The following is a 288,358-nucleotide window of genomic DNA, read 5'->3' as shown; positions in this document are numbered from 1 at the left end:
AAGAATTGCTTCAATACCACCATAATTTTACATCTATACCTTAATGGTTAATAATTAACTTAAATTCAGAGTATTTGCCTTTATTTCGTGTTTCATTGCTTCTTAGAGCTTTTGGAATTCTGCTGATGTGACTACCCAGAGTGCACCGGAGAACAACATGTGCATTCAAACACAAAAGATGTGATCTTTGTGCCCTATAAGGTTAGAAAATCCTTCCATACAATCACTAAAAATGAAACCGCAAAGAAGACCATGGAAACAACAATAGTTTGATAGAAAAGCATCTCTTTCTGCTAAGCTTTGGTCAGTGGGTTGACCAGAGGAATGGTCAGCGTGGCAAATCTACAGCTCTCCATCATTTTGAAAGCTGTGTCCAATCGCATTCATCCATAGCAGCAGGTAGCCCACATGCTACGTCCACCGCGCTGACAACTCCTCCCATTGGCCAGGGCTCCCTGACCAGTTCATAGGTCACTGGCCTGGCCGGACACAAGCAATGCTCATGACAAATGTGGTATGGGGTGGCTTGCAAAGTGATTAATGACTGGTCAGATTACGGGCCGAACTGCACTACAACACACCCGCTGGGCATCAAGCTCTTAAACAGAAAGGCCTTTGTTAAGACAGCTTTTTTTTTTTTATTCACAATGTTTTATTGCCAACCTGCGTCATGATGCCTTACTTAAGCATTTCCTGTTAGCATGCTTTTGAGGATGAAAATATGGCAGAAATGTTCCGATGGCCTTTGTGGATTCCCTAGCATGCATGCTTTAAAGCGCAATGCTTTCAATGTTACAAATTGTCTTTGATGTTCGAAAATTTAATTTTCATTAGTTAGAAACATGGTGACCATTTATCTAAATGCTAATTTAAGGAATAGAATCATGTCACTCATTTTCCTGACAGTAGTTTATCTGATGCCAAACCGACTAAGTGAATCCATGGCATCTGGATGCTTCAGAAGTAAAACTTTCCCTAGTAGAAGGCGGGTACAGTTTTATTGTCCTTTTGTTCTTAGTACGCGATTATGAACAGATGGGCTTCTCTTACATCCGTTTCTCATTCTGGATGTAGATGTCAAAACTACATGCAAACTACAAAGACAATCTTTTTTAAATTATCTCACATGGAAACAAATTTGAAAAAATCCATTATGCCATTCACGGCATTGTAATGATTCAGTTTAGCTGCGTGCACATGGAGTAACACTGTCGGCGCCATCACAAGCAATCTTTGCGAACTATAACAAGTCAGTTGTGCTGTTAATCATTTCAAACCAATATTAATACGTTGAAAAGATTGGAATTCAGTGAGTCATGGTATCGAATTGTGCAACCTATTCAAAGCTAAACCAAAGGCGCAGCCATGTTTTTTAGCGTGCTGAAAAGCCAGAGCAGCTGCCAGTTCGTGTGGGTGGACTGTTTGTCTGCAGTGGACCAGGGAGACAGATCTGGAAAGCTCCTCACCCTTTCAGCTAATTGGCCGTGGGTTGGCCCTGAAATTTATTGGCATTTGTGTGATAAACTGCCGGCATTGTATCCTTTTCCTATTGTGTGTTGCAGGAAATAATGTCCCCCTTACCAGATATGGAGCCTGTTCTGGTCAAAGGACAGGGAAAGGCAGCATGGGTCCTGAGGTGACTGACCCTCACTGTGGGATGGATGTATCCTCCTTGGCAATATCCCGCTGCTGGAAATTAGTCGTCAACAGGCCTCTCTTTCTGCTGGTGTCAGGCGTGGGCCCCTGATGAGAGATTTGTTGATATGATAACTCGATTAGACCTCTGGCTTATTTGAGGGTACGGTAGCAGAGTGTGGCTGAAGAAAGCAGAGGAGGCTCGCCTGAGGTGAGCACCGTTTACACTATTCCAGCATTTTTTGTTTAAACTACCATCCTACCAACTATAACCTTAAATGTAACCCCCTAGCCATTATACTAAGCGCTGATTCTCTAGATCATGGCTTTACATTAAAGTGAGATAATCATGTAAACCTATAAACCAATGACACAAAACTTCTGCATTTATTTCCCAGATGTTGTTTAAAACCTGTACATGACTGTTCTTCTGTGGAACACAAAAGAAGATACTTTGAGAAATGCCTCAGTGGGTGTTGTGTCCAAATATGGAAGTCAATGGAGGCCAATGTTGTTTAGTTACCAACATTCTTCTAAATATCGTCTGTGTTTTGCAGAAGAAATCAATCAGGTTTGGAATTAAATGAGGGTGAGTAAATGATGAACACTTTCCCTTCAACACTTGCCATGCAAGAAAACCATACAATTTCAATCAGCTGGCTGCTAATCTTATAAGACCTGAAACACAATACATGATATGTCATATCGGTACGACCGATAATAAAATCAGGCCGATATATTAAAGCCGATAAATTATAAATCGTTTCCTCTGGTTGAATCACTATACGTCCACACTTCTCATGGTTAAATTCCATTAGTATTGTCTTTCTGTCATGATCATTTACGTAATGCTATTAGCAAAACATCGTGATGTAAGAACAGCGTGTAAATATTTACGAATATGTGAATTCATTCCCATGCATGTGTCAGTGAGGGCAGATGGTTTGTTGAAGTTTTATAGTCAGAAAAACACACATAGACTAAGTAATGATTTAATCAAACACTACACAGTATATGTTGTGTGTAACGGAAAAGGATCCAATTAGAAGTTTAGAAGAAACCCCCCTTTGAAGAATCCAAATGAAGTGAGTAGTCTTGATCCCGGGTAGTGGAAGAGGTATTACTCAGTAAATCACTGTGGGTAGACTGGTAAATTCAGATATTAATCCAGTTTTATTAGTGTTAGGAATGAGTTGCATTCTCCTCACTTATTCCACTCATTAAAGCAGAGTCTCAAGATGGATTAATATCAAAAGACCGGATCCCACATGAAATGCGTCAGTGCATTTAGACAGTTGTTGCAGGGTCAATTGCAATTCACCTGGGTATTAATTACAGAGCAAAAATATGTCTCCCTTTCCCATGAATTCGAACCATCATATGGTTTACAGAATTTACATTTATTAAAGAATTATTTGAATTTACAACTTTGAAAAACGGTTGATACATAAATATATGCAGATTTTAGTTATATATTGTTTTAATTAATACAACACTAATCATTTCATGTAGAACAAATTACATCTTTACTCGGCTACACTGTAATTTGCAAAGCTTACTTTCATTTTCCAAGTTTAAAGTGCTGCGTCATTCCTTCAAAACATTCCTCTAACCTGCGCTTTCATCCAGACTCTCTGTAACGTCTGTCATGTATCTTCCAGCACACAGAGGGCATTAGGCCACGTTCCAGCTGTCATAACACACGCACATGCTAACCTGACCCCACGGCCTCTAAACGTCCCGACTCATGCACACGCCAAGGCCCAGCAGCTCCAGACAGGATGTAACACATGTCCATCATATTCCAACCACCTTTTCCCACGACCCATGGGTAGTATTACATAAACAGCTGCGTTGTACAAGAGACCATGTCTCTGTGTACTGATATTTCACACTTGTGTGCCACACGGGCTCCAGGTGGGAAAGAACGGAAGGACACTACAGGCTTTTTTTTCAGAGTTGAACAGGGTGAGGTATTCAATGAGCTGAGTGTAGTGCGGTCTCCCTGGTTCAGGGGAGAGCGGTCGACTGCCTAGGTTCGTGTTTCCGCTCAACAACCAAGCCAATGTGAGAGTAAAGCGCTTTAACAAGCAGGCTAAAGGCCTCCGCCTGTAGAGTCTGTTGCTAATGCATCTCTGGAAAACAGGGAGGGAGATTTACACAAAAAGTAGCATCTTGTCTCTGTCACACTTAAAACATCACAAAGCAGAACAATTCAACAGAGACTCTTTTAATTCTAATAGGAATGCAGTAGGTTTTTAGCTGAATGATTTTTGTTGTAAACTGCAATTGGCCAAAGTCACATAACTTAGACTGCTTTAAATGTGTGAATTTTATTTTCTCATTTAAAGCTTTACCTCTGACAAAAGTTGTTATTCGATATAATATATAGCTAATATAGTTATATATTTGTAATGAAATACACTTACATGAGGTGAAGAATCTAGCCATCGGTAGTCTAGTAAAAGCTTTTTTTGTCCTACAAGCCTCACGGCAGCCCCCATTTTGAAATCACATGACTTTCTGAATGCCACTTCCTTTCTTTTCTGAATTTTATTAAACTAATAGAGAATTTCTACAATATCATCAGTAAGTTTAGTATTAGTTAGACTGCTTTTCATAGAAAATAGAAAATTAGAGATTGACAAAACAAAGTAGTATTGACCTAAATGACTTCTAATGTGGTAATTTAATAACAAAACATCTTATATCTATTGAATTGGATTGATTTTGAACAAATACACACCAATTTAGAGAGTAATGTTACGTGAACATACAATGGTCCAATTTCAAAAGAATGTTATTCCCCCACTGGGATAAATCAATAATGCCACGCTGAGACATTTTACAGTAAAGCTGTAATGTATTTAGCTGTCCATATCATTTATCAAAGTGTTTTCAGAAGTGGGCATGGAGATGTCTAATGTTCACATGGAAGTCATGAGTAGAAAACCAAGCTAGCAAATAAAAGACAGCCCTGGAAAGATTTCATGTTCCAGTAGCGCTTTAGGGCTTTAAACACTTTAAAAACAGTTTCCATACAGTTTGAATCATATGATTTCGATTTTTTACTAGCTTAATACTGTATATCTTTATTGTCAATGTCATGGTGGATTTATTCATTCTTCACAAATTGATGCTGGAGCCGTTTCCTAATGGGCAGAGCTCTGAGATATGATGTAGATTCATGGGAGACCTATGTTTTTTTCTGATCACATACCCTTCTCATCGGCTTTCTCACCTTTACGATCACATCCTAATAAGGCCAAAACATTGACCACTTAACCCTAGATAAATCCATCAAAAACTATGTAAAATGTGCTGATGTGAAAACTGGAAACAGTGTGATGTAAATGCCAATGCAAGACACATTTCTGTGAACACCATTGGGGGCATGAAGTTATGTGTGTGCAAAGATTATGATCATGGAAAATCTTATAGTGAATAAAAATAAATTGTTTTTTTTATTATTCCTTCCTTTGCAGGATACCTCCAGATGAGCAGTTAGACATGTTAAGGCTTGCCTGAATGTGGACACATGCCCCTAATGTCCAAGAAGACCCCCTCTAAGCAACTGGGTTAAAAACAAACTGTCAGAAGTCGCCCACATGCTGAAACCCAAATGATGGGTAGGGCAAACAAGACAGGGTTGAGAGAATTTAGGGGACTTTCCGAGGGGGTGGCTATGCATTTAGGGTGAAGATCAGCGTATACAGTTCCTCAGCATGAGGTGTGGAAAAACTCTACAGGTAGCTGTCAGCAGAAGGCAGAGTTCTCATTACAAAACCAAAGAGAAGGTGGGACAAATACTAATGTGCCCTCCGGTACGAAAAGTCAGCTTCTGTCATGCCTTTTGTAATACACAACAGTTGGGTATTAAACTTTAAATCGATCGGACTTGGTGATGTCTGTTCCATAGGATGAAAGCATTAGAAATAAGATTTCTTTGTTTTCCTAACTATTTCTCCAACTCTAAAATGAGATCTTTTCAAAAACTTTTTAAAAAAGAAACTGTTTAAAAAGTCATTTCAATAATGTCTCAAACTGAACACCAAAACTGACACCAAAGCCTGCGACAAAAGTTAGAGATTGTAAATGTACTCATTTCTCATTGATAATGTAAGGGATAGTGTACAGGCAGCCGGTTGTTATTGCAGAAATAAGCCCTGACAGTGTGATCAGGGCCGGACGCGAAGTGAAGGGTCTTGTATCACACTGAAGGGGCTTATTCGCGATAACAGCTGGCTGTGTCTACATTATCCCGCTTATTACAAGGCTACAAGGCATCACAGTGTGATGGACAGCTTAGGCAATGATTTTTTTCCGCAGCTTGACTTACTGTAGATGGTTCTTTACTCACTCCAATCAAATCTCTCCAATATAATTTCCTGTCATCCTTCACCTCCCTATCTACAAAAGACAAAAAATGGCTTTAAAAACATCATCACTGCTTCATGATGAGCTTATCTGCACAGGTAATGAGCGATCAGCTTTGTTACTTCATTTGTGATAGCATGTTAAAACAAGTGCACAAAGATGTTTCTCAGTTTCACCATCTTCAATGGGACACACTGATAAGAGGAGATAACAGCGAGCGAGTCACTTGCAGTCCCTTGAACTTTTTTCGCGTTCATTCCCACCAGACACGCAGCTGTTTCAATAACTCCCACTTCTGCAATTCGTGCTTTAAACGATGCTCTAAAGCAGACCCCGACATGGATTATTTGGGTTTGCGTTAACAAAATTAATGGCAATGCGGCAGCTGCAGGGGCTCCCCACGCCAGACCGCAGCCATCATCCACCTCTCAGACCCTTGAGATTATGGGGAAGATCCAGAAAGGCTTGCTAAATCAGGCCTGCATGTTGTCGGATGTTTCCCACGTCTAAGCTCTGAGTCAACTGACATGGTTAAGGGTGTTGAAACCTCCTTCCATCTCTCCTACTCTGAGGGTGTAGGAGCAGTTTAACAGTATGTTGGGTGTAGTGTTGGCTCATTTCTGGTAACTCCTGTGACAAATTTAGTGAATTAACACTCGCAGGGGAGAGTTCACTTAAAAGTGGTGGAACTTTTACATACAGTATTTCAGCATGAAAACCTTATTCACAAAACACCCACAAACAAGGCGATGTCTATGCTGGTGCTGCGACATGTATTTACAGTAAGACAGTGCTGAACTTTTTGAGTGCAAACACGCCCTTGTTATGTCAAAAATGCTGAATTTTCATCTTTTATTCGCGCAATAGATTACAAACATTATACAAATGTTAATATCAATTAACTTTTATTTCTCATCAAGGTTGAAGTACTCAGTCAGTCCCTATACAGCACAGATCCTTATTCATAAACTTCACAATTAACAGTCAACTCCAAAAAGAAGTCATGAGGGCTAACAGCCTTTCTATGTTGTTTTAAATGATTTAGTTAACTGAGACTTGTTTCACAGGCTTTTATAATGTAATGCTGACTTTTTTCCAATGCTCCCCAAACTGGACAGATGGATAGAGGAGGGTTCCTGGGCAGGTAGGCATCCCCAGAATGTGTGGGCGGCTTGGGGGCTCTCAGCGGGAGCTGAATGACGCATAACTGCCTCCCACCCACACCCACGGAGAGAGGCTGGATGGGGTCATTGTCCCCACACTTTCAGGGTCCCCTCCCCACTTCTCTGGGACCACAGCCCACCATGCTGAGTGGGCGAATCCTGGGGGTCTAACGCCTACACACACCTGCATATTCAGTGGGACACACAAATGCTCAATGCAAAAATTCCCATCATTGTTTTGGGGTAAAATCCCAAAGGTAGCACAATGCCCTGAGCATAACAAAAACTAAACAGATGTTGAATCTGCTATTGCAAATACGCTTTACAGCCCTTTTCAGCCAATGACAATAATGGTTAAGAAGATAAATGTCAAAATGCAACAAATTTGCTAACCATCAGATAGAAAAAGTAGAACAAGAGAGAATCGTTTTTGTAAAATCAGTGTAATGGGGATAACATAGACATAATGTATGTTACAAAGTGTTAATGTGTCTGGCATCCAGAACTGAATAGATATAGAGCACTAAAGTTTTGCCTTCCATGACAGCTGTGTGTTTAGGAGAATCTCTGACATTATGGTGTTTCTTACCATAATCCAGGGCTGATTTTGTTTATAATGTTATTTATTTTGTTACATTATATGAAGGTCATATTAAAACTGAAGCATTATGGAAAGCTAACAAATCTAGTTTGTGAAGTTTTATCATAATTTGATGGAACGGTTGTGACACTGTTTTTATCTTAGGTTACTGTAATACCCCGTTGAATGTTTTCTTTGTGATGTGCACGCCAGACTTCATCATTCCTTTTTCCAAAATATTGTTCTATACCCAAACTTCGACTTTTGGAATTACATGAAACGTGCAGAAATGATTTTAATTATACAAATTTGAGAGTATTCTTTCATTAATATACTTTCATTTGCCAGAGACACCGTTTGGCCACGGAGGCAGTTCTTCTTGGCACGGCAGACAGTGGTGTTGTGTAGGCGCTTCCCAAAAAACGAGCCTTGGTAGTCGGTGTCAGGCCAGACGGAGTGAGAGATGTGATGGGGGCGCCCACGCGTGACACACAAGTCTTGTGGAAAAATGGGAGGAGGTGAAGAGACGTCCGGTACCACCGCCAAGCCCCAAACCTCCGTGCCACATGTCACACACGACAGAAATGAGTGGAAGAGGCCAGGCGAGGAGCCTAACGGTGTCATACCCTCCTTGCTAAAGCATATTCCCAAAATACCCTTAGAAGATGATCTTTATGGGTTTCTTTGCTAATTTGTTTTTATAACTGTGTTTCATTGTGCTATTGGCACAATGTGTTGTGTTATGGCATCACACTAAGTAATAAAGTCTACAATTTAAATGTTAACGTATTTGAATTGATCCATATCAGTGTTTTCCCCATTTCCATGTTGGTGTAGCTCAATTTATTACCATAGATCTGAAAGAGTAAAATATGACTCATTGTCACACTCTCATAGACCCAGTTAATTCAAGTCTCCGAGAGCAGATCACTACATCAGCGTTTTGATCCCTACAACGTGGCCAAGACCTGCGCCCTGGAGTGACGTGACAAACAGGATTATCCCCTGTTGACAAGACTCTGATCCTGCCCCGGCCAAGCACCCCTCTCCTGCCCTTTTCTAAGGGAGCCCCTGCCCTCACCATCCCATCTCCACCCGCCCAAAACCAGCACTTTAATCCATCATAGTCTGTCAAAGGCAACCCTGGATCTCCGCCCCCTCACGGGTCAGCATTACCCTAATCCACTGGGTCTGTGGCCCATTCTAGCGGAACTCCTGGTGTCCTGTTTACCCAGCACATCTGAGTCAACAGCAGCACCGGGACCTGTAGCTCTCATCTCATTACGTCTCCGCTGGGTGTGCCTTTGACATTTACAGGTTTGCCCTGCTGCCCTGGAGACATCCAGTATAGCAATCCAGATGGAGAATATAGAATAAATACAGTGGATGGAACATGACAGTATTAAGAGTTTATATGCCACTTATCCAAGAGTTCATAGTCTTTGAGTTATGTGGATAACATTAGAATTATTAAGAGTATTGTGGTTGCATAAGAGTCTGAAAAATGGAAGACAGTTTGGGCATGTTGTTGCTTGTTTCCCTTAGTGCACAATGAAACTAGGTAAACTGCAGTATTTACTTATGAGTGCTTTAGGAAGGAGAATCTCAAATTTTTCAGTGCAAGTATGGCAAGACTTCCTGTGGATTTACTGAAACTTGAATGTTGAAAGTGTTCAATTCAAAGAATGAGTTGAAAGCTGAGGTTCACAAAACCAGTGACCAAATCCCCAGCAGTGGCTGTTGACAATTGTGCCATTAACAGGCCTGGAGATGAACATTAATAGACAATACCACCCTCTTGTGGTCAAAATATGTGCAACACTTTTGTTGTGTTGGGCGTACTCAATTGTAGTAGAATCTTGCAAAGAATTGGGTTTTGCGGATTGAAGGTTTCAGTGTTTTATTATTTTAATGTTCTACACTATTAAGGAAGACAAGCACATTTATGTCAAAAATCGCACAAATTGGGCAAGTTCGATTTCGTGCTATCATCTTTGAAATTTAAATTATGCCATAATAAATAGGCCTAATTGTAAAATTAATGTCAGTAGGCTTTATGCCACACATTACATGCAGAAACCTGAAAACATGTCTCATCACATCCAGTCACAGAGAAATTTGACTTAAAATGGCTTCAAAAAAGATTACAAAGATGAGTTTAATCGATCCAGATCATTTTTCTTCTTTTCACTGACATTTGAATATTAAAATAGAATAAATCTTCTAAAATGATCACAACTATGCTAGCTGATTACCTAAACAATCAGTTTATATTGTTGTTAACACTTTCTCTGACATGCAGATGTAACGAGACCTGTTTTTGATTTAGTCTAGTGACATTAAACATTTCTTAATTCAACTTTAAATTTAAATGATTGTTCAAGTAAATGAATCTATATTGGAAAAAAATATAAGGCTATATAAAAAAAGCATTTCTAATATTGTTCTCAGACATTTGGATTCCACTGTTTATCAAACAATATCACAATAATTCAGTATATTTCTTTATTTTCAGTATTTTTTAATGCAGCTTCACATTGGGTTTTACTGTATGTGAAAGTACAACGTCAGCAGGTCAGATTTGAAATGAAAAGCCTTTAGGCCCGTTGGTCTATGTTGCTCATTCATTGTATTTAAAAAGAGTCGTGTGACAACGTAAAAAACTGCAGAAATATGAATTACAACCTAACTCCTGACACACAGGCAGGTACTCACTTTGTAACACAAAATACCTGCCCTGGGGGTCAGAGACCTTATATGGCTGCTAATGTTCACCTGCCCTCACAACCAGATTCCAGCTGCAATTTCACTACCACCCATTATATTGAGTATCCTCTGAAGAGTCATAACCTTTCACTGGCTGCGGCTGTGGAAGGGTATTTTTTAGAACACTTAGAGGAAAAAAGAAAAACAAAATCTTAAAATAATTGTTTTTTTTTCTCACTAAAATTTTAACAACAGCAAAAAAGCTTTTGACTTTCTTTCACTATGGAAACCAACTGGGACCTCCCCAGTCCATCTTACAGACAAGCTGTTTAACACAAACACAAACACAAACAAACAAGCCATGTTGTTGCTATTTATATAAATGGAAAAATACATTTGCAATACAGATGGAAGTACAGTCCTGTTGTTCAAATGATGCCAAGATCACAGGTTCAAATGTCAAGGACTACGCAAACTAAGTGTCTAAACTAAGCGGCATCCAACGTTGAGGTTGGGAATAGCAACCAATGGCTCACTCCACCCCTCTCTTTCAAAGTACTACGGTGGCTGACAAAGAACTAAGATGTCGTCATGTTTTTGCTTCTGCGCTGAAGGAGATAAAATATTTACAAAACGCACTCTGTAGAGCAGTTTGTCCGTTTAGAGCTACTGTAGAACCAACATTGTGAATTCCATGCAAGGAGACCTGCGTTGTATGTAGATAGAAATAGTTCATTCTAATGTAATAAAAACATAATGCTTCATTATGTAAGGACTTTATACACCTCTGAACAGATGGTTATGTATATTATATTGCATTTCTGTGAATGGATCCTCCAAAAATTATACACTGGACCTTTAACCATTTTTAACATGGTAATCTGCCTTTCTTTCGATTGTAAATAGTCAAGTGTACAATGTTTGTGTCTTTTTCACCAGCCACAATCTTTTCATTATTTGACATGAATGGACATAATGGATCTCTGACCTTCCGCTTGTCTCAGATGAAATACTGTATTGTAAGTCACTTCCTCTGCTTGTGTACACTCTGACACAGTGCCAGCATGAGCGACTGTATTTAAATTGATTTATATTCCGTTACACTCTTTATTCTGACCATAGAACTTACATGCAGGATGTTTTCAACTCATTATCTTCTTATTCTTGCAGTTCTTAAATCGACTCCAAGTTAACGTGTGCTTTCAGACTCCTTCGCTCTACAAACAACTTCCCAAGCTCACCGCCCTAGTCCAGGAGATTAGCTCAAGCCAGCTCCAACATCTATTTTCATTCAACATCCGCTCATTCTGTATTAATTATTATTGCCACTCTGAATCCAAAGCTTGAAAAAGTTGGCAAAATGCTGCCCTCAGCGTGCATTCCGAAATTCCCCTTGATGACTGCCCCTCATTTCATTCTCGAAGAACATGTGGTTGGTTCCTCATCGGACCCCACGTTCCTTTCCCATTCACTCGCTCCGTATTTCTGGAGCATCTAAGTGTCATAATCATGGTGGCCATGCTGTGTGTGCTATTATCTAGACCACTGAGAGTCTCTAATCCCTGAATACCTATCCAATAAAGGTGCCCCATACCGAAGCTTCTCATGTGTGTGTGAAAGAGAGAGACAAACATACAGAAAAAGAGAAAGGGGGTCATTTTTGATTCTACGGCAACCCCCTCGCAGTCTCGGATCCCACAAAATAAAAAGGAAAACCGTGATGTTAACTGGGGCTCCTCTATTCTTCGTTGACGGCACACCAGACTGCTTTTCCAGCCTAGCTAAAGTCTTGTGGGAATTTGATCCCGGGAAACACAGCATGATAGATGAAGAGCATTTCTTTGGCAGATTTTCACGAGTGAATAAATGTAAGCAAAACCTCTTGGAGTTGAATGGGTAAGGATTTTCAGCCTGCCAACCACTTTCATTTTAATTTTGTCACGGATTCAGTGTCACATGTTGGCCTGGAATGCCGTAGCAAGAACATGTATGATCCACAACAAAAGATCAAAACCCACACACCCCAATTGATCTTATTTAGCTCACATAATAAGTTAATAAGCGTCAAGAGCTATGAGCTTAACAGAAAGGCATCATTTATGTGGGTGACAATAGTCATATAATAGTTCTTTTGCTTTTTTACAACTGTTCCTTTAAGCATGAATTGTATTAGACTGAATATATGTAAAGGTTTTACAGAGAATTTTGTGTTTGTTAGGTCTTTCACGCTTATTTATAGTACAAACATTCCTTCCGGTTGCTTGAAAAATAAAAATAGATTGTTAGTTACTGGAAGCAGGTGTTTATTTCCAGCATACCACTTCTTCTCACCACATTGCAAGAGTAAATAACTAAAATCTTCTTGAGCTTGTATGAGAATGACCAGCAATGTGAATTGTCAACAGCATTGTGAACAGCAACAAATTTGCCTTGTTTGCATGTAATTGTTTGCTTATGGTCATTTTGTTTTGTTTGTTTTGGTTGTTTTTGTTACATGGCAGATGTGGTGACAGGTAAAACTGAACATTGAGTAAAACATGGTAGAATATGGAAGTAAAAGGAAAAATGTGCCTAAAAATACCAATTCATTATATTTACTCTCATGTCAATACAAACCCGTAAGACTTTTTATCTTCTGCAGAACACAAAATAAAATATTTTAAAGAACATTGATAACCGAACAGCATGGTATGGACAAAACCTTTTTTGTGTTCCACAGAAGTCCTACCCAAGTTTTGAACGACATGACATGAAAAGTTATGACAGAATTGTTTTTTTTTCTTTGGTTTAGACCATTTTAAAAAATACACAACTTATGACCCAATTAGATCAGGTGTTCACTGCTGTTTACAATTTCTGTTCATCATTTCCACCATTGCTGTACATTTTGTTTGTTTTTATTTGTCTTTTAATTGCCCGTTTTCAGATTTGTTTTATTTGTTTACTGAGTGCATACAAGAAATTGTATAGGGAAAAGTGTATAAGTTAATTTCACATGATTATATTCACTTTAAGGCTACTTTACTACATTTTAAGCACAAGAATGTTCCACCATTGAGATCTGAATGGTTGAACTGCTCAAGTCGACATGAGAACCAAACAATGAAAGAGCCACTTTTGTGAAGATTCCACTCCAGTATGGAGATTGGTGTGGTGGAAGCCCAACAAACCCATCCTTTCAACTACAGTGGTTCCTTCATGTTCCTCCTGGTTCTGAGGCTGCCAACTCTTCAGACCCTTTAGGCCCCCATCACTAACAACACTGAAGAGTTTAATCTCCAACTTGAAGAAAAAGCGCATCTATCTCCAGCAAAAGACCCTCAGATGTCAGTTAGACCAGATGTTGTGACCAGGGCATGGAGTAGAAGATTGGAGGAAAAGGGAGGGCTGCCCAGCGTTTCAGAAGGATGCCCTTTCTTTTCCTGCACCTCTTCCTTTGAGAAGGTTTTCCGAGAGCCGCCTCACCGTCTTCCCATGGCAACCTCTGAGGTGGCCCGGCATACTTTTTTCCATCCTTACGTAAAACCCCCTCATAGCTCAACCTCCCTGCTCTGCTTAGCTAAAGTTTCTGCTCCAATGGTCTTGGACAAGGCCACCATTAACTGCGGCCCTGTGTGGAGAGCACGCTGGACAAAGGGCCCAACACGGTGTCCCGGCCCTCAGACAAGGCTGGAAACAAATGTTACAGGGCCGGCGCAGAATAGAATCATCCGGCCGATGTCACTGAATACATTTACCTACCTCAGAGCGCATTCAGCTGCCGCTTTTGTTTTATGCGGGTAAGAAGGGAAGGAATGAATGGTGGGCGGGAGGGGGCGGGGACAGACGCATGTGATGAGAAATAGCAGGGATCACCACAGTGACCAGCTAAGATGCTATAGACAAAAAAACATCTCAGAGTTTTACTAAGTGGAATGCTTCAACCCCTTTTTGGTGTTATTTTGGGAATTGTTTGGCCCCTCGCTTCCACACCCTGTGCTTTATACTAATTGGATGTTTGGGAGAAGGGCTTAGAAATGATTAGCTGATGTTTGTCAACTGATCATTTCTACGCCCAAAGCTTAGAAGAATTGAAAACCTTGAGAGGCGTGTTGTTTACGAACAAAATGCTATGAGTGTCATTATGGTAACCGTCATAGTATAACATAAACCACAATTTAAAGAATAAATAAATGATTACAAAACTGAGTTACAGGATAAATGTTTTATTTTTACAACATTTTGTTTGTGCATGTGACCACATGAAAGTGTAAAAATTGACATTTCCCACTGGCAATGCCTTAAATGAGAAAGATGGATGAATTAATGTCCAGTTTTCAATCTTCTAATCACTGCATGGTTTCCGCTTTGAGCTCCTTTGCCTTGATAATCCGCACAATCCAGTGAGTTAGATTCAGTTGTCTTTTTAATGGTATTCTATTCCATTTGCTCTTTGGGTTTTTGTAGAAGTCACAGCTCACGGTCGCCGTCTTAAAGGAACCCGCCAGTGTATGACATTAAAGGTTTTGTGAACTCCTCCATACTCGAATGCCCCCCTATACAGCGCTTATGCTTGGGGAAGTACACGTTATCATGTTCACTTCCCATGTTTTCATGATGGTTGTCATGGCGATTCTGATTTCTCCTCTTGCTTTCCGTCGAACCCATTTCGGTTGACATAAATTCATTCTTCTGGCCTTTGTATTAGACATGACTGAATATCTACTAAAGTTGCTTCTTTCACCACCTGCGCTTTGAAATATGAACTTGGAACCGTATGATTCTTTTATGGGGAGGGGTTTGACTGGGGTGAAATGCTTTATGTTTCATGGCCTGAAGAGGGGAAGGTCTAAAATATAACTCAGTGGTCACATCATAAAGTATAAGAACTGTACATCAAATGTCCCAGTAGGAGTTACACAGGCGCAGATGGGAAACGGGGCATGATGCCATCGCAATTGTTATATTATAAAGGGGTTCTTTGGAACAAGGCAAGACGCACAATTCAACTGAATGGAGGGAATCCTGAAAAGATATTATGTTGTCTAATAACTCTTTTCTGTACTATAACATATGATACAGCCTCATCATTACAGAGCATTCCATCATTAAAAATGTTAGATGATCCTGTCACATAATACTGTTGATTTTTTGATCCTCGTATTAACTCCAGATCCAGGACACCTGAGAAACAAATATTTATTTTAGGTTGCATGTGAAGACAGTTGCATGTGAATTATTTAAATCTTCATAGTATTGGAGGACCAAAATTTTTATTTTTTTATGTATCAGTTGTATTGTTAAAAGCAATATCAAATCACAATAACACAGACAGAAAATGCAATTAGGCCTATTGTTATAAAATAATAATAATAATAATAATAATAAAATAAAAAAATAAAAAAATAAAAAAATAAAAAATAAAAAATAAAAAATAAATAATAAATAATAAAAAATAAAATAATAAATAATAAATAATAAATAATAAATAATAAAATAATAAAAAATAATAAATAAAAAATAATTAAAAAAAACAATAATAATTATATTAAATTAAAAGTAAATAAGATAAATAAGATACAAAAAAAATAAAAAACTTGTTTGTTTTTTAGTTGGTTTTGTGTTTTATTATTTATTTATAAATATATTTATCCTTATAGTTTTATATAAAGAGTGGTTTCTCAAAGACAATTTTAAAAAGATAGTTACTATTAAAATAAACTATTATTGATCACGCAACCCTGAGAAACCCGCCTGGAATGACATGTGATGAGCTGGGTACAAGAACTCTAGAAGTCTAGATTTAGGAATTAATCACGTCTAAGTAACATGTTAAGATGGACACCTTTTGTTACCGCTGGCATGTAGATGCTCACTAACTAGATTTGGTTGAAATGTTTTCTAGCTTTCCCGGACGCACAGAAAATTGCATTGGACATATCCAAAGCTCCCATCACTGTGTCAACAAAAGGCAGACGGGGCCTCATCTCTGGTGACAGCGGACAGAGAATGGAACAGAGCCTCCAACTGACGACATCCTGTCCTTACTCAATGAGCCTGTGTCATTTATAACAAATTGGACTCTTTAGCCGGACTACCTGCGTGGGTTCTGAATGCAGTCCCTGACTGACTTTCTCCCTTTCCCTTTTTGTTCCAGCTTTTCCCTCTCGCTATCTCTCCGTGTCTCTCCATCTCAAGTGGGCTGGAAGTATCCTGGGAACCTAGCTAACAGTCCGGCAGGGCTCTTAGAACGGCTTGTGAATTAGCCCTTATTAGTCCCTCCCTGACATCATGACCAGCAGTGACTTGTCAGAGCAGCTAAGGCTAACAATGGCAGGCCGCCTTTTAACAGGTAAAGGGAAAAGGGTTGGCAGGCAGGAGAAGGCAGCAATTTGCTCGAGTAAAGAGAGTCAAATGACCCTCTCACATACAAACTCTTCCTCTGGGTCTTTCTACTATTCTCACAGTCAAACCACCTACTGTGGTGGAAACACATGGAGAAGTAATAGAAAACATAGTGTATAGTTCATTAAAAACCTGTGTCCTTACACAGGGAAGTTAGATAAACACAGCATAAATTTGTGGGCGGCCGGAAGGAGTTTCAACTAAGCCTGAGTTTACTATTTGACATGTGATTGCATTAAAAACCAAAGACTGCATCTTTAAATAGGACGTCTACAAGCCAAGTTGTAATTCAGGGCAGGGTAGCCAGACCTAAACCTCTAAGAAAATGTGCACACAATGTGGCTTCAGGTTCCAAGAGGTCTGCAGCACAGCAGCATACTTAAGAGGGTAGATGCCGTAAATTATAACGGTGCTTTACGGCGTACTGGGCTGCACACCACCATGCACAATTCTCTCACACACACATTACTTTCCCATGGATCACACTTCTGTCTTCCCACTATTTCTTGGGGTTCCCAACAAACGATATGCTTGGGTTTGGCCATCTGCTACAATCCCACATCTAGTCTGTGGGAGCCAGGGGCCCGGAGTCAGGCCAGGCAGCTTGCTTGCCTCACTTTCACTCATCTCCTCCCAGTCATTCATTACATTTGGGGCTCCAGAAGCAGCAGCCTTTGTGCACCCAGCATCCCCCGAGACGCTGCTATAAAACAGAGCAGCATTGATTTTAATATGACTCACCGCCTAATAAACCACAACGCCTTCTATGATGATGTCATGTCATTATAAAGACCTAGAGTTATTATGTCAATGCACACAATTCGTGACTATAATGCTATAATAATCAGTCATTTCAAAATGTACTTCAAAATGTTCCTTGATCAGATCAGACTGTTAAACAAATGTGCATTTCATAAAAAGTTGGGAAGCAGAGGGTAGGACATCAGAATTGCGCCTACAAATATTAATTTAGATAATAAACCGTTGTTTATCTTGCTACATTGATCTTATTATTATTTCACTTTTAAGTCCCAGTGAAATTCAAAATTGCAATTCCTTTTTTTCATGAAATATTGCAGCATTTATTGTATATAGTTGAGCAATGTGGGTCATTCTTATTTTAAAATGTGTGTGCCCTCATAATCTTTAGTCAAAATCTGAAAATGCACTTCCGTCCTGTAATGACTATCCATTTTAAATGACATATGTAAGACGGCTTGGGCGGAGCATCCGTTAACTCCTCCCCTTCAATTGTCAGTCAGCTGCCAGTTCCAATCAAAAATAAAAAAAACAGCCTTTATATATCCAATCAAATCACAGAAAAAGACAAAAGCCACAGCCACTATTTTTCTATTAAGAAATTCTATTTCACTCCGAAATACAGAAGTAAAAGCGATAGCAACTTCATGTTCATAGGGACTTGAATTTTAAATTTAGGTTCACATATAATTTATTAATGTTTTACCACAATTTAAAATAATCTTACCAAAACCAAAACCACAGAGCAACACAAATGTGAATTATGTTGAAAATAAACACCAAGATAAATAAATACATGTTCTACTGTTATATAACTGTCCTTCCAAAACCTAGGATGTCAAAATTCAGTGTTTTTCAGAAAATGGAAAACACTTTCCAATAAATGATTGAATAATTTGTAGTCAAAGTTGACAAGCACTTTTGAATACTTTTTATTGATTAAAAATTTTCAAAGCCCAGTGAAAAAGATAAAAGGCAAGTAAGAATAATGATTTATGGCAATAATATTATCACATATTATATTTATTAAATTGATGTTGTAGCCACCTTGATCTAGAATTTACACAAATGTGTATTGGCATTACAACAGTCAGCTTCATATGGTATCACATTAACCCTGCTTTTTAAATCTGGGTTCTTATTGTCAGATTTTTCTTCATTATTTTGTTCAAGTCATTGTAGTTTCATCTACAGAACAAATATTTAAAAAGATAGTTTACCCTAAAATGAAAATTATTACAATATATCTCATGTCATTCCGAACCTGTATGACTTACTTTCTTCTTCTAAACACAAAAGTCTGAAGAACATTGATAACCAAACAACATTTGCCTCGATTGACTTCTATTGTATGGACACAAAAACACTGAGAGATTTCTTAAAATATTTTCTTTCCTCTGAGGAAAGAGTCATTTCAAATAATAAGAAACATTTAAGTCTCTAAACTTTTGACCGGTATCAGCATGTACAGTATGTGTACTGTAAAATCTGCCTCAACAATGTTAAGCTTCTTGTTGCCGTGTGAGGAAAGCATGAATCTCAAATCAGCAATGTGGCCATTTTATAAATGTGCTGTCTTGGATGAAAGGCCTGTGCATATGGAAAGCTTATGAGAGGGGATGGCTCTCTCATAAATGACAGCATGAAGTCCCAGATCTTCTCGGCCGTCTCAACAGGTTGTACTGATCACACTCTACAGAGAGATCTCTCACAATTCTGGCTTTCCTGCTTCACCATCTGCATCATGTTAGTGGATTTGTCCTTAACCTTTTCACTCTGGCCCTCTGGACATGGGCCTGGGTTAGATCACAGAGCACATCACTCATCTCCATCTGCTTATCTGGATGTGCAGGAAAAGTGTTTATCAGACAAGAGTGTTTACAGTACAAGAGTTTTAGCAGCATGCGCTCTCATTTCATCAAAAAGTGTGAGGTCTTAATGAAAGTATTATTCCAGTCATCTTAGTGATATGCAGTAGCAGTCTATATACAAAGTACATTCTTATTCTTTATAAAAACAGATGATAGGAACAAAAAGTGTTTTGATAGACCTGAAAGCAAATTTCAATAGAACGAGAGGGCTTATCTTGGGCAGATGGTGGTCCGAGAACCTTGAATTGACTGCAGAAAAGCTTTACACAAACAGCATTGTGCAGAGTTGCTTTTCCAAGTCCCCGCTTTCTTCAGAAGGCAGTCGGTCGGCATCCTGCCAAATTAGGCTGGAACAGCGGGGAGCACGTTCTCTCTCCTTTCGCCTCTCCAGCTTCTCGTCTTGACCACTGGCCCCCATGGAACTTTTTGTCATTGGTCAGCAACATGCACAATACCCACCTAAGGACCCAGAGCCACATGCCACAGGGGGCCATTCCCAGAGATATACCAGGGGCCTGAAGGCTCTCAGTTGGTTGTTGACACAATAGGTCAGTCCTGGCCTGGAGCTCTGTGGGTCAGCACCAGTCTGGCCATTGAGGAGAGAAAAAAGAAGATCAGCTGCCTTGGTCAGACGTCTGAGTTCTGACCACCCAAGACAGGACAGGTCAACTGACCTGTGGACGTGACGCTCATTTCAATGCTGAGACTTACTGCTTTTCACTCTTACATAAATTGTGAGAATGCGCAGAGACAAAGTTATTGACGTACATATTTGATGAGGTGAGGTGCTTGGAAATGGAAATATGTTGTATATTATTTGTATAAAGTTTCAGTTATTTACAATGAAGTATTTATGATACACAAGAATGAGGAAAAGTAACCATGTCAGCAAAGCTCAAATATCTTAGGTGGTACTAAAACACAAAAAACTCTCTATGTAAAACTGTTGTGTTGCAGTGCAATAAAATTATTAATAAGGTTTTGCACAAACCTTTAAAAAAATCGTAAAAATTGTTGCTTCAAATGAGCAAAATAAATTACCCCGTTGCCTTGAAATTATGAGTTGATTCAACTCAAAAACATTAGTCAATACAACGGGTTTGCATACAATTCATTGAGTTAACTAATATTGAAAGTTGAATTAACACCAAATTTTACAGCAACCAGGCAACTCTTTTTTTTTGGAACCAACAAAAAGCAACAAAAATGTAACACTCACTTTGAATTAGAAAATGTGTACTACGGTTAACAGTAAAAGACAAAATCTTGCAGTATATCCTGTCAAAGTTTTTTGGATATTGTGGGTCTGACAGCTAACTTTTTTTTACAGTACTATGTACCATTAGATTGTCATAGATTGTGCTGTATACAGTGATATGATACTTTAGCCATTAGCCATTATAAATGACTGAAGAAGCACAAATATCGAGTCATATCAAAACTTCTGAAAGTTCCCAAAACACCATCAGACCGTTTTCCAAAATAACAAAGCAAATCCAACAGAGAATTACACTTCCATACTCTAAAATGATGAAATTATTCTAAAATTATATTCAGAGGTAAATCTGTAACCATATTTATTGTTTGTTTTCCTGTCACAAATCAAAATGTGTGTGATTCCACAAGGAGGATTTTGAGCCCTGTTACCCAATACCTCCATTTACATCATCAGTCAAACAAGTGTCTCTATCAAACGTGTGACATCCTTCCTGTTTATCTGAGCTGGGTTTTCTCAACACAGGGCTGATAAGTTTAGTGACATGAAAATGGAGCCTCTCTATAGCACGGTTTGGTGCTCCAGACGAAACAGCCACATGATAAGAGTGTAGAAAGCAGCGAATTGCCTTTAGCCCCTCATCAATCCAGTCTCCATCCTTCTGGGTTGACAGTGTTTGACTGTTTGCAAACGTTTGAGGAAGCCCGGCTGGAGATACGTCTTATCAGAACCAGGCCAAGCTTCCATTCTGCATACATCAATCTATCAGCTGCTCGGCGGCCTGGAATCACACCTCACCTCTCGTGATCTGATATAGAGGTCAGACCAGAAGCTGGGACAAATAAAGTGCATTTCGGAAAACACATTTTGTCTGTCCATGCAGTCTCAGGGAGTCTCGTGTACTTATCACTAATGCCTTGCTTATCCCGGTGAGCTACAGAAACTCATATACTGCAAAAGCTAATTATCGAAAGATAGTAATACAATTGAAAAAGCTTATCTCATAGATTGGAGTTAAGATATTTTCTAGGAACCAATGAGAACCAGTTTTGTACCCTAAGAGTTGTGGAAAGGTTTGAATCTCCTGAGGGGTCTACTAAGCCTTGTTGTTGTTGTTGTTGCTGTTGTTTTCCTTTCAATTAATGGAGAGGTGGACTCATATATCTATATGACTTCAGCTACCTGGTTCTCTCCCACCCTCCCGGCTTACAATAAAACAACCAGCCAATTAACACTGAATGGAGACACACACTTGGATCGTGATCTCTCCCAGATTAATGACCGGCCACCAGTTTCATTCCCAGCGGTCATTCATCAGGCTGCACAAGTAGGTCACTTCAACATCAAGCATATCGTCAAATCCACCGGGGCTCAGTCACCAAAGGCTCCAATTTGATTTAATTGCTCATTTTGGACTCTGACCTGAAAAAACCCTACAGTCAAGATTTCTCAGCAATTTGGTTCTCAGCCTTTGATAAAGACCACTGTGTTATGAATGACTCTGGGATGCTTTTCTGTACAGTGAAAGCATTTATTTGTAAAGATGAAGCCTGCAACTTTTTTCAAGGGTTACGAAATCTGTAACTTTTCCTATTGCTGTCTCTGTTTGAAAATTAAATTGCAAGATAATTTATGTAGTTATCTTCAGATGGGTTTTCAGAGAAAGTGAACCACCATTGATGCACTTGCTCAATATCTCTTTTTAGAAAACGTAACAGATTTGAGCTTTAAAACTTCTGTTTTCCTAGCATAATTCCATAAGAATAAAAAATGACTGAAGAGATCACTTTTATATTTGAATTATTTCTCCCAAACATCATTGATATTAAATGGAAAGCAAATGGAAACGCTGGCGTAAGTCTCCTGTGTTTTAGATATTTCTCCCGAGAAAAGACACAAATCTCACATAAGACTTTCATAAGAGATCTGAGATGAAGGGATGAAATTGAGCTCAATTTTGTCAAGTCTACGGTACAAGGTCAGTATTATTTAAGATTTCTGCATGCACTCATACAGTTCTCATCAAATTTACTCAAATCTTGATTTCGTTTTCTCTACAATATGCGTTCATTTTACACCTTCATGTATTTTTACAGACTCCTGAGATAGGCACAGGCTCCCCGTGACCCGAGGTAGTTCGGATAAGCGGTAGAAAATGGAATGGAATGGAATGGAATGTATTTTTACAGTTCATAGTCCTGGAATTATAAGGTTCTATCTGGATTCTGAGTATAGTTTAGAGATAAAAAGCTTCAAAGTGTTTGCATTCCATTTGACTTTATTAATAAAACCTTTTTGTTTTCTAAAGCAAAGTCCAAAAATGTAATGCAAATAAAATTGTAAATAAATTGTCTCAGAATAAAAAAATTGTAAGTAACTCAGTCTCGACAAACAAATGTAGGATTAAAAATCCAAGGTGACAATTTGTCTCATTTGTTTCAGTTTTAATTCCTCCTAAGCAATTTTATGAGAAGCAATTGAGTTTGGTTAAAGGGATTCCTTTCTATCAAACATAAAAATTCCCAATTTTTAACTCACCCTCAAGTCATCCTAACTGAATATGGGTTTCTTCTTGAAGAAGAATGCAGTTGGAGTTATAATACCATGTATCATTTTACATTCAAGCGGTAGAATGGAAGTGAATGCGCGTGAACCAGATGCTTGTTTTTCCGGCAGATGATTCAAGCCTGTCGTAAGTTCTCCTGACGAACGCTGCATTCTTTGTTTTGTTCCAATAGGATAGCGTCTACTTTGACAGGAGCTTTAGTCAATGTCACTTCAAAAAGTCAACACCCATTCACTCCCATTCTACCGCTTGGAAGTAACGGCTGGATCGGACTACAGCTCTCTACTTCCCGGGTACATGATGTCACCATTCCGAGAGCTCGTAATAACCTTTGCCCAAAGGAATAGGCCGAAAAAGGCCTTAGAGAAGAGGAAGAGCCACTGGAGTAGTGTTTGCTTCTTAGATATTGTAAACATTTAAAACAGCTACGAGCTAAACTAATTTTACTTGCATCACAGTCCTACAGCTGGTAATAAGAATTCCCGCACACACATTCTAAGATAACCAACGGTCGAATAACAGCTTCCATGACTTTAAAATCAGCTGTGAAAGCTGTTCTGTGTAAAACACTGCTATTGTGCAATATAAAAAGGCAAAACCAACGATTCTGTTATTAATGTTAATAAATATAACCGGTTTAACCCAATCGGCCTGGTGTCATTTCCCTCGCCATAGTAGGGAAAAAAGCTCTACCAATCAGAGCGCTTTGGAAGGAGCGACTTTGTATATACCGAAAGGAAGTTTTGTTAGAAGAGGGACAGTGTTGAACAAATATAAAATTAAATATAATTTTTTTTTATTAGAAGCATGAACATTCATAGTTCAAAAAAATAAAAAAAACATAAGCAAAGCCTCAAAAACAGCAAAAGAATGTCTCCTTTTAATAAACTAAGATCTCCATTAAATCTCCTGAACTATGAAGGAGCAACACATGAGAAATATAATTTTTTTATCTGGGATTAATAAATTATTTATATTATTGTCTTGTTATTTTCAAGCTTGCAAAGAAAATAAAAGATATTGTTTGCATCATATGGTTTGCATAAATAAATAAAACATATTTTTGCAATTTAAGCAAAAGTTTTGCCAAAGGCCATCAAAAAGCTGCTACTTTTGAGTACCATTAGTTTTAGTCACTATTATCAGCCTGCCTGACTGAAACCTTGTATCTCCATTTTTCACAATAATTTTTTTTCATATATCATTATACTATTAGTCATGCTAAATGTTTGTCTGTGGGTTTTGTAAACAACACAATGTTTAAGGATTGCAATGAAGTAGTCTTTCATTTCCTGTAAAGTAGCAGTTTTGTGACGCTTTCAGTCCAACAGCAGCGGATGTCTAAGTTCACACAGAACGCTTGATGAAATTCTATAAAAGTACAAAGCAGACAGATCAAATAGAATTAGCTGTTTGCTGTTCCTCCAAGAAACTAACAGTATTAGCAGCGCTAACACACTCCATCCAGACATTTATTGGCCTTAATTGAGCGCTGTGTCAACAGCTAAAGTCCTTCTAATGGACATGGAGCTCCTTTACCTGACGGCCGTTGCAGTTATTTTGAAAGCTTCGCCTAAATAAATCCACATACTCACATACAGTTCAAGAATCTTATTATTGTCCGATGACACACAACCTTCTAAATTTGACTAGAAAAACTCCTTTAGGTTTGGTTAGTATTTAATCCCTTATTGTCGGATTGTACTTGCAGATGAAAAGAAAAAAGGAGGGAAAACCTCTATCAGGATCTAATTTACACATCTGTGTCTAAACAAAGTAAAGCTATACAGTTAACACACACTGCCTTTTTACGTCCCTCTGAAAAGATCGCAAAGGATGAAAGCTGAAGTATTGTAGTGTGGCGCGGATTTCATTTCAAAGCTGTCGCCCTCTGCGGCCAGTCTGACCTTTGAGTCTCTGTCCATTCAGTAAGCGGCCTTTGTCGGACCACCGGACAAAGCGCAGGAGGGCTCAGTCTAGCTGTTGAGCTGATTAGGGGAGTGGACCCCGCATGGCTCTGCTCCAGTGCCCATCTTGGACCCTTCCTCAGCCACAGGGGCCTTTAGGGGCCAAGGTCAGCGTCCAGCGTGACCCTTTCGGACCCCCGTCATGTTTGGACACATGCGAGCACAATGCTGCACAGGCCCTAATCCAGCAGATTAGCATACGGGGAGGATAAAAGAGGGCATAAGGCTACGGACTTGCGCGCCCACCATGGTGAATGCAGGGGCAGTGAAGAGAGGGTTGGCATGGAGATGGGCAGATTGTAAGACGATAAACGCTGTCTTATCTTTTTAAAGTTGGATTTGTGGGGAATCATCCCCGCTCTGTGTTGAAAGTGATCTTTCAATTTTGTCATGCTCAGGAGGAATTCAGTGATCATGCTTAGACACATTGTGGTTTGAGGCTTGATGATTTTAGAATATTAGAGAATTTTTTTATTTGTAAAGTATTAGAATCGATCTAATGTTCATTTTATCCCCTTGCCTGTTTGTTGCGAAACTAAACTGCACTACTACCTATTAAATAAAATGTCATTGCCATTTTTAAACAACTTGCCCGAAGATTAATTCTGTGAAAAACAGTGAAAATATGTATAATGTCATATATGTTATTAAAAGACATTGTAATTTGTAATGAAAACCTGCATCCGGGTGACCGTGTGTTAATAGTTTTGAGCGGTTGTTATCTGGGAAGAACAAGCCTGCAAATGTTATAACTGGCCAATTCAAACAAGCAGTGTGATAATAAAAACTAAAACACTTTGATTTTTGAGATTAAAAATGAGAAATTAGAAATTGGTCTCATTACTGGGATTAACACAGCAAAATAATAACATTCTTCTTAAGCATTTTTGTCTTGTTTTCGAGTAAAACAATTTAAAACTCTTAAATTATGATACATTGACATAACAAGAAAAGTAACTTAAGATATTTAGTCTTGGAAAATATAAGAACGAGGTACATTTATGTGAAAAGATTTTTTTTTAATAAATCTAAAGAAAATTACTGGCAAACCAAAAAGTATTACAGCGTAAATAGTCTTCTGAATTCACATGATAGCTTTGCGAGCTAGTCTATTAATCCACTTTTGATATATAATGGTATTTTTATTTATTTATTTATTTGTTTGTTTATTTGATCATTTATTTATTTATAAGGGGGGCACGGTGGCTTAGTGGTTAGCACGTACGCCTCACACCTCCAGGGTTGGGGGTTCGATTCCCACTTCCGACTTGTGTGTGTGGAGTTTGCATGTTCTCCCCGTGCCTCAGGGGTTTCCTCCGGGTACTCCGGTTTCCTCCCCTGGTCCAAAGACATGCATGGTAGGTTGATTGGCATCTCTGGAAAAAATTGTCCGTAGGGTGTGAGTGCGTGAGTGAATGAGTGAGTGTGTGTGCCCTGCGATGGGTTGGCACTCCATCCAGGGTGTATCCTGCCGTGATGCCCGATGACTCCTGAGATAGGCGCAGGCTCCCCGTGACCCGAGGTAGTTCGGATAAGCAGTAGAAAATGGAATGGAATTTATTTATAAATAAGATTGCGAGAAATTATCAGACCATCATGCGTATTCTGCTATATGTATATACCCTGTACAACCCTTTTACACATTCTTCTTGTACATCCCTGCCTACATTATATTATATTATTAGTATTATTATTTATTAAGTATACAGTATACTGTCCTGCACTTTTAATTTTGATTGCACTTTTTATTCTTTACTTTTATGTCTACGATATTTATGTATATTCTCTTGTGTTGTTTACATATAATTGCGCTGTCCATTGAGCGGACCTGACTTGACTCACATTTCACTGATGATTATATTCTGTATGATTGTGTATGTGACAAATAAAACCTTGAATCCTTTGAATCCTTGAAAAAAAAGAATATCCTTTTATTCGCTTTTTTATGAAAATCAATCCTACACAAAATCTCAGCACAATTCAAAATATTTATGCATACCAAAACTCCCCCGTTTGACCTTTTGTCAAGACACGGTACCTTTGCATCATTCTTTATGAAGCTCCTCCCCCCACAGAAAGCAGCTGGCTTTTACTGTTTTGTTGTATTGACTGAGTAACTGGGTCCAATCCCTAGCTCCTTATCGCCGTAAGCTGGTGTTCTGCTTGGTCATTTCCTGTCAGGAATTCAGAGCCGGTGCTGGGGGTGGATCTTGCTCTGACGCTCCTGTGTGTTCTCATTCAGCACTGGGGTCGTGTGTCAGGGGTGAAAGGTCGGGTCTGGAGGTGTGGAGGGAGTGCTGAGGCCTCGGGCAGGTAGGCCCTTAATTGGTCCTTGGGGAGCAGGCAAGATTTTTCGTGCCTGTGGGGCAGTCAGTGTGTGATGAACTTGGAGTGTTTGTGATAACAACTAGGAAAGAGAGCTGTTGTGGGTAAATGTGTCAGTGGGGAAGCCTTTGGGTGGATCTTTATATGCTTCCTGTAGAATAAGATGTAATGAATTGAATAAAACATGCAGGTGAGGACAAAATAATAATACTATTTTTAAATTTCATTGAAGCATTTTACAAGTATTTGTGGGTATGAATGTTATTGTATAATATGCCATATGAGCCCATTTTTCAGGTAAATAATTATAATAAGAAGAAGAAGTAGTAGTAGTAGTAGTATTAGTAGTATTATATAACATGCATGGGATCAAACCTATGTTTACTGATACGGCTTGGCTTAAAATGTTCTTAATAGGTGACACTTCAGTATGGGGGGCAATTCTAGCTATTAACTAGTTGTAATTAGCATGCCTATTATTGACATATTGGCTGTTTCTTAGTACTTATAAAGCACATAGTCTGCATGACCATACTCTATATCCCCAATCCTACCCAATACCTTAACCTAACAACTAACTTACTAACTATTAATATGTCAAAAATTAAGAGTATATTGGGGAAAAAGTCATAGTTAATGGTTTGTTAATAGCGAGAGCTGCCCCTATACTGAAGTGTGACCAAAACCTTTTTTAACATTTGTTGTGGCTTAAGAATCCATATGACATTTGCATTAATGTTAACCTTAATATACATAAATAATTGCTTTAAAAAGCACTAATTTGTGAGAATGTGTACAAACAGACACGAAAATACACCAAGGTAGGTGTCAATCTGTATAAGCAGCGCCACAAAATGTCAAAAACACCCTAAAGAGTGCACCCAAAAATACAATGTGTCTCAGTGGTTATCCATACAATTGAAGTCAATGGGGTCCAATGTTATTGGGTAACCAACATACTGCAAGATATCTTCTTTTGTGTTCTGCAGAAGAAGAAAAAATGCTACAGGTTTGCACTGTCGTGAGGGTGAGTAAATGATGAAAGAATTTTCCTTTCCGGGTAAACTGATCCATCCCTTTAAGGACAATCACAATTTATGCTATATATCACGTGATCTCTATAAAGACTTAACCCATCTCCAATCGCACCCAATACCAAAGCGCTTTGTTCTTAATAACCTTTGGACCTCTCTTCAATGATCACTCCTACATGTCCATCTCTTCTTATTTGTACCGGCCAATTTGTTTGCATAACTCAGCCATTACCTCAACAGAGAGCCATCAAAGCATGTTGGGTAATTTCATTAACAAGAGAGCCCTGCAGCTGCAAGAGGATCCAGAGAGACATACTGAGTGTGAGGACGGGGTGAGGGGTCACGTCTTTTTTTTACACAGTTTGAATGACAGGAATGTGTCCGGCTGGAAGAAGTGAGTATGTGAGACGCAGAATACACAGCTCCGTAGAGGCAACAGTATAGTGCAATAAATACTGTCACATTTACATTTAGGCATTTGGCAGACGATTTTATCCAAAGCGACTTATTGCTTTATCCTATACATTTTACATAGGTATTTGCAATCCCCTGGGATCGAACCCACAATCCTGCGTTTTTAGCGCAATGCTCTTACCACTGAGCTACAGGAAACGCTTTGTCATATAACACAATGCTGCACAATAAGAACAGGCCTTTCACATCTCAGGTCATCAAGCATCAAGCTTGAGGCTTCGGGAAGCTGTGGATAAGGGCCAGGGCTTGGCCACTATGAATTTATATCTGAGGGCCATGGAAACACATGCGAGTGTGTGCTTGTGTCAGCTTGACAGAAGAACACACTGCTCTTGTAATTCTGACAAGGGCTGTCAAAACTTGTCTACAACATTGATAGAAATTCAGCAAAATCTAGCAGCATCTAGAGCTGAGATTGCGAATTGTAACCAAAGGCTCAGTCCACCCCTCAATTTCGAAGCAGTACAGCGACCGACAAAAGATGGCGAATTCCATGTAAGGGGACCCGTGGTGTATGTAGATAGAAATAGTCATTCTAAGGTAATAAAAACCTAACACTCCATTATATTATGTTTTTATACACCACTGAAGACATAGTTATGTTTATTATATTGCATTACTGTCAATAGGTCCTCCAAGAAATTACACACTGGTCCTTTAAGTAGAACATTATTTGAGATATTTTACATAATTAAACATGTAAAAGATATATAAGCGTAAAAAATATAAGAATATAAAAGACCTTAAGTTTAAAGGGCAAGTTCACCCTTAAAAAAATCTATCATTTATTCACCCTCATGCTATTGAGAAACTGTTGGTGACTTTTTCTTCTGTGGAACACAAAAGAAAATATTTTGAGAAAGTGGTTTTGTGCCTATACACATTTTTTTACCAACAAAAGAAGTCAATGGGTGCAATTTGGTTAGCAAATGTCTTCAAAATATATTTTTTGCTCTGCAGAAGACAGGGAGTCATAGAGGTTTGGAATGACATGAGGTTAAGAAAATTATGATTTTTTATTTTGGGGTGAACTATACCTTAGTAAATGAAAGTTGTGAAAAATTAATTCACACATTGATCAGGTATTATAATGATCGTACTCTGGAAATTTATGAGCTATAAAATTTACAATTATTTATAAGAGAACACAACATAATATACTTTTTTTTACAGTAAGGTATTGTAATGCATTATAGGTCCAGTGTTTGAAATTTAGCAACATCTAGGAGTGAGGTTGCGAATTGCAACCAATGGCTCACTCCACATCAGAGGTTCCATTAAACTGTTAAACTTCCGTTTCATTGTCCATCATCTTGATGGACAGGCCCGTAAAAAAACATCATAATCTATTATTACCCATCACTAAATTGCAAGGTAGCATTACATGGTAATACGCATATTCATGATGTAATCTCGCTGTACTTACATTTACTCTCAGAACTTGATCTGTTTTATGATGCCTTAACATGCTCTCGGAAGTTCGATAATTCCCACTTCAACCTGGAAATCATTTATGGAAGGGTACTATTTTAATGTAAAAGGGGTCATATGGTGCGAAACGCCTTGTGTTACCAGAGAGGCGGGGGCAAAAACATGCGCGGTATGTGTCAAATACAGCGTTTTTAAAACCTTAAATCGTGTATACACATTACATTACATCTAAAACAAATTATAAAATTAGTTTTAGCCGTGTCATATGTCCCCTTTAAAGTCCCAGTGAAATAAAAAATTACAATGCATATTTTTTCATGAAATATTACAGTGTTTATTGTGAATATTTTATAGAGTAAATAAATAAATATTTAATATGAATTTGGACCATTTTTTAGTTAAAATTTGAGCATGCTCTTCTTCCCTGTAATGACTTTCCATCAAAAATGACGTATGTTAGACGGCTTGGATGGAGCCTCCATTAACTTCCCTTCCCCCTTCAACTGTCAGTCGGCTGCCAGTTCCTTTTTTTATTCATCCAATCAAATCGCAGAGAAAGAGAAAAGCCACGGCCATTATTTTTATCATTAGAATTTCACTTGAAAAAGCGTCAAAATACAGAAGTAAAACGATAGCAACTTCCGCTTCACAGGAACTTTAACAGATACTTGCATTGTTTTAATGCTACTTCATCATTAGTAAAACTAATGTATTAATGTTACTAAATCCAGACATTACTTTCAGGTTGAAGTGGGAACTTTCGAATTTCAAAGAGCACGTGAAGCCAGTTTTAATACAACTGAATGCCCAATAAAACCGTTGTTGTTAATATTCATTGATATATTTAATGTTTCTGTAAAATGATTATTCCAGACAAATAATTATGCTAATATGTCTGTCTAGTCAGTAACAATGACAGGTGTTGTAAACTGTGTTTTGTAAATTGGGTCAAGCTGGAGTTTGGTCATGAATGTGTTGCTTCTGCCGCTCTCTGAACAGAGAAGACGCCAAGAGAGACATTTTCCACTCACTGAAAGTTAAGGTTTACCCAAAAAGACGCTAGTTGCTATTCTGAAGTAACTCTGTAGACACCTCACCACTGAATGTGTGCTCGCGTCGCGGGGGTATGGGATGTATGGGAAAAACACGTCCCTTCGCGATCGTGTCCAGGACAGTGGTAGGAGCTCACGATCACGATCTCTGATGAAGAGTTACAAATTGCCCTTGTTGTAATCCGTCAAAATGACTGATGGCCTTCAGATATTTCCGTCACTGGTGCATCTGGTCAATGACGGAGAATCTTCGATTAACTGCTCCAACCTTCCCTTTCAAAACACAACTGCGGCTGACACAGAACAAACATGTTGTCATGTTCTCGCTTCTTTGTCGAAAGAGATAAGATATTTACAAAACACTGTTTTGTCTGTTTAGGACTACTGTAGAAACAACATGGGCGAATTCCATGCAGAGGACCCGTGGCGTATATAGATAGAAATAGATCATTCCAAGGTAATAAAAACACATGTGTCCTTATGTAATGTCTTTATACACCTCAGAAGACATAGTTTTGTACTGTATATTACATAGAATTTCTGTCAATAGATCCTCCAACAAATATCACACAGCACCTTTAAAAATTGTCCTTATAACATCATATAAATGCAGGCTTCATGCGTAACCATGTTGTTTACTGTGGTATAATCCCTACTGTTTCAAGTATACTTTTTAAGCACCTCGCACGATCCGGTACATACTGTAAACAAGCTAGTATTTCATCTCGAACAGACTCTGTTTCCACTCTTAAAGACCGGGATTTGTCTCTCACAGATTACAGATGGCACAATGTGTCTATAAAAGAGTGTTATGTACTGGAACGTGCTGTGTAACAGATCTATTGGATCGTCCTGTTTGCTCAGGGTGAGTCCCGGCACCCTGGGAGCACATTATCCACCTATTAAAGCCTTGTAATTATTTACCTTCCCCATCCTAAAGAAGGGCAACGTCTCTTAGATAAAGAAGAGCCTCTCGCAATGCAAGTGCTGTTTGAGAAGAGGCTGGAGAGGGTTTGAACAAGAATGACTACAGTTCCTCGCTGTTGTCAGAGCAAACATTCCTGAGCACAGGATCACAGCGATGGGTACACAAGCTCGCGATCACCACCCCCAGTACACACAAAGCAACAGCCCTGGCACACATCCAACCACACGTATATTTACACACAGGCATTCTTGTCCCCTGGCTGCAAAGGGCAGGTCCTGGTCTGGAGAGGGCACAGCAGTCATTCTGGACAATGAACACAATGACAATTAGGCAGCAACTGTCAAAGGCTGTAGGGTGTGTATCACCCTTCCCCAAGGTCATAACCCAATATTTGAGCAGGCCTGTGGGTGTGTTGACCACAGGATGGCCGGAGCAGCCGGTATGGTCGTGTCTTCGGTCATACCAAAAAGGAGGGTGTTCCCGCCCAAACAAGCAGGTGAATAAACATGGTCTCCAGAGTATCCATAGCAACAGCAGTGTTGTTGTAGGATTCGTACCCTGGGGACTCTGAGGCCTCGTGACTGTGTCTTGTGAGGACAAATGTGAAGGATAGTCTCCAGTTTATTTTGTGTAGGCTTACCTGTTACACGCCCTGGGCTAGGACCTCATATAAGGATGTTTATGCAAATTTGGTGTTGGTAAACATATGTTTTACCTAAAGATAGTTGAAACAAGATTTTAAGTTACTTTTGTAACATGTTTAAACAGGATATCCTGTAACTGGTCACTTTTTGCAAGTTAAATATTCTTAAATATTAATATAACATAAACATAAAAATATATCTATCTGTCATATTCTCTTTTATTAAATAATAGTAAACACGTTAAAACTATGGAATAAGACAAAGCTACTGTATAGAAATGTAGAAACTATATGAAATTACGTAGAATTTTTTTTAAATAAGAATTAAATTATCAAAAATAAAATGATATATATTATAGCATATTCGCCCCTTGCCTTAAATTTGAGTGAAGCTCTCTTCTCACTTTCTTTATCACCCAGGAATGCTTTTTAAAGAGTACATTAGGAATTTTATTTTATTGGTTGTTAAAGATGTAATGGTGGATAAATGATTACTTCTATATAAAACGGCTCCTAATCTAATTTGTTGTTAGCGCTGCAAAGCTACAGAGGAAACGCAACCAGCACCCAGACTTGTAAAGAATCTCAGTTTCAATGCAAAGGCTCTGCACTTGTTTGCAAAGGGCTTGAGCATCTGCTAAGATACCATTCTTGCCAATGAAGTAACGTCACCAGACTCCGTTTGGTGCTGACACACTATACCACTTACACAGTGAATGCGGCCCTTAGATTCCCCTGCGTTGTGGTGGCAAGCCCCTACAAGAGCCACTCCGCTTGGAAGGATCAGCCTGCCTGTGGTTACACTTTCATCCTGGCAACCGATCCCCCCCATCCCTTTTCCCTACCACACATCACTGTTTACCTAAAGGATGAGAGAGCTGAGCCAGGACCTCACCTGCTGCCCCCGAGGTTGCCATGAATACCCCAATAATCCCTCTAAGCCGATGCAAATTTGCCCGGCAGAAGCAGCGCTTCGTTGTTGATTGGCTTGCCACGATATCTGCCCTTATCTCCACATGAAAGTCTGCCTCGCTGGTCCCCGCTGTCTCAGAACCTTTCACAGAATGTTATGTTTGCTCCCAGACGGTCAAAACTGTGTTAAATTAAACCACTAACAGTAAGTGTTCGTGTCCTTTTATGAGAGGTAGAAAGAAACTGGCTTGTTTTGTCTTGTGAGTGGAAAAGAGAAACTGTTGGGATTATGGGGATTGAAATATAGATTCGCCATTGGGAATCTATTACACAGTCTCATCTCCTCAACAAAGGGTTTAATTCATTTATGACAATCCAGGCTGGGAGACAGTGAGGTCATCTTATTGATTTTTCCCACTTTTCCTATTCATATGAATGGTGAAAAAGGAAGGAAGAAAGTCCTGACCAAACAAATGACACAAGAAACTGAATCATGGATCTATTCAACTTTTCCCATAAGCTTTAAGGATAAGTGCGTCACAACCAGTGGCTAATATCTATGCTAAACAGTTATAGTAATTTATGGCTTGCCTGAGTTGTACGCGAGGGGGTTGGGGAAGAAATAACTGACCTTTGTAGCCTTGCCCAAAATCCCCATGGGCCTTATTCAGATGGGGAAGGGACCCCACAGTAGCAATGGGAAGATGCCTCAAACATAATGCACACAATGGCCAATTGTACCGTGATTTCTCTCCTCCACAGAAAGCAAAGAGCCCAAGGGACAGTAAAGGGTGAATGACAAGATGACACTCGGTGATGAAGGGGTGTCGACTCAGCAATCGAGAGGGGAAATAAGATCTCACTCGGAGATACACAAACCCATGAGTTTAAGATACAAAGCTAAAGTCGCTGGGCATTTTTACAGTAATAAAATTGGTAGTGTTAAACTAGAGTATTGTCATCATAAAAGTACAAAACATAGATTTGTTGTTTCCTGCAAAATCTTAGAAAAAGACCAGGTGAAATATGGTAAATGGACTATAATACTCTTAAATGTACCTAAAGTTTTGTACCTAAAAGATTGTACTATAAAAGCAAGAAGATTTAAGTGTACTCAACTGTGCTATATTTTGAGACACCATGAACAGAAGTACAAAATATATATTTTTATTTTATTTAGCAAAAAAATGAATGTGTGAAAACAGAGCACTTCAGGTGGAAGTGTACCTAAATAAATTGTACTTATAGTGCACTCTTTATCTGGGGGTCAAAATAGTTTTTAGGGTTTTTATTAATATTTTAAACAGGCGTTTATTTTTAGTTCCATTTTTAGCAATTTTGCCTTAGTTTTATTTTATTATTATAATTTTAGTGTCTCAAAATTATTTCAATTAATTTCTGAAGCATCTGGGGGTGGTCAAAGTAGTTTAAGTTTTTTCTATTAATATTTTAAATTGACTTTTATTTTTTTTGATATTTTTAGTTACATTCTTAGCAATTTCGTTATAAGATTCATTTATTTTTCCTTTAGTTTTATTTAATTATTATAATTTTAGTGTCTTAAACTTATTTCAGTTTATTACTGAAGAAACATTGTACTTTTTTGTTTAGTTTAAGTTCTTTGAAAAAATGTTTAAGCCAATTTTTATTGCATTTCAATAAAAATAAATATTTTCTTAGTTTCAATTATGTTTTAAAGTTTGATTAAAAAAAATAATGAATCATATATATATATATATATATATATATATATATATATATATATGAATAGTGAATCATACTCTAAATATAGGGAGACAGAGAGAGAATTTTAAACGGGTGCTGAATTATATACAGTATGTATTAACACAATATCAATTATAGTTGTTAATAGTACGGTCATTGACAATACTGGTAAATTGTATAATTTAATACAGAACAATACTTTATTACTCAATAATTAATTTAATACTTAATACAGAATACAGTTTCTTAAACGGATTTTTGAGACAACTCAAATGATTTCTAATAAAGCAATAAATAATGAAAAGCAATTAAAGACCCAAAACGTGCATCAGAAGGCACACAGCTTCAGTACGATTGCCTATATCGATCTGGTTAAAAATTAAAACCAAACCCCCGTCTTATAGCCCTTTATCAACTGTGATCTGTATAGGACAGAGACAGCACAAAGCCCAGAGGGGCTGGCCCGCCCCAAAAGACAAGCCTGCGAACAAATGGTTACATGGCCAAAACAGACCAAGAGTTGAACTGCTGAATTTATTTCAAGCTTTATTCACAAAGTGACTCTGTGTGTCCACCCCCCCAAAAAAATAAAACCGGGGGCCTATGACAGAAGGGGCATAGACAGAACAAGTCAGTGTCTTTTGAAGCGAAAAAATAAAGCTTTGTGAGCGTCGACAGTGGTGGCACATTTGACAGGTCTTTACCAGTCTTGAGCTCTTTTGTGTAGCTCACATAATGGAGAAAAACACAAACTGAGCCACTGTGGCGTTGTGGCCCCGGCTATTAGTCAACGTGATGGCCTTTGGAGATGCTAATGGCCATATAGTGTGTCCTCCCCCATCTTCAGAAGCCAGTTATCTGATAGCACAAAGGCATTCTGCGAGAGGTTGACTTCGGCCTTGCCCCTATTGAAACGCTACCGAGTCATTAGGTGAAAGTATTTTTCTTTTTTGCCTCCTTCGACCACACCTTCTCCGTCTCTCCTTTTAAACAAATGGGGAATATAATCATTCTCCGAGACGCAAAAGAGCCCGGTTGACTCGTATGTATGTATGTATGCGGCCCTCAGGTGCTGGAAAAGAAATGGAGCGCTTTCTAAAAAACAGACACCCCGCAATTCCCTCCACGCCCCTCCGGCGAGGTAACGATGCCAGTAACAGTCAGGGCCTTGTGAAATGGGAGAAGATGCCCAGGAGTTAAAGACCTCTTGCCCACTGTGTTATTCATCAGTGCAGGCTGGAGCCCAAAGCTGCAGGGCCCCACGCTTCCACATATAGCCCAGAGGTGCGACCGTGCAACTCTGTACTGATGAGCGCAGGGGCAGCAAAGCCCCTGCTTGAGTAAACCTCAAGAGCCAGAACTATTCACACCGAACACAGATCATCTTCCAGCTTCATTAGTTGTAGGAAATGCACACTGACAAAAAACTCACTTTTATTAAAGATCTAGCGATATCACTTATTAAACAGGGACATTCCTAGTAAATATGAAGTCAATTTAAAATAACATTACCCAGCACTCCCTTAAAGAAATCTTAATGCTACACCGTACATAATATTCTAGAGAAATGTGTGCTTCTAATTTTATAGGAGAATTTTATATTCTAATTAGACTTTGATGGGTACAGTAATTTCGGCCTTTCTACAGTTGTTACAACAAAGAAAGAAATAAAATGTCTGTATTATGGTATTGTATGGTACTGCAGCAGATATACATGTTTATTAGAAAAGGTTGTCCCAATACTTTTATCTGTAATGTAGCTTTCAGCTGTGTTTCTATCACAAACATTTAAAAACAGACCAAATAACATCATAGTGGTTATATAAAGTAGTGCGACTCATGCACTATATTCCAACTCATCCAAATGGTAGGTAACTACCTCCTATGGATACGTTGTAAAAAATCCTTTAAAAAAACGACAGCTTTTTTCCTGTAAAATTACATAATTCCCTGTTTGTCTTGTAAATTTCAGGTCTTTTTCTGTAATTTGATGGTTTTGAACGTATTTCAAAAACAGAATGAAAAAACATCCTAAAAAATAAAGGACTTTTGGCAGACGGGCCACAGAAATATACTATAAAAATATTTTTCACGTAAAATTAAAATGTTCCTGTTTATCTTGCAGTCTTTTCTGTTATTTGATGGTTTTCGCCGTATTACAAAATATGTGAAAATTCTACAGTGTGGAACTCTGAAGATATTATTAAAAGAACGTAAGCATTTGACAGAATTCTCATTTTTTGTGCACACCGTGGCTTTAAAGTGTTTATGGAACGACTAAGAAATTTGGAAAATGTTCTGTTTATCCTTTGTGTCTAAGCACTGAAATGCTGGACAAGAAGAAAGGAGCATTTGAGTCCAGGAAACTCTACATCATTCAATAGCTGTTGTGTTTCCAAACATCAACTGTGACAAATGTTTTCTCTTCTTTCCTGTTTGACAATATAAAAACATTTTCATGTTTAAATGAACTGAAGGCATAAATTGAGAAAACATGCATTGTGATACCTGACAAAATGTTTAACAACAGTTGCTAGCAAAACACAATGTATCCACAGAAGATTGTGAATGTTAAACCAGAACATTATTCACAAACGAAAAAGTTGAATGTTGTCCACCTCTTAAACATACTTTTAAAGTAGCTTTTATTGTTTCTCAGTTAACACCAATTAAATAAATAAGCCACATCTGATGGGGCACATGCAAACATTACAATCTACAACAAAAAGGGGCAAAATGTTCTTAAACAGACATACAGATGTTTTATTACAAGCACCACTCTCATATATTTCCCTGTGGTGACAACAGCTTCTTGATTTTACTTACTGTAGAGATACTTTACAAGTACATGTATACTACCCATTTACATGTATGAGATACTAGAAACCAAAGTTCTATGTCCCTTAAATACAAAATTATGAGAACATTATGAGAACAAGTGGCTTTTACATTTGTTTTAAACCCAAGCGGACCTCAAAAATCCAGGGAGAAAGATATAAAATGTGCAAGCGGTGAATGAAAAGTGTACACTGGCTAAAGTTCGACATGAAATAATATGATGCATTTCAGCGCCCTGTGTGAGGAGGATTAGCAAATGAGTGAGATCGACTAAACAAAGACCTGCATATAATGTAAACTACAAAATAATTACAGATGGATTAACTCTATTTAGGTGTGAAATGATATAATTTTAACCCTGAAATATTGAATGTGTCATAAAGAGGGACGTCATCCAAACGCTGTGAAATCACAAGGCGGCAATAAATGATAAAACGCTGTTTGGGAATTTCGTATTCACAGGCAAATCAATAGCAGATGCAAATTTACCATGCGGTTGCTCTGTAAATAATACAAAATACCCCTGATTAATAAAGAAAGTTGAGAGACATAGAAACCCGGACAATTATTGGGAACGAGGGATGAGCGAAGATGTATGTTCGCGTCTGTTCCCTCCCCGCGCTTGGAGAACATGTCTGGTGAACACATTGAGGGTTTTAAGCAGTGGGGGGAAAAGAATAAAGAATTTGTGTTTGACGGGGACCATTCTATACTTGACTAAGTGCTTTTGCTCCAACAGTGATTAAATGAGCAGCAAACCTACTCCAGCTTCGCTCACTTCACAGAGGCGGCTTTTGAGATTGTGCGCGTGTGTGAAAGTTGAAGCAGGACATGTTAAGACCAGATGAGAGGAGACAGTCATTTTCAAACGACAGAGAGCAAAAATATTATGTTGTCTTTGATCAGTGCATTTTCTTCCAAAGGTGTATGAATGTGGGCAGAAAAAAGAAGATCCTGAAAAAACAAAAAAAGATTAAGATGAAATTCTTGTTATATGATAACATTTAAAATAAATAATTTATTCTTAAATATGAATACTTTTTTAATACAATAAAAACAAATAATAAGTATTAAAATAAATACAAATTATATACGGAGTAAGTATTATGGATATTTATTTTAAATAAATAAAAAGTATCAAAATATATACAAAGTAAATTTAAGCACATTATTTACATTTAATTTCAAATTCTTAATTTTTCTAGTTGTTTGTGATATTTCAATTTAGAGAGATTGAATTCAAGAAAAATATTACAAATTTATTAATTTCCAAAATTTTCCCAGGCTTAGAAACAAATAAATAAAATTCCAGATTTTTTACTAACAGAAAATATAGAATACCACTACAATAACATGAAACATTTCCAATTGTTCGTCCTAAAATTTTTGTTGTACTTAAATTGAAAAAAAACATACTGCTCTATTTCTCCTTGTGAAGGGCTTCAATGAAGGCTTCAAGTTTCTCTTGAATTTCACGTACTTTTTCTGTAAAACAAAAATGCACATGTGAGCAAAACATACAGTTCATTTCATCTCCCCTGCACTGAACTCTGTAGACTCCTCAAGTTTGAGCACGCCTTTTGGAAAAACCCGAACCTGTCCACATCACTGCAGAGGTCGCACCTTCAAGTGGACTCAAATGCATGACAAGATTTCTGCATTTTCTCACGGATAAAGTATCAGTCGTGTCAAGTGCCACCGTGGGCACAATCTCTGTCACCCAAACAGCAGATGGTGGCCACTGACAGTTCAACACTGAAAGGTATGTGTGGTTGAGAAGCAGATGATGAAGAGGTGGTGTTCAATTGCACCTCCTCACCTCTACATGCCGCTTCAAAGCCTGTCCCCTTTAGGGAGTCAAGGAGAAGGTAGAATCATACCCTGGGAAAGTTACAGGAAGGCGTCATTTGAAATGAGACATGATTCTGATTCAGCACTTGAAATTTCTTCGTTCAAAATTTTTCACACAAAGAAATCGGTCAACTTTTTTAGATCATAAGAAAAGTAGTTGAGCACCCCATAAAATTTTGGTTCTACCCTTGTGTATATATAATAAAATATAAGACCTAAAATGTCATTAGGTGTTTAAATATTGGATACTTGACATGCATACACACCATTCCTATGCACTCATGCAAGTCTATTTGTGTCCTAATAGTGTGAGAACCAGCAATTTAAGGCGTCGTGTGACAACAGGTTAACTGGTCTTTTCAAGCGGACACTGCGCAACTAGTTTGCGGCCGTAACTAAATACTGTCAGTTGAGGCTCGTGCAGCCGTTTAGGTGTATTTATGGTGTGGGGATTCCCCATTTAATTTCAGAGATGTGGGATGAAAGACATAAGACAGCCTTTGTGGACATTTGACATCTCTGAGGTCTGAAATACAACACTATGACCCACAAACAGGCGCTCACGTGCTCGCACATAAAAACACACAACCTTTCACAAATATCCCTGAGGCTGGAAACGTGACCCTTCAGCACCCTCAAGCGCACACGCATGCACAAACCCCTGGTCCTATCTTTTTGTGCACGGGGACATAAAAGAAAGTGATGGGGAAGGTAAGTGAATATAACAGGCACTATTAAGTTTGGGAGAGGGTATTCTGACACAGCAGGTGTGGAAATGAAAGTTGGGTTTCTTATGAGGGCTTTTTCGAAGAGTTACAGTATGAAACTTTCAGTGAACTACATTATTTCCAGCCAGAGCTGGGTGATTTATCTGAAAAATCTCAATAGCTTTAAAGAGTACATTACTAGGGAATTTGAAGCTCCTATTTTGGTTTATGGAGTGTCCAACAACAAGTTTACATATAGAAGGTGTGAAAGCACTATTCGTTATAATAGGCAGTTATTGTTACCTTACTTCTTAACTGACTCTCAAATGATTCGTTCCGCGATTCATCCGTCTAATCCCCTCCTTTCCGCTAGCCTAGTCTGCTGTGATTGGTCTACCGCGAATGAGGCTCACGAGCTAAAGTGTTTGAGAAGAGTGAAGTTTTTGCGGTCAGTCCTAGCAAAACGGAGGCGGACTAGGGACGACTCGTTTGCATGATTTAGAGTCGACTCCCTTTTTTCCAAGTCAATAACTTTGTTAGTCATTCACCTTCAGAGTTACAACTTGGCAGACTGCTTACTTTCAAACACGGCAACATTACACACTGCATGAAATGTTATTACATGATCTCATGTTATGTACTCTTTAAGAATTTTGACAAAGGTTTTGGATGTACTGTATGCACAGTGTAAAAAATGTAGATATGTACAAGTATGCGTTTGTGAGTAAGATGAAGTGGTGGTGAGTTTATCTAAGAAAGAAAGATAAGTGATTGGAGCAAGTTCAATGGAAATGTTGGGGAAGGGAACAGAGGTGATGAGGAGGTGATTTGTAGGTATGGCCTAAATTCCTTTTTGGATGAATTATCACTTTAAAGAGAGGAATGTGGAAGGGCAGATTGTTGTTAATTTGCGAAAAGGATGGAAATGGCAGTGGTAAATACATATTTTAAAAAGAAAGAGGAGCATAGGTTGATGTATAAAGGTGAAGAAAGGTGCACACAGGTGGACTATATTCTATGCAGGAGATGTAACCAGAGAGAAACTGTAAGGTCAAGTTGGCAGGGGAAAGTGTAGTTAAACAGCATCAAATGGTAGTCTATAGGATGGCTTTGGAGGTGAAGGGAAATAGGAAAAGAATGAGGACTGAAACAAAAATGAGATGGTGGAAACTGAATGAGGTTGTATGAGATTCAGGGAAGAGGTCAGACATGAGCTAGGTGATGGTAAATAGGAGCTTGATGATTGGGCAACTACTGCAAAAGTGATAAGGAAGACCGCTAGACACTTAGTTTGACATCCAGAAAGAAGAAGGAAGACAAAGAGACATGGTGGTGGAATGAGGAAGCACAGGAAAGCAGAGGGACTAGCTAGGAAGGATGTACTTCAAGTTAGGGCAATAAAGAATGAAGATGGAAATGTGTTGACAAGTGAGGAGAATGTGTTGAAAAGATGGAGTACTTTGAGCAGTTGACAATGAAGGAAATGAGAGAGAGAGAAGGTAGGATGATGTGGAGATGGTGAAGAAGAAAGTGGAGAGGTGAACGTCTGTGAGCAACAGTATGGTTTCATGCCGAACAAGAGCACGACGGATGCAATATTTGCTTTGAGAATGATGGGGAGGTATAAAGAAGGCCAGAAGGAGTTGCATTGTGTGTTTGTGGATCTAGAGAAGGCATATGACAGGGTTCCAAGACAGGAGTTGTGGTATTGTATGAGGAAGTCAGGTGTGGCAGAGACGAGGTGTGCAGGAGGAATGACAGACTGGTTTAAAGTGGAGGTGGGTTTGCATCAAGGATCAGTTCTGAGCCCTTTCTTATTTGCAGTGGTGATGGACAGGAATCTCCATGGACGTTTGTAGATGATATTGTGATTTGTGACAAGAGCAGGTTGAGATGTGGCATGAGAACTGGAGGTTTGCACTGGAGAGAAGGGGAATGAAAGTTAGTAGGAGCAAGACAGAGTATATGTGCGTAAATGAGAGGGAGTGGAGAAGTTGCAAGGACTAGAGGTGGTGAAGGTAGATGAGTTTAAGTACATGGGGTCAACTGTGCAAAGTAACAGAGGGTGAGTTAAAGAAGAAAAAAGTGCAAGCAGGGTGGAATGGGTGGAGAAGAGTGACAGGAGTGATTTGTGATAGAAGGGTATCTGCATGAGTGAAAGTTTATAAAACTGTGGTGAGACCTGCTATGTTGAATGGTTAAGAGACAGTGGCATTAACAAAAAGACAGGAGGCAGAGCTGGAGGTGGCAGAGTTGAAGAGTAACGAGGATGGATAGGATTAGAAATAAATGTATTTGAGTTTATTAATGCACATGTAGGAAGGTTTGGAGACAAGGTGAGATACAACAAGAGAAACTAAAAATAAACAAACTGACACAGTACAAATGAATAAAAGGATGTGGAGGGCAATTGCAAGCCCAGAGAAACCCATTTAACTTAAAATGTTTAAAATAAAATGGATAACTAAGGATGATGTAAATTTGTTTGTTTATTGGCTTATCGTGCCTGCAAAGACTCTGAGAAACAGATATTTAGTACTGTCCGCCATCTGTTTGCTCCACGTGGAGGAATGCAGAATGACGCCTAAGAAAAGGCCAAAACAAGCCTTTCCTTTTCAGCCACGAAAATGTGACATAGGAGTCCGAGAACACGATCCAAACTCCATTTAGAACCCTGTTTACCTAAGAGATGAGCTTTTGGACACATCCATTCATAGGTCTCTTCTCTTTATCTGGTCATGAATATTCCCATAATCCTTTGGCCCCTGTCCCAGCAGCCTCCTTTTTTGGGGGTGCGTGGGGTGGCTTTCTCATTTCGCAGGATTCCTCCTCAATCCCTTCTTTGAAAGGGGCTCTCGCCTGATCTCCACATGAAATGATATCTCTTTCACTCCCGCTCTCGCGGGCCTCTAAGCCTCCTGGGCCGGAGCGGCAGAAGGTTGGAGAAAGCCCTTAATTGACCTGTAATTAGACTGTGAAACAGTGTGGCCGTGGAGAACAGAAAGGAAAATAAGCGAGAGTCAAGGCACGGGATACCGCCAAGGAGACGGAGGCCGAACTGAACTGAAGAGAAACTCAATCCCTTTTCACATAAATGCTCTTCAGTGTTTGCCATCAAGTAGCACAACCGTTAATGGAGAAAAGGACAAAGAATTTAAAATGTGGAAATAGATTTTTCAACAGCTCACGTTTCCCACCAGTTCTTCCCAGAGAGATTGCTGGGGAAGGTCAATGGACAAACGGCATACATTTAGGTGTGAACCTCAGGATGATACGACAGCGGCTTTGAAAACGTTAACATCTGGGATGAATAAGCAGTAAGCAGACAACCAGGGTGGCCCATGAGTGTCCCTGTCCTTCTTTCTTCTGCAGAACACAATAGAAGATATCTTGAAGAATGCTGGTGACAAAACAACACTAGCCACCATGGACTTCCATTGCATGGACACAAAACCACCTACACATTTCTCAAACTATCTTCATTAATGTTCCAAAGAAGAAAGAAGATCATACAGGTTTGAATGACATAAGGTTGAATAAACGATGAAACAACTAACATTTTTGGGTGAACCTTTGGAAATTTCCCTTCTTCCAACTAGCCCCAGGCTCTGTGAGAGACTCCATATAAGGGTAATGCATGCAAACAGGCTCGTGTCAACACAGGTGTACAGTGAACTCCTCACCTTCCCTCCGCATGCTCCCTCCAGCCTGGCCAATAAGCGTTTAATTACAGGGCTTTGCTGAAGGTAAGTCAGGGGCAAGTCAAGACGTGGATCAGCCAGAAAACAGTCAGCCGGACAATAGACGGCTGTCCCTCTGTTCCTGTGCATGGTGATTATCTACGCCTGGAGTGAACGTTCTCATAACTGCGCGTCAGTCAGCGTAAAGATCCAACTTTGACCCTGCACTCTCAAAATTGCGGGAGTTTAGTTCAAGTTTAGTCCTCCGGATTTTTAACAGAAAAGCAAGCTTTGTTGGAGCGATTGGTAGAATGCAGTACGGTGATGCAGGAGCTAAAATTATGGCTTCGGTAAATCCCTTCTCATAACTATGAATTGAACAAAGACATGATGAAGAAGCTGTACTATGTCATCCTGTGTCATCCTGACTGTGCCAGAAGGTGAAGCACTGCAACAAGCGCACTATTTTTACTCTGCGAGGAAGGAAATGTATGGTTTTCCTATTACCTCATAGTAGGCTTTCTGACAGGTAGATGTATAGTGCAGTGTACAGAGGCTTTGGAGAACAGCCTTGCAGGAGACTGACTGACAACAGGATTTGCTCCTGTTCACCCCAAAGGCGGAGAAATGGAAGTGGCACTTTTTATAAATAAGGTACCATGTCCCTTGACGTTTTTGAAGCTGCAATACCATCTCAGCTTAAAACAAAACATTGCATGTTACATCACATATTTAATCAAAACTCATTTTTTTATATTTATCATCACATATGTAAAGCTGCTTTGCAACAAAGAAAATTGTAAAAAGTGCAATATAAATGATTTTATTTAACTGAGCATCTTTTATTCGGATCAAATTTTGGGCTTTCACAAAATCTGATTTTTATTACATGATTATAGTGGCCAAAAGAATTCAGGATAACAATATTATTGCAATATCAAGTGAAATTATTTAAAAAAAATAAATAATGACATCATAAATATAGCTGCAAGCTAATAAAGGGGGTGAAGCCAGAGGTTTTTGAAAAATGGTGGGAAAAGTTTTACGACAGAAAATGACGTCATATGAATCAACATTTTTCTTTCTTTGGCAAATGCCTGTAACATACTGTAAGGAGGCAGAGTGAGAGTTTGAAACCATTGTAGCTGTTAAGGCAAAACCTTGAAATATTGATGTAATATTTACTATATTATAAATATTGTGATTATTGTCGATACTGGTATATTGGTATATACTATTCAACCTCTAGCTGAAGTGATGTTAAAGTGATTTCTGCAAAATCGTACCAGTCAGCTTGCCCTATAGAATATTATTATAAACCTACATTTGCGATTTGTGGTAAGATATAGGAACCATTTTTTAAAATGTACTTGCTTTTGTACTTGCTCAATAACTGATTTTCATTTCTTTTTAACCCTTAAAAAATACGGATTACAGCTTTACAGCAAGAGAGACAACTAATTTGCTTAGATCAAATTAACAAGAAAAGAAATGTAATGCTTTTACTGTGAACTTTATAGTTACATTTATTTTTGAAATCTTATTTTATTTTTCATGAGCAAAATCAGATAATGGTTTTAAAATATTCAGGCACTTAATAGAAAAGCCACCCAGCTAATACAGATTCACACCTCCAGATAACTTCATTTGTATTATGTTTCTGGCCCTATTTTGCACCCTGTCCGTAAAAAGCACCAAACTTAAGACCGCTGGTTCACTTCCCACTCACATGACGTCCGCTTCCACAGAGCAGTAAGGCACAGAGTGAATGTAAAAGAGGGAAAATACTTCCTGAGGACCTTTCCTTCACAGGGACGACCAGTGTTGAAAGATTTATATGTGGAGAGCAGGACCTTTGAGAGCCCTAGGGTGGGGTGACGGAGATGAGTTGATGGAAGTGGGTGGCGGGTTATCGGCCTGAATGGGAAAACTGGGGCTACAGCCAGCTTTTAGGGGGGGAAGGGGGCTTGCTCCAGCTGTTTTAGAGACGGAAACGGTTTTCTCTCGCCTTGAAAGAAAGGCATAATCGTCTTTCTGTCACTGGAGGGGCAGGCCAAAAATATGCTTTTCACATCAGAGCTACGGGGAGCAGAGACTATAGCGGGAGCGTGTGAGAAAGAGGAGGCCAGAGTGTGAAAGGAAAAACACAGAAGCTGGCAACAGATGAAAGGCAAGTTTATAGAGTTCTCTATAAACTATTGTGTGACATCCCAGAGTGTGCCATTCTGTGGGAATTAGAAGTTACTGGTTGAATGGATTTCATAGTAAAATATCTTGATTGAACTTTTGTATTTTAATCAATAAAAAAGCACTTTAAATGTGAAAGTTCTCACTTACATGGACAACACACTCTGGTATTGAATGCTTTTTTAACAGATCGACTGACACCCTGAGGAGATCAGACGGTTTATCCGGAAAGAAAAAAAACGTCTACATCAGAAGGCAAGCTAAAACAAGGTTCATTCATGTCAGACGTTTCTCAAAATACAAAGGGTCATTTCTTAAGTTTAGCTCTTTGATAAAACTCTGCAGTCCAGCTACCAGGACAACATCACGACCAAGCGATAACACAGAATCAATAGTTCACAGCCGTGTTACCCAATGCACCATAACCTTATCATTTTTTCCCCTAGATAAACCAATACAAGCAAAAGAATACAGTAATGACAAACAGCAGCGGCAAAGATTAGATGAAAGACAAAGAGCAAGTCAGAGAGAGAGAGAGAGAGAGAGAGAGAGCGAGTCAGACAGTGTAAGAAGGTTGAGATGTACAGCAGCTTCCATGGTGACCTAACGCCCCATGCAAACACAGTTAAGCCCTATGTATACAGAGTTAGGGGCAGCAACAGTACATCATGAGACAAGGAGGAAATGGAGAAGCACTTTTCATTGAGCACTAAAACTGGTTTCCACGTCATCCTTTCATGAGCCAGACAAGATGATGTAAAGGTGTAAGAGGGGATCGAAGAGGGAGAATTCCTACACACAGAGAGTGAATCACAACAGCTGACAAAAATGTGCTGGAAAATGTATACAAGCGGTATATATGCTGTGCTGATACTTATAAATCATAAAAATGTTTACGCAACCTCACATATTTTATTATTTTCCAAATAAAATATTTGATCTGTTTAAGAGTAAATTTAATTAACATTCGAGTAGCCTTCATTTATGCATTTTGCAGCCACTTTAATCTACAGTGACTAACAGTGCATTTAAAGGAATAGTTTCCCCAAAAATATAAATTCTGTCATGATTTACTCACCCTCAAGTTGTTTCAAGCCTGTATTCATTTTGTAGTAAATTCTGAACACTAAAAACAATGTTTAGAAGGAAGTTTAGGTGCATTATTGACTACCATGGTAGGAACAAATCTACTAGTGGCACGGAACTGTTTAGTTCCCCAGCATTCTTTAAAATATCTTCTTTTGATGATGATGAAGTGATGACAGAATTTAAAGTTATCTTTTACTCGCCAAACAAAGGTGGTACCTATTCACTTCGATTACATGGACACAAAACCAATGCAAGTCTATGGGTACCACTGTTGTTCGGTTACCAACATTTTTCAAAATATCTTCTTTAGTGTTTTGCAGAAGAATGTAAGTCAAACAGGTTTGAAATGACAAGGGTGTGATGACAAAATTTTCCTTTTTGTGTAAACTATCCCTTTAAAACAAGGAAACGACAGACCCAACTCCCCCACCCTAACAATTTCCTGCAACCCTGTAAAAAGTAAGATAAATGCTGGAAATGTGGAAAAAAACACACCTTATACGCGTCTCAAACACTCATTTTCGAGTGCTTGAGGGTCAGTATTGCCTATAAAAACAAACCTTACAAAAAAGCACTTTTCTGCACATCAAACTGAGAGCCAAGTCCTCAACTGTGGTTGACAAGAGAGGGAGCCATGCAGGCCCTGGGTTGTGGTAATTGAATCAAGTCTATTAAGTAAATCAAAGACTCATAAAGCCGTCTCATCACATGCCTGCAGTTGCTTATTAGCGATGTGGGCAGCAGTCCAGATGAGGCACGGTGCCACGCAGCTGCTCTGGCGCTCCGAACGCACGACACGTCACATCACCCCCAGGCAGGGAGCCTGAATGCAGCCATCTCGCACATCTAATCCCACGCATTCTCTCTCGCGCACACACACTTTCACGAGCAGACATACGCGTACACAATCCCCAAGTGTGAAACCGGAGCAGCTCTCTGCCTGCCTGCCTGCAAGTAAGGGCAAATCGCTCTTAACACCAGACTTTGCCCCGGGGGTACATTTTTTCTCTTTGTTAAGGGAAGTACCCCTGTCCTCCCCCAGCTCCTCATCTTCAAACAGGCAGACAGGTGAGGCCCGGGTCAGCGGCTCAGCTCCCCGCACCTGTGGGGAGTAATAGCCCCTCGCGGCCCCCTGTGAGCTGGACTCAACCTCTGGCCCAGCCCCAGGTTCCATGAGCTCGTCAATACATCTCTCTCTTTATGAAGGGGGCTGTCAGTTTTTCCAATCCGTCTAAAATAGGCAAACAGGGAGCGTGTAACAACAGCTCATAGCTGATTTAAAAAGCACCGAGTTTAAAATCCCCCCCTCCCATTCGCTACTGGGTTCTGGAATCCTTTCCTGTTGGGTCTTGTAAGGTGGGCGATGTGAGATAGACGTGCCTCGGAGACAATCTCTTAAAATAAATTGCTCGCTTTCAGTCTTCTAATATAATTATTCAGAACTGAAGCAAACCAAGTGTTCAGTCGGACTTTGGACAGCATAAAACAAATCGAAAGGTCCAATTTGGTGAGATTTCCTTAAAGTGAACTGGAGCACAACGTTCAGAGGGCCGCACTCAGAGTAGTGGGCTTCAGTGATTTTTAAAATGCAATGAAGCTCGCCCAAAGTCAAATGTCTGAGAGGATCTTGTCATAACCGCTGGTTACAAAATGATACTTCAAACTAGTTGAAAGAGCCAACTAAAAAATACGCTTAGGTCTTTAAAGTGAGCTCACACCCAAAAAAATGTTGACCTCATTTACTCACCCAAATGCCATTTCAAACCTCTTTGACTTTCTTTCTTCCACAGAACACAAAATAATTTATTTTGAAGTTGTTAACTGGCCCCCATTCACTTGCATTGGTTTTGAGTCCATACAATAGAAGTGAACGGGGGCCAGTTTAGATCAACTAAACTGAGTTGGGTTGAGCTTGCAAACAACCAAATGCTGTGGTAGTGTCCTTACTATCCTTTAGAAAGAACTTAAGAAGAAAGTAGGTGTGAACAAAACATATTTAACCACTAAGAAAAGAAGCAAAAGCTCAGAGAACCCTTGGAACGTGATGCCATCTCATGTACAACAAGCAGCAAGGCCGGGCAGGCCTAAAATTCCTCTCTGCTATTTGAAGAGAAGTTGCAAGTGGCCAGGATTCTGTCCAGGCTCATGTTCTTTGCCTATTCCTGCAGGATGTGGCAATCCGAGGAAAAGATAAACCATTTAATGGCAAATCTGGTGCGCTTATAAAAACACTACCTTTTGTGCACCCTCGTGTTTATACGCAAAGATCCTCATGCGCTTACGCTACAGACCAATTCATCCGCAAACCTCCAGCCTGTCAAATAAACACTGTTTTGCAGCCATGCAAAGATGCATTTGATTTACCCCATGAAAAGAACATTTCACAGTATACCGTCATAGAAAATGGCAAAACGGGTTATTATATTATACTGCACATGATCAAGCCATTATGATTTCTGTAAACTGATGCCAAAGAGAAAAACCCAAACTCCTTGTTCTTATTCCATTTCCATCTTTACACAATGACAGACAATGATAGCAGGACGAAAACAGATGGGTATGAAATTACTTAATTATTTTTTAATAAGAAGCAGTTTGTGATGAAATGAAAACCATAAATCGAATCGATCACTGCTCTATGGATCTATTCACCAGCATTATTCCATGTATTACCAATGGATAAAAATAATTCATGCTTAATACAGTTTTATGTCATAACTTGTCCAATCTGAACTTTATAATCAATTTTTTGCATTAAATATGTGCATCCAAACATGTTTCATTTATCTCATAAGGAAACATGTTTGCCAGCTCTAATTGTTACTCTACATTGTCTTTCATACCGTGGCAACCATTATTAACAATCCTCTAAAAACACTACACTGTTTCTTTCCTAAAGACTGCCTCTGCACCTTAATTGACTGACCGTGTGTTTTGCGCAGTGGCAACAGCTAAACCGCTGATCCATGCGTGCATGCCCAGACTTGCTTTTATTAGCATAACAGCCACTTCTTGGGAGGTCATGCTTGTGTTTTCCCTAAGTGCTGGTTGTCCACCAGGCAACGTCATGCTTTAAAGCACAAGAATCCACTCTAAGGGTTACCCAATGCCAAGCACCGGGCTTAAAGAGTGGAGGGTCACCAAGAGAAGTGGATATCTTCACAGTGCCAAAAAAAGCCTGACATCCTGTTCTTTATATTTACGCAGAGGTAGGATGGAAAAGACAAAACTGATTAAATTTTGTTAATGGTTAAAATGGTTAGTTTTCCTTTTGTGCAAAACTAAAACACAAATTACAACATTGGTCATAATATGCGTAATATGCAGCCAAACCAAAAACATGAGGAAAAAAAGAAAATGCGTTTTTCAATTTGTAAAAAAAAACACCACTACTGTAAATAGTCCGAGTGTAACAGGGACCGTTTTTTATAAACTGCAAAATAAAGTTTCACGCCCTAAACATTTTCTCAATTCCCCTACCACTGGCAAATGTCACAAATTACTTTGGACCCTTTTTAGTAATTTATTTTAGCACTTTTTCTCATCTATCTAGATCAGGTTTTTATCGCCATAATCTATTCATTTATATAACTTGCCTTTATGCTTATGGGAAACCACTTCAATATCCACTGAAAAAGCACAAGTCAACAAGCTCAAGAGAGACACAGACTTCTGGATAAAACCAACAGTGTCCACTTTCCTCCAAGCATTGAGAGGAGACTTTAACAACAAGGAAATTCTTCATTGAAAAGCCAGAGAGGCTCTTTATGACTCTGACGAAATGGAGACGCTGCATGGGCAGTCTGACCATTGTGTCTCGGCACACACTAACCTGGGCGGCAGGGCCATTACCTCATTCTGTGTTATCAGGGTAATGACAGCTCTGGGATATATACGAGCGTGTGCGCGAGCCGTGCGTCTGTGCCTGGTCAAGTCTGAGCATGTCAGTCGTGCCTCCACAAATTGCCGCTTTAATCAACAGAGTGTTTAACAGTTACCAGGGCTGAAGACATGACAGACAGCAGGCAGTGAGATCTCACACTGTCTCCCGCACTGCGAAGGGCAATTGGAGGCTCAAGCCTCAACAGAGGAAGGAAAAGAAAAAAAGAAGGGAATGAGAATGAGTGTGAGGGAGATGAGAGTGTGTTGAAATGCATAGAGACCCTGGTCAGAACTAATATCTCTTTAATTGAATCAGAAGGTTTTAAAGAAAATGAAATTGGAATGAAATTCTGATAACTTGCATTGACATGGAAAAGACTTTTGACTTTGAAACTATTTCTGTTTTTAATAAAAGAAAAGAAAAAAAAGTTAAATGAACTAACCCGTTGTTCCATTGCATCAAGGGATAAACAACAAGGACTTCTCAGTTATCAGGTTTCCATATATTGGATATGCAATTTAAAAATGATTTTGGAGATAGCATTCAAAGATATATCTAAATCGGCTAAGACTGTGGGAAGCCTAAACAACAAAGTATTCATGGGAAATCAAATGTTGGGGTTTCATATCTTGTTGCATTTGTAAAGATCAAATGTAAAATCTGACAGTGTATAATATTGCTTACCCATCTCAACTGTCATAAAACTGCTCAGACTAGCAAAACAACACTGCCCTCTAGTGGTCAACCTGTTATGGAGATGTTTCGAGAGCTGCAAACAAGTAGAGATCGAGATGGACTTACTGAGGTCTTCTGCCAGCTGAACCCTCCTGCCTGTTATCAGCTGTACTTTCTTCCCCGTATCCTCCCCGAAATCCTCCAACACTTCTTTAACATTCTTCTCCAAGCGGCGAACTGTGAAGCCAACAAAACATATATTTAAGGGGTTTGAAAGTAGATGGTGATGCTGCTGACCGTAACTCTCAAAGATATAAAGACGAGGTGAAAATTCAAAGACGTACCCTCTGTATTGGTGAGTTGCTGTCGAAGGGTGTTGGCTGTGATGGCCAACATCCTCTGGATCCTCCAGAACAGAACTACATCATTGCACTCAAGCTAGCACATAAAAATGAGCATTAGTGTTTCTTTATTACTTATTCGTTTTTTTAATTGGAAAATAATTATTTTATTGAAGCTAATTACTTCGTAGAGAAGAACAACTTTTGGAAATACTAGCAAATAATGTCTGTTTGTCTTTACCTCAGAATCGACAAAGTGCCTTTGATAGTAATAGAAACCTCTCCGGCAGAGGTTACAATGAAGCAATGACTTCTGCAGGAAGTGACGTCGATAAAGTTGGTGCCACGTGTCCTTGATCTACAGAAAGTAAAATTCCCACCAAAAAATTATCATTTCCAATCAAGAACATTCAAACAGCACATTCAAGCAATGTCACAATCTCACTGACCAGAACAGGGTCCACCTCCACTCCTCGGGCTTCCAGGTTTTTGCGAACTGTGGTGACCTCGTCGTTGGCCAGGTAGGCAGTGTGGTCCTCATTCACCTTCAGCAGACGTTCCAACTCGTTTTTGGTTTCGTTACGAATGTGCTGGACCACGAAAAAATTTACAATTGTTGACACAAGCAGTGACACTGAAATAGAGCTGCATATGATAACATAATGAGACAAATCACTGTGTGAGGAATTGATGCCAGTTCCGTGTGTCTAACCTGCTCTGCTGTTCGATTCTGCCATCTCAACCATCTCTGCTTCCAGTCTGGCCCCACCATATCAGCTATTACAGAGTCAGCTGCAATACAGAAAGACATGTCACATTCAATAAACAGAAAGAAAGAAAGAAAGAAAAAAAAAAAAAAAAAGAAAAAAAAAAAAGAAAGAAAAAAAAGAAAGAAAGAAAAAAGAAAGAAAAAATAAAGAAAGACTTTTCTTTCTTTCTTTCTTTTTTCTTACCAGGTAATTTTAGTTTCTATGTAAGTGGGGAACATACTGTCTTTAAGGCGAGACTGTAGCGTTTCCTCCATGAACTGAATAGCGGCGTCCCACTGAGACTTGTCTGTGATGGAGCGATCCTCCAGAGCGTTGTGTTGAATCACTCTCTGAATCACACATACATGAGTCACACTTCCCATCAGCACTCAAGACACTTTGTATGTTTATTATCAAAAAAGCTGTTATTTCAGGGTATCTACAGGATATTACCAAGCTATCCATGGCTCTTTCATTCCACTTGTGTCGTTTGATGCTCTCGTCCTTAACAGCTTCCTTTAGCTTATCAAAGATGTCATCCTGGTCTTTTCCTTTGTATTCTGCAATGAAGCGAGCAAACTCTTCCTGCAAGGTCTCCCAAGCGACCTTAAAAAATGAAGATGCAGTAATGAACTCACAATAGAAAGAAAGACTTCAAGTGGTTTAATAAAAGCAAAAGTATGTTATCTATTAAACTGTAAATAATTTTTAAGGTGGACATGATTCAAATACTTATATTTAATAATTTTGCTACATGGTACATTTTTACTTTTTCACGTTTGAAATTATTGAGTAAATACCAGCCAAACCTATTTAGTTGTCTATCCGGTCAAAAACTTAGAACGTTTGTTTGTTATTATAACATATCAGTCTTGTAACATATGTTATCATTTTACTTTTAATAGTGTGCAATTTGGAAAATTATGTTTTGTTCATTTTAGTTCATTTTCAAACATGCTGTACATAAAAAAATTAAGCTTTACTTTATTTATATTTATTTAAATATTATGATTTAAAGGTCCAGTCAGTGAAATCTAGCGGATTGCTACCAACCGCTCACTCTATCCTCTCCCTTTTGAAACACTACGATGGCTGACAGAACATGGAGAATTATATGCATGATGACCCACGGTGTATGTAGATTGTAAATAGCTCATTCTAAGGTAATAAAAACTTTACTCTTAATTGTGATAGCTCTTTATACACATCAGAAGACATAGTCAGGTACATTATATTGCAATTCTGTCAATAGATCATCCTAAACACACACTGGCCCTTTAAGAACTATTGTTTATTAATTTCTGCTAATGAAAACATTATAAAAAAAATCAAAAATAGCCGTTAACCAATCAGAAGTGTTGATTACCTCTAGAGCTTTATGAGGAAGCTGTTTATCGGTCCATTGCTTGAGTTTGATGTCTACTGTGGTGTTGAAAGTGCCTGAGTTCATGGTCTGTGCAGCGGGCAGGTAGATGTTCTCAATAACGTGCGTTGAGACCCTCTCCCACAGCTTCTTCTGCAAGATAGACTCCCTAAAGAAAAATAAAGGAATTATGCAAATGACAATGTGAACATTATTTAGCAATAATTACTGTAATCTTTTTTTCGGGAACTCAAATAATATTAAAATGTGTTTAATACTTCCAAACCGTGCAGTGGAAAGTACAAGAACTGAGATTATGACAAAGATGGGAAAATTTTGATGGTGAAGCTGAAACTCGTTTATCATTAAAACAACCTCATATTTCACAGCTATCTGTTTGCTTTGTTTTATTGTGGTCGGTCAATATACACACATCTCCAAAAGCAGCAACCAGAGTAGCTCAGAGAAGCCACCCTCCACCTATTCATCATGTCATTGATTTGAGAGGCTGATGGAGCACACTGGGCCTCCTACAAGCATCTGATCTATTTCATTTAGCTTGCTCCTCTGGGTTTTGGGTTCATAACTACACATACAGCTTGCGGCACGGCATTCTGATAGTGGAGTCCGCCCCGAAGCCGTGAGATGGCCAGGCAGATTGTGATTTCTGCTAACCAATAAATTGGAGGAGATGAGGATTGCCATTATTGCCATTATTATTATGATGCATTAAAAAAAAAATTCAGGATTTGTCAAAATGCATAGTATAAAACAGGATTAAACAGAGTCATAAAAAATTTGTATTTTCACTACCGTTCAAAGTTTTGGGATCACTTGCTCATTCTTTATTTATAGTCTTTGACAAATTTTGGAATAATTGCAAGCTCATTAAAACTATGGAAAATTACGAAATTGTGACCCTGGACGACAAAACCAGTCTTATTTTTCGAAAATAAGATTTTTACATCAACTGAAAGCTGAATAAATAAGCTTTCTATTGATATATGGTTTTTGTTAGGATAGGACTGTATCTGGCGGAACAACAACTGTTTACAAAGCTGGAATCTGAAAAAAGCAAAATATTGAGAAAGTGGCCTTTGAAGTTGTTAATGTGAGGCATTGTAGCAGGCCACCCACTCACAAAAAGAAAAATTGTATACATTTACGGTGGGAAAATAATAAAATATCTTCATTGAACATGATCTTTACTTAATATCTTAATGATTTTTGAAAAAAAAATCTGTAATTTTAACCCCAACAATGTATTTTTGGCGATAACTAAAAACGTTCCTGTGAAACTTAAGACTGGTTTTGTTGTACAGGGTCACAATTAAGGAATTCCTGAAATTATGTTGTGATAAAAAAAAATAAACCAACACTAAATTGTATCTTCATCTATTCTGGACTCATTTAGGCTTGTTTTTTGATGAAAAACACTTTTTCAAAAACTGCTTTAAATAAATATGCTTTTAAACATACTAGAAACATGTCGGTCATGTGATCCTAATCTTTTCAAAGGTAGTATATATTTCCTGGGGCAAAAGTCAATAAATTTATTTTGTAGTTAACTGAAAGAAAGGGTTTACCAGTGATTGGGTGTAACCTGACTCAAGCTGATAACCTCATCCAAGATCTCATTTTTGGCCTTCTCAAAGAGCTCATTCTATGGAGAAAGAAAACATTAAAGCATGGTAAGGAAGTTTTCAAACACGGTGAGAGATCATATTTTATTTTTTATTTTGGGGTCTTTTTTAGTTCAATTAAAAGTAAAATTATTGTGAATCAAGATTTTATACAGAAGTTTATTCTTACCCTATCAAGCTCTCGCAAGCGTGGGTAGTTGTTCTTCCATTCAGTCTCCAAATTAAATCGGGATGCTGGTCAGTAAGAGAAATCTTTAAATCAGTTAATTGCCAGAGATTTCCCCAAAAAAACTTCACAGAGTCTTCCAGCAAAACATATTATGTCAATGGTTACCGTGGGATCAACAAATCATGTCATTTGTAGAAATGTTTTTGTTAATATTCTAATTTCATAAAGACATCCACCTGGCCAACCTCTGGTAGCATGTCATACATAAACTCACAATGGTGAGACCAAAGTACTTCTCAAATCCAAGGGTCAACCCAAATTCTAATCACTAGGTGGCCACTAATACTATTAAACAACGTATTCCATGTTAGCTTTGCCGCCCAAAAAAACTTTGAACTTAGCCAACAACTTTTTACAATAACAGCTTTGTTCCTCAAACACCCGCCATCTCCCAAAACCTCTCTCCTCTATAGGGACTCTAGACGGACTGCAACGCCACAGTGATCAATGTTCCCAGAGCCAGTCGTGCACTGTATCACCAACCCCACGTCCCCCGGGGGCCCCGAGTCCCCAGCACACACACGGGCCTGCCGCCTCACTCATACAATGGAGATGACGCTAATTGCTCTGTTTATCGGACTGGCCCCGGTGCAACTGTGGAGATCGATAGCCCACACAAAGGTTTGAGGAGCGTCCCGGGTCGGGCAATAAATCTAAAGACAGAGCGTTTGCAGGGGTGGCCTGTTAATTGGCAGCCTGGTGGTCTGCAGCACGCCCAGTGCGGAACGTTGGAGCTGAGGTGAGGCGTGACGGGAATAGGCACACACAGGGTTGGGAAACAGCCCTGCTGAGGTAGTTTAAGTGCTGTTAGTTTGGTTTCTGTCAAAGTTTATTTACTGGGTCTCTCGAGATCTGATGTGTACACTGGTTTTCAAAATGCCCTTGAAAATGAGCATTTTTTTTAAGGAATTAAAGAACCTTAAAGAGGAAGAAAAAGACCCAAAAGCTGTGTGGAACTGCTTTTATCGCAAAACTTTTAGAAATGTGGTTATTACACAACCTGTGGGAGAGTCTTGTAATGTAATGTAAATGTAAAGCAAAATAACTGGATAATTAGTAAATCCAGTGTGAAATATTCAAAGATTCTATTTTATTATATTATTGTTCTATTTACAAACAATAGTTTGCTGTGTCGCATGTATCTTGAACCTATTATTTACAAGCTTCCTTTCCCTCCACATACATTTAGAGGATGTTTGATAAGTTTAAAGATGAACTATGGCATTAATGTCTGTTAATGTCCCAATCTTACCTTTAAAAGCATCTGCTTGTTGTTCCACGGACTCTCTCACCATCTTCCAGAAGCAGTCTGAAACGGCAAGACTCAGGTTCTTTGTTGTCACCTGGTGAGCTTTCAGCATGCCTTCCCTACAAAAAGGATAGATATTCAGCAATTAAAACATTATATGACCAATAATACAGAAGCTAATGTATAAATCTGCATATGAATCCTACCTCAGCAGTCTAGAGTTCTGGAAGAAGTCCTCTTCATAGTCCTTTATTGAGTCTATGCTCTCATTAACACTGCCTGAAACATCACCAAATTTAAAAAGAATCCGAAAAGTACAAATTGAAATTCTTGACAAAAGTTTCAATGCTTACCTCTGCCGGTTACTACAGCGAAGTAGCCCAAGGCCTTCATTGGGAATAATTTTCCTTCAACTATTTCCTGAATCTACAAGGAGAAAAAAGAATGTGTGTGTGGAGAAACAAAAAACTCCTCTAGAGGCCTCTAGTGGCCAATACAGAGAATAACACATATAATTGAAAAATCTTAAAGGTCTTACTCTGTTTGGACTGGCCATGTTCTTTTCTGCCAGGTCAACCTTGGTGAGAACAAAGATGGTCCTTTTGCCCTGAGGGTCCATTTGACTTACCAGATCTGTGACTATACTACGCTCTGCATCAACTGAGCCATCTGAAAGACAGAAGAGAGAACTATACAATATAATATACAATATTCTCTGTCTTAGTCTTCCTTAAAGGGATAGTTCACCCAAAAATGTAATTTCATTCCTAAATAAATTATTATGTTCTGATGGGAAAGAATGTTAGCAATTTTCAGTTCTGGAACATCATTTCCTACCATAGTAGAAAAAATCTAATAGTAGTCAAAGGTGCTCCAGGACTGTTTGTTTTTCGAAATTCTTCAAAATATCTCATTTTGTTTTCAACATAACCAAAATATACAACTTTTTTTTCTAAAATGGTAGTGGATGATGTCCAGAAATGATTTTTCTTCCAACTAGCTTTCTTTGTGTCAACAGAACAATGAAATGTATACACGTTTGAAACAGCCTGAGGGTGTGTAAATGATGAAAGAATTTTCATTTTTGGATGGACTATCCCTTCAAAAATCAGATTCCAACTTTTAATTACAAATATTTTATAATAAACATTTGAATTGTGGTTAAAACCCTCACCTTGAATGCAGAGAATGATGGCATTTGGATTCTGCATGTAAGCTTTGCTAATGCTAAAAATGGTTTCTTTTGTGTCAGCGGCCATTCCTGTTGTAACGGTCTATACACACATGAAAAGTGACATATGAAACTAGGGTTTTACAGTGCATCAGACACCTGTGCATTGCAATGAAAAATACTATAAAGACTCACAACATTCTTTTACAAGTGATTATAAAAAACAATGTTAAATCTGTAAAATATATAAATCTGTGAAAATATATACAAAACTTACACTGATGACTCCTGGCAAGTCAACCAGCACCATTCTCTGGATTCCTGGGCCCTTTACGCTTAAAGAAATGGTCTAACACAGAAAAGAAGACATTGTATTTTTTTTGAGGACATAGTTTTGAGAACATGTTATGCATTTTAATAAATGTGACTTAGGAATTGCAATAAGTGTGTAGTTCACCTCTGGGCTAACCGTTTGCCCATCCTTTACGCTCTTCCTCATCCTGATCTCGATCTCATGCCTCAGTGCTGCCAACTACAGGAAGAAAAGAAATAGGCGTTTTCCAACAGACCTGACAGCTTAATACAAAGACTGAGAATGAAATTGAGACTTACATCTTCCTCTTTCCCAAGGTCAAACTCACGGGTGCTGTCTTTGAACATAGCGACATGGTGAGGTCCTTCACTTAAAGTCACCTAAAGCACGTATACTTTTTTTAATAATATATAATATAATCACAGATATTAAATGGATAAAATGCATACAGCTATTGTCGGTAAATGAAGTTCTTTTTAACATACACAGGCAGATTGTAGTCGCCTCTAGTGCCAAACAAATGCCAAATCCATACCACAGTAAAAAATTAAAGGGCGTTTTCTTATTTTTGCCAGTACATCAGCATGAGCTAACAAGCTGACACAGAGAGAAATATATGACGAGACCCTCTCTTCAAAATCCAGTCATAAGTGGTCACAGGACACACGTTAATATCAGGCGTGAGGAGCAATGAGTCTAGGATCACCCAAGATGGATGTTAATAGCGATTGTGAACAGGGCCCAAGAGAACTGTTTGCTCAGTTCACCTTGACGGGAGACCTGGTCATCATCTCTCCAGACCCTCTGGGGAAGATCCTGGCCTGAGCTATCATCTCCAACACGCTGGTCTTTCCAGCACTCTGGTCTCCAACTACCACCACCTATTCAAACAAAGATAGGTAGGTAGGACTGATATGTTTTTCATGTAGATAGCGTGTATGCAAATCACAAGTAGCTAGCACGGAGTTAAAGATGACTGACCCGTGGCAGGTGATCTTGGGTGTTGTAGTTGGAGTCATAATCTGAAAGGATGTCCAGGACCTCAGAGTACATATCAATCAAAGACTTCTAAATAAGAGAATGAGCAAGAAACACAGATTAATCCATCAATTCTATAATCTTATTACAACAGATAAAAAAAGTAAAACGGCCTAGTAAGTTTGATTCTTGTATGTTATACTTCTACCAAAAATTAACAATGTTGAAATCAAACCTTGACTTTTCGTTGGTGAATACCCTTGTCATCTTTTTGTAAAACGACTTTTCTCAGTTCTTTATTCTCCTTCTCCAAACGTTCCAGCATCCGCTGATACTTCATCTGTAATATAATGATGAAAAGTAATAATGAACAGTTTAAACAGAAGCTAGTACTATAAAAAGCGAAATAGATTAACACTTGAGGGTTTGTACCTGAGTTCGAACAAGCTCTTCTTGAAGCTGGTCAACTTTTTCTTTATCAGACGACTGTGAAAACAAGAAACAATGTAGCAGACTAAGACCATGATCACCTTCCCAATATCCCCCTGTAGAAGCCATTTCACACACAAACAAAATCTCATGCATTACATCCCAGCAGAGGAAAGGCAAGTCATAGCAAGAAACCTTCAATTCCTGGATTTGCAAACCTTTAAATTAACCATTTATTCTTAATATAAATCATCAAACTACAAACACACTTGAAAGATGATTGCTTGAGGATCCTTAGATTACAGATGAATGCAGCAAGACAGAATCATTTGTTAGTCTACATTTACAATACATACACACTAGAGAATACCAGACAAATAACATGAAAACAGTGAATGATAACAGGAGAGGACACAAAATCACAATCTAACATACATATATACGGATAACAAGGTAAATAACTGATAAATGATGTAATCCTGTTAATTTACACATGTGATTGGTTTTTGGTATTAGGCATGCTAGTTCTGCAGGTCGACAGCCAGAGCAAAATGGTACATCACTCCATGCAATGAGTTGTTATTTTACTCCTGGGATTGTGTACATAAATGGGGTTTGCATAAGAGAACATTAAGTGGGGATTTGGTTTATACAAAAATTGTATAGGGCTATTCCCCAGATACACAATGGTAGCAGGAATACCACTAACATTTACACTAGAAAAAGCAGCTCTAATTAAATTTGCATTGTGTAAAGTAGAGATCAGTCGTATTTTCAATGTCATTCAAATTATAGTTTAATAAGCATATATTTAATGTTTACAGTGTATATATATGTGATATATGAGATGCACATTTGTACTGAATTATTATCAGTACAAATTGATTCCAATAGGTGTCTGGAATGAAACTTGAAATTAAAAGGATCTTGGATGGGCGGGGCAACTTATTTGGTTTGTAACTACAGTATTTTACAGCTGTAGTACTCTCACACCAGTCATAGATACCACCAGCATTCTTCTAGTTAAAATAACTTTAGCTAAAGTTCCTTGAATTTTTTTATTTGAAGTAAAAAACTAGACGTGAGGCAGTGGATGACTGGCATGAGAGTCACAGCATTCGTGGAGTGGTGGGGGCGTGGACCTTCACCTTGTTTTTGGGTTGAGAGGGGCTGGGGTTCGGGGCCGGGCTGGGACGGGGTTCACGCGGCGGAGGCGGAGCGTTATTGGCTTCCGCCGCCCGCCGCATCTCCTCCTCATGCTGCTGGATCTGCTGCTGAATGAGAATGAGCTCGCTGAGCAACCCCTCCTGAGGGACGGTACAGTGACAAAGAGGGGCAGTCAATCAACCTGCTTGCCAATCAATAGGAGGATGTAGGCGGAGCTACTGGAAAGTGGTCCAACTCACTTTAATGTATTGCTCTTGACATGGCCAATAGGAGGTGAGGGCCATTTTATTGGCGGACATTACAAATAGAGTACATATTAACACTTATATGTCTTTTATTTTTATATTGGTAAAACTCATAGAAAATATTGTCAATATTGTCAGTGTTGCTATACTTGCGATAAGGCAATGTTTCAGACATTTTTCATAAATTGGATTATATAAAACTTCAGCTATGGGGGAAAGCAAGCATTTAATATACAATAAGATGTTTAGCTGCATAGCAGTGCAAAGCTTGCTAAAGCTAGACAGAGAAAAGATTCATTTCTTTTAAACTCCTGCTCCCTATATGGATTGCATCTGTACACATATTATATAATTTGACATCACATTTATATAAAAGAAAGTCGTTTGCTCAGACTGCCAATATAGCTTCCACAACCCCGTCTGTTTAAAACAGTTAGGGACTAAATCTCTATGTATATGCTAATATGAAAATCTGCAGATAAACTGTTTGTATACATGACATGGACTGCACGAGTGATGAATCAAGCCAAATAATATAAAAACACTGACATTAAACGTAAAAGACTATGCATTTTTTGCTCTCAGAGAAGCAACAGTATTCTGAGAGCATGAAATGATCCTGAAGACAAACAGTATGGAGGAGTTATGGAGGGGAAAAGCTTTTACACAGACAATAAGCTGAAAAACAACAGAAATGAATCACTAGAATTCTGTAATAAGAGTTTAAATATATCCACATATGAAAAATAAGCCAAATGCTTTACATAGCATTGAGAGACATTTCATTGAGTTTTTAATAAAAACTTTGAAAATTCATAAAAATGTACAAAATACGAGGTACAATAAAACACAGCAAAATTGCAGACTACAGCATCGCTCACAAACAAACCTTAAAATTATTCTACTGTGTACATTTTACTATCACAAGTATGTTACATGACCATAAGTATGTAGACAATATTTGTTTTCAAGAAGTAGCTTTACACACCAAATGAACACTGAAACTAACCCGTGACCTCCCTGACCTTTTGAGTAAATGAGACCCAAATCCAACATGTTACAAAATATTGAATAAAGCCTATCCAGTAAGCTGTTATAGCGGCAAAGTGAGACAAAGTACAAATTAAACCTCATTGTTAGGATTGAACTGTTTAAAAAGAACATACTAGTATGGCTTTGGGTGTCCACATACTTTTGGCAATGTAATATGTTTTGATATGTTTGGGTGAGAACAGCTTTATAAAGCATTCGGTAACTTTAAAATCAGTAAGCTTTGACTAGCTACTTCACAAGCATCAGTATTAAGCTGCACTACCAAAAGTATGATAGTAAGCGCAAGATGGTGTGTTGTACTAAAAAAATCAGCTCATGTTGAAAAAGCACACGAAAAAACCTAGGCGAAAAATGCTGACAAAGTAAAATGATTAAATCATTTTCTATTTTAATAATATGTGCAAAGTCAAAATGATAAGAATGTAATGTCTTAAAGTCATGCTTGAACCTTCAACAAAAAAAACACTGAACTCGTATTATTTACCTTTTTGAAATGTTTATCGCTGCTGTCAGACCTAGCTGCAGATGCTGGTGGAATATCTGGTGCTCTCAGGGCTGAATCACCTGTGGTTTCTGTGGAAAAACACATCAGATTAAAAGAAAATAACGCATACACGATTGGCATGTAAATAGAACACATGAAGGGGATGATAAGATCTACCATGCCAATGTTGTATACAGATGTATTTTAAAGCAAAAACAGTCACCATATCCCAAAGAAGAAAAGAAAAATTTGCTTAACAATAAACGGCCTGAACACACTTTATGCATTATATCACGTATGTACACAGGTACAGTACTTGAAAACGTCACATGTGTTTTTGGCATGGGGTGTACAGTATGTTTTGTATATATTACAAAAAATGTGTAATTGTGTCTGCTATTAAAAACATAAACACAAATATAACACTACCAGTCAAACATTTAGGGTCACTTGTTGTATACAAACACATTACTTGCACAAACAAATTAATTTCTTTTAATATAAAACAAACAGATAATTGTCCATAAATGCTGGATTGAATAATGAGGAAACACAATTATCACAGATGGTATCAAAAAGTATTTTACTGTGATACCTTAAAAAGTGGGTTGATAAAAGGCCTAGAGTACACTTTTGCAAATTCTAGACAAAGAGTGACTGCATTAAAAATTCAAATTTGTATTATTACTTTTAACTGAAATTGTTTTATTCAGTGATAGATCTATTAAATTTTTTTTTTAGGTTCAGGGTTCGTATTAACCTTAAAGGGGTGATATGACACGGCTTAAACGAATATTATCATTTGCTTTTGACGTAAAGGAATGTGTATACAAAATTTAACGATCAAAAAAGCTGTATTCACAACATACAATGCATGTTTGTATCCCCTCCCTGAAGCAAGCAAATATTTAAGAAAGCTTATCGTTCTGAAAAGCGAAGTGTGGTATGATTGGCCAGTTAATCAGTGCGTGGTGATTGGTGGAATACTGCAAGCGTGTGATTGAAATGTAACGCCTCTTACAATATTTGGAACATCAGGTTCCAAAGCAATTGTTCTGACAGGTACGCCCACCTTACTTGCATATACATCTGTTTAATTTTTGCAATTGCATGTGTCTAATACATGCATGGGCAACTTATAACACACCAAAGACACAGAAAAACACATAATCGCACCATATGACTCCTTTATATAAAAGGTTTATTTCAACTTTAAATGTTGTCAATTCTATAAAAAGTTGTACAGTATGTACAACAAAAATGTAATTGAAAATTGTCAATGTTTTGAAAATAAATCTGCTGTTTGAATATGTTTTATTGGTGAGACTTTACTTAAGGCATCTATGTATAAAGCATTATAAATAATTATTAAAGGATCATATTGTGTGTTGTAATGCATTGATATTCATGTAGTTTTAAAGAATTATAATCAATTTAAAATGTGTAGTATAACAATGAATTGCTAAGTATTATTATGAGATAAATGTAATAACAATTATTTATAAGACATTGCAATGCATTAAACGGTGCATTACAATTCTTTAAAACTACTTTTATAATGCATTATACATACAAGCTTCATGGAGAGTGTTACAGTTTTCTTTTTCACATTTTGTTCAAAATATTGTTATGCTATTGTATCATGAACCTAGTAACACATAGAGTATTGAATTTATGAGCGATATTTACACTGCAAGTGAATAGGTGACCCTAAAACTTTGAACTGGTAGTGTACATAGAGTTAGCACCTCTATATTCTGTTCTACGCGATTATTCATAATAGTCAGATGTCTAGAAAATATACACCTGTAAAGATTAGCTGTTTAATACTTTTCAAAGCCATTGAGTTATAAGAAGCTCAGTAACACAGAAGAAATAAGAACATTTGATGGTATGTTGAGAGATAAGACATGGAGAATATGGCCCACGGAACCCTTGGAGACAAGAACGGTGAAGTCAAGGGACCAAGTTGCAATACAATTGAAATCTGAGCAATAACACAGATACTGTTAGTGTCAATAACTGCATCTGTAACTGCAAATGCATCTGATATTGACTGTTCTGATGCTTATTTGCATCTAGATTCCACTACATATTTTTGACTGTTTAGAATGAAGTCAAAAGAACCATTGAGTTGTTCTTGTTGCTAGTGAGAATATGAAAAAAAATTATATGTATATATATGCAAATATATATGTTCAACAGTTTCTTGCAGAGGTCAACCAGAGCATTGGTTTTGCCAATTAATTTGCATATTTTTGTAGAATATCAGTTATTGTTTCAGTGAAAATCAACATTAATAGATGCAGTTGCTTTTGTTCGTGCAATTAATCAGTTATCAGCTTGTTTTCCTTTCATTTTTTTTAGAAGAAATATGAAATTAAGCCAATAATTTCTTGCAAATCTTTCAGGTAGCTGGACAGACAGGTTTTGATCTGTCCATCCTCACAGTCCCACACCCATTTATATAAGAGGGTGGCATCAGTACAGCAGCGCAATGGGTAGATATTTACACACCTAATAACAGACGCAGACCAGAAGCTCCATTGACTTCACTACCCAAACCTGTGAAGAACGTGGGGGAAGGGGAGGAGGGGGGACAAGAGGAACAAATGATATGAAAATAAAATAAATCAAGACAGTAGAAAATTTGGAGAGGTCATTTCGTTGTAAAGTTGGATTTGGCCCTAACAGATGAGTCAGCGATGAATAATGGAAAATACAGTAATGGAAATAAAGCAGTTTTAAATTATTATTAAAGGCATCAGATGCATGATGAAGATGGCGATTATGCAGACACCTGTGAGTTTGATATGATTATCAAGCAATATTAACATACATTGACACAAAAAATCTAAAATCGTATGACTATGCTAAATTTTAATTCTGAATCAAAAACAACAAAATTCTAAATTGTTTAGTTTAAATGTAACTAAATATTTAAATGTATGTTTTCTTTAAAGAAAAATAACACTGCAGTATGATGTGATCAGGCAGATAATAATCAAATGTCCACATTTGAAACATGAAACAATCAAAATTGTAAACAATTCTCAAAAGTTAATGAATAACTGGAACAATACATTCAGAAGGTCCCAAACATAAAACATGTACTAATACATTTTGTAAATGTATTATTTAAAACTTCTCTGAAAAATATAGACGGTTTTATGGCCAGTTTTCTTTCATTACATTTTACATAATGCTTACATTAATCCCCCATGTACAATCTAAATGAATTTTCTTGCTCCTTGATATTTCAGATGGCATGATTGAATTATGATATTCGGATATTAATATATGTGCTCACCACTGGAGAGAAGGCTTTTTAAGAAGGTGAAGTTCTCGCCTATCTTTTCCATGTCAGGCAGAAGTTTGGCAATCTCTTCCATTTCAGGCAGAGCACTGGCAAACTTGTCTATATTCAGGAACAGAAAATAACATTGACATAAAAATGATGCTACAAGAAAGCCAAAAGAAATATGCTTTTTACATAAAACACCAACAACACCAAACAGTTTCTATATAATATATAGATACTGTTAGGGCTGGGCGATATACCGGTTGATACTGAATACAGGTGTGTATTTTTGTAAGGATATGAATTTTGAGTATACCGGTGTTTGTCGCTTAAACAACGTGTGGAATGCGGCGCAGCTGGACACTGTTTTCATGGCGTCCCTTTTCACTTTTGCACTGTGACCGGCCATTCACAAAGGGCATTTTTTAAACGGAAGTGAGCAACCCTATGCCCTACTCCCTTTGAAGGACTAAGCCCTTGAAGTCAACTCTTTCAAGGGTGCATTACTGTCTCTCGTGCATGCGTTTGGAACTCCCTTCACAAAGGGAATGACTGGTCAAATTTCACCTAGACAACCCCGTACATGCACTCTGAATGCATCGCTCGTTTGTTGAAAATAAACAATACTTTTAATATTTCTTGTCAAATATTCTGTAGTTATGTCATATATATATATTTCTTGTATTTAATTATTAATAAAGGGAATAAGTAGCTATTTTAAAACATATTAAACTTTCCTATAAACTAAATGATCTTTATACTATATTTAAACAATCTCAAATCATCTTTATCACTGACATCAATAGTGTAAAAACAAACACAAACTAAATGATTGTGCTGTCGTTTTTAGGTAACAAAACAATCTAAATCCCGCTCCATATTTGCTTCAAAATGTGTGGCGAAAACCTGTAATCCAAGATCCCGTGATCACAAACAAAGCTCACTTTCTTGAAGTGAACATTGCATTAACCCATCGCTAACGGGTGTTTACTTTCGTTTGGAACGCCCCTACAAATGGCTTCCCCTTTGCGAAGGGCCCTTCAAGGGCGCATATATGTCGTTTGGAAAATGCCCAAAAAATGTGTCTTTCTATACTGCGGCACTACTTTATGATAATTTTTCTATATAAATGCTCTCAATGGAGGAGTTTGGATGTTTGCGTGATTCTTGCGCATGAGCGGTAACGTTACATATTTCTTCCCGCCACATTGAAAGCGCATCTTACGGCTGAACAGCAGCAAAAGTTCACAATACGTTATATTAAATATACTCATAAAATAATATTTTCCTAAAACGATCGTGTTCCCCTCATATCTGCTCAACATAACAAATTTTTAATTTTAACTGTTTCTCAACTTGCTATGATGAGAAATAAGGGTCAGTAAGAAGGATTGACATGATCTGATCGTTTTCCTCTCACATATTTAATTTTAGCCTTTGCTTTATGATTACAAAAATATGATTTCAGGAAATGCATTCTGAATCCTTTACACTGTTAAACGTGTTGGTGTCTCATGTTTAAAATGCTCAACTTGCTCAAACGAGTTGGACTTATGATGTAGTTTTTCTGTTCTTGATGCACTACCCCAATAGTCCAACTTGTTTCTGAAAGTTTTTTATAATTCTGGATCCCTGAGTCATCAAAGGGATCCTATTTCGTTAATTGGCCAAAAGCAGTGAAAGGCGAAAGAGCCCACCCATGAGCCAACATACGATCAAGACCCGCTTACTATCAAGGTTATCTGCGTTGCGTCAAGATGGGCTGCGCTTCGCCTGTTACTCTTGCGATAGTGTAGTTTAGGGGTGTCTGTTAAGTCACGGGATCTCAGTGATGGACGTTATATAAGCGGTAGATATAAAACTGGATTTGGAGATTGTTTGAAACTGATCTGTCTCAGTGCTAAAAGATGCCGGACATGAAATGCATGCGGTAAGCCATTTTTGTTTACCTGCATAATGTACAAAACACGAAGGGATGATGTGTTGCTTGCTGGTGCTTTAGTTACATCCCACTCTCCCCACTAGTCCCACCTCTAGCAGCTTGTGTTTTTCCCGGAAATAATCATACAGCTGTATCTCTCTTTATTGAATTTGATAAACTAAATACTCTTCGAAGATACGATGTATGCAATACTATTGTATATGCACTCAAGATAAATATATTGGAATATACAGAAACTGCCTGTGTTACTTGATCTTTAAGTACAGTCGACTAAACTTTTTTAAGTAAATCCAAGTAAATCCAAACCATTCAGATTGTAGCAGTAATTGGAAGTTAATTAAACTCAATATTAATCCTTCTCAATGGTACTTTTTGTTGACATACAGAAATTATTTACAGACTTACAAGTCAAAACACAATGAGCAAATCAGATGAGAAGCATCTCAGTAATGACATAGTAAATGCTCATTGAATGATGAAATAGGCACACTTTGACCTCTCACAGACTAAGAACATGCACCACTCTAAAGTAACCCTAAAACTCAAAAATACAACAAACTCTTTAAAATCTCAAAGATAAATGAACATTAAGCACAAACAATTTCTTTTATCTTTCCTGAAAAGACTTAAAATAACACTAAATTCAGAAATGTACTGCCTAAATACAGTCTCACGCAAAGCATGCTGGGAACTGAAATCCCCTTTTACCAGTCATTTTGAATTAACTTTTTTATATTAAGTTACCTCAACAAAAGGTCCATAATTATACGGTGTTGTGTTTTACTCAACAATGTTAAGTTTACCAGTGAAACACTTGTTTGTAAGCCAATCGTATTTTTTTTTATAAATAACATTAAACTTATGTTAATGTGGTTACTTGCATTCTTTATGTACTGTGAACAAGGAAGGGTTTAGTAAAATGAACAACACTTCATTTTTTTGAGTGTGGGTCACATATAGACTGATATGTGTTTTTTTACTACGTTGCACATTCTACAATGTGACTATTGCAGACGCGCACAGTGCTAATATTTTTGAATGAGTTCAATCGAAATTTGGACTGTGGATTTCCCAGTTCACCTACCTAAGTCGATATTCTCACTCAACTCCCGAACAAAGTCTGGCACAATCCATGTGTATTGGCTCATATCGGGAAACATATCCTTCCATTCGTCGTATGTCTACAAGGTACAAAACAGAAATGCTTTTATTTGCCAATAACACAAATCATGTCCATATTATCAGTCTCAAGTGTATTCTTGATTTTAGGTATTTGTGACAAATAAAATATTAACAACAAAGCCCGGCAAATTTACCATATTCTTTTTTCTTTAGCTTTTTACGGTATATTACAAGACAAAGTCAAAGATGACAATAACAACCACAACTGCATTCTGATTTGCGGATTTGCAGGTGTTAGCAACCAGGTAACGTACAGTCAGTAAATAATGTCAGAACCCGTCATAATCTGATAACAACCAAGTTTATTTAAGTCAAGGACTAAGTATTGTTAACTCAGAATGTGCATGAGAGAAAGTTATTTAATGCAACACAACCCAAAAGTTAAACATACCTTTTTTGCTGTATATCCTCCTCCAACTGCTGAACCAAGCAAGATGTACCTCAATTTCAGCAGTCTGGAAGCAAGACTGACCACCCAGAAGGTCCGGTGCTGTTGATAGCCGTGGCCTCCCGACCGGGACTTGGGAGGGCGTATGGGGAGCCTAGAGAGAGATGTGTAATGTCGAGCTGCTGAGCAGTGAGGTGATCTCTGTGGATTGTTGTTAGCAGTGTAGCGATGGTGGATGGCACGGGACAATGGGTGCAGTTTCTGCAGCGGTATTCGAAACTTTACCCCCATTCTGGAAGGAAGCAGATTTCTGCAGGCCATGCTGGGGAGAAAATACAATCAGTACTGTGATCATCCGGCGACATTTATACACCTTTGGGTCTAAAATATGCTACATAAAATATCTTTAGAATATAATTTGCAATAGTCAAATGTAACATTAAGTAATTTAGTAAAATATGTTTATAGACAAAACTAAAGGCCATGCATAGTTCAGAGGGGGTCTCCTGCTTTCTGCGTTCGGATCACATGCTATAAAGATCCAATTTTGACAACCATTTTAATAGATTTCTAGTGGCCTGAAAATTAATCTTAGAAGATTTGTTACTTATTTCTAAAGTAAGAATGTAAACAAAGCAACAAAAAATACAGTCACGTGGTTATCCGTTGTGCAAGGTTAATGGGAAAATATATCATATGTCCAATTATGTTGGTATAGATGAATACATCTATTATCATATCTAAACGTAGTTTAGCTGTATATATATATAATTCAACCGAAAGTGGTTTTAGTTTTGAAAGATTGGGTGGTGTCTATTCAGTGCAGCAGCAGCAGCAAGTGTAACGTTAACCTGTCAGTGCGACTAACTGACACGCTGACTCAACGCTTGCAAGTAATAGAAATATCGTTTACAAATACAGTGTACGGTATGTTGAGACGTGATTACTCATTTAATATCTACATATCCATAGTTTCTAGTCTTCTGTATGTTCGTTAAAATCAGTATTGAGAGGCAGCTGACAATTCAGCTGTTCTACTTACCAGGGCACTACACTTCCGGCTCGTAACATACTGCTATGGGCAACTTAACAGCAAATATAAGTGTCTATACAATGTCTTTTCAACATAAAATTCTATTCATCTTTCCAAATGTGGCACTTAGGTTAGCTTCATGGCTAACAAGGGCATCGCAAGCAGGCGAACACCAGAGTCAAGCGCCGGAGGAAAGTAGTTCCTGGTCTGTAGCATGACGTCATGCTGCCAAAATAAAGGTCCACAAAATAAATGTTTCTTGTTTAGCGTCAGTGTTTACAGAATTGTGCTATTTTATCTACCATTATATTTATTTTTGTCAATGTTTGTGGCTTATGGGATATAACCACTTATTATGGCTTACTGTATGGCTGACTCAGCAAGCAATGCAAAAATGTAGAGTCAAACTGTAAACTTTAAAGTAATTCAAAACAGTATGGTTACATTTACTGCATGTCTTAATCAAAAACAGCACTAAATGTTATTTGTTTAGATATTAAGAGAGACATTGGAAAATGTTTAGTAACCACAATATTACAAACACAACAAATCAACATAATAAATGGACCCCAGAAAACACGATTTCAGAGTTATGGAGATCACCTTCACGTTTCATTTACACAAAGTTTTTGGGCTGAAGGACCAATTGTCATCTGTACATTAAACATGATTGCATGTATTTCGTAATATGGTTTCAGTTTTTGTCATGGTTTATTGTTGTTAATAAATGAAATATTTTATGTAACACTACACTTTAAATGGTATTTATGTAAATTTGTTACATAAAGATGTATAATGCATTAACATCTTCATAATGCAAAAGATCTGCCACTACCTCTGTGGCACAGTCAAATTGTTGCTCTATGTTCTCAATACCACTAATGAAAAGAAAAGTCAAAATTATTATTAATCCTTTTTTCTTAATGTCTAAGTATGTAAAAATCTTCTATCTTCGGTTTGAGTATTTTGTTCCCCATGATAGACACATTTTGCGAATAAAACGGCAAGACAATATGATTACACCAAACAAACAGCATTCTTTGCCTTTTGTTTTTCACAAAAGAAAGTCATGTGGATTTGAAACAACATGAAGGAAAGTAAATAATGACTAAGTTGTCATTTTTGGGGTGGAATTTCTCACTTAGTTTATTTAAAGTTAAGTCGAGAACCTCGTACCTAGACCATTCAAAAAGGTTAGTGCGGATTTCTGCAAACTGCAGAGATCCATTTGCTAATTTTTATCTTTGGCACTCTGACTAAAGAAACCTCAAATTTTGTGCTCTCACTATTTGTATAATCAATCGCACACCTTTTTCCTGTTATTTAAAGTAAAGATAGCAGTAAATAAACACTGCTGCATTAATTTGCCGTTTCTCAATTCAAAGAACGCGAAGAACTGACTTGTGTTCTTTTAAAGACCGGCGAGGCAGCCTCAGAAGAATGAACTTAGATGGACTTATGGGGTTTCAAGTGGATTCCATATGAGCGCAATGCTACATTCGATGCATCCTTGATATCTAGAACACATCCGGGTACTTTAATGCATTCTCTGTTTTTGAGATTGGACCGGACTTTGATGGTTATTGATGCGGTGGAGCAATAACACAAAACCGCTGAAGAATGTGTATTGAGAAACGGCCATTGTTGCTGCCACTAGTGGACTTGACTTTTGTATTCGGTGATGTCACATGCATACCCTCATGGAGCTGTGCTTCCAGGTGAAGCAAAACACTTGTCTCTGTAGTGGGCACGACCGATCATACTGTCAGGTGTATAATAGAAATTTGAAGGGTCAAATTACTTAATGATTATTCATAAAAAGCAAAATGATCATTTCTCTTTTTTTCTGTTTGTCAAAATTCCACCAGAGGGAATCATGGGACAATACAAAGAATACAGTGTATTCTATAAAACACTTAATTTTAACCTTTACATTTGTAACACAGTTTATGGAAACAAGGATATAGATTAGTGAATCTTCTGTCATCCTAACTGTACAAGTTAAAGGGACACTTTAACTCAAAATGAAAATGATGCTATCATTTACTCATCCTTGTTTCATTCCAAACCTATGACTTTCATCTGCAAAACACAATATATCGTTTTGAAGAATTCTTGCTGTCAACAACAAGACTATACCTTTAAGGATGAATGTAGCCTGTTAATTTTCTTTGAGTGCATGTGTCTCCTGTTTTCAACTTCTGGGTGTCTTCCATTGGAAAGGTCAAAATCTATTAAACTGCATGTGCTTTTGTGGACCTTACAGTGTGACCAACGTATAGACACTAAGACACTAGAAGTTTGTGTGATGATGATAAAATCATTGGATGATGGTGTAGTCTTATTGTGATACAACGTCCATTTCCTGGTGTGAGGGAATAGACAAGTTATTCCGAAATTGCAAATTTCAAAAGATTTTAATTCTTAAATTAAATTCTTGTATCCTCAAAAAGTGTGCTTTAACACAAAAGGAATTTTCATTTGCAATTGAAGCTTCCAGTACACATGTTTAAATGCACAAGATTGCACATTATTGTTACTATAATCAAATAAAATAGTAAAATATAAGGAGAGTAGTTTTAAAAATGACATAAATTGTTTTCTTTTGTCAGGCCTTTTAGAAGAATGTCAAATAGAATCTAATACCCGCATCATTCAGGTCTCATTCAAGAGAATACGTTTGTGTGTAATTAAAATAGTTTCCTATTAAATATGGTAAAGGTTAAAGCACTCAACCCATAACCCAAATGCTGGAATCATACTGTTTATTGTTTGGTTTGAGCTCCTCCTCGATGGGTTGATGTTATACAATAAAATGTAATATTCGATTTAAAACCATTGTCATGCTCATGGGTCATCACAGCCTCAATACTGTATCTAGGCTCTCTGTCAATGACACATGATGTAAAATGTCAATTAAAAGTGCTCACTGCCATGAGATGAGATCAATCATAGCTCGAAGCTAGAACACGAGACATGACACTGAGACACTGTGTTTGTGCTAGTAACTAGTTACAGGGCCAGGGCTGATATCTCATAATAGTGCACACTAGCCTAAAATAGTTTTAATTTGTCTTACAATGAATCTAGTGTAAAATGAAAGTGTTTATTAATTTGATACTTGATTCATAAAGGCTTGCTCATACCAATAACAAAAACTCTGAAATAACCATAAAAGTTTTTTAAAGTCAAATTTTGTTTAAGAATTGAACTACATTTAAAGAATGTCTGATGAAGACTGGCTGCACATTATCCTTTGGACATTTCATCTGACGAGCGTCGTGGAGGGTGTTTATCCTCAAGACACTCTCACTTTCTTCTAAGGCCGGCATAAACATTCTTAGAGACCTGGATCTCAATTATACTGCAACACATTCCACGTCTGCATGTGTGAGAGGCCACAACTGGGACTGAGTCTAAATTTAGAAGCACTTTGTCTTTTTCTGACTATAGGTTCATTACAAATCTCGTTTTAGAAACCAAGTTTGGATACTATTTTTGGTGTAAGAAATCACCTGAAATAGAACTAGAACAGAGGCAAGTTAAATAAATTCAATTGACAGAAATGTGCAAGGAACACATTCTCATAATTGTACTATAGTTTACAAACATTTAGTTGCACATTCATTTTTGATCAGACTCAGCTTTGAACTATGTTTATGTTTGAACAATATAATTCAAATCAGTCAGTGTCTCATAATATAAGTTATGAAAATTATTTTGGACTAGCATGATAATAATTAGAAAAAAAAATCGCCCCAAATTGCCATTTTTTAAACAGAAAGGTGTCTTTAGATGTTAAAGGTTCTTTAACCAAAAGGTTCTTCTATATGGCATCAAAGAACCCTCTGAAGCACCTTTCTTTATGAGTGTATTGTAGACATAAAACCAATGCAAATCAATTGTTTGATTACCAACATTCTTCAAAATATCTTCTTTTGGGTTCTGCGGTATAAAGTCATGTGGGTTTTAAATGACGAAAGTGTGAGTAAATGATGACGATGATGAATCAATGAATTAAATTTTCATTTTGGGGGGAACTATTATTTTATTCTTCTTAATCTGTGATATATACTCCTGCAGATATACTGGCAGCAAATCTTTTTTGATCATGACGAATACAAAAATATTTATTTTTACAACACAAGAAATAAATCAAATAAATAGGGATAGTTTCCCCGACCTCCCACAGTTCATATAACCACACAACCCTTATAATTGAGGACAAATATCAAAGAGACATGGCCACAGGTGTCTGTATTAACACTGTCAGTGGCCTCTAATACTGTATCCTACTCCAGAGGCCATGGGAACAACTGGAGCAGGACAGTAGACAAGGCTTGGGGTGGTTGTGGTGTGCCCCAGATTGCTTCTTTCTGAAGGGGAGGGGGTTAATCATATTCTACAAAATGGGGTCATCTCGAAATACATTGGCTACAAAGGAAAAGAGGCTACTCAGCATGCCTTAATAAAAGTACATTGGGAACATTGTGTGGATGCCAACGGTTTTATTGTTATGAGGGTGTTTTTCGTTGGAACAAGTGGATCTTCATTATAAGCATAATTTATATTTACCAGGACAAAGCACCAAATAGCTGCATTTACATTGATACCATATTTCACTTATTGTTCAATGCAAGGCTACAAAATTATAAATACACATGCTCTCATGCACATGCTGGCTCTTGTTGCTGTGGTCCATAATTATTGACAGGTTTGATGTGCTCACTGAGTGGAAAGAATGAGAGAATTGGAGTTGCACAGTGTGTGTGTGACTGCACCATTCACTCCCCCCCGGCCCAGTGCTCTGTAATGGAAAGATTAAAAGCAGAGCACCAACCCAAAAAACACCATCCTCTCTCTCTCCCTCTCCCAGTCTCTTCTGTACTCTCTCCCGCCCCTATAGTATATTCCTCTGCCTTACCCCTCCCACTTTGATGTTAAATAGATTACAGAGGATCCACATGTTCAAAAACCCAGAAGAAATCTGTGCATACATATTTTTGGGTCAGCTTACAGCAGCAAACCCACACGTTGTGAGCACTTAACTGGAAGAATCCAATTACAACCTACCCCACTGCTCTAACACCACCAATACAGTTCAGACGGTCTCAACAGCACTGCCAGGATCATCTCGCATCAGCTACACCCTGGTCCATCTTTCTTTCTAGGAGACGGGAGCCTCACGGAGAGCTCCACACGCAAACCCCCAAGCTGTCTCTTCGGCTGCTTCCCGCGATTATTATGGACAATGAGGAGGATGATGATGGGAACTTCACCAAGTGGATGAGCAGTTACTGGGGGCACGGAGTAGGAGAGGACCACAACAAAGCAAGGAAGAGGAGCTTCACGAGGCACTCGTGCATCAGAAATGACCGCCGTGCCTCTTTGCCCTGCATGGTAAGGCAGTCATCAGTGATGTTGGAGGAAGAGGAATGTTTAGATGTAATTAAAAATGTGCGATACTTAACATATGATTACACAAGTGATTCCCGATGCATTGGAAGGAAATAATATCTATTGAAAAAGTTCAGTCTAGAAGTCTAATAGAGGGCTATGATTGTTTGTTTGGGGCATGATTTGTGTTGTGCTCGACATCTGGGCTCAGCTGATCCTGTAAACACAGCTGGGCAACACATTGCATAATTGCTTTGAAGGCACTTTGCAAACAGGAAAATGTGTACTGACTAGATGAGGTGACCCATCTGCAAATCTATCGGTCCACAGGTTTACAGAAATAAAAGATCAAGAAGAAAGTCAAAAAAGTTGTATGGATTCCCGGTTACTGTTAGCTTTTCTACTGTTAGTTAATAAATGCATGAGTACTCAAACAGATCAAAACAAATAATCTGGCTGTGACCACAATGAATGGAATGTATTTGTAAAAGTGATTGCTTTCGTTGCATATCTTTTAGCTTAATTTTGCTTTGAATATTAATCACATTTTAAATAATGCATAACAAATGCATGATACAAGTTGTATGTTTTAAATGGCTTAAAATTACAAAGGAAATTACTTTATGATAGATTTTATGATACAGGTCTTTTTAATACCAGATAAAATTGTTGTCAATGTTTGCTTTATTTCCTGTGAGCTTTTAAAAACATTTAAGCAATCTGCTACAAAAAATCTTTATTCCCTGATGTTATTTGCCTTTTTGCGATATCATTTAGTTCAGTACTATAAATGTTCAGTGTTTTGTCATCATATTAGTATATTAATCTAACCAGTGGATGCATTAAAAACAAATATTGAACAAACCATTTTTGGCCACTACTATATGCAACATAAAAGAATGTTTTATCATTTCTTTTATTGATTTCACTGGAGGCTATCAGCTATGATTTAGAAGTTGTAATGAATCATGGAAAACATAGGCATTTGTTCAGACTTTGGTGAATTGGTGTGGTATTAAAGATCTAATGGGTTCAGCTCTTGCTAATTATATGCATGTTATCGTTGGTCAAACCCCAGAGTGCTGTTTCAAAACTCACCAGCAGAAATTGCTATTCATGATTTTACTGACGTACATAGGGGAATTCTGCTCAGCGCGCAATGTTTACGTTGTAACCGAAGATCTTCAAACAAATCCTTCAAACCTTTGTTTAAAATGATAAAAAAGCTTTTGCTACCTACAATATCTGCATTTGCTTAAAATGTTTCATTATATATTGTAATCAGCACATTATACAGTAGTAAATGGCATCACCCCAAGGTTACTAAGCAAGGCTCTTGTAATTACCTTCATTCAAGAGAAAGGATTTACGACTCACTCAAGAATAATTAACCTATTCTAACCCTTCCCAAAACAGAGCTTATTAACTAATGTGAGTCTTTCCTGCAATTAATTTTAAAGAATTAATTAGCCAAATGATTATACAAGTGAATTTTAAGCATCTAATGTGATTTTGCAGTTGTCATTTTTGCTTCATTATTTAGGTTTGGGACATCACTGCATACTGTATTTTCACTATATTGACCATATTTGTAAACATATAACTACAAAATTTTGGGGTGTTCCTTTAGCTCAAACTGTAGATTACGACACACGCAGAAAATGTGTTAGAATGTACATTAAAATACATATTGAATTGGATCAAAGCATCTGCCATAAATTTAAATATGAGTATTGCATGATTCTAGTTCAAATTTGGTGAATATTATCAATGAGTAGAAGATAGTTTATCAATGCTTTCTTTTTCTCATTTAACAAAATAGTCACAGCTAGAGGCCATGCAGAATCAGATCCATGCAAATGTTGGGCCCTCTGTCCACCTAATGACCCGTGAAGAAAAAGAGATGCACTCCCACCCTCGGGCCCGCCGTGTGTCTTCAGACGAAAGCCGGACCAAAGTGGTGGGACCTGAGTGTCACATCCCCACCATTCCAGAGCTCTCCGAGACCTTGGAGAAGCGGCTACGTTTCCACAACCAGAAATCGATATCAACAGTGAGTTAAGAACCAGACAACATCACACAGTTTTATATCACAAATAGGACTGTAGTTAAATCCATTTGACTGTTTGCAGGACCCCCTAGACTTAGCTTATTTTGTTGCCACCATCCACCACACCACTAGCTATGACTCTAATCCCATATATAGTTTGGCAATGTGTTTATAATCAAACAATAAAATAATAAATCAGATTATTTTGTCTTGTGTGTTTTTAGGATGATACGGACAGTATATGTCTTATTTGCCATGACGAATTGAGGAACAGCAGAGGTGGCATCCGAGAACTTCACTGCGCCCATCATTTCCATAAAGAGGTAAACATTTTGCTGAATCATAATTCTTTCATGTTGCACAAAATTACTTTATATGTTCCAAGTATTGCTGTAAAATAAATCTTACACTAGTGCTGGCCTGGGCCAGCTCTGTATTGCACATTTAGAACAGAATAGAATGGAGTTTTTTTGTAACTTGCTGCTCTTGTGCCAGCCATGACACTGAAAATGTTGTCTCTGATTATGGATTTGGTAGAGAAAATGTCCAGAGCATGGTGCACGACCACGTAGCAGGAGTTCTGCTGCTGCATGCGAGCGAGGGAAAGAGGTGCCATTCTGCCACGCCCAGGAAGAATACCACTTGCCCCATCGCCAGCTCTCTTTACGGAGACAACGTTAATGGATTCTAGTGAAATGACTGCTTGAATACATAGCACAACAGTAAATTAGTGATCATTCAGTGTATTCAATTTGATTTTGTTTTTAGCTCCACACTTCTACAAAAAGGTTCAACAGTCATTTCCTTGTAGTTAAATATGTTGTACCACTTAACTGTATATTTATTTTTTGATTGATCAGATAAACTCTTCAGACGTCATTGCACATTATGATTGTTTTTATTTCCAACTGTACTTTAGATCATACCTTGAAACTGTGACTTTCTCAAAGATGCATGTTTGCTTATTGTTGTTAGACTGGATAACTATAAATGCAAAACTATTTATTTACAGATCATATGTCCTGAGTCACTGTTGAGGATATTCAATAGTTTGTTAAACACACATGCTGGAAATTAGCTGGTGGCTAATCAGGCCACTGTAATGGAAATCAATAGTTGTCCAAAATTCTGTCTCACAGAGAAACAAAGGTCAGTTGTCATGCAAGTGTCAGCACGACATTACAATGACTAGTTCCATAACTTTTATGAGCTTAATGTATACACATTCTATAAACCTAGAGTCTTTTCCAATATAATTAACAAGAACACATAACAGCATGCAGTTTATGTTTGCATAAAGTACTATAAGAACGCTTTTGCATCATCGTGCCGAATCGTTCTCGTTGCTTAATCGGGACTCCGTGCCGATCCATGCCAGCCGAAACGTAATGGATCATTTTCATTTTTTGAATGTGAATACAAATTCGTCACTCACTGCCTTGGTAATAAAAGAGACTGAGCTATGGTTGCTTTCATTAGAACGATTCAATTCCGAGCTGAGAACAGTTTATAATCGTGTCGTATCAGACCAGGCTCATGTGGAAACATGCTTACAACGATTCGGCGCAATGGTGGAAAAGCTCTCTAAGACTCAAGTTTGGACACATCTATAAACACAAACTCAAGTATAAATATACTTCGCTGGTCGTTTTATATTTAACTTCTTCCAACCAAGTTAATAATGTACAATGTATATGTTTAAGCATTTAGATCGTTGTGTTTTTTTTTGCTATGACAAATATAAAATTAAACTGGTTGTATATGTTGTGCCAGTAAAATGTTTTAATTTTGTACAGGTTAAGCGAAATGTGGCATGCTTATATAAACCCTGGCTTTGAATGACCCTCTAGAATTTAACTTTCCTCTTTTTAAAGGGCCGTTTACAAGAGACCGTTTTCAAGTGAAAGTGCAAAACAATTTATGCGATTTGGCTGTCCGTTTACACGAAAACGGCGTTTTAGGGGACTGATAACGCAAACTTTTGAAAACGGGTTTCAAAGTGCAAGTTTTAGTAGATGGTTGGTTAACTATGTTGATGTCGCCAACTACTGGCGTGGCATGCGTAATACAGCGTTTTAGTAATTTTTGTGAATCTGTGTAAACGCGAATTGTTTTTATATCGTTGTTGTGTGTACGTGAAACCTTTCAAAATCTCAAAAGAAAAACGTTTCCGTTTTTCATCGTGTAAATGTGGCCTAAGTGTTCAAGCCCCTCTAGTGACCCTCTGCTCAGTTTCCCTCCACAGTGTAACCGTGGCCAGCGAGCGAGAGCTATGGGAGTTAACCTCTCTCCACGACCAACAGAGAAGTTCTAGCGACAGACGCTAAAAACTGCGCTCTAATGCCTTATTTTTAGATATCCCGTCTCCCATCCGGACCGTCGATGGTTCGAGGCCCGCGCAGAGCGGTGCGAGAAGAACATGGCACAACAGCATAGCCATTTTTGTTTTGTTTGCCTCAACAAGCTAGATTGTAAATTCTAACAACTATATTATCACAGAGATCTGGTATCCTTTGTACAATATCTTGTTTCATTCTGTGTTTAATATGCCATTGGTCTAATATTGACTTGACTGTCTTTAAAAACACGTTGCAGAACGTCAACTTTAAGTGTGAGACAGACAGACAGGAAGGCTGAACAGAATAGTGTCTGCGGCAGTCATACAGTACATATGATTACATGCTTACCCTGTAGGAGACAATAGTTAAAAAGGCAATAGTCACTGGCGGATATGAAATCTTAATTGTGGCGTTTGAAGTGTCCCTGTCCTCTCAGGGCCTGTATAGTCTGCACACAACACTACTTGAGATACGCTATGGTTGAACGGATTAGGATCATGTCTCCACCACTTTTGGGAAGAAATTTAAAAATTCTTCCGGAAGGTGTGTATTGTTTAGGTGCCATCATCTATAACTCATGGAAAGCGCTGGATGTGCCTGCTTTTCTCGCAATCTCGTGCTGCTCACACTCGTAAGTTATTTGCGGAATACAGAACAGTGAATTCAGAAACACGGCCAGTATAAAAATGTCAGTATTCACCACAAAAACGCGTTAACAAATGAACAAGTGACATTTTTAGTCATAGAAATAAACTGTTTTAAGGTGTTACGCACCGCAACAGCCAAGTGACCTTCCCCAAATAACAGTTTGAAAACAATTTATTAAAGTATTGTTTTGTCATCTCTGTCCCCACCACTTTTCTAATTTTTTCATTTCTTAATTTTGGTGTCATATGAATTTGCTAATTAGAATACCAGATTACACGTCACGATGGGTCGAAAAAAACGATAACAACAACGATCATACTTTTTATGGCAGGGACAGTGAAAATGATGTCAGAGCAAGTAAAATTTTGAATCACTGCCTGAGCCAGTAGAAAATTTGCAAGCGTTGAGCCCTGCAGCTGCAACAATACACAAGTTTATTAGTTTACCTTATTTGTTTAGCTGCGAGATTAAATATAGGATTCACATATTACCTGACAGTTCAGAGAAGTATAATAGTTCAGGAAAGGATACTAGTGAAAGCTTGCGTGCCCCAGACAGTGTAGAATACAATTGACACATTTAACAAATAACATTATAAATATTTAACCATTTTACATAACATTTATATATAGTATATACACTACAATAAAACAATAAATAACTAAACAGATTAGCCAAATAACATACACGTTTACAATACACATTCAACAAATAACATTAGACAAATTTAGACATTTTACAAATAACAGTATAATTTCATATACAGTATATACACTAAAATAAAACAATATTTTTTTTTTTTTCTTTTTACAAAATATACAACAGAATACGAATTATCCACAATGCAGAGAGTGGTTGTAGATGTAATGGTCGGTAAATAGATGTTGTCAGAGTATTATTGTGTTAAAGTGCAGGGCATGCTGCATTGAAGTCCAGTTGGTAAAAATGTTGGTGATGGTGGTGGAGTTAAAGTGCATGGTGAATGGTATAGACAGAGATCTCAAGCTTCATTGGTTCTTTTCCTACATACCACTATTCTCTTGCCTATTTCCCTCTGTGCTGGCAACAGAACAGGATGTTTGGCTGGTCTGAAAACCATCCAGGCTTAAGTGTCTAAACCACAAAGCCTTGCACTTCCATTAAGTAGCCTGCTACATGTAACATCCACATTACTCATTAACCTGCTAAACTAAAATGAGGATTTCAGTCACAGCCAAAAATAGCATCTTTCTAATGTTTCAGAAATGTAAATATTAAGTTACAGTTGTAGAACATAATGTAAACATTATTTGAACAGATTTCATACTTTAATATTCACATGTTATGTCTATATTGTTCATGTATTGCTTTTTATATTTGTATAGCCTATCTTTTTTCATAGCTTACCTTTAAGGAACAGTTTAAGAGACTAACTACTAGTGCTATGATATTGTCAAGTTTGAATGCCACATATTATAAAACGTGAAATATACTTGATGCGGATCATAATGCCGGGACACGATCTTAACATCTTCCTCTGACCGTGCCTTTGTGCACGTAGCCTACACAAACTCTGGGTTTATGTCCCGCCCTACAATCATAAACAGACAAAAACCTAACGAAATAATGTGCTCTTATTCACTATGTATTTATCTACAAATGGGCCAACCAAATAGAAACACTTTTTTCCGTTATCCTTTATTGAATTGAACCGATTCAAGTTACTGTACTGTTTAAAGTTTGTGTCAGCATGACTTAATTTAATAGCGGACTGTAAATGATTTTTCCAAGGTTTTGTGACAAAACGAAGACCAAGGAAACGATGTTTTACGTTTCTGACCCACTTAAATTTGTTGTTGACTGTCTAGCAAGCTCGTCGACTCCGTTCCACTCGAGAAAAAGTGCACACGTGGAAAAGACGCCAACGCGTGAGGGACATGCAACCTAACCAATCAGCACCACCATCAATGACGTCCACGCACTCGCACGAGCCAATCGTTTATTAGGGTGGGAGGTTCTAGTTAAAAGACGCTCTGGAACGATAAACCCTATAAATCTGGCGGCGAAACAGCTGGAAAAGTGGGAGAAGTTGTTGGGAGTTCCAGATATAGTTCCAAAATGGTCAAAACACATTAGTTGTTTCGCATGCGGAGGCCGCGCGACGATGTTTGAGCGAATTTGATTATCTGTTAACTGTTATAGCACCAGATGTGGATAGTCTAACGAGAGAAAACATCGACTCTGAGATTTCATCTTTTTTTCCAAAAAAATCCCATATATTTGGTCAGTCTCCAAGGTAAGACCACTTTGTCCAATTACTGTTTACGCTTTTATTAATTCATACGTGAAGTAACGGACCTGTGTCATGCTGATGTATTTCTGGTCCTTACATTTTATGTACGACATAATCTTTGGTGAATAAATACAATCACAGCATTCCCATATTTTCAGTCTGTGTTAACACTCCGGAAAGCTCTATTTGGTCTTACGCCTTGAGAAAAGCTCAATAAAACGTAAATCAGTAGACTTTTATACCCAGTATAACTTTCGGATGTTTACGCCTATTACAGTATAAAGTGCTTGTATAGTACAAAGTTTCCCAGGAAGGGTCCTACACTGGTGTATAAGGATTTAAAACATGAGTCAGCTTGTCCTGTCACGTGTTAGTTTTTATTATGAATTATTCGTTATTCGTATTGTTGACACGTGCAATGAGAAAAGCTATCCAGAAACTTCACATTATAAAAATGACCCATAGTTTTACTACAAATAAAGAACATAACTATAATTAAATAACAGTAACCACATATTAACCATGGTTTTCCTACAATAACTATTGTTTAACTGTGGTATTTATTTATAGTTAAACGAATGCAAATCAATCTGCCGTATTAACATGGTTACTATTAGGGTATTTAATCCAGTTTAATTGTATAAATGATTTAAGAATTTATTTGTTTTTATTTACATAATTTCTTGGACAATTCAGATCATCCCTCTTTAGAGAGGTACAGAGCTTTGTCTCCATGGTGACAGAAGAGCATCCTGAGGGGTGTTTCAGACCCCTGAAAGGCTGCATAGATCAAAGCTGAATCACAGATGCTAATCATTTTCAGTGCCGCAAGTGCTATAATAAAATCGATGGCCGGTAAAGATTAATAAGAAGCGGAAATAGGTCATTCTTCAGTTTATTTTCTTATTAGTACACCTTCTGCTAATTCCACTTGTATTCCAATCTTTTTAACGTGTTTGAATTTTAACTAAGTTGTAAACAGAAGGTTATCTGATAAGAGGTTATGGTCTCAAGGACACACTTACACTGATTAAACACTTACACATCTGATTATTGCAGTAATGACTGCCTTTATTTTAAACAGATAATTTTGTCGCAAGATCTGAATGTCATTGGTGTGGTATACTGATCCAACCTGGATTAAATGTCATACAAAAATCAGATACTAGAAAAGGAAAAGAGCAAAATACCTTTTTCCTGTTGCTTTCCTGAGTATTACTCCACACATGTTTGAATGATTGGATGAGAAAAAGGTTGATTTTATGTTGATGTTATACTGTATAACATCAAACACCTTATATAGTGTGAATAGCACTATTATCGATTTTTAGAATGGGGTAACACATACAGTTTCTGCAAATCTCATATTAATCTTGAGTACCTATACAGTATTGCATACTCGTATCTTCTAAGAGTATTTAGTTTCATCGAATTTATAAAACTGAGATAAAGCTGTACGATTATTTCCGGAAAAAGATGAGCAGCTGGAGGCAGGCACGGGGGACTGAACTACAGCACGAGCACACAATACATCATCCCATGATCCCTTTGTGTTGTTTACATTATGCACGTACTCGCCGATTGCCAACAAAACATAAACATATGACTTCGTTTACTTTCGGCATGCGGTTCATGTCCGGCATCTTTTAGCACTAGGACTACGCCATCTATCAGTTTCGTGAAACTATCTCCAAATCCAGATTATATCCACCGTTTATATAACATTAATCACTGAAATGCAGGGAGCAAACAAACACAGCTAAACTTCTGCAAGCCGAGAGTCCTGGGGCAGGGTATCGAGCACAGAAATACTACGCCATACATTCAACTCATTTTTTAACAAGTTAACCATGCAAAGCATGAGAAGCCAGCACGTTTAACAGTGTAAGTCAGAATGCATGAAATTGCATGTTACCCCATTTTTAATGTTCTGTCAGCTTTTCTGATTTTTTTTATTCATCTCAGTTCTGACCTATATTTTCAGCTGTTTACTGTTTTTTTGTGAGTTGTTTTAAATAGCACTGTTTAGGTGCTCATCTGGACCCACATTATAGGGGCTCTAGGAATTTGATTTGCTTCTACGACATCTTCTACTGCCCTCTGTCTGTGTATGCATGTCTGAAATGGTTTGCTTATTTTTATTTTGGAGGGCCATGAAATTTTTAAGAAGTGTTTTTGGCTTTCTGTATTTGGCTTTTTTAGCCTCCACCCTGTTGCCTGCCACACAAGTTTTTGAAACAACTTGTTAACCATAGTCCACTGAACATATCAATTACTTAACATTTTGAAGACAATGTTATTGTGACTTTTTAAAACAAGATTGTCCTTTGAATTTTTAGGCCATTTAAGAAGTCATGGGAAGTTTTAAAGGCCATGCTTTACCTGGAAGTTTCTTCCTAATAACTGGTTTGTGGTGGGCCGGAAAGCAGTCATTTCTGTACACTGCCCGCAAGAACAAAAGTGCTGGTGCAGGAAGGCTTGCAACCAGAGCTACCCAACGGCGCATAGAAATCTTTGAAGCTGCAGTCATTTTGTCATTTTCTATTATTGGTAAGTTGCTGCCATGCCTTTCTTGTTACAAAATCAAAGAGAATAAATAAAGGCTCCTTAAAATCTGCATCACTGTATGATCTCTTGTCATTACAAACCTGAATGACTTTCTTCCTTCCATAGAATACAAAAGAAGATATTTTGAAGAAAGTTGGTACTGAACCGAACAGCACTGACCCCCATTCACTTCTATTGTATGAACACAAAACCAATGCAAGTGAATGGGGGCTTATTAACAACATTCTTCAAAATATCTTCTTTTGTGTCCTGCGAAAGATAGAAAGTCATATAGGTTTGAAATGACAAGAGGTCACGTAAATAATGACCAAATTTTTATTTTTGGGTGAACTATCTACCACGTTAAGTTTCAGCAAGGAACCCCTATTTCTATCATTGTTGTTGGCATATACAGTTCTTGGGTCAGCTGTATAGTAGTTACATTTTTCTTTTGATGTTACATTAAGTTTCCGAAGTTCCGTGTATTGTCTTCTTGTTTGTTTGTTTTTCTACATTCTACTGCATAAGTGATGACTGTTCAGGGAGTAATACACAAACGTCTGCACAAAATTGTTCTCAAGATGTTTATTTATATCTTTTGCTTTAGTGTGCCAGTGTAAATACCTAAATAGATTTCCAAATATTATTTGACAGAACAGGAACTGTGACAACATCTCAGAAATTTTTCCTGTTGACATTTAAAAGCAAAAGATTTTAATAAACAACATTTTTTCTGGCTTTGTGAAGCATCTGATGTGACTAAGACTTATGCACAGTGCTGTACTAAATATCTAAATTCAAGATAAAAAAAGATTTAGAGATTGTATCTTAAGTCTATGTCTAATGACCTTTTTAGGCTGTACATTACATTTTGTTAATCCTGTATATTACAGCTTCAGACGTAACAAACAGTTTTTTTCAGCTTTTTTGGGCTGGCAGACATGCCAGAAACCTAAATGCCAAAAAGGATTGTTTCGTCCGATGTCCCCTTCAAATGCTACTGATAATAACTTATTTTTTTTATATTTTCACAGGCATGCTGGCAGAACAGTTTTTGGCAGGTGGGCCTAAGTTTCATCTGTATGATTCTTCCTCTCAGCGCTGGGAGCAGCTCATGAACTGGCAGCACAGCACCATGTACCTGTTCTTTGCTATCTCAGGAGCCGTATCGCTCACCGTCCACAGCACAGATATTGCCCCACTGGCATTAGACCGTATGCTTCTGGGTCTTGCCTTCTTTAATGAGGGTAAGATCATGGTCTGTCTGTTCCCTCTAAAATGGAAATTCCAAAGCAATTCAGAAAAGTAATATGTGGAGGGTATTTAAACATTTAAAAAATATAGTTTTACCATGGGAGATTGTGTAATTTAACTATTGACAAATGTATATATTCATACATAACGCAGAGTGTCAGAGAACTTTATTTACACTGATAATCAAGTATACAGTTCATGTCATGAAATCATGTCATTAAAGGAAATGTGCATGTTTGCTTTTTGCAGGATTCCTCTTTCTTTATCATTTGCACGGAAGAGACATGCTTGACATCCTCGTTCACACCCTTCTACTCTATGCCGTCTTTGGACAAGCTCTTATCTGCTTTCTGGAGGTTTTCCACAGGGGGAATATACTGCTAGAATTGCTAAGAGCCACTCTTACCATACTGCAGGGCAGCTGGTTCTGGCAGGTCTGTATGTGTGTGAGCCTGTATGTGAATAGACAAATCAAATAAATATGTTTTCTTTTGTTTAAATGCAACTACTTACATCCTTTTTTTAGGTTGGCTATGTGTTATACCCCCCTAGTGAAGTTAAATGGGATATGAAAGACCATGACAATGCTATGTTCGTAACACTATGCTATTGCTGGCATCTAGCATTTGCATTATTCGTTGTTTCTGTAGTGTACTGCTCTGTTCTCAGGTGAGTGTATACAAATTGACCCTTTTGTAAAATGATGTGACATACAGTAGATTAAACGTAATGTAATTGTTCTGTGTTCTCTCTCCAGTTGTGTCCGTTCCAAAGTGAGGAGAATGCCACCCATGGAAATGGGGCTCTTGAAACCGAGGGAGAAAGAAGTGGAGTCTGAAGATGAAATTTTATGAGTTTTTCACACGCACACATCCTGCTCAGCATCCATTTGCATTTTAACATTGTTTCAGAGAAAGACGACGCAATTAAGTCTAAGAGATAAAGACACAGGGGAATTGACACTAAATTTAGGCCAATCTTAATTTCCTCAAGAGCTATTGGCAGAAGTCACAGTGTGTTTGCTTTAGGGAGCAACATTGACAGTCTTGCCTATTAGTTTCTTCAAACAAGTGACCACTACATCACTCCACGCAGCTGTACATGGAATATAGTGTGGTCACTTATTATTTATTTATTTTTTACATTTCCATCCCCAGTTTCTATGAGACATCTCAGGATCAATCTACCCCTTGCTGAAAAAAACAATTACTTGATTTCTTTGTTTCCCTTGTATTTTACTTGATTGTTTTATGGTCTTTATATTTTTATGTTATTAATACATATTTGCATTGTTTCTCATTGGTTTAATAGTGTGTAAGTTTGGGAAATATTTGTGCCTTTTCAGTATTTTATTTGTTTTCACACTAGGATGTGATGTTATATTTGTATTTAATAGTTTTTCATGGTATTATGAAATGCATATCCAGATCACTGTAGTTTGATGAACCTTAGACTCTAAAGTCATGAAATGAAAGATGTCCTGATGTTTCAATTCTTGGCAGCCATGACAATATCTTAACTGGTCTGTTTTGAATTGTGCAATAGCATTCTTTTGATTTACACTCAAGTTTATTTCAAGATGGTCAATTGTATGAAATCTGACATTTTCAATGTCTTAGGACATGTATTTATTGATTTCATTTAATTTGATTAGATGATAAATATAATTTAAACAGCTTCTAAAACATTAATAAATATTCTAAATTAAAAACAGTACATCTGTGCTATTATTAATTGCTGTTGTTCATTTGGCTGGTATACTCTTGATCTTTGGACAGAATTAAATGGCTCAAATCTGTACAAAACCTTTGGAAACACACGTGAATTACCAATAGGTGGCGCGCTTAAACAACAGGTGGTTGTAGTGTTTTGAAAGGAACCCAGAAGGTGAAGGTATGATGTCAAACGACTGCCAGCTGGACGATGAGACTTCAATAGTTTAACAGATATTAAGATATTTATACAACCATGGACAAACTCAGGGCATTTCTGGGTGGTCGTGATCATGGAAACAATGAAAACCGTAATGTACTGCAGGTACTGTAATGCCCTGTTTTGAGAACAATAACAATTAAACAAGTTAACGTAGTTGTGATTTCCAGCGTTTGATTTCCTTGTATACTTACTAAAATAATATGTCGCTAATTTCTTATCTAAAGTTTGGTAAGTGATTTTCTTCGCAACGAAACGTGTACTTTAAATCACGGTTGTCGCTTCACTCAACTTAGGTGGCGAATGAAGCGTCCACGCTGGGATGGGGAACTCGAGTGAAAGGATTCATCGCCTGTATGGTCATCGGAATAGTTTGTTCTATCTTGGTCAGTGACTTGTACTTTAAATATAATAAATTTAGGTTATCCCAACATACTAAAGCGAATTGAAAAGGGAGAGGCGAAAAGTTGTATCACCGGTTTGACTAGCTTACAGGAATGCCAAAGAAATATGCACATGGCTTTTAAAGTATCTTTAGTAGAGTAAAATTATTTAATGCAACTTCCTAATAATGTTTGTATAATCTTTTTTGTATCATTTTTAATAAAGTTTCTATGTCTCAGGGAGTGTGTTGCCTGTTTATTCCCAAAATGGGTATAATTATCTTCATTGTTTTTTACACATTCGGCAATGTATGTTCCTTAGTAAGGTGAGTCGCCAAGTCCACTGCAATTTAAATGTGATAACTATTTATTATTTTGGTTTAATGATTTTAATCTTTAACTCATTGGCAGCACTATGTTTTTGATGGGACCTGTCAATCAGCTGAAACGTATGTGTGACAAGACCAGAGCCTTTGCTACAATTGTTATGATAGTGAGTTATTGCTTGACAGTCACTTCCACCACAATAATTCACTTACTCACACCACACTAATTCAATCTTACAAAAAACATACAATAAGGATCTTATTTTTATTGAAACATTTTAGGTGAGTCTTACAGTGGATTGAAACCTTGTTGCTTTTTTAGACAACCAACCTTGAAAACATTCACACCACTTGTATGAAGTCAATTCCAGTATACTAAGTTTCACATTTCTTTTGTTCTATAGACATGTCTAGTTCTCACACTATGTGCAGCATTTTGGGTGAGTCGTGATCTAAATTTAATCTTTATTTTATACTGAATCAGATTATTATGTTTTTTTTTTTTACTTTTTATTAACCCCATTGTCTGAACCACAGTGGAAAATCTTTGCACTTACTTTGCTGTTTGTCATTCTGCAAGTCATTGCATTTGCTTGGTAAGTTTTCACTGATGTGTGACCGCTAATATACTTAAGCATGCCATTTATCAATGTATTGTATAACCAAATGCATAACACTAAATTGTGTTTTTTTTCTATAGGTATGGGCTATCATATATTCCATTTGCAAGGTTCGTAATATTTTGTTTTGAAAAGCGTTGTGGAATTGTACTTTAAATCTCTGTTTAGGCTACATTAATGTTAATTCTTGTTTAGATCTGTTATCAGTTATTATATAATAGATATGAACAGATCGATGACTGCATGTTTTAAGCTTGACCTTTAAAATGACATCCGTAAACAAACATATTGTAATAACCTGGCCACTTTAGATAATCAAGTTTGCTTTTAACTCTGTTTTAAATTATTTTAACTTTGTTCAATCAGAGACGCAATCCTGAAGTTTTTCTCCATGCTGTGCTCAAAGTGTGTGAAATGAAGACTTTTTTTAACCGTCTCTCAGCGATGCCACTCCACAAATGATCAACAATACAACAAGAGTTTCCTAGTAATAATGTCTATTTCGACATTTTGCTGGTCAAAGTAAAGTTCTAACCAAAGTACAAGACTGCTATTTACTGAATGTGTTTTATTTTTTTACAAACATTGTAAAACATAAAGCCTACAAGAAAGAAACTGGATATATATAAATATATTGGAATTGTAGCTACTACTTGAATTACCTTTTTCTTTTTGTCATTCTTATTGTATAAAATGAACAGATCCTGTAAATAAAGACTAGTTTTATCAGATCATTTTTGTTTGTCTTAAACATGTTGTGTGTCTAATAAAGTTATTGTATAATCTAAACTGACATCATAGAGGACCTGTTGATTTTTATGTGAAATTGAGATTCCGCTCTCCGCCACGGAGTCTTGCAAGGTTTTGCACGAAATATTTGTTTTTGAGATGTATATTTTGGAGTGGCGCCTTTAAATATGGTGCCACGTGTTTGCATCCCTGTCTGGTTATTGGACAACATTTGTCTTTGTCCCCGCCTACCTACTATTGCAGGAAGTGCTGAAGTTAACATTAAAGTCTGCTGGCGCGCTGAACACATAATTACAGTACTTGTCAAATCGATGCATATCCTAAAATAACAGCGTTTGAATTATACTTTTTTTAAACCACAATAATGTCTAAGTTCATTCGAGCTGTTAAAAACAGCATACCAGAAAAAGACAAATCGGAAATTACGGAGAATGACTTGAAAAAGTGGGGGCTAGGCGTATGTAAGTCATCCAGAGATTTCTCTAATGTAAACCACCAAAGTATTGACCTTTGACACAGGCTACGTTGTAAGACTTATGATATTAATAACACCTTGATCATCTAACAGCTATTCATCTGAGGTCCTATCAGCTAGATGGAGTGAGATGGCTCTCACAGTGTATGAAGAATCAGCAGGGATGTATTCTTGGTGATGAAATGGGTCTGGGAAAGACGTGCCAGGTTGGTAATAGAATAGATTACTACCTGGATTAGCTGGAGATTCAATCCAAGATGTTATGAGTTACTAAGGTTTTACTTCATGATCCTTAAGTTATTTTCAATCAGTTATTAGATATGAGTTAGAAGTTGTCATCCAAAATGCCATACACTGTCAGTTATCAGATAAATCTAATTTATCTTCTACCGCAGACCATCTCTCTGCTGGCATACGCAAGAGGATGCCTTAATATGCATGGACCGTTCCTTGTGCTGTGCCCTTTGTCTGTTTTGGAGAGCTGGAGGCAAGAGTTGGAACGGTAAGGAGTTCAATTTATGGATATTTCATACTGTATACTGTAAAGAGCTCAGTATTCAATCAGTGGTCAATTTGGTAGCAAATATTGGACTGCAAACAGTTACTTCAGGAATGGGAAGCTGTACATTTGTGTTATCCCCTGAATAATGAATAATCCTGTGTATTAAATCTGACTCCCGTGAGTTTATGACTTCACTTCACTGCTGTGCACTGTCGTTAGGATAGGTATGGGGCAGTGCTTTAGAGATAGGGACCCATCAGATCGCAGCATTCCCAAACAGCCTGAAAGACTGTGTGCTGTCATAGCCACTAGATGGAGACAGCAGCATATGAGTGCTGCACCTATATGGGTCATTCTATAAAAATATTTTAAACGTGGAAATGATTCAGAATAAAAAAATTTACACTTTAAGTTGTTAAAATAAATTTTAATTATTATTATTATTATTGCATGCTTTTTGGACCTACCAATGCTGAACCGTGGAGTAGTGTCTGGGTATTATCCAAGATTTTAGGGTATACAAAATGCTAAATAGTCATAATAAAAAAGGCATATCCGAAGAAAGGTTCTGCAATTCGCAAATTATTGTTGGTGTCGTTTACATAAATATTTAAAATCTGCATCATGTCCGAAAGGTAAAGCCAAATTTGACAAGAACCCATCTTACATTTTGATAACATGATAGCTTAGTTTGGGTTCCCTCTCTCTTTGCACCCAGTTTCTGTCCCAGTCTCTCCGTGATCTGTTACACTGGGGATAAAGAGAGAAGGGCGGAGCTCCAGAAGGAACTCCAGAATGATAGACACTTCCATGTTCTTCTCACCACCTATGAGGTTAGTGCACTGTTTTGAATGCAATGCATAATAGTTACAATAAAAAACATAAATGTTATGCTTGAATAAAACACTTTATCATTCTTGTCATAAAATAGATGGCCTTGAAAGATGCCAGCTACTTAAACAGGTGATCATCTCACTGTTTTGATGAACCCATAAAAAGAATCTCCACACAGCATTTTGCACATATATGTTCAATTGCAAATATGATCTGAACCTATTTGAAACATTACAATAGACTTATTACTGCATAATTTAGCTAACTGTACCATTTTCTTTTCACAGTTGGAAATGGAAGATTTTGGTTGTAGATGAAGCTCACAGGCTGAAGAACCAGCACTCATTGTTACACGAAACCCTCAAAAAGGTTAAACGAATGGAATAGGCTAGTCTCATATATTTGGTGATTTAACACCTTCATTTCTGCTTTATGATTTACCACTGATATAAACTGCTGTCTGCACATCTCAGTTTACAGTTGGATTTCGAGTGCTTCTGACAGGAACTCCCGTTCAGAACAACATTCAGGAAGTCTATTCTCTCCTCAATTTCATTCAGCCTAGTGTGTTTCCACCTGACAATGTTGAAGACTTTGTCACTGCCTATGCAGACGTACAGACTGACTCTATTTTAGGTATGGCCATGAAAATCTTTGCAGAGTTTGGTTGTAATCAAAAGTAACAATTGCTTTCTAAAACCAAACTGTCTCTTTCAACTGCACCAGCTGATGTCTTTGATCAACCCTTTTCACATCAGCTTTGTGGTCTGTGCATGAGCTAAATGCATGCCATGTACACTAGGTTTTCAAATAAAGAAAGCATTGAATGCATTGTCAGTTCGAAGATTTCAAGGAGGTTACAAGTTACAAGGAGACATTGAAAAGATCTGGTGTAAAAGTTCATATCTTTATATAAGATTAGTGAAAAGAATGGCCCAGATCCTCTCTCCTTGATTAACATGTGATATATTCCAGAGACTATGATGATGAGGCTTAAATATGAACACTTTGGGGCTTTGTGTATACTTTGTAGTTTGTAATATGATTATTTTGCTTGCAGCCAATGAGCTTCATGAAGTCCTCCAGCCCTTTCTGCTACGCAGGGTTAAGGCAGAGGTGGCGGCCGAACTGCCCAAGAAGACAGAACTTGTGGTTTTTCACGGGCTGTCTGCCCTTCAGAAGAAATATTATAAAGCTATTCTGACGAGAGACATTGGTAATACTCCTCTACCTAAGACGACAACAATCAGCAATTTTTTTTTTTTTAGCAAAAAGTGTATGCAGTTTTTTTTTTATAATTTTAGATGCCTTTAGGACCGATCAAAGCAATAAGACCCGACTGTTGAACATTTTAATGCAGCTAAGGAAATGTGTGGATCATCCCTACTTGTTTGATGGTAATGACTCAATCTTTTCCCCAAATTAAAACACACCATTCATTTCCACTATTTTGCATTTGTAATTTGAAATAACTTTTTCTCCCTTTTTTAATATAAGGTGTGGAACCTGAACCGTTTGAGATGGGAGAGCATTTAATGGAGGCCAGCGGGAAGCTTTCTTTGCTGGACCCCATGTTGGCGTACCTTCAGGAGGGGTGTGTCTTAAAGTCTAGTTTCCTTCCTGTCAATTGCAACATTTCACAAACATTTACGTCTTGAGATTTTCTTGAGGTTATTTGTAGGTCAAACAGTGATTCATTTTGACATTCTGCATTCATTGCATTATAGTCATTTGCACTGCAGCATTGTAAAATAACACATTATAGTTTCCCAAAGTGTTCAAGAATCTTTCAACATCATTGACTATGACAATAAATGCATTTACTTGACTTGGAGATGTTGAATAGGTCATTATCTGTGTGATTGTTGTTTTCAGGGGCCACCGGGTTCTTTTGTTCTCTCAGATGACCAGGATGCTGGATATTCTGCAAGATTACTTGGAGTACAGAGGTACAAAGGCATACTTGGACACTTATTTCTGTGTTCTTATGACGTACTATGCAGACCACTAAAGTGCTTGCTTTTACATCTAAATAAATTGCTTCCACAAGCCTAAACAAAAAAACAAAAATAACAAAGTTAAATGAAAAAGGGAATGGAGTCAATTAACAATGACACTTATGAGAAATTATGTTTGTTTTGTAAAAGGAAATTGTATTCTCAATATGGAACGTTTATGTAACCGTACCCTACGTGTTCTAGGAATCTAGTCCCCTGATCTAGAGCAGTTTATGTGGGTTCAGTATCACATCCTGTGTTTACTGCTGCGTGTGCGTTAACCTGCTACAGGCCCTGAAACTGACAGCTCTGATTGGTGTCTCACACTTTTGTAGGTTACAGTTATGAGCGTCTGGATGGCTCTGTCCGGGGAGAGGAACGTAACCTAGCTATTAAAAACTTCAGCACTAAAGATGTGTTTATATTCCTCCTCAGTACCAAAGCTGGTGAGTTAACAGTGCCAGTCCAAGCGGTTGATAGTCCGGTATTTAGACATCACACAGCAGTGCAACAGTAGTGCAAATCCATTACAAATATATTACATCCTCTTTGGTGTGTAGAGAGAGTTTGTAGACATTTTTGTTCATTGATAATATAATTATTCTTTTATATACTGTTGACTCAGTGTTTCTCTGTTCATTATATTAAATATTTAAAGGGACAGTTCACCCAAAAAGGAAGATTCTGTCTTCATTTACTCACTCTCAAGTTGTGCCAAATCTGTTCTGATGGACACAGAAAGATATGTGTAAGAATGCTTGTAACCAAAAAGTTCTTGGCCAACATTGTAGGAAAGATTTACAAGTTACAAGCATTCTTACAAATATCTTTTATAAAAAATACATTTATATAGATTAGGAACAACTCAAAGGTTAGTAAATGTTTTTTATTTTTGAGTGAACTGTCCCTTTAAAGACCATGTGACACAACAGTGGAGTTTTATCCTGTTTTTAGGAGGGGTTGGAATGAACCTTACAGCAGCAGACACTGTGATCTTTGTGGACAGTGACTTTAACCCACAGAATGATCTGCAGGCAGCAGCGAGGGCCCACAGGATTGGACAAACAAGGCATGCATGACCAAAGTAGAAATTTCAATATTATTGCTGAACATTCTTTTTTGCCTCTACCTGACTGTGTTGACTGTTAAATTCTCATCTTGTTTTGCACGCAGGGCTGTTAAAGTCATCCGCCTCCTCGGAAGAGATACAGTTGAGGAGATAATTTATTCTCGTGCTGTTTCGAAACTACGTCTCACAAACACAGTGATTGAGGAGGGACGTTTTTCTCTGCTGGACCAGGCTCAGTCTGCAGCGTCTGGCCTTCAGGTGCGTAAAGGTCCTGATATCTGACTTTTTCAAATGACCTCTGTTGCTTATCTCTATTATATCTGGCATTCAGTGCAGTTACATCCTGCTTCCTGGTTAGTATCTCTGTGTCTAATTGTGGTTTCCTTACTTCGTGTGAAAAAGGTTGTTGAGAAAAACATTGTCCTCCTTTCTCAGTATTATTTTATCTTCACACCACTCTAGTTGAGTGAGATCCTGAAGTTTGGTGTGGATAAGCTACTGTCATCAGATGAGAGCTCTATTCAGGATGTGGATCTCAGGCAGATCCTAGGATTGTCCCGCAACGGACAATGGGTTATGGACGAAGAGCATGTCATACCTAATGAGAGTGATGAAGAGGTTGATGAGGATGAGGATATGGAGGGGCAAAGTAGGATCCTTACCTCACTTGTCTGTTGTGATCATATTTTAACTGCCATTTTTAAATGAGTTGATCTTTCCTGACTTCTAGACCACATGTACTTCTTTGAGGGGAGAGACTACTCTAAAGACCCCAGTGAAGAGGATGAGAAGACCTTTGAACTGATACTGGAGAGGCAGCTCGCTGAACTAGATGATGCTGGGAAAGAGAGCCGCTCTCTACGAAATAAAGCTGGGGTAGCGTAAACACTAGGGTTGGGCCAATAGACGATGGGATCGTCCATTGCTGATGGCTGATAGACGTTGAGCTGGCATCGTGATTCCAACTTATGACTTTTTAAACTGCCCAGCTCCCGTATGTATAGAGTAGACGCGCGTGACTTATTATCCACGAAGCTCACGCTTGTATTGAGAAGATGCGCTGGACTATATAACACCGTCCACTACCCGATGTCATAGTTCAATGCCCAACCCTAGTAATGACTACTGCTGTAATATAAAGTGAAGAGTTTACGTTGATTTGGCAAAGATATAATTGTTATTTATTCGTCCATCCACCCACAATTATTAGATGAATCCATCCATCAGTCCATCCATCACAATTATTAGATAAATCCATCCATTTACAATTACTTAAATACACCCATCTGTTCGTCTGTCTATCCATCCATCCACCATTATGAGATGAATCCGCCCATCTGCCAAAATTATTAAATGAATACACCCATCCATAATTATTTGATGAATCCATTCATCTATTAGTCCGTCCATCCATCCACAATGGGCTAGTTGGCTCCGGTTACCTAGGCAGGATCGGCAGACTAAAGTTCCGGTTTTATAACACTTTTGAGTTGTTATGGGTTAATGAAGTGTTCAGCAATGCACCTTATAGAGGATCTCTCAATTTGCTGATAATTACTTCTCATTTTTAATCTGAAAGATACCCATATTTACCAGCCAAAAATCCAACTTCCCTTTCTGTCGGTCTCTCGACGTTGTGTCGAGAAAGACAGATGGGGTTCGCCCTTGAGAACCAATCAACTCTGACTACTATAGAAAAGGCCAATGAAATTTGGCTAATGAAATTTGCATGCCGGTCTCCGCCCCCGGATGTCCGGTATAAAAGGAAGCCGGCGTGCAGCATTCATTTACCTCTTGTTCTGAAGAGCCTACGTGTGCAAATTTCATTGCCTTTCTATAGTAGTCAGAGTTGATTGGTTCTCAAGGGCAGCCACATCTGTCGTTTTCGACACAAGGGAACTGAGGTTACAGACGTAACCAAGACGTTTTCCTATACAGTGTTATACGACTGGAAATTAGTCTGACCCTGGCATCCCAAAAGCTCACCAGTGCCATCTTGTGCAACTAACAAATTATTAGATGACTCTATCCATCCGTCCTCAAATATTAGAGGAATCCATCCACAATTATTACATGAATCCATCCGACCACAATTATTAAATGAATCCATCCGCACATCCATCCACAATTATTAAATGAGTCCATCCGAACATCCATCCACAATTATTAAATGAATCCATCCATCAACAATTAGTAGATGAATCCATCTGCCCATCCATTCGCATCCACAATTATTACATGAATCCATCGATCCACAATTTTAAGATCCGTTCATCAAACCATCTACCTATTCATCCACAATGTGCTAGTTGCACAAGATGGCGCCGGGGAGCTTTAGTGACGCCAGGTTGGGCAGACTTATTTCCGGTCATAAAACACTATCGAGTTGTTTTGGCTTAACAAAGTGCTCAGCAATGTAAAGAGGATCTATTCTTTTTTTTTATCTAAAAAACACCAATATTTGACAGCCAAAAATCCTCCTTCTCCCATACAGTGTTATAGACCGGAAATTAGTCTGCCGACCCTGGTGTCTCAAAAGCTCACAGGCACCATCTTGTGCAAGAAGCAAATTATTATATACATCAACCATCCATTAGTCCATCCGTCTAAAATGTGCCACTGCCCATCAGGTTTTCCTTTCTGGGCCTCTAATCGAGCCAGGGAGGAAGAGGAGGCCTCTTACCAATGAAGAGTTGGAACAGAGACGTCAGAAGGGACAAGAGGCGGCTGCAAAGAGAGCGAAGCTACAGGAGGAGAGGAAGAGACAACAGGAAGAACTAAGTCATAAAAAAAAGTAAAACTCTGAACTTTGTAGTCATTCATTGCTCTTGTGGGACCGGTTTGTTTATGTGGACGTCCAATCTAAGGGCTGTTTGTGATGCTGTATCTTTGTGTTTGTTTCTCGATAAAAGAATGGCTTGGTGGGACTCATGTGGCTACAGATCACTGTGCTTGCCCTGCGTCGACAGCGAGGGGGAAGATATGGAACCTGATGAAGATGAAGATGTCAGCTTGAGCTCAACCGAATCAGATCATTCAGCCATTCGCTATGTGCTGGGTGATGTGACCCACCCAAAGGCTGATCGAGAGGATGCTATCATTGTGCACTGTGTTGGTATGGTTCTAATAAAAAGTTCTTATCAATGCTTTGTTCAAGATAGCCAGCAGCAGGGATAGTACGCTGACAGAAGACCACTGTCATCATATCGATTGTTCCACATTAAATGTTAACAGATATACACCCTGTTTAAAATGATCCAAATGTAGTTAAAGCTGAAGGGTTTTGAATACTTAAAATATCCTAGCTTAACATTCAAAGACGAAATAAGTGTCTAGTAGGCAAGTCATTAGTAATTAGCTTTGAATCACTTTACAATTCCAAATGGTTACGCTAGTGGCGTTGAAATCACGCACCTTACTTGTGTATGTTTGTATTTTGTGTAGACGACTCTGGACACTGGGGAAGAGGAGGATTGTTTACCGCTCTGGAGCTCCGATCAGATGAGCCGTGCAAGCAGTACGAGTTGGCTGGTGACATGAAAGGTGAAAAACCTTCTTCACTTTGCTCTGACAGGCCCAAATGATGCTCTGCCATTCCAGACATTCCAAACTGACGTCAGTATCTGTTCGAACACAGGATCAGTTCAGCTCAGTTATTTTTGTAATGCTGCTTTCAAGCTGACTTGCATTAAACTGTCAGCATTGGTGTAGTACCCGAGTCATAATGCGAAGAGATTGAAAGCTTAATAATGAGTATCAAAATTTTTGTGATGTCAGTGCTTTAAAGCTGTTATCTTAGTATTGAGAATGGCTTATTGTAAACAGATGGTAAAATGTGTCACATAATGAACAAATTACACAAATCTACATGCATTTATGATCTTGTTTGATAAACGAAACAAGCTATGGTAGGCCATGTGTTATTGTGATTTTACCATGAATAAAGAAAGTTGTTAGAAGCAGGGCTTTTATAAAATGACAGCTGCAATGACAAATGACAATGATATTAAGTACACAGTTTTACCAATTGACATACAGCATAAACTGAATAAACCGTTCATTTTCTGTAGGCTGGTTGAAATTTGTAAGGCAGCATTGAAACAGTGGTCACAAATTCAGTACATGCTTAGCCATGTGTGCATTTAAAGTAATCTTATGTTCCTCCAATCAGAACTCTGCATTTTATAATGGAACACTAAGGGGGTACTGTGAATAAATTCCATGGCTGTTTGTTTTATTGTTGAAAATCATTATCTAATTAATATATTATGATTCATCTATAGCAGCATATATAGTAATTAAAGCATATCCAAAATGCACTATTTAACAATGATTTATCTGTATAATATTTTATGGTAACAAAATGCAACACGAATGATGTGTTGATCTTTTTTTCAGATTTAGAGTTGGGGAATGTTCTGCTTTTTCCTATTGATGACAAGCAGTCCAGATTCAGCGGAAAAGACTATGTAAGTCAGCACACTGTCTGTTACTTAGTTTATTGCTGTCAATTTTTTTAATGATCCGTCTGCTTTTTTCTGTAGCTAGCATTAATAGTTGCTCAGCAGAGAGATAAAGCCAACAACCTATCAGGCATTCGACTCACCGCTTTGGAGGAGGCCCTGATGAAGATCTATAGATTTGCCAAACAAAAAAAGGGTATGTTATAGAATCTGCTAGGAATGTATGTAATATACAGTAGCAAGGGATTATTTGTGGATTTGTGTGGTCATTAACTCTTTTTTTAATAGCAAGTGTCCATCTGCCTCGGATTGGCCACTCCACTAAAGGCTTCAACTGGTATGGTACAGAGAGACTCATACGAAAGCATCTGGCCTCCAAAGGCATCCCTACGTCAATGTATCCAACCTTGGAAGAGTATATCTATGTTAAGTTATAAAACCTTAGAAAACCAATTTGCTATTAACAATATGATGTTATGAAAATGAAGAATATTTTTTTTAAATGGCTAGATACTGTATACAGTTTAATGACAAAATGTATATTCCAGTTAAAATACATAATTGCACTATTAATAAATTTGACAAAAAGCAGTATGCAATTTGATAGTGTGTCAACATCCTTGACTTGATTTTCAGCTACTATTACAGCCGATCCTCCTCCACAAAAGCTTCCACTACATCTACAACCTCTCCATCTAACTCACGTTCAGTCTGTGCCCCTGTAGCATCATCACCTGCCGGGTCCCCACACTCCCACAGTCCTTCTGGTGGCAGTAAAGGCCCAAAAAAGTCACCAGAGCTCTCGGTTACGTCCCAAAAAGGTCAAAGTCCATCGAGGTTGGCTGACTTCATGAGAGGTGTTCATGTCTACTTCTACAACATGGCTGCTACAGAAAAGAAGAAGCTCGCCCGGTACTTGATCACATATCCTTTCATGTTTGTTGCGAAAGAACAGTGTTGTTTGATGTTACTTCCTGTTCTTTAACATGCATGTTAGTTTACTGCACATAAGAAGCACAAATAATGATTGTTTATAAATTTGAACCTACAACCTGACATGCTGCCAGTCTGGATGTTTAAACACTCGACTATACCGTCATATCTTTATTGATTGTTTACACCTTAACATGGCTGCACGTATGACGGTGATGAAGAGGATCTTATGAGCTCGCACGTTACTCACATTGTAGCAGAGGTTGACAGCCCTTTTCATGCACAGGTATACAATCAAAAAGATTTTAGAGTAAAAATTTTTGCTGTCCCAACTCGGTTGAGGTGTTTCTGACGCTGTCTTGACTCTGTGTAAATGAAATGTAACATCCAACATTTTACATTTGTTTGTAAATAGAGCATACAATTTTGTTTCTCTTATTTTATATAACTTCATATATCTATATTCATTATTTTTTATTTAAGCCTTATAACATTATTTATGCAATTGTTACTGTTGTTTAAATAGATTTATTACCGCTCTGATTAGCATTAGTATCTGTATTCTTGTTTGTCGTTTCAGGAACTGCAAGATGTATTGCGTCAGTACCCTCAGGCTATTCTTGTAAAGAAAAAGTGGTTGGAGTCTTGCTTTGCGAACCAAAGGAAAGTCAATGCCTCTAAATATGTAATTTCATTAACTTGACAGAACTCTTCCTGCGTTTCTGCGCGTGACTGCATACATCAATTTGCCTCTAGTGAATTCACTTTTTGTGTCTGTGTAGGTTTAAGCAATGTACAAGTTCTTTATTCAGTTATGCCTGATGACGTAAGTTCTGAAGGTACTGTATAATATACAACACTGGGGTTTCTTTGCACTCTTTAGTGATTGTGAAGTAATAACTATAGCATTTACTCTCTCAATAAACAAATGTATCTGTGAAACTTGCAATGAAAATGTTTTTCTCTATGTTTGGTTTACTGCTATTGGCAATTTTTATTTAAAAAAAAAGTGTTATATTTAATAGGATTGTAAATATGCCTCGAATAAATAAAATGTCCCATGGGTTTTTGTCCCTTCACCTACAGATGAGACCATGTTCTATGTCCAAATAACAGTAAACACCTGTATACTTAAAATGAATTAAAGTTTATTTTTAAATGATACTTTTCCATCTTACTATTTATAATACCTGCTGTTGTTACCAATAGTTCTTATTAGCATTTCTCTGTGTATAGAACATTAAGTGAAAGCATTAAATATAAAACAGCAGAAATTGAGAAAGACAACTTATTTTAAAAATACAAATGTAAAGCTGTAATCACTTTTTCGTCCTTAAAGTAGTATTTAGCTTTTGGGGATTTGTACCAAACTTTTAAAATGGTTGAATGGGGCGATTCGTTTATAATTGTTGTGAGCTGATAAACAAGTGCACTAATAACTGGTGTGTGTTTCCTGGAAGTAGGCGGAGCCTGTGCTGTGACTTCTCAGGTGCTCAGACACGCACGCACTATTGTATCCAGTCGATCTATCAGTGTCAATCACATCTGTACAGTGTCTTTAGATCGGTTGGAATTAAATAATTTAACGATACTCATGTCAATCTTCTGATAAGCCGATGGGTATGTACGTGTCTTAAAATACTATGTGTGTGTAATGCTGGGGTCACAACAAAAGATTTCTTTAAATCTAAGAGTTTTAAACTGTGAGAGACCAAACAAGAGTCCTGACTGTGAACAAAGGAAATCTCGCAAATTCTCTCGAGATTTCAGAATAAGTTATTTATTATTTCAATGTTTGCTTTGTTTATTATATATGTGTTCAATATAAACAAATGTTTTCATATAACCTTTTATGTAATTTAAAAAATATTATTGATCGTTGATAAATTACTCAAGCAGCGTCGTCTGAAGCATTTAAGGTGGCACGGGTCCAGATATTATTTTATTGCAACTCAAATATTGTTGTATGTATATCATCACAGCATTAAAAAATAATATTAATACAGTATTGTAAAAAATAGCAGGTGATATTCTGTTCTACCTTAAAGCATCCGCATACTGGGACTCCGACCACTACTGTCACTTGCACATAGCCTGTTTTTAATTATTATTCGTAATTGCGATGATAGTGTTTGTAATGCTTTGATAGAAAATTGACAGGATAAAGAATATGGTTTGTTGAAGTGATAATTTATCGAACGCGAAAAAGGGGCGGGAGAGACAATCAATCACAAGACACCGCCAATCAGAACAGTTTTTCTCTTTCCACGCAGGCTCACCGGACGCCATGCTATAATTTCCGAATCTTACAAGTAGTCCCCGGTGCAGACTGTAGCGCGATGACGTCATGCATTTCGACGTCATGCATGTATAAGTTCGCATGCGCCATACAGACGACGTTTGTTTACTTCTGAAAAAGCGAACATGTTCAAACAACAAAGGGATGGATTCGATTTCAATGTAACTAAGTGATTAAGCATATTTATGGTGTCTTAACAATTGTGTCTTTTCATTTATGAATTTTTATTATAACAGTGCTTTGTCATAGTCACAGAGGATGTCATTACAAACGTTATAACATTTTGTGATACGTGTTAACATTTGAAATGGCATGGTTTCTTTTTAATATGTTTAAAAAAGAGCCCTTAAACAAATTAAGGCTTGAAAATATCAGTGTTTTTTTATTTTTGTAAAAAACATTTTTAAACTTTTTAGTACATTAACATTAAAATTGTTTTGGCTATCTTTAATATGCCCCGACGCCGCGTGATTGACAGTAATGTATTGATCTCGAATATAATATCCAAGGTCTGAGTTTACACATTCATGACATAAAAACACGTGAACACATCACCTCGTAAGGTAAACAGGAAATTCATGCGCAGTAACGAATGCTTGACCACATATCGTTAAGGCGCATGCGCGCAAAAGCATGCACGACGTCAACATGCTTGACGTCACCGCGCTACAGGCTGCACCGAGGGGTTATCTCGAATCTAAACGCATGTGATTAAATGTATACAGCCTGTCTTCATCCATGTTTAGCGCCCAGCCTCTTTTACGCGTTCGGTATGGACAAACAAATTGCTTATTGCTGTAATCTTATCACATGTTTTCACGTTTCAGCCATTTTGTACGGTGGCCGCTAGGTGTCACTGCGCTGCAACAGAAGAAAACACATGCAAACACAAGCAAATTCAGAAAGCATCTTCATTAGTTTGGTGACACATGCCCTGCAAATACTCGAAACACAAACAAACACAGAAACGCGCTGCAAATACTCGCAACACAAACAAACACAGAAACGCGTTGCAAGCTGCACAGATGACAACGGAAGTGTTTCCGGGGGACAGCAAAAACTGATGCACCTGATTGGGACGTGCTTCATTTTGACTGTTCAAGTTCGTTAGTGGAGTTTGTGTTGCGAGAATTTGGGAGCGCGTTTCTGTGTTGGTTTGTGTTGCGAGTATTTGTAGCGCGTTTCTGTGTTTGTTTGTGTTCCGAGTATTTGCAGAGCATGTGTTGCCAAACTAATGAAGATGCTTTCTGTATTTGCTTGTGTTTTTTTGTGTTTGCACTTTGCATGCGTTTTCTTCTGTTGCAGCGCAGTGACACCTAGAGGCCACCGTAATTTTGCCTTTTTACTTTATTAGATTCATTTTTTTACTTGTTAAAAAAGTATAACTTATTTTTTGAATCGACAAAATGCAAACTCAGCGACGCTGACAGTTTTACAACCAGAATAAAATAAATTTCTGATAGATGACACATGAATTGATATTTATTATTTAGAAGAGCATCATCAAAAACCCTAAGAAACTTTACCAAACGCAAAACGCTATTGTTATAGGACGATAGCCTAAGTTACTTTCACTTATTTTGATTTCACAGGAGTAAAGCAGGCTACAGAACGTTTTTGACAAGCAGGTCTTGACAAAAACTATCATGTTTTTGTAAAAGTACAAATAAACAATTTCCATATAATATCAAGTGTATTTTAGAAAGTTATAAATATTTTGGTACTCAAACTTATTGCATATGTCATAACTTACATGCAGCCTCTGCTTTTAGTAGATTGAATGTCTACTTGTGATTTCCCATAATGTCTCATTTATTTAGGTTTTTCCGTTGATGTGCATTTCATACTGCAACTACATTTCAAGAATAACAGAAAATCCCCTTAACAACGTTGTGGTTTCAGTAGCCAAGGGTGGTTGTTTTTTCCTAAATGTCAACTTTGAATCAAGACTCCTCAATAGTCAAGACATGCGTGTACTTGAATTGCTCTTCACTGTTAAACAGCCAACTCAAAAAAAGTTCAAATAACAATTTTTTTCGTGTTGGTTGAGCATAAGTCCATGAAAAATTTACAGAACTTCTTTTAATAAATGAATTCATTCTTACCAAACATTTTCCTCAATAGCTTAAAAATATGAGTTGTGCGAAAAATTATTTGCAAGTTCACTCAAAAAGACCTTTATAAATGTAAAAAATTTAGTCACGTCAATGTACAACGAACAAACAATATACCAAGAGTTGGAAAGTTCCCAAGATCCACTGCAGCATGTTCAATTTGTTTTTCTTTTAAAGATTTTTTAGTCTTGCTGGATTATCTCGTTGTTACTGTTAGTTATCTGTTGTATTTAGAGTTATTTAATGAATGATGGTTTTTGATTGTTACCATGGTTGAGGTTTCATTACCCAACGCCAGTGCCAGTTTAAACGCAGTCAACTTAAACTGTTCAAACAGTTATTTGATCAACGTTTTGGTCTGTTTGGGGCAGAAACAAGTACCCAACAATTGTAGTAAAACATTTTAAGTAACCAATTTGTAATTTTTATTTATGTTCAGCCAACAAAAAATATGTTTTTATCCTAAATTACCCCAATTAATTATTTTTGTATCTCCAATTAGTTGTTTTAACTCACTACAACGTTCAAAAATTTGAGTGAAAAAGAGAAAGCAATGGAGAAATTAGTACTAAGATTTATTTTGATGTGCAGCCTTAAAATGTTTTACAGTGTTGAAGGAACAAGACATACAGTTTTAATTCCAGTGTTTCTTAATTTATTCATAATAGATTTGTGTGCAAACTGGCCTTTTGAAATGGATGCAGCACATTTGTATTCATAAGGATGATGTCTTCCCTACACTGCTCATCAGCTGCGTATAGGTAAATATAACATGTCAAAATGACACAAAATCTTTTAAGATTATGTTTAGGTTCCAAAATGAACTATTCGACTTCATCTGTTTTACATGTTTCAGACCAACCATGAAACCATTTTATTTTACTTCATATATTAATTATTTTGGATTTTTCAACAGTTAAATAAAAGTAGACTTTCTGTATCTTATCAGTCTGGCTGTCCAATTTACAGTAAATCATCACATACAGTGACAGAAAAGTCATGTCATTGCATTAAAGAACAAAATATCAAATCAATTGCTGGTGATGCTAGAAATTTCTTGTATTTGCTTTTGCCTGTAACGATTGTACAATGACAGAGTTGGTCCCAGTGATTTTTAGTGGTAGAGAACCCATTTTTTGGAGAGTCTATTGACAGAAATGTAATATAATATACAACTATGTCTTCAGATGTTAAAAAGACTTCTCATAATGAACCTTTGAATGAGCCATTTCTATCTACATACACCATTGGTCCCCTTACATGGAATTCGCCATGTTGTTTCTACAGTAGGCCTTAATGGACAAACTGCTCTACAGGGCACATTTCGTAAATACGTGCTCCCTCTGCAAAGAAGCGAAAAAATGACGTCTTAGTCCTGTGTCAGCCACCGTAGTGCTTCGAAAGGGAGGGGTGAGCGGTTGAGTGAGCTGTTGGTTGCAATTTGCAACCTCACCACTTGATGTCACTAAATTTCACACACTGGACCTTTAAAAGTGTTCTTGTGCTGTGCCTCTTGGTGTCCTTTTCATTATATAATACAATATGATATACAGGTTAAAGTGTACAGATACTTTTTGGGATTAATGTAAATGAAATATACCTTGAAAATCATTAGTAGATTTGAACATATCTTGTAATTCTCATATTCCGGCCACAGCCTGTGTCACTATCTTTAAATTTTCTACGATAAACTCCTCACACTTCCACGTTTTGTTTAATTTCATACTATTTTGTTTAAATAGGTGCAATCTAGATTTGTAAATTTGTTTTCTTTTTCAATATCCAGGTACATTTCCCCCACTGACCACTACAGTTTACAATCCTTTAACATTCCAGAAGAGAACGACGAGACTATGAATAAAAACAACATTGACGACACTGTCTGCGACTCAGACGCCAATGATTCCCAACCCTTTTACACTGACTCCTGCGTGTCTGACTGCGAATCCTCCCAGGCTGACTTGCCAAATACCTGCAGAGGCAAAAACATCAACTACAGATCCAACCGGTGTAGCAACAGCACATACCAGCCCCCTCTGGGTCTCCCCTCTGGCTACAGTCCCCAGACGCCCTTTCCCAGCCAGACCGAGATGTGTATGAGCACCCTGGAGCCACACGACAGGGATCAGACCCGCTTAAGTTCACTGGGAAGCAGTTCAATGGAATGCCCCAGTGGCAACCCTTCTTCCTGCTTGGTTTCTGGAAATTACTGCAGCTACCCTGGTGATTCCTGTTACTCCTGCTCTCCAGACGGGCACAGTCAGGTAGATTTGAGTCTGGAGCAGCCTCATTCGCTGCGCTCTATCCCAAATGCTTTTACACCTCATGGCTACTACATGCCCCCGCACGCCTGCCCCTCCCACAGACCACCCTGCTGTAGAGGGTACCCTCCGGATGCCAGTCATATGGATCAGGGTTCTCATCACAGACAGCATTATCACACGCCCAGTTGGCCTTCAAGTGAGTCTAGTCTTGGATTCCACGGAAATTGTGGAGGTTAATCAATATTGTGAAAGGATGCATGAATAATATCAACTTAACTCCTCCTTCTCAAAGGGAGAGTTCAGCCAAAAAGGACAATTCAGTCATCATTTACCTGTTTGACTTTCTTTCTTCCGCAGAGCATTAGATATTTTAAAAGATGGTAACAAAGGACGGCACCCATTCACTTCTATTATATGGACACAAAACCAATGCAAGTGAAGGGGTGCCAGTTAACAACGTTCTTTAAAATATCTTCTTATGTGTTCTGTGGAAGAAAGAAACTCGTACAGGTTTGAAATGACATAAGGGTGAGTAAATGATGACAGAATTTGTATTTTTGGCTAAACGATCACTTTAAGAAGTCATGAAGGATAAGGTCTTTATCATGGGGTTGCAAACCAACCCAACCTGTACAAACCAGACTAAATGGTAGAACTGAATGGTGAGTTGGCAGTTTTGGCTAAAGAGAAGCGACAAACTTTATGCCAGAAGATTAAATATTTGAACGAGAAACTTGTTTAGTAATTTCAATTTTATGTTTGCACAAGGCCTGTAATTAGAAATATTTGATTATATAAAAAAGATGTACATGTTTAATCATGCACACCGACCTGTCAGTACAGTTTAATGGATAAATATGAATAATTAATCAGCGTCATTCATTTGATTTAAAATGATGAATCAATAAGAGCCCTTGTTTGCACATTTTCTAAACCTCTCAATTAATTCAACCTTGTTTAACAGGGCCTGAAAACAGCAGGCAGTTCCGCTCCGAGTTCCCTCCTAGGTAATGTGCAGTAGTTGTGAGTTTACTGGGAAGCGTGTAGTCTCTGAGGATCATATTTAACCAGTTTTCGCATTATACTTTTTGTACTTTGAGTTTTTTCCTGTGTCCAATTTTCACAGTGGCCACACCTCTTCGCATCCTCGACTAAACTAAACCCAAGCACAGCCCCTCTGTCATTGGAGCAAAGTGAGTATAGACAGAATGTTCATTGTTGCCTAACATCTGAAGAATGTGAAATGCGGATCTGCTACCAAATCAAAAAAACGTCAGCTCATGTCAACATGCTGTTGTATGTTGTGTACTATTAGGTCTAACCCTAAGAGCATGTCTATTGGTGTGTGTTTAAAAATAATATTCATAATTCATACTAGTTTCGGGTTTAGGTTTTTCTTCTGTTAATGGGATTATGTTCCAATCTTCTCTGTCCTGCACTGTTGTTGCAGGGAAGGTGTTTGTTACTTATGAAGCAGATAGTGAACAGCACGTCAAAGAGATCATCAACTTTGTGGCGCTGCTGAGGCACAATGGCTTCTATACTCACGTGAGACAACTAGTCCATTCCAAACGTTACCTGAGTTTGTCAAAAATGTATTCTCTCTGATTTTCTGTGTGTGGTCATTTGTTATAGATTGACATGTTCGAGCAGCAGTTTAAAAGCATAAGCAAGATTGACTTCATGGAGCGATACATAAATGAGGTAAATAGATATCTTAGATCTGTTTATATCAAGAGTCCAACTTTATTTGAAACCGTACGGATATAATACCTGTTTAGGGACGAAATGAATCATTTTTTTTGTAAAAAACAATCATATAGAGATTTTGTGTCATGTGTCTGTGTGTATTTCAGATAGTGCTGGAGTTGACAGATTTTGACATTATGAACTTCTATAAAAAATGTATTTGTTTCATTAATTGAGAAAAAGTTTTAATCCTAAACAAATAAAGCCGTGATGTAAGGATTTTCCAGATTCAAGCTTCCACTCGTTTCAAGTGTGGCGACTATTTACAAACGTTTATTCATATCACACATTTATAAACTTTTATAAACTCACAGTGTACACTACAATAAATCACTTTCTGGTCATCTTATATTTTGTTGTAGTATGGAGATTTAATTTTACAACATACCATGAGAGTACATTTTTTGTTGTTTTCCTTCGGGGTCTGCTCTATCAGATGCCATAGGCAAAAACAAAAGATTTGAATATAAGTTGCAGATTTAACATGCCGATTATAGAGAACAGACCTTCTGCACTTTTTACTAGATTTGTCACACAGCTGTCATAGCACAGGGAAGTTCATTTGTCTTGTGATCGCTCACGGCAGTGAGAACATTTATAGGTAGACGTGAAACGGCAAAAGTCAATTTCACATTTGTTGGCAAGTCTCCGTGAAATTATTTTAAATCAGATGGTCTTAAAATAAAGAAAAGTTTATAGGCAAAATTTTGTGGTGTAATTTCTGATCACTAAATGCAAAGGATGTGAGGTTTTCTTTTGATTAAAATTGCCCAAATACCAGCGTAGAATCCATATTATTTGGATATTTTATTAGTAAGATATGTTTGTCAAAAACAGTGGTACCCTTGTTTACCCTGGCTTATACTTTGATTTACTGTAAAGTGTGGGAAATTTCAAAGTATTTTTTTTGTCTTTGGTCTTGGTGTGACCTTTCAGTCGCAATTTGATCTGTTTCCTGGTTGACTGCTGGTGAGAAGGCATGTGTTATCTGTATGGAACTACAGTACATTTGTATTGAAAGTTTATATTAGTCCCTTTGTCTTCTAAACAAAGATGGTTTCAAATGTTGATTCTAATGTTATAATTATGAGTCTGGAGTTCTTAAAGCACCACTGCAATGCCTTGGAAAACGCAGCTTGATATGTTAATGTAATTTCAACTGAAAAATGCGGAGAGAGCGAGAAAGAACAAGTGACCCCACCACCCCCTTTTAAAATAACCAATAGCGTTTCGACGTGTGCGTACGGCACACAGACAGCCTGGCAAAGCTGCATTTAACAATGTAATAGCCACAGCGGTGTAAAAGTCTATTGAAAAGAATAGGACGATTGGTGTTACCAGTGATGTGTCATTTGAAGCTTGTTATTTACGTTGGTAAGTGACCCTTGGCGTTTCTTTTCTCCTTTACTTATCAAGGCGGTGATATCCGATCTCTTCCACAAAGCCTTAACATACAACATTCTGTGTAGACTTAATGGGTCAGATATGCTTTGTTTTCTCAGCGGATTTGCGCATTTGTGATAGGAATCTGAACTGGAGTACACACGTGCAACCACGTGCGTGACACTAATGCGAAATTAAGAATTTAATGTTAATGGTTACATTGTCTGGATCATCTCCCATGCGTCATTCACCATGAAGGACATAATAATCATGCAAACAAGTGGCTGATTTGAGGCACCTCTTCCGCAGCTCTCATAGTGAAGGGGGTTGGACTCTTCGGATTCTAAAGCGGATTTGATTGGACGAGAAGTTTGACGAGAGTCTGAAGTGTAGCGTGATGTCATGGAATTTCTAGATTTTTTTGCAAGTGTGAACAAATTGTTGAATTTAGTTGTATGTTCATTTTATTAAATAAACAATTCTTGAATAGGTCATTTATTTGGTCGCATTTAAACAAACGGTATGGTACATTGAAAACTAGCGGCTGAGCTTGGTATCAGAGTCTAAATTTAAATATTGGAGAGACAAGTTTAGCCAAGTAACGGTTCTCCTCGGTTTCTTTTGATGTTATCTGAAATAATCTACATATGCACTTTTTTGTTTGTGAATATGTACCAGAAGTTAAATTGGGGTCACAAAAGTGCCCATGCGAAGTAAGGTTTATGTTGTTAAGATAAAACTGTCTATTGCATGTATTCCTACTATTAAATTACAAACCGTGGATGGAGTAATACTGCCACTTATTTTTGTTGACAAATCGAGACTCATTCAAGGCTCAGGACCTTTTTTTAGATTTATCTTTTGGAAATGTCACCATTAAAGTTTTTAATGCCATGGATTGGTCCCTGACATACAGTTGACAATCAGGTTAGGTATTCACTTTCAAATAAATATCTATAATGCCTTTTCTCCCAATATGGTTGTTGTTGGTCGATTTATTTGTGAATAAATGTTACCGGCACCATGTGACTTTCTCAAAATGTCTTTTCTGTGTGCATTAAACAGTATTTGCAAGCACTTTTACCTTTCTTCTATGCATTTCATGGATAATAAAAGAAACACAATATTCAATATTATCAATGTGGTTATTAATGCAAGCTCTAATGTGATTTTTTTTGATGCACTAGAAAGACTATCTGATCATCATAGTCATTTCTCCGAAGTACCATGAGATTGTAACCAGTGCATCATTTTACATGGAAAATGATGAGACACTCAACACTGTCTACATCCACAAACAGGTACAACTTTTGTGAGAAAAAAAATCTTTGTGTGATAAGACGGGTAAATGGTTTATTCTCATATTTTGCTTTTCGTGATTTGTCTTTCAGCTACAAAATGAATTCATTCAGAATGGGGCCAGGAATTACAGATTTATCCCTATCGTGTTTCCTGGTGCCAAGAAGGTAAAACTATTTATTTTTTATTATTAAACCCATTTACTTAAAGGAATAGTTTGCCCATAAATAAATAAAGTTATTTCATTAATTATTTACCCACCCTAATGTCATTCCAAATTCCTTTTTCCTTCTTCTGTGGAAACAACACATTTCTTCTAATGAAAGTGAATGAGATCTGGGCTGTCGAAGGCTTTTGAAAACAATAAAAAAGTCTTTTGGACCGCTTTTTTGTTATTTTTAGCTTAAGCCCTTAAGTCTTCATTCACTCTCATTTTCTGAGATACAATGGCAGAGATATTCTTTAAAGAAAGTTTTTTGTCCTCCACAGAAGTCATTCTGTTTATGAGTAATGGTAGATTTTAGGGCGGTGACCTGTTCTTTTGATGTTAAGGGTTTTTGTGGTTACTTAAATGAAAAGTCCAAACGTAAAGTATAATGATGATAGACATATTGATTGTTTGCACTATACGTGAGTAACAATGATATGCACATGTGTTAGTTTACACCAGTACTGAATAAATTTTAACATATCCGACTTAAATCTGTCCATCAGTGCCACGTCCCTTCATGGCTTCTAAGTACACAAATCTTCACCTGGCCCAGGGACCGAGATGACATAATTCGTAGGCTTATGCGTGTAGAGAAATATAAACCTCCACCCATCGGAGAACTACCCACCATTGTCTCTGTCCCTATAAACTGAGATCCCAATATTGTGCTTTGAGAGGGTTCTGTAAATGTGTGATCTAATGTAATCAATAAAAATGCCTGTGATCTATTTTAATAGTATTCAAAGACTATTTACCCATCTGAATCTAAAACCCTCATTGTTTTTTATCTTTATGAATCGGTATGGGTATCATTGTAGAATCAGAGCTAATATCTGTAGCGATTGCAAATTGATCAATTAAACATTGGTTGAATGATTATTGCTGTTGTTTTGTTTGCATATGTTTTTGTTTGTTTGTTTTATTTTATTCTTAGGTTTGCATTTGACTAAATAAAATGTTCTTTAACATACCTAGTTGCTATAAAAGTAAAACATGACAGATTTACTGTAGCTGTTCTGCAGAATTTGACCCTTTAAAGAATTTTTTAAAGATTTTAAGTCCATGTTAATATGTGTTCTAGTTTCATTGATCATTTATGTATTTTTCACATGTGTTATACAGAAAATCTGAAAAGAACCAACAGAGGCAGGGCACGTTCAAGACAGCCCCTTTAGTATTTCACATTGTAGCCTGCTTTGATATAAAGTTGCTTTGTGATGCCAACAAAATATAGATCAACTATGGTTGTGTCTGACTTTATATTTATGTAATTAGATTTATGACGTGCCTCTCTGAGGCTCCCTGAGGCTTTTGCCACCTGCTGGTGAGACCTAGATTTGATCACTCCTATGCATTTTTCCATTTCTGAGAAGCATTCTTCCCAAATTTCTCCCTTGTAAAGCAGATACGTTTATCTAAAGATAAAAACAAGCATGGGATTTTTTAGGCCCACTACAAGCACATTGCTGTGGTTCCGAAAGCACTAATTTAAAAGCATTTGTGGTTGTAGTTGCACTTGTAAGAGAGCCGAGGAACTTGCAACTGGCGGTAAAATGAGACTGATGTACCTGACAATGAAGAGGTATAAACAGTTTGGTTAAGAACTTGTACCCTACTGAACATCATTGAACAATCATGACAAAAGTGTCAGTTACAGTCTTTAAGGAGTTACTGAAGGTTAATTAAACACCATCAAACAAGGTATTCAGTGTTATCAAGAATGAATTATTATAAATCAACCAGACCAATATAATAAAAGCGATATGCTGTAATAATCCCTTTACAATATGAGCAGTGTGATCTGCTGAGGAATCAGTTATCAGTTTGTAATTAAAATGAAATGAGAAACAGAATGATTGATCGTGGAGTGGAGTGTCAGAAAAGGTTACGGGATCAGGATCTCCAACATAGTCTTTTTATAGCTGGTTAATTTCCAAATTAAACAAGTTCATTCCAGAATGTGTCATTTATCAGATGAACCAGAGCTCTGTGAAATATTATGAAGGCTCGTGAGTGTCGATGTAGAGTTGTTTTCGCAGACTTACATTACAGTTATGAGTTCATTATTGCACGATTTAGCAGGATTTTTCCTTGTCTGTAAACTGATCGTGTTCTTGATTTGACTGGAGTTGCCACACATTTTTACATTTATGGATTTTGTCCGTAGAAGTGACGTACAGTGCATTCAAGCTATAGGCTAAATTTGATCAGCATGTGTTCACATTACCCCACAACCATCCTTCACATACAGCATATATTAAACTGGGGGAAAGTGGATGTTTTTTATCTTACTAATATTTCTGTCATTCTTTTAGACAAAAACATAATTACTGTTACTTGTTAAAATAAAAAAATGGAAAAAGCTTATAGGCCCTGCGACATCTTCCCTGTATGAAAGCAAGCCATGTGGTCTCCCCAATAATCCCTTACAGATAAGTATTTCCAGTTCATAACCATATGAATCGATATGAAAAAAAATCTATGAATAATAAATTGAAATAAAATGATCTGTATGTGGGCAATTCCAGCATTATGATGGGATATTTTTTTGTCAAAACTTATATTATGATTCTCAGAGAATGTACTTATTACAAATATATTGAATCATATGTTTATATTTGACTAAACCCCTGATGATAGATTCCAGACAACAGAGAAATATCAGTCTATAAGCACAAGTTTTTAATTAAAAAAAGACAAATACATGCATTATGGATGTAATGTGACTAGGATGGTTTATCATTGACCAAAAAATAGTTTGCCTATTTTATTTTAATTTAAGTGCCTTGCAGTAAGAGGATTTTTGGACCTTTTGGATGTGACATCACTCAGTCTATGGACAACTATCCATTAGAAACAGAAAAGTGCTTTAAAAACCTTTTTAAGGAGGTCACCAAATATTGACATCCGACCCATCGGTGGTGAAAACCTTTGGTAAACACTTTTCACATTTGCATGGAATTAGACACATAACCAGTCATTTACCTCATGCATTTCTCAATAGAATAACCCAACAGTTATTTACCCTGAGGTAACTGTTTAAAGAATTGACATTGGCATGCTGTTGTGACTTGTACATATATTGAATTACAAAGCAATTTATAACATTTTTTAAGAAGGGCTTGATAATTATCAATCTTTTCAAAGGTCTCCGTAGCAACAACACAATGCTATTCATCACTCTTCAAAATAAAGTGCTGCCAAGAATCAAGTTTGGACGGAAAAATATTTAGACTTTAAAATAGTATCACAACTAGTACTTCTTTAGTATCGCTGTGAAGAGCCTTTGATAGCAACCTTTTTTTTAAGAATGAACAGAAAATTTTGACTCCAATGAATCCACCATGGAAACGATCTGTACTACTGCACTAAATCCGTTAGGGGGCAGTAAATCACCTGTCTTTTTTTCCTGTAGGGTTTCAGTTCTGCACAGAATTGAAGGTTTCACACATTCTATTTTTGCACTGCTGAATAATTCAATACAGAGCAATATATGATCAGTGACATTTCCTCCCATCCAACACTCTGACAATGGGGTTGCATCACTTGATCTTCAATGTGGAGTCTGGAAACTGATATAGGCTACAGTTAGAAACTATAGCTTTGTGCCGGGTCAGAAAATGATATTAACCGTTGACCATCATATACACCTATAAACAGCACTTGCTGTTGTACTTCTGTTTACTTCACGAAACGGAGATAACACAATGATGCGATACCATGCTGTCACAATTCATTTCTCTGAGCGTGCTAACGGTCCATCACTTGGGTGTTGAACGCCCTCTAGATCAGTGACACAGTATTTCATCATTAAATTCAAATTTAATATCTTCTTTATGGCAAATAAGGACATGAATATCAAAGGAAAAAGCTAACTCTCATAGGAAGATGATAAAGGGGTGTTAAAATCGCATTTTGGATGCTTCCAACGGCCGCAGCATTTCTTTTATTTCGATTGCATTCGGTGGGAGCGTTTTATAGGCGTCACTTCAGTAAGTATCAGGGGAGTAATTCTGTGCATGAAATCACTGCTGCTGTTTTGTTCCTGCAAGGGGAAGCCGTGTGATCCTTAAACTTGTGAAGTGTTGTTGCCATGGCAACATCACAGTTCATCAAGGTTCAGTGCAATAAAAGGAGTCAAAGTTTAAATTACAATTATCGACCGACACAATAATAACACACAAACTACAAACTTATACCACAGTAATACGCAGAAATGCAATGAATAGCTCTAATGATATAATCCCTGTATTATTGCTGTTCGTGAACAGTTTTACATCGAAAGGATTTTTTCCTGTGCTGAGTCTTTTAGAGTTAAGTAAACATTGTTAGTGCTGTAAATGATGTGCAGTTCAGGAGCCGAATGTTCAGAGAAAAGAGAGAAACTGTCCCTGTCACTATGCGGACCTCATCTTTCCCAGCAAAACTGGAACGTGCGATGCTCACGGCAAGCGACATACATCCACAGAAACCGTCAGCGTGCACGTCCAAGAAAGCAGGCCCCTGGCTCATTTACTTGGGTGTATTTTTTGTGACACATAAAAGAGAAGGTATTACAACGCTGTATAACAAGTGACAAAAAAAGGTTTATCCCATTATATTAAAGCAGTCATGCTCAAAACACGGCGCTTGGGTCAATCCTGTGTTCAAGGGCCTCCTCCAGAAAAATCTACAGCGGCAGTCTTGTGGGAACAGCCTTCATCTTTTACCCAGTGGGAAACAATGAAATCCGAAATGAGACAAAAGTCATAGTAGTCATCTTCCCAGAACTGCTCTTCACTCGCTCGAGAGCAGAATGAGTCTTGACCAAAATGATTGAACTGGGTATAGCGTGCCTTTCTGCATTACTTGTGACAGACAGAAATGCCTGACAAGTTAAGAATACATTTCTAATATTATTTTTGTATTGGATACCGTGTGCCGCCGATAATTAAACTTTGCACAAGGAAACAAAATGGAAGAAATAAATGAAATTCCAGTTTAGACCAATTTGATTCTAAATTATGAATCACTTCTGAGTTCCCCAGAGAGAACCCCGCAGAGTCACTCAGTCTCCTTCTGAAGCCGTGTTTCACAGTCCATTTTATTCTTTCTGCTTCAAGAGCTGCAAAGGGGAAAGAAAAGACAGGTCTTTTTTTGGAAATGAAAATAGCTGTCAGTCAAGGTCAGTTACAAACTGGACATTTTAATACTGAATATGTTCAGTAAATATTGTTAATTATCTATAAACAACCTGATGACGGATGTAGGGTGTACTTCATTACAGTTTAGTTTCATCAAAATCTAACTTTTATGTTCTCTGTTCTCCAATACTAGTCAAAATGATCAACATATCTCTTGATTTTACAGGAACAGTTTACCCAAAAGGTTTGGAACAACTTGAGGTTTAGACTAACCACTTAGCGTGAAGAGCTTTATATAGCCGTCCTTCACCCTGACAGTTTTTCAGCTTCCCACCTTACCCCATCGCCCCACTATCAGTTTGTTTATATCCTTGTTAAAAAAGGTGGGTTCAGGCTAACATTCCGAGCTCAGAGCCCTCACCTCAGACATCACGCCAAATATGCTTTTGTTACCTCATCTGATTACATTTTTAAGGTCCGGTGTGTGAAATTTAGCAGCATCTTGTGTTGAGGTTTCGAATTCTAACCAATGGCCCACTCCCTCCCCTTCCTTATGAACCACTACGGTGGACGACACAGGACTGAGATGTCATCAAGTTTTCGCTTCTTTGCCAAAGGAGATCATGTATTTATCAAGCACGGTCTGTGGTGCAGTTTGTCCATTTAGGGCTACTGTAGAAACAACATGGCGAAATCCACCTAAGGGGACCCACGTTGTTTGTTGATAGAAATAGCTCATTTTAAGGTTATAAAATCATAACTTCATAATGTAAGGTCTTCATACACCTCTAAAGACATATATATTATATTGCATTTCTGTCAATAGATTCTCCAAAAATGACACACTGGACCTTTAATGCGAACTTGTGAAGGGTATTTGGTTGAGCCTATAAACTTCTGCACATCTTGGCACATGTCTAAATATACATACTCATAAAAACACATCACAAAGCTTTTCTCAAATTTCCTATTCTTGTCTTATTGTGCCCCAAGGCCAGCAATTGACATGAATGTCTGTCCGTTATAAATGAGCACAGTAAAGAAAACTGGGTCAGTGAATGGAAGATGAATGATTACATGCATACAGTAATGGAATCATGGGAAGAGCGATGGAAGTCTACTGTGCTTACACATTTATAAAACCACCTGTCATAATAAAAAGAAAACCCAAATATTTTAGAAATGTCAAAAACTTGTTTAAAACTAACAACAAAATCGAATGGGAATCCGTGACATTGTCACAAACTGTAATCTGTTCATTTGTTTTGATGGACAGGAGTTTCCCCCCCCTTTTTTGGTGTCAGTCAAGACCTTTTTTCCTGTCACCCAGCACGACTTTCATATTTTAATATGTGGTATCTTTTATATGTATAAATATATATCAATGCAATCTGATGGGAATTCATACCTGTTTTATAAGGTGACTCATTCGTGTGAATTCCTACGTTCTCATTCGTTTGTTTTGATAAGATTTGATTTTGCCCCTGTGACGTTAGGTTAAGGGGCGGGGTTAGGGCAGCTTTGCTACCTTGTGAAACTCCTTTTCTAGACAAATTTGCCCTGATGATTTCAGGGTTTGGGATGAGGTAAAGTGTTGGTTAGCCACCACCTAAAATATGTACAACCTCTTCATCAGGTTATTATATATAAATGTATACATACACACACAGTCTCTGTATTGAAAGTTGTGAAAGAGTGACACGAAGAAAATGTTGTGATAACTGACACGAAAAAATTGGGAAATTTTAGTTCATGAACACGAATCAATAGATTCCAAATTTTGTGCAATAAATGTTTTGAGACTGTGTTTAAACGGCACATGGTATTGTCAACGAAAACATCTTATTCACCATTTTATACCTAAATTTGAATTGGCATTTCAACCTCTCTCAGAAATCAGAAATTAATCTTGCTCAGCCATTAAAACATTGTATTTTTCTATATTCCACATTTCTGTATTTGGGGACAAATAAATATTTTAGCATTAGAAATACTACTGTGACAAAAGTTATCTATCTATGTCTCTATTGTTGAAATCATCACACCAGTCATCAAAATCAAATCCAAGAAGCCTTTCCTTTAAACTAAAAAAACGACTGATGCCCTACAGTGACCCTGTCCTGTCGCGGAGGATGAAAGGAAAAGAGAAAGGGGGAAAAGAAATGAAGAAGATGGATTAATTACAACCGTCACTTTCCACTGTCTGTCCAGGGGAATCTCTATAGGAATGTGAGTCCACCCAGACCCCTGCTGCTCTCTCCATCTGTTCTGCACAGCTCACTCCCTCAACAGTAGGCATATCAAAAGGTGCCTCGTTTCTGATGTTCCTTAATTTCTGGGAGAGTGTCAAGGATATAGAGAGGTTGTCTTCTGGCTGCAGATGCTTTACTGTCGCACTTCCACTGTATTTTCATTTAATGTTATTGTTGGACTATAAACGCATTTTTAAAGCAGGTATCAAACTGATTGTCACCTTGACATCAGCAGATGGTCTCTTGACATATAATGCCTTCACATTTATTTTCAGATGACTCTGTGATCTGTAACAGTGAGCCTCGTAACGTGGTGTGAATTTGGTTTATAAAACCGCCTAAAAAATATCAAGTCATTTTCAAGCATTTGCCGAATGTCATTTTATATGAAAACGTGTATGGACACCATGATACAAATCTGCAGAATCTGAAAATGAGACATTAGAACTGCAGGTGGCCTCCAAAGATGACTGAATGTGGTGACACTACAAGGTGACATATTTCCAGGTCATTGCTTTGATGAAGTGGAAGGAGAAAATGGGAGTCTTGATCAGAACTTCATCCAAAAAATGACTGTTTTATGACTGGAAAGTTGTCTTCTGAGAGCATAGATGCATAAAGGCAGAGATTTGCAAACTGGAGCAGGGAGACAAATGCAAGTCATATTCAAAAATACGTGCATGAATTACAGCTCATAATCTAATGCCCAATGATGTGTTTCACATCCACGTTCCTATAAAAATGATTTTATGGGTGCATCGCTATTCATCTGCACTTGAAACGTATTGCTAGTTAGAAATTCTTCATGTGAATTTGAAAACGGTTCCAAAAATAATTCAATGTGAATAAAACTATTTGCAGTTCACCCTTGTAAATCCTCCGTGCTGTTTTTTTCAGTATGTATATGATTGATGGAATGCTGTGTGCCAGTTGAATAAGAACTTTTGATCGTTTGAAACAGAAATAGGAACATTTGTGCACAAGAATGATCAAACTGAAGGGAGACCTCTTTCCTCCAAACATTCATACGTACACCGAGACTGAAATATTTTTCTACATCATTTCTACCTAAATAAGAATGAGTTTTACAATTCATTGCCTTTCTCTTCAAGTTCTTAATAGTTCCTAGAAACACATGCTATCATTGACTGCCAAGACCCGAGAGTTTGAGTAATTGTTATAGAATAAGAATATAGCATAAACCACGAATTATAGCATACAGCATCTATCTTTAATATTCATGACATTCAGGATAACATTTTAAAATATTTATAATGTTTTGAATATCATCAGTATTCAAAGTTAGTCAGCTGAGCTCTAATTTAAATCGCAGTAATCACCTGGCTGAGAGGTTTAGGTTATAACTTTATGATAACAGAATGGGTTATTTCGCAGTTCTCTGTAACTCCCTACGGTCATTATATGCTAAAAGGAGCTCCAACCGGAGATGATTTGAGCTTTTGGCATGAATGTTTTTGAAAGAATGAATGTCATTGGAGAAGACATCAGCTGCTTGAAAGATAAATGATTTGATACTGGGAAGATGATTCTGTCATAATAGGATACTGGAGAATTTGTTGTCTTGAAAGCACAAAGTGGCCCTTGTTACATGGCACCTTTGTTGCATTGTTATCTGCGAACGTGTGAAAAATTGAATGAGATTATGCTGATTCACAGAGGACAATGGTAGTGTAAAAATGACATCACAGCAATCCGATGGAGCGCTTGCTATCTATTGTGTGACAGCAAGTCCTTTATGCACACACCTTTATTGGTGTAGTAAATATACATTGAGGATGAGAGTATTATCCCGTGTGTTTCTTTTTCTAAAGAGCAAGGTGTGTTTTTGTACATTGTGGGGACTCATTAATTCACTTTGGTTGCATCTGTGTTCAGATATATCAAATTATATATAGATTAAACAGATTGATAGATTACCAATCACTGGCATTGACAACATATCAATTAGCTCCTCCATCATGCCTCATTTTGAACTTAAAAAATCATTGACACTTCAGGATTTTTTTTTATTGCAAAACCTTGTTCCAACAGCAGTTTCGTTTCCCCAAGAAACACACAGTTAAAAAAATAATTGATACTTCATGATTTTTGTTGGTTGCAAAACCTTGATCCAACAGCAGTTTCGTACCCGCAAAAAACACACGCTGCGGTTCCTCTGAGGAGGAATCAAAACCTGGTAGAAATGCATCCGCTGCATTTAAATGAGTAAGTAAGCTAAATTTACCACACAGAAACTCTTTTTTTGAATATATTCAAACTGCAGTAAACTTCAGTTCTTCTCCTGAACTGCTTCGCAATAGATGAAATGGACTCCAGCAGTTCCCTCAACTATACGCTATAATGCTGTTTACTTAGTGTGTCCGCGGATATTTGACCCTTCCTGCAAAAAGCCCCGCTGGAATTGAATAGCATTTCTTCTCACACAAACCCGTTCACCTCCATTGCTTCTGCTCCACAGTGACTTGCCGAAATTGTCAGGCACTACAAATAAAAACCTGTGCTTATGTGGCGAGAGAAGCGACAAAAACAACATGCGTGGATAAAGAGTTTCCCCGAAAGTGAGGTGCGAATCTCGAACTCGGGCACCTTTAAACGGCATTCAGCATGCCTGGAGGCCTTTTATCCGGCCTGTCTGCCTTGCCCCATCACTTCTCATTATCTTCTGCTGAATATCACAATCTAGCCAATTCCAGGCTGAATAAGTTGTTTCCTGGCTTCTCCAAGGGTTTATTTGCCGTGCCGAAAAACGAGACCGGAGGAAACTGGATGTGGACGGTCATTTCTTGAACGCCTCAAAGCTCTGTGATGTATTTTATTTCCTCTTTTAATGAGTCCCAAGACTGAAAACGCTTGCGGTGCGAGCTCTGGCTTGGTCACTGGCTAATGCTATTCACAGAGACATGTGAGCTCCTAATCAAGATAAGACTTTGCCAAGACATCTCACTCATGTTTTATACAACATAGTAAAATATACTTCTTATGTAAGCATCAGTCTTGTATAATCAGGCACATTATAGTTCACGTTGAAACTTTTCTTGCCACAAAAACAACCACAAAGAGAGTGTCTAAGCGCCACGCAAAGTGACCAAACATAGTTTATTTTGTGATGGTGGTTGTTTTGAGACATGAATTGTATGCATGAGAAAATATATTTTACCACTGTATATTTTATTACTCAAACAATAGTATTAACCTTCAAATAACGGAAAATGAAATTTTACATAAAAAATACTTCAATGGAAACACAGCAATTTATCAAACTCGCTTTTAACGCAAAAAGGGTTTTAGACTTATATGAGGTTTTTATTTAGGCAATTTGATACAAGAATATTTAGCAAAACTGCAATGGAAACGGAGATGTTTACCTTCACATTTACAGGTCACGTTGTGTAAAAAATAGTCACATAATATTATTATGCACCTTAAAGTTGGTTTCGCAACCGGCTGTAAAAGAAGTTTGGCAAGAATGAAATTTATTTAGCAAGAAAAATAACATTAATGCCGCTTTACATTGTTTAATGGAAATGCCAGTGCACCCATGATTTTAGAAAAAAAATTGTTATCTCTTTTTGGAAATAAACTCTTTATATATAGAGAGTTTAAAGAGTTTAAATATACTGTATATGTATACATTAAGAGTTTATGTATGTATATATATATATATATATATACTGTATATTGTCAAGATATTTGTTTAACATTTTAAATCAGTGGGAAGTATATGAGGTAATTTTTGTCATTTATCTCTGTTATATCCCATTTGGTAAAAATGCTCCTATTCGTTTTTGGTATAAAAAAGTTAGGAGATATGGGTTTTAAAAAACATGTTTATCTTAAACAAATGTAATTTTCAAAGGTTATCTTTTAAAAAACAAGTCCCAGAGACCTTTACACCATACAAGAGGTGAAAAATGGTGTGGTAGTCTCTACAAGCAATTACAAAAAAAAGAAGATTAGGCTGAGCCCTGAAAGGTACCAATGGAACCAATGGACTATCATCTCAAAGATGTATTCTGAAATGATCAGAGGATGTTAAAGACGTCCTGAAGTATTTACAAAGGATTCTAGAGGGCAATCTTATTTCTTTGAATCTGAGAAGGTCACCACATCCATATGACTGTTGATCTTTGCAAAACTTGGCTTTTGACAAGGATTCTTTAAGTAGCTTTCCACTGATTGAATACCAAAGTTGTCGGAAACATTTGATTCTCTTTCTAAAAATTAGCATGTAAACTAAAAATGTTAATTGTCTTGTTCGCAGCAAAGATATAAGACGATTGTTTCAGTAAAGATGACCATCCGGCTCAAGGCAATGCATTTAAATTGCATTTAGGGTGAGCCGTGATAAAGCTGTTCTGGGTCTAGGAGCACAGTGGGTAGTCTACCTTTCCATGCGAGAGGGTCAGGCAGATTAAAACCTGCTTTGAAAATCCCAGTCTTCCGCGGCACTATCTGCAGGGGAAACTCAGCCTCTCTGATCACTAGCTTTAAATGAGATGTAAAATTAACTTCCAGTCTGGCGTATGAAGGTCAGTCTCTTGAAGTGGTGCTTTCAGTGAAACACTGTCTATTTTCATTGGAAAGATTCCCCTGGGCATGTGTAGTAATTTAGAGCCGGGAACCTGATGGTGTAGCTTTTTTGCCGTTTGTTCATATCATTGCTTTTTGTTGTATTCAAAAAGACTGAACAACAATCCTCTAGCTTTCCAAGAGTCAAAAGTGCTCCAAGTGTAAACTTTAGACACACTGAGAACTGGGAGGATGCAATATACTGTACTAAAATCAAAGGTACCAGCTGTTTTGCATTAGAGGGCTAGTATATCCTGTTGGCATTCACTTTGTTACACTCTCTTAGATGATGCCAACTGAGCATAATGTAGGATCTTGTCATTTTGGCACAACAAAAAATGTGATGGATGTTGGAAGGCATGAAGAAATGAATCCCATGATCTTTATGTAGACCATCACTGTTTACAGAAGACCAGTGAAATCTCTTGAACATATTCTTAAAGGTACACACAGTATTTTTGTGCTTATGTTGCAGTATGGCAACAGATGTATCTTCCTAGACATACATTATCCCAATACAGCTTGACACATGAGTAAATCATGAAATATTCATTTGAAATATCAGCTCATTTATAACAAATACAAACCTTCTGTGAGGAAAAAATGTTTCCTAGTATTTACAAATCAAAACACAACTTTTAAACAAGACAAAAATGCAATTTGGTCAAATTGTTTCTAATATCATTTTAGATTTACAGGCATATTTATTGTATACTTATTTGTAAACTCAGGATGACTTGCAGTGACCCTGTTTTGTTGTTAAGTTTAGGAGGTTGTTGTGTACTTGCAATATGAGAAAAAAACTGGACATGGAATGTGAATTTGAAATATTTTATTAGGTCATTTTTAACGAATGCAGACCTTTTGCGAAGAAAAGCCGTTTACTTTTGGTTTTAAGGAAATGACGTTCATATATCTTGAACAGGCAATTTGGTTAAATCGTTTGTTAAAATATTGTCATATATGCTATTATAAAAGTATAAATGTCGCGACTGGCCAATCAAAATCAAGCCATGTAACTCGGAATAACATATAATAACATGTTCAGCAGTTCATGTGACCTCAATATGTCTTCTTGCATTATATTTTAAATGAAATCAGCATTTTTTTATGAAGATACTGATCAGACTAATCTGCTCATGTAAGGTTACAAGATAAATAATTTCTTGTTGAAGAATTCATTTCTACAGGTGTATAAACATATCATTCCATGATATTTACCATTTACTGGGGTTGGAATCCTTGCATCTATGTGAAACCCAATATCATTTTATATGACTAGTTTAAGTTTGGTTGTGACTGTTTGCGTTTGCATATGTTTAAAGAAATGTCTTTAGAATGTATTTTACCACCACATCAACCCTGTCAACATGCAATGTCTAAGAGAAGGTTATCTCTAATGACCCCATTTGTCACTGTTTGATGCATCTTAAAGGTCACTATTGAATCTTAAGATTAATTGAAGATATAAATCAAGTACTTCAAGGCTAGCATGACTTTCCAACATGCACAATATATATTCATTGTTTTACAAATAAATTGTTTTTTAAGTAAACTCGACAGCATTAGATTTTATCAGTTAGTATTGAACACATTAATGCATTATAGCAGTTAAGCGGCAAGTTTAACTTGTGAAAGATTTTGACATTTTCAGTAGTGCTATTCTATTTACGCTCTGCCGAATGGAAATATATTGTGAAAGACATTGCAATTCAATGCCACAGATTAGATCTCAGTGCACACTTTAAAGCGGATGCAACAATGGTTATTTGCAATATAATGCATGTCGTCTGAATATGCACTTCTTGTTGCTTTCCCCGACCAGTTGAGTTACTGCAGGGTATGCACGCCATTCTCCAACCGCTCAAGTCAGGCATATAACCGATGTCATGCAAGTTTAAAGAAAAATATTTCTATGATATCGCCCTACAGCCAGACTTATTTTCGAGTGGCTGGCACATGAAAAGATTAAACTTTCCTTGACCGAGACTGCATTTTATTCTTTTTAAATTTAAATCACAAGAGACAAAAACATTCTTGGGACACTTGCTTGTTTTATACCAAGGTGTTACAAAGAAATAATGAGAACATTTATGGACCGTAAACATGCTTCTTTTTTTATAAAGGTTTTGGTGAGACAGCGCAAAACAATAGACGCTGCCGTTGTGGTGGAATCATTTTTCTTTTGTACATTATTTCAGGGGCTGCATTGTGTAAAAGTGTGAAAAAAAATCCCCATCACATCTTCACAGAACAGTGTCGAGGATGTAGAGAAATAATAATCATAGCTTTCATGCATGAGCAGGCAGACTCAGTCCTGTGCGCTTCAGAGGATTTCAAAAGTCCTTACAGTTAATAAATGAAAGTTGTTCTGTTCTTTTTTTGTCTTGGGTTACTTTTGTACCGGTAAATTGACTCCTTTAAACGCGTTTAAAACCTGTGGCCTTAGTACATTTGTCAACATTATAGGATTAAATTTGCCCTTTCTTAACCTCTGACTTTTCTAATCCCCTCAAATTCACATCTTCCACATCAAGAATTATCAATCATTTTTTTAGAAAAGCAATGCATTCTCGCCTTGTACAAACAGTAAAATTACCAAGTAATGAGTGTTTGGCTTTTGGCTGAGTAAATGATTAGCAAAGACCAACTATGCCGGTCCAATTTAGATACAGAATGGAATGAAGGGACTTTGGTTGCCATTAACGCTAATGACATTCAAGCAATTATATCCAAACCACGTCTTTCCCAATTAAAAGGAAATACTCAACACGAGCAGCTTGGAAATGCTTATATCAGAGCCCTTTTACAAATAGGCCGACCGTGTCAGTGAGTCAACAGTAAATATATTTCTTATTAGACACGTCCATTAAATTGCACACTGGGTAATGTACAACCAACAGAAGCGAATGGATATAGGTTCTCGAAAATGGCAGACCTATGGCGAGCCTTACCTCAGATCCCCTTCTAAAATAAAAGGCTCTCAATTGTGCTTGGAACATTAGGTTCCATTGACCTCAAATACTGTGCGCAACAACAGTATATAAAAAATAAAGAGAAATAAGGCAAGATAATGCAATACCGTAGAAAGCAGAGGGGAAAAGTAACAGATTTTTTTTTAAAGGAAACAAAAAGAAAGGCCGTATCCGGTGAGATGATAAAAAATCGAATCAAAGGAACGGTCATTGTGAGAGGAAAACGAAAACATTCACATGAAAACGATGACCACAATAAAGAACCTATATCAAAGCATCTGTGCACCAGATTCTTTACTATTAAAAGGAAATGTGAGAAACCCAAAAAAATGAGGTTTTAAATTGCACAAAATAAATGAAATGTTAGTACTGGATGTTCTACTAACTTATTAGTCAAAATGCTCATCCGGTCGAATGAAATGTTACACTAATATCTACTGATTCGCAAAAGTATTCCACGCCTAGCCTACCGGTTTTATCTCAAGGCAACAGAGAAAACGGACTAAAGGTAGCTTTGAGCATCTTAAGGGCAAATATAAAAGATGTTGGTGTAGCGCTTGTGATATGGTGGTGCGTATCAGCCATTCTGTGAATGATTTCCCACTTCCTTTGTTCTTAACAGTGCCATGAAATCTTTGGGGCCACGATTCTAAAATTGGATGGTGGTGACCAACTGTGAGGAAATATGTCATGCAGTAACTTCTGAGGAAAACAGTATTTGTTTGTTTCTCTGGGCTGCAGGTCCACTGATGACAAAACAAGTTGTGACCCATGTCATTTTTAATCTTGCTTGACCACTGACTCACATTTGGAAACGTCACATGGGATAACAGACAACAGCCCGTGCACGTTTGCCTGAGGACGTCTCGAGGTTCCTGGTTGGTAAACCTCGGGTGGTAAAAACTCACCGGGCGACGGCATTTAAATAGTGTTGCTGTATCAAGAATACCCACCCGCTTAACTGCTCCATCACGAACTACAGGGAACGGGTTGCCTGGGAAACGGCCGCATGGCAACAGGATCAGAGCCGGGGGTTGTCTGCTGCTAGCTCTGCTCCCGTTTCCCATTTCCTCACTAGATGGTGTGCGAGCCACTGGAGAGTCGTCTTCTTCCCGCGGTCGGGTTCCGATCAAAACAAATCGGGGAAACTACACGGAACGCCATTTCTCGGGCTTTTCGCGGAGGAAGAGTGGGGATTAATATATTGTCGACCAGATATTTGTTTTTTATTTTTGATTAAGGCGCGGATCGTACTCCTTGTTTCGGCGGCGATGGACATCATGATTGCGGTGCAGGATGCGTGCGTCTCCGGTCAGTGGCTCACCGCTATAATTCTCAGTGTTTGCTGCTTTTTACCATCGTGTTTGCCCGCCGGACAGACCGTGGACTTTGCGTCCATCGAGAATGTGATCAGCAGACAGGGAGATACCACGCTGCTCAGGTAGGAGACTCAAGTGTGTAACTGTTCAAACTAAACTTGGCTGCTTCCTGCATCTCCCCTCGCATCAGTCGCTCCGCTCTCAGTTTTGTAAACAACGCTCGGGCAGATTCCCCCAGTGTCGCCCCATCACTTTTATTTGGGTCACACACAGGCTGCCGTGTGAAACAACCACAAAACCCGAATCTCATTCGTAGACCACGTCGGTCGATGCTTTTTTTCTGGTTTGCTTGTGATTTTATAATAACCGTTTATCAGCGTTGCATAATGAGCTGGGGAAAGGGGGTAGATTTCGTAAACCCCGCCAAGCGGAACACTTTGCACAGTTACAATGAAGTCATTCATGCTTCCTACCGTCCGAAAGATCGGCTCACGGATGTTTGCGTCCTGAAAAGGAGCGAAGCTGCACACGCTTACGTGGAGGAATAGCAGGGACGGTGGCGGAATCGACGCTCCTTTATGATTTGAGTTAGAAGTTATGAGCTGTTCGTGTCAAACGTGTCGTAATAAAATTACCCATCATCACGCGCCTCTTAGTTTCAATCAGCAGCGTTAATTGAACTGTTTCATGGGTGTGTCTGGGGATAATAGGCATCAAGTTTTATCATTTTAGGTTTCACAGATCTTGCCATTTGCTGCTTGTTTTATCAACGGAAGGGCTTCACAATATGAGATATTGACTGAATTCTGAATTTAAAAGTCTATTTGTTTGCCTTAAAATGGTTCATGAATGTGCTTCATAGGCTATACTGGTTTTTGTGAAGGACGACTGACAAAACGAGATAAAACGTTGTTTATTTGGCAGTTGAAGGTAATGTGATGCACCCAAATGTGTCAAAACCATTTTAGAAATGGTTATTTAAACTCATGGATTCATTCATTCATTTACCCACCCACCCATCCAACCATCCATCCATTCATTATAAACATCTCAGTTATTGAGTTAAGCTGTTGTTGGTTGAATCCCTTTCTTTTCATGATATTGGGGTCTCCTGGTTGTGCCGTGGCATAAATAGAAATGGACCGTCAGCCCTCAAGTGTTCTCTCACACCACGCCACAGAAATTGCTTGGTTATGTTTAGCAGACTCTTCAAAAATCAATTTGGCTCTTTCTGAGTTTTTTAAAAGCGAGATTTGATTGTTACCTTAGATTTTTCTTATTTCTCCTTTTTGACTAAAAGTAGTCTAGAATGTTTCTAAGTGCCATTATTTTCAGAAGCGGTGGCACTTATGCCAAGTCATTTCGACGTGGCTGTAAACATTATTGTACTCGGAAATAGGTAAGAAATTATAATAGGAAGGCTATTGTGGATTCTCAATAGGCCTGTCATGACTGTCCCACATGTCCAGAGAATGTCAGTTGGTGGGCTGTGAATGCTGAGTGTGTGAACTTTAAACATGTGCCTCACCGGAATCGGCGCATCATCAAGACGTGGGTGGTAACCTGCTCCTTTTCTCCTCAGGCCACACCTCTTCCTGTCAGTGCTGATTAATCGGGGGAATGTTACTGTGAGCTTCTCGCCTCGCAGGGACAGTGCGATCAATGGAGCTCTCCCAATGCCACTCCTCTGTTTTAACGTTAACTTAAATGGCAACACCGTAACAGATGTGCTCTATAAGATTGCTTATATCAAAATGAAAAAGGATAAAAAAATAAATCAAGCATGTGGTTGAATCATTTTGTAATCTTCTGATGCTGATGGATGCTTATACACACACAGAGGTTTGTTTTTGTACATTGTGGGGACTCATTAATTCACTTTAGTTCAGATATATCAAATTATATATAGAATTGAAATAGATTGTTAGATTATCAATCACTGGCATTGACAACATATTTGTTATTTTCTATCAATTAGCTCCTCCATTATGCCTCATTTTGAACTTTAAAAATGATTGACACTTCAAGATTTTTTTTGGTTGCAAAACCTTGATCCAATAGCTTGGGATTTATAAAGAGTATTTCAAATGTAAATGAGTGGACTTCTTCGAGTGTATCTAATCTGCCTTTATCCTCAGATGCAGCACACATTACAGCAAATTCACTGAACTCCATTAAACACAGTAAATATGCCAACCTAATCATTTCAAATTGGCTGCAGTATTTATATGTTTTTTAAAGATAAAGTGGCACAGCTAAACATGTTCCATCCATTTTTTGCGAAGGAATGATGCATTATCAGATTCCAAGTTCTAGCATTTGATGGATCACCAATGCATCAACCTAAATTCTGGTTATAGTGTTGTGTACTCCAGGAAATATAGAGATAGGTGTGGAAATTAAAAGCGACACAGAAAGCTATTAGAGGAACAGGAATTTACCAGCAGGTGTCTGACTCTCACCAGCATCAAAAACAAATGGGAAGGAAGAGATGTAGTGGTTTTACGTTTCATGTTGAAGCTGCTGCGGGAACATATTCACATTTGTCACATCAAATATGAATGTGCAACTGTGCATTAGTTATGTTTACCTTGCAACTGTGTAAAAAGTAAAAAAACTGCACTCTTTCCCATTACATGTTTATTTAGTGTGTTCATTTTGTCACCAACACAAAAAAAGAACAATCCATTTATTTAAAATATAATATTTAAATTAATCAATGTTATTTAAATCTAGTCAGAAGACTTCCTCAATGGTTAGCACTGTTAGTTGTCAATAATCTAGCATTTGTTCTCTGAATCCCTAATACTTTAATGGAAGCTTCCCAAAGAACCCTCCTTTTCCCAGTTCTGGGGGAGACCCTGAGTCCCTTGATAAAATATGGAGAAAATAATCATGGCCAGCAGATAATGGTTATCTTCAAAGCAGTTATACCTGAAGCGCTTCTGAAAAAATCGCCCTGCCTTTAAAGTAGATTTAACCTCCTTCTCCTCGACCTGTCACTGATTTTTAAGGCTTTTGATGAAGCAGGCTCACCAGATACCAGATAAGCTTCTTCTTTGTCCCCTAGGTGCTAGAACCCACTCTATACACTCAGAGTGGACTGCATGCGATCCTGTGCCTGTGTGCCATTTACCTTAACAATAATCCCATCATCAGCACCACCACGTTCAATGTTAATATTGAAGACTCATTAGTCAATGGCACGTACGACATAGCTAAGTATTGAGTTTCAGTCCTCTCTGACAATATTAGAAGCATTTAGGCCATTTGTCAATATGCATATAAAGATAAAGTCAAAAAGCTTTTCAAGAGCCTATTAGTTTATTGTTGATAAAGCTTTCCGGTGTAAGGAAAGGGTGTCTCAATTCATTTCTGCAAAGTGCATTGCCATGGCTGCAGGTTTTTAAATGGAGTCATGTAAGCAAGCCTTAAATTAGTCCCTGTCATTTGCATAATGAATCAATGTTTGTGGATTGCACGTGGCTGTAAATGTTAAGTAGAGCCGAGTAATTGGAGCGACTGCATTGGTAATTATTAGCAAATGGAATACAAAGTACAGAAGCAGATCAATAGCAGTTCGGCTTTTGTTTACCTTTTGGAACAGTGTCAGAGTGTTGGCCCACAAAGAAATCATGAATTGTCAAATGTCAATACTGTTTGCAGTTACACTCTGAAAACTTTTATATTTTGGATGATTGGTCACTTTTAGGAGTATTGTTGATCAACATTTTTAGTTACATATGATTATAGTCAATCTTTTTGTTGCTGATTTGTAAAAACAACAATAAAGAGATAGTTCAGCCTAAAACTCAAATTTGCCGTTTATTTACTCACCCTCAGGCCATCCGAGATGTAGGTGACATTTTTTCTTGGGTAGAACCATAAAGAAGATTGTTTGGTAAATCCACAGCCCTCTCTGCTTCATTTAATGGGAGTCTATGGGGTCCACCTGTCTAAGAGTTCCTAAAGCACATAATTCCAAAAAGATAGATAAGATAATATGTAAAATATGATAGAAATCGTTTATATATATATATATATATATATATATATATATATAAACGCTTTAAAAAGAAGCAAAATATACCTCTATATGACAGATCGTTCTGATTCTAAATTTAAAAACACTTCTGATAAAAACAAAAGAAACCATCACAGAAATTAATGGTTTGATTTCCATTAAAATACCATCGTGAACCATTACCTTTTGGGATGAAAACCATTACAAAATTTTTGTGTTTGGGCATTATTCCAAAAAGATTAAATCAAGAGAATGGTGTGCGTTGTATTGATTTTAACACCAGCGAGAGATTACAGGACCTACAATGAGTATGCGCGTTCTCACACGCGCAGCTACAGACGGAATCCTGCCCTCCATCAATTGGCAATGGCGTTCCTCTGTGCATTTGCGATCGAGTTCAAAAGGTTGGGGTTTCTGGGAACGATTGCACCCCACCTGCAGTACCTCTGCGCCCCCCTGGTTGAGAACCACTGCTGTATTGTATCAGAGGTTTGCAAACGCCTGGTGGTTTGCGAGGGAATTGCAGGGGGTTTGTGAGATGGAACACTGTATAGACCGTAACATCAAACGTGCCTGCCTGCATTGCAGTTAACATCCGGTCGGTGTTGATTTATTGGTTTGGCTGCTGCCTAATGATATAACAATTAATGTTTTATTTAATTTATGTTAACATTCATTTATATTGTTATTTGATTGTTTAATCATTTATAGAATCATTTGATTGTATAATAATTGTATTAAATAAACAATTTGTTGAATGGTCCTATTTAGTCGCATTTAAAGAAGTTTAAAGAAAGCTTGATATCACAGTCTAAATGCTCCTGCTTTGAAACCGTCTATACCAGTGCATATACAAGTTGTTTCCATATTTTCCAAAGTTGCAAAGAAATGTTTTATAATAACATAAGTGAAGTAAAACACTACTGATAAAAACTTAGAAACCTTTCAATTGAATTATTAAAATATTTACTTTTGGAAAAGTTTGAAAATCCCTGTTGTAGATTTTATAAGATCTAAGGTGACTTACGGGGACGTTCAAAGTAAAGTACACAATTTGTTTGTATATAATTGAAGGACTGAAGTTATATATGTCTGAGAATTTTTTTTGAAAATTGTCATATTTAGATGAACATTTTTCTAAATATCTCTAAAACCCCATATTCTGTTTTGTTTGGTCTCAGCTAAGAATGTTGGCAGTGTTTCACAGCGCTGGGTCTGGTAGTTCTCAAAATGTTCAATGGCCATTGACCACATTGAGGTTACGTAACAGACCCAGATTTTCGGATGGATGGCAATAACAATTTTACTGTCACTCTTTGTGCGAAGCACAGTGCAGTATGATGTTGACAACGTTTGGAAATACATAAAAAAATAAAAACAGCAGATGCATGTGGCTCAAACTGACAAGCAAAAGTAGATCATGTGATGCCCCATTTATGGCCGCTGCATGATTTTGTCACTCGGGACGTTGAGATTGTTTTGTGCAAAAACAGTCAGCTGCATCTATTTTCACAGTTTCAAGCAAAGTTCTACCTACCTAGACTTTAAATGAACTGTCAACCATAGGTTCAATCAAAACATCAAAATGGAAAACTAATGAAAAATAAATGTTTGGAAAGTTCTACGCTTGACAGGTTTATTCAATAGCATCTACTGCCTGAGCGACACCTCGCTGGCGTGACAGTTTTGGACGTTCATAAATTGAACCAATTCTGGGCAGTTATCAGTGGCTAATTTAGTGGACCACAGTCTCAGAGAAGGAATTTGCAAGGTTGTCCAATTAGCGGTGAAAAGTGTTGGGTTGTGAGTGCATGTCAGCAGGGAAGAGAGGGCCAGTGGAGGCTTGTCATCAATCATCTCAACAGCTTTGCCTCTGCATTCCTGGCAGAGTGAAGGCCTTGCTCATACGGGGAATGCCATACCATCATCACAGACTGTCAGCTGTTAAGATGCCCATCATTTCTTCAGAACATTGTTCATGCATATCTAGCCTGGTTAGCACGTTACTTGGTTAAAGCGGGCGTAACACATGGGGTTTCTGCCAATCATATATTAATCTTTAGTACCTATTGAGTAGTATTGCATACTTCGTATCTTCAAAGAGTATTTAGTTTGATCACATTTATAAAAGATAGATACAGCTGTACGATTGTTTCCGAAAACATCCGGCGCGTGCGGGGGGAGGGGTAGGCTGAACCAACCAATTGTCAACAAAACACAGACTTCAGTTCTGTATATATCAGCTCCATATATCAAACGATCTCCAAATCCAGTGTAATATCCACTGTTTATATAACTTTCATCACCCAAATGCAGTGAACAAACAAACACCTGAACTTCGCGAACGTATGCTCAATGTCTCTCCTGCTTACAAGTGAAAATGACTTCTGCACATGCTCCTTCTCCTGCTCTCCTGTGGCCGTGCCGTGTGCTTTTCTGGGAGAATTGTCCAATAAGGGACTAAGAAAAGTTGTTACGAAACGGTTTTATATGTTCAAAATACTATGTTATACGCCTAACTCGTTTTTTGACAAGTTGACCATGTTAAGCATGAGATGACAGCACGTTTAACATCTTAAAGAAGTCAGAATGCATGGCACATCGTTGCAGGGCCTCTTTAATAGATTGCATAAGGTTGCATTTGTCAGAAGTAGATAGGATTGACATTGATTTGACATAATATTGCAATCTGGTGAGGTGCTTTATGAGAAGAGAGAAGCCCTGATAGCACATCTGGGAGACGTCTATTTGATGTCTGCATTTACATCTTTAAGACGTTCTATATTGTTTGCTCATCTGCAAAATGTCTCTGAGGTGTTTCTTGTTAGATGTTATAGACATCTAGAATTTGACTGGTAGATGTTTAGAATTGAGAATGTATGTAAAACTGCCTTTTCCGAGACGTTTATCTGATGTTTTTACACAGCAGATGTATTCCAGATCTTTAGCAGACGTCTTACAGACGTATCTGGGCTCATGATTCACAAAACCGATATGACATGAACAGTGCTGTTTCATTTGTAATATTTACTTACTACTTTACAACAAACTTTTACATCTTGAAAAGCCTGGATCACACTAACATCCTCAGTGTTTAAAGAGATAGTTCACCCCAAAATGAAAATCCTGTCAACACATACTCACCCTCAGGTTGTTCCAAACCTGTATACATTTCTTTGTTCTGCAAAATGCACAGGAAGATATTTGGAAGAATGTCAGTAACCACACAGATCTCATCCCCCATTTTCTACCACAGCAGGGAAAATGGGAGTCAATGACAGAATTTTCATTTCTTTGGTGAACTATACCTTTAAAAAAGACATTCATTAAATTGTGGAACAAGGGAGATGCCCAAATCCCAATTATTTTAGTGCTACGGTGAGGTGAGAGTATGTTTTAGTCATAAAAGCAGTCGCGCTCTTGCCATGGTTCGCACATTGTGTGTACAGTGGCAAAAAGCTTGCCTTATTGTGCCAGTTGGACAGCTTTTGTGTGCACGGCTATTACAGGAATGCCTCTGTTAATATGTTGTTATGTAAAAACCTACCAAGGTGTTTGAGTCTGTGACAGCAGAGGCTATCTAGTGCATGTCCATAGGGTGTGTTGCCATGGTTACCTTAGTAGGGTGTCATTTTCTGTATCGGGAACACAAGCACCACGAAAAAAGCTCTGAGAGTTTCTTGAATATACATCATGTTCGCTTTCTTAAAGATGTCTTGGCACATACACATTTTTAACAGATCTTTAGCTGATTCATCCTTCCTACTCTGTAGCATTTAAATTTTCCCCTACCGCCACATCGCAGCACCTTTCATAGTTCCTTTAAAGAAAACAGGCCCCCCTGTTGACTCTCATCTAGTATTGAAATGCTTTGCAATTGTTTCTCTATTTGACTACCAGCATGGTGGAACATATTCAGCGCTCGTCTATGGCACAGTGCTTTTACAACGAAGCTGGTTTGTTGTTAAAACGCTTTTGTATGTGAATGCATTAATGTTTTAATCGCACTGATTACATTTTAGTGTTACTAATCCCTTCGCTCTGTAGGCGCACCTGATTAAAGCATTCTCAAATGCACTAGTTACTCGTTGAATTTAAGTGCGCTTTCAAATCTCTGTTATGAATCAAAGACCTTTGTGGGACAGACGTTAAGCTGGGCGTAATCCCTGCCAAATGGTCTCAGAGAAAGCTTACCCAATGAGCTTCAGTCCTCACCAGAAATGGAAGAGTTTGTAAAGAAGAAGCGTTTATTAAATTCCTGTATTCATCCACCTAACGCATTCAGGTTTCTAAAGTCGCTTCTTTCTGCTCAATATTTTCTCTCTTACTTTAAACCTAGTTCATATTGGTTTGCCTTTTTATATTGTAACCCAGCAGTGAGTTGATTTTAAGCACTTTCAATACCGGCACAAAACCACTGTGAACGAGTTTTCTTCACTCTGCGTTTGAAGCGGCGAGATGATATCTCTGCAAAGAACACAGCTGGGGTGAATTGTAGAGCTTTTCCTATAGCCTAGTTCTTCCACTACATTAGGTGGCAAAGGGTGTGTTGGCTTATGAAAAATATGTCACTTAAGGAAGGCAGTGAGCAGAATTAGGTCATGCAAAATATGACAGGGTCCCACTGGACCCCCACATACATAATTTATCCCGTATTTGTAGTAGGAATTAGCATTAAAGTTGTTAGACACTTGCCTGTCTCTGTTGATTTATGCACGTACCTTCCATTTCGATAGGGTTGAAACCCCAGAACTGAAAGTTTAAAGGGATAGTTCACCCAAAAATGTGATGTCATTTTTCATGACAGAAAATTCTGTCATTATTTAATCACCCTCTTGTCATTGACTTACATTGGTTTTGGGTCCATACAATTGAAGGAAATGGTTACCGGTGTTGTTTGGTTATCAACATTCTTCAAAATAGCTTCTTTTTTGTTCTACAGAAGAAAGAAAGCATTACAGGTTTGAAATGATGAGGTTGGGTAAATGATGAAAGAATTTTCATCTTTCATCCCTTTATTGTTAAGAGGAATAGTTTGCACATGCTGTTTCAATTTAATGCAATGTACTTGTGTATTGCACTTTGCATTACAATGTTTCTTAAGCACTTTTAAAGAAAATTTCATTTCTTAGAATATTCATTAAAAAATTAAGTGTTAATGTTGAGCATGTCAAAGTTTCATGACAAGAATACTTGAACACATGATTATTGTAATGATAGATTTTATAACTGCTCCTTATTATTATGCTTCACACTAGAACTATAAAGGCAGTCAATTTGAACATTTTGAAAATTTGCAATGTAACTTTGTTGAAATAAAGCCCATGTAACTACACTACCCTGACTTTTCTTAAATAAATGTATATTTTATTCTAAAATTGTTGCTTTATTAAAATTACAAAACACAAAAGAGTTCTGAGTATTTCTACCTCGAACTGCCATGGCGGTCAAATTCATTCCAATTTCCTGCCATTGAAGATTTGCCCCACTGTTGCCTAGCAAGTTATTATCTGCCGTTTTTTTATGTTATTTCTAAGCTAAAATGTAGCTTACACTCAAAATGTCTGCATAAAAGAAATGCAGTTTTCTAAATAAGTTTGTTATCCCGCATTGGCGAATATTCTTTATAACTGTTCTTGACCTTGCTAATTTTATCATATGTCCATACATGTCTATGAAGGTATTTATTATGCAATGAAATGCATATTGTTAATATTTTATTACTTAATATATTCTAAAATTTGTTTTTATTTTACATCATTTTATCTTTGTAGTTAGCAGGCAACCCAATGAGTTCTGTGGTTTACGATGAAGTAATACATTTTTACATTTGTAAGAATTTCAATTTCGTGTCCGTATGTTATTAATGATCTTTATTCACACATTTTGATTTCAGTGGTGGGTGCGATTCGTGTGATCCAAATATAGCTCCTGAGTGTTGTAAAATACAAAAGTAAAAATATATTGAAATTATAATTTCGAAAATTTACAACATGTTTTTATCTAACAAAATATTCTGCATCAATCCATATTTGTTGCCATTTAGACTTTCAAAAACAACATTTTCACTGCGGTGAAAAAATATTGCTCTCCCTCTTCCCGGTGTCCTAAAACAGAACACTGGACACAAAACGAAGCGCACCAGACACACACCTCGGGTCCGGTCTCATAGCTTTTGCAAAATTATATTTAAAAATTTAAAAATGTATGTGGTTTGATGTGGTTGAGGAATTTGATGTTTTTTAGTGTGATAGCATTATAATATATGACAACAGACATTCAAAGCTTCATTCTATAATCTCAATAGTAGCTTGATTGAATGTAAATATTGCATGGCAAAAATGGGATTCAGTACACTCTAGTATGAGCGGTCAAAATGACTGCTACCGCCATTCTCTTAGTGATAGATTTCCGGGATTTCTAGTGTTAATAAAAGGTCAACACTCTAGAGCCTGATATATGGAAGAGACTCTTGCATCTCTTTCACTCTGGCTGTATGGCGTTTCACCAGCTCTAACCCGATATCTCCGAGATTGTCACAAAACCTTAGATTACAGAAAAGCCGCACCATCTAAAAGCAGAAAATGCCGCCGCACTCAGCTCAAATTGAATAGGCCTCTATCCGAAAATTGAGAATGTACTGAAGGTACATCAAAATGACACAAAAGCTAAACAGAGAATTTCACACACACCAGTAGCTGGAAGATAAAGTGTGCGCAGCATAGAGAGATAGACTGAATCTCTTTATTTAGTGTGCACATCATAGCGTAGATGACTGTTGTACTGTAAATAATTCAGGTGTTACAGGCCCGCAGCATTATGGGATAGCAGCAACACAGTTGACATTGCTGAATGCGGGACACGCTTTATATAGTATAGCCCAATATTTTTTTCAGTCTTTTTACAAATAGAGGAATGATTGTTTTCTTCAAAGAGCATTTGTAGAGCATACTAAAAAAACTCAGGAAAAGTCGCCAGACACGGTAAAAAGTCCATTTATGTTGTAAAGAGTCCTCTAAAATGATCTGCTTCTGGCAGAACACCTACTGTACTAGAATAAAATAAAGTATTGGTTGAAAAATGCTTTTTGTCCACTATAATGGTGTACTTACTGCGTCCACCAGGAAGTGCCCCAAACTTCAAATCATTTAAACTAGCATTAAAATATTATATTTACTATTTATCTTGGCTTTTCTGTCTTACATCCGACCTTAATTATTATCTTATTTTATTTTTCAATGTGTGTAAAAGAGAGATAGAAAATTGCACCTCACCATGAAATTAGCAATAATTGGAAAGATAAATTTGTCTGACTTAAACTGTATTCGGTCTAAATGCCCACAGGCAAATAGCAACAATCATGATTTGTTGAGAAACTGCGGCATATATAATTGATAATTGATGATAAATGATTTCTGCCAATTTTAGATTTAATGAAAATATGGCACACCATAATTTTTCCTCAATGATTTGCATGTGAAACGAATGAAACAGAGAATACCCAAATCAAGGCTGACTGTACAGAAAGACACTTGCTAAGAAGAGTATTGTTACCATCCTGAGAAGTGCCTTGGTGTAAATCAAAATGAAAACTTTGAATTTGTCCTTTGAGAGGTAACACTGTAATAACCATAACTATTAGCTATTTTGATGGTTCGGACTTGGAGCACAGATGGCTAGGGGAGGCTGAGATCCCTGGTGTATTATTTGATGTATTTTTGCTGGTTTGAATGGGTAATTGTGACACAGGAGATACAGTGTTCATTTGAAATAGCAGATGTTGAGATTATATTGTGCGTGTAAATGTGTGCGAGATTTTGAGGTAAATGGTACTTAGCTGCTAAATTTGGTTAGGTGTTTTTAATAAATGAATTGAAAATTATTTTTATATTGCAATAAACTCTTTCAGAAAGCATATCGAAGTTTGCGTGCTGTAAGGCAGAACTTTAAAAGCTTCTCCTCGTTCACTAATCTTTATTCGTTTTAGGCTATCGCTTGGTGTTTGGCAGCCACTGGCCTCAGTTTCCGTGTCCATGTATGTCCAGATGTAATTATCATCATTTCTCATGGCTATAAGGACACTTATGGGAACATCGCCAGGTGGTATTCAGCACATTAGAGAGTCCACTTTATAGCATGGCTTTGTTTTTTAATCTGTTGTTGAAAATGTGTGGCGCATTGTTAGACAAGATTTTGGATCAACTTAATCTTATTTTAATCCAAGGGTTTTACAAAAGAGTACCTATTTCACATTAGCGTTGTAGCAGTGTCAACAAACCGAGCATTTCATGGGTTCAACATAAAACATGTGTGTCATGAAAGGAAAGGGACCAAAAAATCTATATGGAATTACATATTTAGATGAAGATGTTGTCCTCATTTCCAATAATCTCTTGGTGATGCTGGCTTCAGAAATCTGAAGAATACAGTTTGAGTTTGGCATATAGTAATAATACAGTTATTACATGGTAATAGTCCATGTTTAAGTTAACTATATACACTTTGTCGTTGAAAAGTGCAATTGTCTGTTATACCAGTGTTTAAACCATAGCCAATACATGTGAAGTTGTTTACAAAGCTGATGGAACCGGCGAATGCAGAAACGTCGTTTGGAAACCATGCCATACTCTTCTGCAGGCAGGGGATGTGCGGGGCTGTGAGGACCGACCCAAACACAGAATTTACAGGGTGTGGTTGTAGTGGCTATGAGGCTGCTCAGGTAGCGGGAGAAGGATTGGTCATAGTTCACCCAAATATAATAGGTAAAATTTTAAATTCTGTCATCATTTACTCACATTACTTATAATATAAATATTATACTGTCACAAATTTCTTTGTTCTGCAAAACACAAAGGAAGATATTTGGAAGATTGTCAGTAACCAAACAGATCTCATCCCCCATTGACTCCCATAGTATTTATTTTCCCTACTATGGCGGTTAATGGGGGATGAGATCTGCTCGGTTACTGACAGTCTTCCAAATATCTTTCTTTGTGTTTAGCAGAAAAAAATACATTTATACAAGTTTGGAACGAGTTAATGGTGACAGGATTTTCATTTTTGGGTGAACTATCCCTTTAAGAGTGGTTCTAACACTGAAAAAATTTTAGAAACATTAATTGAAGGTTGAAAAACGACATATTGTTTCTTCTTTTTTTGCTTCATGGTTGCATAAATAAACGAAATAATGTTTCAAAAATGATAAGCTCAATTGTAAGGACATGGTGAATAAAAGGCTCTTTAGATTATAAAAAATAAGATAGCTAGATAGTTTCTTAGAAAAACCTTTGAGTAAATGTTTCCATTTCTTGCTCTTATTATGAGTAAATTATCTGTGCACGCTGTTCCATAAAAAATATTGTGTGCCCTTTAATATCTATTTAATCATAATAATGAAAATAACATGCTCCCTCTCTAAAACAACTTTCCATTTCTGCTGACCATGACAGAATGGACAGGGAAAATAACTAAACATATTTCAACCATCTGCTTGCCCGCTACCTCTAGAAACAAGTGCAGCAAACCAGAGATTGCTTGGAGGTTTCCTTCCCAAAACCCTGTTTTTATGCTTCAAGTACCTTTGTTATGGGCCCGCTGGCTTGAATTTCTTACACTTTGAAGGGAGATGAATATCAGAGAAGTTGTGGTTTTGTTTGCTTGAGTGGTTCAAAAATGTGAGGGTAGCACAAAAAGGATCTTGTTGGGATTGTTTATGTTTTAAAATATTTTTATGTACACTGTATATTACTAGGGTGTATTATTAAATGTGTTAGTTCAGAAAAATGAAAATAATACAATTTCATGCAAATATTTGTTCAGAGTGGGTTAATGATAGGTATACTTACAAAACAATTGTAGAATATTGTAAAAAGGCTAAAATAATAATTTGCTTTATTGCCCATGCAGCCCTAATAGGCAGGAAGTCAGATATTGTGACCCAGTCTGTGAAAACCAGATTAAAGGGGTCATATGCGCAGCAAAAAAAGAATATTTTTGTTTGTTTTAGATGTAATGCAATGTGTATACACGATTTAAAGGCGCGGTCTCCGATTTCTTTAGACGTTGTTGATGTTCAAATCACCAAAACAGACGCACCCATACCCCCTATCTCTCACCTTCGTCAGCGCTCGGCTCCACTATTGTCCGTCCTGTGCACTGTACACCTTACTGCTGATTGGCTAGAAGGTTGTTTTGGTACTCGGCCTTACTTTGTTAAACAAGCGTAATTAGGAAATATGGTCTTATATTCCTTTCAGGTGCCATTAAGGTTCAAAAACGCTGTGTTTCCACATACGGTGCATGTTTGGATCTCCGCTTTGCACTTTTGCCTCTCTGAAACGCGCAGATTTTTTACAAAAAAAGTCTTTGACAGGACCTTACTCAGTCAATATTAAAGATATCAAGGTGAATTTTTTTATATTACAGAATTTACGTTACAAATATTTCATATTTAATATAGCTTTGAAATATGTTTAAATATGAAGGGAAAGTGAATTGAGAATTGGTTTAAATTTTTTGTTGTAATAGCAGAAAATATGGGATATAAAAGTAAATTCAAGATTGTATTGCTATTTTTTGATCCTTTCACAAATTCAGCATTTCTTCATAGCCTTGCCAGTAAACATTTCCCTTTAAGTGAATCATTCAGCTGTAAAGAGTGATCAAAAGACTAACAAAAATCTGGGTCAATACAAATGAAAAGAAATAACAGTTTAGATTACAGAGAACAACATGTACATCTGGAGAAAATCATGTATAATTGGTGAAGCTAACTGTAGCCGGTGTTTAAAGGATGTACAGGTTCAGAGTGTTTATGACCTTCCTCGATCCATCGAAAGTGAAATCAGCGTTCTTACATTTTAAGCCAAAACACGTCAAACGCCTCATGAATCTGCTTGAATCATAAATCATGGTTTGAATCTCAAAACAGCGGATGAAGACCTAATCAGTGTTTCATGTTTGGAAGCCTCTGTGGTTTCGAAAAAGACCATGAGATGAAAAATCCCACCAAGGGTATGAAGAGCTTTGCCCTCATGAGCTTCACAGAGCTGTGCTCTGAAGTGATGAATAACGATGATTAAGGGAAATTTCAGGGAAAGAGGAAGAACAAACATGACTTGATTACGGTCTCTTCTTTGCTGTTTCAAGACTTGGAGAGCAGATGCTTATTTAAATTGCTAACAAAGCGCACTGGTTGGGAAACACACATTTGGATGCAGAATGCATAGGGCTGCGGCGGTTTTTGCGGTAACATTACTTTACAGAGCGAAGTTATGGTCAGCAGCATATGGTAATGTCACAAATATGATATAAAACATTTTGATTTGATCAACGCTGTTGAGAGTCAGCAAATGATGCATTATGAGCAAATTAAATTGACCTTTCCAGTCCTATTCAGTTTATGAGAAAAGTGACACAAATTAGTTGAAATTAATGCATTTGAATTAATGCCAAACAATTGTAAACTGATTTCAAAATAGCATGACCTCAAATTGCCCGCCAGACATAAGGGTAGGATTGTATATTTATTTACCCTCGTATTGTTCAAAACCTGACTCTTTCTTCTATGAAACACAAAAGAAGATATTTTGAGAATTTACTCAGTTGTGGTTTTGTTGCACTACAATAGACGTCAATGGGGTCCTATATTCTTTGGCTAACGTTCTTCACAATATATTTTGTGTTCTGCAAAAGAAAGGAAGTCATACACCTTTAGAATGACAAGAGAGCGAGTAAATGATGAACGAATTTAACATTTTGGGTGAACTATCCCTTTAATTGTAATAGATTCAAAGGAAACATTGCAACACTCTTTTATCTCTTCTAAAGTAACAGCAGCACAATAAAGTTTTAAAGGGATGCATCTCTATTGCCTCTCTTGAGCCCAGGCGCTTGCTTAATAATAGAGCAGCTAACCATAGGATTCTTTCTGCGTTTTGAGCGCAGGTGAGCAAGCGTTTTCATTAAATCCTATGAATGTTGAGCGTCACGCTCTCTGAGTGGATTGTAGTGTAGACAGCACTCCGGAGAGAAAGTGATGACTGCGGCCCAGGGTCCCAAAAATATTAAAGAACCAAAAACGCCGGACGACAGCCAATAGCTAAGAGGTTTAGACAAGCCGGATTGTTACATATGTTCCCTGCGGCGCAAGATTGACTTTACGTTTCCACAGGCGCTCGGGCTCTCCAGTTGTAAGCGCCATTGAGAAGTCCACTCACAACACTGCAGTGGAAACCTTTGTTGAATGTGGCTTGAAAGTTAAGAGGTATACACAGACACAGAGGTTGATTTGACCGGCTCATAAAATAAAAGTACGACAGAACGTACCAAAAATTAAGGTTATCTTAAAAAGGAATTTGTAAGATTATTAGGAACCCAACAACAGGGTAACGCTATACAGTAGCAGAATATATGAAAATAAGAAACACTTTATGAAACACTTTATGTACTATATATATCTTAGGGCTGTCAAACGATTAATCGTGATTAATTGCATTCAGAATAGTGTTGTCAAATGATTAATCGCGATTAATTGCGTGCAGAATAAAAGTTTGTATTTACATAATATATGTCTTTGTACTGTGCATATGAATTTTGCTTTTATTAAATCATACACATGCATGCATATATTTAATAAACATAAAAAATATATAAATTAATAAACATTTATACATTTTATGTTTATTTAAATAAAAATAAATATGTGTAAATATTTAAACATGTATGTGTACGTGCTCATTAATGCAAAATAAATATGCACAGTACACAGACATATATTATGTAAACACAAACTGTTATTCTGGATGAGATTAATTGGTTGAGAGCCCTAATCCAGAATAAAAGTTTGTGTTAATATACTGAATGTCTAGGTACTGTGCATATTAATTTTGTTTTTCTTAACACATACACATGGTTAGTAAATATTTACATGTGTTTAGTTTTATTTACCAATTTTAATTGTATATAAGTATTTATTATTTGTATGTTTTCTTAAATACTATAACTGCATGTATGTTTATGTTTTTTAAATACAAAATAAATATGCACATGCAAACACAAACTTTTAATCTGGAATATGGATGCTATCAATCGTTTGAAAACCCTAATATATCTATTTAAAGATAAATCAGTAGTAAATTGGTAGTTCAAAAACTAACACCTCCTGGGGAGTGCATGAGGTCAGCTTAATACCTTTTCTCACCTGTTCCTACCTGGCTGCACAAAGGAATTATAACACTCATAGAGATTTCTAGCCTACACCCCAGTGGTGACCACTTATGCTTTTGTGAGGAGGTATTGTAAAGTATGTCCGAGTAAATATCTGATGTGCTCTGACACCATCCGCCCTGCTGTTTTAGAGGTCAGGACTGACGATGAAACCTTCATATCAATAATCCTCACATGTAGAGCAGTCTGTCTGCTGAACTGCAAAAAGTCTATCTATAGGATACTGTAATGGAGCTTTAAAATATGTTTTTCCCCCAAATGATTATAAATGTATGTTTTTGTGAAATACTAGCCATCATCTGTTCAGGGTGTCGGAGGAAGGGTGTGTTTTTAAAATTAATTTACTATTAGTTTTCTTTAGTCTTAATGCACACATTAAATGTTGATTCGGTATTATTATAGCATTATGTATATAAATGAATAGTTTTTTCCTTGTTCTCTTTTAAAAATGTATTACAAATATTTTCTTTACTTGCCAAAGATTTCAGTCAATATTTTATTACATTTATTATTATAAATCCAATATGTAACCATGGTAATAAAATGATAAAACAATATAAATGGGCTAATGATTTAGCTCATGGGGCAGGTTCAGATTTTAATAGTTAATATTATGTTAATTAAAACAGCCTGAAGATATTTAAGTGGTGTGAATATCTAAGATGATCATAATAAAACATAAATTAATATTTTAATTGTTAATGTTGTACGATTGAGTTTGTTATTTGGGTTTTTTATTACCTTAATGCAGAGATACATTTTTAATAATATCTGTTCTGAATCACATCATTCTCCAGTGGGTTTTTTCCCATGCAGAACCGTCAAACTTTCTTACCAACACAAATAGTACTTTCTGCTTGCCACCCCTACAGAAATGTTTCCTCAACTGAACCCTCATCTTCAATCTTGTCACATCATTCTGTTTTTATTTTACCGTAAGCTCAAGTTTAAATATAAAATCCTGCTTTGTAACATCGATTGTATTCCCGTTTCTAGAGCGGCATGAGAACACAACAGTTTGCCAAGTTTTTTTTAAAACCAATAGACTGTGAGGAACCAAGCCAAGACCTGCAAGTTACTGACTGATACGCTGACCTCAGGTTCACCAGGAGCATCCTGTGTAAATAACCCTCAGCATAGAGCTCCCGCCACTTCTGACACGTAACAAATAGATGTTAGACATGGCACCAGACAGAACCAGGTTCCCAGGTTGTCTATTTTTTGTGTGGTTTATTTTGGCTTCTTTATTTCAAAGTCTTAGTTTTGACAGCAGAATTGCCAAAGATCATGCGTGAATCAATTTGAAAACCTTCTGTCGAGACATAAGATCTTGAAGAAAAGACGACCTTGAAACAAAATCAAAGGGATGCGGAGTGAGGAGATGCTTTAAATTGTATTGTTTTTGACAGTATCTTGTGTGCACAGACGCGGTGGAGTGACATGGATTGTATGATGCCTGATTTATTGGAGGAGTTGTAAAAACAATGTCAGTACAGCTGTCCCTTATATCTGACATAAAATGTAGATCTAAACCTGTTTTTTTTCTTTATTCCCCAAAGACATTGTTTTCTGGTTGTTTTTCTCGCTGCTGTATTTAAGGTCGCCTTATAAGTGATGAATGCAGGCTTTTTTCATTACAAACTGCTAAAAGATGGCAACTTTGATCCGATTGCAGGCTAATGCAGGCTGCATGTCCTTACAAGATGCAAACTAAAATTAAACATCACAACACCAATGATTATAAATTTGAATGAAGTCTTACACAGTTATCTCATGGCTTGATTTCAGATGTTACCTGTTGGATGGAATCTCAAAAGGAGCATGGTTAAACCGTTCCAGTATCATTTACGCAGGGAACGACAAGTGGTCGGGAGACCCTCGCGTGTCCATCATATCAAATGTGGTGGATAAACATGAATACAGCTTACAGATACAGAAAGTGGATGTAACGGACGAAGGGTTGTATACCTGCTCGATACAGAGCGAACGCAATCCACGCCCAAAACACATTCAGTTAATTGTAAAAGGTAAGTGCTACTGCATTACAGTTACAATGCTCATATTGTAAACATTGTATGTGAGAATTTTGGTTTAATAAGTGAACCAGAGTTTCTTTGTGGGGTCAGAAAATTTATGCTTAATTGAATATGTTGAAGTGTGCAAGTTTGCAAATAATTTGATATAAAAATAATGTATTCTAATCCATTCTGTTATGTAGAGAAAACTCATTCAAAGGATGATTTTCCCTAACATTGATCATTAGAAATTAAAAAGAAGATTATCAAAGTTTATTTTACGATCTGATCGGTCTAATATACCAACTTAATCAATGGTGTGAATTTGGAGCGGAATTATCTGTTTGTCCAACCATTAATACATGAGAGAAGTGTTTAGGAAACCTGTTTGATAACAAATATTATATTGGAATTCTGGTGCCACTACTAAATTGATAATTTAATGCATTTTAGTTCTTCATCAATATCTTTGTATCTGTATCAGTTATGTATCTTTGGATAGATTATGAAAGCTAGCCGTGCAGGGTCAGCTCAAATCGAATAAATGTGTTAAAATACATCCTTTGTAGAGTTTTAGTTGAAAATAAAAGATTCTTCTAAATAAAAATTGATCACCAAATACCAGTATGATCGGAATGGAAGATTTTTTTTTTTTTTTATATATGCATATGAGTTTATGTAAACGTATTATTATTTGTGATATAAAGTCATGCTGATTTACATCTATATTCATGAAGCTGTATTTCGACTTCAAAGGCACCGACCACGCTGTCAACATGTTTAGAATCTGGACGGCTAGAATAGGCTTTCAGATGTATATATGACTGCAATCTTCTTAAGAAAATGAAATGAATGGGTTACTAATGACCAAAATTATCAAACATTTAGTCATGTGCTCTATATCATCAAACATTGGTAGAAAATGTTTAACTATGCAAACAATGGTTCCAGCTCTTCTTATGCCCCTGTTTAAAGGAATTACTGTTTAAGATAAAAAAATTAAGTCTTTCTAAATTGTGTAAATTTATGCAAATTGTAGTATGTTTAAATTATAGGCTATGGGTAGCAGTTAAAAATATCTTGTGAAAATGACAGAAGGTATACTTAAACTCTCCAGCTGGTTCAATTGTGAGTTTTGTATTTAACTATGAGTTAATGATAAAGATTTGAATATGATAGTTAAGAGGTTTTATTGTTGATGAATTACCTTTTTCTCAACGGTAAAAAATAACGTTTTATATTGCAAAATGTCATTGAGTGGCTTTTTTATAGTTTGTTTACAATTTAGAACATTTAAAGAGAAGTGTGTTCAGCATTGTTTGGTCACAATTACATCTTTCCTCTATCTTCTGTCAACAACATAATTACTAATTTTGTCCATGTGGAAAAAGTGCTTACATAGTAATTGTCAGTGGGGTGTCAGCAAATATATATTCTCTTTTTCTATTGAGGGAAACCCCTAATCTACCAATTTGCTAGCTTGGCCTGTTATTGTTAGATATCTTTCTACACAACTCCCTGACCGAATTTGACAGGAAAATACTCTACAAATGTCATTCTTTGAAGAAATGAACAATTTTCAGGTACAAATATTGGCATAAGATTAATACTTTGGTGAGTTAAGCTCTTTTAAATGACTTGCATATGAGTGCATCTACTGTATTTGTGTGGATTTGTGTGTGTGTTTTGACTTACTGTTAAGTAAATAACCACTTTCAGTTAAATTTTTCTCAGGTAATTATAATAAATGACAGCAGAGGTGAGATGTTCTGTCTTTACCCTGTTTTACTGTAGAAAATTTGGACAAAAGTCACCCTTTTCCCTTTTTCAGCCATGAACATTAGACGTTCTCTCATCCAAACTCAAGTGGTGCCACCTGGAACCCTTTTTGTAAACAGTAGAAGGCGTTCCCATACGGGCTCTTATTGGAAGATTTTCCTTACAATTCGGGTCACTGTTGTACAAAAATTATATTTATCCAGTTTTGGGTAAGGCTGAAATAAAAATCACTCAGAGAACAGTCTTTGATCATTGAGTCTTGCAAGAAGATCATCTGACAAACATTACAGAAGGTTCTGCAGTGAGAAGACAAAAGGAAGTGGAATCACACTATATTTATACCAGGGTCGTGCACAGAACCTTCGAGGGAAATGTGCTGAAACTGAAAAAAGGGCACACCCCTTGTAATTGGTTACATCTTAATGACAAATTAAATCAAACAAAATAGTAGTCTAAAAAGCTTTATACTTATTAACTATTAATAACAGGTAGTCTAACATGTAGGAAATATACAGAAATGGAATGAAGTTCTCAAACAATTTACAGTCTTTAATTCTAAAGTAAACACAGAAGAATACTCATTAAAGCTACAAAACACATTCATTTTTCTTTCTTTTGTTCTTAGATTAATATTAGTGACAGGAGTCAGAGCAGCAGGTTAAGCCCTGCATCTAAAACTGTGCGTAAGACACGAGCTGCGCCGCTTTCTCAAGTCAAATTATCTGTGCCGACGCGCCTAGAAAAATGTGCTCCATGTCACATTTAAAATAACGAATTTACGCGCGCCAAAGACACGAAATGTGAATCGCCCCTTAAAGAGTAAATATTACAATGTCCTTAAAATGATATTATTTAGTGTGTAATTTTACTGTATCTGAATGTAAGCAGTCTTCCAAGTTGTAAAGCCAAAAGTGAACGAATGACAAAGTTATTTGCTTAGGAAAAAGGATTTGACTCTGAATTCCAGTTCCGGGTCAACTTTGCGTCACTCCGTGTAATGCCCGCCTATGTTCCATTTGCGACACTGCAGGCGCTAGACCAATCACAGGAGAATAGACCATCTGACCAATCAGATCAGAGTATGCCGACAGAAAGGAGGGGATTAGACAGATGAATCGCAGAAAGAATCATTTGAGGGTCAGTCAAGAAGTAAGGTAACAATAACTTACCATTATCAGAAGTCTTTTTACACCCTGTATGTACGTAAAATTGTTGTTGGACACTCCATAAACCAGCGGGGAATAGAGACATGACAGGAGAGGCACGACAATGGGAGGAAAGTTGGTCATTTTTATTCATTCTTTTATTTATTGACCTTACACTCAAAACGACACATTTAAATGTAAGCCTTGCATAAAACAACATCAGACTGCGAAGACAATGTCACATGGAACCATAGTAGCCTTCTAGAATGATTTCACGTCAGATTGTTAAATGAAGCGGCTTAAAAAAAATGATGTGGAGAGGAGTTAAGCGGGCGATAGCGGGTTATAAAAGTTACCAATGGATTAGGGTTGGGAGATGAACTATGGCTACAGTGAAACATCACGATGGACGCTGACATCTGCGGCATTTTAAAGTAAGCTGATAGAGCTGCGTAGAGACACATCTTTATACAGCATGAGCTGGACGGTTATCATTTCAGGCATCTGTACAGTGCGAGCTTCAGAGTTATAAAATGAGGCTTGATTTGACTCTTATTCTGATTTTATATTCTTTAAAAGAGTTCTTGTGAGGCGCGTCTACTTTATACAACGCGAGCTACACAGTTATAAAGTCAGGCTAGTCTGATCTGTCCAGTGCGAGGTTTTATCGGTTTTAGCCTTGTTCATATTTGTTTACAACGTGCAGCCCAACAATGTCATGTCTATCCCATTCATTCATCTTTTTGGGATGAGGAACCTGAGAGACATCTCCCGGGATGGCAAAGGGTTGTGGCTGGAAGACACAGTCGGTCTCAGGACACTGTGTTGAGAGACAGACTGGGGTCCTATGTGACACGCTCAGTGCCGAGCCGACACTAGCTGTGTCTCATTTCGTAAGGCTGCGTAGGTATCATCCTCTAAAGGAAGCGGTATATGGAGGATTCTCAACTTAGAATTAAATAAGACATCCTTCGTAGGACATACTGGCAGAAAAGGACACAAGAAGTACCATGTTTCTATGACAACACGTTGCACTCGCTCACCTGTCAAATGAATGAAATGATTTATACATGATTTTAAGAGGTAAAAAGTCAAAAAGAGTTAAACAAATGTACTAGTTTTTGCTTTACTGTTTTAAAACGTTTAAAATCACTAAACACTTATATTAGTAAACCTATATTCTAACTAGTGGTGGGCATAGATTATTTTTTTTCTTTTTAATCTTGGAATTAATCTAGATTAATCTAGATTAAAATGGCTCATTTGAATTCTGCCGAAGGCATTCAGAATATGTGTGCTACCCAAATAATGACTAAAAGTAAGTCTTTGAGAACGGGTTTCTCCAGCCAGGTGGCGCATTAGACCAGGGGCTCATCTCCTGTTTCCAAAATGCATCACAAACTGTTTGAGAAAGCTGTTCTACTATGATAATTGGTGATGAAAATTAAATTATGTTCAATAAGATGAACTTGTGTTTACTTCCGCATTAGCTAAGGGATGATTTGCGTTTAGGTGGTACTTGAGACTGGAAGAGCTCCTACAGTACATTTACATTTAGTCATTTAGCAGACGCTTTTATCCAAAGCGACTTACAAAGAGTGAGGGAGCAACAAGCGATATGTCATACAGGAGCCATAATACATTAGATCTCAATACAAAGTTACTGGTTTCAACTAAAGCTAGACCACTACCTGTTGAGAGAAAGTGTTTTTTTTAAACCAATTCCGCATTGCACAAGGTGCAAACAACTTTAGTCTTGTCGATGTTTCTATTGGGAAGCTTCTTAAAAATTAATATTCCCTGAAGCAAACCCGGCGGCTTCACAGCTGCATCCATGTTAGCACGTCACGTTTGATGCGGTAATTTCACAGTAACGTTATGTTGTGTTCAGACCAAACGCAAATGGCGTGTCAAGCGCGAGTGATTTATGTGTTAATGCAAAGAGCCAATAGACCTACTTGCTGCGCGAATCGCGCGAATGAAGCCCTGGTTATGAGATGATGAGGCGGCTTCTGCTTCCGCGAATGACACGAATCACGCGAGTTGAAAAATCTCGTTCTCGCCCCGTACAGTGCAGTTAAGCTGGTATACATCCGCGCTAAAATATCAAGGTGAAAGTCATCATAGCTTGCGTAGTATAGACCCAGCTCACAACCCAACTTTGAGAATAGATTAACGGCGACATTTTTTTTATCGCGCGATAAGAGTCTCACTGCGTTAACGGCGTTAAGCCCACCACTAATTCTAACCCTATCTGCGCATGATTTTTACCTGCTTAGAGATAACAATTATAAATAAGTATCTTACTTAAGCATCTTAACAACTAATTCACAAAGTTCTCACTACCCGTATATGCAAGGAAGTAAGCAAATATGTGCACATACCCAAATCTTTCCATCATCCACCACCACAAAGCACTTTCTTTTGCATTACAGAATAAAGGGAACAGATTACAGAAAAATAATTACCATGGAAATATAAGATTAAATCAAATTTTCACACAAAAATGTGAAATAAAATTACATCAGGGCATTTAAAATTTAATTTAAAATCTCAATTCAAGTGTAAATGAGAAATATACTGTAAATTCAGTATATACACACTTTTATCGTTAAGGCCATTGCACAATGCGTCCAAAATTTCTGCACGTTAAGAAATAAATACGACCTCACGTTGTGTCAATCACATTTACACACTGCCTCCGATATTTTAGTAAAATCTGGTTAGATTTTCTGCGTTGTAACATGGCCTCTTAAAACAATTCAGAGACACCGTACAAACCAGAGCCAAGTAGGAAAAAACGCATACGAAAATTTCGGACTGTTTGTCCAAAGTGTATAAACTATATAGGTCAAATGTACTATATCAATATGAATGATTTTTGTATTTTAAGTAATCACTAAGTAAATACATCTCCAGTAGGCCTATATACTGTATACAAGTTTATGGTACACTATTCATCCCTGAGAGTAACTGTACATTCAAATGAGCATCACATTTTATTCTGATGTGTATATGTTTGTTTGTTGACTGGCTCTTTAGTCATTAGAAGATATTTTTACATTGAATGTTTATGTGAACCCCCTGACCGTGGCTCTCCAAACTGGTTGTTTTGTAAAGTGTTTTCTATTACAGTGTGAACTCGCTGTATGCAGTTGACACCACAGTGGGAGGTGCTGATTCTCAGCATCGGTAAATACAGTATATTAAGATCCGAGGACTGTTTTAACCATCGCAAACCCACGGACTGTAATTAACCAGAGAAATATCACAACTTGCAGATACGCTACATAGAGACCATAATATTTAAAAGATGTAGATTTACCGTAACTCATAACCTATAGTCTAGTACAGAGTCCCTTCTGTATGTGATTATAATCAACAAATTAAATATCAGCCTATATAGAATCATAGGCTGTTGAATGATCATGATGGATCATACGTCTTAAATGAATCCATTACCTGCATGTATCTCTACATGATCTGGGATAATTGATAAGCGCTTGTAAGAAAATATAAAAGCACTGTTTGTGTAATGACGACGGCGACAGAGAGAGAGAACGGGAATGATATGATGTGCAGCTGCTTTGTAATAAGAATCGGTCGGTGGCAAAGTAAATCTCCTGCTGAATTTGATCAAAAAATGAAATGGCTAGATTGACCCTTACAATGGCAAAACCATGGAACTGTAGATCCAACATAATGCGATTAATTTCTCTTATTTGCCCTTTATGAACAGACGGCTCGCTCTAGTCTGTACATCTGGACATCGTGTGGACAAAACCGCTTCGCTGGGTCATTCCTCCATGGCAACCGGTCAATATTAGGCTTCATCAGAGAATGAGTGTGCTTGTTTGTTTTGCAGAGATCGAATAAGAGCCCACACGCATTTTTCAGAGAATAATCACCCATCTTTTCCACCACTTAAATCTTAGCCTTGTTTGCCAGACAGTACCATTTGTCACAGTCCTTGGTGAGTCACTATTAAATGGAGCAGTTATAGACCACCACGTTGTCCTTTATAGATGCGCTCAGTTAGTTAAATGACAGATCCGACTTGTTACCATTCCACACGTCGTCTCTATATCTAACTTATCTAAATATTATGAGTGATGCTCTGTTAGTCATCAGCAACCAGAATTTTGTTTATCAAGCATCTGCTAGATGAACCATAAGGCAGCCTGGAATTGAGTTCTTGGATCAAAATTTACATCAACTATGGCTTGATCCTCCTGCAACTAAAATAGTCCTGCTAAAACAGCCTTAACTTATCCCCAGGTCACGCACTGACATTCATTTTCCCAATCCGCCCTTTGTGTTCTGTGATGACTCTTATTCTTTAGTTTTTGTTTGATTTACTTTGTTTTCTAAAACAATACGAGCAAGAATGTGTTATGGCCACTCTTGGAATGCTTTTTATCCAATCAGATTCAAGGAGCGGGACTGATTGTTGTTTATAATAATATAAAATGCTCTCCTGAAAAGCCACTTCACCAATCAAATCAGAATTGAGGAAATAACTGTTGTGTCATTTTGTCATGGCAGCAAAAATATTTTTTAGGAGAATGGAAGTTTTCCAATCCCGCTTGCTGGCGTTTTTTCATGAAACCAGCTAGGTTAAGATGTTTTGAGTTTCATCTAAAATGGCATAAAATATTAAACCTCATTTTAAATTCTATACTTGTCCGTCTCGAAGTTGAAACTTAAATGAATGTCTAATCCATTCATCCACGATATTTCTATGATATTGCTATACTATAAGCACTCAGCATAACATCCTATAGATTAAATAAACGATTGATGCTCGAATCGCCAAAGCATCATTGAAGAATGTCACTTCTATATTTTAATATAAAAATGTCACTTCTATATTTTGATATCAAAATGTCTTTTCTTGTAATATTAAAAATGAGATGTGATAAAATTACTAAAATGATACAGTATTCCCAAACAGCATTAGAATCTTGTGTTATATAAATAAAATCTATTTTACTTTCTTAATCTGATGTGTCACTGAGTCAATCAGGATGTTCGATCCCCAGAACAGGTGAAGTCCACGAAGAATTTATTGAATGTAAAAGGTACAAAAATCACGAAGATACACATTTTTTATCTGAAATATCAGTATGCACAATGGGACCAGAAACATGCAGAAAAAAAGGAACTACATTGATTTAGATTTCACGTTGACTTTTCTGCAAAGATAAATATATCGGGGATTTATTACACTTGATAGTGCTACACTTATAACCGCTACATTTGAATTAACTCCACAAATGTACACGATGTACCAGGAGAGCTTATGTACTGTTGGGTAGTGCACATTCTCACTGGCATTACCAGCTGGAATCCCACTGGGTTAGGAAATCTGTCAGGTTTTGTGTTTTGTTGTTGTGTATGACACCTAATTAGGGATCTACCTTGGTAGGTGTTTACAGCCTTCACCTTGTGTGGGGAATTGAGAACCTCTTAAGAATGAATGTAGAATCTGCCAGTGTAGCATATTTCCACTTTCAGCCACATGGGTCCATTTAAAATCTATGTACATATTTGTATCACAATTTGGCAAGCGGTTCGAAATATTTAGTATTAATGGTACACATGGATGAAGCGTAAAGTGCATTGCAGATGAATGTTGTGTTACTCTTGTTACAGCTTGCTTAGATCAATTGTAACTACTGTACACTACATGGGCAGAAAGCCAATGTCCAAAGTAAAATGGACAAGTCTGGAGTTTGGCTTTGGCATGAATATACATAACACACATACATATAATTTCATAAATAAAATGATCAAATATTGATAATTCACTCATCTTAAAAGGCACCGGGTGTTTAGGCCATAACTCGCTACATCACTGCTTTTTTTCATATTGTAACAAAAGATCATATTTAAGCTCCCATTATGTGATAACTCTTATTAAGGACTTGGGAAGTCTCATAAAAGTATGTATTCACCATACAACACAATATTATTTAAAGCAAGTTCAGGGTGTGTACATGATGACAGAATTTTCATTTTTGTGTGAACTGTCCATTTACTTGTTAATTATAATACAAAGTACTAAAATATTGATTTAAATCTATCATTATTTCTATATTGTTTAGTTTTAAGGGTGTAAATGAATAGGTTCAAAATACTGTTACAATAATTAAGATCCTCTGTTTAATTATCTGAAATATTGCCTGCACGTTACCAGCTTACTTCTGCCGCCTACGATTTGGAACAGCATCAGTGCACCTGGAATACCTCAAAATGCTGCCTACGTAGGCAGCTCACTAGGTTTTGGATGAGAGCCACAGTGTGTGTGGTATACATGAGCTGTTCAGAATACAGAATAGTTGGGCTCGCTCAAGATTGTGTTGCAATTGGCTGATGTGCTTTGGTCATGTATTACTTCCCCATTGACCTCTACCATCTATTTTCATACAAGCATTTCTCTTAGTATGAGCTTTATAAAATGAATTTAAATGGTACATATGTCTGTATATATGCTGTTTTTTAACCATGTGAAGGGCTTCATTTGTCTGTATAATTATATGAGGTTCACAACAGGACCATTAGACAGAAGGCTGTTTTCACACCTAATTCAGATTGCTTTCTACAATCGTGAATGTTGACAAGAACAGACCTCTTTTAAGCACTTGAACGGCGGCATGTTTGCGTCTTCGGCATCATAACCGGCATGACTAAATGTTTACTGCCATTGCAAGGTAACAGCTCTAAATTAGAATGTGTCAAAAAAGCATCTTTTCACTTTTACTGTATTTTTTCGTCGCTTTAGTTTTATTACCGTAACGCGCGCAAGCAATGCGTCTGATTTTCAAGAGATGCAAAGAATATCAGCTGCTTGCCAAAGGCAATTTCTGTTGAGAATGACGGCAATGAGAAATACATTAATGTATAATAGGCAATTATACGTCATAAACAACAGTTCGCTTTCGCAAATTAGACCCGATTGCGATCAAACCGTTGTAATCCGTGCTGGAGTTCACACAAACTGTATCAAGTGCATTCCGATTTGATTCATTACATTGCACGCGAGTACACAATAAAACACATTCACGTGGGCCAAACATACAGCGTTCTAATGTCAAATGCTCCGATTTTAAAGCTCAAATGTATAAGCCTGTTGGCAGTTATATTGAACCACTTCAAGCAGTCTTTTTTGAATTAGTAAGCAGTGCTGATTGTAGAATTGTTGGCCGGACGAACGGTCTCTGTGTATTTTTGGCTTGATGTTCAATAGATATTAAAGGTTAATGAAGGGCTCAGCTGTGCAACAGAGTGCAGCTTTTGTAGTATTGCCTATTTTACCATTTATAGGTCATGGATACATTTAACATTTATATATTTACTTCACTTGTGCCTTTAATATCCACAATATAGAAGCATTTATTGTATGTCAGGCTTATTTTTTCCTCCAGTAGCACTAAAAATAAGGCAGGCAACACAAATGTTTAAGCCTGTATCTGATTTTTATTGCCTGTTTCTCTTCAGCTCTTTGCCACCGCTAGTGTGCATCATGACAGGAATCCTACGTTCCCCTCAGCTCCATAATTGGAATGTGGGCTGGCAGTAGGTGTGAAGCAATGGGCTCTTGGAATTGGGGTGGCAGCAGTCAGCCCTGGAGATGCTGTCAGAATATAGAAATGCAAGGCATGTACTCCACTTTATTCAGAGGAAACCCTGCATTTTAATAGCTGTAAGCGCTTTAGTAATTCAAGGTGGCGCCATTAGAGGCTTATTTATTCACTCTGGGGCTGTGAGACAGATAATGCCAGCCATGGCAGCTCCATCTCAGTGTCTCCTGCCGAGCAGAGGAGGGAAAATTAGAGTGGAATGGACAAACATGACAATCGGGCAGCAGTTAATGAATTAAATGGAAAACAAAGCGTTAGGTTGTCTTGAATAGGGCCTTGGGGTAGGGCTTTTGTGTTGTCTTGTTTTTCTGTGGTCGTCATTACCTTACCAATTGAACGGTCTGTGTAGAAATAAACAGGTTAAAAATAACTAAGGCCTAAAGCTTTGAAGTTTATGCTTGACGAGGATGAAAACAAGGGCGGTTTCTGTGAGGATTGAGAGGGAGGCAGAAGCTCCTCAAGAAATGTTCACAAAACAAATATAACAGAATATAACATTGAATAGTATTGAAAGTAACACTTTTCAGAAGCAAAATCTGCGGACTGTGATTTTTGAGGTCTAATATTGTACATACTATGAATGCGATACGCTAAATAGTGACAGCAGGCATTATCTCTAAGGTACATTGCTGTGATTGGCTCATTAGAACTAAATAATTAGTCAATAAAAGTACCTTAAAGCGAAGTTAGATAATACCTAGACGAGCCATTGTATGCTGGATCTTACGTCAATGCCGCCGCCATATTGTTCAGGGCAAAAGCAGACTATAAACACATAGAAGTGAATGGTGGAGAACTAATTCCAATACTTGATAATTTATATGTGGAGTACAGAAATGTTATGGCTACAGTTAAAGATGGCTAGACTTGAAAAACATATTTATTTTCATAGGGATTTATGTTAAAACACAAGCTTTTCAAGCATTCATTTAGGCTTAATAATTGTGTACAATTCACTAAGGTGATGTATTTTATGGTAGATGAAATGCACATGATTAGAACACTGCTCATTCACTAACAAAATATGGGAAAGCTCGGTTATATATTAATCTTGGGTATATATTTCATACTATTTATAATACATGACAGTTTTATTTGTTTTTCTATCTCACTAATATGTTTTACTGCTGTAATTGTTTATCGGTTTTATAAAAGATCACGTATTACTTTTGAAATTGTATAAAACATTGTCAGAAAAAGCAGTTCCCCAACTCAAAGTATTTATTCTTGAAAAATATGTAAATTACATAATTTTACCTTGGGTGTTTTGTTGGATGAGTAAATTCAGACATGTAACATCAGTAATTTCAACATGATGTGTCTTATTCTCGACTTGTGCAGTTATTTTATTCTGTTGCTTGTCCTGCATATGAAGAGCTCTTTTCCAAAACGCTATAAATCCATTTTAATAGTTTTCATGAAAATGACGTTTTTTTACCTAGACCCATACATTTTGTTAATATTCAATGTATCCTGTTGAAAGGATCTGTTGGCTCAGTCTGAACATGTTAAACAAGGATTGTTAAATGAAACAACAATATTGTCGATTATAAATTCAAATTTTATTAAAAAAAAATTCAAAACACTACAAATCCAACAAGCGAATTCTGATTGGTCGAGAGGACATATCGCATTTAAGCTAAAACAGGTTCGGGATCTATAGCGTTTTGGAAAGAAACTGCATCTTGCAGTACATTTTAAACAAGGTAATATAGCGATTTGGCATGATACATTGATGGAGCAGTGAATAGGTTTAGCAAAATGGCATGACAAACTCATTTTTTTTTCCCTAACATATAACTGAACATAGCGCCATCTAGTGGATTCTCCTGAATAACGTGCTCAAGTAATGTATATTTCACTATTCCTTTATTACAAAGATCCATTTTAAAGTACAACTATAGTGATATTAGTACCTAGGGACATGATAAATTTGTACTCAACGTATATCGTAAACCACTGAAATGTGTTGAGAAATGTAAACGTGATTGTGCTTTTAATCCCGAAAAAGCTCAGCTCTCCCCATCACTTCTATGAGTTTAGTGGACTTTTGCCCTACCAAAAATGGCGGCGCCGTTGACGTATCGCAGCAGTGGTGCAGAACGGCCAATGACATGTCTAGGTTTGTCTATGGGGGAGGTTTTCCACTTGGCGACCATATTTGGAATGTCTCTAGGCAGCTGTTTCAGACATACATAACCAGGAACTATTTGCTTGAATGTGAGAAGACAGATATATTTTACAACTCGGTAAGGTCACAAAATAAAATATTTGTTAGCAACAATCAAACGTAAAGTCAACTGTACAGTAAAGTACTAAATAAGCTCAAATAGGTGAAAAAATCCTTTTTTATTAGGTTGCTACGGTGCATGCAAAAAGGCTGGCTCACAACACTTAGTGCAGAGCCCCTCCCCCAGAGAACTGTCAGTCTTTTAACCATTAATGATTGGCTCCTTTTACTATGAGGCGGGACTAAAGTGACTGTATTGACCTTTGAATATTTTCCCCATTCATAGTAATAACAATGTAGCATCTGATTTGTATCAATAATCTTTGCTTACAGTGCCCGTCTATCAGCTAGCGTATCCAAAAATGAACGTATTGTAGTTTTTCTAGCGCTTTTGTGAGCTCACAAAAGACCCTAATTAAAGACCCTTTGTGGTGGAAATCAAGTTTATAATTTTTTTATGTTTATGTTTTATGTTTTTAATATGCTTTAAGACAAACCATGTGATAATTTATCATTTAACATATTGCTGAGTATTTTCTCCATAAAACTGAAATTTCCCATTAAAAATGCCTTTGTGATGTCATAAACCTGTAACCAATCACATCAACTCATTTGACACCCTTGATCAGCAGTTCAAGCCATAGATATGCAAGGATGCCACATAGATTTGGCTCTGAAACGTTCAGCAGTCAGTTTCATTCATGTCAGCTGAGGCATATTCATGTGTAAACTTAATGAAGCTGGGGTGTAGAGTTACATTCAAGCTATTTTAAGGCAGGAAAAAATATTCATAGAACAAAATGTTCAAATATGTCGTTAGTAAAATGAACAACCACTTTAAATACTTTCTTATAAAAATAAGTAAATAGTACACGTTACACGTTGGTGCTGAAAAGGTTAACAACATTCTACTACCTTTATCATGGGACCTCACATGATATGGTGTTTTTTGTTCAATGTAACTATGTAATTCACTCTTGTCTGTTTATGGTGGAATGTTCTGTGGAATGTTGAGGCGTATTGGCCCTTTTCATGTGAGTACTTGAAAACGCGCTTTCATTCCTGATGATACACTCCATTTTCAAAGGTGGTACGCAGAAAAAAACAGCAATGAAAGTCAAAGTGTGAGATATTCCTTCAATTCAACTCTCAACACAATTCCACTAGAATTGCATTTGAACACTAAAGGCATATCTAAAAACACAATATTAAAAGTCAAATCAAAAGGTGCATACTCACTAAAAAGGTGTAGAACGTATGACAATATGTTGATACGTTTAAATCAGTTCTGTTTTCCTAAAACAGATTTAGCTCAAAGACCGCAGATCTCATTTCATGAGCCGGTACTTGACTCTTTAACATTGACTAATAGGGTCTTGATCCTGCTGGAGGCAGATATGATCAGTAGTCGAATGCAACATTTTCCATTTGTGCTATCAGTGATTAGGGACGGTTGTCAACAATGGAAGAAGGTTCGAGTAAACCTGCAGTGGAGACTGTGTGTGTCTGAAGAGAGCTTGGATGGAACATCAGAATCTCAATTGAACCGTTTAGCCACAGAGATCTCTGGAAGCGTGATAAGCAAGAACTAAACTTAACATCAGGCTGAGTAGGAGTGAATGATGCTGTTGTTTGCGTACAAAGCGTTTAGTGGTAGAATGCGGAAAGTATAATGTATGTCTGTTTGGTTGGAAAGAAACTTCAAGTCTTTAAAAACATAAAAGAATTACTCTGGTATGTTAAAATATATTAGTCTTTAAAATAATGTTGTTTCCTAATTTGCTACTTAAACTGTTTGTTAGGACATACTGTACTGAAAGGCCCAAGTTTGTGGGGCTTTAGTTATATTTCATCATTGAACCATGATTTGCTACGTGCTTGTTGGTGGCAGGTGGTATTAGGGGGAGGGACATTTATCACTCTAGAAAGGATTAGATTGGACAAAAATGTGTGTAGTGCAGGTTGAGTGATCAATCTTTTTGGTCTTTTTTGGAAACATTGTCAATTTTAACTGCTAAGTGTGTTTTTGTCTATTACATATACATACAGGCCTCACAGCTAAGAGACATGCGCTACACAACTCTCACACTATTTCTTCATGGGGCTTTTGTGTTTTTCTCTAATTGACTTTTTCTTAGACGAGCATTGTTTGTTCTATAATATCCGTCATTTATGATTATATATCGCAGCTAGTTATGCATGCATGCTGCGGGTATAGTGTGTGTCAGGATAACCAAGGATATTAATTAGAAGTCGCAACAAAAGAGAAGATAATTACAACTGAGTTTATTGTCTGGGAAGAAAATCATTCTTTTGAATGTTTGCATCTCTGCCAACAAATGCATAGTGTTGTATAGTGAGAATGAAGTAAAAAAATCTAAGCCGGTCTAGTTAAATGCAATTCACTTGAAACAGATTGGGACCGAATCAGTGCCGGACCTCAAAAATGAACAAAGGGAATGGCTGATTTTGCAGTCTCCTGGTAATTTATGGCCTTTTCAAGCAGTAGACCAAAATCAAGAGGTCAGACATTTATTCTTACAGCCACAAATGATTGAAATCGAGGTTTGAAGAGAGACCTGAAGGTCACGTGTGATGACAGGTGGGGCACAGATTGCAGGAAGATGATTTTATTTGTTGTTTGTAGTGACAAAAACACAATGATATTAAATGTCACGCAACAATGGGGACATGCAACTGTTCGAGAATGCGTCATAATATTAGAATCTTAAATGACAAGGATCTCAGCTAAACTGAGATAAAACAGCTTAATGGTGTTATAGAGCAAGTTTATGTTTCATTAATGATGTATTATAGAGATGAACGTTCACTAGTCTAAGAATCATAAACTTTTGACAGGAAGATTCTCTGAGGCCCCGTTGTCAATAATTGTCAAAAACATGTTGAACTGGAAATTCAGAATGTGCTCAAAGGCCAGTTTACTCAATATCTTGCTTTCAGCTAACATTAAGGAAGGATAACAATGGCAAGTTGTTATAAAACTTGGTGGACACATGAAAGGGCTAAGGTTGAAAAAGCCTGCAGTTTGGTCGAAATGTGGTGCTATAATAGTAACTAACATTCAATACATTAACCTACATTGCATAAAATGTTTTTAAAATAGCATTTGAACCCAGAAGACTGCATCTTATAGCTGCAGCTAAATGGTTTGAACAATTTTTATCCAGTAATTTGGCATACAGTAGAACGCATGAGATTTACAGCTTTGTGTGTCTGAATCTTTGTTTTGTTTTTTAGTTCCTCCCAAAATCTACGACATTTCATCGGACATCACGGTAAACGAAGGCAGCAACGTTTCGCTTATCTGCTCGGCTAGTGGGAAACCAGAGCCAAAAATCTCTTGGAGACACATCACCCCATCAGGTGAGTTCCATAAGGAATCATAAGGAAGCCTTACTATTTTTTGTTTTTTTTCTGTATTTACTGTTTTATCCCCATCTATGCAAAATTGATCATTCAGATTTTGCATTATTTACTTATAAATCAAGTGTGATTGTGTTTCCATGTTTTGTGTATAAACAATATATAAATGTTATAATAAATTGGCTATATGAAAAGGCTTTTATTCACTTACCACTTTAATTTGTGGTTCTTCTAAAAACAGACTATTTTACTATTTCTATTAAGTTGACTCCGCTGCAGAGAGTGTAAACAACATGTGAAGAAGCATCAAGCTCATTCTTACCTTTCAGTTTATATTCATCTGTTAAAGCAAAATTTTCGGCACCTTTTGAAATCGGATTGAAAACTGGGTGCACGGCAATATTTTTGAGTGCTTGTGAATTTTTATTGAAGCCAGCGGCACTTATCTTTAGGCTGCCATATTTATTTCATTCTCTAGTGTATTTCTACAGTGTAATTGCTTTTAAAGATTCTGATCAAACAGCTCTGGTGAGTCATAAAGCCACTACCAAATTCTTAAGACACCTCAAATTATAGATACTCTCAGTGACCAGAGGAAAAGTGTTTCGATAATTAGCAAAAGCCCGGTTCTCAGACAACCATCCTACATTTGGGGAAAGTTTCACATTGTTTTTACATCAGATTCAGAAGTGACTTAAACTCTATTCTTCTCCAGGCTAATTAACTTCTGTGTGGGAAGAGTGCTTGACTATGAGCGAGTGCTGTTTGAAAGATGGAAACATTTACTTGTGCCGCTCCAGGCACTGATGTACAGTTTTCAAGACAAGTGAGAAATAAGTGTATAATATTTAAGGATCTCACTGATATTGTCAACTAAATAAGGCCTAGCGAAAAAACTTGCTGACGGAACAGCGGCTATAGAGCTGAATAAAATGAAACCCAAAGGGTGGTTGTATGAGGCTATAAAATTACCTGTCAAACAGCTTACAGGCGCTTGAAACAAACGGATATGAAACTCAGGCTTCGGACATTGTTGTCAATTGTGCTTTTTCTTTGGGCTAGTGAACATTTTATTAAGGGCCAGTTTTAGAAAATAAATTCTCGTAAAACACTGTTCACGCCTAAATTGTCTACTAATTTATTCATGGGGAGAAGTTGAACAGTCATAAACAGATGTCATTTTCATCACATCTTTAGCTACCATTTATTTTGTGGTGCAAATGCAATGCCATTTTTTAAATAAAATATCTCACTGTATCACTAATTAATACTAAGTCAAAGTTAGAATATTATGGATCATAAACACAATTAATGTGCTGAAATAGTGGGGTTATAACACCCAGTCATATTAAGTGAATCTTTACAGTACAGACAAATGGAATATTTTCTACATTTCTCTTCAATCTTCAGTTTTTTTTTCTTTATGGGATGTGTCATATTTTAGCTCAAGCATATTGTCGATGTCCTTCAAAAACAGGAAATGGAAAAACACTGACTGTACTTTTTAAATGTTTTTTAAAAGTCTACAAGCACTTTGTTATACTTTTTAATGGTTAGATATTTGCAAAACCCAGTGACAAATATAAAGGGTGACTAAAAATAATGATATATGACAAAATATAAAAATCACAAAAAATGATATACAATGTTTCAGGAGGAGAGCAGCGATATTTTAGCTCAAACTGACACTGTTTACCCTTTTAGTAAACAACTTTAGAAGTATAATTAGTGTCCTCAGTTATTGTGAATAATTTTACTGATCATGTTTATAGAAATATTGTTTCAAAATGTTTATATGATCTATAGTCCTACAGCTGTCACAATATCAAAACAATCTTCTCTACCTGTTATCAGACAAAATGTCAACCAGCCATTGTTATATCATTATTTTTAGTATACCCATTGAATTTAATACATGCATAAATAAAGTCAATCAACTTTATCTTTATTTAATTAATTAATTCATTCATGTTTATTATGTGTCTCCCCTTTTTTTTCACTCTTAAAATGAATTTAAACACATTGTTTTGTGTTATTTATTTAACACATCAGTGTGTTACTTTCAACACACATCGTGCTGACAAGTTGTGTTGAAAGTAACTCAAAACGTGTTGTCCAAAGAAATAACAGAGATGTGCACAGTTAACACATTCAGGTGTTGTCCTTAACTAAACACAAAATGTGTTATTTTTAACACAACTGTTTTTAGAGTGTACTATGTCGGGCTGAGATATTATTTAGTGTAGGATTAACACAATACCAACAGTCACTGTTTTTTATATCACTATTATAGTCAATACCGGTACATCGTGGCACCCTGAACTATAGCCTAATGGGCATTTAAAGGTGAAGTCGAATATAATGACATGTTTATGGTGCCATTTTAAATTAAACCTTCATATAGAAATGTTTAAAATCTTTGTGACATAAAAGTGCAAAAAGTATATAGATAAAGATAAGATAAAGTATAAGGTAAGATAAAGTATTGTTTCATTGCATTTATACATCTGGTTCCTTCTAAAATACATTTGGCACCAACTTGCGAAAGATATCTGTGATCAGTGGTGGCGCTAGGGCTGGGCTAAGGGGGCTGAAGCCCCGAATATTTTCAGTAATTCCCCAAACAATTTTTTACCATGCCGTGTATATATCACTTAAGGGCCGTTTAGATTTTCTTTTGTGTGTTTTCCCAGTGGGTCCTTCTTCCTGTAAAAACATCTAGAGTGTAAAAACAACAACACTCTCCCAGCAGCTTCTGTCGCATATTACATTTACATTTAGTCATTTGGCAGACGCTTTTATCCAAAGCAACTTACAGTGCACTTATTACAGGGACAATCCCCCTGGAGCAACATGGAGTAAAGTGTCTTGCTCAAGGACACACTGGTGGTGGCTGCTGGGATCGAACCAGCAACCTTTTATTTACCATTTCAGTGGTTTAACCCACTAGACCACCATCTCCAATCTATTGGACCACCATCACCATCTCCAATCTCCAAAGTATTGAGTAAGACGCGTGGCACAAGTACTACTGACGCTACATATGAGTTTAAGATTAAATCCACCTCTTACTGAACTACATTCACATCACATTTTAGATCAAAAAGGCATTTATTTTCAACAAAATGAAGAAAATATTTGAAAATGGGTAACAGGTGTTTATAATCAAGTGTATGGTGAGGTTAAGGTTAGTAGAGATGTCTTATTTGTTGTCATCTATTTAATAATTTTAATACATATAATCATGTACACTCTTATTATTATTGTATATTGTACAACATTACTTGTTTTCCTTGCTGTGTCGAAACAGAATGAAGTTTAATTTTTATGAGCTCGTCAATATCGATCTAATTGAGGTGGCCAAACACATGAAAGAAGACGGGATTTGCTACAGAATGAAGCCAAGGTTAAGGTCAACTTAACCTGTGAAAGATCCAGCACGATGAAAGTAACTAAATGTTTAATGTTTGATAACTGTTTTATCATAGAAATGTTAGGGTCATTAAAATGTTGCGTGTAAAAACTAGTGGTGGGCCGTTAACGGCGTCAGTGAGACTCTTATCGCGCGATAAAAAAAATGTCGCCGTTAATCTATTCTCAAAGTTGGGTTGGGAGCTGGGTCTATACTACGCAAGCTATGATGACTTTCACCTTGATATTTTAGCGCAGATGTATACCAGCTTAACTGCACTGTACGGGGCGAGAACAAGATTTTTTAACTCGCGTGATTCGCGCCGCCTCATCATCTCATAACCAGGGCTTCATTCGCGCGATTCGCGCAGCAAGTAGGTCTATTGCCTCTTTGGATTAACACATAAATCACTCGCGCTTGACACGCCATTCGCGTTTGGTCTGAACACAACATAACGTTACTGTGAAATTACCGCATCAAACGTCACGTGCTAACATGGATGCAGCTATGAAGCCGCCAGGTTTGCTTCAAGGAATATTAATTTTTAAGAAGCTTCCCAATGGAAACATCGACAAGACTAAGGTTGTTTGCACCTTGTGCAATGCGGAATTGGTTTAAAAAAAACACTTTCTCTCAACAGGTAGTGGTCTAGCTTTAGTTGAAACCAGTAACTTTGTATTGAGATCTAATGTATTATGGCTCCTGTATGACATATCGCTTGTTGCTCCCTCACTCTTTGTAAGTCGCTTTGGATAAAAGCGTCTGCTAAATGACTAAATGTAAATGTACTGTAGGAGCTCTTCCAGTCTCAAGTACCACCTAAACGCAAATCATCCCTTAGCTAATGCGAAAGTAAACACAAGTTCATCTTATTGAACATAACTTAATTTCATCACCAATTATCACAGTAGAACAGCTTTCTCAAGCAGTTTGTGATGCATTTTGGAAACAGGAGATGAGCCCCTGGTCTAATGCGCCACTGGGCTTGAGAAACCCGTTCTCAAAGACTTACTTTTAGTCATTATTTGGGTAGCACACATATTCTGAATGCCTTCGGTAGAATTCAAATTAGCCATTTTAATCTAGATTAATCTAGATTAATCTTGGAATTAATCTAGATTAATCTAGATTAAAAAAAAAATCTATGCCCACCACTAGTAAAAACCCATGCAAATGCTGGCTGCATCGCATTTTCCTTCTTTCTATATTTATGGGGCTTTTTGCCTTTATTTGATAGGACATTGGAGAAAAGACAGGAAAGCTTTGGTTTGACACAGGGGAGTGGGACCAGCAAAAGACACTTGAGACGGTAGTCATACTCGGACCCAGCTGCAAGTGCGCTGGCTCTATATATCAGCACTCTAACCATAGGACTATTGGCGCCGAAGTTTTCTCCCTCTTTCTGGCGCTTGGGAGTTTGCGCAACCTTGGGGTCTGCTGTTAGTATTTGAGCGTGATTGACGCGCAAAAACATTAAAATAACAAACCTGAGTAAACCACCGACGTCCAGTAATGCGCAAGGTGGTCGCCAACTGACGGAGACGCCCTGTTAAAAGTTTTTGCATATGGGCCTGACTTGCTACGCAACTGTGTTCGAACACAAACTGTATGTGGAGGTCTCTGAGCTTAGGCCCGGGATATTCACTCACCTTAGAACCGCCCCTGTCTGTGATCACAGTAGCTACAATAACTTCAGTGATTTCCAGTAGATATTGAATCAACCCGCTGGGGGCTAAACCTACGATCCGAGTGGCCGGGCTACATGGCAGGCTTAATTGGTGGGTACGGTCATCATTGGAGAAATATTTTCAATGCAGTTGACCTCCTACTGTATGTTTTTCTGTATGTCATGAAAGACTTCAGTGTGCTTCTAATTACAGCTTTGCATATATGAAGCCTTTTCATCCACTTAAACCTATAAAGTAAGTACTCTCAAAGACCTTTCAAACACATTATGGTTGTAAGACCTTTATAGACCTTTGATTTTTAAAAAAGATGGAAACCTGTTCATCGCTTTAAAAGCATTTCCCCGCTGAGCAATATATGAATTGAACTGAATTACAATGCAATTCATATACTGTATTTGTAAGATATTTTATTTAAATATATAGAGTCGTATGCATTATTTTGCTAAATGCTAGCTTCCTAATCTATAACCTTTAAATTGCACTTTCTGTTGTTATACTTCTCATGGTGGGGAGAAATTGCTTTATAGAGGCAATTTTAAATGCTGGGCCGTAATGTATATTGTATATCTCTTCATAGTCTGCATGCTTGATCCCAACATGCTTTCATAAGCTTTTTCCATTGTGATTTAAGGCCTAGGGATATATACTGTTGAACTCTGACCTTTCGAACGGCTGACAAGCACACTTCAGATTTGATTTTTTTCACATATGATAATGCTAAACTGAAGCTCTCATTTGTCCTTTGTCAATGCTTTGTTTGAGGCTCTACCTCCCAAAATTGTTTTATTGTTTCCTGAACAATAGCTTCTATGCTTCACACAGACAGTCTGTGCCAAACGGATCCAATTCAGTGACCAGCTTTTTTTAAAGTGCTTGGACGGATATTTCAGCAATTGTTTTGTGGCACTTTGGGACAATAAGGAGGCTATCAGGGTTAAGGTGAGATACTGGCAATGGGAAAATGTAGTCGGGTCAGGTATGTGTGTTTGGTGTGGATGTGTGTGTGTGATTGAATGATGGTTGATGGTCCATTGCTGACAACTCAATGAATGCCTGGGGGAAGCCTCGCATAATGCAACACTTGGACTGCCGCAGTATTGTCTCACGGTTTAGCGGAGAGATGTTCTGAGAACTCACCCCATAATGTATTCTTCACCAGCGCTCATCATATCAGCTGCGAGCAGACCTGAAGGAAATGTACTTTGTGCTCTCCGCACAATGTAGGAAAGTGCTTACTGTGGCTGCACTTAACACGGAGCCAATGTGGAATCGTAGATTAACCTCGCTATGATTTGCCTAATTTGCTTGAGTGACATTTCCCAGAGGCCACGACGCATCTCACTTGAGCTTTTCAAATAACTCCCAACATGCGCACCTTCATATAATTTAGGAAGCAGTTAAGATTATGGAACGATAAGGAGCGAGTTTACATTTGAATAAGCTTTTGGTGCGTAATCGCTGTCCCTGAAGCCTCATTTCACTTTACTGTGTTTCTTTTCAATGTGTTGGCTGGTAGTTAAAACATGGTTTTGGTTGGCATAAAGAGATTCGACAAAAGGTTCCATTCTTTGTTAAATGTCACTAAAACATGGCAATTTCCTCTTTTGGCTAAATTTGGTGGAAAAGTTATGGTTCACTAGAAGGTCTCTGTTAGGGTTAGAAAATAAATCACAGAGCTAAGGGAGTCATGGAGGAAGTTAATCACTGATAAAGATCCCTCTGGTTCCCAGTTGGAGAAAGAAATATGGCAGGATGTAGCTTATGTTTATTAATGTGATAATTGCTATTGAGCCCTTTAAAAGTATTTTTAACCATAGTACCTTGCCCGTGAAAGACATTAAAGCCACAGTAAAAATGCACGTATTTTGTTGCATTCAATTGCAAAAAATGCAAACAAATGCTGTAGACCGTTTCTTAGATATAATTTAGATCTTTTCTTAGCTGTTTTTGCAATTAATTCCAACCCACTGTTCTCAAGCTTTCCTGTAGCTCAGTGGCAAGAGCATTGCGTTTGCAAGGTTATGGGGTCGATCCCAGGGGATTGCACATACCTATGTATAAATGTATAGGATAATGGAATATAAGTCGCTTTGGATAAAAGCATCTGCCAAATGCATAAATGTCTCAAGTCTTTTGGTAGATACATAATGTCAGTTCTCTTTAAGTTAACACTGGTTGCAAAGTAATATAAAGGGACAGGTTATTCAAATGTGGAAATTCATCATCCTTTATTCTCCTCATCCTCATCCTGCTCCAAATCCGACTTTATATCTCTATTAACAGAAATAACATTATATGTCAGTGGGAGAACAGGGTCCTCGAAAGTATTTTTGAGTTAAAATCATTTTAAAGGGAAAGATTCACCCAAAAGTCTGCCATCATTTACTCACTTTCCAGTTGTTCCACATCTGTATAAATTTCTTTGTTCTGATAAACAGAGAGAAAGATATTTGGAAGAATGCTTAAAACCAAACAGTCCTTACACCCCATTGACTACCATAGTAGGAACTATTTGGAAGAATGTAGGACAGTATCTTGGGCACTTTTGGCTAACATGGTAATTTTTCTACTATGGTAGTCAGTGGGGTCCAAGAGCTGTTTGGAAGCATTCTTTCAAATATCCTTCTCTGTGTTCAACCAAACAACTAAAGATTGAGTAATTCACTAAAATTTTCTTTTTTTGGTGAACTATCCCTTTCATATTTTTTTAATAATTTAAAACTTTGAAATGTTTACGTGTATGATCATTTTCTTTCAAATAAAATCCACATTGTTTAATATCATGCAAGTTTTGATGTTAAAAGAAACTAGTGGTGGGCCGTTAACGGCGTTAACGGCGTTAACGCAGTGAGACTCTTATCGCGCGTTAAAAAAAATGTCGCCGTTAATCTATTCACAAAGTTGGGTTGGCAGCTGGGACTATACTACGCAAGCTATGATGACTTTCACCTTGATATTTTAGCGCGGATGTATACAAGCTTAACTGCACTGTACGGGGCGAGAACGATATTTTTCAACTCGCGTCATTCGCGGAAGCAGAAGCCGGCTCATCATCTCATAACCAGGGCTTCATTCGCGAGATTCGCGCAGCAAGTAGGTCTATCGCCTCTTTGCATTAACATATAAATCACTCGCGCTTGACACGCCATTCGCGTTTGGTCTGAACACAACATAACGTTACTGTGAAATTACCGCATCAAACGTGACGTGCTAACATGGATGCAGCTATGAAGCCGCCGGGTTTGCTTCAGGGAATATTAATTTTTAAGAAGCTTCCCAATAGAAACATCGACAAGACTAACGTTGTTTGCACCTTGTGCAATGCGGAATTGGTTTAAAAAAACACTTTCTCTCAACAGGTACTGGTCTATCTTTAGTTGAAACCAGTAACTTTGTATTGAGATCTAATGTATTATGGCTCCTGTATGACATATCGCTTGTTGCTCCCTCACTCTTTGTAAGTCGCTTTGGATAAAAGCGTCTGCTAAATGACTAAATGTAAATGTACTGTAGGAGCTCTTCCAGTCTCAAGTACCACCTAAACGGAAATCATCCCTTAGCTAATGCGGAAGTAAACACAAGTTCATCTTATTGAACATAATTTAATTTTCATCACCAATTATCATAGTAGAACAGCTTTCTCAAGCAGTTTGTGATGCATTTTGGAAACAGGACATGAGCCCCTGGTCTAATGCGCCACCTGGCTTGAGAAACCCGTTCTCAAAGACTTACTTTTAGTCATTATTTGGGTAGCACACATATTCTGAATGCCTTCGGCAGAATTCAAATGAGCCATTTTAATCTAGATTAATCTAAATTAATTTTGGAATTAATCTAGATTAATCTAGATTAAAAAAATGAATCTATGCCCACCACTAAAAGAAACATGTCCATTTCTTTAGCCTTTTTATATGTTAACTGTCTTATTTCATAATGTTTACTTGCTTTCCTCTGATGTCCTGCTTCCCTTTTCATTCTTGTAAAGCCCAGTGTTGGTGGTTTGCATGAATACATTTTATACAATTTATCCTATTTTACAGTTGTTGCTTCTATTCATTTGTGAACACTGGATACAAAATAGCACCTTGTCAGCTCAAATAAACATCTATGTTAGGTCCTTGATAACCCCAAAGTGAACTATTTTGTTCAATTGTTGAATTTGTTACCTACTATAAATATGTCATTTTTTCATGCAACACACAAATAAAGTATGTATGCAAATGACGTAGGGATATAATAATTTGGACTTGGAGCACTTGTTTTTCTGTCTAGTTTCTTTGTTTCTTTTTAGCTTTTGCAGCTATTTACAGTATGTACTTTATGTACTGTTGTTTTTACTGTAGGCACAAAGGTATGTATAGAGTCCACTAGAGTAATTTACCGGTTATATACAGACCAGTGAATTTACAGTAGATTCCTAGAAGGCATTAAAGGGATTGTTCACCCAAAAATAAATACAAATCTGTCATCATTTACTCACATTGGTGTTGTTCCAAATCTGTATACATTTCTTTCTTATGAACACAAAGAACTATATTTGGAAGAATGCTAAACAGTAGCATTGCCTACCATAGTAGGAAAAATGTTTATAACAGTTCTGAGGCACTTTTGACTACCATTGTAATCTAAATTTTCCTGTAGTTCAGTGGTTAGAGCATGATATTAGCAACATCAAGGTTATGGGTTCAATCCGAGGGTTTTCACGTACTTAGAAACAAATTTATAGCGTCTGCCAAATGCATAAATGTAAATATACAGTAAATCCATTGTAACCTACTGTGGTACTCAATGGTGTCCAAGAACTGTTTGGTTACAAGCATTAGTCCAAATATCTTTCTATGTGTTCAACCAAACAAAGAAATTTCTACAGATTTGGAACAACTCGAGTGTGAGTAAATCATGACAGAATTTATATTTTTGTGTGAACTATCCTTTTAAAGCATTGGGTCCAACCACAACAGGGACTTACTCTGATTCACTGATGAAAGTAATAGTTTGAGTGGCTCAAAAATAATAAATCAAAAATAACGATTAATATACTGTATATCATACAGGAATCATTGTGTTAAATTAAGTAATGCCAAAAATAGCTATTTATTACAGTATAGATGTGTCTGTGCCAAAGAAAATATCTGAAAATCTGAATTACGGGTCAGCAGAAAAAAATCTTATTGTTCTTGCCAGTACAACCAGCATTTTTGTCCACCCCGAACCTCTCCAGCCTCTTTTTCCTTGCTCTCCTGACTTGTTGCATTCTGTGGGGTTTCTGCTGAGTCAGAGGCTCCTTATTCGTATGTCAGCGCAGGATTTACCTCTCTGTGCCATGAGACAGATTTACCTCCCTGTAGAAGTGTGATATAAATAGATTTCACTGAAGAATATTACAATACTGATGAATCCCGGTCTGGAAAACCCAGGGAAGTTTTTAGTCTAATGGAAGCGTGGCAGTTTCATGCTGTGTTATATTGCCTCTCATTACTCAAGTACCTCAAGTCATATTTGTTATATTGGCACGTCCCGATTTCCTCGCGCTATTTGACGGCAATAATATTCCTCTCGGTTTGAATAAGCTCACAGGGGATATGCTTCCCACTGGATGTCTAGTCAACAAAGCAATTACATGCCTTAATAACCTTTTTTTTGTTTTCTAGAGGCACAATTAGCGTTCATACTTTGAAGCATTTTGTCATTAATTTGTAGATGGTTGTGGGGCAAAAAACTAAGATTTGTATGTTTTTTGTTACGTTCACAGCCAGGAAGTATGAAAGTGGAGAGTATTTAGAAATCACAAACATCACTCGGGATCAAGCAGGAGACTATGAGTGCGGTGCTGAAAACGACATTTCTTCCCCCGACACGAAGACCGTGAAAGTCACAGTCAACTGTGAGTACCATATACTTACACATTTATTTATTTTTGTTAAGTGTTGGATGCCTCGGCATAGCATGCACATGTTCAATAAGTCTGTTTTCTCTCCCTCACTGGAAATTCAAGTTCTGTTCCAAAACCTACAACAGTGTGCTGTTATAATTGACATTGCGGTTGCACTTTATTTTACAGTATGTGCACTGTAAACAAAATTCCAAACATAATAGATATTAACAAGATATTAACGCCATTGCCATTACAACGAAAGGGGAAGTAGTTACTATCGGTGCATTCCAAATGGGATATATCCCCCTTTGAAGGGCACTTTGGAGTGAAAACAATCATGGCCGCCATATTGAAGGGTTTTCTTCCAAACCGAAGTGCTCATAACTGGTCACTTCAAAGGGCCCTTCAGAATGAAGGATTTAGAAGGGTACAACTGATGGACACTTCGTGCACAAATTATTCTTTGCCCATATTCTTTGCCTGGTGACGGCGCCTCCTTATGGGCACGGGATGATGATGTAGGCCACTTCAAGAAACAGTCGTTTGGTCGCATACACCTTTCAACCCATCGGAGTATAAATCCTTCTAAGGGCTTAGGGCATAGGGATGAGCCCTTCGTAATGGAATGTAGGGAGTGAATGCAACGCTCAATATGGCCGCTGTAGCAAAGGAAGTCCCGCCTTTCAGTACAAAGAGCCAATTATCAATAGGTCCTTTTCACATGACGTCAAGCATCTTCCGTTCTGCCGCGAAGCAGTGTAGCGTTATTTTCTGATATTTTACAAGGGTCATCGATCTGAAAACCGAGGCGTGCTATGATTGGCCAGTTCACTAGTGCATAGTGATTGTCAAATGTTTAAATACTGCACTGAAATGTAACGCCTCTTACCATATATGGAAAATCAGGTTGTACTGCAATTTCAATTGTACTGACAGGTACCCCCACCTTACTTATGTATACATTCGGGCGGACTTAGCCAAATCGTGATACGAACTGACGTAGATTCGCCTGGGAGTGATTACAGGCGTTTCAATCAGGTTTGTGCGAGCATTCGCTTCAAGATAAAATACATCTTTTGTTCCGACACTCTAATTGTAGCAATTTTACGTGTCTAAAACATGCATGGGCAACTTATAACACACCTAAAACAAAGAAAAACACGTATTTCCGGCGAATCAACCCCTTTAAAATATCCGTCCCCCATTCAAGTTGATAGAACTGTGGTCTGGCTATGACTGAACTAGCGTTGCAAACAAGGCTATGACCTCCGTACATGCCATTCTATACATGTAAAGAAGAGCTGTAACATAAAGTGCTACCTCGTCCGTTATCTTTCTGAGCTTGTAAGTACTGTATTCTTGAATTGTCTAATGAACTTAACATGTGACGCTGCCTTGAAATTTATCAAAAACCGTGTGCTCAAGGAAGCAGGAGCAGCCTTTGCCACAGTCTTTCTTTTGTATCTCTAAGACAGCGCCGGGGTTGAAATTAGAAAAGGATTCATGGTACTGGAGTTTCTCAATATTTAACGAGAGAATTCCCTTTTTTGTCTGGAATGGAATGATTAATTTTCAGCGGGGAATGGTCTCAGTGTTATATGGAGTCTTCTATTATGCAGGTAATGACTCTCTCAAAGTGTGAAAAGACAGTAATGAGCACTCCAAGCATTAATGAATTATACTGACTTTACCCATCATGCTCTTGGTAAGGATCTGGCACCCCCCACCAAATACAGTGAAAGAACACTTGACAATTTCTCTTCCTTTTCTTTTATCTTATAAGTCGGTTTGTCTCATCTGCGGTCACCGGGATCATTAATCTCATTGTCTGGGTATATACCATATGCTGAATCACACCACAGCGGGAGCACATAAATCAGATACCCGACTCGCAAGCTGGAATAAATGTGGCGTTCAGACCATCAAACGCCGTCTCCCTTTACTATCGCGCAAACACAGACTAATGGGCAGATAACCACTTGGAAATGTCAAGATTTCAGTGGGGCTGGCTCCATGACAGGGATGAAGTCATAAGTCATATCACATCTCCTCCCCGTCGATTGTATTGACACTCTCTAATGAGGACTGAAGCTGGGAAGATAGGGGAACAGTCCAGTGCTGAGTCTGCGGTTCAAAGAGTAATTTATTTATTTCACGGGAACTGTTTTTAAACTATTGTGCAAATCAGACCCACAACATTACCTGCCATTAGTTTTTAAAATAGCAATATTTCCCATTAAAGATGAGGCACTCGAATGCTTTAATCCACCGTTTTCATTTTATTCAAAAGTTTTTGAAGATTATTGATAATAAATGTATTATTATATTGTCATTTATTGACATTTTTAACAAAACCACCTTTACCTAAGGCCATAACTTAATATATACTTTAAAGTTAAGATAAAGATACATATACAGTTGCTAAAAGTGATGTCCAGAGGGCATATTTATACTATATTTGTTATCGGTAACACTTTATTTTATGGTGCCCTTGTTACTCATGTTACATGTATTTACTATAGCTTTTATTATACATTATGCATAATTATCCCTACATAATAACTACCCCTGAAATACACCCTTATGCTATGGAAAGTACATGGAGTTAATTATTATTGCCCAGTACTTAAATGTATAATAACACTGTAACACAGGCACTGTAAAATAAACTGTAACCTTGTTTTCATTCTCTGCTCAGGTTATGAGGTGTATGGTACAAAATGGACCAAACTCAACATTTTTACAGTATTTATTAGACTGAAGTATTTGTCACAGTGACGAATTACAGCATATTAGGAAATATGATTTGTATTCTAATATATAAAAATCATCATTCTCATGGGCCTTGACTCAATAAGCCATTCTTAAAAAATGTTTTGCCAAGCTTCCTTAAAGGGACAGTTCACCCAAAAATGAAAATGATGTCATCATTTTCTCACCTTCAAGTTGTTCCTATATAAATATCTTTGTTACGATGGACACACAAAGATATTTGGAAGAATGTTATCAATTTTCAGTCCTGGTACATCATTGAGTAACAAAGTAGGAAAAATTAAGAGGTCCCCCAGAACTTTTTGCTCTCCTAAATTCTTAAATTTATCTAATTTTGTGTTCAAAAGAACAAAAAAATAAATCCAATATTTTTTCCTACTATGGTTGTGAATGATGTCCCAGAACTGAAAATTGCTAACATTCTTCCAAATATCTTGCTCTGAGTTCAACAGAACAAAGAAATTGATACAGGTTTTAAACAATCATGAGTAAATTAAGAGTAAATCATGATTATTATGATTTTTGGTGAACTTTAAAATCTTCTAATAGCTGAGCTACCTTTTATTCTTTAAACACTTTAAACACTACACAACATGTTTTTATTTTGAATAAAGAGCAGTTTTGGAGAGCTCGATATCACTTTCACACTCTAAAAATTGATGTGTTAAGGGCTCTAGATTAACATATGAGAGAGGTGGCACTGTTGATACCAAGTTATTCAGTTGGTCGCACCAGTCCTTCATTTGGTGGCACAAGAGTCATGGGGTGAGATAAGAAATAATAATCAAGAAAACTTCACTCAAATGTGTTTAAAACATGAATAAAATAATTAGAAATTAATACAAATAATTGTTTATGATTTAATTATTTTTATTGAATATCCAAACACTCTTCCAACACTTTACCATAGTTAAAGCACATCTTTCTTAAAGGGGTCATATGGTGCGAATATGTGTTTTTCTGTGTCTTTGGTGTGTAAAAGGTTGCCCATGCATGTTTCAGACACGTAAAATTGGAACAAAGTTGTAACAAAAGATGCATTCTATCTTAAAGCGAATGCTCACGCCTCGTGTAACCACATCCCCACCAATCTACGTCAGTTCGTGGTATGATTTGACTAAGACCGCCCAAATGTATAAGTAAGGTGGGCGTACTTGTCAGTACAATTGCTTTGCAACCTGATGTTATAAAGTGTATGCGCATGCACTGTTGTGCGGGTTTTGTCCGTGTGGACTTTTTTTATGTTGCTAAGTAACCACCGAAACCACCAAAACTTTAACAAGGTACAAGCAGAACTTACTCTGACCTTGCTCGGATATCCCGCCTCAGCCAACATAGTTTTCTTTTCCATCATTGCAGTCTCTAGACATTTCAAGCAACTGTAAATTTCCGTCACCACATCGGAGTGCCCACCTCTCCTTTCATTTGATTGGACAATGGGGAAAAAGGCACATGAATTCAAGCACTTTCATGCTAAGAGTTGAGTTTTTTTCAACTTCAGGCACTCAGAGTGCCCCTGGCGCCAAAAACGTGATGCACCTGGTGTGCTTAAGCATCCCTGACATCTGAAAACAATTTAAAAACGGTGTGTCTAACAGCAAAAAACGTGTTCTGTCTGATCGACACCATACACTCGCACATTAGGCTAGGGGCGGGGGCACTGATAGATAAGTGAATGGTTGAAGGAGGGGACACGAAAATGAGTTACTGAATGCGCCGCAGGTGCAATATAACATTTCTATATGCGTATAATACGCAAAAATTATATATTGATCAGTTTGTCTGTCGCACCGGTGCGACCATTAAGAAAAACTTGTCGCAGTTAAAATAGTCACAAAATGCGACCGTTTCGTCGCAGTCTAGAGCCCTTGAGATATTTTAGCCCATGTATTGAGTAAAAAATGGAAGGACCCAACTGTCAGGTTAGAAGTTACCCTATGTTGGGGTGTTTCAACCAAATGTGCTGGGTTATTTTAGCCCATTGTTGGGTCAAATAGAAACATTTTCTGAGTTAATTCAACCCAAAGGTTGGGTTGGCTATTTTGACCTTCCGTTGATTTGAAATAACCTAAAAAAAATTTGGTCACTACTGTATATGCTGATTTTAAATAACTTTCTGCTGATGTCTTGACAAATAAAATAATATAACAAATAAGGCTTGTTGCAATAAAAGCGAGTCTGTACATATTTTACAACAGCCCAAATTTATGGTGATATTATTTTATGGTTCTGATTAATTTAAAGTTATTTTGCTGGTATTTTCTTTCACAACCCTGATATGACCAACCATAACAATGATGGTGGTCACAGAAACGTTTTTTTTTTCTTGTCATGTGAGGTGCGCATGTGACAGTGCATGATTTACAGTGACAGCTAGCTCTTGTTGCTTGTGAAATACTTATGGCAGAAAAGGGATCAGCCGTGCCATAATCCCTGTGTATCAATCACAGCACTTTCACCCACTACAGCGATGGGCTTCCAGCTCTGAAAATTTGCTAGAATTGAAGTGCCAATGCTGGAATTAGAGAAGTGTTATCTCACTATCACGTCCCAAAATAAAAGTGCGAAGAGGACTGCTCTGCCAGCGCCCGTTCCCTCGCTCAAAGAAATCCTCGATGGGAAATATGCAGAGCTAATAGGATTTTATTCAGCCACTCTACAGTAAAAATCTTCTCTGTGGAGCATTGAGTTCCACTGTTTTGACAGTATCCGACTCATGGCATAATACGCCATACTGTATTACATGATATCACTGTAATAGGGTGGACTGTAGAAATTGTGGTTCCGTAAAGTGTGTGATTTCACGTTTGCCGATTTGTTTCAAGTGGTACTGTACTATGCACCAAATCTTAACGTGAGATTAAATATTTTTGTGTTGCGTTTTTGTGTGGGCAAGACTATTTATAATGTGACAGTGGTGAGACCTTTCTTTGTGTTGCGAGTTTTATTAGCCTTGCAGATAGTGTGACTTGGCTCTGGCATTTCAAGGGTAATCAGTGTAATTAAATACACGCTAAAATAATCCGGTTTGAAAATAATTAAAGCTTTTAGGTAAATGCTGAAATGACCTTCAGGTTAATTGCAGATTATGACCACTAATTGAAATAAGCCAATTCATTAGGTGAAAACTAATGTATTTTAATGTACTTAATCCATGTATTTGTTAGTATTAACTTTGTTAAAGATACAAGGACTTACTTGATTCAGCTGAGTGTTAAAGCTTGTTGCTGCATGCAGTTAAATAATAGAACATGGGGAATAATATATTTGCGTTTGAATTAAATGAGTCATGGGTATGTTTACAATAATAAAGAACCCAGAAGACCTATGTGTGACCGGCACCTTGAATCGTTTTATTGTTATTGTAGATGCTCGTTCCCTTGTGAGTCTTCAGATAATCTACTGTCAGCATTCTGTGAAGGTCATGTAGATCTTTCAGCTAACTGCAATGTTGTAGAAATCTTCTTTAAATGACCTCCAATTTGTAGCCTTCAAATGGAATTTCTGTTCATTCAGAAGTATTGTATTTCCAGTTGTGCTGTGTTTGTGTTTCGCAAAAAATATTTAATTAGTCTTCCTTCATACTCCTCCTCATGCCATTCGGATTGGAGTAATTGTATTTAAAGTTGAACTAAAGCAGTTTCTAAGCTTATAGCTATGGTTCATTCAAATAAATAAATATAAGTTATAATACTATTAGTATAAGACCACTTATATCATATTATATTATTACAAGACCAATTTGTGAGATGTTAACACTGGTTCAGAAGCACTTACGGTTCCATTTTTTTATTGTTATTTTTTTAATCCTAGATATATAATTAAATCAAAATATTTGTTTTCGAATATAAATATTCAATTTTATTAATTTTATTAAGTTTGTTGTATTCTGTTTCAACGTTTGTACGGTGCTAAAAAACTGAAACATGACGTGCTTCTGGACCAGCTATGTTTACGTCTAGCAAAGTGGTCTATAATATTATATATTATATAAATATGATTTTAATGTTAGGTCGTTGCTAACCTTTTGAAACCTCGTATCTCCAAATCTGCAGTTTTTCAGGAAATAGAAAAAAAAGAAATATGGAGATATGAGGTTTGAGAAGGACAGCAGCAATATGCTATATACAGTACATTCAAGTGGTGTACATTTTTAACAGCAAATAGTGAATATCCAGTTAAAAATGATAAAACACATACTATTTATGAGAATGAGCTTGAATTGTGAGATAACTATTCCTTTAAATCCGGCCACTTGCAAAAATTACCCAAACTGAATGGTTTTTTTCACACATATCAACTAAAACAACATTCCGCATACAACTCTACTATCTTGCAATGACTTGTTATCGTTTGTTTTACAACAGCATTTACATTTCAAATTGACTGTGACTGTTCTGATTTGAAAGTAGATGAAAGTAAATGAAACACTATTTGTCTTTTGAGATGTGACTGTGTGCCCGGTTTCGCCTTATTTTCCTGCTGGAATTCGCACCAGATGTTTAATTTTAAGTTCCACCTTCATACAAGCACCATTCAAGTGCTGCCACTAAAGACGAGTAAATATATAAACAGATATGACAGATAAGGTGATGTCATGTCGCTATGCAGATGTTAGAATGTTTATGCAAACAATACTGGTGGGGCTTTCGAGCAACGTTGGAATGCCTTTATTTCATATGCCAGATTGTCAAGACATATTTCGAGCTAATGTTTCCTGGAACAACCACTTTGTTCTGCAAATTATGATAAAGATACCTTCCTTAGCTTCCTTGAACCCCTTTGTGTTTTTTTGTAGTCTGAGAGGGGTTTGGTTTTATTGCGTTATGTAAGATGTTTATTTTAGGTTTGTAGCTGCATGAGTGATTAGTAATGTATATTCATCCTTTATGGCTTTGTAATCTTGAGCCTGACATGTAAATGTACTTATATGTGCTAAAAGGGTAAAATTAAGGTCTATGTACAGTATGTTCTTGCAGTGAGACTAAATTGTAATTTTCCATGGCTCATATTATTGTGATTATTCAAAATATTCAAAAAAATGCTGTTTACAGGGCCATTTCCTGTTCGGGTTATTGTCCTAATAGGGCCGGCAGTCCAAAATTGCAGTCTGTGTAAACATAGTTGACTTAGGGGTTATAGTGCAGCTTAAACTTCAGCTTTAATTTGAGGCCATTCACACAAACTGAACTATTATGCAATTACAGCCCTTTTTCATGCTCCGGTTCGTTTCTAAATTGGCTTTTCAGGTGTTTTTTGCCAAACGAGTGCCTTCGCGTTCTTCATCAGAAAGACTTAATTTTAGCCGTTCGCATTTCCAACCCACTGCTGAGGTTTCTCAACACGAGAACCAAAGAATTGTCAGTTTCTATTAATCGTGTTGTCATTAGGCATCAGGAAAAACTGATCAGAGACCGAAAGAATATGTCTAACCAGTTTGAACCATAAAAGAAAAAGAAGTTCTTGCGATCCAAAGCATACATGGCTATGTGTTATGACCCAAGGCAAGGGTTGCTAATTTCAGCTCTCTTGACGTTAGCGATGTGACTCCTTCCTAATGTTATGTGAATTGTAATGAAGACGAAGGCTGCTAATGCAACCAAGGAGCTTTCGGGGCCAAACAGCAGAATGCTGTTTACCGACCGAGTCGGTGACCGGACCTGAATCCTATTGAGTAAGTCATTCACTCGGTCGATATAATTGATGCATGCTTTTCACTTGCCGAAGACAATTGATCGTGCCTTTTTTACCTGCCCAAAACAAACAAAATCTGACTGTGACATCACCAGGGTCCCGTAGGCTACAGATTTCAGGTAGTTTGCATTGAATGCAGAGGATTTGCTACTTAGTTTGGAATAAGATGACCTCATTAAGTTTATTGATTTGTTCAGTTACTTTTTGTCTTCTAAATTGACAGTTTATGTATATTAAGTGCTGTAATTTCTACAAGCTTCTAGGTTTATAGATATATATAGCCTCAAATTAAAGATGACATTTTGGCCTTTAATGGATCAGTCATTGTTTCATTTACAAATGTCGATGAAATGTCTGAAATGAAATGTCTGTCGGATATTACAAGCCTCACGGTTAGTGTCCCGGTTTTTATTTAAACCTGCTTCACATACAGTTTGCAAAATGTCAGTTCCATATGAATTTGCTGACAATATAATAGAATTTCCCCCATTCACTTTACATTAAAACTACTCTTCCCATTTACAGGGCTTATTATTGGTCATTGAGCTGTCGTTATTTGTTTACGATTAGACATGATTCTGTTATTGGCTTGACATTTTACTCGCCAGTATAACCGGGCATAGACAGATAGATTTGAGACACTGAACAAACGCTCTTGGGTTGTACAGCTGGCTTCACTGAAGCCAACCAGGCATATGCTAAACACAAGGGCCGATTTCATAGAACATTGAGATTTACCAGAGGAAAAAATTCACCGTTACAGTGGTGACCCATCATTTCTGCACGATTTGAAGGGACTTTGAAATCGTGGCGGTTTTCCCAGTCAGGGAAGACAGCAATGTAGATTTGAGAACATTCCTGGATGTTGTCAAGCAATGAAAGTGCGCTTATGTCTGCAAAATTGGACAAGAAGGATGTGGGGGAGGTCTTTGGATGGCATTTAGTGTAATTGTAATACAGCCGAAACCTTGTAGGAACCCAGCCAAAAGAAGTCAATCTTGTCCATGGCTGTGTTCACAGTAGGCTTTTGAAATCAATTAAAGACATTATGTGTGACATAATACTCAATAACCACAAAGTAATATTCAAGGAATTCAAGTCTGTCTTTATGGTCTCGGATGCTCTGCGCACACATGCTGCTTTGTTCCTCATTTTCTACGATGTTAATGCATGCTTCCGAACCAGACCGATTGAACTGTTTATTTCCGAAAACGGCGTACTTTTTAACTCTGACGCAAATGCTAACAAAAGACTGTTGTAGATTTTCATAAACGTCTCTGTGAATTGTGCCTCAGTGACATTATAAGATCTCAAGGACAAGTAAGCCGATTGTATTGACTGTCCGTCTTCATTGCGCTTTACAGTATGTACCCTATTCTTCAGTTTGACTTGCTAAAAGCCAATTTGCCTATTCACATAGATTTGTGACACCGTGGTTAATGGTTTCATTCAACGGAATACTTTTCCCCCACTGTGCGTATTCTCTGTGGGACACACAAAGCCTATGTGCATGAGTGTTATTTATAAGGATTGGATGTGTTCGAGAAAGAACATGATGTTATTCTTGAATTTTAAATAGAAAACTTAATGAATTAATAAATCTTGGCTGCTAAACCAAGAGCTGGCGAACAGAATAGGACAATGAGGTAGAGACAGCATTTGGAGCGGTCGCTCTGTTTGTAAGCTGATAAGTCATGGACTGATGAGTCCATTTCTTAATTGTGGAGAAAACTCATTTTAGACTCTGGCTGAAGAGGTGGATTATTAATTGATCTTTTAATTAAAATAACATGTTATACTTGTTGGGAGGGATAAAGGTGCAAGCCAAAATAAATCATCCCTTCATTCAAAAGCTCTTTGTAATATGTGACAAATCAATTAGTTTTGAGATGTTCCAGTTTTTTATATCCACGAGGGAACCACATAACACTAAGATCGGTGAACTTTGAGTCAATAGACGACCATGCTGATTTGAAGAAACACTTAAGCCCACTAGCCTCTGACTTCAGTATGAAAGATCCTTGAAAGATCGAAGGGAACCCCAAAATGACAATTATGTCATAATTCATTCACCCTCTTGTCATTTTAAACATGTATGACTTTCTTTCTTCATCAGAACACAAAATAAGATAGTTTGAAGAATGTTGGTAACAGAAAGGGAACCGTTGGTCCCTGTTGACTTTTATTTTATGGACGCAAAACCAAGTCACTGGGGACCAACGATTTTCTGTTTCAAACATTCTTCAAAATATCTTCCTTTGTGTTCTGCAGAAGAATGAAAGCCAGAGAGGTTTGAAATTTCAAAATGGTGAGTAAATGCTGACTGATTTTCCTTTTTGGGTGAACTATCCCTTTAAGGTATGGCATCATATTCAACAGCATCTTTGGCGAATATCGTGTCAAATCTGTGCATAAAAGAAGACCCCAGGAGAACCCTGTTGGCATGTATTGATGCATTCACAGATTTGTGAGGTATGGCGTTCACAGGTATCCTCAAACATAATCTCTGCCATGTTATTTTAATTTGCGTTTGTGATCAAACTTCAACTGGCAAATTTGTCAAACAGCAAGCCCCACAGCATCTATTTTTCATGCCAACATTGCTATTTTCAGACCCACCCATCTGGTAGCTTAGAAGCTCACCAATGATTTACAGTAACACTGTTTTGGTATGAAGCCTGTAAATCACCAGGATTGTAGGGCTTCATGGTTTCCACTCTTCTATTTTGCATCAGCCAATCCTGGCATATCATTTCTCGAAAGTGAAACTTCTTAAAAGACCAATGTAATTGAATCTTAGTAGCCATGAACATGGGTCTAATTCATTGTCTGGATCACATAATACACTTGGTATAACTTGTGCTCTCTTTTCATTGCAGCACTAAAATTGAAAACCAGTTTTTTATTGACTGTTTAGTAGTGTCTATTTATTATTAAAGTAGTACTGTAGTTTAGCCAAAAACACAACGTCATTTAAGATATTTTGAGGAGTGTTAGTAAACGAAAATGGTTGGTCCCCATTAACTTGGATTGGTTGTGTGTCCTTACAATAAAAGTCAATGGGGACCAACGGTTTATGGTTACCAACATTCTTCAAAATATCTTCTTTTGTGTTTTGCAGAAGTCATACAGGATTTGAAATGTTAAGAGGGTGAGTAAATGAGATAATCTTTGTTTAAAAAAATTTTAACACGTTCAACTGAAGTTTATCAGTCAGGTGACATTTTAGTCATTCTATAAGTGTTGCCTTCATATGTTGCCAGAAAGATTCGCTGATGAGTTCACTTTTCTCCTACTTTGCAATATTTTGATGTTGGAAATGAAATTACTTATCCCCCAGGCTCCACTATCGCTGCAGTATATGTACTCAAAAGATTTTAATTAATGTGAAAAATTGTGGTTGCAGTTGTGGCTAATGCTTTGTTTTCCTCCCTGGATGCTTTCTGCTAATGCAGTTTTATAATGAACTGGATCATCCCTCAGTGAGGACAGATGCAGTGGTTTGTTAGATAGCAGAAGTTAGCTGTGTGGATATATATCAGAGCCAGCTTCTCTTGTGCTATTAGGCAGCCTGCCAAGGCCTGCCAATAGCTTACAATAGAGCGCAAATCTCAGTGATGAATGACATGGAGACGCGCGCAGCGTATCTCACCCACAACAGATTTCAGTTTGTCGCAAATCTCCGTTTTTACGCGCAAAGCAACTCAGCCGAATTAAAGTGAAATCCACTTTTATAACTTCCAACATGGAGGTGTTCTGGAGCTTTTAAACTGGCGCATACTTGTTGAAAAAACACACACTTGGATTTGCTCGCGTTGGCTCTATATACAGAGAATTTTCTACTTCTGCCTCCGAATGGCATGTGGCATCCAAATCCATTTAAGCTAACACTGATTAACAGGCCAGAGAAGATATTAAATATTTTGACTACCTCACAGCCCAAATGTCAAGTAGTGTGGCAAAATGTGTGAAGCGAACGGGGCTAGACATTCCGTTTTTCCATTAAAGGCCAAACTTTAGCAACATCACAAATCTTGACACTTTCATATCACCCAACACCTGATTTGAATTGCACGCTGCACAGACTGACGCTTCTAAATATGCTTTTCCATGTATTGTAAATTGCTTTTGACGCCTGAAGTCATGTTATATAATGTGATTGCAAATGGTGAAGAACACATTGAACCATTTTAATGCAAACCGTCGCGTGGGAATCCCGTGTTAATGTTTAATTGAATCACTTATTGTTGTCATCTTGTAGGGTACATGTTGTGATATATTTGAGATGTCCTTTAAATTCTCTGCCCTGTCCTTTTCTTACACATGCATTATGGGCTTGGCATTCGTGTGTCCTCGCTGTTGTCTCCAGCAACGTGTTCGTTTAATCTCCTATGTTATGTTATCCTTAAATCTTATGCTGGTGCGCGTCGCTGAAGCTCAGCTTATGTAATGCTCCTTAGGCATTTGCATGGGCTGATGTCTGTACTGTAAATGCACGATCCAGCCAAAGCATTAGAGTCATCAGTTGCTACTTTTTTGGAACAGACAGACTTCTTTTCAGCGAAGGCAGATAGTCTTCCAACATATGCCAAAACTCTGCATTCAAGCTGGGTTGATGTGTCACACTGCTATTTTCATACCTTCCCAAGAGATTGTGCGGTGCAGAAATGATGAACAACACAGCATCACAGAACAAAACATCTTAACACAGTGATTATAGTGATTGATAGCTATATACTTCTATAAATCTTGCATGTTTTTCTTTTCTCATTTTCAAAGAATAATGTTTTAGCCTCATATTTTGATTTGTATCCGAAACATACTAGGGCATTTTCTAGCATTCTGTTGGATGCTTTGATTTCTTTTAATTGCTGGAAATGCGTTTCATAGAAAACAAAAATCACAAATGAGATCTTTGAAATATCTCAGTTGTTTCTCCTAGACGGCATTGAGGATAAAACGAATAGATTTTGCTTATGTCATGCGTTTTGTTCATGTTTTATCTGTTTTTTATGCCTTGGACATATAGACTCTGCGAACATTGTTTTTAAGAATCAGGAAATGTTACTGTTCTGACCACAATATTGGAAATTTCCTTTCAACACCATATGTAACCATATTACAAGTGAAGGCCTTAGGAACTTCATACCTTCAACTCTGAGGTTATGGAAGAGAATGTCAGAAATTAAATCAGGAAAAAATTGTCTGAACACAGACCTCAATAACTTGCAGGTGATTTTCAAAGACAGAGTTGTCTGGAATATAAATGTCCTCCACTCAAATTCAGGCATGGCAAGTAATTTAACGCTAGCTAGAAAGACATAAGTGGATCACCTGCTTGAGAGGAGTTATTTTCTGTTTTATAGTGTATTTACGGTATATGCTTGCTTTATTTGAGTTGTGTATGTAAGAATTGCTACTTTTATATTTTTGTCTATAATTAAAGAGATAGTTTACCAAAATATGAAAATTCTGTCATCATTTACTCACCCTTTTTAACTTGTATGACTTTTTCTTTAGTCGAACACAAAAGAAGATATTTTGATCTGAATAAAGTTGGTAACCAAACAGCACCGACACCCATTCACTTCTATTGTTCTAGGGACACAAAACCAGTTCAAGTGAATGGCTGCCAGTTAACAACATTCTTCAAACTATCGTCTTTTGTGTTCTGTGGAAGAAAGAAAATCATACAGGTTTGGGTGACTAAATGATGACAGAATTTTCATTTTTGAGTGAACTATCACTTAAAATGTTGTGTTGGTTTATTCAGTGTGTTTTCTGTCTTCTTGAGTAATACTAAATATTATGAATATCCTCCTTTTATATTTATTTATTTTAAATGTTGTTGCTGCTTTTGAGCTTCTGCAAACTACAAATGGCTTGAATTTAAAGCATACTCATTGGAGGCAAAGAGATTTTCACTGCATTTGTGAACATGAAAGACTCCTCAATTTACATGCACATATTCAGAAAACCTTCTTGAGCTCCCCTGCCTTTGAACTGCCATTAAACAATTTATCACTGAGCAGTTCATTTCATTTCTTCAACCCATGGGATGAATGGAATATCTTAGCATTGCACCCATAAGATTGACATGTGTTGACCACTCTACTTGCTCATTCATTTTTTATCTCTTACAAGCAATGCAACATGAAAATAGAAATGTACAAGTTTCTGCGCAGGCTCAAAAGATTAGTTTGCGTTCCCTCTTTCGTGCTTCCCATCGGTCAAGTTAGTTTTTATTTTCTTTTTGCAGTTCCTCCAGCAATCCACGAGATGAAGAGTAATGGGGTCCGACCCGGTCAGATGGCCCTGCTGAGATGTGAGGCAGCAGCTGTCCCCTCTCCAGTCTTTGCGTGGTACAAGGGAGAGAAAAGGTACAGGCAAGAGTGTTCGATGCCGAAAGTCTTTATTTTATTTGTTTAGTGTACAGGGACTATTTATCATACATTATGCATTTTTGGTGATTTAAAAGGCGTGGAGGTACTGAAAATAAAAATTCAGTTATTTTTCAAATAAATCCTTTTTAATAAATCCTTGTTTCTTTAAGGTGAAATTTGTGTATTTTTAGAATAACACACATACAGTTTCCCTCCTACTTGACAGATATCACTGAAATGGCTGTCCTGAGAAATCAAGCCTAGACTCTGTGACAGCCCTAGGCTATGGAATAACAACAACAAAAAAGAGTCAAGGGAGAAGCCAGCTTTTTTGTTTGTTTTGCTCAACAATGAAACTGGCCAGTCAGAAATGGCAGTTTGTGAATTATTATGTGAGTTTGGGTTTGGTGCTAAATGTCTGTGGAGGGTGAGTGGGCGTGGTCTAATTTAGTGGCAACAGCAAGCAAAGCAGTACAATTGCTATTAGCATCTTTAATCGGCACAATACATTTTATAAAATCCAACTTTTAATTTTTTAAAGGTTCATTATTGATCAAGTTGATCTGAAGGTTGAATTGTTGAAAGTTCATCTAAAGTTGCATTACAGATTTTGGTAATTAGTTAATAAGCTATGGATATGCAGCTTATCAAAAATATCAAAGTGTCTAATTAAAGAGTCTTCATTTCAAAAGATAGTGATTTTTTCCACAGCAAATCACTGTTGCAGATTAACTCACTAGTCATCTTTTTAAACCTTTAATTAAAGTTGTACATTTCTGACAAAGATTATCGTAACTTCTAAAAGGGGGTCATAAAAAGACATAAAATACAAATTTTTAGTGTCACATTTTTAACATTCTTGATAATAATAGTATTTCATTAACTTTTTTTAATACACATGGTGATAAATTGATGATGTCTTATTAAAGGAAGGATTCACTGTAAATAGCAGTGTTGGAAAGGTGGCAAAAGTATAGTATTAAAAATCTGTTTATATGATACACACTCACAACAGATCCCACACCTAGAGCTGATTTATCAACAACTCACATATTCTGAATGAAGATTTGTTGAGCAGTTCAAGCGGAACAAATTATAAAATATGATGAAGAAAATAAAAATAAAATGGCTGAGCAATAACAATAGAAACTGGCTATCTTATGCCTACAGCAACAATTTATGCATTGCTGCTTTTTAAAGATGATGTAACACATGCTGTTTCTGCCAATCTCATATCAATCTTGAGTACGTATACAGTAGTATTGCATACTTCGTATCTTCGAAGTGTATTTAGTTTGAACAAATTTATAAAAGACAGATACAGATGTACGATCATTTCCGGAAAAGGATGAGCGACTGTAGGCATGCGGGGGGGCGGAACTACAGCACGAGTACACAATACATCATCCCATTGATTCACACAATGTCTGTGTTGTTTACATTATGCACAAACTTTACACGCTGATTGCCAACAAAACACAGACATATGACTTAATTTGTTTCATGTCAGGCATCTTTTAGCACTGGGACCGCAAAGTCTATCACAGCCCTTCTCAAAGTCCGGACTAAGGGAAGTTGATCCGGACCCACATTAATCCACTTCACATTTCAAGGCACAGAAACAGGCACACGCACAGAGGCACGCGAACTAGTGTTGCGGTGTTTACATACTTATTCCATCAGACAGCGTGTAGCATCTAGCAACATTTTGGATAAACCATATCCTTCATTTAGTAGAAAAATGTTGCCTGGTTCGCCTCACAAGCATGAGGTTTTGTTAGAATTCAAGATTTCAGCAATTCAGTTTAAGTGACTACAGGTTACATTAAAGTACTATTTCAGAAACAAAAAAATATGTAAAGGATATCTGTTTTTAAGCCATTTAGTTTTATAAAAATGCAGGGCTGTGAATGTAACTGTTCAGAGAGTAAACGCTACAACTTCACTTCCATCAGCCGAGTGAAGCAACATTGATGGGTGTGCTCTTTCTCACGCTGTCTGGTTGACGCGTGGGCGTGCTCTTTCGCTCGCTGGATGACCACGCTGGTGGTTTTCCGGGAGAATTGCCCAATAAGGGACTAAGAACCTATGTTACGAAACTGGAATCCATGTTCGAAAAAACACTTTCCGAAACCTGTACGAACCCTGATGGAGTAAATCGAGCACAGAAATACTACGTCATACGTTCACTCGTTTTTTGACAAGTTGACCATGTTAAGCTTGGGAAGCCAGCACGTTTAACAGTGTAAAGTCAGAATGCATGAAATAGTATGTTACAGCCGCTTTAATAAAATATTCTAAATGAATGATAAAGAGACTATTTACTGCCAATAATAGTCGATTTCTGAATACACAATATTTATATGGTCACTTTAAAGTAGAAATAGGTACAGACCCGTGTTAAGGAGATCCATTATACCATCTTAACCCTACATTTTAATTGTATGTTTGTATAACCTCATCACCAGTAAAGAGCATTCTAAGTCTCTGCACCAATCAGTGTTGACTCAAGTGGTGGTTCTTGAATTTAAATACCAAATTACCCCATTACCCGTCATTTACCCACTCTTGCTGAGTACGATCTGAATCAGCATTTCACACTGTGCTAATTGTAATTATAGGCTTCTCTCAATTTATTCAAATTGCAAAGGAGGCTTATTGGCATTGGGTCTGTAGTCTGCTTAATCTGCCTTTACATTGAAAATTGTTGATAAACTGTTTTTACTGTATTTTTCTGAAAAGTGCCGTGTCTGTGCAAAACTAATGGCAGGGGAGATCGAGGAAATGAGTAATAAAAGAAAACCAGAATAATAAACAGAAACCGAGAGCAATGGCGCACAGCCCTAGATTTGTTTTGTTTTGGATCTCCATGAGATGCTCTTGAATAATATGATAATAATCTTTTTTATGAGCTCGTCTAGGTATAATATATATATATATTTTTGTAAAAAGTAATGGTAGCTTAGTATTTCGGTCCAAAAATGATTTTCTTTTTGTAATAGAGTGCACAAGTGAAGTCGCAGCTCTCTGAAACACTACTATTTTCAAGATGCACTATCTAATTGCAGAATCTAATAGCAAACAGAATGATGTATCATCGTGACAATAGATCTGAATAGGTTTTATAATGTTTTTTGTGGATAATGGCCTAAAACTGAGTGGTAACAATGGACTTTTGTTTTTAGAAAGGGGTTTTTCTCATGTAAGTAAGTGTCAGGCAAACAACCTTTTAGAAAGTTGGGAGGCTGAAGGTCAGCACATCTACCTGTGAGAGAGACATGACCCAGAGTCAGTGCTCTCCTGAGCTCCTGTAGCTGAACCTTAGACCTTGACACACCTTTAACCCATGTGTGCGTATTTCCTCTTTCTTTAAGATGCTGTAGGGAACGCACGAGGGGCAGTTTTAATTTTTACATTCATGAGTCACAGTCTACTACAAATTTCACTGAAATCTTTCGGTATATGAAACATGTGCAAAAAGTAGCTGTACCTTCTAAGAGCTATATAAATATATACAGTTTATATAATACCTGATTTAATACACAAAATTAGTGTGAAAGATCTTAACAGTGTTTAATGGCAATTGTAATGTAAACCCTGACGACATGCATGTTATGTATATTATATTGTATTTTTGATCATCCAAAAAATTACACATCGGACCTTTAATGTACTCATTCTTTTAGCTGTCAGAAACCTACATCATAAGTATTTTAAATGTTTTAAGTTATTTTTTCTACAATACTCATCATTAGCTGATGCTACAACCAAGAGAAAAAATATACAGCCGCGGAAAAAATTAAGAGACCATTTCAGAGACTGCATTTCTATTTTAAATTTACTATTTACAGATATGTGGTTAGCTAAAATGTTCATGTTGTTTCATTCTGTGAACAACTTACAATATTTCTCCCAAATAAAAAAATATTTTTGCATTTATTTACAGAAAATTAAAACTGGTGAAACGGGTCAAAATAACAGAAAAGATGCTCTGTATTTTTTCACACCTTAAATACGGCAAAGAAAACAAGTTCATATTCACTTACACAATACAGCATTAATATTTGTATGTGTATTTAGGAAAGATCAAAAAGGTTTGATTTTGTTGAAATTCAACAGACACTGGAGTGGACTAGAATGGCCACAATGCTGATTTGATATGAAAATGTGAAGCAGTCTCTTATTTTTTTCCGCGACTAAGGAAAGTTTGGTTCTTTTCGTGACTTGTCTTTTAAAACAAAAACATTTTGGAAATCCATACTAAATGTGTTTCACGTTTGTTCAAATTGTTGTTGTCTCCCCTGTAGGGATGTAACAATATTATCAATATCATGTTATCGCAATAGCAAAATTGTCTCAATATTATCGTGGCCCCAAGACTGTATGAAACGATAGGTCCTCTGGGCCTAACATAGAGAAAGTTAGAAAAAATAATATTTGTTACCTTTGGCAAGGTCCGTCTGGTGCAATTATTCTATTTTATGAAAGCAATTTAGGTCATTTGACCCATCTGATATAATTCATACCTCTAAGAAACAGCTATGATTAAAGGATAAAGAAAAGAGGACGCTATTGGCACGTTTCCAAGTCATTGTTTGCCATTGTAAATATAGCAATAAGCGAAATTGTTACATCCATATAATATGTTAGATTTGAATGTTTGTTAAGCACACTTATAAACCATGCTTAGTAAATCCTATGACAGCATCTATAACAAATAAACAGGCGTGTCACTTAATGTTAACATGGCACAACAATGTGGTGTCATAAACTAGCCGTTCATTAAAATAAGACTCTTGTTTTCAGGATTAACATGGGCCAAGGTATCGACATCAAGAACCTCAGCTCCAGATCAATTCTCACAGTGAAAAATATGACACAGGATCGCTATGGCAACTACACCTGTGTGGCTGTGAACAGGTTGGGAACAGCCAACGCCAGCGTGCCTCTAATTCGTAAGTAACAAGCATTTTTCTCTCCTGACTTACTCTTGTTGTGTTGGGAATTGTTTTTCACATATGCTATTGCAGTTGGAAGGAAAGGAACCATTTGAAGGAAAAAAACACAATTTTTAATGCATGTGATGCAGCGGAAGCGAGAAAAGATGCTACTCAATTAGGTCAATGTTTTTGAAGTTTTCAACAAAGCGTTCTCAGACAAATGCCGCACTTAAAGCAAGATGCAATTTATTTGAGCAGTCTGTTATAAATGCCTAATGTTTTTTTTTTATTTCGAGGTCCCACAGTCAATAATAAAGAGCTGGTGGGCTAACAAGATATACAACTGAAAAAATAGGAAAGGCGATAGTCGTAAAAGTGCCAGATGGAAAAGTTGAGTCGCTCGCTTTTAAATGAAGCATCAAAGGACCAGCTGAGATAAAAATTCTACTCTTTCACATTCTGCTGAAAACCAGCGATCTGTGATGGAAGGAAACCAACAATAGATCCAGAAACCTGCATCTGCTGCTCTCACCAGAGCTGCTTCGTGTCTCTTATTTTCTCCCTCGGTAATAAAAAGGAAACCTTCCCTACTGTCCTCCTAATGAGAATTGGCAAGCAATTCCTGCACGACGGGCACATCCACATCTATACGGATTGCAAATGTGGGACTTGGCTGTCGTTGCCGGTGACTAAATTACTATTATAATATCGGTCAATAAGTATTGATGAACCAAAGGTGGATTCAGGGACACATTAATATTTAATGGAGCACCTCAACCTCAGAGACAAGGTGTGGCGTACTAATCAAAGTGCGGTGTTTGGTTTTCTCCCCGGCATAAAGAAACCTATCATATGGCTCTATTTTTAGCACAGTGTATGATTTCTTGCCTCTTATTGTGCTCGCGTATTGATTGGAAGTTTTCTTAGTGGTACCGTCTAGATTAATCCCTCAGATTTGTTCCTCTCTGCATGCCACAGAATTAAGTACTTTTATGGAGCTTCCTGGGTCGCTAGATTCAAGGTGATTGAGCACTCCTCTTGCACACACGAAGGATATTTAACATTGTGAAATATCGTGGTGCGGTTTCCTTTGTCTGTAAAGGTCTTTTTTTAGATTTTTCAAGAAAGTTAAGTGAATTGTGTAGCATTCGTTGTTTGTGGACAAAAGGGAGAAACGATAAGGTTTGGTTAGGCAACTGTGCGATGCATGTGATAGCGATCATCTACGTTGGCCCAACATTATACTAAAACAGAGTTGGCATACCTATCTCAACGACTCCATTAGGTCCTCACTGGTCTGAATATTTCACCCCTCATTATTTTTTGCGTCAAGTAAGTGCTTGTTTGAATGTAATTCTCAAGAGGAGAATTAGTATCTTAACTGACATTATGCTTAAGAGATTAAAATTTCATTAAGGAGAAAATTGCACTTTTGTGAAATGTTGGTGTTGGCACGCTCTAATGGCGCTATTCCCATATACTCATAGATCAAACCGCATAAAACTCCATTGCTTAGGCTTTGCCAATCGCCAATGAACCCAATATAGCTAATGGCTTTTTTAATTGTCAGACACATTCTATTCTGTGAATGTAAAAAATGCATGTCAAAGCACTCTACTTAGTCGGTCTTTGTTTTGACAAGGTACCCAGCTTTTAATAAGAATTCATTAGTATTAAGCAGTATATAAGGAATTAACTTAGCTTCAGCACATGTTTTAAATAACTCCGTAGTAATTACAATTTCATAGTATAATAGACTCATCTTTTTTTACATTTTATGCATATAAAAAATCCTTCTGAAACCTCAGATCTCCCAATCATTATTATTATTAGTCACTGTTTTATGTTTGTCACTTGGTTTTTTTTGCAAATATCTAACCAATGCAAATGATCAAAAAGTGTGGGTTTACTGTCATAACACTGTAGTATATTAATTAAGGTTAAAGTTTTGTGTTTATTTTTAGAAAAATGATATATTATGCCACAATATGTATATAACATAAAAATCTAGAATCTTCTATATGCACATATTTCCCTTGAAAATAGGGGCTTGCAATGCGGCTTGCAAGTGAGCAAATGTCTGCCAGTCGGTGCTTTTGTTTAATTTCTAAAACCTTCCTGACCATTGTCTGCAAACGCTAGTTCACTGAACACACAATGTTCGTCTGGGAGACAAAATGTGCTGACAGTGTGTAAAGGTGATTAAATGTTTAAACCTTGTTATATTGTAAAATCAAAATGGGTGATGCATTGCCCATGTGATAGACTTGACATTTACACAAATCTCTCTGTGTTACTCACTGACATCACGTTTGATTGGGCATAATGTCATTTGCTTTAGATCTATGAATCGTTTTGGTCAGTGTAGGTGGACAACTGTACAAACGACTTTGAATTTGCATTTTGTTTATGTAGACAACTGGCATGGAATACTAATATCTGTGTTTTTCATAACTGATCTGTATATATTGTACGTGTGAGGATCTTTACTGCTGGAGGCATTAACAGCATATTTATAGAAACTATAGAAACTTTATAGAAACTATAGAAACTGTAAATGTACTAACACCTCGCCTATCTTTCTCTTATTAGGTCTTGCATAACATTAACAGTTTCGTGCGCAAGGCAGACGTGCATCTCAAACACATTGTCACATCGCCAGCCTGCTGCTTTAAAGTGCCTGTGGTGTTTTCCTTTTTCCTGAGCGTTCCTGAAACTTCAAATCTCTCTTCTGCGTTTCCCTGTCCAGACTGTTAGGCATCGCTTGAGGAGCAAAGATTTAGTTGTCCTTAATTGGCAGATTTCTTCTGCTTTGTAATCCAAGCTATCTCAGTTTTGCGTATAGCACAGCATAGGCTTTGCTGAATAATCTCCACCAACCTATCATTATAATAAGCCCAAAACTGAGTAGAAGGACTTATAACCTGCAGAAACTCTAAGTCTCTATGATAAAGCCTCCACGTCTTCAACAGGCACTGGCTAATGGAAGACTTGTTCATTTGCCATGCCTATCAATCACAAACTCATCTGTTCAAATCTCTGCGTTTCTTGTCCTCATTCGCTTACTTGAGTTGTGGTGGATGTTGTTGACGTGGTTACCATACCGTGACCCCCTGTGAGTCACGGGGTGGAGACGTATAAGAATGCGCGAAATAGAAGGTGAAGTAGAACAGAAGATACGATGTCAATTTATTCTCATGAATATCGTTTTTCTCTAGCCTGGGAAACGCACGCATTCATCTTGCCGTTCAGCCAACCTTTCTGATCCTGGTCTTATTTCGCCATCAATCATATATCGGGTTGCTTTCCCCTCTGAGCATCACCGAATACACTGTATAAAACTGCCAAATACAGACTGGGCACAATTTATGATGATAGATTTAAGTGCTGTGTTAAATTCTAGTGGATTAAGAATTTAATTGGACGGAATATGCATCATACGGTAATGATCTGGCTTTATCGAACTGATGCTTATTGATACAGTGTTGACAGATCTTTGACTGCACCATGAGGTTTGGTCTACACTGCAAACCTATTCTGGCCACCAACCACCTACTTAGTCATAAAAACAACACAGAAAAAAAAGTGTGCGGGCTATGCTATCAGAACATGTGCTCGTCTGAAAGTTATTGCAATCGATTATTTTCTTAAGTGGAACATACAGTTGTGTTTTTGGATATGTAGTTAACTTGCAACTAGGTGTTAAGTGTCCTATATTTTGTTATCGCAACTCTACCCTCTGTTTCCAGTAACTGCGCAACCGTCCAATCAGATTAGAGCTTGCTAGATTGAGTAAGTGCTCAATCTGAGGATAAGATTCAGATATGATGCCAGGCTGTGATATTTACAGCATTATTAGCAGCATCATTGAGTATGTTGTTACAGTAGCCCGTTTTGTTGCCATTCTCTTGATAAAAATAGGATTTTGTTTTGGTGGTATGCAGCGGTTTTGAAAGCCTAATCAAATTCAGTCCAGCACTGAAAAGGACAGCTGAACAGATGGACTGACATTTATCTTACTCATTGACTTTTATCTTGAATTACAACAGTCATCATTTTGGCACGGCTCGGTCTTAAAGGATGCTGCCTTGCTGTTTTTACACTGCTGAGCGCAGTGCATGCCGGCCCTTGAAAATTAACATGTTTGGGATGCAGCGGGTCTGTTTAGGATATAAAACACCTCCCTTCGGATCATTAGCACAGAAGCGACTGGTGAAATAAGTGGATGCATGTAGTCTGACCATGCATGAAAGATAGAAGGTGTAGCCATTCAAGGATGCAGCCAATGCATTGTGCCTCTGAAGATTAGAGAAAATAAGACTCTTGAAATTATCCATCTTAACCTTTAAGTTTTAAACTCTGCAGTTTAAGGCCAGGGTAAAATGAATCCATATATGACTTTTTGGCTCGTTTTTGAAGCATTAAGGGGTCAATGCATAGGAGAATGCACTTCTCTCAAATCGTTGCCATTTATATTTCTGAAAATTATATACCATAGAAGCGTCGAGTTTCTCTGGTTGTGCCTTGTGATGGAAAAAATGAGACGTTATTATAGAATGTAATGCAATTCCTCCCGGCATGATGATGTGTTTTTCTTGCAAGTGAGAACAGAGGTCGTTCAGCGTACACATCAAACAGCTCTTATGTGAATGCAGTGATGGGTACTCCATTTCTGTATAGCTGTAGATTACATGACATGCAATACTGTAATGTTTAAGAGAGCGTCACAATGCAGTTTGATTTGTGAAGAACAAATTCCCTTTCAGTGATAATCAGATAGTAACCTTGGGAACGGAAATCTTTTTGTGGCTGCATGAAGATCATCAATATCTAAGACAGTGGTTCTCAACTCTGGCCCGCGAGATCCACTTTCCTGTCGAGTTTCGCCACAACTCTGATAAAACAGCTGAAGAGGCTAAACAGTGACTTCAGTAACAGATGCGTTCAATTTAATGTTGGGCTGCGCAGATTGTTTGGCATATCGCAATAAAGTACCACGAGAGCGATTCAAATGCGTACCGTGAAATCGGCACTTTAATCGCAAAAGCAGATAGATTTGCGCAGAATTTCTATTCCTAGAATCTATTCCTAAATACGCTGATTATCTTGTTTAGGTGTTTTATATCAGAGTTGGGGCTGAACTCAGCAGGGAAATGTATCTTGCGGGCCAGAGTTGAGAACCACCGATCTGAGACTACAATGTGTAACATTATCTTGGTTCCAAAAAACACCTTAAAGTAGTTTTTACAAAAAGTAGACTCTCAATAGATTGGAATTATAGACCCTTTTATAAACAGTTTTTTAATTCCTCACTTTAGATGGAGTTTTAATCATAGGGGTCATTTTTTTATTAATGATTTTTGAATAATATTTTTCCGTTTGAGAATCACAGTAAGTGAATCTCTGAAAGCCTATGCAAATCTTTATATTATACCTTATATCTATCATGCGTTTAGTTCATTTTTTCCAAATGCCTTTTACTAGCATTACATTCTTTAAATACGTATTTAAAACTATTTCTAAATAAAAAATATATATTTTAAACTATACATTGTACACACATTTAACATATTTCATTTCCACCACAACCCAAAATCTTGCCCCAAAATATAATTTACAGTAGCATATTTAACTGCAGTGAATGAATGAATATTTAAGATGTTCAATGTGAGGTTTGTGCAACAGCTGCCCTATACTAACAGTAGGCTATTGGTGATTATCAAAAATGTTTCTGCTTCTGTAATGGATAATCCACGTATGTGTAAACTCTTCAGTCACAGTAAAAAAGTAAAAAAATTATAACCAGAAATACAAAATAAAAGTGTACTTGTGTTAACAGTTGTTTATGAATTGATGCAAGAGTGTTTGAATGTGCAAATTGAGGGAACGTTTATTATGTAAACTCTTTACGAAGCCACGTTTGTTGATAATCTGCCGATTTCCACAATGAATTTCACAGAATGCTTTTGGCTCTTTATCTAAATCTTGATTTATATCCTCTCATAAATTCCGATCACAGAATCTCAGTCGATTTCATATTCAGGATTGTCAATAGTGATGATTGTTTTAGATTGCAAGCCTGTGGGCTTAACATGACGTCAGCAAAGCCCTATCACACCACCTGTGTTTTTTATTCTTACACACACACACACACACACACACCTCCCCCTGAACCCGTGAACAGTAATGATGTGAACTGTCTCTTAGCACTGTGATTTCAACTTCAGGGCTCTCAATTTAGCTTGCCAGAGAAGCTTCTGTTGAGGTCATTACATCCCTTAATAACAAAGCCTCTGTTACTGTATGGAGGCACTGCAATGTTGATCTGAACAATGAAAGAGAAAACACACATCCTGGCTTATTTTCTTTGTTCGGTTTGGCTGTGCTGCCACAAGAGAGACTGTATTAGTGTGATAATTCTTTTGATAAACGTTCAGATAGTGATGGCTATTTCCCACTTTATTTTACTATGAGTGACCTGCTTTTTGTCTCACAATTACTTGTATGTTTTTGCTGTTTGACAAATTATTTTATCATTGTTATATGATTTTATTGATAAAACACATTTATTGTCTACAAGCTCAGCATTTAGGATACATCACAGTGGCCACAAAACAATTACTGTAATTTACACTTAAAATGTGTGAATGTCGTTGTGTTGGATATGAAAAAACTTCAAACCAAGTTTCATTCAAATCACATGTTTTTGTACTTTTCAAGTAAACATTTCATAAGAAGAATCCGTAGGAAAATTATACACAGTTTTATTATAGTAAAAGTGTAGTAACCATGTTTTTGAGATGATTATTTACCATTTTACTAGTTTTACTAGAAATACCATGGTTAAGTGAAGGTTACTTGGGTGGGACTGTTGTAAATTTGATGGTTTAACTACAATGAAGACCAAAGAGAGCTGTGGTTAGACAATGAAAAACCCTGTAGTTTTACAGAATTTTACCGTTTTATATTACAGAATTTACGTATTTTTAAAATGCCGTGAAAAATGTTCAATAACTGAAATAATTTACAAGTTGGGTATATAAACAAATTCTGGCCCCCCCAGCTTTCGGAATATTATTTTTATGGGTATTTATAGTTAAACCACTGCAGTTAATATGATGCTAACCTTATGATTAGAAAATAATTACAAAAAAATATTCGTTTTGAGACCTACCGTATTTTGTGAACAGATGCATTTTGGTTTGATATTTTGTCATGAAATAGAATGACATTCATATATTTTCAAGTAAGGTTTAGATTTACTTCTCCCCTTTATACTGTGTCATTAAATGAAATACTTATAAATGTGAATACAGACTCTTCACTGCATATCTAACCCAGATCTAAACGTATCCCCACAAGTTAAGTTTTAATTACCATCAGTTAAGTTACTCGGCGGAAATTATTGAGCCTATATGAGATTAAAAAATGAATTAACATTAAAGTCCTGCTTTAACATTTACCAAAAAGGGAGCTAGAGCAATTAAGAGAGTATGATATCTATTAATAAAATGAAAACCATATTACATCGTCATGATTAAACGACTGTCTGCGAGGTGCAAATTTAATTTCATATGTTAATTGCGCTGAGCTTCATTCCGGACCGTTGAATTGAGTGATGCTCAGAAGATTCTAATTTGGAGTATCAAAGATCAGCCATCATAATATGCTTTGAAATCATCTCAGTCAGAAGCCCTCTGAACATGAAAACCTGACAAACCCCGATTGACCGTTTTGATTTAGACATCTCAGCGGGCATTCGTTTTGTGTTTTAAAAGGCCCAAAGAAGCATTTTCACTCCACCCTCTCCAGTCTTTGCCTGTGTTTGATCTCTCTTCCTTTCTTTTTGGTCTTCATTATGTTAATAATATAAAAATGTCTTCTTTTTCCTCTCCACTTCTTTTCCTGTAGCTTTTATTGAACCCACCACAACTAGCGCTGTCTCAAGTCCAGGTCAGTATGTGTCACGCGCTCCTCGCAGCTCAGTAAAGGATCCTAAACGCTGCACTAACCAAAATTGACATCTTCCTCATTGCAATTTCTCCTCTTCTCGATTGGCCAGGATGCCTGCTGGCATAGAGCTTTGTGTGTCATCCCTATAATTTCATTTTTCTCTCTTGATTTGTTTGTGTTTACTTGTGTCTTATTTCTTTAACTTGTGGCATTGGCACAGTACAGCACTGACACCCCTCTGCGGGCACTGCGGTGTTATGGTGGGCACTGTCATGTGTGGGGCTGAAGCTCGAGTGGCTTTCCTAAATGCTGACTGCTTCTCTCTGGCTTCCTCATTCTCTGCTTTAGCGCGGGCTGCATGAAGGGCGGGATATTGATAATACGCCTCTTGGATTTCTCTCTTTTATTTGTTGTCTGCCATTTTTTTCTCTCCTCCTGAGCAGCGACTGATTCCGCCGTCTCTGAACGTCTCTCACTATCTATAGCGTCGCTGTGTTTTCGCTGTTGTGCTTCTTACTGAAATCACAGACCATGGGATTCTTTCTTTCTGGGGGGAGGGAGAGGAGTGTGTATGTGCGTGTGAGAGTGTGTGAATTAAAGGGACGGTTCACCCAAAAATCTATATGATGATAACTTTTCATTTTAGTACACGATATAAATTGGAAAAATATTAAAACTCTTTGGTAATTTTTAACACGATGCTACTGGTCTAATTGGATTCAATGATTTATGCTAAGCTATGCTAAAAGTGCTATTGCCAGACGGTAAAACTAAATTTATTAACTCTTGGTGAGTTCGAAAATGAGGATATTTACAATAAAAGTGGAATGTTCCTTTTAGCACAAAAAGTGAGATTTTACCCTCATCTTTTTCAAACAATGACTGGTAATAGTGAGCATAGCTCCAAATAGGACTTTTAAATTTGTCTGTTTTATTTCTGTGCTATTCCAAAAGCCCTCTTTGTGAGACTGAAGATTTGTTCATTTTTCACTGATAATCTTTTCCTCCAGTGAGCTGTAAACTCAGTAACAGGATCATTGTATTAGTTGAACTCGAGAAACCGATCAGTCTGATTCGTTAACAGATCGTTCTTTCATTGTTCTTGTCAATGAAGTGGTTGATAGAGTTGGATTGATCTGGTTCTCTGGTAAATCATCAAATCAATTATCTAAATAAAAGTTAAGTTTAGGGGGTTGAAAAATGATTAATTTAAGGTTAAACGCTGAGTCATTTTTTACTCAACTGCCCAATCACAGTTAAGAACCATGGTAAGGTTTTGAATTTTTCTGGTATCTCAGTATCCATGTAAGGACCATGTTCTTGAACCAGGGGTAGGAGCCTATTATAGTTTATCTAAAATAAAACTATTAAAACATTTTAATCTATTGAAATAACATATAAAAATTGTCTTAAATATTATTTGAAAAAATATAACTTTTAAGTTCATGAACAAAAATTGTTTATTGAAAATAAATACAATGTAAAATTAACACAAAACAAAAAAACCTGCAACACAAAAATAAACAAATAAATGACCAAAAGACCAAATTTTTTTTTTACTAAACTAAAAATGAAAATTAAAGAGTATAAATTCAAAATAAATAAATTCAAAATATGTATTTCAATTAACTGAAAGAAATCTGTAAAAACTTTGTCTCGAACTACCACATTAATATTTAGTCTCCTTGAAATTATGAAGATTCAATCTGACATTTTTGTCCAAATTGAGTTAATCACATTCTTACAGTAGTCAGAAAGTGTTTAGAATTGTGATTTTTTTTCTTTACATTATTTACATTTTGGGACTTCTTAAGAAAAGCAAAAAGGTTATATTTGCTATAAAATAGCAAATACATGTTTCTGTGCTCGTTGTCACATTCGCTATACAAAAACGGATTGGCCTATCGAAGATTTTCAAAACAATATTTGTCTGCAGTGTCTCTAGATGCCTCATCCAACATTTTGTGCAAATCGGGTAAACTTTCTAGGAGTTCGAATAAGGAGGTTTTTCAAAAAATTCCATATGGCGGGAAAATTTTCATGACGGAAAATGACGCCATACAGTGCATTTGAATTGGCATCAGCCAAGGGTTCTGGGGAAATTAATTTAGTTTCTAGGATGCACAGTTCAAAAGTTATAGGCAACAATGTGTGTGGAAGTTTGTTGGTTAGGACTCCATATTTGCCATGGTGAAAGTGTTTGCCAAATTTCACAGCTTTCCATGTACGGTTCTTAGATTTCGATGGCAGAAGAAGAAGCAGAATAATAAGAACACTAACCGATGCAATTGGTGTCTACGTCACTTTGTTGCTTGACCCCTAAAAATTAAATTATATTAATTTAAATAACATTGAAAACAAAACTTTAAAAACTTTTCCTAAAACTACCACAACATGAATTTGTTGATTAGACAAACTATCCGTGAAAATAGATTCCAAAAACAAAGCCACTAAAGGCTAAGACTGCAATAATGGATAAAAAAGCAAAACCCATGAGGGAGAACAGAGTTGTTTTTTAAATGGATGTCGATGGAGGAGAAGCGACGTTTTTAAGGAAATAACATATAATTTAATGAATCGCCAGTCTGCTAACACTAAACAATACTTTTGTTGAGAACTGTATGCGCTGAAATCATTGATATTATATGAATGGTTAAAGTGCATCATGTGATTCAAGTTAGCCGTTACGCTTATCCAATGGTTTGCTATCTCAGTAATTACAGGATCTCTGCTAGTAACACATTACTTCTGCGGATATGTAGTATCATAGCAACCAAAGAATCTCAGCTACAAAAACACTGTCAATAGGTGCTGTTTTCAGAAACTGCCGTTTCAGCCTTGGTGGACAAAACGCCTTATTTACAAGAATATTTTTTTTGTTCTACGGACAAAAATAACAGCATATGGATTTGAAACGACATGAAAGTGAATGAGTGAGAGGTGACAGAGTTTTCATTTTTGGGTGAACTGTCCCTTTTAAATTTCTCTTGAAGTCTGTGTGTAAATGTAATCTCTCAAATGGGATACATTACTTCATCTGATGCTTTCTCCTTAACACATAAACTCGGACATAACGGATGCAACGCACACATTAACATCGTGTGATGTGATGTCTTACTGCATGACTGTTCCAAGTAATGAGTATAAACATTATAGAGCTGTATGCATTGCTCATACTCCATTTTACAGATATGCCACTGTATTAGTAGGTATACCATTTGTATGGAATGAATATAATTAGCCACGGGTTCTCTCGTTGCCAGCGGAGTTTAGACCTTTGCCAGCGTGCAGCCTTTAACTTTCATTTGATGCGACGCTTGCAGAACAAATGACAATTTCATGGTCCAGTGCAGTACCGGCAGTATCAATCGCTGAGATAAACTGTCTCGACGTCCCACTGTTCTTGTTTTGTTCCAAGTTCCAAATTGTATTTATAGTTAATTTTGTGCCCTCGACAGAGAAAGGATAGTTTGCGTTGCTCGGAACAGGTCAACTACTTATTTGACAATGTTTATAAATTAATTGATAAATTCTAATTATCTTCTGACATCTCTTTGCGGGAGGGTTGGATTTTGGGTATTCAGAGGGAAGCAATACATACAATGTTGCATGGCGCATGAATACTGATTATTATTGCAAACACAGGGACTTTTTGACCAAAATGAGCATCAGCGTGTGAGAGAGTTATTGCCCATGAACATGTGCTTGCTTGGAATGGAAATTGCACATGCAAGGATTTATGGAATTAATTTAGAAGTATGTATGTGTATGTTGGATGATGATATAACAGAATATATTTAGTCTGTTCCATGTTTGAGATATTTAATGTTTGTAAGAATCGAAGTACGAGGATGTTAGATCTTTACACAGAAGAGATGCTCGTCAATATTTATTCATGGTCGATTCAAGGGTTTCGCGTTTTTTACACGTTTACAACTGTGCTACAAATGACTGTAATGACTGTGAAAATCAATCCCTTCTTCACGCACAGTATGCACTTTCCTCCAAACACACCTATGGTGGATTTGTATTGCTCTGCATGTTGGCTGAAATAGCAGCTACATTCAGATAAGCTTTTGATTTCGCTGAAAACCAACCTGTCTATTATTGCTAGCCTTTCTGACAAATAGTTCAGACAGCTCCCACGCAAAGTGAGATTTATGAAGCATTTGTACAGTTGGGATTCATGCAAGATTTATTTGGTGAAATGAAGTGTGTTTCATGTAAAAAAAGAAGTGAGGTTCAGACCACAGCGCTGTTATGATTTATGTTTCCCTTGATGTTTTGTCACAGAGATTGTACTGAAGTGGTTCTTTAGAGAAAGTATAAACTTAAATGATTGGACTTCTCTGTAAAGCGATAGGCGTTTGAACACTCCTAAACTGATTCTGGTCTGTATATTCAGAGTTGTGAGCCAAGAGAGGTCAGTTATATAGACCTGACTGGCACACGGTTCAACTCAGGTTTATAATCAGATCGTTTCACACTCATTAATGTTGTGAACACTGTTAAAGTTTTAACAAAATGATAGAAAGTTAGATAAATAACATAAACGTTACTTATGGTTTTATGTTAATAGAAGATTTGATGCGAGCCGGGTTATGTCATTTATAAAGACAGTGTGATTAGGAAAGTTTTCACATTGCTTTTGAGGTTGGTTGGAAAAGCAAAGTGAAATCATAACTGATATAATACCGATACTTTTAAAGTGAACTTCAATAGATGGTATAGACCTATGACACGTTATATGGTATTCATTTGGTTTACATTTTTGTATTTTATATTCAATGCTCCTGTGGTAAAACTACAGCTTTTTAGCACTCTGCCAACCAACTCCACATTCTGTGCCAACATCCCAGAGTTAGTACTTGGCACGTCGGCACAAATTAACTTTACTCATTAAATAACTCATGGAATTGGCATTGAATGTGTGTGTTTTTATCCTATCACGTCCATTTTTATGTGCACCTCATTGGGTTATCTTATTTTGTCCCACCAGAGATATTTCCAAAGAATTGCCAACCAACCCCAGTCTTCTACAGTTATAAGATTGGTCAAATACATTTTAGGAATCATTACCTTTTTGCGGAAGAAAATCCAGTGAGACCGTCCATGTGTTTCATAATGTGATTTGTACAAAAATGTATTTATTCGAAAAAATATCAAAAGAAGAGGAACGTTTTAAAATTCCATCTTTTCAAGAAGAGTTTTTGGGATCTCCACGTGTCACTTTGTCTATATTCGATTGTCTTCCCTTGATCCTATTCTTCATACTTTCAAATGAGCTTAGTTACAGGGCTTAATCATTTTGAATGGCGTAACTGTAGCTTTGATTTCCTGTCAGACTGTGTCTCATTCACCATTTTAACAAACGTGGTTATTAGTTGGATGTCATTTGTTTGACATTGCTTTTTTCCCCACTTAAACTCCCAGCCCTCATTTTCCGATTTCTACCAAAACAAAGCGATTACCGCTGTCAGCAGATCAAGATACCCACTACGTGTCCTTTCAGTATCGTAAATGATATAAACTTTTGCATTTTATCTCCGCTAAGAACTAATCTGAAAAGTGGATAGAGTAGTGCTGTCCGTTTTTTTCGAGTAAACAGTTACTACTCTCCCTACTAAATCCTTGCTGTAAATTTCAAGCATATGGGAGAGCATATGCCGAGCATGCATGGTGCATGAATACTGATTATTATTGCAAACACAGGGCCTTTTTGACCAAAATGAGCATCAGCGTGTGAGAGAGTTATTGCCCATGAACATGTGCTTGCTTGGAATGGAAATGTGGTTATAATTAGGTTGTTTACCTCAGATATGGCCTGCAATAAAGAAGGTAGGATGTTTTACTGATCCATATTTACATTCCCATCTTCGTGTCAGGTCAGTGTTTGCAAGAGGAATTCATTTGTGCCGTTTCGTTTATAGCTTGTATTCCTGCGTTTCTGTGTTAAATGCAATTGCGCTTTTAAAGGTGCATGGACTTATTGACATTTTTGATCAATCAAAGCAGCTATTTTTAAGACCTAGCTGAAGGATCTAAAATCTTATAACCAGTTAAAGTTGTTTTAATGATGTTTGTAAATGCGTGCAAGAATGTTAAGAAAGTCTCTTATCTTAAATAATTTAAATGTTATGGTTAAAAATGAGGCCGAATGAAACCTACCCCATAGGAAAGTCAAAATTTTAAAGTATTTCAGTTGGTTGCTGCCTAATTCATATCCCCCCCAAAAATATATATTTTTTCTCTTCAGAACCCTGCTTTTAAGTGTTTTTAAAGAGAATATCTCAAATTGTCTGTAATATGAGTCTAGTAAATGTCTAGTGGTATGAAATCCACATTATTGTTAAAAAGTACGCAAAAATAAAAATTCTGTCATCATTTACTCACTCTTAGGTTGTTCCAAGCCTGTATACATTTCTTTGTTCTGCTGAACACAAAGGAAGATATTTTGAAGAATGTCAGTAACCAAACAGATGTCATTCCCCATTTACTGCCATAGAAGTCAATGGGGGCTGAGATCTGTTTGGTTACTGACATTCTTCTAAATGTCTTCCTTTGTGTTTAAAAGAACAAATACATTTATACAGGTTTGTAAATGATGACAGAATTTGCATTTTTGGGTGAAGTATCCCTTTAAAATGCTATATTGTTACGGGATTTCAACAATTATTTAATTCGTAAATTCGTATGTATATTTGTATTATTCTTAAGACATTGCATTTAAAACATCTTAGACAAAACTCTTGATAAAACTCCATTAAATCTTCGAGCTAAATCAGAACAATATATTTTCCTCTAAGTATATCCAGCTGGCCGGCAAAGCCTCACAGGAAGGGCAGAATGTGCTCCAGGCCTGCTATGAAAGCAAGGCATTTGGTTTTAAAATTAACCTTGCTCCTCCAAAGTACATTATTAATGAGTTTAGATTTTTTCGTCTTACCTGGCTGTCTTTTAGGCGAAATCCACATGCCTGTACTCTTTCCGGCCTGCCGTCTCAGAATGGGCCAGTGTGGCAGCTATAGGAGAATAATCCTATTTAGCAATTCTTTCAGGTGCACTTATCAGATTTATGTTGTATGGGGAAGGGCAAGATCAACGGAGGAGAGATCCCTTGTAAAGAACAGCGATGTGGTTCCACCTGACCTTGCCCCGCATTATAAAAAAAAAGCATCCATATCTGGTTGCGGATGATAAGCACATGGCAAGCCATAAATCATAGTTGACCTCTAGATTTTAAACAGGCATGGCTAGAGCAATGATGCTTGCATTCAGTGTGGTTCATCTGGGGTCTCATGTGTGCTTTTGTGGAAGACATCCCCAGTCTAAATGATCTCGTGTTTACATGAGCCCCTAGAATAGCTCAAAAATCAATAGTGCAACCCGTTCTGCATACAGATGCGCTCTGCTCTGCTTTGATCTGGCATTCAGGGGCATACAGTGAATCGGTTTAATTGGACATTGCAAAAACAGTTTCTGCTGTGTTTTACTAGGTTGCTGTCTTTTAAGTTAACTTCCTGATCAAATTTTGTAAGCAGTATTACTTGATGGATTTTGTGTTCGATTGGTTTACTATACAATTTACATTTTAGACTTGTGGATGTGGTTTAGTTCTGCTGTACTGGATGTTTGTTTTTTCAACTATGGGCACTTTAAATTACAGGTGTTTAATATTTATTTTATGTATTTATTTTCTATATGTAATGTTCCATTAAAATCATACTTTCATCATCTGTTTTGTTAGTTTTACATACTTTACAAATTCCATTATACATTCATTATAAGAAATGATTTATATAATTACATTTTGTTATAAAAATATTTGAAATAGGTAAAACATTATGGTAACACTTTATAATAACTGCACGCTATGAATCATTAGTTAAGCATCAATACATAGTTAATTAATCATTTATGAAGCATTGGCCCCACATTAATAGACATTAGTAAGCAGTTTATAAATACAGCTATAAATGCTTTGTTCTTGATTTATAAGCATGTATAAAATATGCTTAATAATCAAATTTTCATACTTTATTAAGGATGAATTCATCATTTCAAAATTAAGGATTACATTACTTACAAACCAGTTAGTTAGGAGTTGTCAGTAGTTCATGAGATCATTTAGAAAGTGTAAGTAAATGATTAATAAACTCTTTAAATGCACATTTATACATCTTATTATTCTGACATATAGTAACATTTACTTAATTTGTTAATAAATGTTTTTTTAACACACATTCCTGCTGTAATTCATGATTAATTAAGGTAGTTATAAAACATTTACTAGTTGTTAGAGAACTATTTTTTTGTGAGCTCATCTAAAGTGAGGACTATGTATGCCTTGTAAAGCATTTACAAATGAGAGTTGCATATCACTTCACAGTTATATTTTTTCTGGAGGTGTGCAGGAATTTTTTCAGAAGTTTATTTTTCATTTTATATCAATTCATTTAATGTTAATTTATATGTTCGGTTGTACAATTTTAATTTCTTTTGCATCTTGAAATAAATATTTCTATGTTCTGTATCCCTCTGTGTTGTGTTTTTCCTATTTCTGTTTAGAAGATAACTGAGCCTTTAACTCTCATTTGTAAATACTTTACAAGGCATACATAGTCCTCACTTTAGATGAGCTCACAAAAAATAGTTAACTGACAACTAGTAAATGTTTTATAACTACCTTAATTAATCATGAATTACAGCAGGAATGTGTGTTAAAAAAACATTTATTAACAAATTAAGTAAATGTTACTATATGTCAGAATAATAAGATGCATAAATGTGCATTCAAAGAGTTTATTAATCATTTACTTACACTTTCTAAATGATCTCATGAACCACTGACAACTCCTAACTAACTGGTTTGTAAGTAATGTAATCCTTAATTTTAAAAAGGTGAATTCATCCTTAATAAAGTATGAAAATTTGATTATTAAGCATATTTTATACATGCTTATAAATCAAGAACAAAGCATTTATAGCTGTATTTATAAACTGCTTACTAATGTCTATTAATGTGGGGCCAACGCTTCATAAATGATTAATTAACTATGTACTGATGCTTAACTAATGATTCATAGCGTGTAGTTATTATAAAGTGTTACCAACATGATTAATCATCACTCACTCGGATCTTATAAAAATATGTGTTTAAATATATAACATATACAGCTGTGGAAAATATAAAAAGATTTTTTTTTTTTAATTAATCAGCATTTCTAGATGTATAGTGGCCATTCCAGTCCAGTGTCTGTTGAATTTGAACAAAATCAAACATCAGGAGTGACATAAAGTCATCCAACAGCAATGTTGAAGACTGACAGCGTGACAAGACACATGAAATTGTAATTAAAAACGTGGTTGTCAAATAAAACAAATATTTTTTAACTTTTCCTACATACATGTACAAACATTTCTGTTTGCTTAAATGTGAATATGAACTTGTTTCTTTTGTGTATTTGAGGTCTGAAAAAAATCCGAGCTTCTTTTCTGTAATTTTGACCTGTTTCTCCAGTTTTCATTTTCTGCAAATAAATGCAAATAGAAACAATATTTTAATAAGATAATTGGAAGAAATATTGTAAGCACTTCACAGACATTTTGTTTTGAGCTCAACACATACCTATAAATAGTCAATTCAGAAGATATTCTCCAATATACTTTTGCACCACAAAACAAACAGTTTAAGATGGTGTGGACATATGCAATTTGTCATTGGGAAAATCCATATGGTATATATCCACAGCTCAACATTGTAAGTAGACAAATTAAAAGTGTGAAGTGGGATTTCACAAGGTTTAAGTTCTAACAGTGTGCATAGAAACACCTTAAATAGTATATGTGTGCGTTTGTCACAGAAGTTCCACATGCATAAACAAGAACCATACACAAAACTCATTGAAACACAGTTCCTGAGTTCTGTGAACCATCGCTAGCTTTATTCTACCTACGCTAAACACAAACGAAAACATGCATTTTTCATGGAATAAAATCTCCTACCAGGGGCTAAAAAGCACTCTTCCCCTTGTGAAGATTAATCTTTAGCCCTGAGCTCTGTACTCTCTTTGATATGTCATGTTCCATCACAAATGGGCAATAGCAAAAGATCACTCGTACCTAGTCCATTTTCCAATACAGAATCAAGCCCCCCTCCCCCCCCCCCCATCTCTCTCTCTCTCTTTTTCTCTCTCCTACGCTCAATTATCTGCGCTTCTCCTACACGACTCTCGGCCTGATTATCTCACCCACTCTGGGGCTCCTTCTCTGGTCTGTCCATTAAATGGTATCTGTAGCTTTCCTTGCTCTTCCCCCACATGCATCAGCAACAGCCCTGCACAGAAGCATCGTGGACCGAGCCTGTTAATGTCAGGTTTTAATGCAAAACCTTTGCCAAAAGCTAACACAGAGGGGTTATTCTTCTGTAAAAGCTCACAAACACGCGTTTAGTGCTACACCTGGACAACAAGTCCCAGTACAGCTGAGAAATGGATTTTCACAGTCTAGTGAGATGTAGAACGAAAATGTATACCGTAGCTGTGTATTCACATTGCATGCTCTTGTTGAGGTAGGACATGAAGTCACATGGAAGTTTCTTGTGTGTGACAGGGTGCCATTTTCTTTCTTTCTCTCCTATCTGTTCATTTTCTTCCTTCTTGCTCTAGGTCTCAGAATAGCTTTTATCCTGTCAATCCAATTTAATCTCATCTAGAATTGTACACATCTTCATTTGTGTCTTTATAATTACGTATACATGCATGCACACAGACACAGAAATTTGTTTTAATGTATGAAAGTTTAAAGAAGAAAAACGCTACATTCTGCTTTCTTCTCGACACTTGAATGTTATTCAAATGTGAGCTAACGTTTGCCTTATCACTTAAAGGGATATTACACTACTTTCCCCATGTTTTACTCGCCCTTAAATCCCTAACTTAATATGTTTTTTTCTGGAAGAATAATCCATATAAACCATGTATCGTTTGCTTCCAAGTGGTAGAATGGGAGTGAACTGGTGTTGATTTTTTGAAGCTCCAAAAGGTGCATCCAACAATCAAAGAACTGCTCAACACGGCTCCGTGGTCTTAACAAAGGTCTTCTGAAGCGAATCAATGTGTTTGTTTAAGAGAAATATTCATATTGACAGCCCTATTAACGTTGATGTCTAGTTTCCGTCATCTCTCAAATGTACATGAACCTGAGGCTTGTTCTTCCGCCAAATGACGGTGTCGAAATCTCACGCCAGAGTAGATGCTAGGGGTGGGACAATATATCGATATGGCGATGTATCGTCGTCCCTCTCCCTGCGATACGAGAATCGATACGCTGCGCCAAATATCGATCTTGTAATTCATTAATAAAAAAAGACGCTTTAAATATATTTCCAAGCGTTATTACATCATGGCTCCACTGGGTGGTGCTTAACATGCAAACGAGGGAAATGTGAACAAACTAGTCGGAGAAAGAGTTAAGGATTGCATGTAAAATAAAATATGCTCCACCTATATCTGTAAATGAACGTTAATGTGCTTAGATTTAATGCAAGTAGCTGCACTCAAATGTTTTTTTAGGTTTATTTTATTTAAGCTGGTTAACACTAATTAACTAATTGATCACTAATTGATCAACTAACACTAGTTAACACTACTAAATAAGTGGCTGTTAAGTTTAGAAATGTTACTCATGTTGGTAATATATTAATTTGCGTACTGAAAAAGATTTATGGACATGAAAAAAAGAGACAAATGTTGCAGTTAATCTTTTCATGGGCATTTTGTTTTCATAGCTAGGCAGATACCGTGATGTATTGCCATAGAACCGCCATTTTATTACATCAATATACAGATTACCGTGGTATCGCCACGGCGTGATATGATCGGTATCGTGAGCCATGTACCGCAATCCGTATCGTATCGTAGGGGTACCCTGTGATTCCCACCCCTAGTAGACGCTACATCCTATTGGCCGATAAACTAAAAATGTAGCGTTCGTCACTGGAACTTACGACACGCCTGCGTCATGTGCCAGAAAAAAAGCCTCTGGTTCACACAAAGAAGACCTTTGTTAAGGCCACGGAGCCGTGTCGAGCAGTTCTTTGATCGATGCTTGCACTTTTTGGAGCTTCAAAAAATCAACACCCGTTCTATCCCATTCTACCACTTGGTAACAAAATGATACGTGGTATCATAACTCTTGACTGGATTATTCTTCCAGAAGAAAATTACATTCAGTTAGGATGCCTTGAGGGTGAGTAAAACATGAGGAAATTTTTATTTGGTAGTGAAATATCCCTTTAAGATACGCATGAGATTGTCTTTAAATGATAATATCTTAGGGAGCGTCATTAGGAAGTTGGTTTTCAGTGCTTTTTCACATTGCTAAGCTGAAGGGGGGAATGATGTTCCTTCAGCATGATTTCAAACCGCAAACTAATGGGAGTCTTTCGCTCAGAGAGTCTTTTTCATTTTTTACATCCTTTTCGTCAAAGTGCAAAAACCCCCGATGAGTCAACGACTTGCAATCTGTTTCTCGCTGACATGGTTTACAATACGCGCGGAAGGGTTTTTATGACAATACGATGATAGTGTCAGTGGATGGCGCTTTGTTGATGATACTGTAGTTATGGCGTCAGGATGCATAATCACTCCTGTCATTCTTGCCAGAAAGCGATTTTTGTAACCGCAGCCCAGATTTAATGATCAGAGCTGCTTTTGAACTATAGCTGGAAACCCAAACTTTGTGTGTTTTTTTGTCGTTTTAGATCATTTCTGCAGGCTGAACCATTCTCGGAGGAAAGCTTGTAGCTGTTATGCGGTTTTGTGGGTTAAGATGTCACGTTGGTATGGTTTCTAAAAGACTTAACTGAGATTAATTCAGGCTTTCATGTTGTCACGCCGACAGAACTCTTGTTGTCATCGTGTCTCAGATGGTTGAAACTCAGGGCTTTTACTTATAAAAATATGCTTCCCGTCTTATTTACTCATTTATGGGTTTGAATTGCTTTGCTCCTGAATGATGAAATGCCAAAGTTGCACCATAAAGCTATTGTCCTTCTTACTACAGTCATGCCTGCTCTTCACTGGGGCTCATTAGGACCGTTTCAGTGCATGGAGAATGGCAGATGAAGTGTTGAAGAATACTTTATTGAAATGAAAATCTAAAGTGACCTCAGTGAAGTAAGTAAGTGGCACAGCTGTGTACTAGCGGACACTGTTTGGGATAGGGTTATGAACCAAAAACAACAGCAGTCTTCTGAACTACTGAAAATTAAAAAAGGATAAACAAATAGTTGACATGAAAAGAGAATGGAGGATTTTTGCAATTAAGCTGCTGTTCAGGGAAGCGGTGACATTTGCTTGTTTCTAATGTTACTAATGAGCCATTTTTGTAAAACAAAGACGATTTATCAAGAAAGTGATATTTGTACAATGCTAGCTACAGTAGATCTATTCACGGACATGAATTGCATTTGGAAATAATTTAATGAAGAGAGTTGGAAACAGAAGTCAAGAAGGAAGGATTCAAATGCAAACTAATATTTATTCATTTTAACACGGTCGGAATGAAGAACAACAAAAACTCAAACAAGACCGAAAATACAGACTGAAAAAATAAGAAACATTCCATATTTTTTCAGCATTTCTAGATGTATTGTTGTCATTCGAGTCCAATGTCTGTTGAATTCCAACAAAATCAAACCTCAGGAGTGACAAAGTCATCCAACAGCAATGTGAAAGACTGATAGCATGACAAGACACATGAAAACTTTGATACAGGTTATCACAATAAAAACATTTTTTTAATAAAAATAAATCAAATATTACTGTTGTATTGCTTAAAGGTGAATATGAACATGTTTGACCTGTTTCTCCAGTTTTCAGTTTCTGCAAATAAATACAAATAGAAAGAATATTTTTATTTTAAATTTGTGAGAAATATTGTTTGTAGTTTACAGAATGAAAAAATATATATTTTTTTACCTAACTCTAGGTCAATAAAAAAGTGTTAGAAATGTGTCTTTTTTCCCACACAGTTGCCTTTAAAAAAATATATTAATTTAAACTTCTCAATGTGGATTTTTTTCTATAGTTTAGTACACGATTCAATTTTTATAGTATGGCCTACTGGTTAAGATAATGTATCAAAACATACAGTTGGTCACAGCATAATGTGGATTAATACTGTATGCTGTTTTACATTTCATTTTAATATTGTGATTTTACCGGATATTTGTAAACACAATTCAAAAATAATTTTAAAATTAGTATTGTAGTTAACTATGTAACAAGGTTCAATAAAAGGAAGGAAGAAGGCAGGAACCGGCAGACATTTAAATAAAGTTTTAATATAAATTATAACAGCCGGCGGCCCCTCACAGCCGTCCGACGGCGAACAAAACAAACCAAAAATACTGAAGCAAAGCATACATACAACCATAAAACATGTTCGGGCCCGGTCCTCTCTCTTCGACGCTCTGGTCGCTCGTTCTCTTATATGCTCCCAATCTCCTACGTGATTCGAGGCCGGTGTGTGCACAGCTGGCGCTCAGTCACAATAACTCACCGGTCTCGAACCACGGTCTCGCCCCGCCCACTCCACTACAAACTACAACCATATTGACAACTGTTTAAGAAAAATTAATTATCAAATAATTTTCTGATCTGTTTGTGTCCGTCTAGACATGGATTTCTTTACATCTAACTATTAGCCTCAAATAAATTAATGTACTTCCCAAATGCAAATGGATTAGGTAAACATTCATTTTCAACATTTAAATGAATTCAAGAAAAAATCTTCAATTGTTCTGCATTGGTTCATTTTAATGATTTAGGGTGAACTTCTTTTGTGACTTACAGTCAAACTTCTCTCCATTCATTACAGTACACGAGAATCTCACTCTCCAGTAGAATAATCTCTGGCTGGAGTTTGTCTTATTCCAGCCCCCAATTATCCCAAAAGCCCAGTAAGTCAGGTTGTGCTCTCTCTCCTGAACATGTCATCACTTTTCACCTCTCTCCCCTCTCTCTCTCTCTCTCTTTCTCTCTCTCTCTCTCTCTCTCTCTCTCTCTCTCTGTCTCCCAGCTGCCCCACCCACCCTCAACCCTCTCTGCTCACTCACCATGGGACAAGTGAAATCCAGCTCACTTTGCCAGAACCATACACAAGCCCTAATAAGAGATAGTTTACAGCCAACTTGTGCCCAGAATAGACTTAGTTATGACAGCAGTCAGCTCACAGTGTAGACAAATTAAACATTCTTTGTTTTAGATGTATAGTTTATAAAGTCAAGGCACCTGCGAATGCTTTTATTTGTTTTATATGTAAGGGATTTTGCCTTATGTCAAAAAAAGTGGAATGTGAATAAAGAGAGCGAATGACATTTGCACATAATGCAGGCCAGATTCAATCCGAATCCCCCAAGTTAAAAGCACAACGGCTCTTAAATGTCATGCGCCTTGCTTCAACACTCCGAATGCCTTTTTTAACGTGATAATGTAACAGTCAATGTAATTGTGTTATAGAGCCACAATGGTAATAGCTCACCCCAAAATGAAAACTCAGTCAATTCAGTCAACCACCCATATACTAATATATTTATATTAGTATTCCCATATATTTCATATAGTTTTAGATTAATCGAGTCATGGACATTTAAAGATGTTTTGTGATATTTATTTACTGTATTATTTATTGATATGATTACTTGCACCCCTTGCTCTCTCTCTCTCTATCTCTCTCTCTCTCTCTCTTTCCCTCCTCAGATGGAAATGGTGCTTGCTTAATCAGATGTCTTTAATCGCAGATATCATGCTCTCCATCACTAGAAGCTCTAAACATATTCTTTAACTTCTAATTAAGAAATATGCCTTGAGGCTTTGACAATCCCGAGGGCTCGAGATTTTCATTTTCTAAACACCTCAGATAACATCACAGACAACACAGGCATGCAAAACTCTCATTGGGACTTGTCATTTTCTGTTTCCCTGTATGCTAGAAAGATTAAGGTCAGTCAGCAGTGTGATCCCTCTGACAAGAGATCTAAAGGTGCGAATCCACAGACCGTTTTGCCGTGGAAGTTCGAAACATTTTCAAAGGATCCTGCCAGACTGAGTTTAGTCAAACAATCTACATTAATAAGTCCCATCTTACATCCTGTCCTCTCTGGCAACGCTAATTTGTATGCAAGGGATTGGCAGACACTTTTGTCTGAGCTGCTTTGAGAAAAGCGGATTACTTCGTTTGCTTTGCTTTCGTTTTTATAGTGTGTTTTACTGTCACAGAACCTTTTAAACGAAGCAACGTCACCCCGGTGGTTCTCTCGCGGGCTACGCGCTCAAAGCAAACCGGAGGAATATTAAAACCTTGACTTGCCTCACCCGCGTGTGTTTCGCAGTTCTTGTGGGGGCTTTTGTTCCATATTTCCCAGAGATGCATGTACTAACCTCGATTGTTTATTTCTAACGGCTGAACATGATTTCCATGAGATTAGTTTTTGATAGCGTGTCCCTTCTTTTCTTTGCTGGCATTTGGATGATTGAAGTGGGTTTGTTCTATAGATGAATGCAAGTTTTTTGGAGCTCTAAGATGGAGGTGACGCTCGGCGTCTGGGGAAAAAAGAGGGAATACACTTTCAGTTAAGAGATGTTATTTTACAAACGGATATCAAATACAGTTTGGTGCCTGTATGAACTTGCAATCTATTGATACAAAGAGTGTGGCATTTTGACTGCCAGTGAGCAAATCCATCTGGGTGTGCAGCCGAGCTGGGCGTTGTATTGAATATAGTGGTATACATATTGTACTAATATAATGAATATTGCTATTATTTTAATATTTTTTTATCTGGACACTGAGCTGCCCAAAATGTCATTAGAAGAACATTATATTATTTTCTGGTACTTTGACATCTGATAGACTTTAAAGTAATAGTTCACCCAAAAATGACAATTCTGTCATCATTTACTCACCCTCTTGAAATTCCAAACATTTATGACTTTCTTTCTTCTGCAGAACAAAAATGAAGATATTTCGAAGAAAGTTGGTAACAGAACAATGGCCCCCATGCACTTTTATTGTATGGACACAAAACCAATGCAAGACAATGGGGGCCAGTTAGCAACATTCTTCAAAATATCTTCTTTTGTGTTCTGCAGAAGAAAAAGTCAGACAGGTTTGAAATAACGAGAAAAAAGATGACAGATTTTTTTCATTTTTGTGTAAACTATCACTCGAATAGTGTTATGTAAACCTCAGTATCAGAAATAGCTTAAGATGCGGTTTGATTTATTTCTGTACATTTTCAATTTAATTTTTCACCACCACGTTCACCAACATCAGATTCCAAGATGTTGTGTGTCCTTTTTTTATTTTATTAATTATCAACAATATTTATCTAAGTGTATATTTATTGAGACTGCAAATGGTAGCATTTAAATGATTTTGGCAATTCTTCACTGTGTTCATATACAAAATAATTTCAAAATTTTATAATAAACCTTTTTCCTGTTTGGGGAGTAGCTAAATTACCCACCCTTATAGTTTAATACTTAAGTTACTACGTTGTAGCTGAGTGAAGATAGCAGAGAGACCGTAAAACAATGTTTTTTAATATATTTTTATAATAAGTTCAAATTTATGGTAAAAACGTAATGCATTATCAGAAGCAGTATAGTATTGATGATGATAATTGCAGATAGCAATTTTTCGCATATCGCCTTTATTCAATACCATGCAGCCCTATACTTAGTCAACTGTAAACATTTGGGTCTTTTGCTCAGTCACAATTATTGAAATAAGGGTGGAATACGTGCAATCAGCCCAACAGAAAAGCATGATTTGTCTCTGTCTCATTGCAGTGGTTTCTTTTGGTTTCTTTAATGAAGCCGTGGGTGTTCTGGTGGGTTTGTTTTGGTGTCACATTCCTCCAATCCCTGTTATCTGAGTTTTGCTCCACAACCACAAATAAGACCCACAGGCAGCCTAATGTGTCTCACAAGTACCAGAAGTTTTCCTGAACAGAACAAATACGCTAATAAAGACAATAGAATGAAGACAAACATGTTAGTATGACCGATATCTTGAGTTGAAACCATAGCTGCTGTACAGCTGTTCTTGCCTGTGCTTATTTTCATTATTTTAATGGTTTTGAAAGTTTGAATTGATGTTAAGAAGATTAAACTTTGTAATATAACTCGATCAAGGGTTGGAGGAAATATTTTCTGTTGTTGTCTGAAATTACTTAAAGACCTCGCACACTAGAAGATTTCATTATTTCTAATTATTGTTCAAGACTCTTACTGTTTTAACTCTAATAACTTTCTTTTCTAATTATTTGTGCTCCTACCACCAACAGTTTTGACCTCATGTCAAAAACCAAACAAAAGAACGTCTTGAGTGAGTCCATTTTGAAGCAGTTCATGAAAATCGGCAGTATAACACTTCTTTTAATGCGAGCATTTACCTTCACACACCAGTCTGACTGTTGATACAAGAGGAAGGTTGAATACCTCGAAGGGTTTACCTCCCTCTGTTTTTGAAAGAGCATATTAATTGACAGCGAACCACCACAAAATTGGATTTTCATTATGATGGGAAAACTGGCACATTCAAAAATGCTTGTGAACATTTTATCATTAGCTCCTTGGCAGAAGGCAATTTGGCTGCTCCCCGGAGATTAACAATACCTCAAACGCCACGAATCTTATTCATGAACATAACTTATTCAGAGGGCTTTGTCAGGTGGGGTGGGAGAAATAGGACACGCGGAGGCATATTAGAAAACACTGAACTACATGACTTCACATGTTGTCATGCGCGAGGACCGAATAACCAAAGGTTATTCTGCATGTCAACGCCACTCGCTGAATATTTCTGGAACGTGCGTGGGTGTTTCCTCTGAAGTACTCGTGTGAGGTTAATTCACGGTTTGAGAGCTAAACTGTTACTTTTACCCTCAAAATTGACAAGTTAAAAAAGCCTCTGTTTTGTTTCTCCAGCTCGGTCTTGAGTTTTCCCAGTGGTGGATGTATTTTTGACTGGGCTGCAGTGTAATTTGCACCACAGCTGCCGGAGGGGGTCGTAGAAAGGGTCAATATCCCAGCCTAATTTGTCAGGAATCATCAAGTAAGGCTGATCAATATGTTTTGACCCCTTCCAGAAAGGCTCAGGCGCGAAGGTATAAAGCACTTCCTGGCCCGAAGCAACGGGAGTTTGACAGCATCCATATCAAGCTAAAGTGCACGTGTCACTGTGGGGAGTTTGGTATTTATGCAATGCTGTAAGTTGCATGGATAGCGTAGAGGAGGAGGAGAAGAAGGCATGGGGTGGATTTGATGATGATAACATTTGAAGGATGTTATTTTGTGCGTTTGTGTGCGTGCGTGGAAGAGTCTGTTTTTGTGAGTCATTGTAGTTGATGTGAAGACGGTCTGCTGCTAGCGGTTCTGTCAATCAATATTGCCCACAGGTTCAGCTTCATTTTAAATGGACGACCAAAGTAGATAACACTTGAGGTACAGCATTTCATCTTTTTTTTAGATAAAACACACCCGAGATCTTTAAAATTCTCAGTCGTAGTACTTTAACCGTATAAGATTAGGAAACCCCTAGGCAAATACAGTGCAACGTGTAGCTTATCTTTATCCTACCGTTTGTTTGCATGTGGTAATTGTTTGTTGCATTACGTAGCTACTGTAGCTACTTTCCTTTTTTCGGCCCTGCAGGAGTGAGAATTGTTTGCAAAAAACGACACCGAGTCGAGGACAAGAATATAAAGCAATCACACGTATATTGAGAAGATTTTTAGTATTCCGCTAGTGAACTTTGTGCTCTGAGAAGTGCATAACATAACCGGCACGCTGAAGGAATATGGCTCACTTCTGGGCGCCGTGACTTTCATACCCGTTTCCCCAGAGCTGTGCACAACAAGGCGACACGGGACCAGAGAGGGTCCAGGGTTTCATTGTCCTTGTGTAATGGAACGATTCCTCCCGTGTTGGTGTTTGAAGCATATGGTGATTAGAAAGCAATGATCACAGATAGCCTGAAGAGAATAATGCTTTTTAAACATACTTTGTTTTGCATTTTTTAATAATTAGCCCTTCCCGGCACAGCATATGTTAACTTTTCTCATAACTTTAATCTTCATTTCACATCACTAAATTTATTTATCGTGCTTTGTTCATGACTGTGTTCTGGGTGATTTTATATTGCATAATAAATTGTACGCCGTGGGTGGTATTATATTCCATATTTCATGCTGTGTTAAATGTTACACTTCTTTTATTATATATAAGTAATAACTTCTATATGTAAATGAGTGGTTGACTTGAAATGTCAAACAGTGAGTTTCCTATAGTGTGAAATGCTGTTCTTTATGAATATACTTCACTTAAAATGACACGAAGAATCATATTCTAATTATTTTATAATGATCATACATATCGTTCTTTTAATCGTATGTTAATGAAGAGACTACGACTATAAATATTTCCGGGGAGTAAAAATGATCTGAAAGTGTGGGAAGGAGATTATGAAATGTATCAGCTTGGCTCATGAATATTAACTATGTTACGTAACGTTTGCCCGGTAGCGCTTACTAAAAGGCAGTTATAAGTGGGCGTCGGCCAAAAAGATTTAGAACAAAGCCGACAGCAACCTCTCCATCCCTGTTTACACAATGGAGAGACGAACCCCATTGGTTCTTACATTTTCTGTTAAAGCGGTGGCTATGCCCCTGGAATATTTATTCTTTTGAATATCATTTACATTACATTTACATTTATGCATTTGGCAGATGCATTTATCCAAAGTGACTTACGGTGCATTCAAGCTATGCATTATTTATTGCTATGTGTGTTTCCCTATTTAATTACACTACAAAAAGCCAAAAGGTTATAATGAATGGTGAACAACGCAATGACATGTTATTTTTCAACTAGCCAAATAGTAACATATCATTACAAATCTTTTACTATAATTGAGTGGTGGAAATGCAAGACTCTCACTATCACTACAATTGCATCTAAGTGCAAGTTATTTCATTAGTCATCTCTAGTTACATCTAAGGGGGGTGTTGAACAAATGGCCATATTATACCAGTAGGGGCTGACTCGGCAAAGAACTCTTGCGTTACTGCTCCGTAGTTCTCATTATTTACTCCACCCATGGGATGCCTGTTGATAAAAGAGGCAAAGAGACTGTGGGGGGAAACACTAAACAGTTGTGGCACTTTTGTGTGCCGTATTTTAAGACGTAAAGCTGTCTAGTTTTTCACTATTCACACAAGATTAACTTGGCCCTAGGTTCCTTGAAATTGCACTGTTTGTATTTTAATTAAGTGCAAAAATGTTAGTTAACATTTCAACATAAATGATTCTAAATGTTTTTGTGTATATTTTTCTGTCGATCATGGAGCATTAATACAGCAAATAATGAAGAATAGAGAATAGCATTATAACCGCTAAATTTCATACACTGGCCCTTTAAATATCATGATGATATCTGTAGCGTTTTCAGTCTAATCAAACCCAGTAGACCTCATTATGTAATAGAAACAATGGTGTTTAAAATGCAACACACCATTGTTGATCGATACATTGGATCAATTCCAGGCAGTAACTTCACGTCTCCCAGCCCTGAATGAGTGAGGTTGAGGATGAAACATACTTAAAAGTGAAAAGACAGCAGCTGAATATCACACAAAATAGGTTTCTGTTCGAGAAAGTCGACTATGTAATCGCCGGCAGTGCAGAAAAGTGCATCAGAAGCGGAATGAAATGTCTTTTTGTTGTTTCTCCGTCGCATGCCGCAGTCTTGTATCAAAACGAGCCCCTGCTGCGTCGGTGTTCAGGTGAAGCTCAAGGCCGCAGAGATGCAGGCGAGTTTTATTCACTACCAGCATGTCAGGTGAACACCTTCTGTGTACAGTATTGAAAAGAGCTTTTACTCAGCGCTGAATCAGAAATTAGCTCATTTTTTTATCTCATCAGACCATCGCACATAGGCCCTATTTATGATAATGTATTCCTAGGATTTCAAACCCGCTATCATTATCGCAGCAGAAACATGATAAACATTTGTTGCAGAAAACACACACAGCCCCAAATATATCAAGTTGCATCTAGGTGGCTAATTCAAAATCGATCAGAACACTTGGCATTCCTCAAATGCTATTTAGTTTTAACTCGTAGTGGCTGTTTGTTGCCATGTGTTTGTTTCGTCAATTGATGGGCGCATTGGGGTTGTATTTATGACCTATTATGTTTAAAAACATTAATTAAACTTTTTAGAAATGTGCTTTACAGAATTATTATTATACTAAGTATTAATATACTTTATTAGAATTCTAAATCAATTCTTTCTTTCAAATATTATTAAAGAGAAAATTCAACACAGAAACAGTGCCAGCCTACTCTGTGTTCGTGCAAAAACACACTGAGCCAAACGAAACGTTTTTCATGTTTGTTCCCTGATGAGGCAGAGAATTAGGTAGTTTATCATATGGAGAGCAGAAGCAGCGAATGAGGATTTATAGGGAATATTTGTCAAATCCACGATTGGATATATAAGATTTATGCTAGTTTACCAAGGACTCGGCAGAGGCTTAGGCCCGCTTGGTGAGCCTTCTCTGGAGGCAGAAGAGGGAACAATAGGCCACTGATTGATGGTCAAGGATGTTGAACCCTTCTCTGGAAGCCAGAAGAGAATGGCCTCCGGGGAGAAGGGATGCAGCCAGCCATCGTCTGCGCAGATTACCTGGAGATACAGCCACCCTCACATTACCACCATTGAGAGGATTGCTTTCATTTAGTTATTTAAAATAATGCTTTGTTGCCAATGCTTTCCTGTGTTTTCAGAGATGATGTAGATTTGCATCTACGTCAAAAGTTACACAACAGTACAGATCAGAACGATTTGTTTCGTTTGTACGCGAGTTGTGTTTTCTTAAATGAAAGCATTATTAAGAAGTGAGGTATGAGAGGCTGTGCTATATCATACTGTATGTTGCTTTCATAAAAGGATCTGATTAAAGCTGGATAGTATAAAATATTAGATATTATTGTTATTATATATACATTTTGTTGAAATAGTAGGTTAAGGTTGCAAAGACGGCACCAATAGGAATTTTCCCTTTACTGCTTACTGGTTGGTTTTTATTTCCAGTTGGGACTAAACAAAATCACATTTTTAATAATTGTAAAGCCGAAGCAAAAATTTTGAAAGATATTGAGAAATCAAAGTCTGATACATTATGAATCACAAAACCCGTAATGGAGATAATTAATTTGTAAACCATTCTAGCGTTACGGATGTGGCATTTGGATTTAAAACTTGAAATACTTGCTGAGAATTTATTTATTACCATTTATGGCTGTCAAATGATTAATCGCATCCAGAATAAAAGTGTATGTTTACATTATTTAGGTCAATGTACTGTGCATATTCATTTTGTACTTATAAACACATACACATACATGTATATATATATTTAGGAAATATTTTGATGGATTTATTTTTATTAAACAATAATAATGTTTATTAATGTTTATATATTTTTTAATATATAGACAGATGGTGTGGAGATGGTGGTCTAGTGGGTTAAACCACTGAAATGGTAAATAAAAGGTTGCTGGTTCGATCCCAGCAGCCACCACCAGTGTATCCTTGAGCAAGACACTTTACTCCATGTTGCTCCAGGGGGATTGTCCCTGTAATACGTGCACTGTAAGTCGCTATGGATAAAAGCGTCTGCTAAATGTAAATGTAAATATATACAGGTATGTGTTTGTAAATACAAAATTAATAAGCACAGCACACAAACATAAATTATGTAAACAAACTTTTATTCTGGATGTGATTATTGGTAATTACAACCCTATGACAATGTATTTAATCATCTTTTACTGTTTATTTCACTAAACCTGTCGATAGAGTCAAGACATCACAAATCAGTCCATAAACATGTTTTCTATTTCAGATGAAGGAAACATACATCCGGTATGGATGTGACAAAAAGGTGCACGTTTTTAAGAGACAACATACTTGTTGGATTTCTGTACAGAACTGTAGGATTTCTGTAAATTCAGAATCAATACCCAACAAATGGAGAAGGGCTCTTTTTGTCATATGCCCATTTATTAAGAATACAATGTGACAATTCTGAAAGCGGAGCAATAAAATCATGTTTTAAAATAGAAAAGTTAATGACTTCACTTGGTTATTTTTATCACCAAATATTGATATCAGAGCTATCAGTATGGGGAAAACCATTGGTAAAAACCTACTTTAATGGTAAGGTTGACATTAGCATGGAATTGCCCTTATTAACTGAATTCACACTTCATCTAATAGGTAGTCACTTACACATGCTGCAAGAAAAATAGTGATTAGCTATTGGCAGGTCCAGATGGATTCTTGATTTAAATAGGAATTTAAATAGCTGAGCATACCACACACGTATCAGTAGCTCCAAAAAAAATTCACATAACCCACATTCTGCATGCATCTGTATTTCCTGCCATATAGCTGTATAGCTCCTGCTCCTGTATATGTTGTATCATTTAGCATCCAGGACTTTAACAACAACAAAATCTGGTTTATAGTACTACAATTATAATTAAAAAATGTAAATAGCCTATTTGTAGATGTAACGTAGTTGTTTTATCATAACGTGAGAGCATTACAAAGAGGCAGAGAGACGAACGGAGAGGCAAAATTCATTAAGCAGCTTAACGATGGGTCTTGTGCCAGTTAAAAAGGATGGTGGGTTTGAAAAAAGCTGCTGATTATAGTGTAACAGCCCTTCTTTTTTGTACCGCGCTGTTTTTCAACAACAACATTATGCCTAAAAAGACTTAAGCTGTTAACTAAATCATCCAAAACAAATACACAGCTCGAATTCGTTTTAATTGGAGGACACACAAACTTCTCTACCAACACCTTAAAGGGACAGTTAACCCAAAAATGAACATTTTGTCATTTCAAGCCTGTATGAGTTTATTTCGTCTACAAAACGCTTTAAAGAATGTTGGTAACCAAACAACGGCGGTACCCATTCACTTCTATTGTACTGACACAAAACGAATGCAAGTTAATGGGTACAGTGGTGGTTGCCGACATTCTTCAAAATATCTTCTTTTGTGTTCTTCAGAAGAAAGTCATACAGGTTAAATAAAATGTTTTTTTCCCCTCAACGTTCATTATGTAGAACTATTATACATGTACTCTTCACAATCACATGACGGGAAGACATTTGCATGCTTCACAGAGGTGAGCGCATAACCGTGATTTAGTCACTCGTGACCGATTAGTCCCTGATCCAAATGTAATGAGGAAATTGGTGTTTTTGCAGATATACGGTCTGAAAAGCATCAATCCGGCGATTGGATGGGCGCAGCCACCGCATAACTCTTCTTTCACTGTATTTCTACACAGACACAAGGCAGGCACTGTCTGGGTGGGGGGTTCGAGTTAATTAAAATGGCGAGTGCGCTAACAACCTGCATCGTCACAACAACAGACTGATTTAGACGCGGTGGGGTATTAAACAGGTCCCTAACTCACACAACGCAGCCAGGCAGGTAATATTGGTGCTCTCCTTAATTACTTTTAGAACCGGTAGATGGGACGTTTCTGGCGCTGCCCTGAATCATTGCGACTTTTACAGTAGCTTTTAGTCAAGCAGGGAGGCAGGTGGAAATGTACAATAACACAATCGCTAAAAGGATAAAGCGTTTCGTCCTTTTACCTTTCACCGGCCATATGGCGTTTGTTTGTTACATGACGAACGGCGCTTATAGCCTACTTAGATACTGCAGCAGGTGCCTATAGACCAAATGATCCTATTCCACTGGTAGCACTGTGCACACTCTGTGGCTCTGGCAGAGGGGCCAATGCAGGATGTGAGAGCTGTTTCCATGGTTACCGGCTCCACTCTCTTTGCCTAGCAAAAACTGTGTCATTATCCGGTGCTTTGGACGGAGGCAGAACGGAGCCGCAGTGCACAAGTCAGTTCGCCTGACCGTCTCGCGCACATCATTACAATTTGCATCATTTTCCATCTCGCCCCTATTTGGGATTTTTGGGCTTCCCATTACGGCTGGTGTGGTCGTGCCTGTAATGTTTTTCGGCATGAAATTTTTTTAAGCAACGGCAGTAATTTGGAGTCCTAAAAGCCGGAATGAAGGTGAAAATGGATGCACGGGTTTTTCATCTGAGCTATGAGGTCCAATTTTTGTCATTCAGAAGAGAACTTGTCACAGAGCAATTATTTGATCAACCACATATACAGAAACACAACTATTACTGACAGACAAGCTATTCGATGCCGTGACTCGCTCGTGTTGTCTGTTTGAGTGCAGGAAAACTCTGCCCACAAATAATGCCATACCTGAATGAGTCCATTAGATACTGTCATCACACAAATTCAGAAACAAGAAAAAAAGAGAAAATTCACTGGATAGAAAAGAAAGCCTGTTGTACTAGTCTAGAACAGTCGTGTGTGTATGCCTGCATGCATGTGGTAAATCCCACAGTGTTGAAAAAATGTTTTTGGCCCCCATGAGGATAAAAAAGTGTTGTTTATTTAAAAATGCAGAACGGTTTGTGTGAAACATTGAAACCCAATGTGTGTGTGTGTAGTTGTACATCTATCTTTATGAGGATCAGTTTGAGTTTTAGACCAGCAGAGTGAGGACTAAGAGTTCAGTTTCTGAGACCCCTTTACGTGACAGTTTGAGGGTCAAGAGCTGGTTTTAGGGTTTAGGTTATATTTAGGTTTAGGTTTAGGGTTAGGTTCAAAACTGTTAGGGTTAGGTTAAGTGGCTAGAGATTGCATTCCGTCAATGTATGTTCTCATAAAGATAGCTGTGCAAACATAGTAGAGTGCGTGCGTGTGTGCATCTCTTTAGTAGGCCAGAGTCTGTTATTAACAGAGCTGTGAAACATGCGCTCATGAAGATAAATGCCTGTACACTTTCACACCTGTTCTGAAGCGCCTCTCCCGAGCACTACACTCAAGATGTTTTACTTCAGGGACGGACCTGAGGCCACTGAAATCTGTGTTGGCTAAAATAATATGAACACAGTCAATGTCAGCACAGACTTATCACTGTTCACTGTTGCTCTTACTTACGGTTTGGGATTTAAACAAAACTTTGGCGGTTTTCATCACCGTTTGAGCTACGGATGTGAATGATACCTTAAAGCGATAATTCACCCAAAAATTAAAATTCTGTCATGTACTCAACCTTTTGTCACTTCAAACCTGTATGACTTGTTTGTTCTGCAGACCCAAAAAAGAAGATATTTAAAGAACGTCGGTAACCGAACAATGGCTCTACCCATTGACTTGCATTGGATTTTAACCCGTATAATAGAAGTGAAAAGGTACCACCATCGTTCGGAATGAAAGTCATAAAGGTTTGAAATGGCATGTGGATGAGTCAATGATGAGAGAACTATCATCGGACAAACTTGTAAACAATAGCAGAAGAAAAGTGCCAAATCGGCCATATCAATGACATAGAACCCCATAGCAACCACCCAAAAACCTCGCACCACTCCCAATTTGTAAAAAAATACACTGCAGTTCATACACCTTAATAAGTATTTTATGGCTCGGGGACAGCTTTTAAACATCAAATGCAAAATTCACAGCTTCCAGCATTTCGTATCAGGAATCCATCTAAAGCGATATGCAAACGCAAAGAAACGACAGCGAAAGCAATACTTCGGCATTGCTGAGATACGCCACCCTGACATTTAAAGCAGCTTTCACGGGGCGTCCGTTCGAAGGGTTCCGTTTCTAGAGAGTAAAGGCAGGCAGCGTGAGCTCGGTTCAGATGAAAGGGAGGAGGTACTGCTTGAGTGAAAGAATAACTTGCTGCCAAGAGAGACAGAATCTGGTAATCAGCGTGTGTCTCTGCTCTGTTGTTTACAGCACCCAACACCGCTCCGTATGGAAGTACAGGAGGCGCCGACGTCCTGCTGGCCTGCCGGTACCTGATCCTGGCTCTCTCTTCTCTCGTCAGCATCTACTAGCCCCGGGGACGGCCATACACAATGACTGTAAAGAACCCTTTGAGCATTTACAGATCCTTTGACATCGCAGATGGCTGGATCCAATTTGGTACAATTTGTCTGGAAAGCAGCGAGGGATTTTAAATCAGTATTATTTACGTTGGGATGGGAATTTGGGGTGTTTGTCATCATGTAAATATGTAGGGTTTGAGGGTTTTTGTTTGGTTTCCCTTCTTTTCTGTTGTGTTATTTGATTTCCCACTTTGTAAATCAGCACGCATTGTCTCCTTTCCAACGCTCTCAAATTAGCTAAAAGCGCGCTTCTGAAAAGCGAAGGTGTGTGAAGTTAGTGTCTTTGTTATTGGTAATGGAAAGACTCCTCTGTGAGCCACCTCGCTATCCATGCCGGTGCATCATTTACATACCTATAAAGGGGCAAATTGTTTAAATCACATGCTTATTTAAACTCGGCGAGTCAAGATTGGAGAAGGGGACTAGATAAACAAAAAGACGGATGATGGGTGAAGCGAACAATTGGAGAACAGTTGAATAGTATTGACAATGAAAAATGAATAATCATTTCGTGGACCAAAATTACAGCCATACTTCAGCAGTTCAGGCCTCTGTGCTGTAGCCCCTTTTTGAGCTTAAAGGAAATATGCAGACAAAAATCTCATAATCCTTTCTAGCTGTTTAAGAAATATGTTTTAGTTATGATCTCTTTGCTCAAGAGTTGATTTTGAGTTTTTTAATAGTTCGAAACTTTGGCCTATTTGTGTCTAATCCGAAAATAAAATTTAGACACATGCATTAGTTGAAATTTTATAACCCAACAAAGCCGAGTCTCTTTCCATTTTGCCCTGGGGATCTAAAAAGAGGGGAGAGGAAAAAATTCATTGAATATAGGGTTGCTTTTGATGTTAAATTAAATAAGACATCAAATAACAATAGCACATAAAAGACATTCTGCAGTCTGGCAGATCGCAAAATAAAATATTGGGCCAATCCAAAGTGGAAAGAGAAAGTAGGTCATATATTATGGTGTCTAATGAAACTTATCATTCAAGTCGTTATTTCCTTTTTTAAACCGATAAATATTTTTGTCTCCGTTGTTTACAGATTATGTTTATGGTTGTAATCGTTTCAACAGGATTTTTATAAACATATATTACCTGCTTTGCTTTCGTCAGTGTGAAATAGTTTCGAATAGGGAAGCTGAAAAAAGATTATGCACTTCCCTTTGTGGGGACGGTATGAGATTTCAAGCGTGGATCCAAACATGTGAATGAATATTATTTCAAAATAAGTATGCAGTATGGCATAGTTTACAATGTCGTCATTCATTTTAGATGCCACAACTGTTGTTGATTCTCGTCAAACAAGTAGAAGTCGGAAAAAAGAACCTTTTGTAATCAAATAATCTACTCGGAGGGTGTAAACCAGTCATACGGTATCATAGAAAATGAGTCACGTGTGTATATTCGAAGAGAGTAGAATTCATTTTATCTTATTGGTAGAGCCAGTGTCTAGATTTAGTTTAACCTCTACCCTAGTTCCCACACACTTGTTGTATACTACGATGTGCAGAAATTATAAATGTGCTGCATGTCAAATGACTATGTATGTTGAGGTGGCCACGTACCATAAATCGAGAATTTGAGAACAAAACCAGGCTGCTTTGACTTCATGAAATGTGTTCCACACTACTGAACATCACTGGGGTTGTGTGTTGAGCTACTGTTCCATGAAATGTTTTCTTTCAAAATCATCACAGAATCTTCTGCTCGGTGTGCAATATTTTGTATTTTTCCTCACGTTCATTTCCTTCGTTTATGTGCAACAAAATCATGACAAGCTTACATTCTTTCTGTCTATTACTTCCCGTCCTTTTTATAGTTTTCAATACCAGGGCAAAATTTATAACCAATGAAAACATATTAGAATCTTACTTGTATTGGAGATCATCTACACTTTCAACAATTACAATGATCTCACTGTATTATAAAGTAAGAAGCTTAGAATTCTTGTTTGAACTTTACAATGACTAATACTCAGAAGTGTTCATTTTTGTTAGATTTTACCTTATGGCTTGTGTCCCTGTGCTTATCGTAGACTTGAAAGCATCATATACCCAAAAGAGGATGTTAAATATTCATATATGATCAAACCAACGCCTGGCTCTCATAGACACACATTATTTTCAATGTTTACAACGAACCTCCATATTTGCAGATGAATGGCTTTGAGCGGTAAACACACTGCATATTCATTCGTATCCAGGCAAAATGCCATTCGAGTCCACTGTAGAAGCAAGTACTGTATAAAATGTGCCTTTAATAGTATTGATCAGATCTGTTGCCATTCCATGTCAAATGCCACATCTGAGCCTCATGCGTTGGCCATTCATAACTATTATATCAGACGTCACAGTATTTATATATAATTCTTTATTACTTCCTTTATTAATAGGCTATAAAAGGGTCCTTTTTTAACATCTGCCGATTTTACGTTCTGTAAAGATAAAAAGGTAGCACGTGCTCTTTTAATAAATATTGTGAATGAAACATCAACAAAGAGCTCATTAAACCATCATTAAAACTGCATAAGTGGATATCAAGATAAAAAGGGCAAAAAACGGAGGCAGGAGGCATTCATGCATGCATAATTCTCCTGAAAGTTACAGCCTTTCAAAAAGAGTCGGTAAATAACAGGCAAATGTGCTGCAAATTTCCTCTCTGAACATGTAATGACTTGATAATTACATTCCTGGACATGCATTAATATTCAAGGACCGTTTTTTTCCAAATGGCTGACGTCAGCTAATGGTTCGCGTTTCACGTGTGACTGAAACTCGCACACTCGCATCGATTCAGTCTCGAAATCGCGATGGGCTAATCCTATTTTTGACTGAGTTCAAATGACTGAGGCCCGAGGAGACCCCTTGGGTTCCATTTCAACACCTTTTCAAAGTTGATGTGAACACGGGTACGATTCAGCTCTGACAAGTAAGCTGCGAGTTAGCATTTCTGCTGTCTTTTGCGAATCCTAACGGCCGATGCGGTTGCCAGATGCACACAGATAAAAAAAAATCCCAAATAACAAACGTGTAAGATCCTTCATCTCGTAGCACAAGCGGAGCTCCTGGCAAGACAGAATGAGGGTGGTAGGCGGTATTCCAATGATTAAAAACCTGTCAGCTCCATCTCTGTCTTGGCCAGACTCTTTTGAAAGTCGGTTTGAGAGTGCTGTGTGTGCGGTCAGGGGAGGCGATTCTTCTGACCTGGCAGTTAATAAAATTCTTCCTGTGCCTTTGTCAGTTTCTGGAGGATGATTTTGTGGAGTGCTGGAGGGTGCTGCATTAACCAGCTGTGAGCGCTCTCTCACCCAACAGCGCTCTGGCAGGACTGACAGTAATCTACATAAACCTCTGTCCTTTTCACGACGTAATTGCGGTTTTGCTGTATTCTAATTGACTCCGCGGAGCACTGTAAAAAACAAAAACCTATAATCCCTCCTGAAGCCCCGTTTGCTTTACGGCTATTGTGTTAAACATTCACGATACGTGACGAATGAAGCGTGTGCGATGAATGTACATAGCCTGTAGAAACGTTCATCGGCTAAATATTTGTCCTGATAATAAAGTAGCTGCCAAAAATGAGTATGAGTGAATTCTAAAGGTTTTTTCCTCCATAGAGTGTTTGTCAACTCCCTCGTTCGTTATTTTCACTGAGCTGGAAAATAAGTTAGTACTGATGCGGTGGTTTTGATAACGCTGAGGTTCTAACAAAGATTTCTTTTGCTGAGCACTGTGTCAATCTGATGACTGAGGCTCATCAGCTGAAACGTTAATGTAAAAAGAAACAGGAAAGAGGGTTTTGCGGACACGCCAACAACACCAGTGTGTTACTCACTCCCTGTACTGTCTCATTAAATGTCGGTTGGCCTGGTAATTTGTTGTAAGCCGTTTTGAATGGCATTGGCTATTTGTGTTGCCATTTTTCATATCTTTAGCGGTTATTTTGTAAAGTGAAACCAGTGACACCAACAGTCTGCTATCGCCGGTAATTGAGCACAGGAGACACCCGTCTGAAAGGGGCGAATTTAGAATAGTTTTTACAAAAACATTCAGCAAGCTTTGGTTACTTTTGTATATACATGTTCGTTTAATTTTGGAACCTTCTTTTCGTTGGATTTGGTGACTAAGTAAAATGGACGTTGTAACCATATTGGGATGGCTGTATTTTTTATTTTCCTTCCTCTTATCATGAAGCTGAAACGTCTGTGATGAGAAATTTGAAATGGTCATCTTTACTTACATGTGTATGGAGATAATTTAGCCACCAGGGATATAGTTGTATATTTTAGGCTCTAGATCATTGGAATGACATATATGGCTTTAAGTGGCATTGATATATATTGATATTTGTCAAGAAAAAAAGAATCATATACTTAAATTACTTTAAAGCTTACATTGTGTATAGCACGTATGCAAGTTCATTTTCATAATGTTTGATGTAATTTTGTAGCAGTGGTTTGATACTAATAAAGTTGGAAGTTGGTGATGGAACTGTCAAATGTGGTTTACATGATCTTTGATTTGATATACCCGCAAGAGTAATATATACTTTATGGTATATTCCAGGGGTTTTCAAACTGGGGTCCGGGGACCCCCAGGGGCCCTCCTGGATGTTCTAAGGGGAAAATTTCTGGTGAACAAAATTACATTTTCATTTATAAATAAGTGTTTGTTTTATGCATAATTTCCAGAATTGTTTATATTAGTTTTTCATTGCAGTTCTCACTCACTGGGGTTAACTTAACTCACTTAAGGCAGTATTTTTTGTAAAGCACAAGATTTCTTGTAGAAGTTGCTGCAGTACAAATAGATTTGACTTGAAAATGTTTCTCCTCAGGTTTGAATATCCAATATTACCCTTACAATTTATCTAATCGAGTTTAAATTTTTTACATCAAAAAAATGTAAACATGAATGTGTATTTTACAAAGGGGTCCTCTCAAGATCTTTATCATACTTGGGGGTCCACGTCATTCTAAAGTTTGAAAACCCCTGTTATATTCAACCTTATCTCACAGACATTCGTAACTATTTTACAAAGTGGCTAATTCGTGTACATTTGTGTGATGTGAATTGTAGAACAACGAACGATAATCAGATTAAAGCAATGCTCCCCTAACCCCACCCCTTACATCGCTGGCATGAAAGCACAAAGTAGCCTACATTAATGTATAGATAAGATCATAGAAATCCATTTACGTAAACCACCTTGTAAAATAATTTAAATGTTGGTAATATCAAATGCTGTCTGAAGTTTCCTAGACATAAACAGACCCCTCACAGTTTCACATATTGCATTAACACCAGGATGATGGTTAAATGTGTACCATATCACATACTAGACACTATGTACTTACACTATGAATTCCATCAACTATTCCTGTGTATGTGTAAGACATTAGATATCATTGTTTCAAATGTAATACTAAATGTTTTTTTCCCAGACAAGGACAAATGACGTCAAAGCATAACAAAGAGAGTCAATGAAAATACATTTTTCAAATTGTACATTGTACTTTTTTGCATGACATGACGTCCGACGTCAGTCACTGCCACAATAAAGCATACATTTGATCTCCACAGCTGATTTTTGCTCAAAAATAGTTTGATACCCACTCCTCTTTTCTGCTACATAACCCACTGAGTGCATCAAGTTTGCAGCGTTTTTCAATGTGCACATACTACTCACTATTTATTCTACAAAATGCTATAGAATACCATTTGGGATACACCTATGCTAAAGCATTCATCATGCCAACACCATTTTTATCCTTCTGTCATGCTAACATCCCTCCTTTGGTTTCTCATCAGGAATGTAATGTACTGGGGGCCTGTTGAAGCTTAAACAGTTAATCCGTGTCTATTTGAATTTCCATGTCAGTGGTGCATAACCTTCTACACCGTGATCCAAGCAGTGCCTGATGGGAAACAGCTTTTTATGAGTGTGCGCTGGAAACAAGTTGACCTCCTGCTGCACTAAATGAAAAAAAAAAACTATTCCCAAACGTCCACGTGTCTTGATCTGTGTATGCATGTTCGCTTACAAGCTATTCATGTTTATAAAACACACTCCATATGAAAAAATTATTCTGTGATGAAATACAAATCTCTGTGTAAGCTCACACACAAACAGAATAATATCTGGAGTTTGCTGTGGCCTGATTTAGTACACTGAGCCTGACAGCCTCCTCCCACTTCCCCATGACAGATGTCCACACTGCAGCATATTTATTTTTCATTTGGAGATGAGACCAGGTCATTTTCAATGGCCCTTTTAAAGCCTCAGTTAATGGCCCGCATCATGGTGTTCCTTCAGCCTCAGGAAAATACTGGATTGAAAAAGGAATACGAATTTCCGTAGCGTACAGTACAGTGACAAGCCTTGCTGATAGATCAGGGATTGTGTGATGTATATAATTAATACAAGACTTGGTGTTTTTTTATTTGAATATGCAGTTATATCCTGGTATTCAGCATCTTTTTCTTTGGATTATTTTTAGTGATTTGCTCTTTTTAATAGTTTAATCATTTGCATTTGCAAAATAAACCTGCATATTATACACAGTGCGTTTTCTTCTGATTAGTTTATATGTGACCCTGGACAACAAAACCAGTCATAAGTAGCACAGGAACATTTTTAGTAATCGCCAAAAATACATTGTATGAGTAAAAATTACAGATTTTTCTTTTTGCCAAAAATCATTAGGATATTAAGAAAAGATCATGTTCCATGACAGAGCTTTTTAACTTTTTTAGTGAGTATATGGCCTGCTACAGTGCCTCAGATTAACTATTTCAAAGTCAATTTTCTCAATATTTTGCTTTTTTGCACTCTCAGATTCCAGCTTTGTAAACAGTTGTTCTTCCGCCAGATGGTCTTCTATACTAACAAACCATATATCTTATTTCATATATCTTATATAGCTTATTTCTTCAGCTTTCAGATGATGTAAAAATCTACCCTTAAGACTGGTTTTGTCATCCAGGGTTAGAAATATGAATAAGACGACTTGGGCATGGTTTAATTTTGTAGATCGTTGAAAATCGGACATTAGACAGTCCCACCCCCTTGAATGCAAAGAAGAAATGTCGTCTGACTTGATGGTGAGTGACTAACAATACAAAATAATGTGAATTAAAATAAGATCTGTCCTCTGCATGTTGAGGTTTTCCAATGTGTGTTCTTTTATTTATGTTCTTATATCTCCCCCTTTTTCGTGTCTGTGAGCACAACTTTTTCTTGTCACTCAGCATGTCTTTCAATAGAGGGTGTGCATTGACGTAACTTCCCCACGTTAACACGTCGAAGAACGCCTCCTTGATTGGTAAAACACTCAGCAAGAAGGCTGGGACTAAAGTAATCGGGACTAAATCACTAGAATTTAAAGCAGTTAGACAGCGCTTACGACTTACATAGGAAACAAGTGTACTTGTACACTTAAATATTGCCCAGAATTGCATTTCCTGATATTATTTTGCATGATTTCAAAACTGTGGGGAACTACACAAAGCAAACCTGTTCTACTCGAGCAAAACATGTTTAGGGGTTTAATAAACCGAATCTCACAAGATTAACATTGCTCATCTAAATGTTTACGAAGTTGACAATACGTTAATCTTTAAGTTTCTATGAAATTCACATCTGATATCAACCTGATATTAAAGGAAATTGAGCATTTCTTAGGAGGTAGCAGTTGTGCAATTTTTAAGGAGGTGGCTCACAACCTTAATTCACAGCCACAAAAGCAAGTTTTGCTAAAACACACAGGGGCATGTTTCAATAAGGAGGTTCAACCAACACTGAGTTAAAATTTGAACTCTGAATTGTTTAACACCGAGTGGCGAAACTTTGAGTTTTTGGTTTTGGAACAGCTGATTTGAGTAAGTTCTATCGACTCTGGGTAGACTTACCTTGAGTTAAGTGTTGCAACACAACTACAACAATGGATCAATGGAGCTCCGATATTACAATTCACCATGGCAATGGCACCAAAAATGCAACATGGCAGCAGAAAGCACTTGAGAGCGAGGAACACTTTCCGCTCTACATATGGTGGATTTACTAATGTGCTTTAATGTGTAAATGACTAATGTTTAAATAGATAAAAAAGAACAAATTAATCAGTAAATTACAAATGAAACAACAGAAATAAAGATATTTTGATATATCTAATTCACTGTAAAGAAAAATGGTACAGTTTTACTAAAAATGCACAGGGAAATGACAAAACTCCGCTCGGGTCCTTAATTCCTCTTAGGAAATCAAAGAACATCCCTATGAGTAAATGCAGCCTCTTCACATACAGGATCCTCTATGAAAGCACATATGACATTTTAGTCACTGAGATGGTCTCTGTATGATCAAAATGTGGGCCATTAATGACGGTGTTAATGAATGAATCAAGGAAGTACACCACTTGCGCTTTAAAAAGGGGAAGTTCCAAAGAAACTCTTGGTTTACCAAAGAAAACCTGAGTAAGTTATTATGGTTACTGATATGTCTATTAGAAACAGGCTTGATTTACCACACTTTCTCGGGTTTGACATACCTAACATTCTGTAATGGAAAACACAGAGTTTCCCTCATTTCAGGGTTAATATAGCCTACTCTGAGTTTTCAGTTAACCTCCATTCTGAAATGGGCACCTGGTTTTACGAGGTGGCAGAGCAACGATAAAGGTCCGCCCCTAAACCTAACGTTACAGGGGCAAAGTCAAATTATAACGAAACATAAAAATGAGCTTGTAGGAATTCGAACCAATGAGCCAACTCGTAAAATAGGTATGATCAGATTGGGTTAATATATATTTATACATATGAAAGGTAGTGCGTGTTAAAATACATTAGATTGAGAGTCGTGCTGGAGACACTAAAAAAAGGGGAAATTTGTGTGTATGAACAAAAATAAATAGATTACATTTCATGACAATGTTTGCAATTTTGGATGATGATAGGTTAAAGGACCAGTGTGTCAGTTTTTGGAGGTTCTTTTGACAGAAATGCAATATAATAAACATTACTATGTTTTTAGAGGTGTAGAAAGAGTGTCCTTACATAATTAGCTATTTCTATCTACGTACATTGCGAGTGTCTTGCATGTAATTCGCCATGTTGTGTAAGCCTTCGTATTGCTACGAAGGGAAGGGGTTGAGTGAGACGTTGCGATTGACCCTTCACAAAGCCTGCGCCTTCTTGATATGTCCGACATCAGCCAAAGCACTACCACTGCACTAAAGAATATTAATTGTGAAATAAAAGTTTCTGGAAAAAAATCACATGTAATTTCAGCCAAAAGCAAAAAGAAAGTCTGCAGTATGCATTTGAAGTATATATTCAGGATGTGAAAATTGACTCGGAATAAAAAAACAAATAAAGATCGAAGCTCTAAACTAACTTACTGTGCTTGCTGTAATGGCATAATGCCTGGATAGCACCATTGGTTTCTGACACATTTCGACGACGGGTGAAACTGTGATTATGACCATAAAGATCCGGTTTTACCTTCTGGAAGTGTTAATGATAAAAGGACTTTTTAAAACGCATAATACGCATCCTGAAACTCTTTGTTTTGATTGACGGCTCTGATGTATAAGACCAATGTTAAAATACATTAGAGCCTACCATCAATAAAGATTGTTGCCAAAATAATCTGGAATCTCATGAATTACTCACCCTCTAGTTGTTTCAAATCTGTACAAATTTAAGATAAGATATTTGGAGGAACGTAAGCAGCTTTGATTTCTGGGGGCACCCAGATATATAAATATTGTTTAGCTATAATATTTTGAACAATTTAGGAAAAAAACTCTTCTGGGGCATCTCATTGTCAATGGTGCCCCAGAAATCCCTTTTAATTCATGTTAAAATCTTTTTAATTGCAGACTTGGCAAAAAGCTGATTGTTAGATAAAACAAAAAAATTTGTTCAGAAAAAGATCAACACATAACAACCATATTGGAACCTTTAAAGGAAACAACACAGAGATCTTCATTAAGCCTCCGGAACTAGCAAAACCTTCAAGCAATAAAATGTTCCACTCGTCTACGCTGGTCTTTTGTGCAGGCCAGAAACCTCTCAGAGGCCTCTTAACATATAAACTATAAACCATCCCCCCAAAAAACTTCTCCCGGGTAGCGCAATTTCCTCATTTCGAGTGTTGTGGAGTCTCATGGTGGTCTTATCTACAGCTGTCCGCCACTGGAGGTTCTTACAGGGATGTGATTTCTGCTGAGTACTAATAAGATAGAAATGGTGCGGGCTAGCTTCTCGTCGATCTCCTCCGTGTGCAGATGGAGAGGAGAGAGTGGCAGGAGAACACCTGCAAGCGGATTAATGAGGGAGAGACAGCCATCCTAGCTGCCCATCCTACTCGCGCTAATTATTCCTGCTGGTCATTAGCGCTAACCGCAACCTTCCTTCAAATACCGAGCGTCTTATGCGAGCCGGGTAGTGGAACTTGCGTTCGGGTTGAAAGCACAGAAACTCTTCCCCGATTTACATCCCGGCTGAAAAGATAAGGGCAGGGGTATGCCTGGTTGCTCTCAATTTAGAAGGGGATTTTTTAAATTTGTATGAAACACGGCTATTTCCGTGTGGGCGTGTGTTTGCAATGATTTAAATAGATCTCTTAACTCCCTACCCCACCACATACATCCATTCTGTCTTTCTCTATATGTCTAGCTCATGAGACAAGCCCCACAAGAAGAAGCAGAGGCATGCGAGGGAGAGACGGAATCAGCGAGAGCGGGAGCCGTCACACAGTGTGTGAGCTAAAATCATGTTAGTGTGTCATTATCCCACCTCTGCTCTCTTCCAAGCAATCATATTTGGAGAACATCTTTCAGGAGCTCTCAGTGCCACAAAAACTGGTAAGCATGGCTAATGGAAATTTAATCAGTGACAAGAGTGAAGAATCACTCATAATGCATGTCAAACCCAACGCCGCCCAATAAGAACTAAAGGAGAGATGCAAACAGTTGAGGAAGGTTCATGGCTCAGGAGATTTAGCTACTGGAGTTCTCATTTGTGGTTCGTTTAAGTATCAACAGATGTTTCTCCTAAAATTGCTTTGGAAAAATAAAATTGGACAATCGTTTAAATACATCAAGTGTGGATTGGAATTACTGTATGTTGTATATTGTTTCTGTCCTTTTGTTTTTAGTCACCTTTTATGTTCGTCACTACTGTAAAAAAACTGAATTTTACTGTTATTTTTGTATAGATGTATTTTGTCTTATTAAAAGACATTTTTGAAATACAGTCAAAGAAAGTCAAAATCACAGAAACACCTGATAATCTCCTAGAAAAACAGGAAAACTATTTAATTTACAGAGAAAACTGTTAATTTTGCAGTATATTTATAGTGCACCAGTTGTCTAATTTTTTAAAGAGATTTTTTGACAGTTTATTTTTAAAATACTGTCAAAAACTGTCAAATTACAGAAAAAGACTGCAGGATTACAAGAAAAACAGGGAAAACCGTGTCATTTTCAAGGAAAACTTTTATTTAACAGAATATTTCTGTACCCCAGCTGCCCCTTTTACTGGATTGTTTTAACAGTGTGCGTTTTGCAAATATTTAACCATTAAAAATCATTTAAAAAGTGCTTGTCGACTTTGACAATACAGTAATCATTTCAAAATACAGTGTTTTTCCATTCTCTGAAAAAAAAAAAACGAAACTGGACACATGAGGTTTTAGAAGGACAGCTACATCATGTCAAATAATCTGAATTTGAATACATTTGATAATAATTTTTTTAATTCATACTAAATACTCAATAATATTAAAGGAAAAGTTCACCCAAAAATTCTGTCATAAATGACTCAACCTTAAATTTTTCCAATCTGTATAAATTTCTTTGGTTGAACACAATGAAAAATATATATTTGGTAGAATGTTAGCAACTGAGATTTCTGGGACACGTTTGACTGCGGTAAAATGTTACTAACATTCTTCCAAAATATTTTTCTTTGTGTTCAACCAAACAAAGAAATTCATACAGGTTTGGAACACTTGAGGCCGAGACATTCATGAAAGAAGTTTCATTTTGGGGTGAACTGTCCCTTTAAGTTTTAAAGACAGATTTGGCAAAGCTGAACTCAGTTTGTGACATTTTTGAGATCTCCATTAGATCTGAAACCCCATTTTGTGAGATATCTTGGTCTTTTTCTCAGGAAAATCGCAAAACACTTCCATTTTCCCTGCTTTTAATCACATTTATGTTTCACAGAAATAATTGAGATATTATAGTAATATCATCTTTGATTTTTCTTTTGGGAGGTTTCACCCACAGACAAAGTTATTTTCCTGCCCATTTCGTGCTTCATGCAGTTTGTTTATATCATGGGTTATGAATATTTGTTTTTCCTCCGCCAAACCAGAAGTATGCAAATCTATGTTGTATGTTTTCCCTTGAAGTAATGAGAGCCAATCTAATTATAACGTAGAGATATCAAGCAGTTCTTTCCAGTGTTCTCTGTTTGTTTGGCTTGTTGGTTTTCATTTCATACATTTTCTCAAGGCAGCACCTTGTAAGTTCAAACCAATAAATGAGTTGCAAAAGTTGGGGTTAAATTGAATACACATGACAAACCCTACACAAATCCCTCTTATCCAATTTCAACTTCCCCACTGGTGAACAGAGCGCTATCTTGTTCCACCAAAGAATTGCCACGAGCAAGACTTTGTACAAAAACGTAATCTACAAAGGAGCAAAACTGCGATGCTCCACCAGCACACCACGCAGCCTCTGTGTTTAACCGTACCCATGAAACGGGTTTCTTAAGGCTAGAATCACGGTTCTAGACGAGTTTCAAGTCAAGGATGTTAAGGGTTGCTTCAACCCCGTACATCATTTAACCCTCACAGTCAGAGTTTGCATTTTATATTGGAAAAAATGCAAATTATTGTGGGGTTTGCATCAAACAATGTGAAACATGTAGAGAGAATACTGTGCTGTAGAGAGAATACTGTTCCTGGTTCCCAGCTGAGGAAATCGTTCTGAAAAATGTCGACACATTAACACATCAAGAATGGCAACATCATGGGGACTAGTTAAAGAAAAGCCAACATACGCCTATTGTATTAACTAGGATATGTGGGTTTTCAAAACTCCTTTGTAATTCTAACGTTATAAAGCTAAGTCAACCAAACGTAGCGCAGACCTTCAGCCTTTTTTGACTTGTGCTGCTTTTTTAATTGAAACGTTTCATGTATGAGTGATTAAATATTTAAAAGAATTTTAATGAACTCAAAATGTATAAAAATACAACCCTGTCTTTCTGTATGTCTACATGCCTCTACGTCATAAAAGCTACATTATTACCTTACATTTATAGCCTTTTATTTAAAGCTCCAGTCAAATCAACATTTAAAGTTTCTCTTGACAATCTAGTTGTCAAAATAAGCTTACAGAGACTCAGCGCTCACATATAATGCATTAGGTCTGACTAAACTAGATCTTTATTATTATTATTAGATGCACAGCTCTTAGGCTTGGCAGCAGGTGAAGACAGAGCATCAAAATATACTTTATAAGTGCTGACTGTGGTGCTGTACATTATCACACATCATCTGAAGCTTCAGGGAATGTGTGAAACACACAGAATGGTAGCTCTCCTCCAGAATGCTCAGTGCAGAGGAGGATGCCCATTTTGGATGAGATCCAGGATCCAGGTGCATCTTCTGACGCTGGTGTGGCTTTTCCAAACAAAGCTAGGTTTGTGTGAGTTTGTGTTTATTTATTGGACATATGGGGGACTGTATGCTGGTTATCTACAGTTCAGGAAATTATGATATTGTTGGTGGCAGTCCACATATGGATTCCCACACAGAGGTCAGTAGTCAACAAACAGTGCACAGTAGGTGAATCATAATGCATTATTGGCAGTCTGTTAATCGCATGGCCATATTTGGTTATTGGGGTGAGAAACATGATGAGGAAATGATATTTAAATGTATTTGAATGTAAAGCCAGCTCATTCACAGCGCAAACAAAATGTTGTTTTAACTCATGATAGGGTAAAAAATTAATATATAGAAAATGTCAATGTTTGACTCAACCATTGAAACTACCAGCATTTTTTTGAGTGCTATATATGAGATCGTTTGATTATCTCAATTATGTCTCGTAGACAACATGTTTAACAAAACAGAAAACTTTTGCTTAATTCACATACATCTTAGAGTGTTTTTGATAAAAAGACCCAGAAATCGCACGTTTTCAACACTGTAACAGAAGAAATCTCCTCAATGTCACAAATTGTGCTCAGATTTGCATAGATCAAACAAATCAAACATTTATTTAAAAATAGATAATTGTAACATTATTAATATTATACTAATGTATTATAGCTGTTTCATTTGCATCTCTTTATTTTTCTCTTTAGCCAGTTTTGCGAGACACTTTGGAAACACTTTACAATAACGTTGTATTTTTTTACTAATACATTTTAAATGTGAAAATGTTATCCGTGAACACAAATGAAATTGTTGCACAATGAACTAACATAATACAAAAGAGAACTCAGATGTCCATCAGTCGTCCATAAAATCTCCTGAGCTACGAAAGAGCGACCTCTGAGTAAAATGTTACTCTAGGACATTGCAAGTAACTGCCCCATTCATTCCTACTGTACTGTATCTCTATTTCTAATAGGATTAGTCACCAGCTCCCCCTCAACCTTACATCTTATACTGCTGCTATGTTCAAAGGAAAACAGAAATGCATCAATCCCTGCACAAACATTACAGCAGACTCCTGTGGTTCAACAAAATACAGTAATGTCACTTTTATGTGATTCTCTAGCCTACAATACGATTCCTAACTTAGTCTACTATTTCTTTAGGTGAAAACAGACTTTGTTGGTGTATGATGTTACTCTGGTTAAAGATATGTGGCGCGTGTACTTTGCCCCAATGACTTTCTATACATCACAGAATGCATTAAGCTATTGATATTGATCATCATGGGGTATTTAATAGAAACCCTGCACTGTAAATATACCACATTAAATAACCAGGAAGCACAAAGACAATGAATTCAGCATGTGAAAGATAACTTAAAGACAGCTTTGTAATTTTACTGAAGTTCATACTGAAGTATAGTGCTGAAGTATGTGACATTTGCAAACCTATGCAAAAAAGCAACACATTTTTTATCTGCCCAAAATCTCTCAAGTGGAAAAGCCATGCCAGAACACGGGACATTTTTGCTGATCTCTGAAACTCTTTCCCACACAGGCACACTTTTTACAATTACAGTGAGACCGAAGTCTTGATTTTATATTGTGACTTTCCTCACAGCTGATGCGTACAACTTAGTCTGTGAATCTGTATCCTTTGAGATACTGAAAATGGGGTGAGGCTCAACTAAACTCAGGTGTCCACTTTCAGTAAACTGCTTCATGATACAGGCCTCTGGGAGGCCAAAAAGCATTTTCATCACGTCACAACAATGCCGTTACACGTTTGAAAGTTCGAGAGAGTTTCGCCCTGCACTCAAACTAAAGTGAGTCTCTATTTTGGCTTGATTATGTCTCTTCTCCTGATATATGCGAAATCTTCTCATGTAATAACCGTATGGCCATTGAGCAGGGATGCCCTCCACATTAGAAGTAATTCACACTTAAACCTTAGTCAAGCACCATCAGCAAGTAAAATCCTGGATTGCCTGTGAAAAATATCACAGTCATGACAACCGAGCGAAATGTTGCCGCAAAAACAGTAAGTGCATTCATGATTATTCTAAGCAAGTGCAAGGCTTGCAGGTTTGATGAATATTTTCTAAAAATGCCAGTGTTTGGCATGCCAAAGATCCAAGTTTGTTCTCACTGTTTACAGTAAAAATGGCACAGTATGAAACAAGATATTAATTTAATGTAACTAAGGGATTGTTAACTGGTTCATTGAATCTAATGTTATCAAATGTATACCATTTGGTTCTGGTATCCCTAAACTAAAACATTTGACATTGTGACTTAGATTTACTCATTTAAAAGATGGCACCATGATATATGTCTGTTTGCCTGTATGTAATGATGTATGTGATGTGGTACTGTACGATATTTGATGCGATATTACATGAGATGTGATGTGCCCTGACGTCATAGGCTATATGACGTGATATATGATACGTGACTTATGATATGATATGTGACATGACACTTGACAGAACATGAAATATTTGATATGACATGGTATGATATATGACATGATATATGACGTGAGATCATGTTTTATCACATATGACATTACCTTCTTAGTATATCATGTCAATAGAGGAAGATGATTTTGGTCCTAGATGGGGAACTTAACCTATCCATCACTTATCCATCGATAACTGGCCCATGCAAACCAGCCAATCCCTGACTTGTCTTTCATATCACAAAAACGCATATTGCAGATAATGACATGTTGGATGCAATACTCTGCTGTTAACAAGGGAGATAAAGTGTCCAACATTAAGTATCTCCATCTGGAATCAAATGCTCTTTTCAGCAGAAGCTGTTGCTGTTATTTACCAGGTATAGTTGTTTCAGGTTGTATCTACACTGTCATTAACACTAATGGAGCTGTCACACTGACTGCAAAAGTGGCCCCAGAGTCAGTAGGCTATTCAAAGCATGTCTCTGAGGTCTGTCTGAGTCTTATTGTCTATTTGGTTCCTGACTTAAAATTACTTACAGAATCCCTATCGGGATATGTGTGTGTTTACAGTATCTGTGGTGTCACAGTGGTGTCAGTGATACAGATGCTCTTCCTGCCAGAAGTATTTCAGCTTGGGTGCTCTAACACAATGTTGAATTTGCCAACTTAAACTTATTCCTGTTGGGTGGTTATGTCATAAATCTGAAAATCTGGATTCTTCAGTAAACTAAAGGTGTATGAGCTCATTGGTCGTATACATATTTTGACGATTTTACCAAAGCCTGCCTATTATTTTTGTTAAAGGGCCAATTTGGATTTAATTTAGACAAAAAATAAATTCAAGGTTAGGTCTTTTTAGTCAATGCTTCTCTATGATTTATTCAGAAATGGTTAAATGGGCTCTGATGAGTTATTGAAGATATTTGGTCATCTTTATTTCTCCCAAGGTATCTTTTTTATTAAAGCGCAATCATTACAATGCTCTCTATTAATATTATGATACTATGATATCCAATATAATGAATGAACAAATTGCTGCTTTGGAGTCAATGAAGAGAGAGCTATGGGGGTGTGTAAGACCAAATCGGTTAAGACAAAAAAGGAAAGTTGTTTCAGCATTTATCTGCATTGATTCCAACCTTCTGGCTCTAAACAAGTTTCAGCTTCAATGCAGACCAAATTGTTTTATGTCAGCAATATGAGTGGATATTCTCTAATCATGTCCTCTTTCTCGGGGATAGGATTTCTGGTCTGCTATACCAGTGGCAATGAAATATTTACATTAAATGATCTTCTCTGCAACCTGAATTCAACATTATTTATCTAGAAACAGTATCACTTCCATATGGAGCGAGTGACACTGAGATGAGATGAAACAAAATAAATGTGTCAAGTTGATTATCAGCATATGTGTTTCTGCACTGAGGAACTTCTAATCATAAAATAATCTTTTTTGATCACATCATGTTTTCTATAAGCAGACACCAACGTCAGCATATTATGTACTGTTTTTCTGTATTTGTGTAGATTTGGAAAGGCATATAAATTGTAGGCCTATAAAGAATCTACATTACCTGGCATAATAAATGTACCGGCTAAATATGCTCAGTTGCTCAGTGTCTAGACACAATTATTATAATGATATTTAAAAATTTTACAAAATATTTCAATCATGCCTTTAGGGACCTCCGCCATCCATTCCAGCAACAGTGCAAAAAAACATTTTGCTAATTTATTTCAAGAATGTCTCTAGGGATCTGAAAATGACTACATTTCTTTTTTCGCTACCATAGGCTCCGTGTATTGGAATGTCATCCATTTCAATGGCTTTATTTTCTCTGTGTTAACTCGGGGCGTCCGTATGCAGAAAAACATTCTGTGAAATAAATGTCACACTTTAATGAAAGATAAAGGCTTAAAGTAGCGAAACAATAAGATCCATCATTGTGACAGATGAGAGACAGAGAGATTAACATTCCTTGCCAGGAGATTACATCGCAGTGGATGAATCCACAGTGGTGTTTTTCTAGCGTACTGACACAATAAAAATGTGCGTTGGGACCAGTGGATACAAAGACGAGTTTAGGGGCAGATTCAGACTCATACCAGACATTGATTTGTGGCGAGTTCAATACCGTTATCATTTTGCTCTGTTTAATCTTGGCCTGGAGTGGCCGATATCCATCTGGAGCGTTTTCAAACAGATCCAAATGCATCCCATCATCACTATGGATATTTTCCAAGGTCATCATTCCTCAGACTTCACCCGGCATTTCGTAAATCACCTGCTGTTGAAAATATGTATGCAGTCGTACTATAATGCAAGTTTATCCAAATCAGTTGGCTGTCTGGTCTTATACAGCAGAAATGGGTTTGACGTGCTAGATTTGATTTTCCTGAAACAGTAGCACCTGAGCCAATAACTCAAAGGCCATTATAGGTTGCTATTCTATTTTAAACATTTTGGAAAACTACATTTTTCAAACCTAACATGACATTTTCAACATATATATCTGAGGGCCATCTAGATTATAAAAGATGGCAACTACAACTGGGCCAAATATAAATGTAAATGATACATAAAATAGGCTAGATTTAAGATCTGCTTTTGTATATATTTTTGATTAAATTGGTCAACTAATAAAGTTGAACGTAGGCAGTTTAATTGGTTGTCTTAAGCATAAATCCTCCAAAAGAGAGGAAAAAATTATACATTTACATTTAATACAAAATTACATATTTACAATAATACAAAATACACATACATTGGAAGGTAGTACACAAAACCATTGAATGGGATGAGGTTTGAAACCGTAAGTTGGCGTAAAAAGACAAAAACTGCGTCTCAATTCAAAGGCTGCGTCCTCCTGAGGTCGCATTTTCGACCTTCATCGAGATTGTCTCATTTCAGTTACAAAAATATTATAAAATGAAAGTTTATTTCTCTTAAGATAGAATTATTGTAGTTTAATTCTTACTTTGAAATGTTAAGGTTACTTTTCTGAAATAAAACCTGATTCAATAAGCTTCAATGACGTATTCTGCCGTCAAATGTGACCTCCGGAGGACGCAGCCTTCAAACTGAGATTCAGATATTGACCTTCACTGATAAGCTATTTATAATAAACACTGCTATACTCCATGAAAAAACAGGAATTATCATTTTTTATTTCAGCAAGATTTTTAATTTCAACAGGACTCTCAAATCCTCAACACCTTAATGCCTTTAGTTTCTCTAAACAAGCCTTTGTCATCCTCAAAGGTAAAGCCTGGTATTTTGTTCACCAGAAATAAGCCTATATATGTGTACTGTTATGTAACTGACTGATGGTTTCACAATTCACTATATCCTGTGACCCTAACCTAACCAATAAAGCCCTTAGGCTTACTCAGCATGGTTGGGCTAAGATTTCTCATATAGCCTCCATAATCATGAAAAGAGGATTTACTGTTGCATGTGTATTGTGGGTCATCCCAGAAACTGCTAGATGCTAAATGTGTTTAACAAGGCAGAAAAGAAAATATGAAAAAGATAAAATTGCACACAGTCACCAGTTCTTTATTTATTTAGGACTGTTAAGCGAAGCTGTTCTACCCCTTCCAATGAGCTCTATCTAGATGTAGAAAATAGTCCCCTTGAGCAAATAAAGATGCCAAACAGAATCACATTTCAAGTGGAGTTGCTTGTATTGTTTTGGCCTCTTTTGACCATAACTATTATCTAGACTGAGCTCTGAACCTTTCAAGACTTTGCCCATCTAAAAACTACTGACAGAGAAAAGCCCTCAGGCTAACACGGTATCACTAAACAAGCAAAACCTTCACGACGGCACATTTTTCAGCTGACTCTTGTCCTTCATTCCAATTTTTTCCAGCTGTGTCATCTCAACATCACAGGACTTGACATTTGCACAGGTAATATAATGAGACCTGTTCCTGTTATTGGGAAAGTAACACATTTTGAGCTGGGGCTATTTTTCACTTGACATTTACATACATTAATACCTGATTAGCTCCTGTTTCCGACGCCAGGTTTCATTTTGCGCCTGTACGGAAATATCATTTTATTTCTTACGAAGGTTTTACACACTTTTAATTAGCCTGCCGCTAAACCGAATGCAGAATTAATGGGGAATTAGTGGAGTTTGCTGGAGTGTTTACGGCATGACTGTTTAGAAAGTTCTTGCAGGGGGAGATTAGCTATGCTGAATTACCGATCGGCCAATCTGAACCCTGATCTCTGTTTACGAGCTAGGAGCATTTCTGTCTGAAGTTTTTAAGATGGGGATCCGATAACTATCAGATTTTTACTCTGTCATGCAGGCTCCTAACATCAAGGAAATATCTGTTATCATATCACCTCATATTTTTAATACCAATTTAAATTAGAAAGAAGTACGTCGAAGCTTAATTTTTTGTCAGATCTGTGCCCAATTCCTTCATTATTGTATCTTCTAAATGGTATTTTAAGGTCACGTTTTATAAAAGGTATTATTTAAATATATCAAAGTCAGTTAAATGTCAGGCTTGCTGTTGTCTTCAGAGATGTTTTCATTTATCATATTGCTTTCATGATGCCACTAATATTTTTTCTATTTGTATCAATTATCCGTCAGTAAGAGTAAGGGTCAAAAACAGTTGTTCTCCTCTTTTGTGCATTTTTGTTCAAGTTTATTCATTAACCACCAACATTCAAATGTAACCAGGCGCTTAATGCATTAAAATAGCTTAAACATATAGGCATTTATCCAAAAACACAGGCAGGGTCTCCAAAAGTCAAAATCACGCAAAGATGGGCCAGTGGTTAAATTGATCCACCTACTGTATGTCAGTACTGAACACTTGCTGCCAATGCCATTTTTGATTTTTTAGCTGTCAAAATTAAATTTTAGTATATCAGATGTAATGTCTGATACATCAAAGCAAATTTCTTCAGGTATAAAAACATTTTATGATGCATGTTACAATAAAACAATGCAAATAATTTGGCTAAATATTAGTCTGATTCTGTAATCTAGCTAGTTTCTTTTTTCAAAATGGCCGCTATGTGGCAAAGTGAGCCATATTTGGGTTAAACTTCAATTTCTTCATGTTAAGCCTCAGTAATGTAATATTACATAACTATGTTTACTTTAACAAGCTGAGTTTATGGTCAGTGCACATATATTAAAGTACACTATATCTCTGATCAAGCATTTTTACTCCAGATTTTACTCCAGTATATCTTTCCAACTGTATAGTCACTAATGGCCTAATATGTTTGCAATTGAACATTGTTTTATTGCATTGTTTAACGCCAATAATCTACAAAGTAGACATCTAGAGAGCAGACATGCATTTACTTTTAATGAAAAAACTCTCTGTTTGGTCTGCTTTTGGAAGGTTACTACTTTGGTGTTCCACAAGACAACTTATTTCAAAAATGCAAACCGAAAGATACTGCATGGAATCTATAAAAATCCCACCCTGAAAAAAACAGCATATGCGGGGTTAGACATGTTTTGTTGCTGTTTTGACCATCTTAGCACCAGCACATGACCAGCTTAAACCAGCACAAACCAGCATCAAAACATACCAAACCAGGATATGCTGTTTTTTTTCAAAAGGATTAAACGTTTAGGTGTGTTAAAATCTTAACAGGCAGATCAACTTAGATTTAAAGACATTTAGATGGTTTTACCAGACACTACGCTACGACTGAAACCGTCATAGAGTAAGGAGATGGAGATGGTGGTCTAGTGGGTTAAACCACTGAATTGGTAAATCAAAAAGGTTGCTGGTTCGATCCCAGCAGCCACCACCAGTGTGTCCTTGAGCAAGACACTTTACTCCACGTTGCTCCAGGGGGATTGTCCCTGTTATAAGTGCACTGTAAGTCGCTTTGGATAAAAGCGTCTGCCAAATGACTAAATGTACATGTAAATGTACATACTGTAATAGTTTTCAGACACAGGGAAGGACTGGGACTCCAACAGGAAGTGACACCATTAACCTAAAACAAATGTACAATGAGATACAAAATAAAAGACATGACAACAAATCTGACAGATGCATTACAATTGCCCATTATAAGTTAAACATGCTTCTGTTCTTTATAAATAAGACTTCATAGGCTAAATATTAGTTTAACTGTTAGGTTAAAACAGCTCTTGTCTCCAATTTTCATAATTAATGAATTTCCCCCAAAAGTACAAAGGGCTGTAGCACCTTTATGGACAGTTGAGTATATTCCATAATGCTTGTCTCTGAGGCAACTAAACCTCTCAAATGTATTCATTTGCGTTCGGTATAAGCCCGGCGCTCTGATCTTTTTAATTAGCGAGTAATTGGTGGCTAATGTGTTTAAATAGGAGAGCCATTCAGCAGAGGGGACAGTGTAGATTTCATTCTTCATGAATGAACTGTTCCACCAGACTTTGCAAAATGCATGTGACAGATTGGTCAGGAGAGTCACAACCATGTTTGTATGCTAGTCGTCTTTACATAAGCTTGGCTTGTAATCAGGTGGAATCTAATTAACCTTTCTTTCATAACGACTGTTAAATCGACTCTCAAGACAAAGGCTTCATAGAATACACACAGTAGCCACTTTTGAACCATGAGGGTCCATCTGAAGTATCTGAGGTTACGTTACGTATATAAGCCAGTGACTGTGAAATCTTTCAGCACTTGCGAACAGTGAAATTCATTGACTTAAATGCTAATTTACTGCTTCGAATGATTCATTCAGCTCACGATTGGAGTGTAGAGACACTTAGCGGTCATCAGTCATGCTTAGTTTTTTAGTCAGTCTGAGTTTATCTACACAAATAAACTCGCAAGGACATTTAATGGAATAGAAAAACACTTGGGAAAAAGGTCTAGTATTGATTCAATTCAACTGATTCGTTTATACATATGGATTATTGTTTGTATACCACTGATTCGTGATATTAATGTAGTCGCGAGTACCGCGGCAAATGCTCAAAACCCATAATGATTTTGACATCAGTGGAATAATGAAGGCCTGCGGTACATGATCTGACTACCCTGAAATTATTTCCTTTAATAAGAAACAAATCTATGTTTCTCTCATCCTCTCTCTCTTAGATAAAATGACCTGTCGAATCACTCTGATCCAGCAGCCTGACAATATAATTTCTACCTTGAAACTGTAATTTTTTTGGACTGAGATATAAATTAGGTGCGAGATAAAGACATGCGATTAACTCCAATCACAACCTCTTGTGTTACTCCATCGAAAGCAAAATTTTCCTCCGACAATCAAACCAAATGATCTCCTACACATCACAATAGGCACCACCTTGTCGACGCTAACCCTAAACAGAAAAAACGTCAGGTAGGAAGTGACACGGAGTATTCATTAGTACACTCGCGTAGTTTCTGTGGTGTACGTCTGTTCCCTATGTCTGGGTTGCTTTAATGGCTGCGGAAGAAAAAGAGCACAGTGACAGTTCCAAAGTATATCCCCCACCCCACCCACTTTCCCCTTCAGAGCGATTAAAGAGGCAATGTGAGGTGCTGACAGCTCGGGCTTTTGATCATGTTGCCTGTCAGCCGAGTGTTGACGGGTGGGGAGTCTGGCCAGGTAGTCGTCTTATAAAGGGGCACATCAGAAGGGAAGGAGGAATAAAGATTGTGACAAATCAACACTTTCAGCACGTGGCCTGCCAAAAATGATTTTCCTAATTAGTATTTTTGTCTTGTTTTTCGCCAAAACATCCTTAAAACGAGATCAATTTGTTGGAGAAGCAAAATAAGATGAGAGGTGGTTTTAGTGTATATATCTATCTGAAATTCAGTTCATTTATTAATCTTTTAAAGGTGCTTTTGTGTAATATTAAGGAGGATCTATTAACAGAAATGCAATATAATATACATAACCATTATTATTAACCATGTTTTTATTAGTATTGTAATCGATTAAAATAATTAATCTGATTAATCACATTTTTTCTATGATTAAACACGATTAATCACAACTTACATTTATGTTTTAAAATATACTTTTACATTCTAATAATTTCACATTCAATCTTCAAATTAATGTAGAAACAGCAGATTTCTTTAAAGGGGATAGTTCAGGCTTGAATCAAAATTTCCCCATTTTTAACCAACCCTCAAGGCATCCTAAGTGTATGTTTCTTTCTACTTGACGAATAATGCAGTCAGAGTTATAATAAAACTCATGCTTTTACTTCCAAGCGGTACAATGGGAGTGAATGGTGGGCATTTTTTGAAGCTCCAAAAATTACATCCATTGATCAAAGATCTGCTTGATATGGCTCTGTGGTCTTAACAAAGGTCTTCTGAAGCAAATGGATTCATTTTTTTTAGAGAAATATCCATATAGAGATCACTATTAACAAAGATGTCTTATATCCACTGCAGGCGACTGAGAGCCTTGTCTTTCCGGCAAATGATGCAGGCGTGTTGAGCTATGATACGTGGTATTATAACTCCGACTGCATTATTCTTCAAGAAGAAAGTCACATTCACTTAGGAACTTTCATGTGAAACAGAAATTTAATTCAATTTAATTTAAGTTCTCAAACAGTTTACAGTCTTTAATTCAAAATTAAAGTAATAAAACACATTGCATTCCTCTTTTATTTTGTTAATAATCAAGGAAGTTTGCTGCCGTAAATGTGCATTACCACATTCCACATTTCCTGCATAATATCACTGCGCTTGGTGCGGCCATGTTACGGCAGCAAACTTCCTTGATTACTACGCCGGAATAGGAGTGGAGTCCCTCTTCTAATTTGCCTAAAAAATCGCAACTTTTAATTTTCCGCCGATTTTAGCATACAGTATAAGTAGAGAATAGTCAAGTTTTAAATAGGAAAAATATTAAAACTCTCTGGTCATTTTTAACACGAAACTACTGGTCTAAGATTCAATAATCTATGCTAAGCTATGCTAAAAGTGCTATTGCCAGACCCGGAGATCGGCTGTCTCTTTTCACAGATCTGACACCACTCCCATTTACAAAACTCTTTGCATTCATTTAAGAAGCAAAAAGCGACGACACCTATTTGCTGTGAGAGCTGCCGTAGTGCTTGGAAAGGGAGGGGAAGGGGTGGAGTGAGCCGTTGGTTGCAATTCCCAACCTCACCACTAGAAGCCACTAAAATCTCCATATTGCTCCTTTAGACGTCAAACTCATATACTTTGTTCGCTTTTTGTCTTTTTTCCATCAGGGTAAGATTTTCTCTGTATGTTGTGCTTTATCTTGTTATAAGGATGCTTTGAAATAGTAGGAAAACAGTACAAAATATTAACACTACATGGATGTTCTACTCTTCTTCAATGATATATATTGCTTGTCTCACAATTTCAGAATTCCTAGAGCTGTGTTCTGTTTCATGAATTGGGAGACATAAATCATATATAATCCTTTCATAATATCAGACACTAAGCTGAAAAAGTAAATACAAATGAGAGGATGTAGACTGCATGGGTGGTTTCAGGATTCAGAAACTCATTATAATGTCAATGTAAAAAGAAACTTAATGTGGTTATGAGGAGTAGACAGAGAAAAAAAAGTATTGCAGAATGAATAATTGATGTGTGCTGTGAAGATACAGTAATGCAGAAAAAGCCCAGTGGCTCCAGCTACTGTAAGAAAAACTAAAGGAGAGAAAAACCACAATTTATGACATGCTGACTGTTGTTTTGAACCTTTAAAGGGACAGTTCACACAAAACTAACAATACTGTGGACGTTAGTTTTGGTCCTGACCAAAAATTAAGATTTAGTCCTGGTTGACTTGGCGTTCAGTCTGGTATTTTAACAGCGAACCTAAAGATTACAGCTTACGTGTAAAGTCGTAACGTGATTGGACAGATTTTATGATTTGTATTTTAAAACGGAACTTACCAGAATTCTAAAACAATGCTTTGTGCTGGTTATACATGCTCATGCCATATGAGAGTATTTTTAGCCAGCCGGTAACTCGCGAAGGTCTCATGAAAGTGTTTAAAGAAGTCAAAACGGCGCCAGCAAGTCATCCATTACATGCGCAAGCACATATCTAATAAACTTGCCTTTTATATTACCAAATCACTTGATTTTCCTGTCGTAAATTGTTATCACTTATTGTTTTTGGTTCGGTTTGATGCCTTTGGTCCCTGTTGCGTTCATACTTCAATCATGGACCACGACCTATCTTTTCAGAAGTCTTGGTCGGTTTGTTTAGAGCGAACCAGGGTTTGGGTGGGAGGGTTCACACTTACACAAATAAACGAACAGAGCAATCGCACCAGAGTTCGTTTTAATCGAACCAAACATGCCATATATGAACACACCCTAAATTTAAACAGAAAGGGGTTGTTTCGCTGTCAAACACACAGTTCATTTCTAAATATCTAGTGTCATGATTCTGACTCATCATGTCATGTCTTTTTTTGGTCTTGTGGCAGAATCATGGCAGAACCTCATACTTTGTGTGGAGAGAGGCATGTTATTGTTGGTTCTGACATAACATGCGCTCTATCCAGTCTCGTCATTGGCCCCGCCCCCTCGTTTCCTTGTTTAGCTTCCGGTCTGTTCCTCATTACCCACACCTGTCCATTGTTATCTTCCCTTGATAGTTCCCTTATATAATGCCCTTCTTGTGTATTGTCTTGTGTGGATCATTGTCTTTTTTGTGCCTTGTCTTGGATTACCTTGTTCCTGACTACTGTCCCCTGGTTTGTGGATTTTGTAAAGTGGACTTTGTAATTTTGTTCATTTTTCGTTTTGCCCCCTCGGGGGAAGTTTTTCTATTGAGTCCATGTTAGATGTAGTTTTTTCCCATCTTTTTTTTTTTGTCTTTATATGCTAAAAGCCTTTTTGTTTAATTATGTTCCCTTACATCTACAGTCTGATTTTGTCGTATGAAATGATTTGTTCAGCTGAACATGGTTTTGACTGTTATAGACTATAAATTATTATTTAAGGGATAACAAAAAAGTGAAAAAATAGACGCTTTGTGTTTTGTCCATTAGAAAGCTTTCTCATTGCACCTCATCTCTAATAATTGTGAAGAAAGCTCTGCCACAAAATTACTTCCACACACAAAAGCTCAGAAGTAGAATGTTGAAATGATGTTCTGACCTCTCTTTCCTTCCATTTATCTGAATGTCTAAAAGCACTCCACGAGACTCAGCTGCAAAGCATCTGGAATTTCACCTTACAGACGCTGAGATGAGAAAAACTGTGTAAAATTGAAAAGGGTCTCCTGTCAGATCTGAATGAGTTAAATGCGTGTATTTAATTTCCTTTTAAAATGACTGAATGTGAGGTCACACTTGTTTTAGCAATTTTCTGCCTCACCTTCTTTTGGACTCGGAGAGATTAAAACAATGTCACTTATTGTACTAAAACTCTATTATTTTACGCCATCGTCACTACACCTCATTAATTCCGAGCAATGGGCTCCCAATAAACCCAAGATGTTGTGCTGTTAGTCTGGGAGCATCTTTTCAGCAACACAGGGTATTTTACAACTCCTGTCTGATTGCTTTCCTCATAGCTATCAAAGCAAAAAAGAGATTAAAAACCTACACATGTCACAAGTTGAATGTAGATGATTAAACTGTACTGTTTAGTGTGATGGGATTTAAAATGTCCGTTGTGACAGAGGGCCCGCCGTACTCTTGTGGGTAATTAGAAAGTGTGTACCACAGTCGCACAAATTAAAAAATAAATAAGCGAAGGGTGGAAGCTTGGCGCGGTTCCCCAGGGTATCCATTAAAGAATGTTTTCTTGAATTGAGGTTATGTGCATTGATCTCTGTCGAGACTGGCGAAGCTGGGAGTTAACGTTCCCGGATGCAGGCATGAGTCATTTCATACATTATTCCAATTAAATCACTGTGAATCATGGCCTCTCGGTCTGGAAACGCACAGAACCCGTCACAATGGCCCCTGTCATTTTATGGTCCCATATTAAACTTAAAAGACAGTGGAGGAAATTAAAACGAGCAGAAAGAAATATGCTCTCGCAATTCTTTTTAAAACATCTTTGTCATCTTCTCATATCTCACCAGGAGAAAAATGTCCAAATGAGTTTTGTACAAGCATCGGTTTTGTCAAGATGGATCGTATACAGTGTGAAACAGACATGTAATTTGTAATGTGTGATGCAACAAGGTTATTTAGCTGGTAATACTCTGTTCTTCCAGCAACCTCACACGTAACATTGAGTCAGTTATTGGGTGAAGGACATTCTAGACACGTTCTCTGGCAATTCATGAAGATATCAGTCATCTTGTTTCAGTTACACATTATATCATCTCGGGCAATTGTACATAAACGTCTCTTAAAAAACAATCTGATTGCCTTTTGGGTACCTGTAGATGGTTAAAATCAATTTCTTTTATTTCATATTTTCACTGCTATGCCGAAGATGTGCAAATTTCACAGAAAACTGCCGTGGGTAGCATTTATTTACTGCAAACCTGAGCACCTGTCCCATGGAGATAAGGGCCAATATGTTTTTTTCTAATCCTTGAGCATTTGTTAAACATGTCGAACCAGATTTGTTTATTTTCCTCCATGAAGAAGTTAATCAAACTATTTCCCCTTGCGTTCTTGTTTCCACTATTTTTACATAAAATACAAGGATAGAAAAACTGAGTTTTAGTTTAGAGACACATCATTAGTTTCTTTACTGTTTATGGTGTAATCCAAAAAGTTTGTTAAATATATTCCTAGTCTTATACCCATGAGTAGAAAAGATGATATTATAGAATGTCTACAGTTGTGTTCAAAATTATTCAACCCCCACTGAAATTGATTGTTTTGGTCGGTTTAACATCGATTATGATCATTCAGTCATCCTGCTTACAATTAAATCAAAGAGGCACGTGAAGGACAGACAAATATAACATAACATTTATAATGAAATAACCACAAATGTCTTTTCTGAGCTCACATCATTATCAGTTTTATTCAACCCCCAAGTGACATTCAATCTTAGTACTTAGTACAACATCCTTTTACAGTTATAACAGCTTTTAAACGTGAAGCATAGCTTGACACAAGTGTCTTGCAGCGATCTACGGGTATCTTCGCCCATTCATCATGGGCAAAAGCCTCCAGTTCAGTCACATTCTTAGGCTTGCGCACTGCAACTGCTTTCTTTAAGTCCCACCAGAGGTTCTCAATCGGATTTAAGTCTGGTGACTGCGATGGCCACTTCAAAATGTTCCAGCCTTTAATCTGCAACCATGCTCTAGTGGACTTGGAGGTATGCTTGGGATCATTGTCCTGTTGAAAGGTCCAACGTCTTCCAAGCCTCAGGTTTGTGACGGACTGCATCACATTGTCATCCAATATCTCCGTGTACTGAAGAGAATTCATGGTACCTTGCACACGCTGAAGCTTCCCAGTACCTGCAGAAGCAAAACAGCCCCAAAGCATGATTGACCCCCCGCCATGCTTCAGAGTAGGCAAGATGTTCTTTTCTTCATAGCCCTTGTTCTTCCCCCTCCAAACATAGCGTTGATCCATGGGCCCAAACAGTTCTAATTTTGTTTCATCAGTCCACAGAACACTATCCCAAAACTTCTGTGGTTTGTCCACATGACTTTTGGCATACTGCAGTCGACTCTTCTTATTCTTTGGGGACAGCAAGGGGGTGCGCCTGGGAGTTCTGGCATGGAGGCCTTCATTACGCAGGGTGCGCCGTATTGTCTGAGCAGAAACTTAAGTACCCACATCTGACAAATCTTTTCTCAGTTCCTCAGCAGTCACACGGGGACTTTTCTCCACTCTATGCTTCAGGTAGCGCACAGCAGTCGAAGTCAGCATCTTCTTTCTGCCACGACCAGGTAGCGTTTCAACAGTGCCCTTTGCCTTGAATTTGCGAATGATGCTTCCTATGGTGTCTCTTGGTATGTTTAACATCTTTGCAATCTTCTTATAGCCATTGCCCTTCCTGTGAAGAGTAATCACCTGTTCTCTTGTCTTCCTGGACCATTCTCTTTACCTCACCATGTTTGTAACCACACCAGTAAATGTCTAGAAGGAGCTGAGTATCACAGTCATTTTAAAGCTGCCTAATTGGTGCTTATTAGGCTTTATTGCTGCTCCCTGATATCCACAGGTGTTTTCAATACCTGATTGAAAACACTTCATTGAACCTCTGTTCTTCAGAGTGGTAGTCTTTAAGGGGTTGAATAATTATGTCAATGAAGAATTCACAAAAGAAACATTTACTACTGTATTACAAAACTAATTGATGTCATTTTAGTTGCATATGGTTCTTTAAGAAGTCCTTGTAGGATTTCATTCTGAATACAATTACAAATGTACACTAAATTCCCTAAAACCATTTACAGCATTGGGGGTTGAATAATTTTGAACACAACTGTACATTTGACTACTAAATAACACCCAGCCGTGATTGAATGCCTGGTGTGGTGTAAATGCAATTATCTAATCCTACTTTAACCATCTATACAGTAATGGTATTCATCAAATGTGAGATTCACTTTCCTGGACGAACCGCTTAATTTCATTTTTGAGAATATTAGCCTATAGATTCTCTTGTCTAGAACTGTTCTAATGTTTGGAACAGCACTTTTAAACGGTGGCCCACGGGCCAGATCTGTCCTGTCAATCATTTTTATGTGGCCCTTTGATTGATTTTTAGGAAACACCCTCTGATAAATTGGAGCGCTCTGTGCGCAAAACCCAGCGGTGACTTCAACAGCACTCAGTCAGCAGTTGTCAATAAGAGGACAGCAGTTCACATCCAGACATGAGTAAGCGTGTTGAAGGCCTTTTCTGGTTATAGGTCAGCAACAATAGCCCAAACATCAACCAGGAACATTCAGAACACCCAATCTTGTTTAAAGCACATACGTTTACTTCATGACTTGAATGACAACATTTGGACATGGCTTCAGACGACTCAGAACAATATTTACGGCACTTTACATGATTTTAAAAACATGACAATCTTAGTCATTGTCCCTCATACATCTCTTTTAATGAAAATAATATTATGGGTATACAATGTCTGAGGGTGGGGAAATGATGACAGAATTTTCATTTTGAATGAACTATTATTTTAATATTTTCCCTGGAGCAGTGCTTTTTATTTATTCGTTGGATATTTTAAAAGCCATTTTCTGTAATTAAGATGTTTTTGCAACACAGAAAGTAAACAAAACAACCGATCAGTGTAGGCCTATAGTAATAAAAAGATATTCAATGATTCTTCATTGTTTGATGATTTTTTTATCATCAATTTCTCATTTGTCATTATCTGTAAACAAAACCCTTTGGTAAATTAATAAATACTTTTGTAATGACAATGCTAAGATCATATAATTATTAAATAAAATATCCCTGCGGTTTAGCAAATATATAACAATTACAGCTCCGCGGAAAAGTATTCAGTTTAAGATCTGCTATGTTTGTATCATTTGTAAAATCTTTTTGTTGATGCATCCTTTCAGGAAATCTCAGTCTCAAGCACAATGTCAATATTCAACACAATCTTGTAGATTTAATTTAAGCCACAGACAATCAAGTCATTGTCTGAGCATAAGTGCTTACTACAACTAAATCTTTTTATTATGTTAGCTTATCACATTATCTAACAGTAACAGTTAGTATTGTACTTGGCTTTTAAAGATGCTTAAGTCAAAACTTTCCGTTTTGAAAGATGTCAAATTTGTCTTCCTCTTTAGAAGTTCTAATCAGACACTGACAGTAGTATGTTCAGCAAAATCCATGACATTTTAAATGCTAGGGTTTGTGCTGAGGTGCTGTAATTTTACCATCCAAATTATTTTAACACTGATTACTATAACAGCTGAGAGAAACTTGAATCCCATGTTGAAATCCCCTGTATTTGGCTTGGTTAAATTTATTGTACAAGTTATATATTTCAGCATTTCCATATAAAACATATTTGCCTTGAGAATTTAGCAATATTAAAGTCTGACACATCTTTATTAGGACTTTAAAGAACGATTTAGATGAATTAGGAAATGATAAGTAGTTTTTATGGGCGGCATGGAAACATTGCCTTAAATACATTTTTCCTTGGTCATTTTTTACTGATGTCAACATCAATACAACAATACTAGGATTTGCGCAATTAGTGAATCATAACATTCATTGCGAAACTGCATAAATCGTTAATCTAAATAGATTTGTACTGCTGAATTGTCCATGCCCAACGTATATCATCTATTTCCAAAAAATGTTGTTTACAAAGATAATACATGTGAAAAATATTAATATTTTCTCCATTGTTTAAATTGGATGTTGTATAGGATAATCACAAGCACAGGCGGGTGATAAATTGTGATAACTGTATGTACCTGTCATTTGTAATCCAATCTTTCTGTTGTGAACATTTAAATTTGCTATTAGCAAAACGTTATTAATGTGGCTATAATATATGCGGATATTTATGAATCTAAATTATGTAGGCAAAAGTTTGTGGTTTAGATTATACATTTATTGTCAGATTGCTGTCTGAATATATTTTGTTTTGCCCATCACTGCATGTTTATTACACCCATTTACATTGATTTGCTACACTTGAGACCTACACACTTTAGGCCTTTTTTCTATTCTTTAACCATTTTTATTGTAACTACATGTGTTGTTGCATTGCAATCATTCAGTGTAAAGGCATTTGACTAACTTCTAGTACTTCATCCGCTTAAAAATTTTAGATCATTTTAATGTTTTGAAATTTAACAAGAAAATTGTTGTGGACAGTTAGATACACCAGGTGTTGATAAAACAGACACTTGTAAACAAATGTTATATAAATATGATCAACAAGTAGTCAGATTAAGTTACAAGAATTGTGTAATCTAAGGGATAACGTTACTGACCACAAATTTTGCCATGTTGTTTGTAACCAACTGATTTCAATTCCCAAGTAATCTACCCAGCAAAGTATACATGACATAAAATATTAACATACCTATCAACACTACTGCTTTGCTGGTAGTCTCCCGTTGTTCACACCCATCTCTTGCCACCCTCTTGTTTAGTGATTTATCCAGTGAAACTACCATTTTTCATTTATTTCTCCCATGAAACTCTTGGAACGTGATCGCAAACAGTCTCCTCCTGGAACTCCCCCGAATGCGAACGCAAACGGATTTTGGAGGACCATATTGCAACACAATTGCGTGTCTCATGAATTTTTGTAGCCAAATGTTGAAAGGTATTATATATAATGACAGTGATTTTTATATTTAATTACATATGATGTCATATGAGTGTGACGTCATATGTAAAGCACAATGGAACGGAGATGTTAAGTAAGAGTATGTAAAGTAACATGCAATTTGATGGTTCCAACAGAGATGGCGATAGAGAGGCAACTGTTGAAGCTTTTACATGAAATTTTTTTTGGTTGCTTGAAATGTGTTCTTGCTTAGTTTATTTTTGTTTTTTATTTCGATTACAGTATTAACATTGTCACATGAAACTGAGAAGGCTTGCATGGATTTTTTTTTGCGATGGATTTTACTAACAATCTGCTCTCCGCCAGATCTCAATAGGGGCCATCATTCCTTACAGTACCTCACATCTATCGACTGTCTGGCTGACGGAGACACCGCGATCAGGGTGCAAGAGAGGACGCTGTCTCGTAGGGATAAGCAGGTATTTGCATTCCCGACCAGCGCTCATATGTGCAAGCTCCAATCCCTAATGATGCTCCGCTCCAGTCACACAAACATTTAAAACCAACCAGTCCGAGCACAGCTGTTCTTCTCATCTCTGATTGGCCCCTATTGCTGTTACTTGGGGAGAAACTAAATGTCATGGCAGTAAGGTGGAGAATAAATGATACAACAGTGTCAGGAGCACCTGCACTCCAGAAGAACCTTCAAATCGTCCACAGGGATACCAAAGACTGATTTGGCAAGGCGTGTTTTTCCATCAATTTTATATTTCACATTTATTTTTATTAATAAAGAGCTAACAGCTCAGTGTGATGCCCTAGAACTGTTTAACCAATTTTGAATAATTTTAGTAGCGCACATTCATCACATAAACTACCATTCTGTTTTAATTATCCACTCAAGGACCTTGGATTCAGGATCTCTAATAAAATGCACAATGGACCACTGAAGGAAGACAATCCATTTTAATCCTACGTGTAATTAAGACAAGGGGTTATGGGGTCAGAGCTGTTGTTGACAGGCAAGAAGACACTTCAATACAGATGCCTAAACAAAGCTTGTGTCTTCTTTAAAGCTAAAAAATAAAAACTGACGTTATTAAAATGTAACAATACATTGCGATTGACTTTGCATGCATCTACTATAGTACCAACTGAAACCACAATGCAATCTATGAAAAACCTGTCAAACCTTTTTGTCAGCCAGATTTTTTCTTGTTATTTTTTCTTGAACTTCTTGTTATTTACTAATATTTATCAAATGTGTTTACAGCAGATAAAAGATAGCATTTTGTAATGATTTTTGCTGTGGCTACCTGTCCTGTCTTGTGTGTTTGTGTGAGAGATTCATGTTGAACAGTCAGTACGGTTATGTGTAATTATTTCCATTGATCAGCTCTATCTCGAAATTCATTGAAAAGCCATTAGTTGGAAAAAAAACTCTCTCTCTCCCTCTTTCTATCTCTTCCCATTTCTCTCCATTCTTCAGCACTCTCTTTAAGGAGCCGTGCTCTGTATCCTAGCAACAAGGCTCGCGCTCATAGATCTGCAGTGTCTGTGGCAAAGGGTGAGTGCAGTTACCATCTCATTTCATTGACATATCACTTGCATGCTCATAAAATACAGCTCGAAACAACCTTATCTCTACGTTCCACTATGTGTAATTGTTCATTTGTTCAAAGATGGTTAGCAATTGATTGAAAAAAGACTTCTCTCCTCGATTTGCTCTTAAAAATTCATTGAAACTGGCAATTGTTTTACTTCAAAGAAGAAATGAATCAGTTTGAAAAAATATTTTGTGAAAGCGCACAAAAATATAGTTTTGTGACTTAAGGGAACTGAAATAATACATAATAAGTTATCATTGTTACTGCCAGACATAATGAATATGTGAAATATTGTTATTAAGAGGTACTCTGAAAAATATTAATATTAATAATAAAACTCCTTCTCAGTAAATATGTGTATCTCCGCAACCAAAATTAATTATTCAATTGGTGTAGTCTGTGATTTGCGTACTTAAAAATTTATTCAGTCAATCTCATGAAGGGTTTTCGGTCGCAGTTACATCAAGAAAACTGTAAAGACTTTCACTATGGTTACAACTAGCAAATGAGTTTTCAGACCTACGCAGTGCTCCAAGAAAAGTGCATCACGCCATGCGGTGTAACGCCAAACTCTCTCTGGCAGCTGACCCTTCATTGGTGGCTTTTGTGTTCACACCTCTGCTGAATCCATCGGGGAAGAATGACCAGGTCAATCTGAAGGTGTGAATGACACCTCAGTGTCCGTTGATTGCAACAGTGAAATGTTGTCGTATTTGGGAATCATAATGATGGTGTATGGAGAATGTCTCCAATGGGGCCTGCAGGATTTCATTTCAAGGTATTCACTCGTGGAAAAATTTACCACGCCCCATACCCACCTGCACAACACAAATAACACCAGAATATAGAAACACTGTAAAATGTTTTGCTGTCTTATATTTTCTAAAGCACTTAAGTACAATCACATTGGATTTGCAAGTAAATTAAACTTTAAAACAGCAAAATATTTTTTAAGTGTAAGCTAGCTTCTCTGTTACAGTAAATCAAAATGTATGTATTTTTGTTATTGTTTTTAATATGCTTTTAATATGAATATATGAACATGTATTAGATTTGGGCATTCAAAACTTCTGTCTCCCACCAATATTGACATTATTCTGCACTTCACATTTTAGGCTTTGAGGTAAACTCAACTATTGTACCACAGAATTTACATTTTTTTGTATGCAAATCCTGGAAGCAAGTTAGCATTTTAGCACTTCCGATTCCATCGCCCCAAAGTCTATATTTCTTTTTTATGGGTTTTTGGAAAATTGCCTGAATTTTAACATTTAAATATATGACACAAAATGCACCTGTGACAACCCACTCGTGATTTTTTTAAAGCTTTGTTGTGTCTTAAAAATGGCGGTTGCTAACAAGTTGCTAAAAGCGACAACATTCTTTTTTTGTTGCTGAAATTAACATTGTATATTATGCCTTATTTGTATTAAAAAAACGGATAGTTCTGGTCCTTGATTCTGAAGGCTGAGCCAACTTCTTGGCCGTTATATAATAGCCCAATTTATAACGGGTGACATAATAATTTACTTTATGTTACGAAACCTTGTTGTGCATATGGACTAAGCGCTTTAAAAAAGCAATAACCCCCTCAAAGCAGTAGGTTGCAGTGCATTTTATAACAGCTAGGGCACGACTTAGCTGTTATAAAATGCACTGTAACCCACTGCTTCGCGAGGCTTATTGCTTTAGTTTGTTTGTTTTACAATGTAGCCATTTCTAGCCATCTTCATGCCAAACAATTGAAAATTATTCAATTCAAGCATGGTGACTTTAGAAGAACCAAGGGCAAAAACAAGCATTTGTAATGTGTTGCATTTGCAAATACACAACCCGAAATGTATTGTGTTTTATGTGTATCCAAAAGATGCTGCATGATGACATTATTCTGTTTCATCATTGTGTTTTCTGTGATATGAGGCACTATGTTCTCTTTGAACTCAAAGAATTATTTGCTGTTCATCTGTTTTACAGTTTTTTTTCTTCTTAAACTTACACTGTCATGCAAGTATGACTCACGTAGCTTACAAGAACTTCAAGAGCAACTTCATCTGGTTTATATTTAGAGCAGAATTTGCATTTTCCGCATTTCATCAGACGTATTGTGAAAGTAAAGTATTGTGAACGGTTATTGTAGCAAAGAAGCAAATTTAATCACCTTAAACTACCTTCAGGCAGTTTGTTTTGAATATTGTAGAAATGTGGTGTTTTCCGCAAGCGTTAGAGTAACTGTTGATATTTTTGTAAAAAAGAAAATCTCTTTGACAGTGACAAAATAATCTTGATTGTTAACTCAATAAGTCAATGGTATTAAGTACAAAATGGATTTATAGAGATTGAGTCAGTATTCTTGTGTCTGAATTGCACAATGCGTGGCAGTGTACTCCTATAGGGCAGGAAACAGCTGCCCTTCTTCTGGCTTCATTGATCTTAAATTTCATCCCCGGATTGAAGACCAACTTTTATTATTTAGTTTTAATTACCCCCTCAACCCTCTCTCTCACAGGTTAGTGTAGAGACATAATCCCCCAGAGGGTCAGCAGCCAACTTGAGCTACCAGCACACGCACATACTGGTGATGAAGGGCAGAGAAATAGACCTGTCAGACACGGCTTAAAGCTGTGGCAAATCTCTGAAAGAAGTAGGCAAAATGAATGCAACCGGCTGCTCAAGATTATATGGTGCTTCAACAGAAGAAAAGTATCTGATGTACATGACGTCCCTAAGCCCTGAAGACCCTTGCTTCTAGTTTTGCGTTCCTCCAGGTACACTTTTAGAGAGACAGCCTAGTAAATGACCTAATGGAGTGCAATTATAACGCTGGAATTATGAAACCATTAGTGGTTGAAATGGCTATTTAAATTTAATTTATAGGAGAGACATTAGGATCATTACCTCTGCCTTCCTATACACCAGGGCCAATTCAGCCATTGCTCAAATACTAGTTGTGGCATAAAATGAGGCCATATTTACTCATTTAGCTTTCTCTTGAAGTCCAGAGCAAGGCAATTCTTCAAATGTCAGTGACAGGCTAATGCAGTTCTTTATCATTTGTATCCTGTGTAATTTTGCTAGAGCTCAATGAGCTAATGGGAAATGTACATTCTTTAATAGGATAGTTCACCCAGAAAACAAATTCTGTCATCATTTACTTATTTTAAACCTGCGACTTACTTCCTTTGGTAGAAGTCAAAAGAAGATATTTTGAAGAATGTCAGTAACCGAACAACGGCGATTCATTTCTATTAAATGGATACAAAACCAATGCACTTAATGGTTATCGCCAATATTCTGTTATCAACGTTTTTCGAAACATCATCTATTGTGTTCTGCAGAAATCATAAGAGGATGAGTAAATTATGACAGATTTTTTTTTCATTTTACCTTTTTTCATCTCTTTAGCAGATCAACCTAATTTCACAGAAATTCATAACCATCGTACAAGGAGGCTAATTTGTCTGAATACGTACGATTTGAATCAACGAAAACGTACCATTATTAGAATTCTGAAGCCCCTCCCCAAACGTCACTGACGCAAAAACAAAGCATAACAATCGTGAGAATGAAACCATGCAAATTCATACAAACAGCTATCTTATAAAACAGTTACGAATTCCAATGAAACTTCGTTGAGATTTTTTAACACAAAAACGAAAGCTAAGCCGGTATATTCGATTAGCCTGGAATGTTAAAGGATTGGAACGTTTGAAGTAAAGGGCGTGATCCTTGCAATTGTATGGTTGTTCTGCTATCAAATTGCACATTTGCTGCATGTTTTGCACCAGACATTATCCCCCATGGCAGAAATCTAGGAAAGTATTAAAAGGGCGGAGAGAGAAAAATAGCAGCGGACAATCCTGGCTGCATCTCCAAACAGTAATAATTTGGCAATAATGGGCAATTCATTGCTTGATTCTTTGATGTATTTCCGACTTAATAATCTCAAAGCAAAGCTGAACCTCAAAGGATTTTCACAGGCTGCACAGAAAAGCACTGAAGCCAGCCTTTTATGGCTGCCTCCTCATATCAGCAAGCTCCCTTTGTTTCCTTTCCTGACATAAAAGATCATATTGAATTCAATTACGGCCAACCTCCATTGCCAAAGTTGCCTGTTTACCCCTGGCTCAATAATTCGGCTGCGCAATCGTATCGTTCCTCTGATTAAAAATGTCAGCAGAGTCTCATAAGTGACAGATGGACTTAGATATTGTTCCTTGATATTTTTAGTGCAGGGGCAGGTGTGTGTTTCCAGGGTGCTCCGCGAGACTCGGTCGCGGTCTGCTGCTAAAAACGAGGCGTGCTGGCGGGCGACAGGAGCCCTGTCCTCCTGGTCGAAAATGGGATGGCATCCACCAGTCATTTTTGTTAGAGAACAGCCTAATTTGCCAGCCGTGATTGTCGAAAGCTGCTGTTGACACAAGTGTGAGGTCTTATGGAGGCACCAATCAGGCTGACAGATCTGAACGTGGTGAGGGAACTGCCCAAGCTCATTTTCAGACATCAGGAGAATGAGCTGACAAGAGGGTGTCTTTGACTTTGCCAAACCCCTCAGTGAGGTGAAACGGCTTTGCAGCTGAAGTGTTTCTGAAGCCCCCCGAAGACCTTGTCCATCTGTTCCCCCCGGCCTCTCTACTCCCACTTGTCATTCACAGGGTAAACAAACAATCTACTGCTTATTTATCCTGGACACTGCAGGTCTCCTAAAACAGAAATCTTCTACCGGCTCCGTGCTATTTCATCGGTCTGTAAGGTCTTGGGGGACCTAGATCATTGATAGACACAGGTTTCATAGATCGGTGCGGTTAAAGCAAGTAGTTAAAAGTCTTCCGTGTGATTCCCTTTGCTGCCTGAGAAAGACAATACGATTTCAGATTTTTCTGTCAGAAGTGTGAGAGAGCGTGAAGAGTTTGAATTTCAACAGTCCTGTGGCTGTGCTTTAATAAAGATGTGCAAGTGTAGTCACTGTCTAGCCTGGGCAGATGTTTCTGTTTCAACAAGCCGTTGTTACCGTTAACAGAGACTGTATGAAATTTGTTTATTTCTTTTTGATGTCATATTGTGTATATATTGGGGTACAATGACGCCTTGGTTTAAAAGACTCATTTTATATTAACAGTTGTTTTTCTTATTTATTAGGTCATTACATTAAAACAAAATGTCAAGCTACTAGTTTTGTTTAGGTTCATTACAACAATATATTTTTACAAACAATTAAGTGAAAGGGCATTTGGGGGAAAATAAAACAAATGCAGGTTGGACCTGGAGTCAGGATTGGAAACGGGGGGATCGTGGGGGGAACAGAGTCCACGCAGTGAAATTCGAAGGGGGACAAAGTGCGACCTCAATTATGTAGTAAAGGAGTTGGATCCGTTTAAAATATATTTAAAAAAGTCAATATCTACCAATTCCAACACTGCCTGTTGTGCAAAATTCTACAAATAATTTGTAGAAAATGTATGAAATTACTATGTACTCAAATGTTAAATATTTATATTTGTGTATCAAAAGTATTTGAATTTGATCAAATATTTTGCTCTTTTACTTTATCTTGTGTATCTACTGGCTCAAGATGGCATTATAAAATATATTAAATCAAATCAACTTTAACCATTTTGTTTATTCAGTTTTTCCATTAATATTTATCTTTATGTGCTTTATTTAGCCAAAAATCACATTTCCCATAAGGTGGGCATTTACCCCAATGTGCTCTATCTAATAAGTGTCCATCAAAACTGTTTGACATTATTAAATCTCAGTGTAACATGACACATAATATATCACTGTGATAAACCTTCAAGACATTTTGCTGGAAACATGTATGTGTCTGAAGGCATCCTGCTGACAACCGTGCATTAGACAATTACTTGAAATCGATTGGATTTAAATTGAAAAACAAATGCTTGTTTCCACACAAAAGTTATTTCCTGTCCATCTGTTTTCCAGCCTGTGTATCTATTAGTTTATTTGTGTCTCTGGACCCAGTTTCATCACGTTATTGCGAAATTCTCCGCCATCCGAGTTGCCTCCCGCCCACGGTCTCACAGTCTCTCCCTTAAATCCTCTTACTAATGTTTGGTTTTAGTGATCTCTGCATCTACTTCCCCCTAGGCCGTTGCCAATCCTCTAGCACTTCATCAAGGTTTGATATCAACACTCAATTGGCACTTTTAGAGGCGAGCTTAGGATAGTCAAGCAGAGTGCCTTAAGGACTCCACTGCTGAAAGTACAGGCAAAGCCTTTGGGGCTTTCTGTACATCTGTAATACATGTTTCTGTCTGAGCTTAGAAAGACATCAAGAACATTGATTGACCAAGATTGCTTAAAACCCGCTTGATCTTCATGAGTCTTGTAAAAGCATGGTATTGGGTTGTAATCAAGGTATGGCTATGTAAAAAATTTAAAAGCGAAAACAAACATGCAAGCCTTCATTCAACCAACTAAAAGAGTTTGTTGCCCCCATTAGAATCAGGTTTTCACATTAAACACTAAATTAAAAACTGCAAACTCTGATACCTTGTGGAGTTAATCCTATTAAAATTGTACATATCAGACTAACCCCTCATAATGGCACAGATTAGCATGCAATATAAATAAATGTTATGTAATGTATGGTCTATGGTGTCAACAGAGACTATTCCTTATGCTGACGTTTGCACAATAATTGCTTCTTATGTACTCAATGAAGTTCCTTGAAATTTTCATCTTTTTTTTCAAACTCACAATTTGGAATTTGATGAGAAGCTGAAGGGCAGAATGATGTCACAAAAGTCACGTATTCCTGTTGGTGACAGCGAAAGACTGTGAGGTTTGAATGCTTCAAAATGCTAATTTTGTCAATGTATTTGAGCACTCTACTTTATAGATTTACAGGAACATAGCAGCATTCAGGATAGTTTTCACGTTCTCTAAAAAGCCAAAAGCTGTACTCCTTAACACAATAGTAACAGACACTGTACTATAGCAAATAAACCATTAAACATTAATAGTACTCATTTTCTAATACACATAGAAACGTAAATGTAATATTTACTTCCATCCAGTCACATGCAAAGCATGCTGGGAACTGAAAATCCGCTGCCCAGTTAAGCGATGCTATGTTAATGTCAACAGAAATTATTAATTTAGTCCCAGTGGAAATGGATTACATAAATCCATTTCAAGCAAGATCAGGATTACAGGACCCTAGGTTTGATGTTCCAGTTTCATCTTTCTCACCTCTACTTCCTCTATCTGTCTTTACCTTTGTACAAAGGCAACAATATGTATGTAGGTATGAATTGTGTTAAATTAGCTCATTTTATCAACTACATTGAGTAAGCAGGAAAAATCACTTCTTGAGTGAGTACGAGGCTGTCCAGTCAAAAGATGACCTAGACAATTCAGTGTACAAATGAGGCAACACTTGTTTTGGGGAAACTTGTTTTGAAAAATCTGGAGTATCAGAAAGAAAATTAATCTCAGATTATTTCCGCATGGATTGCTTGAAGTGCAATGGTCAAATCTGTGGATTGAACCCGAGCACAAACAACTTGAATTAATATTCTTGAAGGAATACCCCTTGGAACGCCGCCTGGACTCCATCCCATTTTAAAGTGCTTAAGGAAAAATGAGCTCACAAATACTTAGACCTGACTTTAATGTCACGCCACCTAATTTATCCCCTCTTTTGGCGGTGTAAGCAAAAATGCCATCCATCTACAATATGCACAGCCTGGCATCATAACATCGCTGTTGAAATCCTGGAATCAAATCCATATATTGTAAATTATTGATTTACTTATAACTAAAAGGGGCTGATGACATCAATGAAAAGATCCTGTCGAATCGGACGAGTTCTCACCGCTTCTGAGTGATGCTAGTGGAAGCTGGGAGGCGCTTGAAGCTGACACAATCGTTTGAAAACTTTGGCGTGACATCCTCATCAAAGCAGGGAGCTTTCAGAATTGCCGTGAGAGCCTCTTCCAATTTGTTTTATTATGTTTGTCCTTGTTATCACAGAAACAGATGCTCAGCAAGCACCGACGCCCTCTCCATCCTAAAAAATGACATTTTGTATAGCATCTCACAAAGTCTTCGTGACATCTGCAGCTTTGTTGTTGCTTGGAGTTCTTTGCCATGGTGATGGTATGTCAACCACTCCTCTGTGAAATAAGGCACTTGGGGCAGAGAGCATTCATAAGGTCTTTTTTCTCTTATGAAGTGAGCATGACAACAAAAGAGAAATGGCTTGCCATTAGAGCAGGGTGAGAAGTGGGTCAGTGGCCTATTATACAGAGGTTGGTGCACAATCTGGGATGAGTGAACTCATTCGGTTGCACAGAGAGATAGCAACGCTGTTAGATATTGACTAAAGGACGAGAATCATTTGCCAATTTGATTGTAAAGTCATTGAACAGGAAACAACTACGTTAAAAGAACACTCACATTCGCCGTCTCATTTTTCAGTGTGCAAAGACTCTCGATGCTTTGTTTAAAAATGGGCTCCAATTATATTGTTTTAAAAGAAATGTTGCATCAGAATGACTGGCATGACAGTACTGAATATAAATAGTACGTAAAACCACTTGATATAATCATCAAACCTGCAGATAATGGGGCGTGTGTGTCTTTCACCAAATTAACACTTGCACATTATCAAGTAAGATATTACAGCTTAGTTGGAGATGAAAAGGGGTGGTTCCCCCTTGTAGAGAGGGGGATGATCAGAAACACTGGGTGCATCAATAGTGCCCCCTAGTGCAACCGTCTGTTTGGATTGGAAACTACATCAATTAATGCTATTCCAACATACAGCCTGTGAACTGTAATTTGATTTCAGCCCTCATTTATGGTTTTATGTTTTCAATACAGTCAAAGACAAACCTGTCCCTTTAAGGTTCATTGAGTCAGGATGTTGTTGGCGTCTCTGCAGGTTTTGATGTTTTTCCTCATCACCTCGAACAGTCACTAATGGTATGTGGGTTGAAGGCTTCGTCATCAAAAACGACCTTGTATCCTCATTAAGTGTCGCTCGCAGACTGTGTCACTGAAGGTATGAAGACACTCTCTTGTTAAGAAAGAGGAATAAATCTTTCCAGAGGGGGAGTTTTGCCATGTGGAGACCTCAAAGACCAAGATGCAAAAGTGCACGTTTTAACACGGTTTGCACTGTTTTTTAAAAGATAAAAAATGCATGTATTTTTCGCTCTGTTGCATTTGTCTTCTAATTTTTTTATTTTATTCTTATAAAAAGATTTTATTTGAGGTGAAGCGATGAAAGGATAGTTTACCCAAAAAAGTTAAAATCTTTTATTTCTTACTCACCCTCGTGGCATTTCAAACCTGCACTGCTTTCTTTTTTCAGCAGAGCACAAAAGAAGATATGTTGAAGAATGTTGGTAAATGAACAACATTGGACCCCATGGACCAATATATGGACACAAAACCCCTGAGACATTTCTCAAAATATCTTCTTTCGTGTTACACATAATAAGACGTGTTACACATAAGAAAGAGTCTTTGATTTTGAACTCTATGCGGGTGAATTAATGTTGACAGATTTTTTTATGATCTATCCCTTTAAATCACAGTACATCTGGATGCCTGCCATGCTGTATAGCTACAGTATGTGTGTATGTCCAAGTACGGGTATAGTCCACATTGTTATGGAAAAATTCCCAAGAAAACGTGATTTGCTGATGTGTGATGGATGTTGCTGAAATATCCAGGTCTTCTTGATGCTTATAAATGGATTATGTTTCAGTCACGATCATATTCTGTATCCCTTTCTGTCATTTTAGTGTCCAGCCACATCACAATAATCCATTTTCCCAAACATCCATGACAGCCTTTATGTTAAGCAAGGGTTTCAAGAGATGTACAAGAGAAATAAACACAGGATTCTACACAGGACACCTGGTTCCCCACCTCTATGTAACCAACTACACATCATACCTCATCACTGTAGAAAATGACCTTTACATAATCACCTGCCATTTGGAGATGCTTTCCCCTTACTCATCTGTTCACTTTGATCAAGATAACTTATGTTTCAAGCTGACATGTAAACATAGCTATGTACGGTAATTTCTATCAGAAACTGGTTAACAATCTGTATATTCACACACTAACAAGCAAGAATGTGGGTCGTAGGGCCATGTTGGGTGCACGCTGGAAATTCAAGCGTTGAACAGTTATGCATTATCTAAAGGCTCTATCATATATTATTCACAGAACGTCACAGAATTACCATTACTGTGTTAGCTGATTATTCATTAGTACTGAATTATGCATTTTCTTGTGGTGAAAAAAACTCCCATTTGTAAGTTTCTGAATATTGTAATGCCTGGTGAAGATTAGCAACTGTATGTTCAATAGCAAACAAAGTAGAACTTCCTTCATACCATTAAGTGCAATACAGTAAATGTGCTTAAATACAGTGTTCACTTTCTCATTTGATCATATTTGTTCTTCTTTTATGTAAGTGTGGATGATTTTAAGAGGCTTACAACATCCCAGGCTAGCATTAAGCATAAGATCCCAAAGCTCCTCCAAAACACATGAACACATTTTATAGTCCTACGCATTCCACAGAAGGTGGAATAAATATATTTTGATCACTTTACTTAGCAAATGCTATCTAGATGTGAACAGACGTTTAGGTAGTAACAAAAACAGTCTGGAATGAGTTTCTTACATTGAAGAGACAGTTCACCCAAAAATACAAATGATGTCCTCATTTACTCACCTTTGAGTTGTTCCAAATCTGTATATATTTCTTTGTTCTGATCTACATAGATAAAGATGCGTATTTGGAGGAATGCTTGCATCCAGACAGTTCTTGGCTACCATTGACTATACCATAACAGGAAAAATTACAATGGTTGACAAAGTGCCCCAGAACGGTTTGCAGTCATTCTTCAAAATATCTTATTTTGTGTATAAAGCTAATTTTCCTACCGTAGTAGTCACTGGTGGCCAAAAACTGTTAGCATTCTTCCAAATCTCTTTCTCTGTGTTTACCAGAATAAAGAAACGTATACAGACTTGGAACAACTTGAGGGGGAGTAAAGGAGATGGGGGTACTGTTCCAGGTTTTGAAAATTATAATATACTTTTTTTGAAAGAGAATTAGTAAACACGATGTAGCGAGGTTCAATAAAAGGAAGGAGACGGGAACCATCAGATATTTAAATAAACATTTAATCAAATAAATTCAAAAGTAATAACAGCCGGCGAACAAAACATAAATACAAACATGTTCGGGCTCGGTCCTCTCTCGTCGATGGTCCGGTCGCTCGTTCTCTTACATGCTCCCGATCTCCTACGTGATACGAGGCCGGTGCGTGCACAGCTGGCGCTCATTTACAATAACTCACCGGTCTCGAACCACGGTCTCGCCCCTCCTACTCTACTACACATGCATATTGAGACTACTTTATAACATGACCTCTGCCATGCATGGAGGTCATTAAAGTGGACAGATACCGAAAGCCCATTTGTTGCTTTTCCGTGGATTTTACAGGGAACCTAGTGCACTGTCACCTCTTCAGATGTCCACTCGATGGAAAATGTGTCAAAAACATTGCATCTTGTTTTCCATTATTCATGAATGATAGGGTAAATGTCAAAATATTTGACATAAATACTGTTTAAGAAGATTCTTTTTTGCATTCCACATGATGTGACTAAAGCAAATTCTAAAAGACTTAGGAAAAAACAGGATCTGTACAGTATGCCATTTCAATCCAGTCAAACAGTGACGGCATTGTCGGTGCTAACCAGGGGGCCTTGTCATCCCTGACTTCCAAGTGCTACAGTGAATGTGTGGAGGACAGAAGATCTCTTCACAACAGCTGTATTAGATGACAAGGAACAGTACACTGATGGCTCTATCGTGAGCCAGCTGTCCCTCAAAATCTTCCAGCATCAATCACATTGTCACTGATGCGCTGTTTTAAATCCTCTGCCTCGGCATCTTAAGAGGTCAGCACGCTCAACTACACCAGTAGGGCTTTTTCCAGCTCAGTGAGGCCGACATGACATTTCACTGTTTAACAGTGTACAAAATTGATGATGTTATCAGCACCAAAGAACAGTGTGTCGCTCTCAGAGAATATTAATGGGACGAATGAAGAGATTTATCAAAAGTTTTAAAAGAACGTTTCTCTACGCGGCGATCTTCCTCAAAGCAATTACCCGACACTATTCAAGTGCAGCACTGATTTGCATCGAGGTTGTTAAATGATATAGCACTTATAGCCACATGGGCGTCTTGCATTCAAAGCAGGAGTGAGGAGTTTGTTCTACACACACAGACGAATCAATTTACTACCAGTCTCATTCATTATGTTAATACATTAAAGTGGTCATTTGGTCTTTAGTAGTAATGGTGTACCAGGAAAAGACTATCTGATGCCAGAGCCGGATATCATAAATGGAGTACTGTCTGTGCCCCTTCCACAGGGAAGAAAACTGCTGGATAGGGGGGAAGGTGGCTAAACGGGCTCCAATTTAACGCCTCATTATGCAAATTGATCATCTCAATTGACCATCACTCTGATAATGGCGGGGCCAGACTGCAGGGGAGTTGAAATATTCCTCCAGAAAACATCAGTTAAATGTCCTGAGAGCTAAAAATAAGATTCGGATGGGAATTGAAGGAGACGCTCTGGATGGTTTTCAATGGGGCATGACTATGCAAAGTGGCAATGAAGCTAAAAGCTACCTGGATGACCTGATGGTCAGGCACCCTAAAATGTCACCCGTAATTTGGTTTTAAAGGGCAGATATGTGGGAAATTCTGATGGGCCGTCTCAGCCCCGGTTGCGGAGAGCTAGATTTGACATTAGGCGTCTTGAAACAATGCAGTTTTGTGTCGCTCTGTTGGTGTAAATTTGGATGATGCTCAAATAATGTGGAATTGTGATTATTTGCATTTGATCACGAGCACCATGTGGATGAGCTGGCTCTGTCAGGGCTTAATTGCATTGATTGGACTGGCCAGCTCTTCCTAATCTAGGTTTATTATGATACATTAACAGCTGTGACTTGTTGTTTACAAGGCATTTATCAAGTGTTGTCAGTGTAATGGGACAAATTCCCACCTATCACAGACTGAATCAGCTCTGTCAGATCCAGATGATGAACCAATCTGCAAAAATCCTTTATATAGACGCACAACACACAAACTTGAATAAGAAAACAATCCCAATTCGTGTTTGATTGCTATAAACCAATGATTTTTTTACATATGATTTTAATAATTGATGAGGGTGCATTCACTTAACAGATTGTTCAATAAAAAATGTGCACTAAATGTGCTCTCTGTGCCTTTGATGTATAATGGACTATGGATTTATATGAGCATGGTTTGGGTGCGACACATGCTATTGTTTCTTTTAATTGACCTGTGCGGTTAAACAAGATTTATGTTCTTGCCATATTCCATTAAGATCTGGGCATGCTTAACAGTACATTAATTTGTGCTTTCTACTGTTGTTAAATGTTATTAGTCTATGAGTGTCAGAGTATAATATTCATCATTATAGAAGGTAGTTCTAGATGCTGACTGGTCTTGCTATACACGATGAAGCATATGACCTCGTAAATGAGCTGGTATTTGTATCACTGCACAGCACATACAGGCGATCATTCTGTTACTGTTTACTTGGCAGTATCTGTATCTTCTAATGGAAGGATGGCATTTAAGGCTTTGAGATATTGGAGTTACCAAGAGCTTTTTATGTTTTTGTCACTCAGACAATGTTAGCGAGTGTCATATAGTTTTAAATCAATACAGCCATTAAAATGTACATTAAAAATACTTATTTACTTTATATTACTTTTAATTTTACAATTACAAGCAACATATAGACGGGATTTAGGCTATGGTGGTATTCGTTTGATATGGGTGAAAAAATCTTTGATATGGGTGAAAAAACATGGTGTTGTCTGGTATTGTCAATGTGATATTTAAAGCCATGTTTATACCGTGTTAAGTCTACACATGTGATAATATTGTGAATAATATAGTGCCCATTTAAAGTTTGGCCTTAAGAGCCTCAATGGTTTCAAACTCTCTCTCTCTCTCTCTCTATCTCTCTATCTATTTCTACACTTGAATCTTAAAGGGATAGTTCACCCCAAAATTATATAATTTATTACCCTCGGATTGTTCCAAACCTGTATACATTTCTTTGTTCTGCTGAATACATCAGCATCTCATCCCCCATTGACTCCAATAGTGTTTCTTTCCCCTACTAAAGCCGTAAATGTGGGATGAGACTGTTTTGTCACTGACATTCTTCGAAATTTCCTCCTGTGTGTTCAGCAGAACAAGGAAATGTATACAGGATTGGAACAACCTGAGGGTGAGTGATTGAAGACAGAATTTTCATTTTTAGGTGAACTATTTCTTTAAGTGTGATTTATCGGCCACTAAAGAAAAAACACAAAATACACCAAATTAAATCTGAATCTAGCTGATAGTATTGTTTGTTTATTTAAAATAAATTTAAATATATATTATTACCATGAATTCTTTCGTCCATATAACTGTTAGGTGAAAATCTGATCTGACCTACAGTGAGATTAATTTAAAATTAACAATTATAATATGTTTTAGTAAACATTTAAATTGGGTCCCAAAGATCCAAACACCATAAGATTTGTATTATGTGTGCTTCATAACCAGCATGCATGGTTATATTATTGATCGTAATAGACCATTGATTGAACATGTGTATGTTGCAAAGAAAGCGAGCAAGGAGGAATGAAAGAAAGAGGCTGTGATGAGTCATAGTGTATTCCCCAAGTTGTCTAAGTAAGGATGCTTCATATTCCGCCACATCGATTTCCACTTCTTTTTGAAGTGGTTCCCGAAAGTGAATCATTCCAATTACACAAGAATTTGTGTGACAGCTCTGACAGAAGCCTTTGAATTATGACTGGAGTCGATTCCATGGCCTTGTTTTAGAGTGAGGGGTTTGGAATTGCAGTTTGGTCTGTCTCACCAGTATGAGTGCATATGTTGTCAAAGAAGATTGCCTTTCAATCGGTAAACACTTTATCTTTGCAACACTACACCTGATTGTACAACAATAGCTTTTTACAGGTGGGAGCATTCTCTTCACATTATATTTTTCTAGATGTCAAACGGGGAACGGTTTTACGTCATGGTGTTGTCAAGAGAAAGATCTACACACTGACAGTTGTTTAGCTCCGTTATACTATAAACCATGTCAGACATTTTGATATAGGAACAACTTTTCTTGCAAACAGTATTATAGGATGTTAAATTACATAAATAATCAACCCTCAAATCCAATTCATGCCTCTTATTGTGAATGGAAATATGTCATAAGTGATGCTATATTGGGTAGAATGGATACTTGAGAGATGGTTCCCTTTAAAATTCTTTGATCATTTATTCGCCCTCATGTCCTTCCAACCCTGAATGACTTTCTTTCACATGCAGAATACAAAAGAAGATATTTTGACGAATGTAGGTAACCAAACAACACTGGCCCCTATTGACTTCCATTGTATAGACACGAACCTACCGAGACGTTTTTCAAAATATCTTCTTTACAGTCGCATACAGGTTTTGAATGACACAAGGATTAATAAATAATCACAACATTTTTATGTATGTGTGAACTATTCCTTCAACAAAATATGAAATACTTTTATTAAAGCGTCACATGACATCCTGGCTGGATGTTATATTATTTGTTATTTGGAAATAGGACCTGGCCCTCCCTGACTTTATCTAATGTACTGTTGTGACATATGACACGCTTTGTCTAACCTCACATGCATTATGCAAAAGCAGGATGGCTTATGTTGTGTAATAAAGCTCTGCAATACATCATGCCGTAAATGTCACACGTGCATGATGTCTTATCTCAGGGAAGAAATATAGATATAATAATGTTCATGTGGATGAGAATATTTGCTTAGCGTCTCTGTCCTCCATCCGACTTTTTCGCTGCACCAAAAAACATTGCAGTGGAGCCCCACTGCGGATGACCTTCTGAATGAGAAGTGCTCCCATGCATTGACAATGAATATGCATTAAAGAGATTACAATGAGGTGACAAGGCAGAAGCTTTCATCCAAATACCAGCACAGCTGGCAGCCAGCTTTTCTGAGCTACTTCTCACCCCTTACATAACAGCCCGGCAAGCTGACAGTAGCTCACCGTCCACTCATGCAAGCCAAAAGACCTCTGTTGTGCAAAGTGCAAACCCAGGCCTCGATGGTGATGTGTCTTGCCTTTGATTCGACAAGACCAGCGACAAGGAGAACTCTGTGGAATTGCATGAGGAACTAAATCATTTCACAGTACAACCCCATGTACCGGTGCGTGGTGGAATACAAGCTTGCATTATTGTCTTATTAACTTATTGTGATGATGTTAGGGGAGGTTGTCACACAGGGACAAGCTCCTTATCAGAAAGTCTCCGCCATCTGTCAGATCTGGAAAGCCCAAATAGGAATTCAAACCACTGCTGGTTGCCCTTCACTGTCGAAAATGCACCTGAGTGGAACATTACAAAGTTGACCAAGCGTTGGACTGGACATTTGGTGGCATTTGCCAACCCACAGACTCATTTGCACCCATGATCGATTATAGCCATTAGTTGTGTTGACAACATATTATCATTGATTGTTTGAAAGTGCGAGGGGAGGAGAGGAATGAAGATGCCGAACGTCCTAAGTATCGCTGAGCTATTTTGTGTTTTCTAAAAGTGTGGGAAAGAGCCACTTCTCAGAATAGCTTGCTCTTTCCTATGATTCCACTGATAAAGAAATGTATTATTCATAATCCAAGCTCTTGTTTTCAATGAGCTCCTGGTGAAAAGTGTACTTGTCCTTTTTACACACACACACACAAAGACAGAGAGAGAAACACAGGAGAATAGTAGGCTAATCTCAATATATTTGCATATCTTTTCTTGCCTAGTGCTGTTTTGTCAAATTAGATGTGAGATACAAGAGTGCAAGCTATAAAAGGTAAAAGCTAACCCAATTCTTAGACAGTCTACTGTAAAGTATCTGTCACACACATCAATTTAGCATTAATTCGTTTCAAATAAACTCGTAATTAGGCTAATGTGTAATTCATCCCCACGCTTATAAATTATCCATTGTAAATGAGGATCGAAAAATGTAGGCATAAGATATTTTTAAACGCCTCCACTTGGAAAAACAATGTGGGCACTCTGACTCATTCGCAATGCACCAGCTGTGAGAGGGTCCTCTGAAACAGTGCGAGTTTGGCAGAGAATGGAGGACAGGCTTAGCTTGGTGAGCACCAGCGAGTATGGGTCCTATCTAAGTCCCTGCAGGACTGAGAACTCACAGTGGGAGGGATGTCTCAACTCCATCTGGCCCAGCAACGTGTGTGCCTTCATGCCGAACCGAACCCAAGGTCTACAAAATGCTGGCATGATGCGTGAGCCGTTTCATAAGGATGGCATGTGAAAGAATCACAGATGTGTAAGCATATGACTGTGTACTTTTCTAAACATATTGCAATGAATTGAAGGTTGCAGGTTTTTCTCTTTCCTGTGACCCATGTGTAAATATTAATGGGGAAGATCATTGGGTTTGTAGAGATGTAGCTGCTTTTTGCCAACTTAACTTCTCCTTGCTGTTGTAAAGTGAGGACAATCTGCCATCTAGTGGACGCACAAAAAAATCAAGAGCACGAAGCATACAAAATAACGATATCACGATCTGTCTATTTAATATTATGCTGTCTTATATAGTTATTGTATATAAAGTTGTCTAAAGGTAAACTGCTCAAAATAAAATATAACTGGTGCCAGGGTTGTAAAACTAAATCGTGTGGCCTATACAAAGCAGTTAGGGGCGTTTCGAGTTTATATAACACGATTTAGGCTAGACAAAGATTTTAGAAATAAATCTAATGTGGTTTCAGTCTCGTCTGGACTATAGATCAAGATCCGGTTAAAAAGCAAAAGTTTGTGAATGTGTTTCAAATCTAGTGAGCACCCTACTTACGGAACGCACTCGTGTTGCCCAAATGGCTGTCTACGTAGGGAGCTCACTGAGCTTTGAACGCAACCCACGTGTCGCTTTCGTTCACGGTAGTCGGTGTGTTACTGTCTGACCCACATACGCTTTTACACACTTAATGGTGTCGTTTTTGCTCTCAGGTTTAAACTCGGTAGTTTTGGTGCTGTAAGCACATATTCATATTCGTAAAGTGTTCTCGCTATCATCTTTGCTGGATCGTGGCGTGCAGTCGAGAGGACGAATATGTCGTCAGGAAAGAGTTTTCGCGTTAGCGACGGTGACTGGGTTTGTTCCGATAAAAAGTAAGATACGTATGATTTATTAAGAAAACACGTGTTTAAATATAAGTATTTATCTACGACTTAAATGCCTTAAACGTAAGAGACAATGAATGGTTGGGAGAAACTTGCACGCTCATGTTAGCCTAGCCTTCTGTTAGCTTTAGCACAAGTCCCTAGCATGGGCCTACAAACATTGTTCTTCAGAAATCAAATAAAAGATGTCCATATCTTTGAAGGATTACCAACACCAAATTAACTTTTTGGGAGATTATTATTAACGTTATGTTTTAATCTCTCATAATTCGTTGGTTGAGGGATTGGTTTTTCTGATGCTGTGGTTTCCAGTGTGCTAACGTTACTTTGTGCTGTTAATGAAGTATCCTTTATTAATGAAAGTTGTCTAATAAATGTCTAATGTTTTACTGTGATGAGTTTTTTGCAAGGTGTAATCTGATATAATGCTAATATTACCCCTGTTTTTAATCTTAGATGTGGAAATGTCAACTTTGCTAGAAGAACGAGCTGTAACAGATGCGGCAGGGGTAAGTGATTCACATCAAAATTCATGTTTATATTTATTAATGGGGTAATATGACACGACTTAAAAATGAATATTATAGAATATTATTATATTAAGGTTCAAACGTGCGGTATTTCCACATACCCTGCATGTTTGTATCTCCTTTTTGCCCCGCCTCTCTGAAACGCGCCGATTTTTACAAAGCTCATCGCGAAAATCGTGGTGTGCTTTGATTGGCTAGTTGACCAGTGGGTAGTGATTGGTCGAAAACTGCAAGCGTGTGACGGAAATGTAACGTCTCTCACCATGTTTTGAACAAAGCAATTGAACTGACAGGAATGCCCATCTTACTTGCATATACATTTGGGCGGTCTTTGTCAAATCATACCATGAACTGACATCTGTGGGGGTGTGGTTACACGAGGCGTTTCAGTCAGGTCTGGGTGAGCATTTGCTTTTAGATAGAATGCAGCCTTGTTCCAACACTTTCATTTTTGCAGTTTAAGTGTCTAATACATGTATGGGCAACTTATAACACACCAAACACACAGATTAATGACCCCTTTAAAATGTGTGTTTAAAATGCATTGGGTACACCCACATTGAGTGCTCAAATGCGTCCATAATTGCTTTTAACAGATAAAACAGTTGAAGCAAAGATGATGAAAGCAGGGGGAACAGAGATTGGGAAGACCCTGGCTGAGAAGAGCAGAGGACTCTTTAGTGCAAATGACTGGCAGTGCAAAACGTGGGTATTGTTGTGAAATGTTTTTTGACTTGTTACGCTCCTTTCATTCTACATGTGTGAGCAGCACGTAGCCTGAGCAGCACGTAGGAAGAGTGTTAAGCAAAAATAGACTCGCCGCCAAAAAAATCGCTGCACATCTGCTTATGCGCCGCTGCTTATGCGCCGCTTCTGCTCCGTGAGCAAGAGCTGCTCAGGCGTGTGGTATGAATGTTCTCATTTGTTAATGTGCTTGAAAAAAATATGCGCTGCTTACCCCTGTGGTGTGAAATGGCTGTTATATTTGAATATTAATAATATTAATTATAATATTTTATTCTGCTTTTCCCAGACATGTAACGCATAACTCAAATGCCAGAAAGTTAATGTACATTAAGTCATTTAGCAGACGTCTTTATCGAGCGTTACCAATGCAAATTTTGCCTTACAATTTTTTTAGCAATCATATTTTTTATGTTCCGGACATTCTTATTTAGTTGGGAGAACAGTATAGTGTCAAAAATCAAAAGTTAAAATCATTTTGTCTCAATGGTATTCTGAACTGTTAAAAAGTACCGAATAATAGACATTAGTTACACTCTAACATTTAAAGAATCTTTGGGGGACAAGCAGTTTTTCTCACAAAATTTCTCTTTTTGGTTTAATATGAACTCTTTGTTTAAGAACTTTTTTGTCCTGTAGGAGTTTGAGACTTACTATGCTAGAATGCAAAGTTATTCAAATGTAACACTATTGCTTGGGTGTGTTATTCTAGGTGTGGCAATGTAAACTGGGCAAGACGATCAGAGTGTAACATGTGTAACACGCCTAAATATGCCAAACTGGAAGAAAGAACAGGTATGATCTTGTCCAGGTTCAAAACTGAATATAGTATACTGTATATACTGCAAACTATTGTAAAAAGTACATGAAATGGCATGAATGTTTGCATGCTTCATTCGTGTGTTGCATGTTTAATTAATCTTAGTTATGCGTTTATCAAGCCTTTAAGTCTGTTCATTTATACACTTTTGATGGTTAAGTCAAATCAAAAGAATCAAATTGTGATAAATAAAAATGTGGATATTACTGTGGCAATAGTCGGTGTTGTTTTGGATGTTCTTCTTAAAGAGAGCCGTACTTGATGTGGTTTATTAATATTTTAGTTGAGTTAAATGTTGGATGTATGTATGACTTTGTCAGGCTATGGCGGAGGATTCAATGAGAGGGAAGACTTGGAATACAAAGAGCGAGAGGAATCTGATGGCGAGTACGATGAGGTTTGTTTGCACGTTAACTAAAAGAACAGATACAATTTTACATTTACATTTTTTAGTCATCTTCT

General features: G+C 37.3%; 8 protein-coding genes across 12 annotated transcripts in view; 7 read left to right on the top strand and 1 right to left on the bottom strand.

Moving 5' to 3' along the window:
* Positions 1-38,376: 38,376 nt before the first annotated feature.
* opa1 (OPA1 mitochondrial dynamin like GTPase) lies at positions 38,377-72,113 on the bottom strand. Of its 4 annotated transcripts, XM_056750606.1 has the most exons (31): positions 71,928-72,113; positions 70,889-71,207; positions 70,400-70,496; positions 67,383-67,490; positions 66,590-66,637; positions 64,073-64,161; positions 62,272-62,430; positions 61,127-61,180; positions 60,930-61,034; positions 60,698-60,784; positions 60,484-60,597; positions 60,016-60,096; positions 59,861-59,935; positions 59,681-59,752; positions 59,407-59,506; positions 58,771-58,901; positions 58,586-58,658; positions 58,439-58,511; positions 58,236-58,351; positions 56,924-56,988; positions 56,698-56,774; positions 55,115-55,280; positions 54,202-54,354; positions 53,990-54,098; positions 53,712-53,791; positions 53,449-53,589; positions 53,241-53,357; positions 53,003-53,096; positions 52,785-52,895; positions 40,003-40,071; positions 38,377-39,540 (listed from the first exon to the last, which is right to left on the bottom strand). In XM_056750606.1, exons 1-30 carry the CDS (start codon positions 71,954-71,956, stop codon positions 40,007-40,009), a joined length of 3,108 nt encoding a protein of 1,035 aa, XP_056606584.1. In that variant the 5' UTR covers positions 71,957-72,113; the 3' UTR covers positions 38,377-39,540; positions 40,003-40,006. The 4 variants fall into 4 exon arrangements, with proteins under 4 accessions (XP_056606584.1, XP_056606586.1, XP_056606585.1 ...); XM_056750608.1 differs by lacking the exon at positions 62,272-62,430; XM_056750607.1 differs by lacking the exon at positions 66,590-66,637.
* A 4,801-nt stretch (positions 72,114-76,914) lies between these two features.
* lnp1 (leukemia NUP98 fusion partner 1) lies at positions 76,915-80,330 on the top strand. The gene is made up of 4 exons (XM_056751119.1): positions 76,915-77,318; positions 79,138-79,368; positions 79,590-79,688; positions 79,903-80,330. Exons 1-4 carry the CDS (start codon positions 77,163-77,165, stop codon positions 80,044-80,046), a joined length of 630 nt encoding a protein of 209 aa, XP_056607097.1. The 5' UTR covers positions 76,915-77,162; the 3' UTR covers positions 80,047-80,330.
* A 4,028-nt stretch (positions 80,331-84,358) lies between these two features.
* On the top strand, positions 84,359-90,138 carry tmem45a (transmembrane protein 45a). The gene is made up of 6 exons (XM_056750473.1): positions 84,359-84,627; positions 86,964-87,174; positions 88,206-88,418; positions 88,675-88,859; positions 88,952-89,094; positions 89,183-90,138. Exons 2-6 carry the CDS (start codon positions 86,979-86,981, stop codon positions 89,277-89,279), a joined length of 834 nt encoding a protein of 277 aa, XP_056606451.1. The 5' UTR covers positions 84,359-84,627; positions 86,964-86,978; the 3' UTR covers positions 89,280-90,138.
* A 125-nt stretch (positions 90,139-90,263) lies between these two features.
* sft2d2a (SFT2 domain containing 2a) lies at positions 90,264-92,395 on the top strand. Its single transcript, XM_056750476.1, has 8 exons — positions 90,264-90,462; positions 90,654-90,743; positions 90,981-91,066; positions 91,152-91,233; positions 91,471-91,506; positions 91,604-91,662; positions 91,767-91,796; positions 92,053-92,395. Exons 1-8 carry the CDS (start codon positions 90,394-90,396, stop codon positions 92,102-92,104), a joined length of 504 nt encoding a protein of 167 aa, XP_056606454.1. The 5' UTR covers positions 90,264-90,393; the 3' UTR covers positions 92,105-92,395.
* Positions 92,396-92,690: 295 nt separating this feature from the next.
* chd1l (chromodomain helicase DNA binding protein 1-like) lies at positions 92,691-103,873 on the top strand. Its single transcript, XM_056750468.1, has 25 exons — positions 92,691-92,897; positions 93,005-93,117; positions 93,307-93,413; positions 94,132-94,246; positions 94,345-94,376; positions 94,535-94,616; positions 94,721-94,883; positions 95,308-95,463; positions 95,552-95,644; positions 95,745-95,841; positions 96,123-96,196; positions 96,580-96,690; positions 97,199-97,313; positions 97,418-97,571; positions 97,776-97,962; positions 98,044-98,189; positions 99,944-100,107; positions 100,226-100,428; positions 100,758-100,856; positions 101,712-101,782; positions 101,858-101,972; positions 102,065-102,173; positions 102,413-102,700; positions 102,914-102,995; positions 103,290-103,873. Exons 1-25 carry the CDS (start codon positions 92,801-92,803, stop codon positions 103,410-103,412), a joined length of 3,096 nt encoding a protein of 1,031 aa, XP_056606446.1. The 5' UTR covers positions 92,691-92,800; the 3' UTR covers positions 103,413-103,873.
* Positions 103,874-109,212: 5,339 nt separating this feature from the next.
* On the top strand, positions 109,213-114,998 carry traf3ip2l (TRAF3 interacting protein 2-like). The gene is made up of 8 exons (XM_056751020.1): positions 109,213-109,582; positions 109,679-109,683; positions 110,513-110,579; positions 110,837-110,934; positions 111,022-111,090; positions 113,706-113,819; positions 113,910-113,984; positions 114,532-114,998. The coding sequence occupies exons 1-8, from the start codon at positions 109,213-109,215 to the stop codon at positions 114,679-114,681; spliced, it is 948 nt and encodes a 315-aa protein (XP_056606998.1). The 3' UTR covers positions 114,682-114,998.
* A 14,750-nt stretch (positions 114,999-129,748) lies between these two features.
* On the top strand, positions 129,749-238,132 carry negr1 (neuronal growth regulator 1). Its single transcript, XM_056750396.1, has 7 exons — positions 129,749-130,409; positions 149,327-149,565; positions 165,609-165,734; positions 176,587-176,718; positions 191,435-191,555; positions 196,365-196,513; positions 232,395-238,132. The coding sequence occupies exons 1-7, from the start codon at positions 130,240-130,242 to the stop codon at positions 232,493-232,495; spliced, it is 1,038 nt and encodes a 345-aa protein (XP_056606374.1). The 5' UTR covers positions 129,749-130,239; the 3' UTR covers positions 232,496-238,132.
* Positions 238,133-285,504: 47,372 nt separating this feature from the next.
* The window catches only part of zranb2 (zinc finger, RAN-binding domain containing 2), a 6,219-nt gene continuing 3,365 nt past the window's right edge, over positions 285,505-288,358 (top strand). The window contains exons 1-5 of one of the 2 annotated variants that reach the window (XM_056751184.1): positions 285,505-285,790; positions 286,259-286,311; positions 286,929-287,037; positions 287,789-287,871; positions 288,217-288,293. In XM_056751184.1, coding sequence (XP_056607162.1) covers positions 285,732-285,790; positions 286,259-286,311; positions 286,929-287,037; positions 287,789-287,871; positions 288,217-288,293 — 381 coding nt within the window. In that variant the 5' untranslated portion in view covers positions 285,505-285,731. The remainder of the gene's footprint in view (positions 285,791-286,258; positions 286,312-286,928; positions 287,038-287,788; positions 287,872-288,216; positions 288,294-288,358) is intronic. The other variant, XM_056751185.1, reaches the window with a different exon arrangement.

The sequence above is a fragment of the Triplophysa dalaica genome, chromosome 6 (assembly GCF_015846415.1).
Source record: "Triplophysa dalaica isolate WHDGS20190420 chromosome 6, ASM1584641v1, whole genome shotgun sequence".
NCBI lineage: Eukaryota > Metazoa > Chordata > Actinopteri > Cypriniformes > Nemacheilidae > Triplophysa > Triplophysa dalaica.
The sequence above is the reverse complement of the archived record's forward strand: the minus strand, read 5'-3'. Positions and strand labels throughout refer to the sequence as shown.

Bases quoted from the DNA above. Each gene is read 5' to 3' on its own strand.
- tmem45a (XM_056750473.1), top strand. From the start codon at position 86,979: ATGGGAAGTTTTAAAGGCCATGCTTTACCTGGAAGTTTCTTCCTAATA. The intron at 87,175-88,205 runs GTAAGTTGCTGC...ATATTTTCACAG, and splicing joins TTTGTCATTTTCTATTATTG to GCATGCTGGCAGAACAGTTT. The intron at 88,860-88,951 runs GTCTGTATGTGT...TCCTTTTTTTAG, and splicing joins AGGGCAGCTGGTTCTGGCAG to GTTGGCTATGTGTTATACCC.
- opa1 (XM_056750606.1), bottom strand. From the start codon at position 71,956: ATGTTACGAGCCGGAAGTGTAGTGCCCTG. The intron at 67,491-70,399 runs GTAGGTGAACTG...TCCTGAATATAG, and splicing joins GAGTGAGAATATCGACTTAG to ACAAGTTTGCCAGTGCTCTG. The intron at 60,097-60,483 runs GTGAACTGAGCA...TACGTGCTTTAG, and splicing joins TGACCAGGTCTCCCGTCAAG to GTGACTTTAAGTGAAGGACC.
- chd1l (XM_056750468.1), top strand. From the start codon at position 92,801: ATGTCTAAGTTCATTCGAGCTGTTAAAAACAGCATACCAGAAAAAGAC. The intron at 95,464-95,551 runs GTAATACTCCTC...TTATAATTTTAG, and splicing joins TATTCTGACGAGAGACATTG to ATGCCTTTAGGACCGATCAA. The intron at 100,429-100,757 runs GTATGGTTCTAA...TATTTTGTGTAG, and splicing joins TATCATTGTGCACTGTGTTG to ACGACTCTGGACACTGGGGA.
- negr1 (XM_056750396.1), top strand. From the start codon at position 130,240: ATGGACATCATGATTGCGGTGCAGGATGCGTGCGTCTCCGGTCAGTGG. The intron at 176,719-191,434 runs GTGAGTACCATA...TTCTTTTTGCAG, and splicing joins CGTGAAAGTCACAGTCAACT to TTCCTCCAGCAATCCACGAG. The intron at 196,514-232,394 runs GTAAGTAACAAG...TGTTGTTTACAG, and splicing joins CGCCAGCGTGCCTCTAATTC to CACCCAACACCGCTCCGTAT.
- traf3ip2l (XM_056751020.1), top strand. From the start codon at position 109,213: ATGTGTATGAGCACCCTGGAGCCACACGACAGGGATCAGACCCGCTTA. The intron at 110,935-111,021 runs GTGAGACAACTA...CATTTGTTATAG, and splicing joins ACAATGGCTTCTATACTCAC to ATTGACATGTTCGAGCAGCA. The intron at 113,820-113,909 runs GTACAACTTTTG...TTTGTCTTTCAG, and splicing joins CTGTCTACATCCACAAACAG to CTACAAAATGAATTCATTCA.
- sft2d2a (XM_056750476.1), top strand. From the start codon at position 90,394: ATGGACAAACTCAGGGCATTTCTGGGTGGTCGTGATCATGGAAACAAT. The intron at 90,744-90,980 runs GTCAGTGACTTG...TCTATGTCTCAG, and splicing joins GAATAGTTTGTTCTATCTTG to GGAGTGTGTTGCCTGTTTAT. The intron at 91,797-92,052 runs GTTCGTAATATT...TTGTTCAATCAG, and splicing joins TCATATATTCCATTTGCAAG to AGACGCAATCCTGAAGTTTT.
- lnp1 (XM_056751119.1), top strand. From the start codon at position 77,163: ATGGACAATGAGGAGGATGATGATGGGAACTTCACCAAGTGGATGAGC. The intron at 77,319-79,137 runs GTAAGGCAGTCA...TTAACAAAATAG, and splicing joins GTGCCTCTTTGCCCTGCATG to TCACAGCTAGAGGCCATGCA. The intron at 79,369-79,589 runs GTGAGTTAAGAA...GTGTGTTTTTAG, and splicing joins ACCAGAAATCGATATCAACA to GATGATACGGACAGTATATG.